Source organism: Euprymna scolopes, chromosome 36 (assembly GCF_053919585.1).
Source record: "Euprymna scolopes isolate OS-2025 chromosome 36, ASM5391958v1, whole genome shotgun sequence".
Lineage (NCBI taxonomy): Eukaryota > Metazoa > Mollusca > Cephalopoda > Sepiida > Sepiolidae > Euprymna > Euprymna scolopes.
Window position 1 is genome coordinate 97,350,836 of NC_136517.1, and position 252,224 is coordinate 97,603,059.

General features: G+C 35.7%; 3 protein-coding genes across 3 annotated transcripts; all 3 read right to left on the reverse strand.

The window, feature by feature from the left end:
• Window positions 1–10,633: 10,633 nt before the first annotated feature.
• LOC145260697 (uncharacterized) lies at window positions 10,634–213,916 on the reverse strand. Its single transcript, XM_080119097.1, has 44 exons — window positions 213,252–213,916; window positions 187,160–187,247; window positions 179,906–179,995; window positions 177,245–177,895; window positions 165,787–165,954; window positions 163,693–163,781; window positions 158,367–158,551; window positions 155,171–156,505; window positions 152,070–152,317; window positions 148,782–149,249; window positions 147,860–148,269; window positions 144,638–144,750; window positions 144,184–144,283; window positions 142,334–142,452; window positions 140,649–140,768; window positions 137,311–137,525; window positions 132,748–132,890; window positions 130,621–130,706; window positions 127,587–127,687; window positions 122,637–122,738; window positions 121,538–121,697; window positions 115,872–116,836; window positions 105,069–105,305; window positions 101,614–101,682; window positions 100,010–100,192; window positions 95,342–95,437; window positions 93,010–93,163; window positions 89,342–89,482; window positions 78,406–78,602; window positions 74,047–74,177; window positions 71,055–71,274; window positions 68,671–68,831; window positions 65,812–65,988; window positions 64,769–64,934; window positions 63,876–63,971; window positions 33,237–33,383; window positions 31,872–32,069; window positions 29,621–29,898; window positions 27,205–27,376; window positions 24,895–24,966; window positions 18,370–18,561; window positions 17,369–17,425; window positions 12,987–13,197; window positions 10,634–11,426 (listed from the first exon to the last, which is right to left on the reverse strand). Exons 1-43 carry the CDS (start codon window positions 213,479–213,481, stop codon window positions 13,033–13,035), a joined length of 9,495 nt encoding a protein of 3,164 aa, XP_079975223.1. The 5' UTR covers window positions 213,482–213,916; the 3' UTR covers window positions 10,634–11,426; window positions 12,987–13,032.
• Window positions 213,917–227,096: 13,180 nt separating this feature from the next.
• LOC145260266 (uncharacterized) lies at window positions 227,097–227,423 on the reverse strand. Its single transcript, XM_080118093.1, has one exon. The coding sequence runs from the start codon at window positions 227,421–227,423 to the stop codon at window positions 227,097–227,099; it is 327 nt and encodes a 108-aa protein (XP_079974219.1).
• Window positions 227,424–230,504: 3,081 nt separating this feature from the next.
• On the reverse strand, window positions 230,505–230,960 carry LOC145260267 (uncharacterized). Its single transcript, XM_080118094.1, has one exon. It carries the CDS (start codon window positions 230,958–230,960, stop codon window positions 230,505–230,507), a length of 456 nt encoding a protein of 151 aa, XP_079974220.1.
• Window positions 230,961–252,224: the final 21,264 nt, after the last annotated feature.

Sequence of the window (252,224 nt, forward strand, 5' to 3'; positions counted from 1 at the left end):
TGTCCAGGATTTCCCCTATATTAAAAAAGAACAAAAAAAAAATCTGTATGATGTACATGTATGCGACAGAAAGAAAATATCGTAAACCAAAAATCACATAAATTGATCAAGTAATTTTATTTTTGAATAAGAAAATCAAATTTTATGAGTAAGAGAGGGGCTACTGTCTCACATCAACAATCTTGAGAAACAGAGGAAGATAATTTAACAATAATTCAAACTTGTGAGATTTTTGTTATAATGCTTACAAATTTTAATTAATTGCTTAAAAATGATTTTCTTTATAAAAGTAAAACTACTTGATCAAATTACGTGATTTTTGGAATCCAATATTTTCTTTCCGTCACAGATTTTCTTTTTTTTTTTTTTTTAATAAAGGAGGAATTCCTAACAAGAACCTTTTACTTTCTATAATTACGTCTTTCTTGTTGGGAGCTTCTCCAGAATTTCCTCTATATTAAAAATAAAGAAAAATCTTCATGATGTATTTACTCGTTACAAAAAGAAAATATCATGCACCAAAAATCACGTAAATTGATCAAATAGTTTTATTTTTAAATAAGAAAATCAAATTTTCTGACTAAACTATGAATGACGATCTCACAATGCCATCTTGAAAACAGTCTGAAAGAACAAGAGAGATAACTCCAAATAATTCAAACTTGCAAGATTTTAGCCATTCTTAACATGGGATGGGAGCACGATAGAAACTAAAATTCGCTTAGAAATGATTTTTAATAAATTTTCTTTCCATCATAGACATATACATCATACATATTTTCCTTAATTTTTGTTTTTAATATCGGGTGAAATTCTGGACAAGCACCATAATTTGATAGCCAGCTTGCCCAGAATAGGGTAATCTGGACAAGATAAGAATAAAAATATTGTCCCAGTTGAGAAGGATTTCTCCACATGCTACACTTTAATCCAAATATGTGTCCATTAGCAATAATAAGGAATGTTCTTACTAAATGAAAAAGAATTATTCTTTTTTGGTGCTTCTTTAAGGATTAGTAAATTGCTAAATAAAAATTTCTAATTTTTTTCTTAATTTCCACTTTTTTATATATATACAATGTGTTCAAGTATATAAGAGAGCCAGTCTGTTGGTCGGCCTGTCACGCTTAAGATTGAAATCCTGATGTACATTAAATGCACACATCTTAAAATACACATTCTGCTTTTCTAATAAACTAGCTGTTCTGACCTGGAATTGCCCAAGATTCAAATCAATGTTCAAAATCTGATTTGAAAAATAATTTTATATAACTACATCTTTCTTGTATCTAATTTGATATCCAGTTTGCCAAAAAGAAATGAGATGGGACAAAAAAATTTTAAAATTAACCTATTCGAGAGGGATTTTTTTTAAATACTATACTTTCATCAAACCAGAAAGTTGAGAATGTTTGTCTGTTAGCAGTCTTAGCACAACTAAAGAAAAAAATGGTAACAAATTTTTATTTGTTTTGTTAAGTTCAGTTCTAAATTACAATATGAAAAAATAAGTTATTAATTTTAGGGGTTTATTTAAGAATATCTCTGTATTAGCAAACTGCTATGAACTAATTTTTTTTTTTTTTTTTAATAGATGCATTTAAGTATGTCTATAAGAGAATCAGTCCATTGGTTGGTCAATCACGCTTAAATTTCAATCGTTAAACACAGATTGATTTGAATGAATGCATTGTTAAAATACCCCTTTTGCTCTTATAAACTAGCTGTGTCGACCCGGTATCTATTACATCCAAATTTCTTTGGTAAATATTTCTACATTCTATAACTGCATCTTTTGTTTTGTAGGATTTAATATCTAATTTGATATTCAGCTCGCCAAAAATCTGTGTGGACCAAGAATACAAATATTTTTCCAGCTGGGAAGGATTTTCTCCACATACTACAAGAAGGTTGGGAATATTCGTCTGCCTGTTAGGAGCTGTAACAGCATCAAAGAAACAATGACCTCCTCGATAGTGGTAAAAAAATGTCCGTCTTTTTTGCTAAGTTCAATATCTAAGTTCAAAATGCAAATAAGGAAAACTGATATTTTATGGGAGAAATAACTCACACATACAAAGAGAGAGAGAGAGAGAGAGAGAGAGAGTAGTATTCTCTGAACTAATTATTTAACCGTCTTATTAAGGATAAATTAATGTACACAAAGAACAGAGATCTTGGGGGGGAGGGTATTTTGCTCTTGGCGATTATCAAAGTTTTCCTTTCATGTATGGCAGTATTATTGTCAATCTAATATGCACATATATACATACATATACACATATATATATGTGTGTGTGTAGATACATATATAAATACATATATTGGTATATATACATATAAATACACACACACACACATATATAATCTGTTTATTATGGCGGTAGAGTTTAGTTTCCTAGAGGTACAGCCAATGAAACATGTGTCTACCAAAAAGTGCTCAATGAGTAAACAGAGCAGGTATATTAAGTTTATTTATACAAACATTAATGGCTACATATGTGCATACATGTTTCCGTAATCACCTGTGCTAAGGGAGATTATGTCTTCAGGCCATGAATTATCTTCAAAAACTCGAAACTTTGAAGATAATTCATGGCCTGAAGACGTAATCTCCTTTAGCATGGGTGATTATGGAAACATGTATGCACATATGTAGCCATTAATGTTTGTATAAATAAACTTAATATAGCCTGTTTATTATACAGTGTTGATTTCATTTGTGCATACATGTTTCAGTGGAATCCAATTCAAAGAGACAACTTCATCAGACCAAAAAAGGAGTGATATTGAAATGAAAGTCAAGATTACATTCGTTTTTTTATAAGATATTCAGGTGTGGTTTCCGCTCTGGAAAAAGTGCGGTGTATACTTTGTGAATGTGAGCAATACGGGTTTTGGAGGAAGGTGTGGTGAAGAAAGGGGTACGTGTAGTGGGTGAAGGAAAAGGGAGGGTAGCAGCAGGCAGGTATTGGTATTATTTTAACTGGGCAGTTGTTTATTGGCCTAAGTTTTCGCTTTGATCTGAAGCAATATTATATCTTCATCGCCATTACTTCCCTATCTTAGGTTTTTATGGTTGTTCTTTTTCTTTTCTGATGGCGACTTCATTATTATCTATTTTATTGATAGCTCTATTTATTTCATTTCTTTTCCTCACTTTTTTATCCCTTCATTTGTTTCTCTTTTTCAAATTATTTATTTGTTTGTTTATTTATAAGATATATGTCCATATGGTCGAATTAACAGTCAGTTGAACAAATATACATAGGCTTATTTATATCATTAAAATAAAGGTTCTATACTGGGAGTTATATTTTGCCACTCTATAGCAATGTCTGAAGTAATTACTGTGGCAAAGGTTTTCATATTTATATCTAAACTTAATTTCGATGGTTGTCATTCTTTTATTTGGGTTGTTTATCTTTTCCTTAATACTAGAATATAAACAGGTTTATATGCTTTGTTATAGATAGGTTTTCCAGACAATATACATGCAAACAGGTACATAATAACATTTATTTGTCTATATTGGTGAAGTGTTCCATTCCCAAAGCCCTCCAGTTAGAATACTTAGTTATCATTTGGGACCAATTATGTGGTTGGTTTTCTTATGTAACACTGCTTTATGATAATACTTTTCATATATATATATATATATATATATATATATCTCAACATTCCAATTACAAGCGTGCTAGACCCATAGATTATTTTAGTTAATCGTTTTCGGCTGTTTAATTATTAAGTGAGTGCATTTTGCATACTTGATATTATGGGATAATTAAGGAGATGGAAAAGGCTGTAACAAGGGTTATTGACATGCTCACTCAAGAGGGCTTCCATAAGTTGTTGGAATGGTGCAAGTGTATTGCAGCCGGAGATTACTTTGAAGGGGACTAGAGTTTCATGCGTGTACTATTATTAGGTTGGTGCAAAAATAATGTTGTTTTTTGACGTTCAACTATGTATAAAAACATTATTTTTGCATCAACCTAATAATAAAAGTACCCATACAAAAAGTCTGGAAACTTATTGAAGGCACCTCGTATATATGCATATATATATATATATATATATATATAAATGTTTAGAGGTACAGAATTTGTATATGGTTTTAAATAAAATAGTAGGCGGAAGTTTCTCGAGATTGCTATCGATTTACTCCTGAAGAGATGATAGCCGAAAGAGCTCTCGAGAAACTTCCGCTTACTATTTTATTTAAAATATATATATATATATATATATATATAGATGCACATACACACACATATACATATATATTTTTTGATCCATGTAAAGGTCTTCATCTGGGAGATGATGTTATTTTTCTAACATAGTCTTCAGTTGTTGACGAAGGTTGAGGTTTTAAGAAGCGCTCTGATATGAGCACGTCTCACTTTTAATAGACTAATCCATTGTTAGAAAGCATTTTGTAACTTTGAAATCTAATTTATAAAACTCACTATGTCCATCTGTCTCCCATTTTTTTCGAACTGTATCTCCTCCAAGACTAAAAGTTTTCAGAGGGGGTGCGAATCGTGTCAAATGATTGCACTTCTTTGTGGACCATTCTTTTATGGGGTCTTAGCTGATAAAAATAGCGGCTAAATTGAAAAAAATTGGAACTTGGCAAGCGTAAGTCCACTAAACATGTTATTTGTAAACATGTGCAAATATACGTTTATATGTTAAAGTTGGTTCATTTTAAACTATTTCCTCTCCATTTGACTATAGCTGAAATGGTTTCAATTCTAGTTGATGGCACTCAAATCATATCTATTTATTTTACTCTTGATGTTACTACTATATATTGGGTACAATGTAATAATCAATAGAAATTTGCTCTATAATAATAAATATGAAACTTGCATAGATTAAAATATATTTAAGCATATTTTACGAGTGGGCTACACTGTGCAGCCCCCTACTATATATTTGGTACAATATAATAATCAATAGAGAATTAGCTCTATAATAATAAATACAAAATCTACATAAATTTAAATATCTTATTGAAGTGTATTTTATGGCCGGGCAATGCCGGGCACCCAGATAATATAAAATATAATGGTTATGTAACCAAAGTGCAGATTTTCTTTTTAATAAACATGCACATATGCATATATCTTGGGGGTACAGAATTTTATAATAACTAAATATAGACCAAATTTTAACATAATAAATTTAAAAAATTAAAAATGAAAGAGCCAGCAGACCGGTTTTGGTTTTTGTTAACACTGTACAATCTGGATTTTAAAATTATCTTTAATCCCTTGAGAAATAGAAATCAAATTTGCCAACACCCATTCTCTCTGAGGTAACTGTTATAGTGTCACAAATATATCGTCTGTATATAGTAGTTGTTGCCTTGGCAGAGTACAAAATCGACTTTACAATTGAGTGGAGATGATTTCTTCTCGTCCTTACATACTCTTTCACACAGAAGAGATGATGCTAGCCTTTCTCTACTGTATCGTTTATTTCATGATAGGTGCTGGAGTGCACTTGAATTCTCGCTCTCTCTCCTCTGTGTAACATTCACATAAAAAGCTAAGCTATTTACAGCCACAGCAAAGAAAGTCTATTTTTAATGTCTGTCTCATGTCAGCATCCAAAATAGACATTAAACCATAGAAGATAATTGGTTTCGCTTGGTTTGATTATTTTACAATCCATGTACATCCAGCAAATTGCACATGATGTCAACTGTGATCAGGAAGATCTGGAGCAGTTGATGGAGGACAGGGAAATCGGGGGGAGGGGGGGGGTCACATTAGTTTGGGCAAGGAACCCAGCCAGATAGATACAGCATATCAACCCTTTTCTGGTTATTTGATGTTGAATTAGGTAATTTTTGGTAAAGTTTTTATGTTTCAAGCTCTTTAAATTTTCAAATATTTATTCCCAGTGTTTGGTTTGGTTGTTTTGTTTTTTTGGCATATCAACCCTTTTGGAGTTATTTAATGCCAAATCCAGTAATTTTAGAAAAAAATGTTTTTATGCTTCAAATTCTTTATATCTTTAATTGAATTCATAATGTTTAGTTTTTTTATGTTTTACGTTATATTAGTCCTTTTCGTGGTGATTCCAATAATTTTGGAAAAGTTTTTATGCTTCAAGTATTTGTCCATAGTGTTTGATTTAATTGTTTTATGGCATATTTAGTTTGGTTAGGTTTGGTTTGTTTTATTTTTTATTTATTTTTTTTTTTTTTACAGCATATCAACTCTTTTCGGGTTATTTAATGCCAAATCCAGTAATTTTGGAAAAAATGTTTTATGCTTCAAATTCTTTGTATCTTTAAATATTTATTCATTGTGTTTGGTTTGGTCGTTTTGTAGAGGAAAATTGTTGTTTTTGTCTTTGCAGAACATGATTGAGTTTTGCAAAGGGGAAAGAAAAAAATAAACAATAACCTCAATGTTTGGTGCATTTTAGGAAGTTGGTATCTCCGACCAGCCTGATTTGGAAGCGCATTAGTCAGAAGCTGATGACGCAAAAGATTAAGGAGATTATGATAATACTGATGAAAATGGCTTTTTTTCTTCTTTTTTTTATGATAATAAAGAAAAAAAAACTCATAAGAATAATTATCACATTTTTTATTGTTTCAAATTTATTTATAATTTTATTTATTTTTTTTACAAGAAAAATTTTTACAATCATTTTTTTTTTTAATCAAGTGAATTTTACTTTGAAAGTTAGCAAAGTTTCATTCTATTTTTACATATATATATATTTATGATTTTCTGAAGATAAAAAAAAACGAACAAAAATACAAGATGCGACAGAAATTAAAAAAAATAAAAATAATTTTTTTTTTTTTACTTCACAGGCCAATCATATAGGATTTTTTTTTTTTTTTTTTTTTTACAAAAAAAATGTAAAAACACTCACAAAACATCATAAAGCTTCAAATTAAATAAGAAAAGTTTATCAATCTCAATAAAAAAAATGTAAGTTTTTTAATTAACATGAACCAATAAAAATATGTTTGCAAAAAGGTTACATGATCAGGGCTAAGGAGGAAAAGGAAAAATATTTTGAGGAAAGCAAAGAAATCTAGACAATGGTGATAAGAACGCGAGGTGAATTGCAACAAGCGTTGAAAGAAGTCGAGAGATATATAAGTCTGTGGATACTTATTGTTACTAGGATTTCAGGGAACACTGCATGTTATTGTCAAGGAGCGACTGTGAAACTCCTAGTGAGTATGTAATAAAAATAACAACAATGATGTAATTTTTATTAATATGGTTATCATAATCATCATTATATTATGTTGTAATTTTTAGTGATAACTTTATGAATTTATTTATTAATTTTATTGGTATTAATTAGCTCCCCTGGAGTCTTGGACAGTTGTCTCCCATTATCTATGCATTATCGCCCCCCCCCCCACATTTAGATACATATGCAAATATATATGCGTTATATATATTTCTGTGGAAATGTTTTCTTTTTCAATTATATCTCACCTTTTATTTATACCAATCCTTAATTTATGAAACTCAATGTAATTATAGAACATATATAACAAATAAATGACAAATCTATATTCCAAATTTCATGATGTTGACCATCTTACAATTTATTCCTTTAAGTATGTTGACATTCACATGAATTATTTTGCGCTATGAAAGAGGTGCTGTCAAGAATTATGAATGTCAACGTACTTAAAGGAATGGTCAACATCATGTAATTTGGAATGTAAACTTTATATATATATATATATATATATATATATATATATATACTCGGGTTTTTTTATATTCAAAAGTAATGGACTAATGAATTCAACGAGGTTGTTAGATAGTGCTCAATAAAAAGAGCTGATAATACTTGTTTATTGTTATATAAACATGCTCACATCCCGCTGCTACAAATAGCCACTTGTTTCAATCAAACAACAGATATCATCAGGCAGCGACTTGACTATTCAAAAGTTCAATGAATAAACCATTTATTCATTATTCATTGAACTTTTGAATAGTCAAGTCGCTGCCTGATGATATCTGTTGTTTGATTGAAACAAGTGGCTATTTGTAGCAGCGGGATGTGAGCATGTTTATATAACAATAAACAAATATATATATATATATATATATATATAATTATTCCAGTTTAAGAATACCCAAAGATAAAAAATCAACGAATTTAACAGCATGCTCAATAATAAATAGAGCAAAATATGCTTTTTACTTAAATTTAAATAAACATTTTAATATCACTACACAATCATGATAATGTTTCAGTTATAAATAAAGACTTCATCAGCCAAGGTTACTTTCTGAAAATCATTTAAAATGTTTATGTAAATATAAATAGTGTATGGATATATATTAGTTTTAGGAAAAACCGTTATAGCAATTATATTTTACTGTCTGTGTATGTTAATCTTTTTCTGTTTTAAAGTTCCATAAATGAAAGACAATTCACTATATTTAAAGTCCAATGGTTTTATAAATTTTTGTTCTATTATATTTTTTCTTCTATCTTTAATTTTATTATAGCAATTATTGTCTTGTTGCTTATATTTAATTTCAATATTATGGTACCAGCTATATTTTAGAACTGTGTTGCTTGCTTTCTTAAATACATTTTTGTCAGAATTATTGTTAAGCCTATTTTGATAGTTAGGAATCTGTTTTATGATTGATGGGTGATGACTAGGTTTTGTGTTTACATATATTGGATTAGCATTATTTTTTAAATATGGAATAAATAAAAATCAAATGCCAAATAAAGTTGTCAAATAGAATACTAAGGTAACATAATTATTTTGTATTCTTTTGAAAAAAAAAGAAATTTGAAATTAATTTTTTTTTTTTAATTTCAACTTCTTTGGCAGAGTCTAAAATTTTCATTGAATTTGTGTCGTTAAATAGTCTTTAAATTTTGTTAATCTTAGTATTTCATTCAGTTTTTCTGCAAATCCTGACAGTCTATGAACATATGCTTGATTGTATAAGATTATTTGTATGGGAGACACTTCCATATTTTTCTTTAAAAAACAAAACAGATATTTAACCCCAATTTTATATTTTCATGAAAAAATTATATAAGAAATAAAAATAGATGATGAAAATTGATCCATTAAATAACCAGAAATTATAATAATGAAAATGTTTACATTTTATTATAATTCATTGTTTTGAATTTAATAGATCAATAAATATTGCAAGTTATTCAATTTTTTTTTTATTTATTTAATTGTTCTATCTTATAGATTGAGATTTTATTATCTTGATAAGTTGTAATACTAATATTCATATATAGATACATTTATTCACACACACACAAATGCATATATATATATATATATATATATATATATATACATACTAACTCGGTGTTGTCTGGGATGCAGTGAAGTCATTTTATTTTTAATTTTTATGAATCTGAATTTTTAGATAGGGATTAATAATTCTTGGATTATTTAGACTACCATTCATATCTTGAGTGATATTTTGTGCCAATTCCTGAGTTTGACAAGATACACCTGAAGAAGGTTGGAGGTTACACTGACTGAAACGTAAAAAAAAAGCACTCAAGATGAGAGCAGTAATCCGAAGAATCCAAATAATCATCAATCCTCATCTCAAAAGTTCAGAAACAAAAATAAATAAATAAAATGACTTTACTTTATTTGTTTGGTCTATTTTTAAATTTATACAGAAAAATAAATAAAATTTTAGTTGGAAGAAAGACAACTCTTTTTATATATTTTATAAATAAAAACAGTCATTCCCTTTGCTGATTGTAATTGTTCAGTCATAACTAAAAAATGTTTTCATAATACTAGTTGACCTAGCCAACTACGTTTTTATTTATTTTTTTAAGTAAACTGTAGCAAAGTAAGTTATGGTGCCAATAACATGGTACAACAATAATAGGTTCTCCTGTAGGAAATGTCTCCCTGAACAGCTTTTTCTTGCTCATATGCCTCTATCCCAAATTCGTAGTAGCGAGCTGATATCAGTGGATTTTATTTTTCTACCAAAATGCTCATTAACATTTTATTTTTTTAATGTTTAACATATTTTAAACTGATATAAAGTATTGCACAACAAAAATTAAACAAAAAACATTTTTCTTATTTTTAATTATTTAATTAATCAAAAATTTCATTTAATTACTAAATTTAAAAAGTTATTCTAGCAAATTATGGTACCTAAAAATTTAATAAACAAAAAGTTAAATTCAGTTTTTGATATTTTTGTGTATTAAATTGTTAGGTTCCATAATTTGCTAGAATAACTTTTTAAATTTAATAATTTATATCAATTTAAAATATGTTAAACATAAAAAAAAACATTGTTAATGAACGTTTTTGGTAGAAAAAAAGTCATTTGATAATGGCCTGCTGCAATGAATTTGGAATAGTGGCATGTAAGACAGAAAAGGCAAAAGTAGTTCAAGGAGACATATCTTACAGGAGAACCTAATAGCAAATGAGAATTGGCTAGTCAGAATAAAAGTTTGATATGTCAGCTTAGATGCTATTTAGATCTAACTTTTTAAATTTCACTAGATAAATGCAGAGTATGTTGGAATGTTTATATTTATATCTTTATCATTTATGCCAATTAATACAAGTTATGGCATTTTTGTTCTAAATATGTATATATTTTTTTATTTCATTTTATGTAAAGGTACCTTTTTTATAGAAAAAGAAAATAGAGCGATATTGATCGAATATGTTCTCTTCATCTTCCAAGAATGGCCAAAGCCAACAATGCACACAAGTGTCCATCTTTTTGCCTTGCATCACCATCATCTCCTCACCTTCATCTGATAACTCCCTTTTCTCTCTGTTGTGGATGAGATCTTATGCAAATGTTTGCTGTTCTTTTCTCAATCCACAAGGGTCAAATACTGACTTTATTGAAAATATCTGATATTCAGACGCGTCTGGCACAAGGCCATTAAGATTTTGCGATAGAAAACAAGTATCTACTTTAAAAATACTTAATAAAAATGAGATATGAAAAAGAGAGACAAGGAAGAAAGTGGCAAAAGAGAGAAAAAGAATCAAAGGAATGAGAAAACGGAAAAAGAGGAGAGAGAGATGAAAGAAAAAGACAATGAAGAAAGTGAGAAAGAAAGAAGGAGAAAAGAGAGATAGAAAAAAGAGAGACAAAGGAGGGAGAGAGAGAGATAGAGAATGAGAGAGAAGAAACGAGAGAGAGAGAAGAAAGAGAGGGGCCAGGGAGAAACTAAAGAGACAAGAGAGAAAGAAATTTATGAATAAACTGTAAACTAAAGAATCATGGTTTTGCCATTTTGTTTTTTGTATTATGTAAAATTGAACATGTGAGTGGGTGTCCCTTCCTTAGGCGTTGGCCCTTTGTTGTGGGGGTCAGCAGTAGACATAGGTGTGGCCAACAAACACAGAGTAGACTGCAATAAAGGAAACATTTCTGAAAATAGAGAGTAAAAAGAAAAAAAAGTTTATTTTTGTATATGCAATATATTTTGTATGAGAGACATTCCAAAAGTAATGCCTCCTATTTTTTATTCCACCCGAATGGATCAGATGGAATTGCAAATTGTATTGTGATGATAACTGAACTCATACATTCATGACCTGAAAGTTTTATCTCTCTGTTGCAGATATTGACAGTGTGAGACTCTAAGAAAGCAGCCCTTGTTATGGACATGCATCATGTAGAGATGGGTCATTTAATTCCTCCATGCAGAAGAAATTGAACCGATCAACATTCATCGGCGCCTGTTGAATGTTTACAAAGATGATACAGTTAATGTTAGTCCAGTTAGGAGATAGGTTTGTTGATTTCAGAGTGGCGACAAAGATATGAGTGACAAAGTAGCAGATCCTATTTAACTCAAAGATGGAACCTTGAAAGTTACTACCACTTTTTCCGAGTCAAAGTGGACCTGGGAGCAGTGGTAACTAAAAGATGGTTCTACATTGTCCAAGGCCTCATCATTGGATATGGTTTAATGTCAACCCCAGGATATCATATTGAGGTCTAAGGATACTTCAGTCGCAGAATGAGGAAGTTTTATTCGTCCAAGTTAAACAGACGGCAACCATGAGATGTTCAGGGTTACAAATGAAACGATGACAAAAAGTGACTATAAAAAAGAGACCCCATATAAATACCCAGAAATGTATATATAAATATTTCAATTTTATTTGGGTTTATTTTTGATCGCTCATGGGTGAAAACATAACCAGTGTATAGCCGTGTTGATGGGATTTTATTTTGGCTTTTAATACAATATTATTTTGAATATTTGGTCAGGGTTTACTTGTAAGTAAAAATATCATGTCAGGTGTTCCTGACAAATCCTTGTACAGAAAGATCAAAGATACTCGAGGATGGTGTTTAGTAGGTAATTCAAATTCTGTATGTGTGTATAATGCCTTAACTGAGAATATTCAGGATAATAATAACAGAATAAACAAAGAATTTGTCTAATCTGGTAGAGTATCAAGCTGAATGCTGTTATTTGAAGTAACATCTACTGGGAAAAGGTGCACCATTCCTGCATATAAGTAAGTATATAGCTATGATGTTATCGCTCGTGTGGAGCTTTGAAGACCACCAATATAGATAAGTGCCTTATCAGTGTGGCTAGCACGATGAGATTCAACCCCTAGGCCAAGTGAAATGGGGCTGGTGCTTGCCAACTAATTGCTATAATTAATAGAAGTATTACACTATTTTTCATATGAACCCTGATTACGTTAGCTATTCATCCACTAGTATATATCAGGATGAATATATAATTCGTATATAGTTGAGTGATAGATTGAACAAGAAAAACGAGTGAATACTTTGTGATTTTGAATATTTGTAGGTGAAATTATCCTCAGGCTAGGTTGTCCTGACAAAACCCAATACAGAAAACCTTAGACACTCGAGGATGGTGTCAAGTTCTCTTCAGTAGACATTCAAATTTTTTATGTGTGTGTGTGTGTGTGTGGTAAAACAAATAATAATCATACTTACTGTGAGTGTCTGCGGGTGGTGTCTGAGGATTTAGGGTCATGTCTTACTACGTATCCTGCTGTAACAAATAACGATCACAGATACTTTTGACAGCCATTTGTCCGAGTCGACCAGCTTCGCAACTGATATGTTTGATCTCTTCAATATTGTTGCTCTTCACGGCCAAAAGGTAAGCGGTTTTTAGTTTTCCCAAGAGAATGTACGCATTTATCTACAAAAAAAAGAAAAACAAAAACAATTATCTACAAATAAAAGAGCAAAAGAAAAATTAAGAAATAAAAAATACGGCTGACGAAGATACTGGGAGGACATCTCACTTGCCAGTTACCAAAAAATTTGTGTGGTGCTATGTTATGATAGAAGATATTACTCACTCAAGTGGCAGCACCTCTGTTTAGATTGTTAGGTGATGAGATTGGGGAAAGAAAAAGAAAAACAGGTTTGTAGATGGGTCAAACATTTATTCTGGACTTCTTGCATATCAACCAAGCCTCAAGAACACTTGCTATTCTCATGGTTTTTTGATAGCCTAGAGTCATCACTATTCTGGCTCAGTTGCATCTATATATATATATATATATATATATGTGATTATTAATTTGTATATGAGGGGAATAGCAGTTATAAGAAGGACGAATTGGCGAAAACAGAGTCGAGTTTTTGACTGCTGAGAGGGAGGGCATAAATATTGAGAGTTTGTCTTGTGAATTACAGTTTAAGTTCAGAGGATTTGGATGGATATGTTGTATCTATGACTGGATAGTGTTGTGATTGTATATCTAAAGTTTGTTATGTGTGTGTGTATGTACATTTAAATACAGTTCATAATAGTACAATAGTATACATAAATACCTTTACTACACAAAGGATGACATTTATTTGGGGTTTCAACATCTGACCAATCGGGAGAGTAAGGGAAAATGTTGACAGTGGTTGTAGCTAGACGAGTTTATGCCATGAATATTTAAAAATGTGGGGGGAGAGGCATAGATTGAAGCTCAGTCAAGTGCTTGTCATGAAAATATGGGAATCATGGAGGAGCTCCACTAGCAGGGGTGGGGTACTAATTTACTTACACACAAAACAAACTTTAGATATACAAACACTAAACACCAGACAGTCATAGATACAATATATTTGTACCAAATCCTCTGAACTTAAACTGTAATTCATTAGAGCAACTCTCAACATCTATGCCCTCTTTCTCGATTGTCAAAAACTTGACTTCCTGTCTTCTCCAATTCATCTTTCTTATAGCTGCTAATTCTTCTCATATACAAATTAATGTATATATATATATATATATATATATATATATATATATATATATATATATAAAATATATTTTAGTCATCGACATACAGATCTGTTTCGTTGTTTCACAACTCATCAGTGCCGCTAGACTAACACCTATCCCAAGCCGAGGATCGAACCTAGAACCGTCGTGATGACAGTCGGCAGTTCTACCCCCTGACTACGGAAGCGGTGGCCGCAAATTAATCTGTCCGAATGTCTATTTAAATAAACATCCATCCGCCGCTCGTAGAAGGCCCAAACGTTTATTTGTAAACAAACCGCGAGCTTCGCATTTTTTCAGCTAAATTAAGTGGCGAGTGAGATTATTTACGATAGTGCTCAACTCAAGAGGGGGGCTTTATAAAATATATTTTAGTCATCGACATACAGATCTGTTTCGTTGTTTCACAACTCATCAGTGCCGCTAGACTAACACCTATCCCAAGCCGAGGATCGAACCTAGAACGGTCGTGATGACAGTCGGCAGTTCTACCCCCTGACTACGGAAGCGGTGGCCGCAAATTAATCTGTCCGAATGTCTATTTAAATAAACATCCGTCTGCCGCTCGTAGAGGGCTCAAACGTTTGTTTGTAAACAAACCGTGAGCTTCGCATTTTTTCAGCTAAATATATATAAGAATACATCTACAAACTTGTTTTTCTTTTCTTCAGTAGTATCATGATAGTAGTGATAATGATGCTACTAAAAGAATGGTTTTTAGCCTTCAAACTGTCAAAACAAAAATAACTTCTCACCTGAATCAAACTTTATAGGTAAAAAGATTACACATTTAATGACTCAAATGAAAAACATGAGTATTAACTTGTTAGATAAAACAAATAATCTGAGGAAAATATCTTCCTTAACCTTTTTTGGGTCGGAGTAAAGTGTATCGGACCACTAGAGGACAGGGAGAGACACAGAGGGTTTCTTGTGATTCTGGTCATAGTGTGAATAGTAGTGTGGATGTTACATCTAAGACTAACCTGAATTTTTCTCTGATCAGGATCTAATTGCATACTTCAAGCACTAGCTGAAGGTCAAAATCAGATGTAATGGAAAGAGATAATATTCCTTGGAATTCACACAAAAAAAGAATGGTGTGTACAATAGGGAGCCAAGTATCAGTATGTATTGCCAACTTGAGCATGACACACACAGTTCCTGGTTCTGTCAGATACCAGCTCTCTGAGAAAGTTAGCCTCTTAGCTAATCAAGTGAATGAGTATCCCACCCCCAGTAGTGGAGCTCCTCCAGGATTCTCATCATTATTTTCATGGTGCTTCAATCTATGTTTCCCCATTTTAATAAATTCTCAGCATTAACTGAGCTTCAATCTATGTTCTCCCATTTTAATAAATTCTCAGCATTAACTCATCTAGCTACAACCATTGTCAACATTTTCTCTTACTCTCTATCTGTGTGTAAAACTAAACGAAAATTTAACGAACAAAGCTTCTTTCTCAGAGCTGCCGTCTTTTTATCTTAATACGAACCTACTAGTATATAATTTTGATTTTATTTAGATTTTTATGAGTTCTTCATTGTCTATGACAATTTTTTATTAAAAGCTGCCTTCTATTAATAGAGGGGATGCTCCGTCTGACAACCCAGGAAACATGCTGAATGGTTTGAGGAGCACACAATTTTTTTAATTTTGGAGGGGAATATTTGGCTTACTTCGGTTCTTGTCCAGAATTATATATTAAAAACACAAATATACAGAAAAATATGTATTATGTACATGCCCATAATGAAACAAAAATATCATATTCCAAAAATCACATAAATTGATTAAGTAGTTTTATTTTTTACTAGCGGGAGTACCCGGCGTTGCCCGAGTGTTTGTTTCCGGGACCGGGGGGGGGGGTTAAAAAATGTTATGGTAGGTAAGTAGGAAGGATCAAACCCGGAGTCATGAGTAAAAGTAGGAAAATAAAGTGTGAAAAAAAAACAAAAAGATCTGCAACGTTAACAGTTCGGCCACCAAGAAAAATCCATTCCAGTTGTTTAGAAAAAAAAACAAAACAAAAAAAAAAACGACTACGGTAGGTCGGTGCGAACGTGAAAATATAATGTGAATTGTCCAGCACGCTAACCACTACGCCACAGAGCACTGCAGCTTAGTTTAGTGATTTTAAATAACTTCACATGAAAGAACTACGAAGCCAAACCGGTGTTCTCTTCTCAACTGTTCCTTGTGAACGATCCCCAAACGGTGGTGGCAGGGGGAGGAGGAATTTATTAGAGAGAAAATATTTTACCACTTCCATTGATCTTAACCGATTTTGGCCATGACTTCTCAGCAGAAAAAGTATAGAAATCTAAGATTATCGAGGAATTTGAGAAATAATAAGCCTATAACACACCTCAGATATTGTTCTGCCGTTTGTGCATATTATATTTGCATGAAATATCTTGATTTTTAATCCTATTAATGTCAAAATCCGACGGGAAAAAATGAGTTCATTTTATTTATATAGAGATAAAGGGAATCTTTTTAAGCGATTAATTGAAATTCGTAGACATTACTATATAAATCTCACAAATTTTGAATTATTTTGATTTATCGCCTTCGGTTTTTGAAATGTTTTTATAAAATGGCAGATGAGACAGTCATTCCTCAGATATTCATAAAATTTTATTTTCTTATTTAAAAAATAAAACTACTTGATCAATTTACAAGATTTTTGGAATATGACATTTTCGTTTTGTCACAGATACATATATATATATATACAGATTTTTCTTATTTTTGTTTTTTAATGTAGAGAGAATTCTTTACTTCTACAAATAGGTATCCTCATGTCAGGGTCTCAGACAAACATCTATGCAGAGAGAGATCGAAGACACCCGAGAATGTGTTAGGTAGACATTCAAGTTCTCTCTTGAATATAGATTAGTTTGTGAGTTTTAAGGCATACTAGATAGTTAGTCTAGTAGATGACTCGTGATTACAAATCACGGGTCATCTAAAAACAGAAAGGTAATAATCTGACCCTTAAATAAGGATACATTAATATATTAACATGTCATTTGATAAAAACTAAATAAAAAATAAAATAAACGGTACAGAAGACCTCACCTTATTAGAATCTGCCTTCATGCAATCAATCAGGCTACTGGATTCTTTCATTTGCGACTAGGAATAGAAAGAAAACATTTTTTTTATAAAAAACAATCTAAGGGTTGTTTATAAATCGATACATGTAAAATATGTAAGTTTAAAATAAAATGACAACAAACTTCAAGCAACATTCGCATCCAATCAGCGTGCCATTGTGTAGGTATCGGGAGTTTAGAACAAAATCGGTAATTGTAATAGAGTCAAGAATTTAGAACAGGGGTTCTCAACCGGAGTCCACATGGACCCTAGGGGTCAATGGAATATTTCTGGGGGTCCACAGACAAAACATAACAAAATGGGGGTCCACAACGATATTTTAGTGGTCCATGAAGAAAACCAACTCAGAATAGTTTTTATTATTAAAACTTTAATTTCTACTGTAATTTCGTATTGTTTTTTTTTTTCAATCATTCAAGTTATTTTAACTATAATATTCCTATTTACCAGATTTACCTCAAACATTTACCTTGCACTCTGCTTCTAAATATGTGTTTTATTTGTCTAAAATTTTATAAAAATGAATAGCAATATATATAGCTAGATATTATGAACTGCAGTAATTGTATTACCAGCTGTGTATATATATATATATATAATATATACATGTATTGGTAAAGAATTATTACCACTCTAATTTAGATTATTATTATTATTAATCATGATCATAATTATTATAGTTGTTGTAGAATACCTTATTTGCATTAAATTAGTTTTCATTTAAAAATAAAGCTTAATTATATACTTCTTTGATTATTAAAACCTCAAAATTTATATTAGTGAAAAATAGAAGATTGTCTTATGACCAATAGTTATGAAGGGGTCCATGATTAAAAAAAGGTTGAGAATCACTGATTTAGAAGAAAATGAGTAATTGTTTCAGAATTGGTAATTGTACCAGAATCGGGAATTTAGAACAGACTCTGTAATTGTATTGGAATCATCTAATTAATAGAGCTTACCTCACTAAACGTATGTCTTTGGTCAGCAATTACCACCATGCAAGCGTCTAGGACAGCGTCACACATCTTGCTGTCCCCTAATTTCATGATCATAATCCAGTTGACCAAGTACTTGATGTCGTTGTAACGGTGTAACTTGACCAATCCACGACCAACATGGCAAAACACTGTCTTCTTATCTAACTTGTATTCCTGCAAAATAAAAATGGGGACATAACTCTAACTTTTTTTTTTTTTTTTTTACATAGGCATCACCACATTATCAAGGCCAAGAGGCCACTCAAGGATAAGGGTTAAAGAGTGTACAGTAGAAATTAGACAATATAGTAATCATTAGTAATGAAAATTCGGTAAATTTGATAACTTATATGGAACGGCTCATCAAGAACTTATTTACGTTAGACTTGAACACAACCATATTGTAGTCAGCCGGAAAGCAGGAAAACGGAAGACAATTCCACAGGCGTGCAGTTCTAAGAAAGAAGCTTTGTTCATGGAATCTACGTTTAGGTTTAGGCACAGATAAAGAGTGGGGGGAATTATTGATAGTGTTTACAGCTAGACGAGTGTTTCTTGTGAAAGTTTGGCGAGGGGGGACCATAGATTGAAGCTCAGTCGAACACTTTCCATGAAAATAACGATACATCAGAGACAAACTCGCAACATCTCTTCTGTGAGATAGAGGTTGCAAGGAAGAGAAAAGGACATCTCCTACAAGGCTACGAAGTCTATTTTGAAAGCCGGTAAAAAAATTTTAAGCTGAAGGGAGAATTGAAATAATATTTACCTAATAAAATAAACTAAATAAGAAAAATAAATATTGATTTCTTTAAAATAATAATCGATTTATTATTATCTATATATCTATAAAGTTGAGATTTTTTTTCTTGTTCTGATATTGATATTAAAAAGCCTACATTTTTTATTTAAATATTATTAAAAAGAATTTCTTAATACTCTCAGTCAGGGATATTGAAAAACAAATGTTCATTAATTAATTATTCATTTTTATGTTTTCTAAGTTAAATGAAACCAATCATCTAATATCACGCTTAATTCTATTTATGCATAGTTTCTGCATTCTATGTAATTGCATAAAATTTAGAAATAGACACGTTTCAACATATGAAAATGTTTTTATATAAAAGTGACCTTATTGGTGTGTGTATGTGTGCGAAAAGTCTCTACCAAACTCTTAGAATATTTGATCTACAGACTTCAAATTTGATGTATAAGATATTTAAACATGTGGCTCACTTTCAATTTGGTTTTTAACCTATGAAAATAGCTGCTGAAGGGTGAAACTGAAAAAAAAAAACAGTTGATCTTAGTAAGAATAAATCAACTAATGTCAGAGCATGTGTACATATGCATTTTTAGTTTGAAGTCGCTTAATTTTTGGTCATTTTTATACCCATCCGATGATAACTCAAATGGTAATGACTATGGCTGGAGTGATGACTGTTTTGGTTTCAATTCCAAATAACGGCCCTGTGGTTATTTCTTTTTTCAACTTTTGACATAATTACTATATATATTGGATACAATATAATAATCAATAGAGAATTTGCTCTATAATAATAAATAAAAAAATCTGCATGAATCAAAATATCATATTTAAGCATATTTTACAACCGGGCAATGCCAGACGGCTACCTAGTTAATCTATATAATAAAGGTGAACGTACAGGCTTGCTTCAATAATTACATATAAAAATTTAATTTTATGAGCGAAGAAGGGAGGCTTAATCCTAAGAACTTATACTAAAAAAAAAAAAGAAAAGATTCTTTCTAAAAGAGAGGCTAAAATTAATTCCTTCTTACTTAATTTTCTTACTTAACCTTAAAATGGTTGATAAACAGGCAGTCTCAAGAAAATTTCTTTTCGATTTCTATATTATCGGGCATGTCTTGTCTGTCTGCATCCCTGTCTTGAAACTCTACCCTGTCTCATCCCCCGAAAACGTGACTATTTATTATGTAATTTCATCTGGGCTCATGCATCTACCACTAATCTCTCCGTCTTGGATAGGGTCCAAAAAAGAATCTCAAATCTAATAGGTCTCGCTTTGTCAACTAAGTTGCAACCCCTGTCTCATCGTCACAATGTTGCACCCCTGTGCCTGTTTTACAAGTATTTTATTAAGGGTAGGCTATAGAAACAAAATTTTTCAAATAAATGCCAAAAGTGGCTTATTACCTTCATTTATATGTAAATAGATGGGAACAAGTGATTTTTTTCAAAACGGGTCAAAATTGGAGGGTCGCTGGCCCCAAACGTGATTTGACCGCGTCAACGCGTGAAAATGGCCCAAATTTCTCCCCCGAACACACTTAATCACTTATTGAAAGCCACAGGGTGCATTTTTTGACTATAAATGCATTTGTATCATTAAATCTAACATTCCCATTGGCTATCCCACAAGTATAGGGTTTTTTAGGGTATCTCAGAGTCCAAAATGGGTCAAAATTACCCCAAAATTAGCCAAAAATGGTCAGAAATCACGGATTTTCCAAAATGCACCTCCCATGGGCCCAAAGACACCTCTACATGGCAGAAACTGTTGGGAAATGCTTGAAGCAGGCACTCTCCTAACTTTTGCACTGTTAATGAGGGGTATAAGGACCTTTAAAAGGGGCTAAATATGGCCAATTTAGCCAAAGAGAGTCAAAAAGTCCCTAAGAATCAATATAGGTTGTCAAAAAGGGGCTTAATTTGAGTTATAGATGGAAAATTACCAAATAAGGAAATGTTTTCTTTCTGTAACAATGCAATGGCATCTTTAAATAGACACGATAACATTGCATTGCATTAATTATGAATTTGATTGAACTTTGCTTTCTTTTTCAGTTAGTAAAATGCAATGAACATGGCTGGTATAGCAGGGCAGATTGACGAAGATTATAATTACGACGATTGGACTTATCTTCTGCTTGATTCTCTTCCAACTGAGGCTGAATGTGTTCAAGCTGCTCAACATCATGCTGCCAAATATGGTACCACGACACAGAAAAATCATATTCACCAGTTCTCCTTGTGATTACTACAATTGTGGCAGAAAGCCTTTGGAAGTGATGTTCGTTATGTTACAATACCTGGGATAAAACATAAACTTGATCGATCGCTAAAAATTTACGACAAAGATGTCTACAAAGCAAAGGGTTCCAGACGTGTGAATATGATTAAATGGAAACGAGAGCACCATGTCCTTCTCAATATACTTTCAAAAGATGTGAATCCTGATGAATTTGATGTACATGAACGAAGATTCTTTGTCGATCAAAAGTCTCTCTCTCGCAAATGGCTCATTGACACTTTCCACGTTGATATGGAACATGAACGGTTTCTGGCAGAGCAAGAACTGCACAATCGTTTGGATTTGGACGATGATCAATTTGAAGTGGAGGATATAAGTGACCAATTGTCAGAGCATGATACCTCAAACAATTTGAACTACTCATTAAACAGATCGGGTACAATCCGTAGCACTGTCCCATGTACCGAGATCGCCACCCAAACACATGTCACTTACAATCTGCGAACTGGTGGACGATCAGGAGAAGCAGTGGTTCGAGAGCCAAGAAGAAATAACTAGACAAAAGCTCGCAGAAAAGAAGACCAAAGCACTAAGAAAGGTGGATCGTGCTAACGAGATTCTGAAAACATGCAAAAGTCATGGTGGTCCATTCACTTCTGTTAAAGAGCTTGATATGGGATTGAAATCTATTACAGAAGAAAAAGATAAGAAGAAAACATTATGGAACGAAATCCTCCTTAGAAAAGAATTGAATCCTAAAGACTGCAAAGAATTTCCTCATTTGTACTTGGTGAAGTCTATGTCTGTTGCACAGATGAAGATAAATCTTGGAATTCTTTTGTCAGGCAGCCATGAGACACCTGCTGAAGAAGAAATGTCTTTTCCAGATGCTGACAGTATGTACGATCAACTGCATCAATCTGGAGATTCTACATCCGCTGTGCTTGTCAATACTGATCAGGAGGACGACGTTGAGTTGAACGAACCATGCATTGCCATCTGGGATACGCAGAAAGGCCAAGAGTGGTTTGTTGGTATGACATGGGAGAAAATTGGGATTGATGAATACATGGTAGAATATTTGGAACCACTTCCCAACGACAATAGAAAGAAAACATGGCAGTATCCTTCCCGAATTGAAGAGCAGAAGACATTGAAAATTCAATTTTTGTCGTGCAATGTCATTGGTGCATGGAACTTGACAAGACGAAAACCAGTATTTGTGCTAGAGAATAATGATGTGATTGACGAGCTCTTTAATGCATTATATTGATATTTTATTGTTGAATGATTTTAAAGTAATGTGAAGTGAAGCTGTGTCTTGAAATAACAAAATAATTCCTTTGCTAATTACTCATACCTTTTATCAAGTTATTCAATATATTGGTTACAAATCGAGAAATAGCGAATCGAGGGCCATTTTCATCAATTTTGGGGTAACTATGAGAACAATATGAATTCAGACTCTTCTTGGACAGCATTTTATTTACATTCAATGTTCAATTTACAATTAATTACTTTCTGAGAAGTTGATGTAGTAAAGTTACGATGTTTCTAAAAAGTATCATTGATGAATAAACTAATGATTCATATGTTATGTACCGTAAAGCATAATTTTGTCATTTTTGGATTGTTTTGACCCTTTTTACATCCCCCAAAGATCTCTAAATACCCTAAATACAAATGGATAAGATAGAAGGGTGGTTATTTCAGTCTTCCAACTGTAAAAAGCCATACAGGAGTGTTTATAGGAGCCCAATGAGATATAATACCTGCATTTTGGGGATTATCCGTGATTTTCGTTCATTTTTGGCTAATTTTTGGGTAAATTTGACCCATTTTGGACCCTTAAGATACCTTGAAAAGCCCTATATATGTGGGATAGCCAGTGAGAATGTTAGATTTAATGATATAGAGCCATTTATGGTCAAAAATTGCATCCTGTGTGGCTTGGGAGGTGCATTTTGGAAAATCCGTGATTTCCGACCATTTTTGGCTAATTTTGGGCTAATTTTGACCCATTTTGGACTCTGAGATACCCTAAAAAGCCCTATACTTGTGGGATAGCCAATGGGAATGTTAGATTTAATGATACAAATGCATTTATAGTCAAAAAATGCACCCTGTGGCTTTCAATAAATGATTAAGTGTGTTCGGGGGAGAAATTCGGTCAAATCACGTTTGGGGCCAGCGACCCTCCAATTTTGACCTGTTTTGAAAAAAATCACTTGTTCTCATCTATTTACATATAAATGAAGGTAATAAGCCACTTTTGGCATTTATTTGAAAAATTTTGTTTCTATAGCCTACCCCTAATTTTATATATTATGGAATGTGCTCTGATGAATTTGTTACACTTGTGTCCCCTTGACATACATACCACCGACAAACCTGCTTAGCAACAAAATCATACCTCTTCACTGTTGATGTCTAGACTTTGGAATTCCCTTCCTGCTGTCTGCTTCCTTGACTGTACTGTTATGCAGAAGTTTAAATGTAACGTAAATCAAATTCCCTAAGCATGTTACCAAATAGTAGCCCCTTACATCCAAGTTGTGACATACTTTGTTTGGGGTGAACACGAGTAAAAAAAAATGTACTTAATATAACAATCCCAAAATTCATACTAGTTCACATAATTTCTACTTACTGGCATAGGGTACCAATAGATAAACAGATGCGAATATTTTTTTTATTTGTTGTTTTCATAATCTACATATGTAACCATTGGGTCACCTGCTATAATAAAGTCGAAAATATAACTTTGCTGGGCTGGTCATGTAGTCTGCATGCTAAACTATAGACTGCCCAAAAAGCTTCTATTTGAGGAGTTCCAACATGGCAAGCACTCCCATAGCGACCAGAGAAAATAATTTAAAGATACTTTGAAGGCATCACTGAATGCCTTCAACACTGATCCATCATTATCAGAAGAGACAGCTTCTGATAGAACCAAGTGACAGGCCGCTATTCACAACAGTGCTCACCAATATGAAAATGACAGGAAAACTGCTGCAGAGAAATACAGGCAGGACAGGAAGAACAATGTTTTGAAGCCGTCGACATCTGCTACCATTCTCTGTTCTCATTGCTGCAGAATTTTTCGTTATGTTCCATGTTTTTATTAAAATAAATGTCAACAATACGCATTTATTAATGCTAAAAAATAAAACAGAACAAAAAAATATCTATGCACTTTGGGAAAGTTAGTTGCCGAGTCCTTCGCAGGACAAGATTCATAATAATAATATTATTTTTATTTTTTTTATTACGTCTGTGGGACAAAATATGTGAATATAACATTTACAAGTGAAGATTGGGTTTATCGGCCAATCTCCACACTCATCAATGGAGACCTCCCCATCCCACGATTGCAAGATGATCAGATGGTCCTTGTCATTCTGACGGACGAACAGCATGATAAAATTATTAACATCCTTAAGCTATTGTGTCAAATAACACAGCAATAAAATGGGTAAAATCTTACCTTAATTATCTTCAAAGCAATTTCGAACCCTCGTTTTCGATCTTCATCACAACTATCACAGCTCATTAACACCTGTGGAAAAGAAATAAAATAAAACGTAACAAAATAAAGAAATAAAATGCTCCTCAAACTTAAACTAGTAAACAATGTCCTTTTTTTCTCTTTATTACTTCTTTTTTATTATATTTTTATATTTTTATTTCTATTACCTCTTTTTTACAGAAGTGACATTCTAAGCCTATCACTGCTTTATCATTATTTTCGTGGCAAGTGCTCAAATGAGCTTCAAAATGTCCTCTTTCCCCTGTAAACTATTCACAACAAACATTCGTCAAGCTACAACCACCATCAACAATTTTCCTAACTCTCTATCTGTCAATATGATTATGCCAACATGTTAACAAAATAATAAGGACTTCTCTCCCTTTGTGGCAGAGTGCATCAGAAGATAGTTGCAGACTTGGACAACAATCATAACAGAGAATTTAGTGGAGCTCTCAGGTTCACAAATGGTTGATCACTGCAGCCATGGTTTAAGATAATCAATTCGATGCTTTTTATGGAGATCGCTCCAGACAAGGCATGAAGGAGCTTAAAAAAAAAATACTTCAAGGGAAAAATTAACTGATTTGTGAGATGAATAGATTTTAACTCAGATAACAGCAATTCTTCCCACTTGGTAACATTGCTCATGGAAGGACAAAATTAAGGAAGTTTGCTAAAAGTAAATCTAAGGTCAATAAATTTGGCAAAAAATAAAACAATCCTGCTTCGATTGCCATGTAGGAAAAGTATGGTAGAAATTTACACACTAGGGGATACAGTAGCCCAGCACCTGTCCAAATTCACCTTGAATTGGTGCATTTATTACCTCACTGGGAAGTCGATTTCAAGATCCAGGGATCCTGGTTCAATCAAAATAAGTGGTGAAATAGTTTCTTGTAGACTCCATATAGACCTCTTTCTAGTGCAGGAGGGAATAATAAGTCCTGCAGCATATCGTAATGATCATTGAGGGGATTGTAGCCCTAAATAAAATTAATGTGTTATTGTCGGCACTCAAGGGAAAAAAGGTTAAGTTTTTTTTAGTAGATTTTCATGGGGCAGATTCTATAAACACAGCACGATTCGAGTAGCCAGTCTTTGAACTCTCTCCGCATATTGGATATCACAGATTAGATATGGAGAAGATGCCTGGACACCATAATCTAACAGTCACCTAATGGGGGGAGATATAAAATGAAAGAAATATTTCGGGAGTGAGTTTGCAGAAACAGTGCTGAATGAGAAATGTGGGACAGGTCATGGAAAATCTAGCTTAATTTGACTAGAGTAGACACTGTTGCAACAAAAACAGACTTCAAATGGAAAAAAAAGATGTTCTTGTCCAGAATTCAGCCTAGTTAAAAAACAAAAATGCAGAAAAATCTTTGATGTACGTACTCATCACCAAATGAAAATATCATATTCCAAAAATCAAGTGAATTGATCAAGTAATTCTTTTACTAAGAAAATCAAATCTTATGAGGAAACGAGGATGATGTGTTTCGCTGTCATATTTAATAAATAAAGGGAAACAACTCCATTCGAACTACAGACAGAAATAGAGACAAAAAAAATCAACCTTGTGGTGTCTATGAATTACTATTAATTGCTAAAAATCATTAAAAATATGATTTTCTTTATAAAAAAAAAATTACTTCATTTTTGGAATATGACAGCTTTCTTGTGTGATGAGTACGTACATAATAAAAAGTTTTCTGTATTTTTTTAATAACCCTTTATGACCTGAATTCTGATGTAGATGATTAAAAAATATTTATTGCTAATCTTAGTTTAAAGGGTAATGATACTATGATTGTCGTCAAACTGGAAAAATTATGAAGTTCAATAATTAAACGACCACTGAGAATTTTTGGATTTCATAAACTTGATTATTATCCACAGTGCTTGAAAAAAGTGTGTTTATGACAAACAAAATCCTCCACTCTCTGAGACAGTGGCATACTGAATGTAAGCAATAGACAGTTGGAATCTAGTGGTATCTGGCATCTACGCAGATACTGAACTAATATGTACAAGGCACGTTTGAATCAATTCCTACTTTATTTATGCCGTTATATTCATTTATTTACAACTTAACGAATTAGTTCAACCAAGTCATAAAGTGTTAAGTTGAATTCTGAACAATTAAAAGGATATATATAAAGTGTTCTCAATGACTATTGGCTATTGGAAGTACCTAACTTGCCTTTTATTAGTCTTACGCCCGTCCATAAATCAAGTTTGTAGGATAAATGAGGAACTTACCATTGTGACAAGATCGATGCGCACCTGAGTATTACCGAACAACGTTGGTGGTCCGTACTTATGAGAGGCCAGATGACTAACTGCTACGTTAGCTGCTGAACTGTCGCCTTTGTTTAGGCAGGCCTCAAGAAATTTGGTCACCTCAATTTGTAAATTGATCCGTGAAATTTGTCTATGACAAAAACAAAAGAAAGAATGAAAGTAAAAATATAATACGATATGATTTTATTTTTTCTGGTGTTGAGAAATGAGTCAAAAACAATTTATTTTACTTACTGATTCATGCGTTAAAATTTTTGTTTTTTTAAAAAAAAAACAATTTCTTAAAAATTAATAGAGAAGGTTGGTTGGTTTTGCTTAATGGTATACAAATCTTTTTAGGTTATTTAATGCCGAATCCAGTAATTTTAGAATAGGCTTTTATGCTTAAAGTTCTTTATCATTCAAACACAGTAGTGTTTGAATATATGGTTAAGTGGCAGTTTTAGTCATTTAGAACTGCTTTAACGCTTCACCGTTCACTCATTTTACAACCAAAGACCACCTTCTCAGCTATACTGTGAAAAGAAAATTCAATTTTCATTCAGTAAAACAAAAGTTATGATGAATTTTCTGATGTTCAAAATCGTAAATACATGTAAGGAAGTGAATGGCGTTTTTATGACTGGTTTCCATAGCAACCACGTCACTTCAGCGACTACTGTTCCTACCAATTCATTGCTGTTGCGGAAAGAGAAGTAACAAGTGAAAAAGAGCATGAAACCATGAAAGGGAGATAACTGGGGGGGGGATTTTATTGAAGCAGACGAGTGCCGTACGTTGTTATTACATATGTGTTTATGGGGGCAAAAAAATAAAACTGAAATTAAACAAAGAACAAGCGAATTTATTGGAAGCCTGGAAAAATCATGGATTACAATAGAAAAATGCAAGCATGAAAAGTAATATGGTTAAACTTAGACATGGAAAAGTTGGATTAGTTGTTAAAACTGGCAAAAAAAAAAAAAAGGACAAGATATTCTTGTAAAAAAAAAATAAATTTATAATTTAAAATATTGCAGCATTAAGAATTTAAAAAAAAAAATTCAATTTATAACATTATATAATTAATTCTTAATGCTGCAATATTTTAATATTTTGATACTACTTTTTTCTTTTTTTACTCTTATTTACCCAAAACAAGGCATATTGCCACTTGGACATAAGGGGCTACTATTTGTGACCATGTTTACAGAGGACTTTGTTTGTTTGCTTGTATTTAACGACTTATCAACCATTCTATAGTTATTTAAGATCATGCAGCTTTTGTGGAAATTTTGGTGTGCTATTGTGTTTACCAAGTATAGGAGGTTAGTTTATATTTTGTTGAATAGGTTTATTTCTTTTAGAAAGTCTGTTATCTTGGTTGGTTCTGTTTTATTGAAAAGATCTCAGGTTGGTTTCACAAAAGTATTTATTTCAATATGGAATAATATGTGTGATGATGAGTTTTTCCTGGCATGCTCTGCATATTGGGGGTTCCGCACCTTTCAGTGGGTACAAGTGTGTTAAACGAGTGTGACCTATATTTAATCGGTTTAATACAACTTCTTTTTTTTTTTTATTAGAGTTGCTGTTTGTATGCCATTCTCCAATGATTGTTTTTTGTAGTTTATTGTTTAAACTTTCATCCTATTTTTCTTGTTATTTGTTAGTGATCATTTTGTTAATTTGAGTTTGTGTATGAGCTTTTGTTGACAGAGATTTTTCCCTTTGTGGCTCTTTTTGCTTCATTGTCAGCTCTTCCATTAAACTTTTTGCTTCTTTGTCAGCTCTGTCACTTCCATTAAGCCCGATATGACTCTGTATCAAACATAGGATTATTTCTTTATTATTTGTGAGCTGATATAGTTTGTTCAGTACTTAAATGGTTAGGGGTGCTATCATTTTTTTTTGTTTTTTTTTAGGGTTTTTAAGGCAATTAGAGAATCTGTGAATCTGATAAATCTTTTTTGTCTACTTTTAGTGATTAGATCGAGAGCCAAATCAATAGCACAGGGGACTACATAAGGGGATGAGCAAGATGTCTGCTTACATTAGATTTAAACTTTTGCATTACAATAAAGTCAGGAAGCAGGGAGGGAATTCCAATGTCTAACAGTCTAAGGAAATAAGCCAATGCTTTAAAATAAGCTAAAACACAGACGAAAAACATCCAGGTAGGCAGAAGAGTAACTTATCTTGCCTTTGGTAACATTTATTTGGCATTCTGTATTTTTGCTTATATTTACTTTCTTTCGCCCCTTTTATGTTTTGTTGGCTATTCTAAAAATGCCAGAGTAGAATTGCTAAAGATGTTGAATCACATATAGACATGTATTGTATAAGCTGATAAAATCTTTCTCTTTTATAGTTAGAGAAATGCCCCCAAACTTACTTCTTTATTTCTGCTGGTGACTTGGCCAGGCGAATCGCCGTTTCTTCCATTTCCATGGATGACTTCTGGGAGAGCGGTGGTCTTTGTGGTGTCGGCCCTGGAGAGTTGGTGAGGATCTGGGGTCGGGGGACAATTCCCCACTGTGATGGCTCCAGGTAACAATGCAGGTGATGCTCAGCATTTTGCAGAAAGTTAATCCGTGGCGCCAAGTCACGATAGCTTTGAGCACTGCCCAAAAAGAAGTACCTCGTGCACGTAACAGAAGCACGGATGAAATCCTGTGAAAAAGAGGAGAAAAAAACAGCAATTTAGTTTTTAAAACTAAAAAATTCAAGATCGAAGCAAATAAATTTCGTCATCATCATATCTGATTTAACGTCTGCTTTACCTGCTGGCTGTTGGACGGCTTTTAGAAATTGACTCCCAAACTAACCTATCTCTGGGCAGGTCTTTATTTATCCCTTTTTCCTTTGTCCATCATTGTTAGACTAACTGACCTTGCTACCTCAACTGTTCTTTATCTACTAACTCCAAAATTCTCATCCATTTTTTTCAATGTGACCAAACCAAAAAAGTCTCTTGTTCTGCACACATCTCCCTATACTGTCAAGATTTAATTTTCTTCTCAGGTCATCAGAAAGACTCACATTACAAATCCATTGTATCATTCTCATGCCATTTCTATTCATGCAACATATGTCCTCAATCTTTGCACATTTTAATAAATACTAGCAGTCTCTAGCTGGAATTACTCAGGAATCTTTCTTTCCCAGAGCTGCTCACCTGTGGAACAATGTTCCGCTGACCTGCTTCCCGGTTGAATACAACATGATAGCCTTCAAATCCAATGAAGACATATTCTTGTTGAGCCGTTCGTATAATAATCAAATTCTATACAATTTACACGATTACTACACCACCACATTCATTAACCATTATCCTCGAGTGACTTTCGAGCCTTGATAAATAGTGACTGCCAAGTAAAAAAAGAAAAGAAAAAAAAGTCAGGTATTGTAAGCAATTACCCCACCCAGCTGCATAGAAGGATATTAGTATATCATTTTCTCTGTCACATGTTTTGAAGATATCATTCTCTTAGCATGTAGCGATCTTTGTTGGAAGACAAAAATAAGGGGGGGGGTAGTTTGATACAATAACATTTAATTTATTAACAGTTTGTCATGGACAAACATAAACAGAGGTTAAAAAGGTGAGGTGCGTAGTATAGAAAAATAAGAAAACACATACATTGCAGAGTGCACAGACTATATATTTTTTTACTGGGGAAAGGGAAGGGCACATCAAGGTCTAAAGGCTACTAGAGGATAAGAGTTTATAAGTGTCAGGTGGCTGATGAGATGACACCATGATAATCAGTAGTGGTGGAAATTGGGCAGAATTTAATTATTTAAGAAGATGGATAACAATAATTTGTTTACATTAGACTTGAAGGTTATAGTCAGTTAACGGGCTTCCTAACTTCCAGTGTAGCACTACTGGAAGTGGTGATAATACAGATCAGTTCCTTTGGGGTTTTTTTTTTCTCACGCCTATCACCCCTGTGCATGTACTCTTTTTTTTTTATTATGTTTTTCTAATCGTTTTTTTTTTTTTATTTAATAATCATTGAAAATCTTTTCCATCCTTATTTTAATAAAGAATTATTGAAATTAGTTTGATTTTTTAAAAGAATTATTGAAAACAGTTTTTAAAATCTTTTAAAACTATTTTGGGAATATTATGTATTGGATACGTTTTTTATATGATGTTTGAAATTTTGTTATTTTGATTTCTATAATTTTATTTTTATACTCTCATTAACATATATTATAAACTTTTAAAATTAAAAAGAAACTTATTTTTCATAAATGTATATTTCTTATAAAAATACAAATAAATTAAAGTTTTATTTTTTAATTATTTTTATTAAAAATTTGTTAATTTTTATTGTACAATTTTGAATAATGTCCTATTTTATTTCAATAAATTGTTTCACAACAGAAATACTGAAGAACAATAAAAGCGAAGGAACTGATTTGCCTTGTCACCGCTTCCAGTAGTAGCCATGGCAAAAGTTGGGAAGTACGTTAGCTGACTATAAACCGACTTGAAAATGATCATGTTACAGTTAACTGGGAAACAGTTCTGCAGTATTGTGTTCCACAAACGAATATAAAAAATAATGGACAACAAACTCATTTAGTTCTTTCACTGGAATCCAAATATAAAACCCAAAGAAAATCGAGAGTACCTTCATGAAAAGTTGTACTTCGTAGAGGACATGGTAAAATTTGTGGTTGACAAGATATCGGCACACGCTTGTGAAGTAGGGACCCCATTTTTCGAGGGTCGCGTCAATCAACAACATATGATCGAGTAAGGTGTGTAAATTCCCAGACTGTAGGGCCGGCATCAACAGGCTCTCCTCGAATACGTCGGCACTGCATTGCTGTTCAATAGAAAAACAGAAAAACAAAAACAGGTTTCGTTTATTTAAACATATAAATAAGGTGCCTTAAATAAGTTTCCAGACATTTTTCGTATAGGCATTTTTATTGATAGTACACACATGAAACTCTAGTCCCCTTCGAAGTAATCTCCTCCAGCTGCAATGCATTTATTATACCATTCCAACAACTTCTGGAAGGCCCTACGGCAGTCCTCCTGTGTGAGTGTGTCAATGACCCTTGTCACAACCTCTTTCATCTCAATTACCTCAAAACGACAGCTTCTAAAGTTTTCTTTGAGCTTAGGGAAAAACCAAAAATTACAGTGAGTAAAGTCTGAACTATATAAAGGGTGAGGAACTGTCTTGATGCCCATCTGTGATCGTCTCTGAGCACCCTTGGGACAAACTTTGCGCGAATCTGCCGTATCTTTAGTTTCAAAAATAAAAAAATATATCCATATGACTTGGGTGCATCAGCTTGAATCGAAACCAAAACCAAAAATTATGAAGAAAAAAAAAATATACATATATATATAACTTAAGTCCTTTCAGCTATAATCAGAACCAGAACTTATGAATTCTTGGTAAAATTATTTATTACAAGAAATGGAAGGTCATAACAATTAAACGACAGTCACTTTATAGAAAAAAATGTAAGCATGAGACACAAAATAACACACGCTATCGTTTTAATATATAGATAATACTGTTTTTTTTTTTTTTTTTGCTCATATTCACATAAAATTTACATACGGTGACAATTTTTTTTAGGCTTGTCCCCCCACCCCCTCATGAAAAAAAAAAAAAATCTTTACGATGTACATACCTATGATGGAAAGAAAATATTGTATTAAAAAAAATCACATAAATTTTTGTTTTTTAGTATTGGGAGAATTCTAAACAAGCACCATTTTATTTTCTTGCTTTAAATGTTGTTTCATTATTGTTTTTTTTGTTTGATACCATCTCTTTGTTTTGATTTTGAGTTTAGGGTTGTTTACATAAACAGCCAGAAGATGCTAATAAAAAGTCAGTTTTAGCATAGATCATAAACTATACAAGTATTGATTAGTTTTGTTTCAATGATTTCAAGTAGTGAATAAAAATTAAATAGCAATCCGAGTTATTATCTTAAAAAGAAAAAAATTTTTTAATTTTTCTACTTACATAATCCAAAATGAATTGTGCTGCCCGTCTCCAATGACCAGTTCTCCGGAAAAAGTCCACAACCATTGTGTAAGTTCCATATGTTTCCAAGTAATGAGCACATTCTTCGAATCGAACTTTATCGAGGTTACTTTCTTCAGAATAGCGCTAAAATTGGATTTAAAGAAAAGGCCAAAACAAGCATTAGTATTCTTCTTTCAGACTGATAACAACCATCAATAACACTAGACATATCCTTTTCTCTCTCCACGTGGGGCTGACCCCTTGGGATTAATACCACCAGAAAAATGAAGAGAAAAACGAAACAATATGAACGCAACAGTCTTCTTTGATGAAGATTTCTTACAATAAGTCTCAGAAAAAAATTTTTATCATTTAATAAAATATTTTATAACATTATTTATTTTTTTATTTTAGTTTTCAAATTAACTTGATGAAATAATGTTTCCAAAGATGTTACCAAACTTCTTCTGTTTAAAATCTGTATCAGTCTCACACACATCGCTTCAAACTGACAACACCCATCTATAGCACTGGACATATTCTTTTCTTTCTGATGTAGTTGTCCGAGTTATAAAGAGAAAAGAAATTATAACTGTAAATTGAAATTTATAATTAAATTTATTGTTCGACTGAATACTCCAAAAAACAATTTTCAAAGTCCTTATTCCGTGGAGTCTCAAAGAATGCTATTCTTGCTATTCTTCTCCTCAGAGGACAGAAAGAAATCAGCAAATTATATTTGTAGCAGTGCTAGGATTTGCTGGTTATCGCGTTAAATGAAACCGCAATTTATTACAATCATAAATTGCAAAAATGTGCTTGTCTTATTAAACAATGAGTGAAAAAATGTAGGAGATGTAGAAAAAATAAACACAAACCGGGAATAAATTTGCATGAAGACTCTTTCAAAGGTAATTCGAAAAGTGAAAAATAATTCTTTAGAAAGACTTTAAATTCAGTTGAGCACAATTAGTCCGGTTGGAAAAATTCAATGCAGCTCAGATTCATGGAAATTGTTTTGCTGTTAGTTTAGTAATCTGATGATAGCACAGTTGATCTCCGGTTGAATGGATCCGAGAAATTATAATAAGCTCTGTTCTATATTGTGTGTGTATTGAGCTTTTTTATTTGGTTGGGATTAATATATCTATATATAAATACTGGTATTTATATTAGATTGTAGTTTACCATTGCTTATATCAGGTAAACACTGCATCTCCTTTGATTTCATTATATATATATATATATATATATATATATATATTTGGCTGAAAAATGCGAAGCTCGCGGTTTGTTTACAAACAAACGTTTGAGCACTTTACAAGTGGCGGACGGATGTTTATTTAAATAGACATTCGGACAGATTAGTTGCGGGCACCGCTTCCGTGGTCAAGGGGTAGAATTGCCGACTGTCATCACGATGGTTCTAGGTTCGATCCTCGGTTTGGGATAGGTGCTAGTCTAGCGGCACTGATGAGTTGTGATACAACGAACCAGAACTGTATGTCGATGACTACAAATATATTTTATATATATATATATATATTTTTTTACTCACGTTCACCTAACAAGGCATATTGCCACTTAGATGTAAGGGGCTACTATTTGGGACCATGCCTAGAAAAGATTACCAAAATGTTGGTTTATGTTACATTTAAACTTCTGCATATCAGTACAGTGGCTAAGAATTCTCATTTGCAAGTTTTTTGTTCAGTAAAAGAAACGAGGATTAGTGTTACGTCCCCCCCCCAAAAAAAAAACTTTCGTTAACTGCTTGAAACTAGAGTTGAAATCTGAAACCTCCTCCCTGCAATCTCTTTCCCACAGAAGAGACGTTGCAAACATGTCTCAGCTCTATCGTTATTTTCATGGCAAGTGCTCAACTGAACTTCAATCTATGGTTCCCTCTTGCCAAACTTTCACAAAAAACACTTGACTGGCTACAACTATTATAAATGATTTCCCCCACTCTCTGTCTAAATCTAAACACAGATTCCATGAACAAAGTTTATTTCCCAGAACTGCTCACATGTAGAACACTATTCTGCTGGCCTGCTTCCTGGTTTAATAATTCATGATAGTCTTCAAATCCAATGTAAACAAATTCTTGTTGAGCCGCCCCCCATGAATAATCAAATTCTACCCGATTTACACCATTACTACATTATCACCTTACATTCATTAACTCTTATCCTTGAGTGGCCTTTGGGCTTTGATAAGTGGTGACTCCCAAGTAAAAAAAAAAAAAAATTATTTGGAAGAAGAATTCTTCTGTTACAGTAGTGGCCACACAACACTGCAACTGGTGTCGGAATCAAGCAGCACAATGAGTGGACAATCACGGCCTGTGCAATGAATGTATTTTCGCATATCAATATGAGAATAGAAAGTGGATCTTGTGTTTACTTTCAGCAGCTGTAAAATTCTTGCTTTCTTTATTTTGTCTTTTAATCCTTATATTCCATAAATGATGTTTCTGATAAAAAGGAAAGAATTGCTGTTTTGGGGTCATCTAACACTTATTGTTGGCAAGCTTTTGACCTTAAAATAGTATTTTTTTAGCTCCTTACATCGAATGGCTTCATGCCTTGTCTAGAGCGATTTAAAAAAAAAAAAAAAAAAAAAAAAAAAAAAAAAAAAAAAGAAAATACAAAATTAACTTTATTCAACAACAAAGTCCAACAAAGAGTCCTGAAAAAAAAAAAAAAAAAAAAAAAAAAAAAAAATGGAAATTTTTTTTGTGTGAAGAAAAATCTAATATACATATTCATTTCGGCTGTTATAAGAAAGCTGCTTTTCTTTAAAAAGAAATCTATAGCAGGCGTTGTGCATGTTGTGTGCATGTAAACGAACAAGCATGAAGATGTGTGCGTATTAGCGTATTAGTGTTATTAGCGTGCCTTTGTTTTGGTAATGAGAGAATGCATCTATCTACAACTTGTGTATGGGTTCTTTAATTTAACAGTAGCTCTGTATGTGTTTCTTATTTCATATTTTTTTTATGGAAATCGCTCCAGACAAGGCATGAAACAATTTGATGTAAGGAGCTATAAAAAAAAAAATCTACTTACTACAAAGTAAAAATAAAACTAACTAAAGATAAATGCTGTATGGGTAGATTCAGACTCAGACAACAGCAATTCTTTCCTCTTTGTCAGAAACATTACTCATGGAATGTGAGGACTAAAGGACAAAATAAGGGAATCGAAAGTTACAAGGCTGCTGAAAGTAAACCCAAGGTTCATTTTCTACTTCCCTACTTATATTCCAACCCATTATTTTATTAGTGAGAAAATGTATGCACATGAGGTGCCTTCAATAAGTTTCCACACATTTTTTGTACAAGCATTTAAAATTGTTGTAGACTCTTGAAAATACAGTATGTTATTGCTATACATCTTATGAGATGACTGACCAATTTTTATGATTTCAGGTTCAAATGAACAGTTATAGCAGGAATTGGAATACACTCTACTAAAACCTAATTGTCACAGCTCGTGAATTTCAAAAATGCAATCTCGACGCGAGGGAATTTTAGAAGAACGATGCGCAATAAAATTCTGTTTTAAACTCAGAAAAAATGCCACAAAAACGTATGGAATGCTTCAGACTGCTTTTAGACCATCTTGCATGAATCAAGCATAAGTTTTAAGTGGCATAAGCGATTCAAAGAAGGCAGAGAGTCTGTGAAGGATGATGGGAAGAGTAAGGAAGTCAGAACACCAGAGTTGATTGGCCAAATAAAGAATTTCATGGATAAGGACGGTTGTGTGTCTATAGAGACAATAAGTGCACAGTTTAATGTCAGTGTGTGAATTATTTGCGAGGAACTGAAGATGCAGAAGATTTGCGTGAAATGCACCAGTTCACAACTCCATCCTTGTCACAGACTATTTGACCAAGATGGGCATCAAGACAGTTCCTCATCCTCCCTATAATCCAGACCTTGCTTCCTATGATTTTAGTTAAACTCTAAGCTCAAAGAAAACCTTAGAGATTGTCGTTATGAGACAATAAAGAAGATGAAAAAGGCTGTGACAGGGATCATTGGCATGTTCACACAAGAGGACTTTCATGAGGCCCTCCAGAAATTGTTGGAATAGTACAACAAGTGCATTGCAGCCGGATGAGGTCACTTTGAAGGGAACTAGATTTTCATGTGTGTACTATCGATAAAAGTGCCTATACGAAGAAAGTCTGGAAACTTATTTAAGGCACCTCATATATATAAACTTGATAGAAATTAACAGCATCTTTTTTCAGGAGTTAGACATGATTTGCATTAACTTCATTCTCTTCTCTCAGCTTTCAACAAAACATCTTCAATGTAGCACATGTGTAAAGCCCACCTTCCTCAAATGCAAACTTTTCCTGTTTTTGAAACAGCTTGCTTATACACAACCCAAGATCTGATCTGCACATGATAGTCGAGAATTTTGCATTGGTTTGTGTAAGCATTAAGGACAAAATCACCTGCGCAAACACATGAGCGTTTTTAAAGCAAGTAATTACAATTTTCTCTACAATTTTGGGTGTGTTCATTTAACAGCAGCTGTGTATATGCGTATGCGTTAGTGCTCCTTGGTTGTGTGTTGGTCTAGAGGGCCTATCCAGAGTGCATCATATGCACATGTGTTTCTTCTTCATCATATTTTTTAATGAAAATCACTCCAGACAATACATGTAGTCACTTGATGTAAAGAACTTTAAAAAAAAATTTTTATAGATAAAAAATGTCAAAACCTGAGGATAACGTTAATTAGGATTACCCATAGTACAAATGTGATATTGTGGTGACTGGAATTAGTTTAAGAGAATAGACCAAAAGGCTGACGCACGACCTCTATCTGATCGCACCCGACTTGGCCCTGTGGCATATTCATTGTATATTTTTGCTGTATCTCCTGTAAAATTTATTGTAAGAATTATCCATGAATAAATATAATTGTAGGATCCTGTGAAACTGCTCTAAAAATAACTAAAATGCATAAGTACCAGCAGATGCTGTGCAGGTGAGTTAATGGCATGGTTGCTGCAGCACTGAAAGCATCTTGCACAAACATCAATCAAAGTAATGAGGGCATGTATGTAGTACGGTTGAGAATCGTATTTGAAATCCGTTTTCTTATGAAGAACTTTACAAAGGAAATGTTGTACTCCTGATGTGTTTAAAAGAACAATGACACTGATATATGAAAATATAACAATTTATCTTTATTCTCAGTGATAGTGATGGATTAGTTGGTTGTTAGGGAGATGTACTAAGGGGGGGAGTCTGGCAGGTTAATTCTTCTCGGATCCAAATTGTCAATCAACAATATCCTTTTCGGTTGTTATTATATAACCATTTGTGATCACCTGAAATGCTCTTTTTGGGATGGCATTGTTACTGTAGCCACACCTCAAGGGTGTTTTATTCTGCCATTGTCACTGGATTGGCCTGACTTTTATTACACCTGTGTGACCATTTTTCAAAAATGACTTTGCAAACATCATACTTTTAATTTATTTTCATTTTGACAATTGATTAAGTTTGTTGATTCTTCCCATGCAGATGCCCCATGTCAGGTTCATAATTTTTATTCAAATGACCTTTTTGGTACATTTGATAATTATTTTATGTTACTTTTGCATTTGTTACCAGGTGCACACTTTTATCAAAATGATATCTCAGCATACACGGCCTAGGTATTAAACAAGATGTCAGGTTCATAATTTTTATTCAAATGACCTTTTGGTACATTTAATAATTATTTTGTTGTTTCCTGCATTTGGCCAGGTGCATGCTTTTGTCAAAATAATTTCTTGGTACACATGGCCTTGATATTTAACAAAAACAGTCAACCTCATATGCTGAAACTGAGATACAAAAAAAAACTCTCTGAAAAATGTGGAATTCTGAACAAAGCGCATTAAAATGAAGGGTGAAGGAGACAAAACCATTCTTTGCTGAAACAAAAGTCGCCTAACCCTCCTCACCCTTATCATGAATCCTGTGAGGTTTTCTCCATTCACATCAAAATGAAAACTTTCAGTTTTCAAAAAGAACTGTCTTAAGAGGGAAATGGAAGGCAAGGAGAAAAGAAGAAAAAAAGAGAAAGCGAAACAGAAAGAGAAGAGAAAAGTAAAAGCGAAAGAGAAAACAATAGAGAGAGTGGAGAGAAGAGAAATAAGATCCAACTAAAAGTGACAAAAATAAGGAAGTAAGGCTCTAGCAATCTGGCAGAAATTTTTTTTGAACTCTTATTAACCTCAAAAACGCAAGCTGTCACTTGGACATAGGGGCTACAATGGACACTATGTACGGAGTTGAGAAGCAAGATGTTTGTTCACATTATATTTAAACTTCTGCATGTCAATACAGTCAATGGAATGGAAATGGCAGTATCCCTATGAAGGTTTAACCGGTTTCCTCCAAAGGAGGAAGTTCCATGGGAGTATGAAATTTACAAACAGTCCCAAGTCGCATGTATATCTCCGTTAGGGGAGACAATGATGTTAGGATTTTGCAACTCTTGCAGGGAGGTGTTAACGTCCTCCTACATACAGCACCTGGGATTCCCGAATTGGTCACCCATCTGGTACTGACCAGACTCAATGTTGCTTAACTTCATTGATCTAATGAGAACTGATGTATCAACGCGATTATGCTGTACAATCAGGGAAGCAAATAACCGTGAAGAAATTCCAAAGTCTTCCAATCTGAGGGAAGAAACTATTAGAGTGGAAAGCTTTCTAGCATCTGGGGACCGCTACAGTGGTAGGGTGGGATTTTACTGCTTGTTGGGTAACTCAGGTGCATTTGGATTGAGGGGGCACAAGTGGTACAAGTTCATCAGAGCACATTCCATTAAAATACTTGTAAAATAGGCACAGGAATCCAACATTGTGGTGATGGGACAGTTTGGTTGATAGTGCAGGTCCTATTATATCGAAGACTCTTTTTGGACCCTGCCTAACAGGGAGAGACTAATGATAGATGCATCAGCCCAGATGTGGCAACAATACTTTATGCATGGGCGAATGGTGGCTTTGTAGAGATAGAGGATACTGTTAGGTGTGAGTAGTTTTCAATTCATGTTGGCTGTGAATATTAAGCCAAAAGGATGAGCTCTCAGGTAGGGTGTTAGTACTTCTAGCAATCCGTAATTGAGAAGGATTTTTTTTGTAGTTGTTAAAGAACTGAAAATTATTTCCCAGGGTTTCTGCTATTGCCTCAGATATGTGTACCTTGGTTTTAACCTAGAATATTCTCTGGTGTGAGTAATTTTCTAGCACGGTACAGGGCGCCTACCTTCAGCAGTCTTGGCAATGTCCTCAATATATTTGTTCCAATCCATGTTGTCTTTGAATGTTAAGCTGCAGTGTTTGAACAAAAAATTTTCAGGGTATTTTTTTGTCATGGAAATTAGTGGCTGGGATAATTGTTAAAGGAAAGAAGCTTAGTCTTAGCATCAGTAAAGTTCAAATGGAAAATTTATATCCATGGGAGGCTTTATCTGTTTAAGCAGAAATTTAAAAAAAACGTGGATGAGTTGCATTTTTATAATATAGGTACTTATTCAGAGAACGCCCCAGTTCATACAGATTTTTCAATGTCCATTTTCAAGGAATTTTTAAAGTTTTTCAAAGCCTTCTCCAGACAAAATTCAAGTTTTCAAAACAAAATTTAGGGTTTATTTTACAATCCACAGCGATTTGAAAAAGTGGTAAAAAATCAAATATACAACAAATAAATATTACCATAGCCAATAAAAGTTACTTTGCAACCTGCATCATTTTTTGGTGTTTTTAAGTAGTTTTAAATACTTTTTATTTTATCTAAAATATTAACTCTATTTATGGCTTTTAAATTTTCAACCAAGGTGTCTGCCGTCTTGTCTATTTTTGTTGGGGGGGGGGTACAGGAATTCACCATTGAAGAGTTCCATCTACTCCATGCACGAAAAGTATTTTTTTAGAGGGAGGAGGGAGGGGAGAGGTAATTTAATTTATGGCAGCCACCACTACTCCTCCCCCTTGTGCCCCCTCCTCCAAAAAAGTAAAATTATAAATGAGAACAAAAATAGAGGAAGGTTTGAATGGATTTTACTAGACATAAAGAACACAATTTTCAAGGCCCTTTCAAGAAATTTTCAAGACATTTTCCATATTTTCAAGGATTTTTCAAGGTAATAATAGAAATAGGCCTTTTTAAGGCAAAAGTCAAAATTCAAGGACTTTTCAAGTTTGTGCAAACCCTGCTGAGGTACTTATGCAGAGAACGACCTGTTTTGTTGTGGGTGTTGCACAGATATATCCTGGTCATTCAAGTACTAATTTCAATGAACAAAATGGAAATACAACAATAAAAAAAAATCTACCTAAGATAAGTTTCATGAATAAATATTTATTTTTTTTTAATAATGTATAGCAATAAATGAAAAACACTTTGTTTTTTTTTGTTTTTTTGTAAGAAATGTTACTGTTTTATGAAGGTTTTTTAGGGAGGTGTTACGAAAAATAACTATCTTTTATGATAAAATGTTTTTGTTTCTTTTTTATTAAGCAATGGTCATAAAACCATTAGCAATAGGCAGCAGCTACTAAGCTAATTAGGGATTGCTGTGGAATATCATGATAGTAAGCCAATATAGAACTTCGAAAATGTGACATTGATACATGTTCATTCACATAATTCTGAAACAGTTTGTTCAGGACTGCAAAATACAATGCAATAAGAGATCACCAGTATATCTTTAAGCAAACACTGGTGGGATTATGCAGAGGGTCTAATGTAAATGTATAACCCTTATCCTCGAGTGGCCCCTGGGCCTTGATAAGTGGTGACACCCATGTAAAAAAAAAATAAAAATAAAAATATCATCGCAGGTTTGGTCTGTTCAGCCGCAGCACAGGGTGCTATTTAAGCATTGTGGTGGGGCAAAAACCATGAAATAATCTGTAGGCAACAGAAGCAACTGTTACATTCCAGTGAGTAGATCCAAGCAGATCATATACTCCAGAGATAACAGGATCGTGGTAGAGAATATGTAGTATATATCTGATAGCACGACGCTGTAGACATTCAAGAGAATCAGAGAACACCTTGCCAACTCCGATGAACACTAAGGACCCATATTCCAAGTAGCGACAAATAATTGACTTGTAAAGCCTAGACAGTAAATGCCATTCATGAGGAATTTGGTAGCTCAGGATACGCAACCGTAAACCTCCCTATTAACCCTATTGGATATATAAGACAAGTGGTCGTCAAACCTGAGATTGCTTGATATTATTACTCACAAATAGTTATGACATTTTGAGAACGGCACAGATGTGTCTTGAAACCAAATCCTATGAACAAGGATATGAGAGAGATATCTATAGGACAATAGAACAACTGTTTTTGCTTGGTTGAATACCATGATCCAATCCCTCACCACTCAGATGCAAAAACAAGCAAAGATTGCAGGTATACCAACGCTATGTAAGGGTCTGGGTGTGACACAGAAATTTGTGTGTCACCGGCATAAGAGCTTGGAAATGCAGTCAAATCATTACAGTTTAAATGAGATTTCTTAAAATTTCTGTTAAGATTAGTGCATAGGCTATTTTGGGGGAGAAGATATTTGGTTATCTTTTGGGAATTTCTAAGAAAGCATTCTTTGCAAATGTCTTGTAGGAAAATTTTCCAATTTTGATTAATGCCCTGGAAAAGTTCCTTTCTGATTAATGTTTGCTAACATAAGCAAACAAAGTTGACTCTTTTTCAAAATACCAAAATATTTTTATTTGTTTTTCAAAATACCAGAATATTTTTAAATTGGTAAACATTAATACAAAGGAACTTTTCATCATGAAGTAGAGTGATCAGCAGAAAATGGAAGTAAACAAAGAACACGGAAGTTGATGATAAGTACATATTTTTCTTATACAATAGATGGCATAAATAATTTGGATTTGCAAAAACAAAAAATATTCTTGCAATACAAAAAATGAGGAAAACTAAATTTGGGATGAAGGAAAGAACATAAAGAGGAAAAAAGGCTGAAAAAGGAAAACAAAAATAAAAGACCGTCTTCAGAAACGGTCAGCAAGGAATGCTGGTGGAATCTGTTTGCTGGTGACAAAGTGAGGAATGGGGAATATGGCAGTGAGATACATTACCGGATACAAAGCCACCAAAGTGAAATATTCCTCATCAGAATCGGATCCATTAGAAGTTTTTTGATAGACCTAAAAGAGTGAATTCAGTCGCATTCATTTATCAAAGACTTTTTACGTCACAAGAAGGTTACTTAAAAGTAGTGTTGGGATGATTAATCGGAATCAGGAATCATAAAAATCTTAACTGTTTGAAGTATCAGAATCAGAAAAATTGTGCATATTTTCCGATGTCAAAAATGATTCTTTTAATTGTTTTTCATTTGTTTATTTAAAAGAAAATTTTTAATTGCTGGTTCTACAGATTAAATGAGAAATATTTATCGATTTTAAAATAAAAAAAACTGGCAAAACAAAAATTTATAGATCAATCACAGACAAGTGTATTTTTTGCGTTTGTGAAAATACGTGCACATATTACATAGAGTTTTAATATAATCTCCCCAAAAATGAATGAAATAAAAAAATTCCTTGGCTAATATCAAAAGATTCTAAAATAATTGGAACGATTACTGATTCCAATTATTTTAGAATCTTTTTACAATCCACACAGATTCAAAAAAGTGATCAAAAAAACAAAAATATAACAAACAAATGTTACCAAAGGCAAGATAAGTTACTCTTCTACCTGGCTGGATAAATTTTTAGTGTTTTTATTTGATGTAAAATGTTGATTTTCCCTGAAAAACAAATGTCAACAAGCAAAAGAAAAAACGACAGCATAACAAATATATTGCGCACATTTTTTTCTTTGTGCTTGTGTACCAGTTGACATTATTTGTTTTCCGAGCTGAATAAACATTTTACATTAAGTAAAAACAATAAAAAACCTATCCAGCAAGGCAGAAGAGTAACTTATCTTGCCTTTGGTAATATTTATTTGTTATATATTTGATTTTTGGACCACTCTTTGGATTATAAAACAAACCTGAATCAGTACTTGTATTGGAATTGAGAATAATATTGGAATCGCCCCATCACTACTGAAAAGGCATCAATATTTAATCCTGGTCTTCAGTCCTGACCATCAAGAATACTTTTTTCTATAGTACTTTGTTCCTGCCTTGACGACAGGGTTCAAAACCATCTTTGAAATTTAGTAAGAAAAAACTTTTTCGCCTCCATACTTTCTTTTTCTCTCTGTAAAACGTTTGCACCAATTACTTTTTAGCTACAACAACCATCAACTTGGCCTTTTGGCCAAGATCAAAGTGTAGTATCTGTTCCGGCAGATACTGCACTTAAGATAATTTGTACCAGTCAATGGAGGGGAAACCCTCTATACTGGGAACCGCCTGGGTAATACCTAGGAGGTCCACCCTCCCAGGCCTTGCCACCGGGCTTTCCGGTGGGGCAAGTTTATTGCTTGCTGCCTGAGGCGCCCCGACCGGGGAATGCCGACGGGGCTACTCAGGCAATTTTTAAAATTGCAGGAGTGCCCCTCCTTTAGGGGAGCCTGCGGGGTTCCCACTTTCCGGCCTTGTGCCACATAATGCTGATGTGGGCAGCATTTAAATAAAAACTTGGCCTTTTGGTCAAGATCAAAGTGTAGTATCTGTTCTCTGATACATACACAGCGATAGGCAGTCGTGTTCTGGCGACACATTCTCGTGCCCGGAGAGCTTGTTGGGTAGCGTTCTGTCCGCACCCCCACTTTGTCTGTCTTTCTCTGCTCTCCCCCCTCCCCCACGGGGGGGGATCCGAGCTGATAATTTACGACCTTCCCGCGAGGGAGGGTCGGAAACACTTTCTCTCTTCCCTCCACTAACCTCCCACTCCCTCTCTCAGTTCTATCTCCCCTCTTGCCGCCTTTGGCGCCACTTCTTTTTGGCGCCAAAGTCGGCTCCCAATTTGGACGCCGACTCCACGTCACTCATTTTGGTGAATTATACAGAAGAGAGAGAGCTTTTTTCAAAAATGGACACCCCCAGCCCGGGGACCACCAATACAGATACCCCCAGCCAGGAGGCTACCACAAGAAAAACTGCTCCCCAAGAGGACGGCTCCCCAACAGGGGAAGCAAAAAGCAACGGGGCATACCGCCCGGACACGAAACCGAAGGACGCCCCCCAGAAGGGAGAAAACTCACCAGCAGCTCCCCAAGAGGGCGACTCCCCACAAAGGGGAGAAAAAACAATGTTGGACAGGGCATCCCGCTCTGACAACAAAAATCAAGAGGCAGTAGCCCCAAAGGACGATAAGAGAGACAGTGCTCCCCAGGAGGGCTACTGCCCCAAAAGGGGAGCAAATCAAGAAAACGAGGGGGCATACAGCCTAAACCTCCCCAAAACAAAAGGGGCAAAAGCTCCCAAGGACAATGCTCCCCAGGAGGCCGACTCCCCAAAAAGGGAAGTATTTCCTGGAAGAAGTATAGAGCAGGGAGAGTCGGTCCCAAAGGAAAGCGGAAAGGGAAATGCCCCTCAAAATAGCAACCCTTCCGCCAAGGAACAGCAAAAACAGTCCAACCTCACCAAAGATCCAACACCAACAAGAGGGTTGGCATGGGGGAAGACTGTAGAGAAGCAACTGTCCCCTCAAGAGTATAAAGACTTGTACTTGACCAAGTACAGACAATACATAGAGGGGGCAGAAATTAAACCAGTGCCAGGCGCTTGGGAGGCAATCGAAGACAGAGTGCTCTCCCTCATCATCTCGGATATGCCGGAAAACCGCCTCCTAGGGATGAAAAAGGAAGACATGGCAGGGCTCCTACATAAGCTAAATATCCCGGTATTATACCTGTACCAGAGGAGCTACGCCATGTGGGACATCCTCCTACCCACCAAGGAAGATGCAGAGAGACTCTCCCTCCAAGAAATAAAGCATGGGAGAGTCAAACTAACACCTGAATACCAGGGCAAGAGAAGGACTCGGGTGCAGGTATTTAATGTGCCAACCCAAATACCTGCGGAAGTATTAGGATGCCTCTTCAGCCAGTACGGTGAGGTAGAACAGGTGACCCCAATACGGTCAAAAACTGGGACTCACCTGGGCTGCTACACAATAGCAATGAGGCTGAAGAGGAAAGGTTTTCAGGCAATACCACCGCTGCTGACATACAAAGACGCCAGCATAACGGTAGTGGTGGAGGGCCGTCGTCCACACTGTTGGTTCTGCCAAAAGCAGGGCCACATGGCTAGGAGTTGCCCCCAAAGGGTAACCCCTAATCCAATAACCCAAAAGGCGGTCACATCCACTGAGACAACGCCCGCACCAAAACAGGCGGCAACAACCCCTGCAACTGCAGCACCAACCCCAGCTCCAAGGAAAACTCAAACCACCCAGGAGGCCAAGGGGGAAGAATGGAGCACGGTAGTGAGACAAAAGCGGAAACACTTAATCCCTTCTGCCACCGTCCCACCACCAGCCCAAAAATCGAGGCAGGAGCCTCTGCAAATGCAGAAACAACAACAGCCACCGCAGCCAATGCCGCGGAAACAACTGCAGCAGCAACTACTGCAACAGCAAAATCAGCAAGTGCAGCAGAAGCAGCAGCAGCAACGACACCAGCGAGAGCAGCAACAACAAAAACAGCTGCAGCAGCAAATAGAGGAGCAGACACAACCAACGGTCCCCACACCAATCGAGACGGGGATCAAGCGGAGAAAAGACTGCTCCTCTGAGGATGAATCCGCAAGTGAGAGGGAGAGGAACTCAACCTCACCTCTCCCCGGTTCATTCGAAAGAATGAAAAAGAAAAACAAAAGAAGAAAAGAGGAAGAAAAGGTGGCCCCCACTCCCTGTGAACATACACCACCCCTAACAACAAAATCCACTTCCACCCCCAAACCACACACTGCAACAACACCAGACACCGTACCAACACCAGACACCGCACTAACACCAGACACCGCACCAACACGAGACACCACACCAACACCAGACACCGCACCAACACCAACACCAGACACCGCACCAACACCAAACACTGCACCAACACCAACACCAGGCACCACACAAACACCCGTCCCCACACCAAGGCAAACTGAGCCACTACCCCAAAAAGAAAATGAAAAGAATGAACCGAGGGAGAGGAGAGACTCCTCTGCCTCTTGCAGACCAAAGGTCCTTGCCCCTGAGGAACTATGTTATGTAGACCCTCTATCTGTGGCCACAGACATTTCCCATCGGCAGAGGAAAAACTTAAAACCTCTGCTCGATTACAAACAGATAGAGGGGAAAGATGTAAATATCCCCTCAAATTTCCCGGACGCCCCACTCCTAATAACCTTTGTCAGAACTCCAGAGGCCTGCAAGACCAACTTGTGGACAAGGCTGCAGGCCGCTGAAGGGGCGTTTCCGGGAATTGAACTGGTTAAAAAAAATGACCCTTCTCTTGATGAACTGTCAAAACAATGCAAGGGAAGGGTCCCAGTGTTGGTCCATCCGTCACTCTATAGGGCCCTTAAATTGACCTACCCTTTGGATGTCGGCGGCATTGTGAGAGAAGGTCAGGACATGAAAAACCTGACCACCTTGAGCATTGCACACAACATCGGTGTCCTTTCCCCGGCTGACTTCGGAGCTGAGTGTAACACACCTTAAGGTAGGTACCATGGCTTTGAATTTGGCTAGTCTGAATGCGAGGGGCTTGAGATCATCGGGCCGGGCGGCTCGCCTCCGGCACGACCTCTTGTCCCTGGGAGTGGATGTCGCTGCGATTCAGGAGACGCATTTCGTTTCCTCTGTGGACTGTCAGGTGCTGGCCCGAGACTTTGAGGTTTTCTCAGCATATGGCAGCCCGCGGGGGAAGGGAGTTTCCGTGCTGGTTAAACGTACCCTGTCGGCGACGGTCGACGTTGTCCATAGAGATGCAGTGGGTAGGCTGGTTGTGGCCGATGTTGCCGTAAAAGATTCTGTGTTTCGGGTGATTGCGGTTCATGCGCCCAGCACCGCTCGTGAGAGGGTCTCATTCTTCAGTCAGCTTGACGCGTTTGTAGATTGTCGGAAGCGGGTAGTGCTAATGGGGGATTGGAATTCCATCTTAGACCCCGACATAGATAAGGTAGGAGGCGGAGCTAGAGGATCGGAGAGGTGCGAGTCCAGCCTGGCTGATCTGATGGCTAGATGCGGTCTGGTCGACAGGTTTCGGGTCGAGCATCCAGGGCGGGAGATGTGGACGTGGACCAATAGTGTTTCCTCCTATCCAAATACTTATTTGGACAGGATGTTAGTTAGGAGAGGCGAAGTAGACTTCTTATCTTGTCCCACGTTCACTTGGCTAGGCCAGACGGACCATAAATTAGTTATGGCCCGGCTGAAGCTAGGAAATAGGCCTAAGTTAGCGGGGTACTGGAAGTTAAACACCTCCCTTCTGGAGAGACAAGACTTCCAAGATCAGTTAAGAGAATTGATTAAAAAGGCACTAGTGGGGGCGGTTACCGGGAGTAAGTGGTGGTTAGGTCTCAAAGCCAAGATCAGAAGCTTCTCCGTCAAGTATGCCCAGCGCCTCGCACTAGATAAGGCCAAGACGAAGAAGAAGCTAGAGCAGAAACTAGCCCAGGCTACCGGGGAGGGTGATAGGGTTAGTCAGGAACTAGCTAAGCAGGACCTTCTACGCGAGACTAGCGAGCGTTACGAAGGCCAAGTAGTTAGAGCTAGGCTTAGAAAGATAGGCAACGAAGCAGTCAATTCTGATGCAGACGTGCGCCGTGAGGTTTCTAGGCGTGGCTCGGACAAATATATTACAAAAATCAAACATCCGAATGGACGCACCCTGGAATCGACTCGGGAGATCTGCGAGGGGTTTCGAGAACATTTCGAGGAGCGTTTTACGCAGCAGCCCGATCTTCCGGTCCTTGAGTTTAGCGACTATTTGGCCGACTCTCCCCGCCTCGAGGCGGCTAGAGCGGCTGGTTGCGAGGGCCGGGTGACGGAGCAGGAGGTCTTTACTGCGCTGAAGCAGGTCAGCTGTGACAGATCGCCAGGACTTGATGGTCTGCCATACGAACTGTACTTGAGGCTGTCGCCCATGTTTCTGCCTCTTCTGACGGATATGTTCAACCATTGGTTTGCTCAGGGATCCATCCCAGGGCAGGTGACCAAGGGAGTGATCACATTGCTGAAGAAAGGTGACGGGCATGGAGGGGAAGAGTTAGATGACTACAGGCCCATAACTCTGCTAAACACAGAGTTGAAGATTTTGGCCAAGGTCCTGTCGAATCGGCTGCAGGTTGTTATCGACGAGTTGGTTGAACCAGAACAGAACTACGCTGTGAAGGGGAGATCGATTCAGAACAACTTGCACCTGATCCGCATGATCCTAGAGGGGGGAATAGATGACGACACAGAAGCCGCGCTGATAAACTTAGATCAGTCCAAAGCTTTCGATAGGGTCGACCATCGTTTCCTGGCATCTGTCTTAGAGGCCGCCGGTTTTAAACCGGACTTTTGCAAGTGGATCTCCATAATGTATCGGCAGCCCATGGCTGTCGTGCAAGTGAACGGAAAGCGCTCGAAACCCTTTGTTATCTCTCGGTCGGTTCGTCAGGGTTGTCCGCTGTCGCCCCTGCTTTATGTCCTGGCTTTGGAGCCTCTTCTCCGCAAGCTGAGACATGGGGAGGCAAATTCGGCCCTGCGCGGAATGGCTCTGCCTGGCGGCTCAGCTGCCAAGGTATCCGCGTTCGCCGATGATGTCACGATCTTCGTGTCGGGCTCCAGAGACATTGAGGTCGTGTCGGAGGCACTCACACAGTACGAAAGAATTACAGGGGCCAAGATAAACCGCAACAAGTCGGTAGGACTGCGGTTGGGCGCATGGAGTGGCAACGCAAACCTCCCTGCGCCCTTCAGCTGGACAGATGGCCCGGTCCGGATCCTCGGCGTGTGGTTCGGACCGGGTCTCCAGCTTGACAAGAATTGGTTGGAGGTACGGTCAAAGGTGGAGGCTGCAGTCAGTTCGTGGCTTCCTAGGAAACTTTCCTTAAAGGGTAGAGCTGAGGCGTGCGCCACTTACGTCTTTCCTCTCATCCTTTACCGACTGGCCGTACTTCCCCTGCCTGCACAACACCTAAAAGCTCTCGTCGAACTCTTGTCCTCGCTCCTTTGGGACAGAGGAAGACACTGGGTGAGCAGACAGGTCTGTATTCAACGTCCGTGTGAGGGAGGCTTGGGAATGCCGGACTTGAAGTGTCATCGAGATGCTGAGAGACTGGCCTTCCTGAGCAACTATATGCAGGAGGACCAACCGTGGCACCCCGTGGTTACTGCCGCCTTCCCCGACCTCGTTCTCGACCCTTCCATCGAGAGCCGTCGCAGGCCGCGGGGAGAATCTGCCTACATGAAAGAGTGCCGAGCCGCGCTAAAACGACTACCAAGGTCCAGTGACCTTGTGACTGCTACCCGTAGGGAACTCCACAGGGATCTAGTGAGGGAGGCCGCTGACGACCCGCTATGCGCGCGTTTGGGGTGGCAGCAGAGTGAGATCCGCTCCGCGTGGAGCTGGGCGCCAGGTTCGAGTCATCTGAACAATTCGGAGTTCTCTCTGACCTGGCGATTGGCCCGAAATGCACTTCCACTCAACAACATACAATGCAGTTCTGGGTTTCTGGAGTCGCCCGATTGTCCCCGTTGTGGGACAACGGCTGTGGAAACTACGGATCACGCTTTCTTTGATTGCCGCGAACTCCGCCAGTACTGGTCGTATGTCAGTGGGGTGACGGCTCGCATCGATCCTGAGCATCCTCGCCCAATTACTGTATCCAATGTTGTGGACAACGTGAGGCCGCCGTGGGACCGGGAAAGACAAATGGTCTACGTTACGATTCTGGCCGTGGCGAGAATGGTGATTTGGACGTCGCGTCTGCAAGGTTGCCGGGGGGTGTTGTCTTTTTCTGATCAAGATCTGATCGCGTTCTTTAAACACCAACTACGGGTGAAGATCAGATGTGATAGAAGAAGGCTGCATCGCGCGGCATTTGACAGAAGATGGATACATGTGGCAAGTCTGTGTGTACGAAGAGGAGCCAAATTCGAATACGTGTTCCCCGCCTAGGTGTGGAACGCGCAGTTCTGTAAAGTTAAATTAAACAAGTAGTCTCTCAGCTAGCTGAGTGTGTGTTCCATCCCTCCCCGATTAGGAAGCCTCCAAGATCCCCATCCCCTCTTACCTGCAATTTTTGTTTTTCACCCCTTCCTCTAAATTTTACCCATCTTGGAGAAAAAGAAATACAAACTAACCTCCATCCCTTACCCACAAAATTTTCTTTTCTCCATTCACCCCCATCTAGAGGGCATCCCCACCTAGAGACTGACCCGCAGAAGCGAGGTTCCTTTTACAAACCTAGTGGAACGGGCAGTCTATCAACTAGACGGGGTTGGGAGGGTCCTACTAATCACCTTTTAGTAATTGTCTGTATTTTTGAGATGAGTTGTTTTCATTGATTGAGATTGTCGGACTGACTTCCTCATCTTGGTTGTTATTGTCACGGAGGGCAAAACGGCCGAAACGTTGTGACAATAACAACCAAGATGAGGAAGTCAGTCCGACAATCTCAATCAATAATCACCTTTTGTTTTTTCTTCCCCCTCCCTCGACACAAATGAATTATTGTTACCATTTTATTGTTATCTTTTTTGTTTTTACACGTCAATAAAAAATGTTTTAAAAATTGGGAGTTACTAGGACGTCCCCCAAGATGAAAGGGTGAATGCGGTATTATGGTGAAAGAAGATACTAGCTGGGAGAAACTTTTGACTTTGTTTAGTTCTGGAGCGACAAGGATGACCAACGACCCCCAAAATCCCCCCTTTTGAGTTGGCCATGTGCCTAAGTTTTTTGTTCACCGTTAATTTTACTGTATTTTTTTAACATGAATAAAAGATTTAATATCTCAAAGTGTAGTATCTGTTCCCTCAGTTACTAAACTTGACCCACCACCGGGCTTTCGGGCTAGGTTAAGGTGTTTTTTCTTACTAACTTTTGTTAGCAAGGACCGACCCCCTCCTTTGGGGAGTCAGGACCTAGAGGACCGACTCCACATTTGTGGAAGCTTGGACCCGGAAACCGATCCCCTCTTTTGGGAGACTGGAATCTCGGGACCAACACCACTATCGCTGGTAGTTGAGACCTTCTTTTTTCATTTGTTGTTTTTGCATGTTGTTTTTTCTTCGTTTCGGTCTCACTTCTCGAGACTGGGATGGTCTAATTTCTCAACACTTAATTGCCTGAGCAGCACTCTGACCTGCCAGGCCCAAACTTTGTCTATCTTCGCTGCTCTCCCAGTGGATCGAGCAGACAGGGTTCTCTTTCTCGCTTCCGTTGGGGTAAGTTAGTGGGTAGGGTGACGTGGGGTAGGGCGGGTGCTTCGTTTCTGCTCCCCTCTGTGGGCAGGGATGCCTATCCCCTCTCTCTCTTAATTGCGACGCGGCACTCTGACCCGCTAGCACCCACTGCGTCTTTCTTCTCTGCTCTCCCCCCTCGCGGGGGGATCTGAGCTGCTAACCCGACATCCCCGTGAGGGGAAGTCAAAAACTCTAATTTCTTCAAAGTCCGCTCCTCCCCCTCCTCCCCCTCCATTCCCCTGGGTTTTCTTTTCCCCCCACTACACTTTGGTCCGCGCCAGCGGCCAGTGCAACCGCCACGATGCCAGGCAGGAGGGGTACGTCACCCCAAATGCGCAGCATCTCAACTGCTAACGACTCCCTATGTGAGGGAGCTGATGCATCTCCCGGCGAGACGGCGCCAGGAAACAAGGTAGGGCCCCGGCGCGCGGCGACCTTGGAAGAAAGCGGGAGGGTAGGGCCGCAGCCCGCGGCGACCCCCGAAAAGCACCTGCAACCGCTCCCCACGAGGGCAACCCAGCGGAAAAAGCTGCCGTTAAGTCACTAGCTGGGGAAAGTGCAGAACCCAGCCAACCAGCTGCACCCCAGGACGGCAGAACCAAGGGAGGAAGACCGGGGAACCCATCCCCCGCTCCCCCAAAGAGCGACTCCCCAACAGAAAAGGAGGAAAACAGCACCGCGGACCAAACCGAGGCGCTGGATGAAGACGTAATAGCCTCCATCTGCTCACTATTCGGCGGGGAAGACAGTGATTGGCCCCCCAACACTCCCCAAGAGGACCAAATACGGAAAAGGGGTGACTCTCCGGCCAGTAGTAACAAAAGCAAGCTGGAAGGAGAGACACCCTTGACAGTACCTACCAAGGCTCCAGCTGGGAACACGGCACCAGAAGGGGAGACACCTCCATCCCCCAAGGGGACAGCCACCCAGCAAAGAAAGAAAATAAGAAAGGGGAGCGGCCCGGAGAGCAAACCAAGCCAGGACGAAACAACGCCAAGGACACAATGGCCTACTTTGCCTGGTAACGGCCCAGTTCCGAAGCCAAAAATGCCCATAACAAGAGAGAGCCCCACAACACCAGCTACGCCCCCCAACCCGAGTCCAGCTGACACCCACCAGGATGGAGGACCGGCATGGGGCCCCAAAGAGGAGCAAGGGAAGTTGACGCCCGAAGACTACAGAGCACTCTTCGACTCCACTTACAAGGAGTATACCCAGGGGAACAACATCCAACCCCTCCCGGGTCAAGTGGAAGTTCTGGAGAAAAGAGTGCTCTCGCTGATAACTTCAGACACCAAGACAAGGGGTCTGACGGGCGTCAACAAGGACACCATGATGAACGTGTTGCTGGAGCAGAACATTCCCGCCAACTACATCTGTAGAAGGAGTTACGCACAGTGGGATGTTCTGCTCCCCACCTCCGAGGACGCAGTCAGGCTGTCCAGGACCTGCCATCAGAGCAGGAACATAAAGCTCCAACCCATCTATATGAACAAGAGGAGAGCAAATGTTTCTGCTCTAAACGTCCCCTGCTATATGGAGGCCAAACAACTGGGGGCTATCCTAAGCCAGTATGGGGACGTAGAGGAAGTCACCCCGGTCCGCGGATTAAGAAACATCATGACCGGGGACTACAAAGTACAGATGGTCCTGGACAAGGCTGGATTCTACGCCATCCCAGCCACACTCAAGTTCGGAGAGTGGACACTCTCCCTTATAGTGGAAGGGAGGAGGCCTCATTGCTGGCTGTGCACACAACAAGGGCATATGGCGAAGGACTGTCCAAAGAGGAATGGAGGGAAGAAGCCCACAAAAGCGGCGGGAACAAGCGTGACAACAAATCAAGCCGCGGATCCCGCGCCGGCCGCAAATCCTCCAGAGGCACCGACAGGCTGGGTGACGGTCGTAAAGAAAGGCAAGATCAACAAACAGCCATCCTTGCAGACAGTCACCCAAGACCAAGAACAACCGAAGAGCGAGACAGAGAAAATGGACACACAGACACCCTCCTCCTCAAACAAGAGGAAACTACCAGAATCTGAGGAGGAGGCCGCGTCAGAGGCAGAGGAAGAGACAACAACAGTCTCTATGGCCCTGAGCACAACAGAGATCAGGAGGGCCAGGAGGAGGAAAAGCCGCAAGACACGCGCAAACCCTCCTACCCCCACTGAGACTGAGAAGGACTCCCTCGCAACAATAACACAGGATGAGCCCCCTGTGATCCCAACACCCCAGCAACCTGAACAACCTTCCCCCTCTCCTATAAAGGCCCCAAGAAACTCTTCCCGCCCCTCATCCCGTGACAGGAGCCAAAAAGAAGAAAACGAGCAGGCTACCCCCTCCCCAAGCGCTCAGCCTCCCCATCAACCAAAAGAGATCCCCTCCCCCACTCCCAAAGTCCGCACTGAACGGACCAAAAAGCTCCCCTTCCTGCCAGGAAGCAGGATTTGTGAAACAGACCCTCTCCAACCGGCTCCGGACCTTAAAGGACAACAGAAGGTCCGGTACAATAAACTTAAAAACTTTGAAAAAGTCGGTGGAGACCTAGTAACAGACCCCACTAAATTCAAGAACGCTCCCTTGTTGACCACTTTCGTTAGGGTCAACAAGGACGCTAGGACTGGAGGAATGTGGGCAATGATTAGGGCAGCGAAGAATGCGATCCCAGGCCAGCAGCTGGTGGATAGGGACCATCCTTCACTGACCAACATTTTCTTTAAATGTGAGGGTAGAATCCCCATGTATGTACACCCATCGCTATACAGGGCACTCAAACTAACCTTCCCCCTGGACGTGGGGGGCGTGGCCAAGGATGGATCACCTTCATCGGATTTACTAACCGGCAGCCTTGGCCAGGCCTGCCATGTCCTCACTGCCCAGGATTTCAGACCCGTCTGTGACAGTGCTTGAGGTAAGTGATCATGTCTTTGAACTTGGCTACATTGAATGTGAGGGGCATCAGGTGTCGAAGCAAAGCCTCGCGCGTTGTGAGAGACTTGGTGTCCCTCAAGGTAGATATCGCCGCTATCCAGGAGACCCACTTTGTTTGTGACGGGGATTGTCAGGTGCTGGTAAACGATTACGATGTCTACTCAGCATATGGCAATACCTATAGTCGTGGAATCTCCTTGCTAGTGAGTCGCACCCTGTCAGCGTCGGTGAATGTTGTTCACGCAGGCGAGGACGGGCGGGCGCTTGTTGTTGATGTTGCTGTTAATTGTAGTGTTTTTCGGATTGTTGCTGTTTATGCTCCCAATGCTGCTGTAGAGAGGGCAACCTTTTTTCGACGGTTGGAGGGCTTCTTAGTGGATCCGGAACGGTTAGTTTTAATGGGGGATTGGAATGCAATCCTTGATCCCAAAATAGATAAGGTCGGGGGGACTAGCGGGTCGGCGTGGTGTGACAGCAGTCTGTCTGACCTGATGGCCTCGTGCGATCTCGTCGACAGATTTCGTCTGGATCATCCGGGGCGGGAGATGTGGACGTGGCATCCTGTAGTGCCTTCCCATCCAAGCACTTACTTGGATCGGATGTTAGTTAGAAGAGGCGATGTAGACTTCCTATCTTGCCCCACGTTCCACTTGCTAGGACACTCGGACCATAAACTTGTTATGGCCCGTTTGAGCTTAAGTGCTAGGCCTAAACTGGCCGGATACTGGAAGTTCAACAGCACCTTGTTGGAGCTGGAGGACTACCGGTTGAAGGTCACTGAGCTAATTCAGCGGGCTTTAGTGGGGGCGGTTACAGGGAGTAAGTGGTGGGTTAGTCTCAAGGCCAAAATTAGGCGCTTCTCTGTCCAGTATAGCCAACGCCTCGCGATAGATAAGGCTAAGGCAAAGAAGCGTTTAGAGGATAAGCTGACCCGGGCGGTGGAGGGGGGGGACCCCCTAGAGTTAGCACTAGCTAAACAAGATCTCAACCGCTTGGCTAGCGAGCGGTATGAAGGTCAAGTAGTTAGGGCTAGGTTAAAGAAAGTTTCTAACGAGGCTGTGAATGTTGACGCTGTTGAGCGTAAGGCTGCTTTAAGGCGCGGTTCGGATGGGTACATTCGTAAAGTACATAACCTGGAAGGACACCCCTTAGTATCGACTCGGGAGATCTGCGAGGGGTTTCGGGAGCATCTATCGGTGCGCTTCACCCAACTACCCGGACTCAGGGTTGATGAGTTTGGCAGCTATTTGGCTGACTCGCCCCGCCTCACGGCGGCTCGGGCGGCTAGCTGTGATGGTCTTATTACTGAACATGAGGTCATTACTGCGTTGAAGCAGGTCGGCTATAACAAATCCCCGGGTCTTGATGGTTTACCCTACGAGTTTTACTTGAGGCTGTCGCCCATGTTGGTCCCTATTCTGAAGGATATGTTCAACCATTGGTTTGCCCAGGGTTCCATCCCTGGACAGGTGACCAAGGGTGTGATCACATTGCTGAGGAAAGGTCAACGGCATGGTGGGAGGGAAAACTTTGATGATTTTAGGCCCTTGACTCTGCTAAACACAGAGTTAAAGATTTTGGCAAAGATTCTTGCGAATCGCTTGCAGGTTGTCATCACTGACTTGATCGAACCGGACCAGACTTATGCTGTGAAGGGGAGATCGATTCAAGACAATTTGCACTTGATACGCTCGATCATAGAGGGGACAGAAGACGACACCGAAGCCGCGCTGATCAGTTTGGATCAGTCCAAGGCATTCGATAGGGTCGACCATCGGTTCCTAGGATCTGTGCTAGAGGCCGCCGGATTTAATCCGGACTTCCGCAAGTGGATCTTTGTTCTGTATGACAGGCCGACGGTAGCGGTGCAGATCAACGGTAAGCTGTCGGAGTCATTCGCTGTCTCTCGGTCGGTGCGACAGGGTTGTCCGCTGTCGCCTCTGTTGTATGTCCTGGCGTTGGAACCCCTCCTTCGCAAGTTAAGGGACGAGGCGGCTACACCAGTCCTGCGCGGAATAGCTCTCCCTGGAGGCACACGAGCCAGGGTTTCCGCGTTCGCCGATGACGTCACCGTGTTCGTGTCTTGCCTCACGGACGTTCAAGCGGTGGTCGAGGTGCTCGCTCGATACGAAGAAGTAACAGGGGCCATCTTCAACCGTAGCAAGTCTGTTGGCCTGCGGTTGGGGGCCTGGACCGGGGTAAACTCGCTTCCAGGTATTTTCAGCTGGACCGATGGACCGGTCCGCATTCTCGGTGTCTGGTTTGGACCGGGACTTCAGCTGGAAAAGAATTGGTCGGAAGTACAGTCTAAGGTCAAATCGTCAGTAAAGACTTGGATTGGAAGGAAATTGTCCTTGAAGGGTCGGGCGGAAGCGTGTGCTACATACGTCTTTCCGCTCATCCTTTACCGTTTGTCTGTACTTCCTCTCCCTGCAGAACGACTAACCCGCTTACAAGGGCGCCTCGATTCACTTTTGTGGAACGAGGGTAAGCATTATGTCTGCAGAGAGGTCTGTGTTCAAAATCCGAGCGAGGGAGGCCTGGGTCAGCCCAGTCTCTTGTGTCATAGAAACGCTGAGAGATTGGCTTTCCTGGGTCGTTCGCTTGAAGGAGACGCTCCTTGGGTCCCTGTGGTTGAGAACTCGTTTCCCAACCTCAAACCCAACCCTTCGGTAGAAGGTCGTCGTAGACCGAAGGGGGAGTCCAAGTTCTTCTCCGAATGCCGAACCGCTCTTAGAGCTTTGCCGGGGACCAATGTCCTCGATCAGCCAAGGAAGAAACTGTATCGGGATTTAGTGGAGGGGACCGCGAAGGATCCACTTTGTAGGCGGATGGGATGGTCGATGGAGGTTGTCCGTTCTCAATGGCGTTGGGCGCCGGGACGGGAGATTCTGAATAACTCGGAATTCTCCCTGACTTGGCGACTAGTCCGAAATGCGCTGCCCCTCTTCGACGTACTTTTCCGGTATAAAGAACATACCAGCCGCTTCTGTCCGTGCTGTGACGAACGCGAGCCCGAAACAATCGAGCACGCGTTTTTTAGTTGCAGCCGGATACAGCCCCTATTAAGGTACGTCGAGGGGGTAACAGCTCGCATCGATGCCGAGTGTCTGCTCGATCTCGACGTAGGAACTTTTGTGTACAACATGGAGCCGCCGTTCCCCAGGGAGGAAAGTTTGGTTTTCCTGGCGATCCTAGCAGTAGCGCGCATGACCATTTGGATCGCGCGCCTCAAGTTGGTCCACGAAGGGACATCTGTTCCTGATCGGGATCTGATCGTTTACTTTAAACATTTGCTTAAAGTAAAGATCAGATGCGATTGGAAGAGGTTGCCTAGAGTGGAATTTGACAAGAGGTGGGTGCACAGCACTAGTTTGTGCATCCGTCGAGGAGCCAAGTTTCAATACGTGTTCCCTCCTTAGGCATGGCATGGGCGGTGCTGGGTCCTACGGAACCCATCCCGCCTAGGTTAGCATTATAAGTTCAGTAAAGTAACTCTTGACTGGTGGTACAAATGAGATCCTGCTCCTGATTTTATTTTTTGGTATTAGAGAACCTCTGAGTCTGCCCAACCCCCCTGCTCCTCATCTGTATTTTCTGATGCTCCCGGTCATCCCCCTACTCAGAGGTCACCTTCCTACCCCCTCCATCCGTTGCTTTATTTTCTCCCACCTCCATTAAGGCCACTTCCCCAAACCCCATTAGGGATGCTCTGCTTGTTTTCGGTTTCCCGGAAAACAGTGGGGGATCTAGCCACATAGAATAGTACAGGGGGGTCTTACTAACAACACATTAGTAGTTTTTTCCTTTTTTTTTAAATGAACATTTTCATTAGTTTTTTCCCACTCCACGAACATTTTATGCCAATTAATTCAAGAAGTCTTTCTAATGAAATCGAACTTTATTTTCTCACACATACACACACACAAAAAAAAAAAAAAAAAAAAAAAAAAAAAATGCACACACAACACACAGAAATGAATATACAAATTGTACATAGTTAAATTTTACATTGAACGCTGGGGTTATTAGTTAGATTAGGATCCACAGAGTGATTGAGGTATTTTGGTAAATGTTGCCAGTCAAGAGTAAGACTTCAAAGTCTCATCTGTTACGTAGTCAAAAAGACCCTGTACCCTCCCCCTCCCAATTTCTTGTAGGGCCTTGTGCCTAATTTTGTTGAATTGAATTTTTTGTACGTTTTTTATGTTCAATTTTTTCTTTCTCAATAAAATATATAAACAAGATCAAAGTGTAGTATCTGTTCCGGCAGATGCTGCAAGCTATGACTAGCTATGACTAGCAAAGACCAGATGTGGGGGCAACCCCACATGCCTGACCATTAACCAGCTCCCATTTCCCACCTCTCGGGAGCTGGTCCCCTTTTTCCCTTCCCCCTCCCTTCACTCCTCACATTAAAAATCGGCCTTGTGCCTAATTTGCTCGGTGGGGGAGCAAATAAACACCATCTGTTCCGGCAGATGCTGCAAGCTATGACTAGCTATGACTAGCAAAGACCAGATGTGGGGGCAACCCCACATGCCTGACCATTAACCAGCTCCCATTTCCCACCTCTCGGGAGCTGGTCCCCTTTTTCCCTTCCCCCTCCCTTCACTCCTCACATTAAAAATCGGCCTTGTGCCTAATTTGCTCGGTGGGGGAGCAAATAAACACCATCTGTTCCGGCAGATGCTGCAAGCTATGACTAGCTATGACTAGCAAAGACCAGATGTGGGGGCAACCCCACATGCCTGACCATTAACCAGCTCCCATTTCCCACCTCTCGGGAGCTGGTCCCCTTTTTCCCTTCCCCCTCCCTTCACTCCTCACATTAAAAATCGGCCTTGTGCCTAATTTGCTCGGTGGGGGAGCAAATAAATACCATCTGTTCCGGCAGATGCTGCAAGCTATGACTAGCTATGACTAGCAAAGACCAGATGTGGGGGCAACCCCACATGCCTGACCATTAACCAGCTCCCATTTCCCACCTCTCGGGAGCTGGTCCCCTTTTTCCCTTCCCCCTCCCTTCACTCCTCACATTAAAAATCGGCCTTGTGCCTAATTTGCTCGGTGGGGGAGCAAATAAATACCATCTGTTCTTCAGATGCTGCACTTCTATTTCTTGTTCTCTTTCGGTGGAGGAGAGATCCTTCACGACTGAGACATTTTTTTATTTTTGTACCTTTTCTCCACGTTAAAAAACGACTCTGGTGTCTAACTCTGTCCCATGGGGAGGCATAGTAAATAGCTACAACAACTATCAACAATTTTCCTCACTCCATCTGCCTAAAACTAAAAAAAAATTCTATGAGCAGAGTTTCTTTCCTAAAACTGTCGGATTTCTTCATAATACTATGTGGCTGCTTCTCAGTTGACAATACCATGGTCACTTTCAAGTGCAATGTAAATAAGTTCCTGTTGAGTTATCCCCTTAAATAATCAAGCTCTACCAAAATTCCACAATTAATGATTTCATTATTCGGGCTATGACAACAGCATATTCTTTTCATTACTTTGACTCTTGCGTATATATACAACACAGATACGGTTAATCAACTGAGAACCACATCACTCTATATAAAAGCATATAAGATATTAATGGATACACACTCGAGAGTCAAAACAATGAAAAGAATATGCTGTTGTCCTAGCCCTAGTCATTATCTACCTAACATTTATTAATTCTTATCCTAGAGTAAAAACAATTTAAAAAATTATAACATTACTAGCAGGCCGGCCCGCATTGCTCAGTCACGAAATACACTAAAATATGATATTTTAATTTATGCATATTTTGTATTTATTATTATTACAGAACCAGTTCTCTATTGATTATTATATTATATCCAATACATAGTAGTGATTTCATAAATTAAAAAAAATGACTTGGATGCCATCAACTAAAATCGAAACCAAAACCACCAGCCTTAGTCATTACTATTTGAGCTATCATCAGATGGATAAGAAATAGTTAAAAATGAACAGACTTTAATGTATAAATGTATACTTGCGCATGCATACAAGAGCACTTTAAGTTGACTTACGCATGCCAAGTTAAAATTTTTTTCAATTTTCACCCTTTAGCATCTATTTTTACTGGTTAAAAACCAAATTGAATTTGCTCCACAGGTCCAAATCCACTATATATCAAATTTCAAGTCCGTAGACTAAAAATTGACTGAGCAGTTTGATAAAGACGATTTCTCACATAAACAGACAAGGTCACTTTTATATATATATATATAAAACAATGGTTCACAAAAATGCAATAATTTAACCTGCTTTGTGCCACTCTACAACCTTGCATCTCAGAGGAGATGCATTTCAAAATAACGGAGACAGACACACAAACATAATGAGTTTTATATATACATATATTTTGTCTGTCTCCCCATCCCTCTCTTTCCTCTGGCCAGCCAATTCCTCTCTTGAAAATATAAAAATAATGTAAGTTATTGATTTTGCCTTTATATAACAGATAATAATTAAAATAACTGGCGATAAAATCTGGCCCAGTTGACCCCTAAAAAATGAAAAAATATTTTTTAATTTAATTTTAGATATTATTCATCCAGGGCAACACTGATCAAGAATATAGCAACGGTGTTAGTGTTTGTTTTGTAGAGTTCTACTTTTAGCTGGACATACATATACCTATACAAAAGACCTTTATATAATAGACTGGCAGGACTACCTGGTGTTTCCTAGGACCATAAAAAATAGATGTTAAATAGTGTAAAGCCCTTACCCATTCGAAAAGAAATGCCTTTTTTTATGTGAGGAGTGAAAAATAAAACTTAAGAGGCCTTCAAAGTGCTACTGAAAGCATCAAATAAAATTAAGGATGCCTCCAGAACACTAGTAAAACTAAGTTTTTCCCACTCCTTTCTTTATTAAGAAATGCCAATAGTTAAGAAACAATAAGTTAAATCCAAGAGTTAGTGTTTTTCATTAAAAAAAAAAAAAAAAAAATGCTGACTCATTTCCTGGATTGCATTAATACGTTATAACATTGACTTTAATTCTTTATAACATTCAATGGTATGCATGACAATTTCACACCCAAAGAATTAATCTCTTTTTTCTAAACTTTAGACATGATTTTTTCAGAGTCACATCGATAAAAAATATAATTAATTTTGTAGGGGGCTTGTTGTGTATCTTTCGAGTTTTAACCAAACAGACAAACACACAGACAACTGTCCTTCATAAAATAAAAGATGTATAATTGTCCCATTTTGTATCTAAGAACCACGATTTATTTCCGTTAAATAATGAATTCAATACAAAGAATTATATATAATTATTTTTAAATACCTACAGACACTAGTGCTTCATGCTTATGCAATCATCAGTGCAGGAGATAACAATCTACACTGGTCAAAGGATTTGTACCCAGCATTAGCAAGGCCACCATTCATCACCAGGAATTTAGATATTTCAAATAAAATAAATACTTCCCGTCAATAAAAGGGGGGAACGCATTTATATGCAAAAACAAAGGGCAGGTAATTCCCTCATCACTTAGGTAAGCAAAATTAAACAAAAAAACAAACAGCATTTAAAACTGTTAGCATCGCTAAAAAATATAAATAACAACAGGTCATATATATATATATATATATATATATATATATATATATATATATATATATATATATATATACATACATATATATATATTATATTGGACTTCCCCTGTGAATTGGACCTGCTACCTTTACAATTCTAGATTTATTGCCCAAAATCTCCAGTAATGTTTTTCATGTATTACTCTCTACTACCTCAACTGTTCTACATTTATTACATTAAAAATTATCATCCATTATTTTATCAGTCTTCTATTCTAGACAAACCTCCCAATAATCTTCTTCTGGGTTCATCAGATCTAAGCCTCTCATTACACATCTATCATATTAATTTCATGTCATTTCTCTCCATGCAACCCTTAATGGCCTGATTTGACTGCCACACATTATCATAGAGATTCTTTCAATGTGACCATACCATCCAAGTCTCCTGTTCTATGCGCATCTCTCTATACTGTCCAGATTTAATCTTCTTCTGAGATCACCAGATCTCAGTCTGTCATTAATATTCACATTACACATTTTGTATGATTCTCTCCATGCAACACATGTCCTCAACCCTCACTAGTCAGGTTTTACTACCGTACTTCATCACACTGCATAAGCAATGCTTGATAGATTCTTTCCTTGTCCGACAGTGGCAATGCACAGATGGTTAGTAATATTTATACAAAAAGGATTCTCTTACCTCTGTGTTTTCTCTGTTTGGCATGGACTCGAGGCATTCCACAATTTCTGTTAGTAGATTGTTGCTGTGCTGTGTCATATTACGATCACGAGGGGGCTATTTGGTAAAAAAAAAAAAGAAAGAGAAATAAAATATATATATATATCTTATATTAATAAGTATATGTACCTGTGACCCATTGGGTCCTAACAATTATTTACGGTTCTTTGATTTCATTAGAAAAATAGATAAACTGTGAGATATCCGGTAAGATGTCAATCAACATGGTGACTATTGGAAATCATGTGTGACCATCTAAAGTCTACAGAGAATGGGTGAGGAAGTAGAAGTGGGAGAAGGACATGGATTACATGGAGTAAAGAAAATTTGAGAACAGAGTATGGGAGGGGGAGGAGTAGTTACTGGTCAAGCTGAATGTTATGGTGTGATGATCTAAAGCACTGTAGTGTAAATCAGCAACAATTGAGGGAGAGAAAGAGAGGGAGAAAGATGAAGAGGGAGCGAAAGAGGAAAGGAAGAGAGAGGAAACACAAGAGGAGAAAGGGAGATGGTACACAAGAGAGATTAAAAGGGAGAGGGATGGAGAGAGAAGGAGTTGAGGGAAAGAGAGAAGGAGAAGGGAGAGGGAGAGGAGAGAAGAAGAGGGAGAGAAAGAGAGGGAGGGAGAAAAAGCAAGAGACTGAGAGAGAGAAAGCAGTTACTAATCTTCACCCTCTCTGTACTTTTTACCACTCATATACCTTGTTAGTATATCTTTGTTTCTAGATAGCTAAGATGTATAAACATTTTTTACTTGAATCAGCAACAATAGTGACACCACATAAAGTCTGCTTCCTTTGGAATGAGTAAAAATAATGGGGAGGGGGGGCAAATTAAGTAACAAGAAAACGTACCTTTAAGCAATGTGCAAATTTCTCACGAGCATGCGAGTAATTGCGAAACTTTAGGCATGCACGTCCCCAGGCTGCCCAAACACCAGTTGGGTCAAGTCCACATTTTGTGGACACTTCCATGGCCAATGGAAGACGCTCTACTTCTATAAGTTTGTCCCGAAGACGCCTGATTAAAAAAAAAGAATATTTTATGGCATTGAGCAATACCTGGTAGAAAAACAAACAAACAAAATTCATTAAAAAAAAGTTAAAATAGTAGAATTAATTCTTTAAGAATATGAACCTTTTATTTTTCACCGTTACATAGTTAAAACATTACACATCCTCTGTATCATTCTCATATCATTTCTCTCCATGAAACGTATGTCCCCAACCCTTACTGACCAGGTTTAACTCCCATGATCGCACATACAGGGTGAGTCACGGAAAACGGACGTTTTTTTAGAACACTCCTTGCTCTCCTTCAATAAGGGATAGGGATTGAGTCTTTAAACCTACTTAAGATGCCGTTTAGTTTGTTGTTATTTATTTATATTTTACATCAAATTTTGTTTTGGTTATTGATTTTGAATTGCTTTTCTTTAAAAAACATCCGTTTCCCGTGACTCACCCTGTATGATAGTATAAAATATACTTACGGTAAGTTGATTGATGCCTCCATTCACTCAAAAGACAATAGACACCCTCTGTAAGGTTAGTTACATGTGTAATTGCGATGTAAAGGTTATAGTAAGTACACTAAACAGAAACGTTAGGGTTTCATTCCTGGGAGAGAAAGGGGCAGGAATAATCAGGCTAAATGCATGGATTTACATTATAAGATCATTTTTTATTGTTAAGCAGTGCCTTATTATAAACATGTATTCAAACATTCTATTTTAAATACATTCAGTTCCTCAGTTTTTATACTTTTTCAAGTTTTAAAGGAATTGAAATACTAAACAAACAAAAAAAGACTGATTTTATTCGATTTTGGTACTCAGGAAATGTTAAGTATAGCTGCTAGAAAATGCTAAGTATAGTGGTTAGGAACAATAACTTACGTTACCGACTCTGTTTTTGTGAGTTCCTGGATGGAAGGCAAGTCAGGGTAGTTGGATGCCAGCAGTACTTTGAGTAGATCGACAAGTGTGGAATACTGGTCACACTGAACCATAAGTCGGTTTTCCATGCACTTGGTGAACCGCACCTTTGCATGGAACAACAGATGCCGCATCATACTACAAAAAAAAAACAAGAAAATACATCATCAATATCACATCTTAAAAGTATATCGAATAGGTACAGTCCCAAATTAATACAAAAGGGGAAATAATTCTTTCCACCATTCACCAATAAGACCCATTGTCAAAATACACCTGAATAAGATCAGCGGTTACATTTGTCGAAACCTTGTGAGAATGGCACCCAAGATGAGAGCAGGAGTGTAACACCAAAGAGAGGCAGCATCAGACCATTAGGGTCGATGTGACGCTTTTATTTAACGTTAATATTTTATCCCGGGCGATATCGGGTAATTGAAAGATAGATGTTAAGATCTTATTCCAGGCAACACCGGTTAACTAAAAGATATATGTTAATATTTTTGTCCCGGGCCGACATCGAAAAAAAGAAAGATCTTGCTGAATTTCAATTCTGCCAAATTATTTTTTTTTCCTTTCTTTTTTCAAAGCATAATTCGATTGTTGATATTTTTTCTCTGATTTGAAGTCGCATAGATGCATTGGTCAGGTTCAAAGAGTGCGCCGACCGTTTGTGGTTGACAAATTCAAGGACACAATTCATGTGTCAGCTGGAACAACAACAGATAGATTATGTTTTTGCTTTGAACTAAAAACTACATTTGTTGGCGTCACAAAATATATTGGTGACAGATCAAAACAAAGATAAATAATTTCTTTGGAATTAAAATTTCACACACGCATTTGTTGGCTTCAAAGAATATTTGTCGAATCAAATATTAAATGATTTGGTATGACTCTGATAAAACCATTTGAACCCAAAATAACATTCTCAACTGTTTTCATTCTCAAACTGAATCGCAGTTCGGAAATATAAATCAAGAGATTTTTGCCACCCGACAATTTTCAATAACATATTTTGTCGAGATGTTAACAGAATAATAAATTGTTCATTTCCTTTGATAATGACAAGTGTCACATCTAAGGGCAGAATTCATGAAGCATTTTTTTTTCTTTGGACGCAGTTTTCTTACTTACGCGGTTATCGCATATTACGCAGTTTGGAAATTATCCAATGAGAGAAAACTGGTTATTTTCCATCGGGCATTTTTGATTGATCGGGGAGGAGTTAGAATTATTCTTGGATTGTGGGAGGTGGCCAATTTTTGTCATCAGTCAAATTATCCAATGAGAGAGGATCAGACGATTTGATTATCGAGCATTCTGATTGGTCGGGAAGGAATGGGGAATTGTCGCTCCGCCCAGTGCTCTACTATATAAAGACCAAGAGAGTCAGAGCAAAACAAAGAACAGAGAAGAACAGAAGTCGGAGCAAACCAGAGCGAGTCCGAGAGTCAAGCCACCTCACCTCTCCTCTCTCTCTTTCTCTCCCCCCCCCCGCCTATTGCCTGATAACTAAAAAAGGGTTAAATTAATAGACCTGTGAATTTCAGCAAAGAACAGAAGAGGAGAACAGCAGAAGAGAGAGTCTGGGAACTCGGAGAAAAACAGAGCAAGTTCGAGAGTCAAGCCACCTCACCTCTCCTCTCTCTCTCTCCGCCCTCGCCTATTGCCCGATAACTAAAAAAGGTTAAATTAATAGACCTGTGAATTCCAGCAAGGGGAAGCCCCCTCGCCTATTGCCCGATAACTAAAAAAGGTTAAATTAATAGACCCGTGAATTCCAGCAAGGGGAAGCCCCACTTAGAAGTTTAAATGCTTGCTTACAAATTCATACTCCAAACTGTACATATGTTTGTATATATTTCTTTTATGGTTTTCTTTTAATACATTCCATATAACCCAATCTCCAGAGTCTTTGTTTATTCAAAATTCTTCGATTTGCTGATGTGCTGATGTTTTCATTATTATTTTCTTTTACTTGTGAAACTGCTTCCGTCAACGAGCACCCAGTATCTCCGAAGACGAAATCTCTAGACGATCACAGAAGATCCAGCCTTGTGGACGTTGCAGCAAAGACAATTCCACCAACGCACTAAATAAGGGCTTACTGGGTGACGCGACGTACCGGCGGGTTTCATAGGAGTACTTAATTAATGTACTCTTACTATTACCTGTTCTGAGGATTGAGCCTTTTGCTACTAGAAAAGGGGACCCTTTTCTTGTAAGTAAGAAGAACATTAGATAAGTGGAAAATGAGATTAGGATAAGCCGAGATTTGAACTTTGTAAGCAAGGTTCAGAAATAGATTCAGAAAATGGAATGTAGAATTTCGCATTGTTCAATTTCACATAAAATAGTTTAGATATGTTTGTTTGCAAAAAGAATTTAATTGTTCAATTCTTTTTATGAAAACTGAATTAAAATAAGGTCAGCTAGAAAATAATGAACAATACAATTTAGAAATATATTGAAAACAGGTTAGGGAAGAAATAGGTTAGTGAGAATTCTTTGTCTGCAGAAATGGTTTGGGAACATGTGCCGAACCACGTATGTTTAGGCCACATGAATTCCCCATGTGAGTGGGTCACGTTTTGACGTCATAGCAGAAAGGAAATTTCTCAATATAGAAGCCAGGATTAGCAGATTAGACAGAGAGAGAGAGGCAGTTGAGTCCAAATCAAAGTCAGCACAGTCAGCCGGAGAGAGCTGACATGAGGAAGGTCCCCCTTAGAGGCAAAGGGATAGAACATTTAATTATGTAAAACGACTTTGAATTCCTTGACGTCATCATCATGAATGGAAAGACGCTGAACTAACCTAATGATCAGGCTGTAGTCGACTTCATTATTTGCCATTCCAGGTGAGATGGGCTTCAGCAGTTTGGAAAGATCATCACAGAGTTCAAGGATGAGCTCCCCACATCTCTTAGGATCACTGTGCAGGTTGAGAAGGGAAATGCAGAGGGAAGCACTTGGAGCCTGCAAGAAAAAGAAAATCCGGGTTTGTATTACTGTACACATAGATTCGAAAAAGTTGTCAAAAAACAAATATAGAACAAATAAATGTTATCAAAGCCAAGATAAGTTACTTTTCTACCAAACTGGATATATTTTTTGTGTTTTTATTCAGTGTAACATGTTTATTCAGCTCGAAAAACATGCAGTGTTTACCGATGTATTGGAAAATTCAAAATGGCAGCCGACTCTCTCTCGGAGAGGGTACGTTTGGGAAAAGGTATTATAAATAATAAACTAGACAAAATACTGTTAGAAAACAACCGAATACATGTCAACTTATGTCACGGTAACATATATTGAGCGAATTTCTAACAGTATTTTACTAGAATACAGTTACAGATTTCGCCTTTATTATTTTTTAGGTATATTTTAGCATCACCTTTTTTCAAGACTATATCATTTATTTGACTACCGTCGGCAAGTTCGACAAAATGACTTTGAGGATTAAAGTTTGAATCAAAATTAATAAAATCAGACTCCTTAGTGATAACGTGCACTGTAGCACCACAGTCTACAAGGAGGTTTTTACCGTTTGTGGTATTCTCAAAGTTACATGTGAATAGAAATGTATGTTCTTCCTCAAAGTTCTCAATGTTTTTTTACGGAGTCCATTTTAGAGCTTTTATATCGACATTGGAAACTTTTGTGATTGGGTCGTCCACAATTATAGCATATAATTTTATTCTTTTTCTTGGGAAAATTACTTTTGGAGAATATGTTGCGGTGAGTTGCGTAATTTGGTGGTGTCTGCTTTCGAGAAGCATTTTTGAACTTCATAATATTGCTGGAGTTATTATTGTCCCAGGCACGACGTTAAACTGCGACCATTTCTACTTTACTAACCAAATTAACCAATTAATACCTAACATAATGTTTCCAGTTTTTTTTTTTTTTGTTACAAAAAAAAAGCCATTTGTTAAAACCCTTTTGTAAACTTCCTATTTTGTCAAATAGTTCTTTTTGTATCTTTTTTTGGCAAACATTTGTTAAAATTTTGTGAATTTTTGTGCATATGTTTATATGTATTTGAAAAGTATTCTATTTGTATGTTTATATATATTTAAAAAGTGTTTATTTTTATATGTATCAAAAAAAAAAAATGGCTTTTTTTTTCACACATTATACCAATATATTAATTCTTTTTGACTGATGAGAATAAAGACAAATTCCCATAAAACCAGAAGAAAAAGAAAAAAAAAAAAAAACAATTATTTTATTGGCTTATTTTTCTTTGTTCATTTATTTTTTATTTATTTATTTATTTTTCTTTCCTTTTCTCAAGTGAAACCAAAATTGAATCCGAAAGGATTTTTTTTCCATTATATCAAAAAAAGGGGTGTGTAAAATGTTTTTGACTTGTGATGGGGGGTATGAGACAAATGGATTCGCCAATCATTTTTATAACCAACGGCTGTGCTAAACAACCAATCAAAACGTTGCAAAATTATTATAAAAATCGTCGAATTTTGGATTCAATCAGTTTGCCATTTGCTACGTCACGGACCGCATTTAATTCTTCGCCGCCATCTTGGTTACTGATCTGAACTACGCCGCCATCTTAGTTACTGATCTGAACTAAGCCGCCATCTTTGTTCAACACAAATATCTCAAAACTTAACATATACCATTAAACATTAATAATAAATCCAAATAATGCCATTAAACAAGGTCATAATACTAATAACATTTTGTTACTATTATAATAGATATACCATTAAATATTAACAATGAATCCAAATAATGCCATTAAACAAGGTCATAATGCTAATAACATTGTTACTATTATAATAGATATATCATTAAACATGATTAATGAATCCAAATACTGCCATTAAATAAGGTCATAATACTAATAACATTTTGTTACTATTATAATACATATACCATTAAACATTAATAACGAATCCAAATAATGCCATTAAATGAGGTCATAATATTAATAACATTTTGTTACTATGATAATAGACATAATATTAAACAAAGATCTAACAGCATAAAGATTTTTTTGTAATAAGGAGTCGCCACTTATCAAGACTTAAAGGCCACTAAAGGATAAGGATTAATAAGTTTGTAAAGTAACCGTGTAACAGCACCATGATGTTTAGTAACGATTGTTGGAATTGGGTAGAATTTGAAAATTTAAAAGTAACCTTCTGTAAAGGTCCAGAAAAAAAAAATGGTTACCTGTTCATAACAAAAATCATCTAGGAGTGCACTGTTGTATTCTGGATCCAATTTTAGTTTCCAATGGTGCTCCGTGTGTCGGATCGCTCCAGCCAGATCAAGAGAACCAGGAGTTTCCTTCAAGCCATTTGAGGAAGGGCTATAATTCAATGAATCGCAACTCGTTCCAGAATATGTGTCCTTTCCGCGATATGCGTAACGCTCAGGTTCATCTTTCACACTGTGATGAAACAAAGGAAAATAGATGATTTTATTTATAAATTTATTTTTAAAATTTAATAGCTTATCTTGCTACATCTCCCAGAGATCTCCAGATACCAGAAAGCCTTCTACTCTAATAGTTTCTTCCCTCGGACTGCTAGACTTTGGAATTCACTTCTGGGTCCCTGCTTCTCTGCATGTACTGACATGCAGAAGCTCAAGTGTAATGTAAACAGACATCTTGCTGCTCAACTCCCTACATAGTATCCCTGCAAATTGTGTCCCAGATAGTAGCCCCCTACATCCAAGGGGCACTGTGCCTTGTTTGGGGTGAAAATGCAATTAAAAAAAAACAGTTCTAGTAACAGTGCGATTGGCATTGTTCATTGCTGGCAAAAGTGCATTGAGAATAGTGGTGACTGTATAGAAAAACAAATTCTGGAGCACAAAAGGTTGCTCGTTTTTAATGGTATGACTTCTGTCTACGTAGCTCTTCAATGTTTTAGTTTTAGAAAATAGGAGACTTTACTTTTGGAATGGTCCTCGTATTATTAGGAAGTAGCTTACAATAATTGATTTATTTCCATCAAATCAAATTCAAACTATACAAAAATATGAAAAAAAACTTAAATTAGACACATTTTTGATATTTTAAAAATCATGAGTCACTTCATATTATACAGGGTGAAATGCTAAGTGTCGCCCAAAAGAAAAGAAAACCAGATTTATTTTAAAACTTTTATTGAAATACTCAATTCAGGTTACTTGATTATGCAGTAGAGCTGACATCTATTTAATGTAACCACCTTCAGTCTCAATCACCGCCTCGATATGGGTCCGAAACTGGAAGCATGCCTTTTCTACAAGCACCGTCGGGAGCTTGGCGAATACTCAGTGGATGGCAGCAATCAGGCTGGCTTTGATATTGTGGGAGGTCATGTTGGTGATGTTCTCGATGTATGATCAAACAAAGTAGTCCAGCAGGTTTAGGCCGGAGGAGGAGGAGGGTCCAGTGAGAGAAGGATACAAAGTCGTACCACTCTTTCTGAAGCCAAGCCTGGGTCTCTTTGGATTTGTGGGCTGGCACAGAGTCGTGCTGCCACACCCAGGGTCTGCCAGTGGTCACCTGATTGCACCAGGGGATCATCACACTCTTCAGCACATCCAGGTACACTTTGGTGTTGACTTTCAAGCAGACTTCAAAGATGTGAAGTGGCATGCTATGGCCCTCAGTTGAAACCACACCAAAGACCATAACCAGAAACTTTGTTTTCATCACCCTGAGCATGTCCCGGTCATTCGTGACAATCCAGCGATGCATTTTAAAAGTGCTGGCAATGATCCTGTTGTCATAACTTGGATCAGTAGAGAGCATGAGTTGTACAGTGGCGCATCTCCGATCTCGCTCATTGAACATTGTGTCACTTTCAGACATAATAGAAACCTCCTATGGCTCTTGGGATTTATACACAACTGACCAACTAGTAGATGGTCTGCAACAAAAAAAAAGAAAACCGGTTTTCATCAAATGGAAATGGAATCATGTCGTCTTTTCTAGGTTGACATTTTATCGTTCCACCCTGTATTTCTCTTTGTCTGTTTGTTCCACTTTCATGGTAACTACTAAATAGATCTGGCTGAAAATTTGTATGGGCTTTTGTTATAATTTAACACAAGTAATATATTTTTGTTGCATTTTATTTCAGTCAAAATTCTCAGAAATCAAGGGGAGCCCCCTTCCTGGAGCTAACACATGATCTCTATATAAGAAACATAGATATTTAAATATTCCATTACAGTTTTTCATCTCTCAAACAAAGTTAGTAAAGAAGTTGAGAAAATAATTTTCCTCTCCACCATTGACCATTTAAATATGTTATAGTATATCTCTCTTGTGGTCTGGTCTCTTGATATACCAGATTCCAGAACAAGAATTCATCTAGTCTGGTAGAGTATCCAGCTTCATGCTGTTATTTTTGGTAACATCACTTGGAGAAGGTGTACCATTCCTAGTAAAAGCCAATGTAGCAGAGATCTTATTTGGGCAGTGAATACTGTGTTATTTTTACTAGTAGAGAAATCTATCCTCATGCCAGCTTGTCCCGACAAACCCCTGTTCAGACAGACTTTAGACACTTGAGAATAGTGTCTAGTAGGCTTGAAATGTGATGTCTATATCGAGAATACTTGGAATTATAACAGGATAAATTTCGGACCTACTTATATAGGTCTGAAATTTATCCTGTTATAAATCTGGCAAAATAAATTTATTAAAAATTATATACTCAAATTCACTTAAACAAAGAAAAAAATAAATATAAAAGATAATTAAGCAAATAAATTTAAAACTGAATTCCTTCACAAAAATTTTTCTCGGTAATTACCATTTAGTAGTAATTTGGTTTTCACATGTCTGCCTCTAGTCATAAACCACAGTCACAATTAAAAAAAACAAAGGGGGATAACTCAACAATTCAATCCTGTGAGATTTATAAAGCCTAATCACTTGAGAATGATTTCCTTTATAAAATTAAAACTACTTGATCAATTTACGTGATTTTTGGAATGTGATATTTTGATTTCGTCACGTGTACACACATCATACAGATTTTTTTATTTTTGCTTTTTTAATATAGGGGGAATTCTAGACAAGACCCAAATTTCTTAATAAAACTATTTATAATTATTATTTAGTAATAATCTTGATCTTCACATGTTTGTAAACCTCAGTTACATGTTTGCCAGGCCTGTATCATGGATCACCTTGTCCATTGTCAACCGATCGACTTACCTGGGTTTTGACATTTGTTCAAAGCAGTCATTACAGGTCCGTGCAACCATTCCAAAGACGAGTGTATTTCTGATGGAACAACCTCGGCACACAACTCGACCACAACGTCGACAATGATGCCGACGGTTGAACTGCAAAAATACAAGGATGAGACTTTAAAAATAGGTATAGATAAAACATTGAGAGAAAGTTAAAGAAACCATGAAATAGGACGATGGGGGTGAGTCGACTTGGTAGGTGCTTGACTGAGCTTCACTCTATGTGTTGTGTGTCAATAGCATGGTTAACGCAATACAAACTGAACCCAACTTACTTGTTCAAGTTATATGCAGAGAGCTCAAAGGGTTACAGGTAATATTACCAAACTCATGGACTTGGGTTAGCAAATGTACTAGATCGAGGAATTGACAAAAGGTCACAAGTCAGGTCAGTGCGTTTTAGGTGAGAGCTGCATTAATGGAATGTTACCACTCTACACACACACACATTTATATAAATAGAAGATGCACGTGAGTTTCTAGTTAGTTCCGAGTTCCGAGTCCAGTCAGTTGAGTTCTACAGTTGAGTTCAAGAGTCAAGAACGAGGAAAAGGAAATTGTGCAAAGGTATTTAACATGAAGAAGAAAACAGCTGATCACATGTAAAGAGGTTTTCCCCATTTGGAGGAATCAAAATAAAAAGGGTTACCGAAAATATAAACCCTATCACATCTGTTATTTTGTGTATCAGTTTGATTCCAGGTTCAAATCCACGACATGAGAAATTCCAGTTAAGATCAAGAAAGAAAAGGTATGTTCTTTGTTCCTCCAATGGATTGTCTTGATTTTAATTTCATATTCCATGAACTCGAGCATGTGATACACTCACATAGAACATACTCACATGTTATATAGACTATGTATAGGATAGACGATCACCAGCCATATATATATATATATATGTGTGTATGTGCGTATAGATGTGATAGATAGGGTCCTAGAGAAGGTAGGGTGGGGGGTTGGAGTGACAAGGGCCTGCATATATACACAAGAACTGTAAATCAGGGTTCATACAGATTTTCAAGGCTTTTCAAAGTTTTTCAAGGTCTTCTCCAAACAAAATTCAAGTTTTCAAAACAAAATTTGGGGTTTGTTTTACAATCCACAGCGATTCAAAAAAGTGGTAAAAAATCAAATATACATAAATAAATATTATATATAAATAGCCAATAACACTTTCTTTGCAAACTACCTGCATCATTTTTTGTGTTTTTTAAGTAGTTTTAAATCCTTTTTATTTCATCTCAAATATTTATTTTCTTCTCCAACCAAGATGGCTGCCATCTTGTCTAATTTTTGTTTTTTGCCCAGCTGGCCTAATTTTAAATTATCACAATATTTTTTTTATTGGGGAGGCGGGGGGTATTTTTTTTAGAGAGGGGGGTAATCTTATTTAAGGCGGCCGTCACTACTCCTTCTCGCTTGTGCCCCTACTCCATCAAAAAATTAAATTATAAATAACAAAAATAGACGGAGATTTGAACATTTATCAAAAAACTACCCAAGGTAGTTTCATGATAAAAGGACATAACTCTTGTAACCACAATAATACTATGCAATTTCAGAACAATGTATTTCAATTTTATTTTCAATATTTAAAAAATATTTTAATGGTATTTTTATTAATGTTTAAAAAATATTTTAATAATATTTATTTCGATTTTATTTTTAAAATTTCAATACAAATTTTTACTACACATAAAGAATACAATTTTCAAGAAATTTTCAAGATATTTTTCATATTTTCAAGGATTTTTCAAGAAGATAATAGAAACAAGGGAAAAGTTCAACGTTTTCAAGGACTTTTTAAGTCTGTATGAACTCTATAAATAGACTGTTCAACAATTTGTGCAGGTAAGGACGATATATATATATATATATATATACTTAAAATGAAATACACTTTCTGTTGCTATCAACACCTTTTTTGAAGTCTTGGTTTTGTTTATACAGTATATATAAGTCTTCACATCCAACCCTCCTCCAAACATTCACATGATATGACACATAGAAGTAGCAACCTCTCAGTCTCTCTGTAGTGAGTGTTATACACTATACACTACTCTACAAAGAAATATACACCCCACAAAAGAACATGGTGTCTCTCCCCATAAGGCATTTACGCAAACACCCACCTAGCGACAACCGCTATCAGCAATTTCAACTTGCTTTTTATGTGCATCTAAAACTAAGCAAAAATTTTATAAGCAGCAACTTTTTTCCCAGAACTGCTCATTCGTGAAACACAATATGATGGAGCTGCTTCCCAGCTAACTATAACATGATCGTTTTCAAATCCAATGTAAACAAGTCCTTGATGAGTCATCCTCTAAAATAAATTAACTTCTATCCAATTTCCACGATCATCACAGTGTTGTTTCACTTGACACTAATAAACCCTTATCCTTGAGTGGTCTCTATGCCTTGATAAGCAATTCCTCTATAGTATAAAAAAAAGGTAAAAGAAACCATGAAACAGAACTGTGGAGCTGATGCTGACAAACACGTCTTAATAAAAACGGTTGGACTGGAACTTTTATTGACTTCCTTCCCATCGCAGGAAAATGTGACACAAGGTCAAAAGGTGGGGGAAGAGTCAAACCAGCAGCCCTCAAGGGATAAACACTCTGGCCTATCAAAAATTGCCTGATATGCAAATACGCAAATAGCGCCAAAACAGTCGAAATGTTGTGGAAAAAACAACCAAGATGAGAATAATAGTTCAAATAATACAAAAAAATAATATAAATCCTCATCTCAAAAATATACATTCATCAAAAAATGGAATGAACCTAGATTTATTGAAAAAAGAAAGACTTGGCGCTATTTGTGTTTTGAATTTCTAATGATTATGGTTGCTGAAAAAACAATAAAAACAAAACATTTGTAGCAAAAACAAATGGGACTTTTTTCTTCCTCGAATCAATGCCTCTCCCCTGTGCTATTTGGCCACATTGACCAATCAGGGGTACGGCGCATTGATTCTTTCTATCCCCAAAAGAAATCAGCCAGCATCCGGTTGGAAGAAGAACAACTTGTCCTTACTAAGATAGACGCCAAACAGAACGGACCTCCCTTTTCTTCTCTCTTTCCACCTCGGTGATTTCTAAAGGTATCTACAATTCCACGGGGAATAACTACCACGACACCACCAGGTAGCCAGAGTCCAGCTTTTGACAAGGAACATATTACATTCTCCTTAATAAACCTTTGCTGTGTTACCTTTTTATGAAGTTGTTGTGTTCGTCATTTCAGAGGCTTGTATTGAATTGTTTATTTTCTTAGGGTTTTTCACTATTCACCAATAACATCCAGTGTGAATACACTTGAAGATGGCTGGAGGTTACACCGTTAGAAACGTTATGGAAAAAACAACCAAGATGAGAATAATAGTCCAAATAATACAAAAAACAATGCTGTAGGTTTTAGGTAATATTAATAATACACACATACGCAAAGTAGATATACATACATACAAGAATGAGGAAATGTTGATGACAGTAGCAAAATGTAGTAGGCAAAAATCAGGAACAAGGATAGGAAATAATCAGTTTCGCCCTGCACCGGCCACCTCTAGAAGAGAGGGATTTCTTGGCTGTAATGATCGTAGATAAAGAAGAAGAAGGAGACAGAAAAAAAAAGGCAGAAGAAAATTCGCTTCTTGCAGATTCGTGGTTCGTCACAAAGAACAATCCAACTGCCAGAACCACCTATGCACAATCTGCAAAACACTGCCTGACTGCTTCCCAGCATCCTGCCTTTATAGCGGCCAGGAATTATATATTTACATGATTCTGCGAGAATTGCATGGGGTCCAAGCCAATAAAAACCCATGGATGCCATCTTGGAACTTTCTTCCGCTCGGCCCGCAACATGACAACAGACGTATCCGAGCGAGGTAAGCTCTTTATTTCCCCCCATTTTGGTTATTGCCAATTCCGCTACAATGACACACATACACACAAGAATGAGAAAATATTAATAAACACACACACGCAAAGTAAATACACATACACACAAGAATGGGGAAATGTTGATAAACACACACACACACAAAGTAAATATACATACACATAAAAATGAGAAAATATTGATAAACACACACACACAAAGTAGATATACATACACACAAGAATGAGGAAATGTTGATAAACACACACACGCAAAGTAAATATACATACACACAAGAATGAGGAAATATTGATAAACACACACACGCAAAGTAAATATACATACACACAAGAATGAGGAAATGTTGATAAACACACACACACACAAAGTAAATATACATACACACAAGAATGAGGAAATGTTGACATACCATGCTGAATCTTTCCACTTTACATGCCATACACACAGCTGTAGCAGAGTCAGGAACCCATTGATCTTTGGTTGGGGGTTCGGATGGCATCACAAACTTTGTCCCATCCCCATAATTGAGAGGGAGGTATTTCCCACCAACTGCACCAACAGATCTGTGTTGCGGACTGTCTGCATTTCGGGTGTGAGAACGATTTACTGAAAAACAAACCAAGATAAAAATAATAAATGAACAAATATATAAATAACAAATGTTTATTTATCTACTTACACGAGTGATGGGTGGGGGATCTAATACATTGACTGAAAAAAGATTAAAAATAAAAAATAAACCTATCTGGTCGGGCTCTTTGCCCACCCCAATGTGACTGTCTCCAGATTTCTCTATCTTCCATCAGCTACTTCAGATCTTCAAGATCACAGTTGATGTCATGTGCAATTTGCTGGATGTATCTTGTTTGGGGTGAAAATGCAATAAAAAAAAATATGTATATATATTACCCCACAAGTATATTTTTTCATTTGTGGAAATATATGTAAAACAAAAAATTCAACAACTCTACAGCTAAATCTATATATCTATAAAAGTGAAAGTGTCTGTCTCTGTGTGTGTGTATCTGTGTTTGTACATTTCCGTACGCAATAACTCTGTCAATTTTAAGTCTACAGACTCAAAATTTGATATACAGAGTAGTGAGATTCGGGAAAATCGATGTGATCAGTTTTCGGCCAGAAATTTGGCGATTAAGGGGTCAAAGTTCAACGATTTGACCTTTGAGAACTCTACCAAACTCCTCCAAGAATTTTCGGTCTAAACACTTGAAATTTTAGATATAGGTTCATTGGACATGGATCTAACTTAATAACTTCATTTGAGCCCAAAACAATAAATTTTAAGGGGTCATAATAGGGGTCAAAGTTAAAAAAATTTACCACTTTTTTTTTTTTGCTCAACACACATCTCCAAATACCCGGGTAACACCGGACACTCATGCTAGTATTCAATAATTTTAAAAGAATCTGAATCCTTTTGTATTGAAATCAGGAATTTAAAACAGAATCAGTAAACGTATTAGAATGAGGAAAATATTAAAGTCGACCCATCACTAGTAAATACTGATATAGCTTGAAATTCAGCAGAAAATTATCTTTCTTTTCACTATAAGAATGTTTATCCATTTTAGTAGTTTTAGAATCAGGAGATTTGTCATTTTTTTTTAGTGATATAACTGATAAAGAGTCTGCAAGAATGAGATATGTTTTGGTGTTCGTCAGATGCAATTATTATTTCATATTTAGTTTTAATAAATTGATGGCAGATACTTCTGTGCTGAATACAGAAGCCTCATCCAAGAGTCTTTTTTTCATTTAATTTTTTATGGATGGCTGCACATATTATCTTGTCTCCATCTTTTGACGCAGCTGTATAAATTTGTGGATATTTTTGTATATATTTTGAATGTTGAGCAGTTCTTCATGGAAAGTTGAAAATGAGTTTTTATTTTAGGGTACTTACTTAGTTTTAATATTATGGATGATTGTTGAATCATTGAAGGTGGATTTTTGTTGTGTCTATTTGGGCTTCTGTGAGGAGGTTTTTCATACAGAGACCATATAATTTGATAATGCTTTCTTTTTTCTTAAAGAGGTTTGTATATTGTGGATGGAAAACACATTGATATGTGGGATTTAATGAACATGATACGAGCTTTAATTAGTATTGTAATCCAAATCTTTTTTTGTCTTAATGTCAATGTTAGTCCGTTAGCCTCTGTCTATACACTTTAGACTCAGGAGATTCTGAAAGATCCCAAAGCAAATCTTAATCCTTGATGCTGTACCATATTTAGTTCTTTTTATATGTGATTTTCTGGCTGCTCTATATATGTAGCATCCATAATTGAGCTTGGATCTAAGTATTGGTATAGTTTTAATAATATCGTTTTGTCTAACACTGATTAGTTGTATAATTCTGTGGCATTTTGTTTTTATGTACTTAATACATGTGGTATGAATGTCAGTTTCCTATCATATGTCCACGTGTTTGTATTGATCAACAACTTGGATATTATTGTTATCCAATTTCAAGATTTAGATTCTTCAGCTATAATCTATTCATACAGTTGGATCACATATTTGTGTATTGTTCCTTTTAATTCTGTTCTATTTGATGGTTAGTTCTATTTTTCTTCATTTTTCGATTTAATTTTAAATTTTTTTTTCACTCTGTTTTATGAAATTTTTTCTTTCGTTTTTGATGATCAATTTATTGAAAATTGTTCTGCTAGTTGATTTGTAATGTTTTCCTTATTGCTGATCGCCATGTTATTGTATATAAGGTGTTTGATCGGGTTCTTGTTATTCTTCCCTTATATTTTTATGATCATCTTCCATGCTTTTTTCAGTTTTTATGTTTACATTTATCCTTGATACATAGTTTTGCAATTAATTCCATTTTGATTTTTTAATAGGTTTTCATGCTTTTGCTTTGCTGTTTTTGTATAGGTCCTGTAATGAATTAGTAGTAGAACTCTCCAATCTCTTTCTCTTGCTGTCCGGTGCAGAGTTACATTCCTTTAGTTATATTTGCAAAGTCACCGTGCAGGTGTATGGACACTCAGTTATAAACACCCTATGTAGATTTGTTAGCATAATAAAGCTACCTCAAGCTATTCTTGTCTTCCTTTTGTCTGTCATTACTCTATTCAGTCCTTTTTAATATCAGGTCCAAATTTTACTTTGTTGTTACTTTTCTTAAATTTTCTGTGTTCTCACAGCTTTTTGACATTCTTTGTTGAACCATTGTTTGCTGTATTTTGAAAGCGTACAGCTCTTTGGTATCTTCTCTTTTGCAAATGGGAAGTAGGATATTGGTGAAATATATAATATGTTTTTCTGATTAATGTTAGCTTCTGGAATTAGTTTGTGCTGATATGCATTTTTTAATTTTTCCCAATTTGCTTTTTGTAGATCCCAGCAGAGCATTTTGTCGTCTAGTTTGTGGGGATCTACGAATAAAAATAATAAACTTCTCAACCGGATATTGACTCATCCACTGTTACATTATAAAGTGTACAAAAGTGTTTCTGTGAATCAGCTCCACACACCTTTCCACTGAGAAAAAGAAAAATAATAGAAATTAATTTGACCAATGGGAAGTATGCGTGCCTGAAATAAAGTATGGACAGCCAGCACATTGTGGGAGCCGGTTGGGATAAACAGCCGAGGTTTTGAGAACCAAAAGGGGAGAAGAGAAGAAAGTAGAGGGACCCAGCAAACAAGAGACAGACACAGCAAGAAAAGGATACACTTTCTAAGTTAAAGCTGACAATACTTTTCTACTACAAAACCACCAAAATCTGAAAAGATATTCCACCGGCAAAAGGAACAAGTACTTAAAAAAAAAAACCCAAAACTCCTCTTTCAATTCTTTCCTTTTTCTTTCTTTCCAAGTATAATTCCAGACCTTTTTAACACGCAAATTTTAACCAAACTTTTATTGTGCATAAAAGCTATCCAATGTTAAATGTTCCTTATCGGTCTTGTTTTTTTAGCATGAAGTTGTTACTGCATGTTTAAACATATAAGAAAACTCACAAGTTTTAGATTCTTCTTCTAGTATAATAGGGAAGTGGTTACTTCAGCATGTGTCATCTTAAGTCCTCTAGATCCCTGTATACATTTGGGTCACATATTGTCAAGTTTATTGGTGATATTGTTCATTTGTGAATGTCAAGTTTTTGAAACCATCATTGTTCAAGCAAATCTATGTGGCAAAACCAAAAATCCTGAGTTTATCAAATTTTATATTCAAGGTCAAATTCAGTATGTGGTCCCTTTGTTGCTAATTCACTGTTTTTGATAATGGTCAGCCAATTAGAAAATAAGTTAGGGTTAGCAAGATAGGACAAGTAATCACAACATTACACAAAATCAAAATTAAAATACTTAGGGCTTATTTAGAATTACGCTTATTAAAAGAACAAAAATACAGAAAAATCTTTATGATGTATGCACTCGTCACAGAACGAAGATGTCATATCCCAAAAATCCCGTAAATTGATTAAGTCGTTTTTTTTTTAAACTAAGAAAATCAAATTTTATGACTAAGTGAAACGAAGTGATTTTTGGTTGGCCATGCTTTGATCCAGCATAAATAAAAGGGAGGCAACTCAATTCGAAGTATCACAATTGAATTCAGCCTTATAATAAATACATTTTGTGTTAGAATTGCTAAAATTCATAAATTTTTATTTTCTTAAGCTAAAAAAAAATATGTGATCAATTTATGATTTTTGGAATATGACATCTTCATCCCATGCTGAGTATGTATATTATAAAGATTTTTCTGTATTCTTGTTTTTTTAAATAAGTGTAATTCTAAATAAGCACCAAATACTCCTTTTTCACTAACTCAAGTGTACCCCTATTCCTCCTCATGACATCACAAAAGCTGATTTGCCAAATTACATTATCAAAGATCAAGAGCGCAATAATCTGGTGTTGGTCATCAGAGTTTTATTGCTGAGGAGCAAAGATAACCTTCAAGCGGGAAAAATAAATAATTTGACGGTTGTTCGTTTTTCTTATATGAACATAATTATTCTGAGTAAAAATTACAATGTTGCGCCGGTGCTTGTTAAGATAGAGTTGACAGATCGATTTTTTTAAACATGTTGTTTTAAGGAAATAACAATGTTATGTACTTAATTGGCAGATCGAAAATAGTAACATATCCAAAAATTACAAAAAATCATCAAGTAGAAAGTTATTTATAGTTAAAAGTAATTTTTATGCAAAATTGAGTAAAATGACATTTTTCTTAGATATCTATATATATAAAAGCGAAAATGTGTGTATGTATGTATGTTTGTCTGTCTGCTAAAAACTTTCAACAGACACAACAAAAATTCACAAACTTGGTCTCATATTAAAGCCCCACCTTCCGGACGACAAATATCGAAAAATTGGCCCAAAGTGGCCATCAGAAGTGCGTCAACTGATCGATTTTCTGCAGGGGGGGGGGCCAAAAAAAAGTGACATTTTAATGTTAAACATTACATATTTTTAAATCGATTTATAACTGCCCCAAAAAATATGGCCGCCAACTCTTCTACATAAAGTATACACGCGGCCGTTTATTTTGGGTCAACTTGTATTTAAAACCCGCTGAGTCATGTCACGTGATCTTGACATCAGCAACCTCTAATGGCGGTCGGAATTTACAATTTAAAAATGTTATCGGTAAAAAAAAATTTAATTAAAGCTAAACTATGAACTTCTACACTATGGCAACGTTACCAAAGTTATTACCACATTCAAAATAGTTAGATAGGATAGTTAAACGAAAAATAAAGCCAAGTCAAACATGTGAAGTAAAAAAAAAAAAAAATATGCTTACAAAAAATATTAACGATCAAAGTTTTTTTTAAAAATAAAAACAGCCAGATGCCATTTTCCAGTCTTTAGAGTAAGGCAGATGAAGTGAGAAAGAGAGAGAGAGATAGAGTGAGAGAGAGAGATGTCTAGACAGATTCGACAGGGGAGAGGGTCAACAACGCATGCGTCAGATGATGTCATGATGTTGTGACCTGATTTACTTTAAATAGTTGATAAACCGAACAAACTTTATATATGCTGCTTTAGCGCAGGTTGTTAAAGCCTTGGTTCATTATCTAAATGTTTTGGGTTCGAATCGTAGTGTGAGATGGGTTTTTTTTTTTCGATTTTTTAAATTTAAATATTGAACCCTGTATTATTTAAGCCATTTTTCACGTTATTTTTTTTTTTGTTTTACCCCCCCCCCCGCTTAATTAAAACGTTGTTTTCTTTTCTTACTTCGCTTATAACAATGCTTACATCGTCATCGTCGTCGTCGTAACGCTCGACGACTTTCAAACATCTTTCATTTCTGGCTGGCCGATTTTATTTTCAAACTTCACCTCAGGGGTTCGGCTTCGATCCTCCCCCCTCCCCCCCCCCGGCTTCTTTTTTATTTAATACCACACACCCCTACAAACACCCGGGCAATGCCGGGTACCCTTCGCTAGTCTATATATATAAAAGCGAAAATGTATGTGTGTATGTATGTACGCTTTTCCTCGATGTCCACGAAAGGCTTCTTTCAGAGAAGCGCTTGCTCGGTTCACAACTTCTTAAAACTGTTTACATCATCTATAAATTGTAATATCTCAGAGTTATCCACGGAGCTCGCCTGTCTCTTTAATTTTATTGGCTTTCAAACGTTAATTATTCGACATTTCCCGCATCGGCACGCGTTACATTCGGTTTTCGGTATAAAAAAAAGCGAAACTCGACTCTAAACACAGGCCGAAAGCCAGTTGTCTTAAGAGAGCTAAGTAATGTTTGTTCAATGTCGACTTCGTCATATCAGACTGTAGCTTTCATTTCACTCCTCCTAATAAACAGGGAGCGGATTTTTAAAAACAAACAAACCGATTTATTCACCTGATTCAAAACTGTCCCGCACAAAATAACTGCTGAATACCTATCGCCGTCACGTCAATCAAAAACGCGCATCTGTTTTTTTTTAAAACACTTTACTATTTTTCAACTGCGCGTCGTGAAGGCTTCGTTTTTTTTTCACATTTTCGGGTTTTTTTCACATACCCCGAAAAACACCCGGGGAACGCCGGGTACCCCTCGCTAGTCTATATATAAAAGGCAAAATGTGTGTGACCATTTCGTGTATGTCTCGCAAAGGCTTCTTTTGCACACGCTCCCGGGGGGGGGGGGGGTTACAATCGCTTAGAACTGTTTATATAGCTCCTAGATAATAATATCTATGATTTGGGAACACGGGGTCGCCTCTACATTTATTTATGTCGACTTTTATGAAATTTGCACTATTTTGCTCTGTCCCCTGTTTGTCCTGCTTTTTAGTATAAATAAAGTGAAACTAAATTCAAACCGTGCATTCGGCATCGCGCTGGGAAACGTCCAGAAGCAGTCAGCTTTGATCAATGTGGGGACAAACTCCTCTTATATCAGACAATTGCTATTCAATCTGGACAATGGGGAGCTGGTTTCCCCCTCACCAACATCTGTTGGGGAAAAAACCAGTCAAAGTTGGGTAAACAAACCCAAACGCTACCTCGCAGCAAAAGTTAACTGCGTGACTTCTATTTGACTTCATTAATGAGGTCAAATAGAAGCAGCAGAGTTAACGTTTAATGCGTCTACCTGTTTTTAATACTTAAATAAATAAATTCAAACATGTTTCCCTTGTATGTCGCGGTGGCCCAGTGGTTAACGTCGCACGTTTTTTTTTTTCAAACTTTAATTTTCAACTTTGCCTCAAAGGTTCGGGTTCGATCCTCATACTCACCTACCAAAACTTTTTTTCTATTTTAACCCCCCCCCCTCGGAGTTTTGATTTACCCAAAACCACACACACCTCAAAACACCCAGGCATCGCTGGGTACCCCCCGCTAGTCTAATATATAAAAGGCAAATTAGGCGCGCGCGTTTGTGTATGTCTATGAAAGGCTTTTTGCATCGGGCTTCCTGCGTTGGTTAGATTCCATGAGAAGTTTTTGTATACTTCCCAGATTGTAATATCTCGCATTCGCAAACAGACATTGTCTCTATCTTTTTTTGATCGAGTTAAACAAAATTCTCACCGTGCCGTCGTCTCCAGTGTTTGTTTGTCTTTTTCGTATGAAGTGAAACTATTCAAATGCAAACGTCTGGCCTTCTGTTCTGCAATTGGTCTTTGGTAAATGTAAGGGAAACACTTCATACTGAGACAATTACTATTCATTTGGATACTGCCAGACTGCCCCCTTTTTCGGAGAGCTGGTTTTCCCCCACATTAAAAAACGACCCTGTGTCTAATTTGCTTTCCTGGGAGGTTTAAAAGCAATGCCATTTCTGCAAGTTATTTTTTGTTTTTGACTTATTACATTAAATTTGAAAGTTTTAGACTTCCGGTCACGCCATGGAGTAGTAGTAAGACGTCAGATTTTCTTTCACTTTCTTTTCCAACTGCCTGCCTACTACCACTTTCCAACTGCCTGCCTACTACCACTTTCCAACTGCCTGCTTACTACCACTTTCCAACTGCCTGCCTACTACCACTTTCCAACTGCCTGCCTACTACCACTTTGTTTTTTGTTTTTTTACAAGGTGGTCACCACTTATCAAGGCCCAGAAGCCACTCAGGGATAAGGGTTATTGCAAGTACAGTACGTTAGTGTGAAGATTTGATGAAGTGTTTACTTAAGGGGGCGGTTCATTAGGAATCTGTTTATGTTGGACTTGAAGACATCCAAGTTGTAGTCAGGTGGGAAGCAGGCAGATGGAACAGAGTTCCACAGGCGTGCAGTTCTAAGAAAGAAGCTTTGTTCATGGAATCCACGTTTTGATTTAGGCACAGATAAAGAGTGGGGGAAATTTTTTACAGTGGATTCAGCTAGACGGGTGTTTTTCGTGAAAGATTGGCGAGGGGGGACCAGAGATTGGAGTTCAGATGACCATTGTACCGATAAAACAAGGATAGGCTCGCAACGTCTCTTCTGTGGGAGAGAGGTTGCAGGATAGAGAAAAGGGCATCCCCCACTAAGCCACGAAGTCTATTTTGTACTCTGTCAAGGCAGGATAGGCTGTTTTTAGCAGCTCCTGCCCAGATATGTTTAGATTAGGTTTTTTTGCTCAACACACACCTACAAACACCCGGACAACGCTGGGCACTCAGGCTAGTTATAAAATAGACAGTAGGAGTTTAAATGCAGGGGAGATAACTCCTAAACGAATATTTTAGATTAGTTGTTCATGGCTGCAATATTTGTTGTCTATAGCAATAGACATTTTTTTTACTAAAAACACAATAGCAGTTGTTCTATTCGATTAATTTTCATAGTTTTTGGATATATTACTATTTTCGACATGGTAATTAAGCACATAATATTGTTTTTGCTTAAAATGATATATTTAAAAAATCGATTTGTTGACTATGTCTTAACAAGCACTGTTGCATTTATGTAGAAAAAAAACCCTTCTAAATGCACTTCTACAAAAAGTATTTTTAGACAGGTTTGATTATCATGTTCTGAGCTATTTTAGCTTGGTGATTTCAACCTTAAACCTGAGGTCTGTCTCTTAATGACGTGGATTCAGTGGGCAGAATGGAGTTTTCAAAGCTTGCTGCATTTCACCTTATATTGAGAATCTAGAATTTGATTAACAATTATCCAATTATTACATCATGGCAAGATTTTGGTAATACAGAGTGTCCCATAATTCATTTTACAGTTTGAAAATAAAACAACTTTTTCTTAAATGATTGTATTTAATTAATTCTTTTTTATTACATAGTTTAGTGTGTGAAAATTTGTTCCGACTTAATTATGAAAGATAATGTCTCTTAAGTAGCCTCCATTCTCGGCTTCACAAAGTCAATCTCTTTCTAAGCTATTCTCCATGACAGTTCTTAACTGTGGAGGTTGTAGAAAAGAATTTCCTGTCGTATGTTTGCTTTAAGTTCTTGGATGGTTCGAAGCTTATTTGTATACACTTTGTTTTTAAGCCAAAAGTCTAGTGCTGCCAAATAAGGTGAATGTGGAGGGCATTCAAAATTAGTTTCGAGAGATTTTTCAATTCTGAAACATCAGTTAACAACTGCTTTGTGGCTCTAGCTGTATGTGCAGTTGCTCACTCTAGTTTCCACCAATACCCTGGCATGTTTGCTAACTGAGGTTGAACCAAATTCACAAGCATATCTTTATATTTCTCAACAATGACAGTTACAGCATTTTCATTTGCATCTTCAAAGAAAAAGGGCCCAATAACCCTTTTTGAGATTACTCCATGCCATACTGTAACTAACTGGGTGCATTGGACTTGAATGAACTTTTCATAGATTTTTGGTGCCCTAGAATTTGCTATTCTGTTTATTGACATACCCATTCAAATGGAACTGAGCCTCATCTCCTATGGTCAACTTGTGCATAAATCCATTGTCATTTCTTGGAGTTTCTTGAAACCTGACAGCATAATTTAGTAATTTCTGAAAGTTTGGTGTTTGTAAAGATTGCACTAATTGAACCTTGTAAGGATACATGTACAAATCTCTTTGAATGCGCTGTAGAGAACTCCATGAGATGGCAAGTTCTTGAGAACACCTTCTCTTCAATGCTATGTCTCACATCTTCAGTATTTTCAGGTGTATATACTAAGCGACCTTGTCTATATCTAGACCGATCATTTACAGAGCCCTGCTCTTGAAAACGTGTCACTCAGTTCATTACTGCAGGCCTACTAGGAGGATGTCGAACATTGAGATAACGCATGTAAGATATTTGCGTTGCAACAATTGACTATAAAAGTAAAATTCAATTATCATCACTCGTTATTCAGTTGTAAACTTATCCATACCAAAAATTTCCAAAGATTCTATTTTATAATAATGATAAGAGAAATTAAAATATATTCGTAGAAAAAAACGTTATTTAATTTTTAACATTTAAAGTGACTTATGGGCCAACCTGTATTTTCATTTTTCGATCTGCAGAGACACCGTTCTGACTTTAGAATGGTCAACAGATTTTCTATCTCTTACTGTTATGTCAACTGAGAGTAGCCCTCCTTCCCTCTCAACTTACAGTTACAGGAACAATGCACTTTTCCATAATGGAATTTATTTCAATCGTTCTGAAATGCTGGGATATGTCTCTCGAAAGTCAGTCATTGCTGTCCATTCACCTTAAACGACTTGTGCCATTTATGAAGGTCAGATGGCCCATTTGTCATCAGAATTTCCTATTCAACCAATGAGAAAAACAATTTTCCCCCTTATCACCAGATCTTCTAATTAAATTGTAAGTTCATTGGATTTCATGCACATCAATTCATGAAAGGTTTTAAAAAGAATTAAGTAAAAATAAAAACAAAACAAAAAACAAATAAGAAAAACATACGTGAAGTGTCTGATCCTCTTCTGCGAAGCCGTGCGGTACCAAAACCAGTCTCAGAGTGATGATTTCTTGATACAACACTCACACTATCCAAATCTTGCCGTTCGGACATCAGAGACAATTTTGATTGACTTCTTTCTCTTCCTGAATAGAGAAACATATTAAAGCAACATTAATTCCAAATAGAACATTTGGTTTAAAAAAAAAAAAAAAACAAAACAATAAAAAGAGTTCTAGACACTGAGCGAGATCAATGTTGCTTAACTTTTGTGATCTAATGGAAAAATCAGGTTAACTGTGAAATAAGTTGGTGCAGTTCTTAGGTGGCTTGAGAACAGCTCCTCTTTCCATTTTGTTTTTTATTCCTTACATTCAAATTCCATTAAAAAATTATAATTAAAAAAAAAAAAAAAAAAAAAGAAGGATTATTGTCAGCATTTGAAAGACATTCTAAATTCCAACCTGTTCAGTCCGGTTCTGCCATCTTGACTTCACCTCATTTTGGTGCGTAGCCTCATTGATATGCAAATTACATCAAACTATATTCCTCCCTGATCTTAAAAGATCATCTAATAAACTTAAAACCCTGCTAGTTTCTCTACTAGCCCATACTACTTGGCCAGACACGGCTAGACACAGCTAGCCCATGATATTCGGCTAAACACATAGCTAACCCTCACTAAACGGCTAAACCCACAGCTCACTAAACGGCTAAACACATAGCTAGTCCTCACTAAACAACTAAGCCCATAGCTCACTTAACAGCTAAGCACAAAGCTAGCCCTCACGAAACGGCTAAGCCCACAGCTCACTAAATGGCTAAATACACAGTTAGTCCTCACTAAACGGCTAAGCACACGGCTAGCCCTCACTTAAAAGTGACGACGACTTCTTTATAGAACACAACCGAATCGCATTTTCAGTTCTTCATTTAAAAGTGAAGACATTTTCAGAAAAAAAACCCCAACCAAATCGCATTTTAAAAATCCTTCAACTTTTTCTTTTTTAGGAAATCTAACTGAATCCCCTTTTAACTTCTTTGTTTTTTTCAGCAAATGCAATCGGATTTCATTTTAAATTTCTCACTTAAAAACAATGACTTTTTACATAAAAGTTGACCGAATCGCATTGTAAGTTCTTTTAAAAGCGACAATTTAAAAAAAAAAAAAAAAAAAAAATATCCAACTCGAATTGTACTTTTATTAATAATAACTCCTTCGTTTCAAAGTGACAACTTTTTTTTCTTTTCAGTAAATACAACCGAATTTTGATTTAAAATTCCTCATTTAAAGATGACGACTTTTTAATACATACAAATTGACCGAATCGCATTTTAAGTTCTTTTAAAAGCGACAACTTTTTCCAAAAACAACAAAAAAAATCTCACTCGAATTGTACTTTCATAAAATAACTACCGGTTAGTGTTTAAATAAATATGCACATATTTTAAATTATCCATAGCGTGACAAATTTTCACATTGACTTTCGAATGTGCCTCCAACATTTCTCCGAATAGTATTCCTACACACTCATTTCATGATGACAAGCAAAAAAGAAAATCCAACGAATCCCACTGGGAATACCAAACAAAAAAAAAAAAAAAAAAAAAAAGGTCCAACTCACTTCATTGTTGTCATATCTTCATCTCTCTGACCACAACTCGTTTAAGTTTCCCTTTCTCAACGCTTTAAATTTTTAAAGATTGACGCAAATCATTTTAATCTTTCCATTTTTCCTTTCAATTTTTTAAAATTCAACACGTATCAATTTAATATTCCATTCTCCCGACACTTTCAATTTTTAAAGGTCTATACAAATCATTTATATCATTCCATTTTTGAATGCTTTCAATTTTTAAAATTCGACGCGGTCCATTTAATATTCCCATTCTTTCGATACTTTCAATTTTCACGGCTTAACTTGACTCATTTAATCTTTTCCTTTTTTGAGGCTTTCAAATCTCGACATGACTCATTTAATCTTTCGCTTTCTTGACACTTTCAAATTTCAATGTAACTCGTTTAATTTTCCCTTTGACAATGCTTTCAAATTTCGTCTCTGTTGCAGCGACTTGATTTTTCAGACTGAAATAGTTTATAATAAAAAAAAAGGGATTATCATCAAAATAAGTTTTGACTCGTTCAGTCTGGTTCTCACAACTCAACTCCCCTGCCATCTTGACTTCCGGCCTTATATTACCTCATTTTGGTATGTAGCCTCATTGATATGCAAATTACATGAAACTACAAAAAGTCAAGTTAAAAATAAGGATATACTTTGGCAAATACGCATTCACTACACTTTTATAAATTTTCCAGAAATCACGAGTCCCTATCTTTGTGATTCTATACATTTCCTGGTTATTTCAGCATGTTTTCTTTTGGCTCTGATTATTGCTCTCTTACAATGATTTCTAGCATCTATAAATTTTTGCCTATTTGTATTTGACTTATGACGCATGAGCCAGCAGAGCGCTTGCTGTCTTTGTGCAATGGCAGCTGCACAATCTGTAGTGAACCATGTGGGTGAGTGATGCTTACTATAATACTTCCATGCTTTAAAATTCCTCATTTAAAGATGACGACTTTTTAATACATACAAATTGACAAAGGGACATGTGCTTCAATGCCTGCTTTGCACCATTCAGTTGCCTCACTTGCACACTGTTCAGCAAGGAAAGAGAAGATATTGATCCATATGTTCTCTGATGACTTCCCAGTCAGCCCTTTTGTAGTACCTTGTCGTTTTGAGCAGTGGCTCCTCACTTTGGGGTTGGGATTTAAGTGCGAGGTCTACTGATACCAAGGTGGTCTGCATTTCCGAATGGACTGTGGACATTGATTACACAATTCTCAGGTACCGTGGTAAGGAATAGGTTTAGAAGTTTACCTTGCTGATGGTCACTATCTGGGAAGTGGGTTGGGAACATGACTGTCTGTGTGAAGGAATGGGCTACAGAGAAGCTATAAGTAGAACATCCATCTGTGTAACCTGAGAAAACAAGCCAATTCTTATGATGGACATTAAAGTCACTGAACACGTGTATTTGGGCATTACTATCCAAGGAGAGTGATGTGTCTATACTATCAGAGACATGATCGATTAGAGTACAGTCCTGACTTGACGGTGAATGGTAGAGAAAAGATAAGTAATTAACGCAGTGATGACGGGCTAGTCGAAAACACATAAAGGCCTGGTCATCCAATTCATGACATTGCTCTCTAGTTAAGGGAAGGGTGCTTCGAATATAGACTCCAAGCCCATGCATATATCTATCCGAGTATTTTATGGCAGAGAGGGAGATATCTTGTCATGTTAAAATAGTTAGATGGGATTGAGGAGGGTAGGTTTTACAGCATATCAACCCTTTTTGCATTATTTAATGCCGAGACCAGAAAATGTTTTTGTGCTTCAAGTTCTTCATATCATCAAATCTTTATTCATGTTGTTTGGTTTGGTTGTTTTGTAGAGGAAAAAAATGTTGTTTTGTTTTTGACTTTGCTGAACATGATTGAGTTTTCCAAAGGGAAAGGTAAAAAAACCAATAACATGAATATTTGATGCACTTTAAGTCAGGAAGCAAATATCAATAGACAGCCTGCTCTAATGGCATCAGAGAGAATAGTAGTGGTGGTAGAGGCAACATGCTAACCTCTCACTTCACAACTTACCCATTGAAACTTGGACAACAGAAAACTCCAGGGCTTTTGTGGCATATTTGGCCACAAGACCATCAAAATCTTTAACAGAGAAACAGAAGTTGCTGTCCGGGATACGCCGAAAATCATTCTGGATTTTGGAAAAGACCTGCCCTGCCAAGTCAGCCTGGAAAATTTTATAAAAAACAGAGGGGAAAAAAGATAAACATAATAATTAATCAGCCATAAAAATAATATAAATTTCAATCTCGTATTATTTGAATTCTTCGGACTACTGTTCTCATCAAGCTGCAGAAACAATATGCCCAAAATTGTATTCAAATTATAAATGCCAAAAATTAATCTTTGGAATAAACCATATATTTGTATGATAAAAATATTTTTCTGTGAGCTATTTTAATTTAAAGTTTGCGGCCTCTAAAAATAACACCCTATATATATATATATATATATATATATATATATATATATATATATATATATATATATATATATATATATATATATATATAGAATAAATTAAGATAAAGTTACATAGGAACTTTATTACATTATAAAGTCAATAACAGTTACAGAAACCGGAATAAAGGAGAAACCGTTTTAGGTCATTTCGAAGCTTAATACTTTTCGTCAGAAGAGGAGAAAAAGCCAAAACTATACAAAAATAAAAGTAAAGCGATAACACTGACTTTGAAAACATTCAAATTAGAAATGAGAAAATTTTTGCAATGAAAATTTAAAAAACTTATTTTATGGGTGTGTGTGTGATATGATAGGGACAAAAGAGAGAAGAGATGGGATAGAAAAAAACAATAAATGCTAAAATATATATATATATATATATATATATATATATATATATAAAATGGAAATTTAATTAACTTTCTTGGATTTACATTTTTGGATTTTACCGACTTTGGATACTTTACCTTTCACCAGACTATCTATTCACGTGAAATCACCCTTTTCTTCACCATATTCCCTCTGCTTCACTTTTTGTCATCAAGTAAGATCTTTGACTTACTTGCAGTTTCATCAAATACTTTTGTATGCAAAATCCGATCCCGCATTTTGCTGATTTCTATCCTCTGATGAGAAGGAAAGTATTTCTTCGAAACTCCACAGATTAAGGACTATCCACTTATTAAGTGTTTCCTTTTCAGATTAAATATGTTTTTAACTTTTTCAAAGTGTTTTTTAACATGTTTTATTAACTATTTGCTCTTTATATATATATATATATATATATATATATAAATTCATATTCCTGTCTGTCTGTTTATTTGTTTGCTCACAATTTGATTAATATACACAAAAGGTCCATTAATTTATAATTTCATTCATTCTCATATATAGTATGATTCTTGCAAAATATATGATTTTCATGTTTTCATTCGTTCTTTTATTTTTGAAATTTTTGTTGGAGTAATGATGGAGTTGACATATATGAATGAAAAACTGCTCAATATTCTTAGTATGGCAGGTGTGGCCAAACCAAACTTCATGTCGACCCTGGTAACGCTGGGTATCCATGCTAGTATATATATATATATGTATATATATGCACATACATATATATATATATATGTAATGAAAAGTAGATATGCATGCATATATTTCTACAATTATATAAATGCAACTCTGTGTGTGAGTTCGTTCCTTATAAACTCTGAAACAGCTGAACAGATTTTCTTTAAAATTTACAGAACTTGAGTGTATAAGTCTGGGAGTGATCTTAAGTTTTGTCTCAGAATACCCCTGATAATTACCAATAATCGATAATAGAAACCGTTATTTTAATTTATCTATCATCAGTAAAGCCATGTTTTTCCATGTCATCACTTAGCAACAATGATAGAACAAAGGGCCGTGAAAATTCTACTGTGGGTAAGTTGATAGCGTGTTTTTTTTTTTTGTTTTTTTATGACATGGTCTGTAGGTTCAAACTCCGCACACAAATTTCTTAATTTTTTTTCATTAACTGCAAAGAATTTTACAAGACTTGAAAATTTACGTGTTGTTTTTTGTTTTTTTTGCATGGCTTTGTCTGTAAGTTCAAACCTCACACGTAAATTTCTTAATTTTTAACTGGAAAGAAGTTTCTATAAAATAATTTCATAAAAGAAACAGAAGGTTCTCTAGAATGTAATGTAGAATAACATATATTTGGGACTAAGTTACTGCATGGAGGCATGTGAAGCTTCCTCCTGGGTGATTTCACGGATTTCGATTAAAATAAAAATATAGGAGTGTGAAATATTCGTTGATCATCATTTAATCCCGGGCAATGTCGGGTCTCCCTGCTAGTATTATATATTTGCAATGAAAAGAAAAGTTGTCTTACTTTCATGTTCATCAATAACTGCTCAAGCAGAAGGTGTGGAGCAGACACAAGATGACGATATTCTCCTCGGATTGTTTTCGGAAGACACAACAAGGCCTGGAAAATAAAACAAAATGAGACGTTTAAATATAAATATTAATATTTCAGATCGTTTTCTTCATCTTTTCCAAATTATAAGTTGTTAAAACACAAAATGACGAGAAATATTTCAGAATAGTTTTTTTAACTTCTTGTTTTTACTAGTAATAACTGATAGGTAGGGCTATGACAATAGAATATCCTTATCATTGTTTTGACTCTCGAGTATATATCCGATACAGTTAATCAACCCAGAACCACATCACTCTATATAAAAGCATATAAGATATTAACGGATACACACTTGAGGGTTAAAACAATGAAAAGAATATGCTGTTGTCCTAGCCCTACTGATATATATATATATATATATATATATATATATATATGACTACTTCATTTATTCACATAAATTTAAGTTACGAAAGTATAGATTTATGCGTAAACTTTAAGTATTTACTTCAAAAGTGCTCAATACGTAGGTAGAGCTAGTTAGTAATTTATAAAATATATATGGCGATTAAGCTACACTGAATATTCTGCGTTTCATCCAACTATAGGATTCGTCAGGCTTATGCATAAGCCTGACGAATCCTATAGTTGGATGAAACGCAGAATATTCAGTGTAGCTTAATCGCCATATATATTTTATAAATTACTATATATATATATATATATATATATATATATATATATATATAAGTTGGGGAGTTAAAGAAAGAGAATAAAATCAATTCTTTAAGAGGAGACTTATCAGGATAATACAAAGCTCAACAAATTGTTTTGGAGCTTATATAAAAGTCAATAAACAGAAAATGAAGGCATAAAAACTATATAGTAATATATATAGATTTATTCATTTATTTAATAGAGGTATATATCAATTAAGGGTCTTGGATGGGTAAGAACTCTTTATACCATGGTATTTTGAAGTTTAATGCTTCCCATCAGAAGAGTAGAGAAGATGCTAAAGTGATATAATAGGGATGCGACCCACCCAACACTTAGTTAATAAATGAATAAATCTATATTACTATATAGTTTTTATACCTTCATTTTCTCTCTTTATTAACTTTATATATATATATATATATATATACAAATTAAGCAATTATGAGCGTAGCCAGTACCAAATGGGTGACCATTTGGGAATACTAGGTGCTGTATGTACTGCACCAGGATGAAGAAATTTCAAAGTTTGTATCTCTCTCTCCCAGTGGTTTTAAACAAACCTCTAGGAGAGAGATGCCCCCTCAGTCTTCATTAAGATATGCAGCTAGAAAAATGAAAACTCTGATATAAAATGAAGACTACTGTCTTTTCTGTCCATGACATTCGACTGCACTGATTGAGATTAGCAGTTGTTCCAAAAAGTGTAGATGGTTCTACATAAGCTTTTAACACTATAAATAATTAATCTATAGGGATTTCGGACAACTTAATTGTCGTGTGAACATTGTATGTTGAAATTGATGGGAGAATCCATATATATATACACATATAAACATAAAATAATAAAGAAATAGATGCACGCGTTCATTGGTTACAATAAATGCGTGTGTGAATTAGATTGGCTGACTAGCAAATCCAGTACCATGGAGATATATAAAAACATGAAACAACATCAATTCCATGCAACAGTCCAACGAATCCTCATGAGGATGAAATGTGAAAAATTCTGTGTAGCTTAATTGCCATATATATTTTCCAAATTTAATATATACAAAAATATACATGTGTGTGTGTATATGTGTGAGATACTCTAGACATCTTCCTCATCCAAAGTCAAGACCCCTGACAATGAAAGGAAATGGATAAATATTGTTGACTTGCTTAAAGAAAATCAATGAAATATATTTTTTGATGGGTAATTTTTTTTTTTTTTCTTTTTTGTGATAAATTGGGGTTTGTTTATGAATAAACTAAAGATTGTAAAGAATAAAAAAAAAATATACAATTTTTACAGATTTAAAAAAAAAATCTTTTTAGTCATTTTCCAACACATTTAAAATAATATAAAGAATGTATATTTTTACTAACAGGCCAACTGATATTGTTTGGTTGTAAAATGCACGTAGATATGATATTTTAATTCATGCAGATTTCATATTTATTATTATAGAGCTAATCCTCTATTTATTTTATATTGTACCCAATGTATAGCAGTGACCCCCCCCAGACATGGCCCTGTTATAAAATACACTTAAATATGTCTAAATTCATGTTCTACCCAATAAGTAATGACCCCTTAGTGTGACCCAGTCATAAAACACACTTAAATATGATAATTTCTGCAGATTTTATATTTGTTTTTATAGAACAAATTCTCTATTGATTATTATATTGTACCCAATATATAGTAATGATTTCAAAAGTTTAAAAACAAATATGACTTTAGCAAGAATAAAAACTAAAAAATTTAGTGCTCCAGCCTTAATTGTTGCTGTTTGAGCTATCGACACATGGATAAGAAAACGTTAAAAAGTAATTGACTTCAAACTATTAATATACATTTGTGCATGTGCAGACGTAACAGGTTTAGTCAACTTACTCCGGCCAAGTTCAATATTTTGCTCAATTTTGACCACTTAGCAGCTATTTTTACCAACTAAAAACCAAGTCGAATTTGTTTCACAGGTCCAAATTCCCTATATATCAAGTTTCAAGTCTGTAGACAAAAAATTGAGAGAGGAGTTTGGTATAGAATGTTCCACACACAAAGTCATATATATATACACACACACATACACGTGTGTGTGCTAGAACTTTTTCATCCTAAATGCTACACAATTATTCATAATATAGAAAATATGCATAAAGAGAACTGAGCCTAATAGTTAAATAGAACTGACCATCCAATAAGAAACCATAAAAAATGAATAATTAATTAAGATTCCATTTTCCAATGTATTATGCAAATTAGTTAACCATTATGAAATTGCTCACGTGCCCATGATTGAGTATATTAAGAAGTTTATTTCAATAATTTTTTAAATAGAAAAAGTAGGCTTTTAATATCAATGTCAGTGCAGCACAAACTCAACTTTATATATGTATAGATTTATTTTTAAATAAAGAAAATGAAACAATTATTTTATTATTGGAATCCTTTGAGATGATGAGTAATGTGTATATTTATGTGTTTATTCGCGGACTGTTATCCTCATCTTCATTACAGTCAGCGAATAAATATACAAATTAATCATCTCAAAGGATTCCAATAATAAAATGATATACCATTTGGTACTGACCCAATAATTGAAAACCAGATAAGAACAAAAAAAAAATTTGGACTTATAAGACCAATAGATCCAACTTTACTCACCCTTTCGGGACCATGGCACAGTGGATAGAGGCATTGAGTCTCTACGCTTCCAGGCGAGCATTGTCCGAAGATAGCGGTTTCAATCCTACCCAAAGCCAGCTAGACGATTAGTTGGCCAAAACATGGCACGACAATAATAATTATGAAAGGTAGCAATTACTGAGGATACAGTTAAGAGACTCAGCATTTTTATTCCATCGCAGTTAACCATCTGATGAAGGCCAGAGGAATAGTTGGCCGAAATGTTGTGAAACAACAACTAGGAAGATGAGGATAACAGTCCACAAATAAATAAAAATGAAGCAACTGTTATAATATCTTTTCATGATTTAACTGGTTTTCTCATCTTTTAATATTTTTATAAGGGAGTCACCACTTATTAAAGCCAAAGGCTACTCGAAGATAAGTGTTAATGAGTGCAAGGTGGTCAGTGAGACAACAGCTTAGTGATTGTTAGTGGTCGAAATTGGGCAGAATTTGATTATTTTAAGTAGACAGCTCAACAAGAACTTGTTTACATTGAGCTTGAAAACAACCACATTATAATCAGCTGGAAATCAGTCACACAGTATAGTGTTCCACAAACAGGCAGTTCTAGGAAAGAAACTTTGTTCATGCAATTTGCATTTAGTTTTAAAGGAAAATTGTTGACAATGGTTATATAAGACTTGCATGACATATCCATCGTATAATTCTCATATCGTTTCTCACCATGCAATGTATGTCCTCAACCCCCACTGATTAGGTCTATATCGTAGATGTGTAATGTGAGTTTAAAGAATGTCTTAGCATTGATGACCTCAGAGGAAAATTAAATCTGCCAGAGGTAGGTTACTTTGAAAAAAAAATAAATGAATCAGTAATGCTTGGAGTGGTATTAACCCTGGGTGGGTTATACTTGCTTACCCCAAAGGAGGAAGTTTACAGGAGATATTAAATTCACAAGCGGGTCCCCAGCTATATCCCAGTCAAGGGATGACAATATACAGTGCCTAGCATTTCCAAAGGATAACCCACCTGGTACTCGTCATATTCCATATTGCTTAATCTTGAAGATCTAATGAAAACGGTTGTATCAATGCGATTATGCTGTACTAACTTTAAAAGCCTATTTCTAAAAACCGCCCAAAACATGTCAGCAAGTAAAACCAATGATGATGACAAAAATATCAGCCGTTTGTCTGAGAGCGTTACGCAAACATGTGGCTATTAAAAACATTAAAGCTAAAATATTCCATACTCGATAATTGCATAACAGAACTTACTTTGGCGCCGATGGATGTGAGACGCAACTTTTCCTGAGCTTGGGGGTCGAGCTTTGTATCCAAATAGTTCAACATATAATTCGCAGTGAACAGAATGTCCTCTTGCTGTGTCACAGTATCCAAGAGTCGGATGCAGATCTTCATGCATTTTTCTTCATTTTCAGCCTGAATTTTCTCCAAAGCCTATAAAAAAAAGTAATATATCAAGAATGCCAGTGACAAATTATCAAAAATAAAAAATTGAAATCAAAATGAATTTCCCAACCTGGGAGGAGGGGAAGCAACTCCATGTAGATGGATTCAAGTATTTTTAAATTTTTAAAGTTTTTTTCATTATGTATTATTTTTGTCTTAAATCAGAAGAGAGCCAGTTATGTGTTCTTGTAGATCTTGATAAATTGCACCAGAATCTACATTATGCATGGTAGGGTGGCTGGATAGGGTAGTGGTTATGTAATCAATGTAACTATCTGTTTCATTGTTAGGGACTTACACCCTCTGAAAGGGAATTTAAAGTTATAGATAACTTTTTTTTTTTCTAATGATTTTAGGGTTGAGGAGGCATTGTTTCTTTACCAGAAGGTTTTGAGTCTTAAATTTGTAATAGTAAATAATGAGTCTAATTTTATTGTTATTGTCACCCAAATTTATCTAAAACCATGTTTTTCTTTATTTTGGGAGTGGATGTGTCATGAAACTATTGATTCAGCTGTATCCCATTTTATTTGATACAAAAAAGGGAGAAATAAAAGCAAATACTAAGGTGGACAAAAGGAGAAAGAAAAAGAGTAGCTTATATAAGTTAGTAATTTTATGCGTTCGGTCTTGTCGCATTTCTTAGTTCCCAAACATTTTAAGTTGAAATTTCATTTTTAGACACGTTCATGAATCTTTATACGAGACTATCTGCTTGTCGGTCCATCAGTCTTTTACAAACCTTTTTACACACTGAGTTTAAAGCAAATATATATATTAGAACAATAACCTGACCAATCATGTTCCACTCTGAATTCATCAAACTCAGTATTATTTCTGCAATCCATCATATTTGGTACAAATAAACTTCAATCTATACCCGCCCTTGTCCACCAAATTTTAATAATGAATGTCCAACAGTTTTTGTTTATTGTCCCCATTCAATGTTATAATCAATTTAATAGGATGTTCAAAATAGCAAATAACTCTTTTCTCTTTGCACTTTTCTGATTTTAACTTCAGTTTAGAGAATTGTTTTTAATAGATGTTTTTGTGAGTTAACACCACAGATTAAAATCTGAGAATTTGGGATAACATCTTCTACTGATGAGATGATCACCAAAGTGCTCCCCCCATATCATGTATTGAATGGTGATTAAACAAAAACTGTTGGATATTCATGACTGAAACTAGATGGACAAGTCAGGCATAGACTTTGGTTAATTCATATTAAATATGGTTGCGTGGCAGAAAAGAATTGCAAATTTTATTACCATTCAATGACTGGCAATTTTTTTTGTTCAAGGAGAGGTAACTCTGTATTATTAGGTGCAAATAAATTTCAGTATATTGTGACAAAAATAAAAAAAAAAAAAAGAAAAAAAAAAGAAGAATTTTTAAAAACTTACCATAAAAGCACTTTTGGGATCTGATGGCTTCCGACTCAGATAATGCATGACTTGTTTCCTTTCAATAAGCTGTAAAAGGGGGAATAGATTATATTAACTTAGAGAACCACATTCAAAATAGACAAGGGAGATAACTTGAATATTATAAATCATTTATTCCAATTGTGATCAAAATCTGTTACATGATTTTTGTTCTTAAGCTTAAGAGGTCTTAAGAAGAAATATAAATTCAGTTAATTTTGCTAATGACTATGGATAAAAGTTCATGCAAATTTGATTTATTTAAATTTTCAAATATTGGGTTGGCCAAAAACTTTCTCATTTTTTTTAATGGATATTAATGAAATTCGTTTTACACATTCAATTTGGAAATCTTGAGAATAGTGATTCATGAAAATATGTTCAAAGTCTACAGTGACATTTTTTTTTTCTTTTTAATATGAACTTTTTTTCAATTTTCTTATTTTGTTCAAGCAGGAGATGGGACATCCTACTGAATGCCAGACATTCACCAGCTATTTCATACATTCCAATCAAGAGATCTTTTTAAAATTGTATCCCTAAGTGCAATTGCTTGTATCTCTTTTGCACTTGATTCACTGGGTATATTTGTCAGATATTTTTTATGAGTTCGGTTGCTCCTATAATCACTGAAATGATGGAGATCTTCCTAAAATTTCAGTTTCTTCTCATGTTGTACATAAAACCTTGGTATTTCTTTTCCCCCTCAGTTTTGTTTAACCCAGCATCATTAGGGACACCGACTTCAACTAAGGTTGCTTCTTTCTTCTTCTCATCCTATATCACTAAACTAGGTTTAATAGCTCCATTTCTAGGTTTGTAGCTGAAGGAATTTCATAGTCATAGTGAATGGTGTATGACTTATTTCTAAATGTTCTTATTGAAACTATGACGGACTGACAATAATCAAGAGAGCATGGTGACATATTTGCACGAATGTATTTACTGAAGAACAAAATAGTTATGTTATAGAAAGTCTGCGTCTGATACTGTGGCTATAGCTGCAACTAATGATTGTATTTATTTCCTTCTCATCATAGAAGATGGGATACTAGGCTGGATGGTGTAGAGAATCAAGTCATCATTGGGAACACTAACTTCTACTAAGGTTGCTTTGTTCTCCTCCTTGTCCCATATCACTATGTCAGGTTTAATAGCTCCATTTTTTAGATACGTAGTTGTAGGAATTGCATAGTCACAGTAGATGGTGTATAACTTATTTCCAACTGTTCTTTCTGATGTATGATCCCGGACTTGCTGCTTTCCCCTTCTTGTCTTGTACTAGTATGTCATTAATGCCGCACGAGCTGCCTTTTGTCGACTCCAAAGGCGATTATGGTCACGGCCTGAAATACATCTGAGGACAAAAATACGAATCTACCAGGCCCTCGTCCGCTCAATACTTTTGTATGGGTGTGAGACCTGGCCCATACGGAAAGCGAATCTGCGACGCGTAGAAGTTTTTGACCACTACAATCTCCGCCGCATTTTCCATGTCCGTACCTTGGATTTCGTCGCCAACAAAGAAGTCCGGCGTCGCTGCAATCTCCAGGCAATTACTGACCTATTGCGGGCCTGACGCCTCCGATGGTTCGGCCATGCCTCCCGCTGTGATGCAGGGGTCTTTATCCACGAGGCTATCTCCCCACATCCTCTACCTGGCTGGAAAAAACGTGTCGGTGGCCAGCTAAGAACGTGGCTCGGGACTATCAAAGCCGACGCTGAGCTTATTTCGGGCCCGCTCATCTATGGCCTGTCTCGTTGAAGACGTGACTGGCTGTTGCTCACTCGGGATCTTGCCTCCGATCGCCGGGTTTGGGCCGCAGCGATACGAGATGTGCATTTTCATGAAGCCGACTCAACTCCTCCAGGGTGAATGTCGTTTCAAGTACAAGTAAGTAAGTACTAGTATGTCAGGTGTAATAGTTCCATTTTCTAGATACGTAGTTGTAGGAATTGCATAGTCACAGTAGATGGTGTATAACTTATTTCCAACTGTTCTTTCTGATGTATGATCCTGCGACTTGCTGCTTTCCCCTTCTCGTCTTGTACTAGTATGTCAGGTGTAATAGTTCCATTTTCTAGGTTCATAGTTGTAGGAATTGCATAGTTATAGTGGATGTTGTATAACTTATTTTCAACTGTTTTTTCTGATGTATGATTCCAGGATTTGCGGCTTTCTCCTTCTTCTCCATATCCCATATAACTATGTTAGGTTTAAGAGCTCCGCAATCTTGTAGCTAATAATAATTAGACAAATGGTGGTATACTTACAAGAGTATATTTACAGAAGTAAATTTAATGTTATGGAAAATCTGCATTCGATACTGTTGCTATTGTTGGCACTATTGATTGTATTTACTTTGTTCTCATCATAGAAAGATGTTGTACAAGACCAGAATCAAGTCAGCGCCACTAAAAATGGGGCATTTTGGTTTGCTAAAAATTGCCTGGACAACCATGTCCACACACCTCACACATTAAGCAATAAACCAACTCCACCTTAAAATAAGCAAGTCCTGGGAAAGTGTACCGTTTAGGACTATTTAGGACAAGATCTTAACCCAACAGGTCACCAAAATGGTCCAGTTTCTGTCAAACTTATTGTGAAGATCTGATTCCCAACTGGTTCACAACACATTATCATAACTCTATAAGACTCAGATCATGTACCAACCAAAGCCCGGGGACAGGGCTGAAGCTGCAGCTCTTTCCATCACCATCAGCGATAAACCTCTGGAGAACATGGACCACTTCCCTACTAGAAGTCAACATGTTTCCGGATGGTTAAAACATTTTGCATCAATTTTATGTCCTCTCATGAAGATTAAAATAAAGATATAATACAATTAAATATTATTGATTCAGGAGAGATAATTTGATTATAAATCCTTATTCTAATTATAATCCATTACATGATTTTGGTTCTCAAGCTTAAGAGTGTTATCGGTCCGTGTGGCACATTGGATAAAGTGCTTTGTAAAATTGTTATAAGTTACACTCTTTTAGATATTGAAGGTTCAATTCTTAGTGCGGGCGACACTCAAAATACAATTGTATATTACTTAGGATTTATATCCAGTTATATGGCTGACTGAATGAGAGCATGCTACCCCTGTGGATTAAAAAAAGGATTCCAGTCAAAATCAGTGCAGATTTCCAAGTCTGATAGAAAGATTCCCGAGTATGACAAGATACATCTGAAGATAGGCGGAGGTTACATCAACCAAAATGTTATGAAAATAACACTAAAGATGAGAACAATAGTCCAAGGAATCCAAAAAATATGAATGAATCGGAATTATTTTAGCAACATCAGATTAATCACCAACCAACAGTTTTGCTTAAATAAATCAACTTAACATAAAAGTTTAAAAAAATAATTAAAATAAAATAAAAATGGCAAAACAATAAAAAAAATAATCTTTTTTTACTTCAAACAATCGTGGTTTCACATCGTAAAATTCTGCCCATTCTCTTGCGGCACTGAAATCGTTGGTCTCGAGAATGACTTTCAGCACATCATCCGGGTTCGATTGCGATAACTGGGAGATGTCTTTCCAGCAGGCAAGCTTTTGCATCAAAACCTGCAATTCGGCTTCGCGTTCATTTTTCAAGATGGCAGAATTAACGGAGCAACGTTTCTCTAATTGGTTCACACACTGTGAGATCTACAAAAAGAAAAAACGTTTGGTTAGCAACATTTAAAAAAAATGCATACGATGCACATGTGCATTTTCGTCCATGCTCAATAAAGAAAACAAATCAATAAAACAAAATCAGGTGCTTTCTTCATTATAAAAACAAATTTGAAAATTGAAATATCTAGTTTCAAGTAAAACCAATGGTACCTACTAAAAATGTGAAACAAAAATGTAGTAGGCAAAAAAAAAATAAATAAATAAATGTTCTGTCAGCAACAGTACAACTTCAAAATAGTCAATATCGCCCACCTCCAGAAGAGAGGGAATTCCTGTCCGTGATAACCGTGGTAAAAGAAGACACACTCCAATCGCCAGAAACACCCACACACACAGTTTGCAGGACACTGCCGACTCGTCTCTAGCCTCCTGCTTTTATAGTGGCCGGGAATTATCCATTTGCATAATCACATGAGACAGAAACGTGATTTTCCGAGAGTTGCATGGGGTAAATGCTAATAAAAACCCCCGGACGCCATCTTGGAATTCTCTTTTTCCCCCCAACTGGTGACACAACAGACATACCCGAGGTAAGCTCTTTTTCCCCTCATTTTAGTTATTGCTGCTTCTGCTACACTCCCCCCTGATCTCATGATCACAAATGGGGCAGGGAGGCAGTTGTCTCTGTCTGGTACTTCTCCGAAGAACCGGAGGCAGCACTTCCTCCCTGCCATCCTCCTTATCGCCATTATTGCCACCAGTCTGCTCCATAGGCGGTGTTTCACAATCAGGGCAGGGGGGCAGTATTCGTTTCTGTCGGGTACTCCTTCGTAGAGGCAAGACGGGTGGTCCTTCCTCCGCTTCTTCAGTATGTACATTATATGGCTCAAAATCCTCTTCGTCGTCCTGCATCATACTCTCTGTCTTTTCAGAAGACATCATACTGTCTGAGTCTCCCTCTTCCTCCGATGTAACAACATAATGGCGAGGGCGCAAATCCTTCACGTGACGAGGCACACCATCCACCAAAATCGACTGAGGGCTGATCACCTTGGTCACCTCACCCTTGCCGAACCTCGTGGTACATCGATTTTGCGGTCTTCTGACCCATACGCGATCTCCAACCTGGTAAAAGCTGTTCTTGGGACCTGGGGACGCAGTTGCGAGATTGGTCTCCTTTACTCGAACTTCGTATTGATAAATCCTGTTGGCAGGCGCAGTGGAGGGAGATGTGTCGTCTCTTGGTGTGATGTTATACCAGTAGACAGCCTCCTGTATGGGACAACACATTCTAGCCGCTATTCGTTTCACTGTACGATGACATCGCTCCGCTATGCCATTCCCGGCTGGAGCGTATGCACAACGGAATCGCAAGTGAACTCCCCATTTACGTGCAAATGCTTGGAACATATTGCTGCAGAAAGCTGTGTCATTGTCTAAAAGGAGTTCATGCGGCGCGCCACGCTCGAGGAACACTGCCTCCAACTGATGAATCACGCTTGCCGAGTCCTGCCTTGCCAATTTCCTCCAAATGGAGAAACGCGATGGACCACAGTCTGTTAAAGTTAAAAAAATGGAAGGTGCCATAATGCGTGATATCCATTCCAATTCTCTGCCAATTCTCGTTAACTTCCAGCTTTCCCTTTTCCCACCTGACTGGCGCTGGGTCAATGGACTGACATTCCTCGCATTTCTGTATGACCGTTCTGACAGTTGCTTTTGTCGTGGTTGGTCATCTTCTCCTGACAAAGTAGGTAGTGCGTCGCACCCCCGGATGTCCACTATCTTTGTGAATAGCCATGATTTGACTCTCATCCAGCTCGTCTGTGTGGACCGCGCCTATCACTGGGTCAAGACCGTTTTTCTTTTTCATTGCCTCAAACCACCGCTGTGACACTCGTGTCAGTCGGTCAGCAATGTTTCGTGCTGATGGAACCAGCGTCACATCCACTGTCAGCCCGTACTCTTTCACGAGCTCCTTAAGAGTGCTTAATCGCCTCCTCACTGGTCAACAAATTTTTATTTTTTTTCTTTGGCAGACCATCTAGGAGTGTTTTCTGGGGTTTTGAAGGTCGCTGATTACGAATATAACATTGGTTTTGCCAGATTGGCTCTAGTTTAGAAGATACTGATAGCCCCAAATAAGCCTAAACTGCTAAAATTCTCCCTGAAATACTTCAATATAGAAGCAGTAAATAATAATTTTCTGATATTATTGAATCATTATAATGATTATGTATATATTGAAGTATTTCAAGGAGAATTTTTATATAATTATTTATATAGGGAGAATTTTTATATAATTATATACTGTAATTACTTAATAACATGTTCCATAAATATAGTTGCAGTATAAATTAAACAGTAATTAAGAATATTCTTTTTAATTCCACAGTTGAAAATGAGTTCCAGAGAGAAAATGAGTTCTTCTAGAAGATGTTGCAGATATGAATCGGATGTCTTTTGTTACATCTGTGGACAGTATATAATGGCACAACAAAAGAGGAATATTACAGACTTTGTCAAGAGGGCATACAAAGCATACTTCGATATGATACTTGGTGACCAAGACAAGTCTTGGGCCCCACATATGGTGTGCAAAACCTGTGTAGAAAGTCTCCGCGGTTGGACCAACGGTAAGCTGAAGTTGAAGTTTACTGTACCAATGGTGTGGAGAGAGCCCAACAATCATTTTGATGACTGCTACTTCTGTCTCAATGACATGACGGGGTTTAACAAACACAAGAAAGCAAATTGGCAGTATCCGAGCCTGGATTCTGCTATCCGTCCTGTTACGCACTCTGAGGATCTACCTGTGCCTATTTTCACCAGTTTGCCTGAAATCGATGAAACCGAAGAGATTCCAGCTGATCTTTCAATATCAAGTGATGATAGCTGTAGTGACTATGAAGAACCCTCAAATGGCCCTCAGCTTTTCAATCAATCTGAACTTAATGACCTAGTGCGAGACCTTTGTTTGTCGAAGGAGCAGTCTGAAGTTCTTGCATCACGACTCCAAGAGAAAAACATTCTTGATTCTGGCACAAAAGTAACATACTATAGGACAAGGGAAGGCAGCTTGCTTCGTTTCTTTTCTAAAGAAGACGACCTGGTCTTTTGTAATGACGTTTCTGCACTTCTTAACTGCATGGGGATCTCATCATATGACCCAGCAGATTGGCGTCTCTTCATAGATAGCTCGAAAGCAAGTCTAAAAATTGTACTTTTACACAATGGCAATAAGTTTGCTCCTGTACCAATTGGCCATTCTACCAAGATGAAAGAAGAGTATGATGCTATCAAATTTGTTCTTGAAAAGCTGAATTACAACACTCATAAATGGCTGATTTGTGTGGACTTGAAAATGGTGAATTTTCTGCTTGGTCAGCAAAGTGGGTACACAAAGTATCCCTGCTTTCTTTGTTTGTGGGATAGCAGAGCAAGAATCCAGCACTAGAGAAGGGAGAACTGACCAGAACGAGAAAGTCTCGAAGTCGGCACAGCCAACGTCATCAATGAGCCTTTGGTACCCAGGGATAGAATCATCTTCCCTCCATTGCACATAAAACTAGGGCTCATGAAGCAGTTTGTTAAGGCGTTGAACAAGGATGGGGATTGCTTCAAGTACATATGCAGGCAATTTCCAGGTCTTTCCATCGAAAAAGCTAAAGGTGGCATCTTCGATGGACCTCAGATTCGAACGCTCATGAGGGATTCTGACTTCACTAATCATATGAACACGGTTGAGTTAAATGCTTGGGTGTCCTTCACAGATGTAGTGACAAACTTTTTGGGAAATCACAAAGCTGACAATTACAAGCAATTGGTCTGTAAGATGCTTACTGCATACGGAAAACTAGGGGCAAATATGAGCATTAAAGTTCATTTCTTGTTTAGCCACCTCGACAGATTTCCTGGTAATCTTGGTGATTACAGTGAGGAGCAGGGAGAGAGATTCCATCAAGACATCAAAACAATGGAAGAGAGGTATCAAGGCAAATGGGATGAGCACATGATGGCAGACTACTGCTGGAACCTTTTGAGAGACTGCCCAAAAGTTGCTCACAAGCGAAAATCGTATAAACGTCAATTTTAGTTTTGTGAATAAAATATTGTTTTGTGTGTTCATTGTAACTAAGAATCTAGTGTATAATGCTTTGCATTAATTTATGATATATAACTGATTATGTAAATGTTTTTTTTCACTTGGAGAATTAAAATTCAGCAAATTTTTCGCAAATTTTTTGTATATCCTCGAAATCTATGAAAAGTGTTCAGTTATAGGATAAATGAAATGATGTTATATCTAACTTAACTTGTTAGATTGAGATTTTACACTGTCTTTGTGGTTTAAGATTATCATAAAAATCAATATCTGACATTTATGCACTATTTAGCCGTTTTTTGTACGTTTAGCTATGGTCGCGAATGGGTGATTTCAGACAAACGACCCCCCTGTGATATCTCAAAAACTAGAGCCAATTTGAAAAAACTAATGTCAGATTCGGATTCAGCGCCCTTGGAAACCCCAGAAACCAGTCTTACTTTGCCTGCCAAAAATATTGTGTTGACCAGTGAAGCATCTCGCTTGCTGCTTTGGTGCGTACTCGCGCCTTTCCAGTTAGCGTGTCCGAGACCCAATGGTATACGCAAACAGAATCTGTCTTTATGTGTAGCACCTTGCTCTGCCACTGGAGAGCCAAATTGATGCCTTTCAATACGGCATCCAGTTCAGCCAAGTTGATATGTTGAGAGTCATCTTCAGGTCGCAGCCAACATTCATCTTCCAGCACAGTTTCACACATCTCCAAGGCTGCCCCAATTGCTAGGGAGCTAGCATCGACCCATACATTCAGCTCTTCGCCGTCCACACACCAATTTCCCTGTGCCGGATCGTTCTGCTGTGCAGATTTTAAGGTTTCGAACATCATACGATGTAGTACAGCGTCCCTTGCTTCATCATCCCAGCCCTTCGTTACCGAACTTACTCTCCTTCTGAGTATTCCGAAAGCCACACGAAGCCAACCGCACACCGGAAAGTGACCGACAAGTCGACCACACAGGGAAAAGATTGTTCGTCGCGTAACAATACTGGGAGCCTCCGGAATTGCATTTCCTCGCTTCCACCGCAGTTCATTGCGTTCCATCCTGACTGCCAATCCCAGCACCCGTGCACCGTCCTTCAACTGCTCCGGGTTCTTGCACTCCAACCCGAACTGCGCGAGGTGTTCTCTCACACGGGTCGCGGGCACCACGTCTTCATTGACAAAAATGTCATCAATGTAAGCAGATGCTGCGCGGCTTATAACTTCTTCCTGAGATAGTACTTCGCTGATAATTGCTCTCATTATCAAGGGAGCCACATTCAAACCAAACCCCAGACGGGTCAGACAGTATTTTTTCCCATCGATTTCCACAGTCTGGTATGGCCACAGTGTCTCATGGACCCGGACTTGTAGGTATGCTCTTCTGAGGTCCAGTAGAGACACGTTAGCACCTTTTTGTCTCCACTCACGCAGCTTAGCCGCACAAACATCTGCGTTGGCCGTAAATGCGTCTACGTAATGATTTAGCTCCCGGTAGTCCATTACCGGGCGCACTTTGGCTTTGTTCTGCTGTATCACAGCCATCAGGGGAATTAGACCTTTGGAGGATCCCAATTTATCCTCTGGGTATGGCACGAGCCAACCATTATCTATCCAGGTGTGGAGCTCCTGCGTGTATTCTTCACGAATTTCTGCTGGCACTGGGTACTCTGACACTCGATTATGCAGCCTTTCAGGGGGGTGGTCCACAGACCATTTCCACGATGCGGTCCACGTTTGGATTTGATGGTCAAAGGTAGCAGTGAAATCTGGTTCATCGATAGAAATGGCTGCGCATTTAATACTTTTCCTGGTGCCCAGCCGCACTGATCCTGTAGGCTTGACAACGACACCTCCTAGAGCTTTTATGGCGTCGATCCCTAGAAGCAAGTCAAATCCCAGTGGCTTGCCATGCACCACCAACACATCGACTCTGGCAGACACACCTTCATCAGTGGATACAGAGACCGTTCCAACACCGCAGCACGCATGGGATATTCCACCAATTGTGTTGACATTTACGTTTGTTTTTCTCCAAGACCGGCACCGGTCTGCATGTAAAATTGTCCTGGAGCATCCTGTATCAATAAGCGCCAAACATCGCGTCCCGTCAACATGGATGCTTATCACCGGGAGCGTCGTGTTCACATCTTGGTTGGGAAGGAGACTGGCGCTTATGCGTCCTCCCCTTGCTCGTTTCCCGAGCAGTTCCGAGCCCAGTGTCCACTCTCACCGCAACGGTAACACCGTGTTCCACGTTTTCGACAGTCCCTTGCAAGGTGGCCTTTAACATTGCATTTGAAACAGGTCACGTTAACAGGATTATTCTGGGCCCTGTTGTTGGGTGAGCGTGTGGCCGCAACCACATCCTGATTTTGTTCGCCAGTCGTCGTCAAAATTCTCGCTCTCGACATTAGCTCCCCCATGGTCAGGGCTTTGATGTTCGGCACCTGTTGAAGAGCAATTGAGATGGTGTCAGGGAATCCAGTGACAAAAATTAATTTTGTGAGTCTCTCTGAGCTTTCTCCTGTGAATCCGGCCAATCCAACCAACTGCCTGATTTTGTTGGCGTACACATCCACACGTTCACCAGCCCATCTAACCATAGTTATTTTTCTATATGCTGCAAACGCGTCATCAGTAAATGCCTCCTTTAATCGAGCCTCAATCTGGTCTATTTTCTTTTGATCGTCCTCCTCCATTTCCATGTAGAGGGCCAGCGCATCGCCTTCCAGGTATAAAGGTAGCAGACTCGCTACGTCATCCACCTGCTGAAGTTGTGCGACAAGTCTCACTTTTTTCAGCCACGCTACAACGTCTCCCTCGCCAGAGAACGGCTTGATAATATCACTGCTTATCCGCACCTTCGCCATATTCGGGCCGAAATAGCTTGAAACAAAAATGTAGTAGGCAAAAAAAAAATAAATAAATAAATGTTCTGTCAGCAACAGTACAACTTCAAAATAGTCAATATCGCCCACCTCCAGAAGAGAGGGAATTCCTGTCCGTGATAACCGTGGTAAAAGAAGACACACTCCAATCGCCAGAAACACCCACACACACAGTTTGCAGGACACTGCCGACTCGTCTCTAGCCTCCTGCTTTTATAGTGGCCGGGAATTATCCATTTGCATAATCACATGAGACAGAAACGTGATTTTCCGAGAGTTGCATGGGGTAAATGCTAATAAAAACCCCCGGACGCCATCTTGGAATTCTCTTTTTCCCCCCAACTGGTGACACAACAGACATACCCGAGGTAAGCTCTTTTTCCCCTCATTTTAGTTATTGCTGCTTCTGCTACAAAATGATAAGGAAGAACATTAATTATTAATGAAAACCGTTTTCAAAAACAATTAGCAAAAACTGAGTTTTGCTAAAAAAAAAAAAAAAAACGAAACCAGAGAGTTTGAATCGTAACAAGGGAGGTAATTATTTTCTGAAAATCTTAAGCCAATTTAGTGAAACTCAATTTTCACTAACTGTTTTCATGAGTAGTTAATTTTCTACCTTATTGTTTTTTGTAATTTTTAGATATGTTCATTACTGAGACATAATAATTAAGTACAGTAGATTCCTGGGATACAGCATTAATCCGTTCCGGGGTTGGGATCGTAAGGTGGGGCCTAAGCAAAATTTTATGCAGTACATATTAAAAATTAGTAACAAAATACAGTACAGTATACAATACGCATGTATATAATCAAATAATATTATAAATAAGACCATAAAGTGGGGCAAATACCGTAACCAGAAAAAAACATATCCTACAGACATCATATCCCGGGGTTCTACTGTAGATACCATTGGTTTTACCTGAAATTCAATTTTTTATTTTTGAATTTCACTCTATTTTCTGGAAACTTTGAAAATCTTAAGCCAATTTTGTGAAACTCAATTGTCTTCAAAAACTGATCAAGTCTTTATTAATTCTCCCTTTTCTCTTAAAGCAATGCTTAGGACTTGTCTTGACTCTTCTACATCTACCAACCAAAGCACTCTCATTCATTCTTTTCATGTGACCAAACCAATTAAGTCTCCTTTTCTGCACAGATTTCCTTATACTGTCCAGATTTACTTTTTCTCTGAAGTCATCAGATCTAAGCTTGTCTTGAAGACTCTCATTCATTACATCCATCATATCATTCTAATACCATTTCTCTTTTGAAATTTTATTTAATTGGAAGAATATAAAAATGTCTAAAAAAAATAACAAAAACAAAAAACAAAGCAAAAAGCAAAAATAATTTTAAAAAAAATTCAATCAAGTGATAAAAATGCTATTTTAAACTTGACAGATCACAGAAAATACTATTTCAAATAGCATTTTCTGCAATCTGTCAAGCTTAAATTAATAGCAATTTTTGTGGTTTCTGAAGCTCAAGTGAAAAATAACATTTTCTGTGGTCTGTCAAGTTTGACAAAGCATTTTTCACTTGAGCTTGAGAAACCACAAAAATTGCTATTTCAAATTTAAGCTTGGCAGATTGCAGAAAATGTTATTTTAAACTTGAGCTTGATAGACCCATAGGCTATGTTAGACCTCAGAAAATGCCATTTGAAACTTGAACATGACAGACTGCAGAAATTGCTATTTGAAACTTAAGCTTGACAGACCAGAAAAAAATGCTATTTTTAACTTGTGCGTGAGACCACAAAAATTGCTATTTCAAATTTAAGCTTAACAGATGGCAGAAAATATTATTTTTAACTTTAGAGTGATAGAGATAACCGATTTTATAAGAAGCAGAAGGAGCAATGAATCTAATGCATGAACTCCAAAAAAGAGTTGATGAGAAAGAAAGACCAAGAAGTTTTAGAGGCAATTTCTACTCAAGAGCAATGCCATCCACGAGAATCTCAGGAAGAAAAGGGACACACCTACGACTGAAAGGCATTAGCTTAGTCTTAACAGGATTAAAGGAAACAAGCCATTTTATCAACCAAAATATTGTGAGAATAACACCCAATATGAGAACAGATCATTGCGAAATACTTAGAACTTCTATAGAGTCATGGCTGACAGAACGAGAACATGTTACCCTCATGGATTAAATAAAGGGTTCTGTTTGAAAGTTCATGCAGATTTCAGACTTCAATAGAATGATTCCTGAGTTTGACAAGATACATGAAGCAGGTCGGAGATTACATCAATCAAAACATTGTAAAAATAACACTCATGATGAAAGCAGAGTCACCGAAAAAAATCTCAGGAGGAAAAGGGGTACACCTACAATTGCAAGACAAGAGCTAAGTCTTAATAGGATTAAATTAACTAAGCCATTTCTTTGGCTAAAACCCAAGATGAGAACAGTAGTCTGAACAAGCCGCATGTGCATGGTCCCCTTCTGGTGCTGCCTGTGAGACGATGCCACAAAAAATACTGAAGAAGTGATGAATGTGAGAAGTGTGAAGGGCCAACGTTGCCTTCACATTTTTGTCAAGTTTCAGAAAAATCTAATGGATAGGGCAAAAGTTATGGGGTAAAAAGTGCCATTTTTTGCAATTTGGGGGCATTTGGAAATGCCAAATCGCAGTGAAAATGGACAAACGGTGCAGTTTAATGCCTTAAGACAAGCTTCATGCCTTAAGACAATATATTTGAATTCAGCACCATGAAAAACCACTATGTAGACATAAATATCAAGTTTTTGAGTAATATGAAAAAAAGAGCTCCCAAAAGGCATGTTTTTTTTAGCCCTAAAAGTTCCAGAGGGATACAAACCAGAATTTTAGCAGGGTCACTCATACTGAATTTATATTAAGAACAATGGGCTCCACATTTTGGCCAAGTTTCAGGAAAATCTAATGGATGGATCAAACCATATGAGGTAAAAAGTGTCATTTTTGGCCATTTTGGAGCATTTTTGATCTCTTTTGAGCCCAAATCCCAGTGTAAATGGATAACGTTACAGTTTCAGGCCTTAACACATGTATATTTGAGTTGACCACCGTGAAAAACCACTATATAGTAAGACATATCAAGTTTTTGTTGAGAAATATGAAAAAACAGCCACAAAAAGGGGCGTTTTTAGCACTGAAAGTCCCCAGGGATGCAAACCAGAATTTTGCCAGGGTCACTCATATGAAGAACAATGGCCTCCACATTTTAGTCAAGTTTCAGAAAAATCTAATAGATGGATCAGAAGTTATGGGGCAAAACGTGTCATTTTTGGCCATTTTGAGTAATTTTTTACCCCTTTTGAGCCCCTGGGGACGCAATGGGAATTTTTGCAAAAAATATTTTTTACTGTGCACATCTATTTAATGTAATACAATTTGTGGCAAAATTTCAGGAAAAACTAATGGATGGTTATTTGGCAATCGTCCGGACTAACGGATGGATGCACATCATTAAAAACATAGGTCCCTCTCCAATAAATCGGGGGACCAACAATCTAAATAATATAAACAGATCACAAGCATTAGACCTCCCCTTGAAGAGAAAGGAATACAACACTTCTATATGTAATCGCCGGTTGTTTCATCCAGAAATGTGGAAATTACTTACCTTAAAAAATATCTTTTGTTGTTTTAGCTTGTTTTTCAGAGCATGTTCTAATCCGGGGGTGAGTTCCTTTGACAGACACAGTTCAAGCAGCTCAATTCCGCTCTTTAAGGGAAGGCCCCTTAAAACATTAATAACTGTGCGGGCCTGGAGCTCACTGTTACCAATCTTTTTAACGTACGACTCAAGCCTTTTGTCCTCCCTCTCACAAGATTTCTTAGCCAAGCAGCATAACACAAAGTCTTGAAGTGCCAGAAAATCCCCGTTCTCCTGCTTCATCGTTGCTGGAAGGCTGTCGATAACATTCAAAGCACGCTCCCATTTCTTCGAATGTATCGACTTGTTCAGAAGCCGGGAAACCATTGACAGAAATTTTTTACTATCACACAGACTGAGGATACCAATTTTTATATCACTTGGAATCTCATAGGACATGAATTTTAGGAGGGCCTCGTCGCCAAGTGTTATTTCGGGATGCTCAACCTGAGCCAGGGGTATTATATACTGAAGAATATGTTGCTTCAGCACAGGATAATCCACAGATAGCTTCTGATAACGGAAGCTTTTGATATCAACTAAACTCATTTCTGAGCAACTGCGGTTTTTCTTCATCCATAAATCTTCATCATCTTCAGCCTCATCTAAATTCTCCTCGTTCAAATGGTCGTCCTTGACGTCGAGTTCATCACTGCAAACTAAACTGACCAAAGTAGCGACAAGTGGCGACTCCGATTTAATGTATTCCAAGGCGTTGCTAGTTAGTTTGAAAGCCGGGAGGTCAGTCTCAATTTTCGCATTTGATCGTCCATATTTAAGGTCTATTTCTTGGTTGGAGCTGACTGTGTTTGAGCGTTCTGCTTTTTCTGTCAATTGCTTCCGCAGTTGGGTGGCATCAAAGATGTACAAGAATTTGGCACTGCTTGTCTCTGGAAAAACTTGAAAAGGTAATTGCTGGCCAGAGTCATTGTCTACAAAAAAAAAAAGAAAATAAAGAAAATAAAGAAACTCATTATGTTTGTGTTTCTGTTAGTCTCCATTTTTTCAAACTGCATCTCTTGTGAGATGCAAGGTTGCAGAGTGGCATGAGGTGGTCAAACAATTGCATTTTTTGTGAACTGTTCTTTTATTGATTTTTAGCTGGTAAAAATAGCTGCTAAAGGGTGAAAATTGTAAAAAAACTTGGAACTTGGCAGACGTAAGTTGACTAAACATTTTATTTGTATGCATGTGCAAATATATACATTTATACACTAAAGTTGGCTCATTTTTAACTATTTCTTATCAATATGACGATAGTTCAAATGGTAATAATTAAGGTTGGAGCACTTTATGTTTTGGTTTTGATTCTAGCTGATGGCACACAAGGCATTTTTTTTTAAATCATTACACTATATATTGAGTACAATATAATATAATAATTAATAGAAACTCAGCTCTATAATAATAAATACAAATTTGCATAAATTAAAATGTTGTATTAAAGTATAATTTACAACTAGGCAATGCTAGGTGGCTAACTAGTAAATAAATAAATCTCAAACTAGATGAAACCCTGAAATACATAAATTAAGTACCCTGCCACCCTCTCCCCCACTTTGAGGTAAGTTAACAGCTTCTATTTCCTAAACTTTGAAAAGAACAATTGAAATTTTTATATGAATACACATCCATAACATCTATTCAAAAATTGGAGCGGTTTATGTTCGCCGTAGAGAAGAAGAGGCATTTCATCCTGATTGTGTGGTTCTAACTGTCACATTTAGAAGAAGAAGAAGCGTGGTTTGGGACTGCATGACTTCTTAAGGCACTGGACTGTTGTACACATGTGAGGTCAGAATAAACTCCACAATTTATACTAACATGCTGGACCAGGTTTACAAACCTCTTTGACTAAAATATTTAATAATAACATTCCAAGTGATGTAATCTTCCAACAAGACAATGCCCCATGCCATACGACGAAAGTTTCAATGGGTTGATTTGAGAAAAAAGGGATTACAGTGATGTAGTGGGCCCCTCAACCCCAAACCCATCTAGGGAAAAGAGTGAGAATGCACAAATATTAATCAAAAAAAGAATTAGAGGCCAAACTTCATGAAGAGTGGCAGAAAATAGATCCTACCAACTGCAATAATTTAGCCAATAATATGCAAAATTGAATAAAAGTTGTTATAAAGGCAAAAGTAGGACATTCCAAATATAGATTGCCGTAAAAATAGATTTATTAATGTTTACTCCACTATTTAAATATATAAGTTTGAATCATAATTTCGATTTTTCACTAATGTTCCACAATTTTGACCATGGCTGTATATATTTCTATATTATCTTTAAAATATTACTTCTTTTATACCTTGACATTTTTAACTTATGTGCTGACCAGCAAAATTATAGCTAGACTATATAAATGTTATTTTGCTAACTGTTTTTCCTCTAAGGATAAGAGTGATTCTTTGAAATTCCATGGAATAAGGAAATAATTATTTTAATTTGTATCCCTTGTTTCAAATAATAAATGCTGTAAATTTAAATTTGCAAAATTTTAGCTTCCTTCATATACCGATGCTCTATCTCAAATATTGAGCATTTTCATCTGATTAGGATTGTCCTATAAATATTAATATCAATACTTATATATATGCTTTAAGTTTCCAAAATTCTCATTTTGTAAACTTGAATTTCTGAAATATATACATATATAAAATAGAGAGAGAAGTATAATTTGTCTCTCTCATATATATATATATATATATACATATATATATATGAGAGAGGAAGAGAGATTATATTTCTATTAGTCCATTTGTCTGACCATTCCATTTTTTTCTCAGAAACTACTAAGCCGTTCGATGCACAGTTAGGGATTAATAGAGATTAGTCACCACAATACCACATTTACTCTAGAAGTTTTCTCAAAAACTACTGAACCGACCTGGCTGAAATTTTGTATGGACCTCTGCTATGATAAGGTGCAGTGAACTATGTATTATGGTATCTTTTCAATGCACAGTTAAGGATTCATATTTAATGCAATAATGGGCTCAAATGTAACCATATTCAACCATCAACTCAACATAAAGCACTCAATCTAAGTTTATGGGTTATAATTTTTGCCTGTTTTTAAGAGGTTAAAAAGTCTAGTGTGCTAATTGTGACATCCTGCACTAATAATTCCCGAAAGGATGAAACACTAATGTCTGTACATATTTAATAATTATAATAGTAAATAATTATATATATATATATATATATATAGTGCTCGATTACAAAGAAAAACTTTTTCGATATAAGAGCTTAATATTTATTTATTTAATAGTACAGAAGTTCAGACTGGAAACCATGCAAAAACAGAACAGTACATATTTACTAAAATGCATTAAATAAAAAATTTAAAAATTAGAAAATTCATATTAGAATAAAATAAAATATACAGAGATAGGAATAAGCTATAGTTAAATAAAAATGAACATCATTATAAAAAAATAAATGCAGGCCTGAAATTTTTTCCTTAGACAGAAACAACATGGCTGACGAGAGCCTAACATCATTTACGTTACCAATGTTTTTCTGAACTTCTGTACTATTAATTAAATAAATAAATAAATATATATATATATATATATATATATTTGAAATTGGTATATTTAGACAGCATGTTTTCCTTCAAGCAAATATTATTAAATGCAACAGAGACACTTTGCTTTATGATTCTTTTTTTTTATTTTTTTATTTTCCGTATAATCGAAAGTGCTCATGACAGCAACAATTATGGAAGTTTTATTAATATTTTTGATTTTGATACAAAAAAGATTAGACAGAAAATCAAAAAATTAAAAGAAAGAATCATAAAGCAAAGTGTCTCCGTTGCATTTAATAATATTTGCTTGAATTGAATATATATATATATATATATATATATGCAGGGTGCATCAGGTTTTTGAGGGCACTTGTAATTTTGTAATTTAAATGAAAAATATACTAATGAAGGCTTCTTTTGTTTCCAGAAGATCCCATGGCAGATACTACTATAACTAATGAAATAAAAAGATATGTTATATAATAGTCTCGATAAAAGTGAAACACAGCAATTCAAGAATTGCAAGATTTCTAAAAGTTACCAGATCTATCATTTGCAAAGTTAGCTAAGTAAAAATAATGGCGATTAATTGGTTATGAGCAAAAGAAAACAGCATTGCCAACTGTTGTGATGTTTGTATTTGAATAATTGATGAGTGAGAACACAGTAACAGTTAAATAAATGTGTATTAACGAAAATACAAGAAAAAGGCAAATTGAGCAATATCTTTGCTTAACTGCTGGACTAATTAGTGACGACCATACTCTCCACATGTCCGTCTCTGACTCACTTTGCCAACTGGTCTTCGTTACACAGAAGTGACATCATGGAATAGTTCATTATTCTAGGCAGTAGAGGTGCATCCCCAACACCAACATTCTGACTCACATAGAACACCTGAGTTTGTTAAAAGGGTGCAAATCTTGGGACATCAGTGCGACATCTTGCCAAAGGTCTTCAAGTGTTTGAAGGAAGAATAAGGAATGTTGTTCATTCAAGACCTCAGCTACAAATCATACGTCTTTAGGCGAAGTCAGTTCATGTCAACAAAAACTGAAGAGAATCATTTAATGTGTACACAATGACTCTTAATCAAATCGAAGCATCCAGAAGAACAGGAGTATCTCTAGTTTTTCTCCAATGAAAAAACTCCGACCAGGATCAAAAAGTCAATGGAAGAAATGATAGGTCACTATGTGCGGACTTCACTGAAGTTCCAACTGTAATGCACACAAAGTTTCCAGCAACATTGATGGTTTTCAGTGTTGTTAGCTGTGAAAGGCACATCATGCCTCTCATTTTTTTCCACAGACCTTAGAGTCAATAAAGATGCCTATGTCGAGACTCTTGAAACCATTGTTAAGCCTTGGATAGATAACGTAGCTAATGGAAGGGCATATGTCTTCCAACAAGATTTAGTATCATTTCATAAAACTCTCAAAACCCAGGATTGGATGGGCAAGAATTTTCATGGTCATGTCACACCAAACTTATGGCTTCCTAACTCACGAGACCTTAATCCTTTGGATTATTATGTGTGGAGCATCGTTGAAAAGGAAGTTAATAAGCATCCTCCTAACACCAAATTTTCTCGAATTGAAGCAATAGCCTGAGCAATGGCGGACATAAATAAAGACCATCTGCTCAAAGCTTGGAGTCGCTTTTGAACTCAAATTGAGTTGGTGATAGAAGCTGAAGGAGAATATATATACAAAATATAACCTAGATTAATATTATATTTATTTGTTTTGTTACAAGAAATTTTAAATTTTAATGATTTAACAGTTTCATTTTCTGTTTTTCTGAAAGTGTTTAAAGTGTCCTCAGATACTTTATCCACCTTGTCTATATTATTTTTATTTTTTAATATTTTTACGTGCATAAAATTTTATTCATGGACATGTGTTTTTAGGTCCATCCTTTATCAGCATAGATTAATCATCAACAAGGATCAAACTCACAACCACACTATCAGCAGTCTAGCATCTTATCAATGAGCCATGAACCTTGTCAGACTTTATGTACAATTTTTTATCACATTAAATGTAAGATCTGTGGTTTATTTATTTTATTTACTTTTTTTCAAACTGACCTCCTATAAGATCGTCCAACTTTTTGGCAAGATCGGTCTCTGCATTTCTCCGGATATAAAATATAAGTTCTTTCCATGGCACACTGTAATATCCATTGACTTCCTTTGATTCAACAGGTAAGTCATGTTGGTATTCAATCAGCAGTTCAGGTATGGATACCTAGAAAAAAATATTTTTTTTAATTAAACAAAAGACAGAAAACAAAAGGAGACAATCAAGGATGAAATATGGGTAAAATCAAAGTGAATATTATTTACTTATTATTCACTAATTCAATGCCTATTCACTACTTGATATCATTTAAATGAAACTAATGGATAAGAAAAGGCAAAAAATTTATTTGAAGTTCATGCCCTCAGTCTTTTTAGGGAACAATTAGCAATTTGGTAAATTTTGCATAGAAATATACATTTAGATTTTATGTACATTCTCTAAACTTTTCATACATATAGAACACACAAAAATACATATATACAGACACTGAGTTTTATATAGAGAGTTTATTGATTATATATATATATATATATATTCACACACACACATTAGTGATGGGATGATTCCAATATTTTTCCTGATTCTCATACAATTATCGATTCTGTTCTAAATTCCAGATTCTGATACAATTACCAATTCTGATTCGTATTAAATTTCCAAATATAGAGTTGTTTTGTATTTTTTTTTTACTATTAAACCAATCATAGTTTAAATAAAAACCAGATTCTACTTTTTGAGATGATTACATGTAAACAGTCTGAAAAAAAATATCTGTGAAAATTAAAATTAAAAAAAAAAGAGCTGGGGATCACTTTCTTATAGAAATTTAACATAAAATATTGTAGAGTTCGACAGAAGGATTCCCGAATGAAAGTTTCCCGAATTTGATAGAAAGATTCCAGAGTTCAACAGAAAGATTCCAGAGTTTAATAAGATACACTTGAAAGGTGGAAGTTACATTAGCCAAAACGTTTTAAAAACAAGAACAATAGTCCAAATAATTCACATAATACATAACCTGTTGTGATCGCAAGTCGATGATGACAACGCATTTGCTTTGAAAGCAAATGCTAAATAAACAAGATTGTATAATATAATACTTACTGTGCAGTTGCCTCCGGGCGATACACTCAGAGATACCGTGTTACTGAGGTAGGATTTTTCGGCGAACTCTAACTGATGAGAAACCAATTCCGGAGCAAGAACCTTTGAACAGAAATTTGAAAAGAATACATTAAATAAATAAAAACAGGAAACTATGACACAGGAATAAAGTTTAACATTATCATCACATTTGGATCATCCAAAAGAAACTTCAAATAAACTTCTGATAATAAAAATTAGAGTAATTTATATTAGTAAACACATTTTAATGTAATTATTTTCTACACGTACCAACTCATGCATATAAAAATAAATTAAATGTTAGAGTTTCACTAAAATCTTGAACTTATTTACTTTTACATGGATTAAAAAACAATATTACAATTTCTCAATCTTTTAACTTTCGTATAATACTAGCAGGTTACCCAACGTTTCCCTCCGGACTACAACTTGGATGTCTTCAAGTCCAATGTTAACAAATTCCTAATGAACCGCCCCCTTAATTAAACACTTCATCAAATCTCCACACTAACATAATGTACTTGCAATAACCCTTATCCCTGAGTGGCTTCCGGGCCTTGATAAGTGGTGATCACTGTGTAAAAAAAAAAAAAAAAAAAAAAAAAAAGGCAAAATACACTTCTATCTTTTTCTCTTTCCCCCTTCCCACTATCTTCTTCACCCAAGCCATTTTTTTTTGTGGACATACTGACACAACTGCAGTTGGTGTAATAGAAATAACTGAAAGACATCAGTTACTTCCCTTCACATGAATGAAAGCATTAATATATGTCTTGATAACATTAAATGATATAAATGACTATTTAACCCCCAAATAATGAATTATTTTTTCTAAATTTTAGATATTATGAGGGGCGTGCAATAAGTAATGCCTCTGACACACTTCCCATAGCAGTAGAGCAACGAAACTTGGCACAGTTATTAGTCTTTCTCTACATAGGAACCACCCAAAGTTATGCATTTCTCCCATCGTTTGATGCAGCTCTGGAGACCGTTTTTGTAGAACACCCCAGGTTGGTCCTCCAACCACGACGTGACTTCAGAAATCAAGGCTGCATCATCTGGGAAACGCTTTCCTTTTAAAAACAACTTCATGGATGGGAAGAGGTGAAAGTCAGAGGGTGCAAGGTCAGGAGAGTAGGGAGGATGGGGAAGGATTTCATAACCACACGCCCGTGTTTCTGATCTGGCGACATGCGAGTTGTGGACCAGAGCGTTGTCCTGCAGGAGGAGGGTACCTTTGCTGATCTTGCCCCGCCTCTTTATTTTGACAGTTTCCCTTAATTTCCTCAAAAGTGAAGCAATTCTGGAATGCTTTGTCAGGAAATCTGTCATCACTACTCCGTCCTGGTCTCAGAAGACTGTGAGCACGACCTTGCCAGCGGAAGGCTGCCCCTTGCCTTCTTTGGAGGTGGTGAGTCCAAGTGCTTCCACTGCATTGGTCTCTGGATCATAGTTATGGACTCAGGTTTAATCAGTCTTTTGAAAAACTTTCACTCATCTTCTTGGCACATCTTGAAATTCATCCTCGAGCACTCGACGCGTTCTCGCTTCTGGAATGGTGTGAGCAACCTGGGAATCCATCTGGCAGACACCTTATGCAAATGGTCATGAATGATAGTTTCCACAAACCCTGTACTAATCTTGACATCTTGGGCTATTTGGCGAATAGTAATGCACCGATCTTCTAAAATGGCAGCCTCAACTTGACGGACAGATGCCTCATCAATGGCAGAAGGGGGGGGGGGGCGACCAGGTCTGGGAACTGTTTCCACAGACTTCTGGCCATGTTTGAATTCACGATGACAGCATTTTACAAGGTCATATGATGGGGCATTATCACCATAAGTTTCTTTCATTTCATCAAAAGTCTCCTGTGGTGTGCGTCCTTTCAAATACAAAAACCGGATCACTGCTCGACATTCAACAGGCTCAATTTCACACCTGACTCAGTTCAAACACCTGTAAAAGAGAAACCACAATTAGTTCAGAGCTGTAATTTGCCACATAACTTGTAGAGATATAAATCATTGCACATGCAAAATTTCAGCTAGATCAGACAACTGGAAGTGGGTCAAGGGCATTACTTATTGCACACCCCTCGTATTTTCTCAGAATTACACTGATTAAAAAAAAGCAACTATTTAAGGTTCGTTGCATATTTTTTAAATGCTTGACATATGGATATAAATAGTGTAAGAAGAGTAGAAAGTGAATATTACATTTACTTTCGGCAGCTGCATAATTCTCACTTCCTTTAGTTTGTCCTTTAATGCTCACATTCTGGGAGTGATGTTTCTGATAGAGGGAAACACTGCCGTTTTCTGAGTCAGAATCTATTCCATCTAACACTTATTGGTGGCAAGTTTTTGACCTGGAAGTACTATTTTGTTTTTAGCGCCTTACGTCAAGTAGCTTCATGCTTTGTCTTGAGCGATTTTCATAAAAATAATTATACACAGACATAAATAATAGATTAAAATTAAAACAAAATGATAATCCAAATAACAATAACACTAAGGATTTCTATAGTGTAAAATATTGTTCAGTTTATTAATTTTTATTTTGAAGTTGAGATTCTGAGGATATCATTTTGGATTAGTTAGTGACACAGATCTGCAATAAACTCATATATTGCAAAAACAGGCAAAAATATTGAATACAACTTTGAACTGAGTTAATAAAATACTAAATTTTATTTTCTTAAAGTTAACGCAATTGCATTAATCGTGTTGAATGATCTAACTTTTTATTTCTTATAATTTTTTGTAGAATATCAGACTGAGGTTCTAATTTCGTTATGTAAGCGAATTCAGTAAAATGGTCTTTAAAAATAATGAAGAGAAAATAGTATTCAAATATGACTTTTTTTTTTTTTTTTACATAGGCGTCACCACTTATCAAGGCCGATAGGCTACTCAAGGATAAGGGTTAAAGAGTGTAGGGTAGTCAAAAGGACAATAAAGTAATCAATAGTAATGGAAGTTCGGTAAATTTGTTAACTTAAGTGGAACGGCTCATCAGAAACTTGTTCACGTTGGACTTGAAGACAACCATATTATAGACAGCTGGAAAGCAGGAAAACGGAAGACAATTCCACAGGCGTGCAGTTCTAAGAAAGAAGCTTTGATCATGGAATCTATGTTTAGGTTTAGGCACATATAAAGAGTGGGGAAAACTATTGATAATGTTTTCAGCTAGTCTAGTGTTTCTTGTGAAAGTTTGGCGAGGGGGGACCATAGATTGAAGCTCAGTCGAACACTTTCCATGAAAATAACGATAAAGCAGAGACAAACTCGCAACATCTCTTCTGTGAGATAGAGGTTGCAGCAAAGAGAAAAGGACATCTCCCACCAAATTCTACTTTTTGGGGACGATTACATATAAACAGTCTAAAAATTAAGATTAAAAAAGAAAGAGTGGACCAAACACTTTCCTATACAAATTTAACATAAAATATTCCAGAATTCGACAGAACTAGTTCAGAATAGTTTGTATTAATTAATGATGCAGACGTGTGACAAACTGATCTATTGCAAAAACAGACAAAAATATAAGAATCTACTTTAAACTAAGCTAATAAAATATTAAATTTAAATCAATTTCAGAAAGTAAGAGAGATGAACCAAAGATTGTAGTGTTGGATAGTTCACCTAGAACTTTTATTAAAAATGCCTGATGAAGGGAAGACATCCCGAAATATAGCATCACACACACCCCATCGCCTGATGCAAGTAAGAATATCCTCCATGTAAAATACTGTATTTAAAAAAAAGCATATGTATATATGTATGGTGATACATATACACATGAATTGGATCAATAAAAGTGAAACTGCATAGCTAGTTCCACCATTATATCTTAAATTGCATCAGTTTGGGTCTATCCGTCACACATTTGCATTGTTTTGTCTTCTATAAACTTAAACATCTTATATACACATTGAACAATACTTCATCAAACTATTTTAACCTATTATTGATCTCATTGTATTTCCTCGATGTCATTGATAAAGCGAGGAAGATAAATCATGCTTTCATTTAAACAAGTAAAAATGAATGATGTAATAAGATAAAACAGAAATTTATGATAAAATTGATTTTTTACTTGTAATTTAACTTCTACTTGATAATTTTTTTTAGTTTTAGTGAGGATACTTATTGCTGCATGAAACTTAAGTACATGTAAGCGTTTTTACTTGATTTTTACTTGTGATTAATACTAAAGAAGTACTCCCTACAAAAAAGAAGAGACATGTTTCTTTCATTTCATTAACTTTCATTTTTACTTGGACTTGGAACATAAGGGGCTACTATTTGGGATCATGCCTAACAGGGAACTGTGGGGCGTTAACATCGAGATGTCTGCTTGCATTACATTTAAACTTCTGCATGCCAGTACAGTTAGGAAAGCAGGAAACAGGGAGGGAAATTCCAAAGTTTAGCAGTCCGAAGAAAAAAAATTATTAGAGTAGAAAGCTTTCCAGGATCTACGGACCTCAACAATAATCAGGTAGGATTTTAATGCTTGTTGGAAGTATGTCGAAGGGGTACTAGTGCTATGAGTGTGGCAATGGGACAGGAGTTGAAGCTTGGCTGATAGTGTGAGACGTATTTGAGACTCTTGTTTGGACCCTGTGTAAGAATGAGAGACTAGTGGTAGATGCACCAGCCCTGATGTGTCAACGATATTCCATGCATATGCGAATTGTGGCTTCATAAAGAAATAGAATACTCTCTGGTGTAAGTAATTTTCTAGCATGGTAGAGGGAACCAATCTTCTTTGCAGCAATCTTGGCAATGTCCTGCTCAGAATAAATAGTTAAAATTTCTTTTTCTTTTCTTCTGACTCCCAGATTGGTTAAGTAGATTTTGTATGTAAAAAAAACAATATCAAATAAAATACAAACCAAAAGAATGGGTAACTTACCTGAAGAGGTGGCGAGTATGCACAGCCATCTGAAATGGCATACATGATCCTGTAATCTGGACGAGGGGCATACTTCACCCAGGGGTCACAATCATCAAGAGCTGAAAGTAAATTAAAATAATATATTAAAAGATGACCTCTCCCAAAAAATACCATCCATCTCTTCTCTACTTATATATAAAAGGCACTTAGTTTGTGTGTGTGTGTGTGTGTGTGTGTGTGTGTGTGTGTGTGTGTGTGTGTGTAGTTCACTATGAACTATAATGGTTGGGCCAATTTTTTAAATTTTAACACAAATGTACTTTAATGTGTTTGGAAGTGTTCTTAGATAGGTTTTGTATCAGTTTTGAAAATTGATAATCAAAAAAATTTGATTAAAGAAGAAACAGTTCAATTTTAACCAGTTAACAGCTTTATACAGCTGTACATCACAAGTGCATTTGAAAAGTTGTATCACTAGAGAAGCAGAATGACTCTTTGATAAGACAGAAGCAGGTTCGAAATGAATGTTTGTTTAGAGCACAATTGAATTCTGATACTTAACACTTGTATTTTAAACTTTAATTTAAACCATTATATGAAAATAATTTTATAAAATCAACCGTAGGTTCTCTATAGTGCAATGTAAACTACAATGTATTGTGGATTAAGTCACTATGGGTAGGCATGTGAAACATCATTCTGGTTCACCACAGCGGATCCCAATCAATCAATTTGATTGAAAAATGGATGATTTCATCGATTTCAATGACAATAAAAGTATTAAAAGTGTGGAACAACCATTGACCCTCATTCATCATCATAATCTAGTCTATATATATAAAAGTGAAAATGTGTGTAATTATGATTGCTTTTTGTGTATGTCCAAGAAAGGCTTTTTTCCAAGAAGCGGTCGGTCGGCTCACAACTTCTTAAAACTTTTTATATCACATATAAATCATAATATCTACGAGTTAACAACAGAGGTCGCCTGTCTATTTAATTTGCTCGACTTTGAAAAGATAAATATTCAACATTTTTTGCTCGCCGCATGTGGATTAAGCTTTTTCGTATAATAAAAGCGACACTAATTCTGGCGGTATTTTTCCGGTTGCGATCGACGGAAATGTCCAAAAGCAATCAGATTTGATCAATGTGGAAATTTTCCTTATATCAGACAATTGCTATTTAATTTGGACAATCCCATTGTTATGGGGGAGTTGGTCCCCCCCACCCAACATTTTGGGAAAATAAAAATAAAAAAAGCGTTCCCGCAGTAAATAAAATACTACCCTGCAGTCAAAGTTGACCTCATTAAGTCATTAAAACGTGAACCTGCCAATTCTAAATAATTAAATAACTTCAAATGTGTTTCCATTAGTATTTCGTGGTTGCCCAGTGGTTAACATAGCACATATTTTTTCACACTTTAATTTCCAACTTTGCCTCAAGGGTTCAGGTTCGATCCTCATACTTACCTACCAAAACTTTTTTCTTTATTTTAACCCCCCCCCCCCGACACAAACACCCGGGTGTTTTGATTTACCCGAAATCACACACACTTCCAAACACCCGGGCAACGCCAGGTACCCCCCGCTAGTCATTAATAAAATTTGCACTCATTTCTGCAATTCAACTATATTTGTTACAAATAAAATTCAGTTTATTCTTATAAACTTAGGAGTGCCCTCATTTCATTTTTAAGTGAATTTGAGTTTTTCCAATTTCCCCATGTTAAGAATGGCTTCCTAAAATCTTACAAATTTGAATTATTTGGAGTTATTTCCCTTGTTTTCAAGCGATTTTGTTGCTGTTTGTTTGGCCACAAAATTTGATTTTCCTATTTTAAAATAAAACTTAATGATCGTGTAATCCGGATGAAGGACATACTTCAGCCAGAAATCACAATCATTAAGAGGTGAAAATAAATTAAAACATTACAAGATGCCACCCACGGAATCATTAATAAAATATACAAACTTTTCTGCAATCCAACCATATTTGGTACAAATACATATCAGTTTATGCTTGACTTGTTCATCAAGTTTTAGTCATAAATGTCCAACAGTCTTTGTTTTATTGCCATTCAATAATATGCTCTAATTCTGGTAGCCAACCTACTTGAAAAGGTGAAGCCATTTTATCCATAGACATAAAAACTTATCAATTGGTCCCATATTTGGACTAGACATTAAATTTTTTTCAGGATTTGAAGTAGCTTGAATTCTTCTCTGCATGTACCTCCATTTAAAGCGGCAATAACTTTTTCAAGTAGAGAAATTAAATTAGAATACACTTCCTTGATCTTAGAGCTATAATCAAGATGTAGTATCTGTTCAGTTCAAATAATGTAGAGGTCTATGTTTCTGCTGTATATCCAAAGAGTGGAAATATGCCACAAAATCCTGCAAGAGTTTCCAAAATCGATCCCTATAACAAAATTTAGAAATGACATTACCAAGAGTATTTAGATATAATGAATATGAAGATGTCTGGGTTCCTCTTCACAAAAATATGATTGGCTGGTGTAAGCAATAAATACAGACGGGTATAGCAACCTAAGTGAGATGCCAAAAGCCTAAAGCTTAAGCATATTACAAGCTACAACTACAAACAATCATTCATTATAATGACTTACTAGATTGTATTACTCAATTACGGTAGTCCAGACCACTCAGCTACTTTAAATATATCTCTTTCCGGGACATATCAGTTGTGTTCGGGTTTGAACAATGTCGTACAATAAGATCATGAGGTCAGCATTTGCGACAGACATCTACATATTGGAAATATTTTTTAATCACAAACCGTCAACCTTTGTCAACTGCCACAAACTCCAAACTGTCCAAACTAACTCTGACTCCTAAATTTATCGCCTCAAAATCGCAAACTCTATGTCTACCCTTTTGTCTTAGTCATTACCATACTTGTTTAATAGAGACAGATGAAAGATACAATTGTGAAATTTTCACAGATACCACATGTTTTAACAATCATCTATTATTAGGTTTTTATTATAACAAAAAACTAATAAAAAAAGGTAAAAAATACTCACTGTCAATTCGATCTTCAAATAACCCTCCAAGTAATCCAGCACGAGGTAAGCCATTTCTAAGTAGAATGTATCTCAAGTCAAAAATGCTGAAAAAATACATTTATATAGGTAATAAGGGTGTTTGAAATGCAGGAGGAAAAACAAAACTGAAAATAGAAAGGAGTAGACTCAAATAATTGGAGATAATATATACAATTTTTTTCTTCAAAAACTTATCCATTTATTTTTCAGTAAATCTTTTACTTACTAGAATAGTAAAAAAAAAAAAAAACATTCTTTCTAGTTTCAGGGAATAAATGTTCGAATACATCTATAATATAAATCTCACCTGTCTGTTATGTATGTATGTTTGTACGTCTGCCTAAAACTTTCGACAGAGGCGACAGATTTTCATGAGATCGGTAACGTTTTGAAGCACGACCGTTCGGACAACAAATATCGAAAAATTGGCTGAAATCATTAATTCCTTTACCCTCAACTAGGCACTTTTCTATGGGGAGGGGTCACTTCTTTCACCAATATTTTTGAAAGTCACCCCCTCTTTTCGATTTAGCCTTAATTTAAACCTATGCCACTTCCAGTTTAGCGATGGGCGCAACAGCAAGGACATTATTTTTTTTTTTGCATGTTCTTTTCCTCCTTCATGGTACAGGTTCGAGCCTGCTTGCCTACTACCACCTTTTCTTTTTTTGCTCAACACACACCTCCAAACACCCGGCCATCGAGGTTAGTTATATATATATAAGCTTTGCCAGTCAAATCCAAAATGGTAGCCAGAGAACTTTCCAGCATATTGTTTTACTTTCATTATTGGTCTTGCCTTCATGGAAACAGTGACTATATTTCTATTTTTTTTTTTGTTGCAGAATAATTCGTTATCAACAATTTTTAAGCTCTATATTTACAGAAATGAATAGATGCCAGGAGGACAAATCAGGAGAATTCAGACATCCTCAATGTCTGGAGATGATTGAAAAGGACAGCAGTGAAAAGTTCAGGATTTGATTACAAAACAACATTAAAAAGAAAAACACATGATTGAAGATCTGATGCTATAAAAACAACTTTTTTTTTTTACAAGAGAATCATCACATATCAGCACCCAAGGGTAAGAGTTAATGAGTATACAGTGGTCACTGAAACAATAGCGTAGTGATCATTAGTGACAAAAATTGGGTAGATTTTGATTATTTAATAGGCCGGCTCAACAAGAATTTGTTTACATTGGATCTGAAGACGATCATATTGAAGTCAGCTAGAAAACAAGTTAGCAGAATCCCCGTCATTTGTGAGAGTTCAGATCATGCGAAACCACCAAATTAAACTTTTAGCAAAAAAAAAAAAAAAGAAGTGTGGAAGGTGATTGCTTAACTCTTGCTTTCTCATAAACTCCCTTCATCTACTTTTATGAATGTAAACAGATCCAATTCTATTCTATACATATTGTCAGCCAATCAAACTAAGAAATAAAAACTTAAATGGAACAATGGATTAACAAACAAATCTATCTGGTCAGGTTCCTTGCTCGAATCAATGTGACTCTCTCCAGATTTCCATGTCTTCCATCAGCTGCCACAGATCTTCAGGATCACAGTTTGTATCATGTCTACAATTTGCTGGATGTATGTGAATCTAGGTCATCCTATGCTCATGCGCCTGTGCTGTAGAGTCCACAGCAACACAACAATACATTTTTCACCATCTCTTGCTTGTTCCTCTGGCAGTGACCAGCAAATCATAGACATTACTCCCTTATGGCAGTAAATATGGCAGGTAGGTTGCCATAAAGTTGCTGATTCATGGGATGATCTTGTTGCAACTTTATGGCAACCTACCTGCCATATCAACTACCATTAGGGAGCAATGTCTACAATTTGCTGTTCATTGCCAGAGGAGCAAGCAAGAGCTGGTGAAAAATGTATTGCTATGGACAAAAGAGATAAATATTTGAAAGTATTTCTAATCCCATTTAACAAACACACTATATAAACAAACACTGCAGACAACAAACACATCACATAAACAATGACACCACTTACACACATCATACTAACAAACACATCACATAATAAACCACATTTAATAAATGTACAATCAATTTTTAGTAACAGACAGGACATGACTTACGTGACAATGCCGAGCTGTCCAACTTGGTAGGCAAATCTGTTGAGCCACACAATCCGATCGATACTGTTGTTTTCATCTCCAAGTCCACAATGATGACCAGAATGGAAAAACTCTTTTAAGTCCTGCCAGCATTGCAAATGTTCCTAAATTCAAGAAATATTTATCACACGATAAAATACATCACAAGAATGATAAAATATTATATCTACTAGAAGAACCTGTGGAAATTCCACAAAATGAGAAAACTATTAATCAACAAAAATGTTTTGATAAAGCTGATATTTTTCTGGACAGAAAAATAAATAACAAACAGCAAATATGAGTTTATTAACATTTCTATGAAAATAGTGTCCATTGTATTTTAAATATAGAACTGACCTAAATGAGATAAATTAATATATACTAATAAATACACAGAAAGTAATATTGTGTTACATAATTCAATACAAATAATATTCTGCTTGTTCCTTCCTTAGTCTGTACATTATGCTTTGAAAAGAGCCAAATATAATTTTTGAAAGCTAAACTGCTTCAAAAAAGGACAAATTCACGAAATTTGGCTTAAAAAAAAAAGGCCAACCTGCCAACCCTTTATAAGAATATGAAAGTGATCTCCCTTTCATGTAGCCTTGTTCTTTCCTTAATTAGTTTATAGTTTATACTTTGAAAAAGGTCAAATACAATTTTTAAAAGCCAAACTGCTTTAAAAAAAAAGCCAAATTTTAAAAGTCAAATTTTATGAATTTGGTCTTTTTTGAAGCAATTGGCCGTCAAAAATTGTATTTAGCCTTTCTCAAATAACAAGTGTAATCTATATATATAAATTTGTATCCCTGTTTGTTTGTTTGTTCACAATTCGATTAATATATACAAAAGATCCATTACTTTATTATTTCATTTATTTCTATACATAGTATGATTCTTGCAAAATATAGAATTAAGAGATCACCTCATTTGCATATAATAACAATAAGGAAAATCGCTTTTACTAAATAGCTATATGTTAGTGTTTTTAGCCAGTGAAAGGAATTCCAGTTTTTCTTAAACTTCATGTAGGTGTTTTTGTTTATAAATATTTTTTTTTCCGCCTATGAGGTGATCAGTCATCGTGGTACAGCGGATAAAAACTTTTTGCAAATTACCTTTTCCTTTCTTTTGCATTTCAGTTTCGAGCCTGCCTACGCAGCTAATTAAAAAAAATTTTTTTTGTAGGTCACTCGGGCACTCACTGCTATTTTTATTGAAACAAAAGTTGTTTTGATTCATTTATTTTTGTATTTTTTGTGGGGGAGGGGGGATCCAACGCATGGGTAATAAAAAGTGCTCAATATCTTCTCCTCTTTGTATCCCTTCCGCCGAAATATCTGGTGGAGAGAGTATCACATACTTCTTTTGTTTCTTTTTTTTTGAGCAATTACATTTACATACTTTTATCCATTCTTTTATTGTTGAAATTGTTGTGGGAGTATTGACACTGCCCACAATGAAAATGATTAATATCCTTAGTATAGCAGGTGTGTTCCAAACAGAACTTCATGTCGACCCGGGCAACGTTGGGTACCCATGCTAGTATTATATAAATAAGAAAACTTGTTGTTATAGATATCATAATTATCAGTATCATATTCAGTTTAATGTTAGGAGTGGATTGAATAAGATCAGGGAACTTCTGCCATTACTAACAAGCAGAACGGCAACATTGTCAAACAAGAGAAAAGTCTATCAAGCATGTGTGCAGTATGCAAATGAAACCTGATCAGTAAATTTCTCTCAGAAGGAAATTTTACAGTGAGTATACCATCATTATGTCTAAAAAACATTCCTCTTAGATTTGGTTTAGTTTGTTTTAAGATTTTGATCAGATTTATGTCCTTAAACAGGCCCTTTGGATTTTTTGTAGTTGTCGTATTTCTTTCAGCTTTTTTGCATATCCTGACAGTTTACGAATATATGTCTGATTATATAAGATCCTTAACATGATAGACATATTAGAGATTCTTCATCTTCTAATAAATGTTTGTAATTTGTAGATGTCCTTTATGGAGTTTGGTTAATATAACCTCTTCTCATCCTTCTGTAGTTTAGGGGGTCACTCATAAATAGTTGACCAAATCTTGTGTAATTGTGGACCAATTTTTTTTTGAGAGGGTAGAGGGGTTAACCTCGGCTCCAAATCTAACTCTACAAAAAAAATAAGTATTGGTCACAATGAATTATCAGCAAAAGTAAGTGCCTGCTAACAAACTCTAAGGAATCAATGCTAAAAAAGTCTGAAACTTCACCTGTGGATTCCATACCTAGACATGATAGCTCCAATTGAAGTGTGATTTATTTTACAGCATATTAACCATTCATGGGTTATTTAATACTGAATAAAGTTATTATGATAAGGGTGTGTGAAGAGTCATAGTAATAAGCACCCACGTTGGTTGGTATGTGCCCACTATAGAAAAGCACTGGCACTCGAACCTGGAACCCTTCCGATACAAAAATAATGCATATCCAAATTTAGGTGCTGTCAGGAGTTTTAGTTGGCAGCATAAAAAGACAGATTTTGTGCGACAGGCACTTTTTGTTTTTTGGACATTGTCTTGTTTGCGTGAGTCCATTGCTGGTTGGGAGAGAAAGAAGAAGATAAAGAAAAGTATGACTGCTGCTTAGGTAAATAAGAGAGTGAGTCGTGTAAGAGAAAAACCTTTTGTGCTAAGTACAATGGTGAGAGTTGGTGCAGCAAATTAAGAGTTAAAAGTAGTTAAAAAGAGGGAATTTCAAGCCCCTTTTTTTCTGTTTTCAGTCATCAAATATAATTCTATTGTTAGAATTATTATTTATATTCTAAGAATACATTACTCTTTGAAAACATCAATCTTTGGCATTATTAATAAACACTACACTTGAAAACATTACTCTTAGAAAATATTACTCTTTAAAAAAAGGTAATCAGTGGCATTGGCAATTTTCTGTGTTCTCAACATGATTGACCCTCAGGCATCGCATTTACCTAGTACCTATTTGCAGAGAAAAATAAAAAGCAGGGCTCTACATTGTGAGTGAAAAAGTCACATTTGTGAATGATTTTTCAAAGTGGCGACTAGAAATAATGAAACATCTTTTGGAGATTGTATTTCTTTCGCTGACAATCTTCCAAAGCTCACTACTGATTGAAAAATATCTTTTCAACTTTTTTTTTAATAAAACGAACAAAGTTAGATTATTTAAACAAAGAAAGTTTAATAGAACAATATACTTTTTTTTTTAAATAAAATCTTTATAATGTACATACTCGTCACAGAACGAACCTGTCATATTCTAAAAATCATATGGGTTTGGCTAGTAACTTTTCTATTTTACTAGTAAACGAAAATATTTAGTTGTCAAAGGTCAACTAAAGATAAGTTTGTCCGTAGAGCCCTGAAAAGGCAAAATATTTTTGGTTAGATTTTCACTTGTGCCATTTTTACCAAAGTTCATGATTAAAATCAATCAATTTTAGTTTTTTTCATAGTTAAAATTTATCAATAAATATTTACCATTTTAACATTAGTACCAACATTAGAGAATTAAAAAAAATTAAGAATTGTTTTTATGAAATTAGGTTCAAATTTTTTCAATCCTGATACCGATTCCAATATGCCAAAAAGTTTTGATTTTTCCAATTTCAAATATTACTCTTTAAAAAAAGTAACCCTTGGCATTAGTAATTTTCTTTGTTCTTAATACAACTGACCCTCAGGCATCGGGTTTATTTAGTATTTATTTGCAGAGAAAAATAAAAAAGGCAAAATAAGATTTTTGTGTTTTAAACAGTCAGATTGAAAAATACGATTGAGAATGAACTTATAGATATTAATTTGACAAAGTGCTTAATGGTTTCCCTTTTGTGTATTGTATCCAAGATTTTCATAAACGCATTCTGAAATTTTTATCTATATTTTCCACTTTCAGTTACATTTTTCAGTTACATTTTCACTTGTGTCATTTTTACCAAAATTTGTTGTTAAGATCAATAAATTTTAGTTTTCCTCATAGTTAAAATTTATCAATATTTATCAGTTTAATATTTGTACAAACATAAGAAAATTTTTTTAAAAATTTAAATATATTGTTTTTTTAAAATTAGAGTCAAAGTTTTTCAATTCTGATACCAATTCCAATACCCCAAAAAGTTAAGATTTTTCCAATTCTAATTACTCATCCCAACGCTAGTTTTAACGCTCTGCATGGAGTTGCAGTTGGCAAATTCATAATGCCTTGGTAAAAGTTTTATGCTTCCACTTCTTTATATCGTCAAATATTTATTCATGGTGTTTGGTTTGGTTGTTTTATAGAGGAAAATTGTAGTTTTTGTTTTTGATTTTTCAGAACATAATTGAGTTTTGCAAAGGGAAAGAAAAAACAATAGCATCAATGTTTGGTACATTTAAGTCGAGAAGCCAATATATTCAGACATCCTGTTCTGCTAGCACTAAATTGCTAACTCTCTGCTTGAACTCGTAGTTGGCAAATTCATGAACCTCTCCAATAGAGTATGAATAAATGAAGATAAAGAAGTGCTTTACTCACTGCCTGCAGGGCCATGTAAAGATAACTGTGGACAATAAGCAAATTGGTCAAGTTGGCTAGAAAGCAGATCAATTCGGGTTGGCTCAGTGCGTCCAGATCAACATCATGCAACACAACAGTCTTGTCAAGCGTCTTGCTGATCTGGGCCGACTTAATGGCTTCTTGGAGGCAGTCGATGTTAAATGATGTCTTACCACTGTGCTTGTGTGACAACTCTGCTTACGACAAAAATAAAATAAAATGGAAAGATTCTTCAATTTTTTAGGACAAGGTTAATTGGTACAAACACTGTGAGTATAAGGAAATAAAAACAGCAGTTCTTAAACATATTTAGTACCAGAAAAGTAGACATTCCACAACTGCAGAATGGTAGAAAAACAAACATATGCAGAATTCTTTAGGCAAAAAGAAACACACCTGTATTTGCAGTGTTTAGAAATAGAATATGTGAACAATTTTAGCATAAGAATTCAAGTGCATCCAGATCAATACCATGCAACACAACAGTCTTGTCACACATCTTGCTGATCTGAGCTGACTTGATGGCTTCTTGGGGGCAGTCGATGTTGAACACTGTGTTACCATTACACTTCTGTGACAAATATGTTTACAAGAAATATATATAAAAAGAACTTTAATATATGCAATTTCTTTTTTTACCAAAGAGCTACCACTCATTAACGTCCATAGGCTACTTAAGCGAAACGTCCATAGGCTACTTAAGCGAAACGTCCATAGGCTACTTAAGCGAAACGTCCATAGGCTACTTAGCGAAACGTCCATAGGCTACTTAGCGAAACGTCCATAGGCTACTTAGCGAAACGTCCATAGGCTACTTAGCGAAACGTCCATAGGCTACTTAAGGACAAGGCTTAGCGAAACAAATACCTAAAAAATATAAAATTCAAATAAACAAAAGGCAACAGTAACATAAAAAATAACAATCAATATACTACAACATGTCGAAATTGTGCACCCATCACTAAATACAGTATTCCCTTGCTTTTACATTCTTTAACCCTACCTACCATCCCTTCCCACAAATAGTAAAAATATGAGAATATTGGATGTAGTTTTAAAATGTCTATATATCAGATTATATACAGTATTAAATACTTTCAAAACATTTTCTAAAGACACTTTAACTCATTAATACAGTAATAATGTAGTAATATTACATGTAGTTATGTATTTCACTCATGTAATAATGATAATAACATTATGACACTAGCACGGTATAACGTCATATGATGTGATAAGGTTAAAAGCCTAACCTGCGAATATGCAGGGTTGTGAATGGGGAACTGTAAACAAGTGAAGGTATACTATACAATAATCTATATATATATGAAAGGCAAAAGTGGTACACACGTTTTTGTATGTCCATTGTATGTCCAGCAAAGTTTTTTTTTCCGGGGTTCTGGGGGGGAGGGGATACTATTTTTTAGAACTTTTTATATACTCCCTAAATTATAATATCTACGATTTGCGAATGCACGTCGTATGTACATTTATTTACATAAACTTTTATAAAATTCACGCTATTCTTTCCTCTCGCTTGTTTGCTTGGCTTTTTTCTATAAAAGCGAAACTAATTGAAAACAAAGCCGTCAGCGGCCTTTTGTGCCACTTGTTCGACTAAGAAAAAACAAGTACCACTTGTAATTTTCAAAAGAAGAAAATAAACAATTTTTATTTGGTGATAAATTAGACTTGTGATTTTTGTTAGGAAAGAGAATTCTTTTGTTACAGTGCTACTGGATAAACCAATCATCTTGGACTGGCATAACGAGAGGGATAACACGGTCTGTGCAGTGAACGCACAGGTGCATGATCATACCCTCACCATTTGAAATGATTTCATCTGAAAGTTAGAAAACCACATGTGCTTCACTCACTAACTTTTGTATGACCGGACTTTATTCATTAAAAAAATAAAAATTTTAAATTCACAAATTCTTGAAAAATAGGCACATCCTTTCTAAAATGAAAACTTTATGAATTAATCTTTTTATAAAAACATGACCTTGTCCTTTTTCCCTTCCGACCAGTAGGACCAGCATGCCACTCCAGGCAGGTTGGGTCCTTGACTCTATTAGTAAAGATTACATTGATGTAACAGGTTTCTGGTCTGGTCAAGCAAAACTCGCTTGCTAAAGTCTACTATATTGAATCAATCGACAACTTTGGACTGGCACAACGAACGGTGCATGCGAATTACAGACGTTGCAGGTGACAGATGCTTGGCCAAGAGAATAGGTATGTGCACAGAGAGCTTGGAGTATCTTTGAACATCTGACATTAAATAGGAAGATCATGCTGTTTGAGAAAAATGATGTCCAGAAATTATCTGCAGGTAGGTTCCTGTGGATGAAGACTGTATGGGGGTTATCTTTAATGGATGTATCAGGTGCCCAACCTCTGGATAGTCGAATGGTGATCACTACGGCTGTGATAACAGAATATTCTGACTCTTGAGTATATATCCGTTAATATCTTATATGTTTTTATATAGACTGATGTGGTTCTCGGTTGATTAGCTGAGTCTAAATCAATAATAGGTTCTTTTGATATGACAAAGGCACATTTGAAATGAATATTTCTGTTTAAGGCACAATTGAAGCAGGATACTTGACTTTTGCATTTTAATGCAAGATATTGTATATAAAAATCATCTTATAAAATCAACAATGGGTTCTCTACAGTGCAATGTAGACTACAATAAATTGTGAACTTAATCACTGTGAGAGACATGTGAAGCTTCCTCCAGGTGCATCGCGATGTGTCTCTGATTAGAGCATGCAATCAATTGATTTGATTGACAAATGGGCTATTTCATCGATTTCGATAACAATAAAAACATGGGAGCGTGAAAAATTTGTTGATCATCATTCAATCTCGGGCAACATCAGGTCACCCTGCTCTAAATATATCTACCTTTTATGTGTGCCCTTTTGTTCACCATACCCTGACTAACAATGTCATTTAGCTTCCTTTGTCTACCTGATGAACACCTTCTCTGCTGATAAAACTATTTCTTATACTTTTGTTTTCCCAATAAACTTATTTCCTCTTGGCTTTTGTCATACCTCTTTTTCTCTTTATCCTCCATTTCTAAACAATTGGAGGAATGCAAGGGAACGCTGATACTATCACACTTATCCTTAAGTACCCCTTCTAATAAAAAAAAAAATACTATATTGTGAAAACAGTGTAAAACTTAAGGGTTACACAATTAAATATTTATAAGATTAGAAAGATTTTAATTTTGTGGTGTTCATACCCTCCGATGGAGGGGAAACATTTTACGTTTAAAAATAATTCAGAAATGTACAAACCTCTCATACTATGAACAAGGCCGGTAAGTATCGTTCGGACAAGTTTCTCACCCGTACTTGTGGACTTTGAGGAAACCCCTCGATTGTTGAGCACTATCAGAGCACCGAAAGGACCAATATCTATGGAAAAGAAGGAATTTGAAACATAAAAAAATGTCCAATGTCTGCAGAAAAGAATTTGAAACATAAAAAAATGTCCAATGTCTGCAGAAAAGAATTTGAAACATAAAAAAATGTCCAATGTCTGCAGAAAAGAATTTGAAACATAAAAAAATGTCCAATGTCTGCAGAAAAGAATTTGAAACATAAAAAAATGTCCAATGTCTGCAGAAAAGAATATGAAACATAAAAAAATTGTCCAATGTCTGCAGAAAAGAATTTGAAACATAAAAAAATGTCCAATGTCTGCAGAAAAGAATTTGAAACATAAAAAAATGTCCAATGTCTAGAGGAAAAGAAAGAATTTGAAACGTTAAAAAAGAAAAACAAAAATGTTTGCTTAAAGAGTCATATAGATTATAAGAATTAGTTCAAATTGTGCATCATCTTCAAAATGTTTTAGATGAGGATTGATAATTTGGATTATTTAGATTGTCTGAACTACTGTTTTCATCTTAGACCTGGTGCTACTAGACCAGACTAACTGAAGATACCAACTTAAATGCACTAAACATAAATATTTTTTTTTTCTTTTGCAAAGTTCAATCAAAGCTAAAATGTAAAAACAATTTTTATTTACAAAACGACGAAACCAAACACCATGAATAAATATTTGAAGAGAAAAAGAATGTTAAGCATAAAAACTTTTACTAAAATGACCAGATTCACCATTAAATAACCCAAAATGGGTTGATATGCCACAAAACAAAACTACCGTATCTCGTCTTGACTGGAATTCTCACATTTCAGACGATTTAACCTCTGGCCTTCTTCAAGTGTATCCTGCTGAATTCTGGAATCTGTATAAAATTTTTGATGTAAACTGAGGAAACTTGATCTTGTTCTGTCAGCCATTAGCGAGTAGAAGTCTTAACTAATTTATAATTGTATTCCTAGTATTGCCCACATTGAGGTTTGACCTTCAACCTCCTGAAGACTGTCACTTAGTACTGATTATTACTTTGTACTTTTATTTGTTGTGCCTTGAGTCATTTGTGGGAAATTTTAGGAGCCTTAAAGCTAATCACCTGGGTAAAATAAAGGTTCTGTTTGAAATTCTGGACAAATTTCAGAGTTTGACAAGATATAACTGAAGAAGGTTGGAGGCTACACTGGCTGAAATGTGAAACTAGCATCAAGGATAAGAACAGTAGTCCAAAGAATCCAAATAATACAAATTACCAATGCTCATCTCAAAAAAATGCACCTGAACAAGGTCAGAGATTATATTGGCTGAGACATTATGAAAATGACATCCAAGATGAAAACAATAGTCTGAATAATACACTTATAAAAACCATAAAGTTATCTTGGCTAATTTAAACCCAACTAGCATTTAAGCTAACAAATCAAACTTTGCTTATGACCTGCCAATTTTCATTTGTTAATGCTGTACTATATTATTTGCAATAAAATAATGTACTCAGTTACAATTTATCGAATCATTAAATTCAGAAATGAGCAGAAAATTTTTTTTTTAAATAGTTTGATTCTGTACACAAACATATATTGAAACGTGAACCTACCTTGGCATGGTAAAACCATTTTATTTTGTGGTTGGTGCTTACTCAGTATCTTTGGACAACAATTGTGAACGATAACATGTGTTAAGTTGACGCTGAGTTCTTCTGCAACCTTCTCTAATCTGGAAACAACAACATAAGTTTAAATATAAGATCACACTTATGTCAATAAGGTAAATAATTCTGACTTTATCCATTTTAAAATGAATTCTTCCAATGTGAATATGTACTAGTTGTATGTTTGTGATGCATGTGAATGAAAAACTTGCTGTAAGCGAGAAATGTTTAACTAAAAAAAAAAACAGTTGTACCGATTCAAAACCTGACTTAAAGTTGCAGAGGCATCTTCCATTAGTTTATGGTAAGCTGCCAGAAAACAGCCGGAAAAAGCCAATGTGATTAGACAATCAATAATCAGCTGTCAGCAGACAATGTTTATATTAACAAAGAAAAAAAACACTTATCTGAAACTAATCTTGAAAAAAAAAAAAAAATGTTTCCACTGTTACAAAAAGAAGCATTTATTTCATTGAAACTTTTATGAAAAAAAACTTCTTAGATATTTTCAATTAAAAGAAAAAAACTTGATTTTCATTCATAGTTGTTTCCATGTTTTTGTCTTAAACGTTTCTTTGAAACATTTATTTAAAAATATTTTTTAATATACTTTTTGTGAAAAAAACATATTTCTTTCATATAATTAAACATATGGTAAGTCTTATCTTCTTGCGTTAAAGTTTTGTTTTCAGCATTCTGAATTAATCATCTGGCAGTGTTTGTGTTGCTTTTTTCAGCAACTTTTATGGTTGCTTATCGAAAGATACAGTCACAACTTTGGGTAAAGTTCTGTATTAGTACCAAAGCAGCCATACAAGAAATTGGAAATATCTCTGATTTGGAGTGGACCACCCAGAATTCCATTTGTCCACTTGATGAAGTTAATATCTCTTTAAACAGGGGCTAATGCTACAGATATGAGGTTTCCTGTGACTATGATCCACTTGACTTTTACCAAAATACTTTCTACCAAGATACAGGACACCTTAAGCCTGCGTTGTTTTTATTTTCATAAATAAGACTGGTCATCATCTCAAGTCATCCTTCTGGAGTGGTCCTGGTGATATCTATATAAATTCTAGCACATGGGCATAAGAGGAGGTGGATTAGCCTTCTGGGTGTCTCAGAGTCAGTTGGACTTATGTGCCTTTAAGATTTAGCTGAAAATCATTTTTATGGTAAGAAGACAGAGAATGATTATTGTTTTAAAAAAGAATTCAATTGCTGTAGTTTTAAATAAATAAAGAAGACACATAATCATTTTATTTAAAGAATATTTAGCCGACAATGTTATCATGTAATAATTCAATAACTTTTTTCCAGTTGCTAGAGAAAGCGAGAAACAAGAGTTATAGAAAAGGTTTTTCCACATTCCTCTCCCCTACTCCTCTTTCATCTATGCCCAGCCCATTCTTCTCTATTGAAAATAATCATGAGGGAAGTCATTCATTAAAAATGGCTGAAAAACCCACCTCTCCCCCTCTAACGAAACCTGGCCCAGTTGATCCCCCAAAGAACAATTTTTTTTTTCAAGTTTTATCTATCCAGGGCAAATATATACTAACTTTGTGGTGTTAGTTTTGTAGTTTTTGACTTTTAGCTGGACACACACATAATTGCCCTTTATGTAATTGATAATACTAACGCTAATGATGTTGCTGCTACTGATGATGCTGATGATGATGCTAATGATGCTGCTATTGTTAATGATGATGATGATGATGCTAGAAACAAGTGTTTTACCCAGGCCTAAAAAAAAAAAAAAAAAAAAGGGGTGGTACATCCACATCACTTACTTGTATGGGGGAATGCGTTTACCAAACATGAGTCGGCCTAAAGTGACGACAGGTCCTTCTTCTAAAACTTTGAAACAGTTTTTCTTCAAAATTTCACAGTCTGTAATGAAAACAAAATTAAAAGAAAAATTTTCTTCAGAAAATAATGTAAGAGATATGTTTTGATCAGTAACCGCAATAAAACTCAAAGCTTCTAAATACTAGATATTCCAAGCCAAAATTTTATTTTCATTATATCTTTAAAAAACATCTCTACAACTGCTGCTGCGACTACTATTTAGAGTTGTAAACATTCATTACAATGTGTCAACAAGACACAGCTATTTTCTGCCCACAAAAAGAATACACAATGATACAAATCACTTATTACTACTACCAATACTACTATGGCTATTACTACTACTAACAAAAGAATATAAATAATAGTATTTCAAAATATATAAAGAAAACTTACCGACTGGTTTTAACTCATTCTCACACAGCAGATTGACCATCACCTGAACATGTCGGTACAAATTCAATAAGTAATTCCTGTATTCGGTTGTCATGGATTCCGGAGATAAACTTCTGAAAGAACATCAGAATGGACTGACCGAGTTAATCTAATTTCAGGATTCTCAGTTCAATAAGGAAAGGGCAACAGTAGGACAGAGTTCTTCTCCTTTTAAACCTTAGGATACTCCTTGTATTGAATGGACCCAAATGTTAGGTATAATGTGAGAGTAGCCCCACAATATATAAAAGTTAGTTAACAATAACAGATGAGAGGTCAGCAGAGTGAACTTGATGAAGCTGAGGTAAGGATTGCTAGACTATGGGAATTAATGGAAACAAATATGACATCACATGGTTCAAAGAAAGAGTGGGAGAGAGAGAAGAAGACAGTCTGTTTGAGAGAACACATGTGTGAACATGTAAAATGATGTAGCAAATGAAAGGTCTGCTGGGATCAAGTTGCTTGCTGAAGACTGCTAGACTCTGGGAATTAATAAAAATGGATATGATATCACATGGCTCAATGAGAGAGTGTGAACAAGACGATTACAGTTTTGTTAAGGAGCATGCAACACATGGACATGTAAAATGATAGGGACTGACAAGATATGATAAAACAGTTATTATCAACCTCTTTATCTCTCCCTCAGTCCCGGAAAGAGATAAGGCTCAACACAAAAGTCAGGTCTCGGTCTGCACTATTCTGCTTTATGGTTGTGAAATCTGGCTTATGCGTACAAGTGACCTTCGCAAGCTGGAGTTGTTTGACCATGATTGCCTACACCACATTCTACATATCTGCTGGCAACAATTCATCTCTAACAACATAGTCTGGACACATTGCAAGATATGCTCCCTTCAAGAATCTCTCCTTGTAAGATGCCTTCGATAGTTCGGCCATGCGCTTTGTCGAAACTCAGGTGACCTCATTCGTGAATCCATAGATTCAGCACCATCACCAGACTGGAAGCAGCATCGTGGTGGCCAGTACAAAACCTGGCTAAAGACAGTGAAACAGGATGCTGAAATGATCCTTGACCCTTGCCTCTGCAGGCTTCACCGATGGAATCGTGAATGGCTTAAATGGAAACAGCCTTGAACCATCGCGTCTGGTCGGCCATTATATGGGATGCAAGGAACTTATTGGATGGAGCAGGGTGAGCGCCACAAACAAGTACAAGTTCTCCCTCAGTGCATATACTTCAAATTATGATTTAAGTTAAGCAACCGAAAGTTCGGGTTAGAAAAACATTATTTCTTGAAAACATTACTCTTCCAAAAAATAAAAATAAAAAACAATACTCGTTTGATAATCTTCTTCTTTGTTCAACATGACTGACCCTCAGCCCATTTTCGTATCTACTTGGAAAAAAAATAAAATGGAGAATTTTGTTTTTCTTTACTGCTCTCATTTAATATTTTATTATTATATGCTTCAATTATCATCTCTAAGTTTTCCCAACAACTACAGGATTGTTTCAGGTTATTTTTATTAAAGACTAGCAGCGCGCCTGACATTGCCCAGTTATAAAATACACTTAAATATGATATTTTAATTCATGCAGATTTTGTATTTATTATTATAAAGCCAATTTTCTATTGACTATTATATTGTACCCAATATATAGTAGTGGTTTCAAAAGTAAAAAAAAAATATGACTTGGGTGCCATCAGCTAGAATCGAAACCAAAACATTTAGTGCTCCAGCCTTGGCCATTATCATTTGAGCTATTGTCAGACAGATAAGAAATAGTTAAAAATGAATCAACTTTAACATATAAATGTATATTTGCGCATGTGTACAAGGGCATTTTAAGCCGACTTACACCTGCCAAGTTCCAAATTTGTTTTCAATTTTGATTCCTTAGCAGCTATTTTTACTGGCTTATATATATATATATATATAAATATATATAAAATAAAGGTCTATAAAAATACAATCATTTGACACATCTCGCAATGTTCTGTGATCTTTCATCTTGGAGCAGATGCACTTTGAAAAATGGAGACAGATAGACACACAGACATAGTGAGTTTTACATATATATGTGTACATATTGTGTATAAGGAAGACACTACCATTTATGGTACCACATCTAAGACAGTAAACGAGCAAGTTCTCTCCAATTCTCTCTCCTCTGATCTTGAGCACGTAGTACAATGGGGAAAGGAGTGGCTGGTTACTTTTAATGCATCTAAAACCAAGCTTCTCTCTTTACATCATCAACATTCTAATCCACAATTGTCATCAATTGAAATGAATGGCTCTCGTCTTCAGGAGGCCTCAAGTTTTGACAAGCTTCTGGGCTTGACCATTACTCCTGATCTTAAATGGAACACGTATATCAAATCTGTTGCCAAGGCCGCTGGAAAAATGGTGGCATCTTTCTATCGATCCAGTAGATATCTCACTGCTGATGCTATTCTCTATCTATATAAGAGCCAGGTACGTCCAAGGATGGAATACTGTTGCCACATCTGGGCAGGAGCTGCTAGAAAGAACTTGTCCTGCCTTGATAGAGTTCAAAATAGACTTCGTAGCCTCGTAGGAGATGTCCTTTTCTCCTCCTTGCAACCTCTATCTCACAGAAGAGATGTTGCGAGTTTGTCTCTGATGTATCGTTATTTTCATGGAAAGTGTTCAACTGAGCTTCAATCTATGGTCCCCCCTCGCCAAACTTTCACAAGAAACACTCGTCTAGCTGTAAACACTATCAATAATTTCCCCCACTCTTTATCTGTGCCTAAACCTAAACGTAGATTCCATGAACAAAGCTTCTTTCTTAGAACTGCACGCCTGTGGAATTGTCTTCCGTTTTCCTGCTTTCCGGCTGACTACAATATGGTTTTGTTCAAGTCTAAAGTAAATAAGTTCTTGATGAGCCGTTCCATATAAGTTATTAAATTTACCAAATTTTCATTACTAATGATTACTATATTGACCAACTTCTACTGTACACTCTTTAACCCTTATCCTTGAGTGGCCTCTGGGCCTTGATAATGTGGTGATGCCTTTGTAAAAAAAAAAAAAAAAAAAAAAGGAATTTGTTTTGAATTTTTGAAGAATCAGATTGAATAATACAGTTAGGGGACATGATAGCTTCAATTGAAAAGGCAACTTTGAATAGATCCTAACTTAAGTCACTAGAAAGTTCGAAACACTTCTTGCAATCAAAATTACCTTGTTAAGTAACAGTAAGTGCCGATATTTTGTCTGTGTTCCTCCATTTTCAGAAGAAGTTCTTCAAACACAGAACAGAGGTTTTCAGAATTGTTCGACTTTCCTAAAGACTGTTTTCCTCGTTTATGCTTCAAAGCATATCTTTTCTGCGATGATGAATAGCTGTATTCAACTTGGAACTGGTCCCAAGCGGCCACAACAACTTTCTTGATTTCCTTCATCGACTCCAAGTAAGATTTGCATCTGGATGGCAGGAAAGGGAAAGATGCCGACATGAGAACTGATTGGATGCTATCCGGGAAGTTAGTATTTAAGATTGGAGATGTTTCAAGGATTGCACAGGTCTCACCCTCATCAGACAGCTGCACTCGGGATTCTAATAAGTCAAGGAAGGCAGGAAAGCCAATAGCCTATAATGGAAGAAAAATCATGTTTTTATTTAAACAGATATCTTAAAATGAAAAATAATATTAAATTAATATAAAATAAATTAATTAAAAAAAAAATGGAGGAAGAAAAAAGATTATATTTAAACAGATATATGAAAAAAAAAGAATACTAAATTAATATGAAACAAATTAAAAAACAAAAGTATTATGTTTTTGAATTTTTCGGATGACAATTGATTATTCATATTATTTGGATTCTTTGAACTACTGTTCTTATCTTATGTGTTATTTATGAGACAAAGCGAAAATTATAGACAGGAAAGAACAGTGGAGAATAAGATGACTCAAAGAAGCAGTGCATATGTTAAGTGACAATCAGCTACTAAGCAGACCTAGTACAGAATGTTGACCCAAAAAAGCATTGGATGGTTATTTATTTGACATTATTCAAACATGGCATTAGGCTTGTTAAATTCAGAAATAATGTGTTGTTTTGTATGAAAAGAAAAAATAAATATTGAAATTTTACCAACCTTAATTTCTTTACCAGATTTACTCTCCGACCCAAAATCTTTTCCAAGTTGCGACTTCTTTTTGGTCAGCATCCGAGACCGGATTGAATCAAGAAGCATGTTGGATGTGCTATATGTGCAACTGGCACTGCAAGCGAGATCGAAGAGGATCATAGCCGGCAGGTTGTCAGGGTTGAAGAATGCCACATAGTTAGGACTGAGGTTGGCATGGTTTTTGGGTTTTGGCAGAAACGGCAAGATAGGATTGGAGAGCAGTTCATCAGCACAGGTGGATATTGTTGCCGTTGCTATGCCAGCAGCGGCCACACTGGCCAGTTGTTTCATTGTGTCTTTCATTGAAAGTCGTTCCGGCACTGATGGACCTTGAGTACTCTGGCTGCACAGAGCCTGCATTTGTTTTACAGCTTTTGTGAATGCTTCCAGGAACCCAACTTCAGCAACCTCAGAGGATTCCTCCATTTTGAAAAGCTGAAAATTAAAAAAAAAATTGCAAATATAAAACCACAGTGGGACATTTATATTAAAATAATTTTAGTGTTTAAACAATCAAATACTGAAATGTTTAGAAAAAAAACCAATTTTATTTTAAAAATCATAACTTTTGATATTTGTAAAATATTTTTGTATTTCTGTAGTATAATGGGACTTCAAGCAAAGTATTTCAGGTAAAAGCATTATTACATAATTACATGCTGTGTCAAAATTAGCATAAATTCCAAAAATTCAAAAAAAAGCGATAGAGTACAAAAATAATTACAATTGAAAATAGAATTTATCAAATTATTTAGTTTTATCACGTTTTAATGTAGAAGAGTTATGTGATCGATTATGTATGACAAACTGATTTATCTCCCTTGCATTTCTTTAAAATTTTCCACTGAAAAAACAGAAAATATTGGAGAGCTAGTGTCTGATTTTTTGTAAATTTAAACAACATTGTTAAAATTAATAGAATTCTGCAGAATCTTGTGTAAAAATTTTCTGTAGATTTAGCAAACTTTCTATTGGATTATTTTTTTGTACTTTTTGCAATTTGTATTCCAGTAGTTTCTTCCCCAGAACCACTAGACTTTGGAATTCCATTCAAACTCCCTGCTTCCCCAACTGCACTGACATGCAGAAGTTCAAGTGTAACGTGAACTGACATCTTACTGTGCAACTCCATACATTGTACCCCAGTAGCTTATGTCCCTGATAATAGCCCCCTACACCAAAGTGGCACTGTGCCTTGTTTGGGGGGGAAATTAAAAAAAAAATATATAATAATTTCAACACAATATGACATGTTTTATATTTTGTAATTTTTAGATGAGGATTGATAATTTGTAGGGAAAGGAAGTCTTCATTTTGCAAATAATTGCAAAATGAAGACTTTCTTTACCTCTTTTTCACTGGAAAATGACCTTCCTTTGATGTAGCTTCATTTTTGAATGTCTAATAACTGAAGGCATAACATACAGACTAAAAAAAGTAAGAAACAAGCAGATATTTATTTATATATAATTTATTATTATTATTACTTTTACTCAAATTTATTGTTTTATATCCACCTAATGATCATCATTATTATTATTATTTAATCTAATATTTATTAATAACTATTTTCATTCATTTTTTTTCTCTTTTTGTTAGTGTTAATATTATTAATTTTATTCTTATTAATTTTTTCATAATTTTTCTGTAAATCTACTTCTACTTAGTAGAAGTTTTAAAATGCAAATTATACTGATGTTGATTTTCAATATTTTTATCAAGATATTAGCAGGAGATCTGACTTTGCCAAGCAATGTCAGATGTCCCTGCCAGTATCTTGTATGAGGATCAACACATGTTCCACACTTCCAATACTTTATTGTCTTCGAAATCAGTTAAATGACCTATTTTTCAATCAAACTGATTGCCTGCTCTAGTTGGGGACCTACTGGGATGCACCAGAAAGAAGCTTCATATATTGCACTGTAGAGAACCTACTGTTGATTTTATAAAATTATTTTTATATAATGGCTTGAATTAAAATTTTAAATGCAAAAGTCAAGTATCATAATTCAATAGTGCTTTAAACAGAAACATTCATTTTGTCCATAAGTCAGTTTGTCAATCTGTTTTTTTTTAGTTTTTTTTACAAGGTGGTCACCACTTATCAAGGCCCGGAGGCACTCGGGAATAAGGGTTATTGTATATACAGTATGTTAGTGTTGAGATTTGATAAAGTGTCTTACTTAAGGGGGTGGTTCATCAGGAATTTGTTTATGTTGGACTTGAAGACATCCAGGTTGTAGTCAGGTGGGAAACAGGCAGACGGAACAGAGTTCCACAGGCGTGCACTTCTAAGAAAGAAGCTTTGTTCATGGAATCTACGTCTTGGTTTTGGCACAGATAAAGAGTGGGGACAATTTTTGACAGTGGTTTCAGCTAGACGGGTGTTTTTCGTGAAAGATTGGCGAGGGGGGGACCAGGGATTGGAGCCTAGATGTGCACTTGCCATGGAAGTAACGATAAAACAAAGACATTGCTCGCAACGTCTTTCCTGTGGAAGAGAAGTTGCAGGGAAGAGAAAAGCCTATTTTGTACTCTGTCAAGGCAGGATAGAGTGTTTTTAGCAGTTCCTGCCTAGATGTGACAACAGTACTCCATCCTTGAACGTACTTGGCTTTTATGTAGATAGAGAATTGCATCAGCAGTGAGATATCTTCTGGAGCGGTAGAAGGATCTTACCATTTTTCCAGCGACCTTGGCAATAGACTTGATGTACGTGTTCCATTTCAGGTCAGGAGTAAAGGTCAAGCCCAGAAGCTTATCAAAACATGGAGCTTCCCCTAGTTGAGAGCCATCCATTTCAATTGATGTCAGATGGTGATCAGAGCGTTGATGATGTAAAGATAGGAGCTTGGTTTTAGATGCATTAAAAGTAACCAGCTATCTCTTCCCCCACTGTACCATGCGCTCAAGATCAGAGGACAGAGAGAACTTTGTCATTTACGGCCTTTGATGTGTTGCCACAGATGGTCGTTAATCTATCAATCTTTCAATCAGTTGGTTCATCAAGCTGTCAGCCTGTCAATCAATCAGTTCATCAATCCGTTATGCTCTGAAGTTGGAAAGTTCACTTTCATTGCTAAACATAGTTTCAAATCAGAGAAAACAAATATCCATCACCTCATTCATAAATATACAAATAGAATGAATGCACCTTAACCATGTCAGTCTACTGTCTTAGATAGGGGATCATATTCCCCGCCACATGCACACACATTCTGGGGTGTGTTTGTGGGCTGAGAATCAGCTTACCTTGATGACTTGATTAGCTTCGATGAGTTTTCCTTGTTTCAAGCATTTGATAAGTAAGGCACGGTTCGACAGGAGCATCTCCTGAATGATGCCCGATGAGAGGCGCCTGCTGACTGAAGCTGCTGAAGACATGCTAGGAGTACGTGGTCGAGGGCGAGATCGCTTCACTGACTTCTTCGTTGGTTTCAAAAGTCCAGTGCTATCTGTGCATGTTCCGGTGGAATCCCGTGTTTCACTGTCTTCTCCAGCTGTTAGTAGAAAAAATAAGCAATAATTATATATTACTAACTCAGGCGCCTGGCCTTGTCTGATCGTAAAATATGCTTAAATATATTTCAATTCATGCAACTTTCATATTTATTATTACAGAGCCAATTCTCTATTTAATATTATATTGTACCTAATATATAGTACTGATTTCAAAAGATTAAATAAAAATGACTTGGATGCCATCAGCTAGAATCAAAATCAAAATATTTAGTGCTCCAGCCACGTTCCCTACCATCTGAGCTATCCACAGATAGATAAGATTTTATATTAAACCATTTCAAGCTATGAATGAATTTGCATATGCGCAAAAGTAATAGAAATATGTTGGTAAGTTGAAATGAACACTTTGCATTTCAACTTGCCAACATATGCATTATTTATCCATCCAAACAAAGATTTTACTTGTTACAAATCATCTTTGGTGAAGGATTACTATTTCCTGTTAATTTCAGTGTTATGTGTTATGTCTATAAGTTTATCGGTTAAATATTTACACACAAATACACATGCATACATCTGCTGTTTTATTTATATAGATACTAGCGGGGGGTACCCAGCATTGCCTGGGTGTTTTTCGGTGTGTGCGCTCGGGTGGGGGTGGGGGTGTTAATGAAAACATAAGAATAAGCGAAGTAAAAAAAACAAAAAGACAACAACGAACGTTAAAATATCTGAAAACACATGAAAGATGGCTTAAATAACCCTGCTTCAATACTAAAATTTTAAAAATCGAAAAAAAAAAAGAAAAAAGACATCTCAAACCATGATTTGAACCCAAAACGTTTAGATAATGAGGCCGCGCTCTAAGAAACTGAGCTAAGACGACGTCCACAAAATTGTGTTGCTTTTTCAAATATTTAAAGTAAATCAGGTTACGACGTCATATGACGCATGCGTAGAAGTGAACTCGTCATGAGAGGACGGTTTTTGCTGACACCCCCCCCCCTGTAGAAAAGTGCTGATTTCAGGGTGAAGGAATTAACGTTTTTGGCCAATTTTTCGATATTTGTCGGGCGAAGGTTGGAAGTTTAAAATGATACCAATCTGGTGAAAATCTGTGACCTGTGTGGAAAGTTTTTGCGAGACATACAAACACACATACATACAAACACACATACATACATACAAACACACATTTTCGCTTTTATATATATAGATATAAAATCCATGGATTTTCATATTTTATTAAACGCCTTGTTGATTATAATCAATGATGATTATAATAAAACTAGATGTTTTAGCCCATTAAAAGTGGTCAAAAGTTGACTTAGAAAGAGTGCCTTATGTCAAACTTTGAGAGTAAATGTTGTATTGTGGCGACTAATCCCTACCTGTGCATCCAATAGATACCATAGTAGTTCGTAATAGTTATAGTAGTTCGTCACACCTTATCATAACAAAGGTTCACACCAAATTTCTGCAAGATTAGCCAGTAATTTCCGTGAAATAGTGGAACAGATAGATAAATAGATAGACTTAAAGAAATATAATATAGATTGTAAAGCATGTAACTTTACATTTTTTCAACATTTCCTAGATATATATGTAGCAAGTTATGAAAGTATATTTATGGAAATTAAACTACACAGATATTTCCTCATTTCATTCCTGTAGAGAATCGCCAGACTAAAAGAAATGGAATTCATATGATTAGGTGTTTTTATATATACATGTGGTGTTTAGCCTAGTTAGCTAACTAATCAAATTCTTTATTACTCCATCCCACAGGTTAATATTTTCATTTCTCCAAACCTTTGTGTGAGAGAAGCTTTGCCATTGACTAATGCAAAAACGTTTGAAATTTATATTTTTGATTTTAATACAAGAAGATTGTTTGGTTGTTTTCTTTTATAGCATATTAATACTTTTCGGGTTATTTAATGCCAAATCCAATTTTAGAAAAAGTTTTCATACTGCAAGTTCTTTATATCTTCAAATATTATTTCATGATGTTGGGTTTAGTTGTTTTGTAGAGGAAAATTGCTGTCTTTGTTTTTGGCTTTGTAGAATATGATTACATTTTGCAAAGAGAAAGAAAAAAAAAAACAACATTAACGTTTGGTACATTTTAGGTCAGGAAGCAAGTATCTTTAAACAGCCTGATCTGGTAACACCAGGCCTATGATTGAAAGACACAAGTCTTAATAGGATTAAATAAAACAAGATTAGGGGTAGGGTTGTTTACTTTACACAAATATTCTTATTGGCCAAACTAAGAAGAGTAAATGTATAATCTAATTATTTGGATTCTTTGGATTGTTCTCATCTTGAGTGTCATTTTCACAATGTTTTGGTCAATGTAAGCTCCGACCTTTTCAGGTGTATCTTGTTCAACTTGGGAATCTTTCTGTTGAGCTCAGAAACCTGCAAGGAATTTTGAACAGAACCCTTTATTTTACGAGGGTAGCATGCTCTTGTTCCATCAACCATGACTGAATAGAAGTCTTAAGCAATTCACAATTGTATTTTTCCATCACCCACACTGAGGATTAAACCTTCAACCTTCAGGAGAATATCACATTACAACTTACAACAAGTCATGCCTGATGGAACACGAGAATGCTTTACCCATAAAGTAAATAAAGAGTTCCATTTGAAATTTTGTGCATATTCCAGAGTTCAACAAAGATTTCTGAGTTCAACAAGATACACATATACATAAGAAGGGCAGTTACATTGACTGAAATATGTAAAAAAATGACACTCAAGATGAGAACAGTAGTCCAAAGAATACAAATAACCAATCCTCATCTCAAAAATTCAGAAATGCATAATCGAAGTTCAACTTTTCCAGTCATAGTAAAAATAAAAATTATAAAAAACATACGTACACATTGGAGAAACTTCAGAAAGGTACGAGACTCTGTTGTTCTTCTTTGTCGACACATAGTCGCAGACATCATCAATTTCAACATCTGTTAAATCAGCTACGGGTTTGATAGGCTGTAAAAGGATTTTACCAAACTCACGTGGAATTTGGTCATTGCTGACCAACTGGAAGCGCCATAAAGCCTCACTGACCACCTGCGAGAGTCTGGAGATTCGGGATTTCAATGTGGCTGCAGTGATACTCGAGGGCAGAATCTGAATTAAGTTCTCCTCAAGAAATGCAGCATGAGAACTGTCTTCCATCTCATTAGCGCCATTAGTGATCAGTTGAAAGTGCGTTGAACTCAAAGCAATCAAGCTCTCTTGTAGAAGCCCAAGAATATCACGTACGAGGTATTCATTCGTTAAAAGCCCAATTTGTAATGGCTTTCCAGACAGGATGTTTGTTTTCACTTTCGGGCTTTGTATCTCACTTTTCGAATCAGTGCTAAATCTTGGTAGGCAGGTGTCTGGCAACGTCTCTTTTAGAGCGGATTTTTGAGTACCCATCACTAAGGGTTTATCATCAGTAAAAACCTCTGTCTCAATGAGATCAGAATTCTCAGTGACACCCGGCTCCTTTGTAGAGAACTCCTCAACAAAAGGAACATCGTAATCAACACTTTCGCTCCCTCTGGCTAGAACCGTGCACTCAGCTAATGGTGTGAGACATGTTGTTTCTGAGACCAAAGATTCTTCTTCAGAGAGTATGCTTGCATTCATTAGGTTCTCATTACTGCCGTGAATGCTCTGTTTCTCATCACTGTCATCTGTATCATCAGTCTCACCCGCAAAAAATGGGTCTTGAAGGTCCTTGTGGCTGACGAAAAGCAACGAAAATATATTCTCCAGGATTTCCACCCTGTAAGCTAGTGGGTAAAGATGGAGGAGATGTTGCTTGACATTTTGCAGTTTCTGGGTGACATTTTTATCATAGAGGATCTGGACATCCCCACTGGTGAACTCAGAGCTCCATTGAAAATATTCTGAGCTGCGGTCACCTGTAGCAGAAGAGGACACCCGGCTACTACTCTCACTGGCATCGCTAAGGGTACTGTCTTTACTCCAGCTACGATGTCGGGAAGAGCTCTGGATGTTGTAATATGTTGGATTCATCAGTTTGGAGTGGGCGTGCATTGCACCATAAAGGATAGCATCTTGTATGTTTTTTAAAATGCAGAAACTTCGGTAAAGTGCCACATCTCGCTCCTGGTCAATCCCCAAGATGTCATTTGCAAAGTCGGAATCATCTTCAGCATCTTCAAAGTGTACAGTCTTAGACTTTTTAGGATCATTTTCTGGAAAAAAAAAATTACAATAATTATTAGTATTATTATTTTTGCAAACCTGGAAAAATAAAGGAGAAAGTAATGTCTGGGAGAACTATAGCAACTAATATGACTGCTATATCAGGTTTCGCATGTGGCGTGAACACAGACACAAAAGAAGCCACGCACGTGCAGCATATAAATAATGTTGCTCCATTGATTTGACATCTGCCATGACAGGCATTGAGGTCACTTCCTTTTAACCTTTCACTTCCATCTTTTCTTTTCTTTCCTCTTCGCGATCCTGACACACGACTGAGACAATGTGTTTGTTTTCTGAATTGTTCTCTACACATGTACAAATATGAATCCTAATGAAGCAACTTGTATGCAAAAACTGTTTTATCCGAGGTAAGCTTAACTTAATTTCAGCATAAAAATTAATGGACTGTAACAAACGGTTGTCTCACAACAATGACTAATGAACATTTCAGAAATATTCCTAATCACACACACACACACACACACACACACACACACACACACACTCTTATGTTTATCATAGCAAAGTTCCCATTGTTCATAATAAATGTTCTGTTTGTACATATGTCATTCAGCCCTATGTTGTTTTATTTTAATGTTGGAGTCGAGAACACACATATTTATCCTCTACAGGACAATATCATAATGTACAAACATACAGCAAAAGAGGAGATAATGCCTAGTAGGATGATCTCATGACAACAGAACAGATACTACCTCTTCCCTCCTAAAGGTGGAGGAGGGGGTAATGCCCGAGATGAACTGACAATAGAACAGATAATACCCCCCTCTCTTACTGCCTCCCCCCACCCAAGAAAAACAAGGAGAAGGTTATACGTAGTAGAGTGTTATTATGACGACAGAACAAATATATTTTCAAAAACAGGGAGTTAATGCCTGGGAGGACAATATCATGTGCTGTACGAACATATGCTACACTGCACCAGTAGAATGATCTTATGACAACAGAACATGCTACCTCTCCCCTCTTAAAGGTGGGGTTAATGCCCAGCATGAACTGACAATAGAACACATAATACACTAACCCAGTCTCTCTTACTCCCCCCCCCACGTAAAAAAGGAGAAGGTACTCCCTAGTAGGATGGTATTATGATACAGAACAAGTATATTTTCCACAAAAAGGAGGAAATGTCTGGGAGGATGTTATCATGACAAAAGAATAGATACTACACAAACCTCCCCCTCCCCGAATTGAATTGAATATTGAAAGACAGAACATTAATCGGAAATAGTAAACAGATTTGAATATAGTACAAGTAACAGAATAATAGTATAGTTTTGGTTTCAAACAGACATATCAAATCTTTATTAGTAATAGAAGTAATAGTATAATTTTGACTTAAGACAGACAAATACTTAATCTCCATTAATAATAGAAGAATAGTATAGATTCACCTTCAGTTAGATATATAAAAAATTTCCATTAGTAATAAAAATAATAATATACTTTAGGCTTAAGACAAATACCAAATCTTCATTAATAAATATGCTCCCATCTTCATCAAACAATCTGCAACCTGTTCTCGGACCCTGATCCATTTTGAATTTCCTTCTTCATCATCATTTCCTTCAGTCTGGCCATATCAATTCTCAGACACTGGTCACTCACAAGAGTTGATGAGTTTAAAGTCTCTACCAGAGACCGTCCGAGAATAGGAGTAGGGCAATCAAAAGCTGAAATGGCTAGATTGGGCAACAAAACTGACACAACAATTTGTAAATATTGTAAACTTGAGAATTGAAAATAGTAAATAAAAAGGAGAGAGGAGGGGAATTTCAGTTTACGAACATAAAAATAAAAATGATTTCATAAAAATGACTTGCTCACCTGTTTTGTTTAGGGAGATCCTTTGCAACAAATCGAGGACTTCATGTTCTCTCAGCGATGCAAGTCGAGTTGCTTGTTGAAGTACGTACAACATGGAATGATTTACAAGACCCTGGAAAATATTTGTGGCTTGACAATGTGGATTCACAGGAGACAAGTCGCCTTCAGTGATGTGGACTAATGACCTGACATTTTAATAAAAAAAAAAGAAGATTTTTAAAAATTGTCTAACCAAATTGTAGTGTTGTAACAAGATGATTTACCAAGGAGAGTAACTTTATTTGTTTACACTGTGGGGACGTCTCTGGAAGGGCTGTTATATCCTGGGAATGACAACCAACTCCCTTGGAAAATGAACAATAAATGATAGACACATCACCTTTAGATCAAAGGGTCGATATGACGTCTGTTATATCTGCTTGACATGTGCTTTCTTCGAGTTCTCAGCATCATTAGTGACAGGGTTTTAAACATCATTAATTCTCTCCTGATAATTATCTTGGTTGGGACCTTTGGTGCTGGAATTGAATCCTTGTAGGCATTGTAACCATGAACAGCACATATTTTTTATAAAAATATATTTTGTTTTAACATTTTAGAAGGAGCATTTATAAGAATCTGAATATGAGACATGTAACCATGAGTTCAGGGTCTTGATTTTAACTCTTATGACCATTGCTGACTCTGATCAGATGACAACTTCTTGCAACTGAGTGCCAATTTCAACTTTTTTGCGATCATCATTTACAGTATCTAACTTTCAACTGTTTTACAAATCTTCCCTCATTGCAGAAAAAGAGAGAAGAAGAGACAGAAAGAGAGAGAGAGAGAGGAGGGGAGAATAGATATTTTGTTATTAAATTTCAACAGATTGTTCTAAAGGTTAACATCTTTAGCAAAACCGATGTCAGCCACATTGATCTGACCTTTTCACCTGTCAACCTTGATTGAATAAACAACCTACCCTGTTGATGTACACTGACATTTTGAGATGACAACAGTACCGGCTTGATTCCCCCCCTCCCCCCCCCCCCACACACACACATACCACACCGAAGAGAGAAAGAAATACATGGAGAAGGCTCTTAAAAACTACCTCAAAAAAGACTCTTCTGATTATGCTACAGGGTTCTGGGTCTTGAAACATAAAACTCATTCTTATAAAAAACAATCAGTCTCCTTTATTGCAGCTGAGAACTACAAGAAAGAGAAAGAGAGAGGGCAAAGAGAATAGATATTATGTAATTAAATTTCAACAGATTGTTCTGAAACTTAACTCTTTTAGTAAAGTTGATGTCAGCCACATTGATATGACCTGTCAACCTCGATTGCATAAACAACCTGGCTTGCTAATATGTGTTGACATTTCGAGACGACAATAGCACTTGCTAGATTTTACTTGTAACCCTGCCTCTCAGGAGAAAGAAATATGGGGAGAAGCTTTTGAAGAGCTCTCCCAGAAAGAGCTGTTATCATTGTATCACAGGGTTTCAGGGTTTGAAACATAATAAAACTCGATTTTATAAAAATCTGTAATTATATTTTATTGCGGCTGGAAATTACATGAATAGTGTTTGTTGTATTGGGAAAATTGTTTGTAGGAATGACAAAATTTTTAATCTTTTGAAAACTAGAATCGTTTTCTTTACTTAAAAACCAATACTCACATTGTACTTTTAAATAGGTCACTTATTCTTTGCACGCACATGCATCTATGACCAAGTCTGCCACAAAGCTATCACAATGTGCATCCTCTAGGTATCATGAGACAGCATCACCATAATATACATTACATATTATGGACCCTATGTCAGTAGTAATCAAGTTTGTATGAATTTTGGCAAGGGTCACATTTAGTGCATGATGATAACATATCTGTAAAACAGAATCATTCCTAGGTTTGAATGAAAGGTGGGTGACAAAGATGGGTGACAACGCAGGGGCAACAAGTCTAATTAATGGTAGATCAAATAGTTGAACAATGATGAATGATGTTACATTTTTCGAATTAGGTGAAGTAAGCTTATTGCTTACTGCCTGAGGTGTCCTGGCCAAGAAATGCTGGACAGTGTACTAGTCCTTTAATGGCGTTAGCTTGACTCTTCACCTTCTTGGCTTTGTACGACATCTTTCATGTTGGAAAGGAAGTAAATACCAGAGTTGAAAGAAAATAATTTAAACATCAGAAGAAAAAGAATTGGAACAAAGATCAATAATATTCAATTATGGGGTGGCGGTACCGAGTGTGGTTTTGTTGGGTGTGATAAAAGGGTGATGTGCCACTGCGTTGATAACTAGGAAAGTATCATTTTTTTCCTTTCTCACCTGTGTGATTGGAAGCCAAATAGCATGCACCTTCGTAGAGCAAAACGAATCAATTCAAATTTGTCATGAAATATGGAAAAAACTTGATCAATCATGGATTTTGATTCTATAAATTAACGTGGATTCTTTTGAGGCGAACAAAGAATGATATAAAAAATGCAAAAAATAAACAAAAATACAATATAAAAATAATCATACATAATTTGTCAGTGTTGGAGAAAGTATAAAGTAATTTTATTATTATTATATGTCTTTTAGAGACAGATGAACACATGCGAATATGAATATTTCTATATATATCACATGTATATATTAAAATATTATGGTTCTGAAGAATTCATGGTGCATTCGATAAAGTACTTGGTGAAATTTAGTTGTAAAAGTTACATTCCTGGAGACTGAAGGTTCAATCCGCAGTATAGGCAACCCAAAAACACAGTTGTGATTACTTAGGACTTTTGCCCAGTGATGGTCGATGGAATAAGAGCATGCTACCACTGGGGATTAAATAAAAGGTTCTATTTGTAATTTTGTGCAGATTCCCGCATTTGACAGAAAGATTCCCGCGTTTGACAAAATACACCTGAATAAGGTTAGAGGTTACATCAATCAAAACATTGTGCAAATAATGCTCAAAATGAGAACAGCAGTCAAAATACTCAAAATAATACGGATTAAAATATTGTTTACAAACTGCCATATATTTTTGTACAAAAACTGTGCTTATTTATCTATCTTTGAGAAACACATGCATCTCAAAAACAGTATAAAGTTATTATAAAAATGTTGAGCAATTTATGTTGTAATGTCAAACTGTGAATGAGAATATAGATGACTTACACACTCAATAATAAAACTGTGTTTAACATATACCATGCCTTAGAGTCTTGATTATTGATAAGAGTTTAGGCTTACAGTCTGAGGGTTGCACATTTTCTGTGAAACACACACATTTCAGAGAGAGTTTCAAGTCATCTATAAATCTATAAAAGTGAAAATGTGTGTGTGTGTGTGTGTGTGTGTGTCTGTCTGTGTACATTTCCCTACCAAATAACTCTCTCAATTTGTGGTTTACAAACTCGAGATTTGACATAAGGGGTATTGAGATTTGGGAAAATCTTTTTCATCGGTTTTAAGCCACAAATTTGGCTGTTAGGGGATCAAGAACTCTAACAAACTCCTCCGCCAATTTTGGGTCTAAACACTTGAATTTAGATGTAAGTTACTTGGACATGGATCTAACTTTATAATTTGATTTGAGCCCAAAACAATAAATGTTAAGGGGTTTATAATTGGGGTCAAAGTTTTAAAAAAATTGACCTCTGCGGTCTCTACCAAATTACTCAGTCAATTTTTGGCCTAAACATTTGAATTTTGACATAAAGTGTATTTAGACATAGGGCAAGCTTTTTAATCATTTTTCTGCTGAAAATTTGGCTTCCAAGGGGTCAAAGTTAAAAAGATTTTACCTTTGCGGTCTGTAGCAAACTATTAAGCCAATTTTGGGTCTAAACATTTGAAATTTAACATAAAGGGTATTCAGACATGCAGCAAGCTTTTTAATCAGTTTTGGGGCGAAAATTTAGCTGCCAAGAGGTCAAAGTTGACAGAGTTGACTTTTGCAGACTCTACGAAACTCCTGCCAATTTTGGTTAAACACTTGAAATTTTAGATGGAGGTTACTTGGACATGAGTCAAACATTTTAATTTGAGTCCAAAACAATAAATTTTAAGGGGTCAAAATTGAGGTCAAAGATAAAAATATGTACCTCTGCGGTTTCTACCAAATTACTCAGTCAATTTCTGGTCTAAACATTTGAAATTTTACATAAAGGGTATTCAGAGATAGGGCAAGCTTTTTAATCGGTTTGGGTCGATAATTTGAGCTGCCAAGGGGTCAAAGTTAAAAAGATTTGACCTTTGTGATGTCTAGCAAACTACTCAGCCAATTTTGGGTCTAAACATTTTAAATTTATGCATAATGGGTATTCAGACATGCGGCAAGCATTTTAATAAGTTTGGGGGTGAAAGTTTGGCTGCCAAAAGGTCAAAGTTGAAAGAGTTGACCTTTGCAGATTCTACCAAATTCCTCTACCAATTTTGAGTCTAAAGGCTTGAAATTTTAGATGTAGGTAACTTGGACATGGGTAAAACTTTGTATTTTGATTTGAGACCAAAATAATAAATGCTAAGGGGTCAAAATTGTGGCCAAAGTAAAAGAAAATGTACCTCTGTGGTCTCTAAGAACTTACTCAGACAAATTTGGGTCTAAACATTTGAAATCTTACATAAAGTGTATTCACACGTAGGGCAAGTTATAAACAGTATATAGGGCCTGAGCAAAGTCGGGCTGAACTGCTAGTTATAAAGATATTGAGCAATTTTATATATATATATATATATATATATATATATATATATATATATATATAATAAAGTAAAGTTGTTTACCCTCCATATTAAAATATAGTAGCCAGATCTATTTATTTTGCCAGATCTATTTATTTTGGAGACAGTATAAATAATTATTTATTATAGTTATTAGAAAGATGATGAGCAATTTATATTGTGATATCAGACTAGAGATCTATACCGGGGTTATAGATGCTTTATGCATTCAACATTTCAGGTGGTTTGCCCATGTACAGCATGCCACTTCTTGCATTAATTGCTTAACACGCCTGGATATTTAAGGCATTAGAGAACATGTTAGACCAATGAAAATCTGGCTTGAATGCTTAAGAAATGATATGGTTGCATTCAACCTGACTGACATTTGCACTTTGGATCAAACTGAATGGAGAGCAGACATGAGATGATGCCTGCCTGGTGTTGGTCACCTTGGTATCCAAGACAATCATAGCACCTGAAATACCAAAACATGATGATTTCGCCACAAGAGTAACGGTTAAAGATGCTTCCATTCAACCTGCATGTTAACTCAGACAAAAATGAAGATGCACATCTAAAAAACTTGAAATTAAAAATAAAACTGATTTACCTCGATTTCTCTAAACACCATTGGATTAGATTTATTTGGTGCTGAAGTTTTTGACAGCCTTTGTCCAGGGCAGGATGTCGGCATGGGGTCTGCAATAGAAGACAAAAATTATTTTTCCAAAGTCTTTTAAGAATATTTCTTTGTGCAGAAGTTTAAATGTAATGTAAACAAGTATCTCGCTATACAAATCCTCATGTAGGATGCTCCTAATTTCCTTATGTCTCAGTGGAAATGTGCCTTTTTTTTTTTGTTGGTAAACAAAACTAAAAAAAAATTTTTCTGAAGATTTTTAATTATATTTCTATTTATCATTATATATTTAAGATTTACATGAAATTTTTAAAAAATCAGCGCAACGGTTTCGGAATCCATAGAGAACAAACTCGCACACAGAGATAAAGACAAAATGCCATGTGTATGTATGGATTCCGAAACGTCTGAGCCAATTTTTTTGAAATTTCATACAAATGTACTTTATGTGCTTGGGTGTGTTCTTTAATAGGTTTTGTATCAGAATGCCTCCGATAATTATTGAAAATTGGTAATCAAAATATCCAATTAAAGAAGGAACAGTCTGATTTTGAGTAAAGTTAACACCCTTATACAGTCTAACATCATAAGTGCATTTGAGAAGTTTATCATCACATGTGCAGATAAGCCCCGTATAAAAAATTAGCAGTAGGTTCTTTGATAAGACAGAGGCATGTTCAAACTGAATGTTTTTGTTTAGATGACAATTGAACCATGCACACATCATTAGGCATGTGTATTTTTACACATGCATAAAGTCAAGTTATTTGTCGCACTGATTGATGTTGATATTAAAAGCCCATTTTTCTATTTTAAAAGTGAATACAACTTCCTTAAATAGTCATGAATATACCAATGACTTCAAAAAGAATAACTAATTTGCATATTCTTTTAAAAACAAACTTTTGTTAATTCACTGTATGTTTTTTGTTTTCTTATTGGATAGTTTCATTTCATTATCACGCACAGTTCTATTTGTGCATATTTTCCACATAATAATAATAATTGCATTGCATTTGGAGCTGCATTTAGAGTAAATCTATCTGTGGAACGGTCTCTATCAAACTACTCTGTTAATTTTGGTCTACCGACTTGAAACTTGATATATGGGGTATTCAGACCTGTGGAACAAAATTGATTTGGTTTTTAGCTGGAAAAATAGCTGCTTAGTGGTCAAGTATAAAAAAACTGGAACTTGGTAAGCATATATCAAAGTAATGTCAATGCTCTATGCATGCACAAATATAAATTTATACATTTAATTGCATTAATTTAAGTTTTGATATGCATGTGTCATTAGTTCAGATAGTTGCAAAAATGTTTTGGTTTTAATTCTAGCTTATGGCACCCAAATTATATATTTTTTAAAACTTTTGAAATCATTACTATATATTGAGTACAATATAATAATCAGTAGAGAATTGGCTCTATAATTATAAATATGAAATCTGCATGAATCAAAATATCATATGTAAGTGTATTTCATGACTGGGTAACACTAGGTGGCCTGCTAATGTTTATATAGTTGTATGTGCAGGACCACGACCTTCGCAAAGCAAGCCTGTTCACTATATGTAGGAAGATAACAGTGAGCAGGAAGAGAGAGTTCTACAAGTCTACAGTTCTTTAAAAGAAGTTACTGGAATCAGAATCTGTATTACAATGAGATATCAAAACTGTGAATTGCTAGAGGCCACTAGACTAACAAGTCAAATGAGCTGGATCTCTCTTTCAGTTTATGTTATTGAATTTGGAGTTATTGGAAATTTTCCACATTGTATCTAAATATGCTTATCATTGAATGGCGCTAAAACAAAAAAACTGTTATTATGCTTGAAACTTGGAGGACAAGTTAGGCATAGGCTGAAGTTTATTTGTACCAAATATGATTAGATTGTGCAAAGTATTATAAATTTTATCAATGATTCCATGAGTGGCATTTTTTGGAGGATCAACGTGGACCATGGTTCATCTACATGAATGAAACAAAGGAAAATATTGATTTTTATCAATAAAACTTGGATAATCTTGCTTGTTTGTCTGCACATTGAGTGTTTTTCTTACCTTGTTGTCCCACAGGATTTCAAGAAGTCGTTTCGCATTGGTGCAGGTGTAACAGTACGGCCATCCCGTAAGAAGCACCAACGGTTTGAGAGGATGAAGTTCTGCTGGGTGGAAGAGGTCACGTAACTCGTCAAATTTGCCGGAACGTATTAAGTGAATGGCAGTATTCTGTGAAGAATAAGATAACATTGATTGGGTGGAGAATATCAATGGTCAGGATAATATAAAATGCAAGACTTCATTGGCTACAAAATGGGTCAAGTAGAAAGTATGTTGGTTCTCAATATGCTCAGGAATTTTTTCACATCTTCATTAGATTCTGTTTCAACTACTCAGCAGACCTAGTACAGAATTTAATACAATATGGTAAACATTAATTATAATATATATGTTGAGTCTTCTATGAACTTTTTTTCTTCTTACAGCATTATACTGTCATGCATTTTTTTTCTAAGAATTTCTCATTTTTTTAAAGAGTATATGCATAAAAAGAGACAGTATTGATGTAATAATAACCATTTATTTCTGCATAATGAAACAGATTTGTAAAAAATTTACTGAAATTTTAACACACTGGAGGAGCTGTTGTGCATGAAAATAAATATTTGGATCTTGGAATGTAACTATACCGTTATTTTTTTTTATATACTTTGTTGTTATCTATACTATTAATAAAATTCTAAACGTTTATTTATTTATGTGTGTGTGTGTATATATGTATATATCAATAAAACTTTCGAACGGATGCACCGAATTGAAAAATTCTTTTTTTCCCTGAAAGGTGTGAGTCCCTAGATTGTCCTTATCTATATATGGTTCATAACGAACAACGCAGAGTCACACAAAAAGCCTGAAATATGGGTTTTTAGGTCGTTTCATAAACTTGTCGAAAAAGTTACCTGCTCATATCAACGGAATTTAGCACTGTCTGTATACAGTCGCAGTAACATCTGTCGGCATATGGACAAGACTCATGGCGCAATGGATAATGCATCTGACTACGGATCAGAAGATTCCAGGTTCGAATCTTGGCAAGTTCGTAATAATTTTAACCATCATTTTATCCAACATTTAGTCATTATCCTTACCCTTAGTTAGGTATTTTTGTTTTTTCAGTGGTTTTGTTTTGTGCATATGGGAATTTCCCATACTCTGAGTTCACAGGGTAAGCGTTGATGGTAAGACGATGTTGAGTGTACTCGATTTTGTGTTTGACTCAGTGTTGTGTGTACTGACGCATCACAGCCACTAGTATTCAATATACATTGAACTTCTAAACAAAATGATTGGTATATACAAAAAGTGAAATATAATTGAAAAAACATATTTTACCAAAACCACATATATATATATATATATCATAATGATATATAGTGATAAGTAGTAAGATTGTACATCTAGAAACAAAACAAAAAGTGGTAGTCCTCAATATATTGTTTCAATTCATGTTGCCTGTGAATGTTAAGCTGAGGAGTTTGAATGATGAGATCTCAGGTAGGGTGTTATTAGTCTCGGCAATCGGTGGTTGAGAAGGTTTTTTGTAATTGTTAAAGAAAAATATTTTAGTCGTACAATTACATTATTTTTTTTTATTTTTCTACTTTTAATCATTCCAATATTAGAGGTCACTGTGATTTAGAGTTCATATCTATAGGGGCATCCTAAATGGGGGAACTGTGCAGCGAAATGTTCGTTCACATTACATTAAAATTTCTGCATGTTGGTGCAGTCAAAAAAACAGAGACGGAATTCCAAAGGTTAGCAGTTTGGAGAAAGAAGCTATATAGGAACCTCTAAAGTCAACAGATAGAATTTTGCAGATTGTCAAATCGGTCAGGAGTATTTATATAAATGTGGCACCAAAGCAAGTTACTCAAAGCACATTTCATTGAAGTATTTAGAAAACAAGCACAGGGATATAACACTGTGGCGATGGGACAGAGAATGGAGTAGACAGTGTGGGACCTATTAAATTAGGAGCTCTTTTTTTTTACTATGTGCACGGACACTTTGGTAATCACCTCATCAGTAGTAGGTGTGATCCTAAAGGAACTTTACACCTACTGAAACTTAAGTCATTGGTGCATCAGTTCAGATATGACAACAATGCTCAATGCATCGGTGGATGGTGGCTTTAAATCTACTGTCTGTGATGTAAAGAAACATAAAAAAATAATCCAAATCATACAAATAGCTAATTCTCGTTTATTATTGTTGTAGCATGTTACTGGCAATAAAATTTATTAAAATTTATTTTTAAAACTACTGACTGTAACATAATGAAGAAAAATATATTTTTAACTCACTACTATAATTTCAAAACAATGCTGCTTATTTTTTTATACACACGAAATAAAAGTGACACCAACTCTGAGATCAGTCTTGAGATACAGAGGTAGATTGTTCTCATTCTGTCAACCATGACCAGGTAGAAGTCTTAAGTAATTCATAATTATAGCCTTAGTATCACCTGCACTCATGATTGAAACTTCATCCTCAAGAAGACTGCTACTTAGACCTCCAGCCCCTTGGATTGAATAAAGGATTCCGTTCAAAATTCCACACAGATTCCAGAGTATGACCAGATGCACCTGAAGACAGTTGGAGGTTACATCGGCCAAAACGTTGTGAGAATAACGTCCTAGATAAGAATAGTGCAAATAATCCAAACAGTCAATTCATATTTGTTATGGTTATACCATGTTATTAGCAATATAATAACCTACTTTGCTAAAATGTGTTTATAAAACTTCTGCCTGTAACATAAGAAAAATACATATTTTTAACTTACCATTATAATTTTAACAAATTATTACTTAGTACTTGTTATACCGGCCTTCCTTGAACAGAGGAATTTACCCCGATTAGCACTATAAATAGCGCTAGTAATTCCTACACCGGTGAGAGAGATGCAACTGCACATCAACTGCTAGCTGAGTGCCCAGCAGATATGCACGTTTTCCTATCTTTGTATATTATTGTTAATACACTTGTTCCTTAACCGAACCTCGACTTGATTGTTCTTATTTTCACTGTTGTTCCATGACACAACAGTACTTTATACATTGCACCACGGGTCTTTACAAATAATTCTGTTCTTGTTTTTTCCCTAGATGTGTATTCTTATGTTTTTTTTTTAATTTTTTACTAGGGTGGGGGTGGGGTCACTGTTTATCAAGGCCAGAAGGTTATTCAAGAGTGATAAGTAGTAAGATTGTACAGCTAGAAACAGAATAGGTTTAAGGCTCCTAAAATTCATACTAGAATTGCTTGCAAATGGATAAAGTACTTGGTAAAATTCAGTTGTAAGTTACACTCTTCTGGAGGTTAAAGGTTCAATTCTCTGTCAGGGTAGCATTCAAAATACAATTGTGAATTAATTAGGAGTTCTACATAGTTATGGTTGTCGTTGAGACAACACTATGATGATCAGTAATGGTGGAACTCAGATAGTGTTTGTTTATTTAAGAGGACGGCTCAACAGGAACTTGTTTACATTAGATTTGAAAACAACCATGTTATGGTCAGCTGGGAAGCAGTCCTGCGATATTGTGTTCCAGAAACCAGCAGTTCTAGGAAAGCAGCTGTGATTATGGAATTTACATTTAGTTTTAGGCACACATAGATAATAAGGATTGTGAGAATAACATCTAACATGAAAATAGTAATTCGAATAATTCAAATAACAGGGATACATCTGTTCCTATTTACTTGCCTGCACACAAGGGCAGAGTTAGATATAAAGTCAATTTTTAATGTGAAGGAAAAGAGGATACATTTGTTTGTTGGTTAGTTGTTTTGTTTTACAGCATATCAACCTTTTTTGGTTATTTAATGCCGAATCCAGTAATTTTGGAAAAAAATTTATACTTCAAGTTCTTATAGTTATATCTTAAAATATTCATTCATAACTAGCGGGACCTGTGGAAATTCAACAGCAGACTCTTTCATATGTAATATATTGATGTTAGCATTCTGTGGATGTTCAGTATAAATGTAGATGCCTTGATATTATTGTAGCTCTTTTGTTTAAACTGCAAAAGTACTTATCTAAGTTAGCAGGGCCGTTCGGCATAGCTCGGTTGTAAAATAAGCTTAAATATGATCCTTTAATTTATGCAAATTTTGTATATATTATTATAGAATCAATTTTCTATCGATTTTTATATATTATGAAGTTGTGATTTAAAATTTTTTTTAAATATCTATATAACTTGGGTGCATCAGTTTGAATCAGCTTGAATCGAAACTGAAACTAAAACTTATGAAGAAATATATATATATATATATATATATATATATATATATATATAAATATAACACAGAAATTACATAATTGTCGATGCAATAATTTATTTCAACCTTATGGTATTTTCAAGCAAAAATGTATCAAAATGTAATTGTCTGGTTTAGATGCTTGAAAATACCATAAGGTTGAAATAAATTATTGCATCGACAATTATGTAATTTCCGTGTTATATTTTTATGTTATTGCTCTGTTTACCACATTGAGCTCTCATACCCGGATTTCCTCTGGAATTATTCCATTATAACACTATATATATATATATATATATATAAATTAATTGCGATCAGCTATAATCTAAACTGAAACCAAAACTTATGAAGAATTTTTGGTAAAACTATTTATTACAAGAAATGGAAGCCCATAACAATTAAATGACAGTCACTCAGAAGAAAAAGATATAAGTGTGACACACAAAATAACACACACGCTATCATATTAATATATAGATGTTTGGTTTGGTTTGGTTGTAGAGGAACATTGTAGCTTTTATTTTTGTTTAGTTTAGTAGCATATCAGCCTTAGGGGTTATTTCACGCCAGAGAAGGTATTTTGTAAATAGATGTTTACTATATTTAGTTTGTGATTTTATGATTATATAATGTTAATATGTTTTCTTTGCTATGTGTAATTAGAGGTTTTATAACTTTTCATATTGGTGATAATAAAAATTTTAATTTTGTTGTATATTCTAATTTTTTTTAAGGAAGTCCATAATCTTTTTGGTTTCAATTTCTTTAGGTTTTCTCATTTCTTTTTTGTTAAAATATTTTCCTCTGAAAGAGTTCATATTTTTACAATCCTCAAATATGTTTTATAATCATTATAGTCAGTAGATATCCACATTGGCACTTTGGTTGTTGTTCTTGTTTTAATAAATAATTGTGTGTTATATGTGAATTTCATATGTGAAGTCAATTTAATATCAATTTTCTTCTGTTTATTTTATTTTCCTGTGTCCATTTTTGAGGGTGGGTGTTATTTTGAAAAGTTTATTTTCTTTGTTCAGTTCTCATGACTGTTGCCATTTCTTTTTTAAATATTTATTTATTGTTGGTTTCATTTCTTTATAGGGGATTTTGAGTTTTTTATCTGTTGGAGTCGCCCCTCCATGGGATTAATGGACTATCTCATGACGTCACTTCCGGTATTGAGACCGGTGCCCGGCAGTCTGAAATTGGTATGCGACGAAGCCAGTCATGTGCAAACGCCTACCATTGAGGAATGGTATTCCCAACTGGTCTTTGCCTGCAATTTATGTGAATACATGTTTGTTTCTAAAAATCCTGTGTTTCTTTCGTTTATTATCATTTAAGCCCATAACAACTGGCGACGAGGATGAAAAAAGAAAAAGTGAAATTCTAATTGACTTCAAAAGAACGACGGTTTTACAAGCGAAGAAGTCAACTGGCAATTATGTCCTAAAAACAAAACAAAAAAGAAAGAAACGAACACATGGCAAAATTATCGAAGAAATTGTAAGTTACTCTTTTTGTCCCTATATTTAAATTGAAAAAAAAGAACTGTGCTAAACGCATTTTTTGTCATGCTTAAAAAATTAATTTGTTGGCTTGCTGAAAGAAGAAAGAAAAAAAAAGGAAAAGATAAAAATGCTGACCTAATTTTCACTGCATGAACAATTCTATCGTAAAATGTCAACTGTAAGGCATATGCAAATTTGAATATTTTTCAAATAAAGTGAAAAGTTTTTTACTTTGTTTTTGCTGCTAGTTTATGCAATATTTTAACAAGAGAGAAATGTTTCTTTTTTTTCCTTTTTCATTTTACTTGGGCTAAAGGAAATATGTTTTTTTCATGTGTGGAATTTTCTGTAATATTTTATTTTTAACTGTCGGTCCTAAAGTGAAAAACTTATTTTTCTGCTGCATGGGGACAACTCACCCACACAAACATAAATAAAAAAAAGACAGGCCATTTTGGTTAATTTCCAGACAATTCCACAATTATTTTTATTCTTTTGCAACTGTATGGTATCACAGTATATATTTTTTTTGTTTCGCAAGTAAAATTCTTTTTTGTGCACCCTCATATTGGGTTATCTCTAAGGTTTTTACAAGAAGCAAGGGATAAATTGCTTCCTCCTTTATACGCACACACTCAAAAAAAGGACATTTTCTATATATTTTTAATTATTTTATCTCTCTTCTCCAGTCAAAAACGGAAATAAATTTTTTTTGCGGGTGTTTGGAAGCAGTATTAATACAGCTAATTAAGGCTCAGATAGACCAGCAGCAGAAAGCTGAGAAAAATTTAAAAGAACATGATAAACAGCTCCAGTTACAATTTCAAGAAAGGCAACAAGTGTTGGAGGAGAGAATGTTACTTCAACAACAGAGACAAGAAGAGCTATTGTTAAAAATATTCGATAGAACGGAACACAGGGACAACAGTTTTGCTTTTTCACAAAGTACAATATGGAACACTATAGAAACGTTCAACTACTAACCGGAGTTGGATGGGACGTTTGACGCTTTCTATAAAAGATATGAGGGCCTAATCACCATGGATTGTCAAGAGTGGAGCAATGCTAAGAAAGTTCGCCTACTTTGGAGGAAATTAGGGACCACAGAACATAGCAAGTTTGTGGATTATATTCTCCCCAGGAAGACAAGTGAATTGGAATTTTTTGAATTGGTCAAACTTTTATCCGAACTATGCAGCTCGAATTCTACACTCTTTCATAGAAAATAGAAGTGCTTGAACCTGCAAAAAAGTGATGACGATAATTACTTAACCTTCGCGTCCGTGGTAAATAAACACTGCGATGATTTCCATCTATCTGACTTATTGGCAGATGACCTCAAGCGTTTAATTTTTGCGCAGGGTCTAGTTTCATCCAAAAATGCTGAGATTAGACAACGTGTTCTCTCTAGACTTGAGAGCGAACAGGGCCTCACCCTCCAGAAGTTGGTCGAGGATTGTCAACGGGTAGTCTGCATAAGGAGTAAGGAACAACTCGAGACCCATCGAGGAGTCATGTGCAACATGCATTAGAAGGACGACATTCAGACCGGAAAATACTCACCCCAAAAAAGCAAAGCTGGAAGAAAGAAAACTCAGGCTACACCTAATAAGTACCACCCAGTCACAAGACCCGGATCCCCTACAAGCCCATGTTATCACTGCGGCAGGAAACATTGGTTAAGTCAATGTTTTTACAAATATAAGTACTGCAACAAAAGTGGCAGGAAGAGCCACAAAGCGATCTAGTGCAGGAAGAACAAGGACAAGAACAGTGTCCGACAGACTAGATTTGACTTGGATTCAGATAAGAACTGGTGCAAATATGTCACAGTTAACATTGCAAATAAAACTGTGCATCTCCAATTGGATTCTGGATCAGACCTGTCCATCATTAACCTTAAGATGTGGAAAAGGCTAAGGAAACCAACCATGCAGAAGACGAACAAATCAGCTCGAGCTGTGACAGGTGATAAAGTGGAATTTGAGGGAGCGCTCACTCCCGGTGACCTTAAATGATGTTACTAAAAAAGTAAAAGTGTATGTACATAGGACATCCGAAAACCTGTTCGATACTGATTGGATGGAGTGATTCGAATTGTGGGACCAACCTATGAATAAATTCTTGTCTACGGAGGAGCAACAACTGAAGGACGAGTTAAAAGGGAAATTTCCAGAAGTATTCTCACCAGGACTAGGAAAATGTACAAAGGCTATAGCAAGATTCGAACTAAAAGAAAACACTCTGCCCGTTTTCAAGAAAAAACGAAATGTCCCATTTGCAGCAACAGAGAAATCAAAAAAGAAAGCTTCAACAGAATCTGCCAAAGGAGGCAGGAAAACTGAAACTGCAAAGCCGGAAGCTAAAAAACCTGCGCCAAAAGAATTCCCCAAGCCAAAGCAACAATTTCTACACGTGTATAGGATTACACCCAACCCAGACACACCAACAGCAGTCTCACCTGCAGAAATGATGTTTGCGCGTAAAGTGAGATCTGTTTTTGACAAGCTCTTACCCAAACAGGCAAGGCCATTAGTGATCACTTATTGACCCAATAAACGTTTCATACCAGGCGAAAGAGTGCTTTTCAAAAGTTATAAAAACAACACATCATTCTGGGAGATGGGTACAACAATTACTAAGAAAGTCGGTGACATGGTATATATCATCCAAGGACCAACATATACCCACAAACGTCACCAGAACCAACTAAGATGTTGATCAGTTGAAACCAGAGACAGTCCACCATTGGAAGATGAGCCGGTAGACATGGTCTTTGAAACTTTTGATCTTGAACCTCCTCAACTAACACCTGAACTATGGCGGTCGTTCCGTAAGAGAAAGGTTACTGAGCAATTGATGGTAAACCCCAAAAGGAAGAGGTACTGACAGATTTTACAAACAAAAAGCTTAGGAGGGGTTGTTGGAGTCATCCCTCCATGGGATTAATGGACTATCTCGTGACATCACTTCCTCTAGTGACGTTACTTCCAGTATCGAGACCGGTGCCCAGCAGTCTGAGATTGGTATGTGACGAAGCCGGTCGTGTGCAAATGTCTACCATTGAGGAATGGTATTCCCAACCAGTCTTTGCTTGTAATTTATGTGAATATATGTTTGTTTCTAAAAATCCTGTGTTTCTTTCGTTTATTACCATTTAACCCCATAACATTATCTAGGAATAAGACTTAAGGAATGTGTTGCATTTTTAGGGATGTGTAGCAGATAAAATTGCAACAAACACAAGCAGGAGCGAATTCTCATGGCTGAAGATTTTGAATACACTTCCTTCCTGGCTTTTCCAATCAGAAGCCAGCTCTTTTTTTAAATTTTTTTTTTTATTACATTTTCACCCCAAACAAGGCAAATTGCCACTTTGGTGTAGGGAGCTACTATCAGGGGCAACAACTACTGGGGTACTATGTAGAGATTTGGGCAGCAAGATGTCAGTTCACGTTACACTTGAACTTCTGAACGTCAGTACTGTTGGGGAAGCAGGGACCTGGAATGGAATTCCAAAGTCTAGCGGTTCTGGGAAAGAAACTATTGGAGTAGAAAGATCTTTTACATCTAGGGATCTCTACAGTGTGGGGGTGGGATTTAGCAGCCTGTCAGGTTTGTCGTGGGGGCACAAGTGATTGCAGTTCGTCAGAGCATTCACCACTAAAATACTTGTAGAACAGGCAGAGGGATGCAACATTTCGTCGATGGGACAGAGGCTGAAGCTTAGATGACAGTTCAGGGCCTATCAGGTTTGCGACTCTTTTGAACCTTGTCAAGGAGCGAGAGACTAGTAGCAGATGCACCAGCCCAAATGTGACAGCAATACTCCATACATGGGCGAATGGTGGCCTTATAGAGGTACAGGATACTTTCGGGTGTTAGTAGTTGTCTAGCACAGTAGAGAGAGCCCACCTGTCTTGCAGCGGCCCTGGCAATGCCTTCAATGTAATTGTTCCAACTTAATCACATGACTGAGTTTATTAAAGGTTAAACCGCCAACACTCTCTCTCTCTCTTTCTTCCTAGGTCTTGGACTGACAACAACTCCACATGGAGCAAACCTGTATCCACAACTTCTCTCTTGGGATTCAACAGAACTCACTCAACCTTCAGGCTTAGGGTTCAACTAAGACGTGAATACAAACAAGCCAATATGGATATCTCCACACATGGATTTCAATATGATACACACATGGACTCTCTTTCTCATCCTATGCTACAGTCTCTAATCATTTATGATGCACGTTTCCACTACTAACTTCTTGGAGACAAATAATCCATCATGGCTACAAACCATAACTTCATCACACACACATGAACTCTTCTCCCTTTCAACGTTTCTACATAGGAACAATTTCCACGACTAACCTTTTCTCTATACAACCTACTAACAAAGATAATCAGTAAAGCGGTTTTTAAATGTTAGAATGAGACTTGACTTCATTTCTACAGATGATTTTGCTGCTAGATTGGCTTTGTCACCTCCTCTTATTCCTATGTGACTTGATATCCATCAAAATATAACTTGCTTTCTTTCTTCTAGTCTTTTTTTATTTTTTAAGTTTGTTATGGAGGGTTCTTTTGTTTTGTTTCCTTTAGAGCCATTAAAACAATGAGTCGGAATCGCCAATAAATTTTTGGTTATTGTCTTCTGTTATGATATCAAGTGCCATATCGATGGCAATTGCTTTGACACTTTGTGACATAAATAAGTACATGAGGATTGAACTTTCAACCTCTAGAAGAGTGTCACTGATTATTGCTTAATAATTTTATTCTCTGACTAGAGATCCTTCATTGATAGAAATTACCTCCCATGAATTAAATAAAGCACTTTGTTCTGCAATTCCTTACAGCTTCCAGAATTCGTGAAGAAGGTTGGAGGTTACATCAACCGAAATATGAGAATAACATGGTGAGAACAGTAGCCCAAATAATTCAAATCATAAAAATAGCCAATTCCTATTTGTTATTACTTTATCATGTTATTGGAGATAAAATATGTTAAAATTTATTTTTAAAACTACTGACCATTCATAAATAAGAAAAAAATACATATTTTTAACTTATCATTATAATTTTTAGCTATTACTACTTATTACTTTTATCCATTGTGTCATAGCCACTTGCAGATAATTCTAGCATAAATTTGAGGAGACTTAAAGCCTGTTATTGTTTTTAAATGTGTAATCTTACTTATTATGTTGCGAGGATAATATGCAAGTTGAAAACAGTAGTCTGAATACAAATAGCCAATTCTCATTTCTTATTGTTGTATCATATTGGCAATAAAATTTGTTATAATGTATTTTTAAAACTATTGAATGTGCCATAAAAAAATACATATATTAAACTCACCATCATCAATTTAAAGACATTAATTTAACACTTTTATCCATTGTGTCACATATTCTTGCAAACAATTATAGAATGAATTTTAGGAGTTTCAAGCCTATTTTTCTTTTTTTTAATGTGGAGTCTTCTATTATTTATTATGTTCTGAGAATAACATTCAAGTTGAGAATAGTAGTCTGCATAATCTAAATCATACAAATAACCAATTCTCATTTGTTACTGTTATAACATGTTATTGACAAGAAAAGTTGTTAAAATTCATTCTAAAAACTACTGAAACATAAATAAGAAAAAAAAACATTTTAAACTCACCATTATGATTTCAAAACAATGCTGGTTATTTTTTGTACACATGAAATAGAACTGGCGCCAACTCTGAGATCGGTCTTCACAGAGAGAGAGCGTCAGCAGTTGTCTCTGGCTTTCCGTCAATTCTACATGTTTGGATGTTGGACTGCAGCTAACCATCTGCTGCATGCGGCATGCTACTATTTCATCGCTAAGTTGCTTTAAGAGAAACGGCTTCTTCTTCCCAGCCATCAGGGAGAGCAGTCTTTCTTCGGACAAACAATCACTCTCGCACATCTGCACAAGTCCGGAGATCATCTGGCTCAGATTGAGCACTTTAGCCTCATTTTCGGGGTCAAATAAGGATAAGATGTTATAGAGCTGCTCGCAGCGATCTTGCTGGCCGACTGCTACAGCGCCATCCTGAGACAGAGCCGAGATACAACGGATTATGCAGTTGATATAGACCTGGTCCATCATTATGTGGTGGAGCTTCAGGCTCGGCTTTTCCGGGCATTTTAGGTGACCGATGATTGTGCTGCTAAGTTCAGGTTTGGAGAGGAGAAGTTCTTTGAGAAAGTTGCATGTTCGCTGCGATAACGTCTGGCTGATGGCATCTGTTTGCAATGGTTCTTGTTCAATTGTATGGATGAGTTTATGAAAAATGTACAACTCCTAAAAAAAAAAAAAAAAAATTTAAATAAAGAACAAAGAAAAAAATCAAAATTTTAAAAATCATTTTATGATTTTGGTTATGAATTTTTGAGATGACGATAAATGATTTGTATTATTTTGATTGTTTAGACTCCTGTTCTCATATTGAGTGCTTGCTGAACTTGGGTATCTGTACGGAATTTCAAACAAAACTCTTTATTTTCTTCATAGAGGTAGCATGTTCCTATTTCATCAGCCATGGCTGGGTAGAAGTCCTAAGTAATTGACTATTGTATTTTTGGTTGCTCGTACTGAGGATTGAACCTTCAGTCTCCAGGAATATATACAACTGAATTTCACCAAGTACTCTATCCACTGTACATGGATCCTTGTGAATTATTTGGGACTTCTACCCAGTTATGACTGATAGAACGAGAGCATGCTAGACACATGGATTAATAAAAGGGTTCCATTCGAATAGTGTAAATTCCTCGAATTCCAACCAAAAAATTCACAAGTTTTAACAAGATATACCTGAAGAAGGTCAGAGGTTACATTGACCAAAAGGTTGTGAGAATAAAACTCAAGATCAGAACAGTTGTCCAAAAAATCCAAATATGATTTTACAATATTCATCTTTTTTTTTTTTTTATCTCACTAATAAAAAGTTATAAAAACAAAATACACATATAACATTGATAAACTTATAGAAAAATCAAATCAAATAAAATATAGAAAAACGATGCTTATTTAGAATTACAATTAAAAAACAAAAATACAAAAGGATCTTTATGATGTATGTACTCGCCATGGAACGATAATGTCATATTCCAGAAATCACATAAATTGATCAAGTATTTCTTTTTAAATAAAGAAAATCAAATTTTATGACTAAGCAAAACATAGTGATTTTAGGTCAGCCATGTTTTTGATCCAGCATAAATAAGAGGGAAACAATTCAATTCGAACTATCAAGATCCAAATCGGCCTTATAAGAAAAAGAAAATAAGAAGAAGAAAAAAGAATAGCAAGAAAAAAATGATGAAAAGAAAAGAATGTTGATAATAATATGAGGATCATTCCAAAAGTAAGGCCTCCTATTTTAACTCAAAAGCTAAAACATTGAAGAGCTACAAAGATGGAAGTGGTACCAATAAAACAAGCAGCCATTTTTGTTCCAGAATTTGTTTTTCTAGATAGTCACCACTATTGTCAATGCAGTTTTGCTAGCCTCTTGATGTCTTGGTTGTAAAAGACTGGGGTGTGCTTTGTCACTCACATCTGTCGCCACTAGTGCAACATATGCGAACTCATACTGGACATATACCCGGTGAACCAAGTGCAAGTGAAATACAAACGATTGCACTGAAAGGGACGGCTAGAATCCTGAAAAGATCTCTTGGTTGGACTCACTAAAATAGGGGTAAATGTCAGACATCTGGTTGGATGTCCCATCCCCTAGAAGAAAAAGTTTAAGAAAAATGAAAAAAAAAAAGGGACATAAAAAAGTACATAGCAAGCATACCCGGTGAACCAAGTGCAAGTGAAATACAAACGATTGCACTGAAAGGGACGGCTAGAATCTTGAAAAGATCTCTTGGTTGGACTCACTAAAATAGGGGTAAATGTCAGACATCTGGTTGGATGTCCCATCCCCTAGAAGAAAAAGTTTAAGAAAAATGAAAAAAAAAAGAGACATAATCAACAAATCCATCTCCTAACTGTGCTAACATAAATTGCATTGGCTTTATAAACATTTAACAGATGCTGGTGAATGTTGATCAGTTAAACTTTTTTCTACATTAAGGAATTCAATGACGCATCTCTGCTTCTGATGCTCATTCATAACTGTGGTCACTTTCTTAGTCTCATACTGTCAATATCTGCAACAGAGGTGAAGCTTTCAGATCATGAATGCATAAGTTCAGTCAACAGAACAATGCAATTACAATCCCCTCTGATTCATTCAGGCGAAATTAAAAAATAGGAGGCATTACTTTTGGCAGTAAGGAATGATATTTTGAATCTCACCTGAATAGTGTTAGAGTCTGTGGCGCAAGATGCATCAGAAAGAAGCATACGGAACTCAACATCACGCTTGAGGGAATCGACTTCAGAATCCTGAAAAAAAAAGAAAAAAAAAAGTAAATAAACGAAAGTCCCTATTTACTTGCTTCCTCACATGGACATGGAGTAAGGTACAAATGTGAGGAAAATCCAATTCTCAAAAAAAGGACATTCCAGATTGAAGCAAACATTAAAATTGCCTCAGTTTAAAAGGATTTCTCACTGTGGACAGAAAAGATGAAATGTCTTAGCCACAAGTTAAAAGTTATATTTTAATTTGTCATTTATCAAAAGGTTTGTGCGTTATTTGATAAGGAACCAAAATACATATAACTATATCGACAAAGTTCAATTTTTTTCCTTGCCCTGTCATTGATATTAAAAGCCTACTTTTCCTATTGGTATTTATTTGCTTCCCCACAAAAGCAAAATGCGACATAAGGTCGTGCGGGGGGCAGCTCCCTAAGAAGAGGTACTCTGGCAGTAGGCACTAATAAAAATTGCCTCAGGATAGAAGGGTTTCTCCTCCATTGACTAAGGACAAATTAACTAAAGTGTAGCATCAGAACAGATACTACACTTGCATCTTATTTATATAGTTTATTTTCTCATGAAAAAATTCTACAATTAGATTATGAATGAAGTTGGGGAGGGGAGGGTACAGGGTTTTTGTAACTATAGTAATCATGAAAAGTTTTTGGAAACTTACTCTTGACTGGCAACATTTACCACAATACCTCATTCACTCTGTGGAGTCTAATCTAACTAATAAATCTCCAGCGTTTGAAAAACCATATTTACAATTTGTAAAATATGTGTGTGTGTGTGTGTGTGTGTGTGTGCCTTTTCTTCTTTTTTTTTTTTTTTTTTTTTTTTTACACTTGGATCTTAGCCTGAAGGCCAGATCCTATTTTTCTCTTTAAAAAGTATTGAAAAAAACTTTTTAATATACTCTGTCATGGATATGTGAACAACTACATGAAGGTTAACTAATTAGCATATTACTTTGAAAAACGAGTGTTTATTAATTACTCATTTAACTTTTTCTGCTTTTTTTTTATTAGCTTATTGGTTCTATTTCACTATTATGCTGAATTTGTTTATGCATACTTGCTACATCCTGCATAATTGCATAGAATTTAAGATTAATTATTTTATATATCTATCTCTACTATTATATAAAAGAACCTTGGTGTGTGTGTGTAGGAGTTTGTTCCCTATAGACTTGAAAACGGCTGTGCTGATTTTTATGAAATTTCACACCACAAAGGCACTTTATGTGCCTCACAGTGTTCTTAGATAGGTTTTGTATTGAAATGTTTTCGATAAGCATTGATAATCAAAATAATCTGCTGAAAGAAGGAACAGGCGATTTTGACCAAAGTTAACACTTTAAACAGCTCAGCATCACAAATGCATTTGAGAATTTTTATTACCACACAAGCCGAAAGGCCTGACATATAAAATCAACAGTAGGTTCTTTGATATGACAGGGGCCCATTCGAAATTAATGTTGCTGCTTAAAGCACAATGGAAGCATGATACTTAACTTTTGCATTTTAAACTTGATTGCAACCCATTATATATAAATAATTTTATAAAATCAATACTAGGTTCTCTACAGTGCAATGTAGACTACCATGTATTGTGGACCAATCTCTGCGAGGAGGCATGTGAAGCTTCCTCCCTGTGCTTTGCAATGGGTCTCCAACTAGAGCAGGAAATCGATTAATTTGACTGAAAAAAATGGGCGATTTCACCAATTTCGATGACAATAAAAATATGTGATTGTGAAACATTCATTCATCATCATTCAATCCCGAGCAACATCAGGTCTCCCTGCTAGTATATATATATATATATATATATATATATATATATATATATATATATATATATATATAATTAAAAAACTCTGTGGACCCTGCGCCCTTACTTGAATCTTGTCTTTGATTCCATCTGTTTAAAAAAGGAATGACAGATGAATTTATATACATATATATCTATATTTTTATTTATATAGACAAATATTCCATAGTCGCTACACTGAACATGCTGTTTCAGACAAGTGGTCGGTCCAGACCACAAGTCTTCTTCAGGCGACATAATAAAGCCTGTGTTCCTGTGAAGAAGTCTGGTTCTTCAAATGAACCAGACTTCTTCACAGAAACATAAGCTTTATTACGTTGCCTGAAGAAGACTTGTGGTCTGGACCGACCACTTGAGTGAAACATTAGTAGCATTACAAGTTGATTTTTTCTTTTTTTTGTTTTGTTATTTTATCAAGTTGCATGAAAAGAGCTATGTAAAAGATGCTTAAACCGTTTAAATTATGCAAATACCATCAGTAGTTCAAAAGTTATGAGAATTTTAAGTGCCAAAATTTATGCTTTTCCATGGATATGTTTCTTTAAAAAAAAAGTGGGCTAAATTACAGACCTCAACATCTCAAGAAATTTGGTAATTTCGCCAACATTTATTTATTTTTCAAGTTATTTTCATGAAACTTGGCACTCTTATGTCAAATTGTGTGCTCTTTTTGATTATTCAGTCAAATCTGATGTATCTCTTTACTATAAGCCATGAATCATAAATTAAATGTACAAATTTCAATTTTTTTTAAACTGGCGCATGGTATCATACAGTGGGTGTCAATTTATGAAAAAAAACACTAAGTATTATAGTGGTATTTAAATATAGCTTTATTGAGAGCAGGCAAATTTCTGCTTCCTCGCCAAAAGAGAGCTTAATCTGGGGTGTAGCCATTGAATGCCTAAAGAGCAGTCATGGTCGGTATTTACTACTCCCCTCAAAGAAAAAAAAATTGAGTAGCTATGAATTAATCTCAGAAATAAATCGAAGAAAATTTTTCATATAGATTTTGGATTTCTGATAAAGATGGAAATTTCCATAGTCGACCAGAACTTATGCATTTTGGGACCAGTCCAATTTTCAATTTTTTTAAATCCTCTCTATCTGGCCCAAAATATACCCCTATTTTCTGAGATGCAACCATAAATCGTACTCTACATGAATCCTTGATGTGGCTTTCACAGTACCAGGATACCAGGAATCCTGATAAGCAACAACTATATATTCATCAGTTGATGGTAATTTTTGCAATTTCTATTCTGTTGTTTTACTGAAAATTCAACTATGTAAACAAAGAAATAAAATGGTAATTTTTTTTACCTTGTTTCCACTTTAACATTTAAAATGATTACTTATATGGGTTTAGGGTATGCTGAAAATGAAAATCGCATTTAAATTTTCTACAAATAAGTAGTTTTCAGGATATTAAGCAATGTCATTTCTTATGTTATCGCTGGTGGCCATCTTGGTACCCTGAGAAACTATGTGCAAACGCACGTACCAAGATGGCCACCAGCAATAACATAAGAAATGACATTGCTTAATATCCAGAAAGCTACTTATTTGTGGAAAATTTAAATGCAATATTCGTTTTCAGCATATCCGAAAACCTTATGAGGTAGTCATTTTAAAGAAAAATGTTATGGTGGAAACAAGGTAAAAATTTACAAAATGCATCACAATGAAATTCTTTATCGAACTGCTAATTATTATTATTATTATTATTATTATTATTATTATTATTATATTTAGATATCCTCAGTTAAAAAAAAAAACGGGTTTGTTTTACAGATTCGAAAAAATTGTCTTGACAATGAGTTAAATATAAATTCAAATTTCACGATATATTTTACTTAATTGTTAGGTGAAAGTACAGAATAGTTAACAAAACACCCTTCCTTCTCCATGTTAAGAATTGGTTTCTAAATAATAACGTTATTATTTCAGCACGGTAGCATAAATGCACAAGTACCTTTTATTTGTTATATATTTGTTTGTTTTTTACCACTAAAAAACACAATTCTACCTTAAGTACAAGTAAGAAGTTATAAATACAAGATAACAGAAACGCATGTACTTAATACATTTTGTCTTTAAACGCTTTTAGTACATGTGTACTAAAAGCATTAAAAACAACAAAATAGTATTGTTTGGAAACCAAATTTGCAAAACTTGAAAATAATTTTTTTCAATTGACAAACTCAGAATAAACAATGAAACTGCTTTCGTTTTTAAAGCAGAAACAAGTTTTTTTTTTTTTTTTAAGAGAATACAAACGAAACTCGTTAATGCGCTGACTTTAGTTAGCTGAGCACTGGTCAGCACATTAGCGCATAACAAGCCATTTTCCTCGTTAAGCGGATTTGAATTTCTAGAAAAGATAACATTTTAAAGAAATTTCCGCAGAATTAATAATTATCAAATATTTACATATTATACATGAAAATAATTCTGAAACTATTATCTATATGAAAATGGATGATATATACCGATTTATCTTATCAATTTTGAAATATTCTTCGTCAACTTTGCTCGGTCATAACTTTGTTTCCTGTGGTCGTAAAAATATAAATCAAAGTCCAGTAGAGATGCTTATATAGCCTGTAAAATTTCATCCATATCCAATCAAATTTGACCCCGCGCATGTGTATTCAAACGTAACATATGAAATGTAAACATTGAAAAAAACAGTTTCTCTTTTTGCTGTCGTCATTTTTTTAACGGTTTTTCATTTTTAACTTGGAGCATAAAAACATTAAACACATAAAATAAAAATAAATTAACACCATTGGAATGCTTATTCTATTCTCTTTCTAGCAATGTAATTCTTTTAAAAATTGACCCACAAATAAAAAAGATATGACTTGTTGAAGCACATTAGGTATGTAATATTGCCGATGCCCACAAAAATACAGCATACGCTTGTAATGCTAACATTAGCACGTTCGGTGTAGCGACTATGTAATATTTGTTTGTATAAATAAAAATAATATATTTTCCTCTTTTTATTGAGCACTCTTAATAACTTTGTTTTAATTTACGAGTTTTTCGTTCTGAATACCTTTAACTTGGTATATATATATATATATATATATATATATATATATATATAAATACAGGGTAGAACGATCAAATTGTCACCCTAAAGAAGACAACAGCTTTATTTTAAAACTTTTATTAAAAAAAATCAATTCAGGTAACTTGATTGTGTAGTAGAACTGACATCTATTGAATGTAGCTGCTTTCAACCTCAACCACCGCCCCAATACGTGTCAAGAACCGAGAGCATGCCTTCTCCACAAATGCCCACAAGAACTTGGTGAATAAAAAAACTGCACATGTTCTAATTTTCACCAAACTTTGAATGAATATCATTCGGTGACTAATTGAGCTACCTAAATAAATTTGGTATTGTTTTGCCAATATCTTTATTTATTTATTTTTTATATACAACTAGCAGGATTACCCGGCATTGTCTGGGACAAAAGTGTAACATATTCCTATTAAAACTTCTATCTTTCCTCCTAGGTTTCCTTTCTTTTTTCTCTGCCTAACCCATTCCTCTTTCAGAATATGTACACACACATCAGCTGAAAGCACAACTGTAGCATTCAAAGCTGGTAAAGTTTCCACTGTATTAACATGACACGCATATGAATAGATTAAAAATAAACTAAAATGAACGTAAAAAATGTATAACAATTTTTTAAATTTTTACCCGTTTTTGACCTTAAAATCTATTTTAACCGGCTAAAGACCCATAAAAGAATGGTCCATAAAAATATCCAATCGTTTGAGGCCCCTAGTGCTGCTTTGTGACTTTTAGTTTCGGCCGAGATAGAGTTTGAAAATATGGAGACAGACATAGTAAGCTATATAAATTAGATTTCCCAAGTAATAAGTTAATACAAGATAAATCACTTATGACTCTTTACCTCATCTACCGCCCCCTTCCTGGATGAATGAATAATTTCTTTCTCTGAACACTCATATTTTTATAGATTTTCTTTGATGAATGAATCGGCATAAGAGAAGTAATTTGATATGTTTTGCAAATATCTATGTGGCCACATTAAAAGTTTGATCTCTCTAACATGCTATTATCCTATCAAGAGAATTCAATGTGTTTGCTGTTAAAATGAATCTTATATAAACAGTCAGGTTGCATTCTCAAATCATTTTTCTATATTTTTTACAAGAATTTTGAGTACTAACCCAGAACCTGACCTAAGATTACATCAGCATCTTCCGATAGTTTATGGTAAGCAGTCAGAAATGTTGTTGGAAAAAGCTAATGTGAACACTGCCAAATGATAAATTCAAAACGCTGAAAACAAAGTTTTTACATAAGGTAAGACTTACTGTATTGTTCCTATTTACAATGCCTCCCCACGGGACAGAGTTAGACACCAGGATCGTTTTTTAATGTGGAGAAAAGGAACAAAAATAAAAATTGTCTCAGTCGTGAAGGATTTCTCCTCCACTGACAGAACAAGAAATTGAAGTGCAGCATCTGAAGAATAGATACTACACTTTGATCTTGTCCCAAAGGCCAAGTAACGATTAGATTTACTGTATTGTTACTTAAGTGAAAGAAATTTCTTTTTTTTACAAGAATTATTTGTATTTTTTCAAGAAATATTTATACTTTTTCAAGAAATATTTGTATCTTTTTTCAAGCAATATTTATATTTTTTTTCAAGAAATATTTATATTTTTTTCCAGAAACATTTGTATTTTTTTCCAGAAACATTTGTATTTTTTCAAGAAATGTTGATATTTTTTCATGAAAAGTACATTATTTTTTTTTCAACAAATGTTTCCAAGAAAGAAATTTTCTTTTTTAAAGATAAAAATATAGAAATAACTATAAATGAAAGTATCTAAAGAAATCTTATTTTATTTATTGTTTTTTTTTTTTTGCAAGAAAAGTTTCAATAAAATGAATTTTGTTTTTTGTAATGACAAAAAACAATTTTTCATTGAAATAACTATGACACAAAAAAACATCTTTTCTTTCAAAAATAGTATCATATAAGTAATTTTTTATTATCAATGAAAACATTGTCTACTAACAGCTAATCGTATCAGCTTTTTGGCAGCTTCCTGTAAACTGCCAAAAGATGCTGACACAACATTAGATCAAGTTCTGAACCAAATTATGCATCATACTTAAGCTGGTTTGATCTAATAATTATTATTTCCATCAGGATTAATTTTCATAACCCGATGACATTGGTACGATTGTTTATATTTTCTAGGCACATTAAACGTTTTTGAATGTATTGAAAACTAAAATTTGGGCTTGTGATAATATCTAAAAAGAAAATAGAAGCAAAATCTTACCCGTAATGTATAAAGACCCAACTTGATGTATTCTTGCAAGCACATCCATGACAAATGATGTGGCGATTTTAATTGGTTTGATCCAAAACTGAAACAAAAAGAGGAGAGAAAAGTATACAAACTTTTCAATTATTAAAATAGTTAATGAAATTGTGGTCTATTGGTCTAGAAACCAATTTTCACAATCATATATATATATATATATATATATAGTAATAAAATTAAGCTGAAAAATAAATTTTAAATGTTAAGGCAAACCTATTTGAATAAAAAAGCTCTACCAGTTTAAAAGGAGCAAACAATAGAATAGGTTAAGAAGATAATGCATAAAGTTACATAGAAACTTTATTACATTATCAAGTCAATAAGGGTTACAGAAAGAGGAATAAGAGAGAAAGTTCTTTAGGACATGGCTATTATTTGAGACTGTTAGTTGCTTATTCACTTTTTTCTGGTCTACAAAAGACCTTAATTATTTCTTTCATTTGACCTTTTACCCTATTTTCTAACTCATAATGTGAGTTTTCTATAATTTTAAATTGAACAGCTTTCTTAAAAAAAATTTAAATTATAGTGAGGGTTTCACTTCGTTTTTACTGTTCATCTCTATTGAACTTGATACTCTAATATCTGCATTGTGTGCAAACCTTTTAGATTAATACTGCATCGCTTTGAAATCCTTTTAAAACCTTTATGATATCCATGAATGTACATTTTATTTTATGCACAACAAACTGTGATGCATGTTTCTCCATGAGGATCTCTTTATTCAAGAACTTGGATTCGGATTACTTCTTCAGTGCTTTTTCAGGCTCATTACAGACACTGAAATTTTTCTTCTAGATTAATCTGCATGCGAGTGTAGTGGATATTGACTTTCATTTCATTTTATCTAATTCCTAATGTATTATCCTTCAAGAATTTGAGTTGATTTACATTTTAACTTTCTTATTTGTTTTTCTTCCTCTTCTCTTACATCTTCTGTACTTAATTTGTTCTGCTTTATTTGTATTTAATAACTTTGTTTTTTCTGTCTCTTCTCTCTTTTATCCCCATCATATTATCCCTCTTCCCTATAATTTTTTTTTCCAATTCTAATCTGAATGTTTTCAAAGTCGGTGTTGTTTTTTGCCTTTACATTTGTATAATGCTTCTGACAAGAAGCATTTAGCTTTGAAATGCCATGGCCTAAAGAAGTATCTCCCTTATTCCTCTTTCTGTAACCCTTACTGACTATGTAACTTTACTCTTTATCTTCTTAACTTATTCTATTATATATATATATATATATATATAATAAAAAATTTTTTAAAAATAAATGTTTAAATTTCAACAGTATTTCTCGCGATTAACGGTGGCCCAATGGATTAGGTCCTTGCTAATTAAGCCAGAGATGGCTTCTGTTGCCGGGTTTGAATCTATTGGTGTTAATCATGACAACCTGCACTAATGATTCCCGAAAAGATGAAACACTAGTGCCTGTAGGTATTGAATAATTATTATAGTAAATAATTATATATATATATATAATATAAAGCTGAATGTGTGTGTGTGTGTGTGTGTGTGTGTCTGGTCACGAATAGGCTCCTATATGGTTGACTATTTTAAAAAACTGATTACATATAATGATAGAAGATGTATCGAGACACAGGAATGGGTATGTTTGATTTGGCAGAACGGTGGTTCATTAAAATTGTGGGGTCTGCGTTCGCGCCTGGTCCACAAAGTATGGAAATAAAAAATTTAAAAATTAAAAAAAAAAAAACGTTTACAAGTGTTTTTGATATAGATGTACATAAAACATACTTATCAAAGTATTCTTAACTTAAATAGGGATGGTATAATAAAATTGTGGGGTCTGCGTTCGCGCCTGGCCTCCATAGAATGGAAATAGGCACAAACTTTAATAAAGACTTTTCATATCTATCTGCGTAAGTATACTTTGATAATTATGTTTCAGTTTGAAGAAATATGGTATAATAAAATTATGGGGTGTTCATTCGCGCCTGACCTCCATAGACTGGAAATATGTCACAAAGTTTAACAAGGTTCTTTAATATAGATCCACAGAATATTGTGACAAGTGTTTCAGTGTGAACAGGTATGGTATAATAAATTATGGGGTTTATCTATTTAATTTTTACTTTCATCATATTTTGCTTTGGTTTTGATACCCTCAAATTCAAAGCTATCTCTTTACAACCCTTCCTTTTCATAACCTATCATACTTTCATGATATATTTGAACAGTTTTAACCAAATAAAGTGACGAAAATGCTATTCAACGGCCATTTTGGTAACTTTATTTATGAAACATTTATTCTTTTAAGAATTTAGTACCACTCCTCTATGAGGAATTCCATCATGAAATTTGAAAACCAATCAAGAAAATCATCAATCTCACTTATTCGCATGGTATGAAATAAACTGGTCCATTCATTATCGTTGTCTTAAAGATAAAATTTCAACATGACGAGAATCAAACATTTTTTTTAAATATTTTTCATACCACAACTAGCAAGTAAATCAATCATTTTATTTTTTTTGTTAAAATTGTAATTCTATGTTGTTTTCTCTTTTCGTAGAAGCAATTTTTAATTACCCTATCTAGAAAAATATTGTCCTATTTTCAGTGAGAGTAAACAATTTGGTTGACAATATTAGTGCTTATAATTAGCTATTAGCCAGCAGCAGTGGCTATTTATAAGAATCAACAACAGTTTTGTAAACTACATTTATAGGTTTATTTTGAAAAAAAAAAAAAAACACTTTTTATTTAAAATTAATATGGTTTGTGGTTCTTTTTATAAAATAATTGCTCCTTCAACAAATACTGGTTTTTAAGTATATTCAACTTTCGAACTTTAATTTTAGTAATAAATGACTTTCTCAATGCTAATTTAAAAACTAAATAGGATTCTACCTTTTTTAGGCGATTACCATAAAAATTTTGATTAGTAAAAAAGAAAAAAAAAAAAAATCATTTAGAATTTAATATATAAGAGGATCAGTTTCACATGTAAATTTAACATAAATTTATCCCCCATTTCCCCACCATTCTTGCCTTTTAGAGCAGTTAGCACTCCAAATTCTTTTGATTTTTTTTTCAAAATAATAAGTATATATAACAGGAAAAATACTCTACCATTAAATCCAAATTCAAGTGACAAGTCCATCTTCTAAAAACGCCTTCCCTTGAACATGTCATACCATTAACCCTTAATCTGTATGATAGGACCCCTCCCTCCAGAATAATTCTTAATCCTAAGTCTGAGTGGCAAGCCCTTATTGTACAAACCCTCTTAAAGTCGCATAAAGTCGTGTAAAGTATACAAAAAACAAAGCAAACAAAAAACATAAATCCCTCACCTCTTCAAGAAAAAAGAAATCACAGAATTTATCTCCCATAGAAAAATAAATTAACTGTCCTAAAATTTTAGAATGGCCCGGAAATGCTGGGTTATTTTTACATTATATTTATATGTGAAACTAATCCCCTACTCTAAAATTGTTTTTTTCTTTCTGCCAAGTTTTCAGGTTGTTCACACATAACTACTCCTAGCCCTAGCACTAACCCTACGTCTGAGTGGTAAGCTCCTTCTTCTCACAAAAAACCTCTTAAAACAATACATAATCATTTAATATCAAAAGAACAAAAAACCACCCTCACCCCACAAGATATATTTCCCATGAAAAAAAATAGTTACCTGTCCTAATACACTAGAATACCCCTTAAATAAGGGATTATTTTACATTAAATTTTTATATTAAATTTATATATATTTTTTCTTTCGCCCACATTCTTTAAGGTGTTTGTACAGGGAGATTTGCATATTTTGAGGAGGCAAGAGGACAGTTTATAGAGAAAGGTGTTAATCTACAATAATACTACAAAAATCTTGCAATATATTCATTTTTAAACAGTTCTAGTATTAGATTTCAGTTTCTGGAACATAAAATGCATTATAATTCATTTCTAACTTTTTGTTTTCTTAATTAGGATATTCTATTTTTAAGGCATTGGATCATATTGGAAACAAGCTAGCTGACTGTTGGTCTTAGAGAAGAATTATGACAACAAAACATGGATTCTTCATACTACTGTTCTCATCTTGAGTGTCATTTTCGCAATGTTTCAGTTGATGTAACCTCTGACCTTCTCCAGGTGTATCTTTTTGAACTTGGGAATGTTTCCTAAGTTCATCAGAAAGATTCCAAAGTTCAACAAGATACACCTGAAGAAGGTCGGAGGTTACATCGACCGAAACATTGTGAAAATGGCACTCAAGATGAGAACAGTAGTCCAAAGAATCCAAATAATAAAAATGCCCAATCTTCATCACAGAAATTTAGAAACGTAACAGCAGATTTGGCTTGAAATTTGAATACATTAAAAAATGGCAAATGTCTGTTGTAAATATTTTTCAAAACATTAAAAAATGGCAAATTTCTGTTGTAAATATGTGCTCGCAAAGGGTGTGTGAAACCAGATGAAATAAATAACTTTTCTTTCACTTCAAAAGTTTGTGTCCAAGTTTTATTTACTTTGCAACTGTCTCTACACACAACGTCTGGGTCCATTTTAAAAGTAATAACAATGTTACAACAATTCGGTTCCAAAATCTTGTTTGTTGATGGTTAAAATTTAAAAAGTCCGACCACGTGTAATGCACATGTATATTTTTAAAGCCACACCCATTTCATATGTACACTTAATGACAATAATGTTATTTTAAACTAAAGCGTGACAGACCGACTGACACACAGAGCCGCACGGGGAGAAGAAGGATTGGATACATATCTAATTAGCCTGGTGACCATAAAAGTGACAAACAATTTCTATGCTTCACAAGTTTTTATCTTATCAAACCAAAACAAAAAAAACAAACAAAAAACACAGAAAAAAAAGCTTTGTCATCGAAGGTGATAGATGTATTTGAATGCCATGATTATAAAATTTTCTTATTTTCACATCATCATTTACAACTAATTTTGAACATTTATATATATATATATTTTTTTTTTTTGACAAGCAACAAAGAAAGGGTCTCTTGTCTTTGCAATAATCATCTTTAATTTTTGTTAGCTCCTTACATCAAGTAACTTCACACATTGTCCGGAGCGATTTTCATTAATTTGGTCGGAGGTGATAGATGTATTTGAATGATTAAATAATTTTCTTATTTTCGCATTATCATTTACAGCTAATTTTGAACATTAAACAAAAAATATGATGTAATAATTATTTTATATCTAATTATCTATGTCCATTTATTCTGATTTTGTTATTTATAGTGGAGGTGTCTCAAAAACTACATTTTTGATGAATTTAATTACCTCCTTCAGCACTAAAAATAGTTTCATTGCTTTTCATATAAAATTTCGCTTGTCTGGAGCAGTTTATATTAAAAGAAAAATACTCCATCAGTCCCGAGGCGATAGATATATTCGAATGTCATGATTAAATAATTTTCAATTCACTGCTACCGCCCCCCCCCCCGCTCTTTTTCATTTGACCGAGCTTCTATCACCTGCAATTCATATGCTTCAATAAAACATGCTGCCCAAAGCATGTTTACAACACAATACAGATTATATATCATATTATTCAGTTTTTAACTGTATTTCCTCCTTAACAACACATGGACAGGCAAAAATGTCCTTGATTTTTAAATGAAATAATGTAGAAAAGAAAAACAATATGGAAGTTTGATTGTTCAGTTGAACAATGTCTGAAAATAGTTAAGGTATCATAATTATTTTAGAACAAAGGTTGTTTAATGAATACAAAACTCAACCAAGTATGGGGAAGAGGTGAAAATGTAGAATGAAATAATTAAAGTCTAAAAGATAATTTGTTTTTGAGGCGGGGAGGGGGGTTAGCAGTGAGAACATTCATTTGTTTGTTAAAAATAATTCACAGACAAATATGTTTTATGAAGAATTAATAAAAACAAACATATTTTCGTATTATTTGGATTCTTTGGACTACTGTTCTCATCTTGAGTGTCATTTTCACAACGTTTTGGTCAATGTAACCTCCAACTTTCTTCAGATATATCTTGTTGCACTCATGTTCTATCTATTTTTATATATTATAAAGTTGTGATTTCAAAAATAAATAATATATCCATATGACTTGATGGTATCAGCTTGAATCGAAACCGAAACAAAAACTTATGAAAAAAAAAAAAAAAAAAATATATATATATATATATATATATATATATATATATACACTAGCATTTCAGCCCGGCATTGGCCGGGTGTTTGGATGTATATGTTGAGCAAAAAAAAAAAAAGTGATAGTAGGAAGGCAGGCTTGAACCCATACCGTGAAGGAGGAAAACAATGGGGAAAAAAAAAACCTGAAGTCTTTGCTGTTACGACCACTGCTAAACCTGAAGTGACTCATATTTAAATTAAGGCTAGACAATCGAAAGGAGAGGATAACTTTCAAAAATATTGGCGAAAATAGCGACCCCCCCCCCTGTAGAAAAGTGCCTAGTTGAAGGTGAAGATATTAATGTTTTTGCCAATTTTTCGATATTTGTCGTCTGAAAGGTCGACCTTAGAAAAAAAACTTATGAATAATTCTTGATAAAATTATTTATAAAAAAAAATAGATGACTTAAGTGCCATCAGCTATAATTGAAACCGAAGCAAAAACTTATGAAGAATTCTTGATAAAATCATTTATTACAAGAAATGAAAGTCCATAACAATTAAACGACAGTCACTCAGATGTAAGCGTGACACACAAAATAAATAACACACGTTATCCTATTAATATATAGATAACCAATCCTCATCTCAAAAAGAAGCATATTTTATATTACATACACCTGACAAGCCCGTCTAGCAGCAAAATCCTAGTGCTTTACTTTTCCAGTTCCTGGATGCTGGAAATCCTTCTACTTTACACTTGGACTGCTAGAGTTTGGAATTTTTTTCTGTTTCCTGCATACCTGACTGTACTAATATGCAGGTTTAAATGTAATGTGAACAAACATCTTGCTCATCTCCTCACAGTCCTGAGTAGGTATAATCACAAATAGCATCCACTTCCGTTCAAGTAGCATCATGTCTTCTTTAGAATGAAAAATAGTAAAATAAATAAATAAATAAATAAAACATGTCAGCTCGGTTATTAGTAATGGTAAAAAGTACAATCATCTACATTAGGTTGTCTGCCATGGTAAAACAACATGCACAGCCTTTTAACTCATTTTATTCCGACTGGTAAAATAGGCTTAAATAGTATCTTTTTTACCATAATCAGTAAGATAGCCAGTCCATCTATTTTACTGGGACGTGCAAAATAAGCTTAAATTCATATTATTTTACCATTACCAATAAGATAGCTTATTCTTCAATTTAACCGTGACTCATAAAATAAGCTGAAATTTGTATTATTTTACCATTACCAGTAAGATGGTCCATTCTATTTTATCAGTACTCGTAAAGTAAGCTGAAATTTGTATTATTTTACCATTACCAGCAATATAGCAGGTTCATCTATTTTACCGGGACTTTTAAAATTAGTTTAAATAGTGTTTCAGTCTTATTTTAGCATATGTATATTTTCATATTTGTCCACTAGTCAGAAAAAGTTACACGTCTGTGCATCCATAGAATAAAAAAAAATTAGATTAGTTCATGAAAAGAACTTTGAGTTTTAACCTGGTTAAATACAGGTTTTGTTGTAAGATTTCATTTATCTAAAAATAGAGAACAAATAAACACACACACACAGGGCCAAAGTTTCAAAATCACAAGTTTTTAAAAATGATATTTTTTCTGTTCAACATTTCGTAAATCTCGTGGGGGTTGGGATGAGGGGAGTGGTTAAAAGAAATATTTTTAAAATGATAATGTTTGTACTGAAATAAAAGTACAGCTATGACTTTTGGGGAATTGTCCACAGTAGAGTCCCATATTATTTTTTCATGAAACAACAAGAGCAGTAACACAATTTATAACTGATAATTTGCTAATTTACATACATACGTTTCGGCAAGATGATTTAGTATATTTTTTTATGATATCATGTACTTAAAAAGGGGTGATTTTTAGACCATCTAGTGTAGTTTCTGTCTGCAAAGGAAGATCAGGGAGAGAGTGGCTTGCTGGGTTCACAGTAGAGTTTGAGGCAAACTGATGGTCAAGCATGTTAGTTTTCTATCAATAATAAAAAAAATTTCATGGATAAGGATCGTTGTGTGTCTATAGAGACAATGTGCATAGTTTGATGTGAGTGCAGGAACTGTACACACAAGGAACTGAAGCTGCGGAAGATTTATACAAAGTTTGTCCCAAGGGTGCCAGAGAAGATCAGAAAGAACGATTTTATCATGACATTCTTGTCACATACTATTTGATACAGATGGGCATCAAGACAGTTCCTCACCCTCCCTATAATCCAGACCTTGCTTCCTGTGACTTTTGGTTATTCTAAGCCCAAAGAAAACCTTAGAGGCTGCCATTATGAGACAACTGAGGAGATCAAAGAGGCTGTGACAAGGGTCATTGACAATCTCACACCAGAGGACTTCCATGGGACCTTCCAGAAGTTATTGGAATGGTACAAGTGCATTGCAGCCGGAGGAGATTACTTTGAAAGATGCTAAAGTTTCATGTGTGTACTATCAATAAAAATGCCCATACAAAAAGAGTCTGGAAACTTATTTAAGGCACCTTGTATATTACCTTTAATGCATCTAAGACCAAGCTCCTATCTCTACATCATAAACGCTCTGATCCCCAGCTGGCATCAATTGAAATGGATGGCTCTCGACTAAGGGAGGCCCCAGGCTTTGATAAGCTCCTGGGTTTGACCTTTACACCTGATCTTAAATGGAACACATACATCAAGTCTGTGGCCAAAGTCGCTGGGAAAATGGTGGGATCCTTCTACCGCTCCAGAAGATATCTCACAAATGATGCAATTCTCTATCTATATAAGAGCCAAGTACGTCCAAAGATGGAGTACTGTTGCCACATCTGGACGCGGGCTGCTAAAAACAGTCTATCCTGCCTTGACAGAGTACAAAATAGATTCCGTGGCTTGGTAGGGGATGCCCTTTTCTCTACCCTGCAACCTCTTTCCCACAGAAGAGACGTAGCGAGCCTGTCATTGTTCTATCGTTATTTCCATGGCAGGTGCTCGTCTGAGCTTCATTCTCTGGTCCCCCCTCACCAATCTTTTTCAAAAAAGACCCGACTAGCTGAAACTACCGTCAATAATTTTCCCCACTCCCTATCTGTGCCTAAATCAAAACGTAGATACCATGAACAAAGCTTCTTTCTTAGAACTGCTCGCCTGTGGAACTCTGTTCCGCTTGCCTGTTTCCCTCCCGACTTCAACCTGGATGTCTTCAAGTCCAACACAAACAAATTTCTGATGAACCGCCCCCCCCCTAAGTAATGACACCTTACAAATTCTCCAATACTGTTCCTACACTATCCCTTTGATTACTGTACACACAATAATCCTCATCCCTGAGTGGCCATTGGGCCTTGATAAGTGGTGAACTCGATGTAAAAAAAAAAAAAAAAAATCATACACTGGATAAGGCAGTTGAAGCTAGGGCATTGGTGCTTGATATATGCAAAGTCTTTGACAAGATCTAGCACAAAGGCATTTTTATGAAAATTAATTTGTATGATATTACTGGACAGATATTCAATATAATCAGATTGTTCTTAGCCAAAAGAAAGGTTCAGATTAGTTAATGACTGCACATTAAATAACATGACGTTAATATGGGTGTGCCCCACGGATTGATCCTTGGACCGTTATTATTACTGATTTTCATAAACATGCAATAGAGGAGATAGGTATATTTTCTGATGACACCACACTCTATTCTCAACATGTGGACAAAACGAACACACACATATCCAGAACAATGGTTTCATTCTTAGAAAAATTCTCTCACCTACAGTATTTTAATCTATATATCTATAAAAGAATAAGTAGGTTTGAAAACACTTTTAAAAGATCGTGTCAAGCTTGCCGTATGGTTACCATACTTGACTCACTGTTTTTAGGTTTTGGTTTTGATCCCAGCTTGATAATTTTAAATGTAATGTGAACAGAAATTTTGTCACACAACTCCCCACTTAGCATACCCCTATAAATACTAGATACTAGAACAGGCTTGCACATTACTCCCCTTCCCAGGAAAAAAAATATGCAGTATATATATATATATATTTTTTTTTTAAATTAGTAATGTTTTGGGCAATTGACTTTTACGTCCTGTTTTTTTTTGCTGTTGGTGTGGTTGTTTCAAAAACGGAGTGTTTTCATAAAAAAAGTATTTACTTACGCGTGGAAAAGGCGTTTACTTTTTTTTAGGCTGACATTTGTTTGTTTTTTTTGGGGGGGGTTGTGCTGACATGTGCAACTAGTTGCTTGGACAGTGAAGTGAATTGTTCGTTTGGAAGGAAAATGTTTGTTGGCGTGATGTGTGCAGTTGCCGGTGTTTTCGCAAGTGAGTCTGCAGTAGTGTGTGTACATTGCCTGTACGGGCACTTATTGCGCATTCGTTCGTGTTGAACGGTGGGTGTCCAGTTGCCGGCTGTCAACGAAACTTCCAGTTGTGAGTTTATCCATGTGCGTGGTGCATCTCAACTCGTATTGTTGATTCAACTTCTTCCTATGTGTTAATAGGGATGTCCTGTTATTGTTACTTTGTTGTTGCCTCTGCTGTGCGGGAGAGAATGTGTATAGGCCTATGTGATTTTGCTCCTCGCGTTTGTTGCAGGGTAATGTCAGGAAACCGTGAAAAATGTTTTTCAAGCTCAAATTTTTCTTAAGATTCGGTATGAAGTCGAGAGCTCTGTGTTTATTTATCTTAGCCGAGTCTGACGAGGGGTTTCGTCATTGTTGTTTGTTGAGATTCTTGTCGGTAGTAGTTCACTTGTTTTTCTTTGTAGAAATGTTTTTTTGTTTTTTTTGTTTATCAAACAAAATGCGCGTCTCGCTTGAAACAATTCATTTAAAAAAAAGTAGGGTCACCATGCATGTTCGTTTCACGTCAGTCGGTCGCCAGTTTGTTGCGGGACTTGTGGCATAGAAGGAAATGTGTGTTCATCTCACGTTCGGATGTCACCAATTTGTAGTGGACTGATGGTATATTATATATATCCCCCAGTCATACAAAATAGGAAAAATTAATTGAGTTGAGAAAGAAATAAACAACGCGGTTATTGAAATAAACGAACTAGAATTTATTTCATGAAGAAAAAAATTAAATGAAAGGGTACATCACATGTTTAGTTTGGTGTGCGTCTCTCGCTGTTAGCTGGTGAGAGAGAAAGTCTATTGTTGTAGAGAGAGAGAGAGTGAGAAAGGCAATCCAGGCCATGGTGTGAGAAAGTGTGTAAGGTGTATGTACTGTCTATTGGCTCTTGCCCCATACATAGTAGCAGGGGACGTGAAGTGCGTGGACGCGTGCCTGAAAGGGAGCAGTTGGTCCGTCGACCGCTCAGCTCGGGAGTCGAATCGAAAAGAAGGAAACAACTCAGGTCTCTTGCTTTTGTAGTTGTTTCCAGTGGTCTTTTGCGCATGTGTGGATTTCCTTTAAAGGGAAGTGATGTTGTCCGTGTGCACATACGTGTGTGTACGTTAGCGTGTGTGTGTATGCACGTGAATGTGAGTGTATGTACATGAACGTGAATATATGTCGTTTGTGTGCACGTATGTGTATGATAAGAAAAGTGGCTTCAGATGTGAACGCGTGTTTTGTGTGAAACTAGAACAGGCTTGCACACTCTTGTTAAAAAATGCCCTAAATATTATAATCAATTTCCACTCTTTCTACTTGTTGAATTTGTTGCTTTTGCAATACGAGGTTTTGCTCTGCCTGGAATTGGAACATTTCCAACAATGAATCTTTGAATTTCACATCCATCATATGAATTCATTTTACAATTTACGCTTGTATTAAAGAAATATTCCTTAGTAAAAAGAAAAAAAAAAAATCAGCCAAGTTTTCTTTCCCAATTCTTTTGTTTGAAGAACAGTTTAGCAGTCCTTTTGTAACTTAATTTGTTGAACGCTATATTTCTAATCTTACTAGAAACAATCTAGCGAAATAACATTTGTTTAACATTTTTTTTATTGTTTGCACGCGTTTTTACGTAGCAGAAATAAAATCCGTCACTTTAAATATCCGATGAATTCATATGGGAAACTTTTTTTTTTTTTTTTTTTTTTACCCTCTTTGCCTTTTGCAAAAATGACTTGATTCTTTACGTGTTTGCTAAGCACAAATGACGTACGCGAATAATTATTTTTCACGGTCTGTCTCTTTTCTCTTGACAAAGTCAAGTGTGTTTTTTTTTTTTTCAAATCCCAAATATAATCAAAATAACAGTAAGCTTACACAGTATTTGCTAGTTGGTTTTGGACATTTAACTTTGCAGAAGAAAATTCTTACCATAGGAAAAATGGCTTCTGGTGAAGAAAAAAATAAACCCTTTTTCCCTTTCTAAAACACTTGGTAAGTGTGTTCAATTATTAAATAATTGACAACATTCACGTTTTTCGCTGTAGATTTTGGTAGCAAATTTTTTCCCATCGCCAAATTTCTATTGTAGTAATTAATTTGCTGTTAATCCTTGCATATCCAAATATCTGTTGAAATGACGAAGGTGTTCTGCCGTAAGATTTTACGAATCTTTATTCCAATCACTTTTGGTGATTCTCTGCAGTGACGGTCGTTTCGATTCCTTATCGCCAATCTGTTGTATTGTGGAACAACAGTGAAAATAAGAACAATAAAGTCGAGGTTCGGTTAAGGAACAAGTGTATTAACAATAATGTACAAAGATAGGAAAGCATGTATATCTGCTGGGCACTCGGCTAGCACTTGAAGTGCAGTCGCATCTCTCTCACCGGCGTTGGAATTATTAGCGCTATTTATAGTGCTAATCAGTGTAAATTCCTCTGTTCAAGGAAGGCAGGTATAACACATTCCCACAGAGAAATCAAACTAAAGGCTCTATGCATATGGATAGCAAATTAAGCCACTGTTTTTGCAAAGGACTTACCGCAACCAAAGAACTTTCATAACTGATACATTGTGAATAAAATTTGACTTAAATGTATGGTTTTTTTTGTGGAATTTCATTTGCTATCTGCAGGGAGGAAATTAGGTGTGTTGGAAAGAAATTTCTTATGCTCTCATTTTTATTGCAAAAACATGCAGAATTCTCATTTTTATTACAAAAAACACGCAGAATTCTGCATTTTTTGGCAATAAAAATGAGAATTCTGCGTGTTTTATTTAATGCAAAACATCTAGAATCATTATTTAATGCAAAACATCTAGACTCATTATTTAATGCAAAACATCTAGACTCATTATTTAATGCAAAACATCTAGACTCATTATTTAATGCAAAACATCTAGACTCATTATTTAATGCAAAACATCTAGACTCATTATTTAATGCAAAACATCTAGACTCATTATTTAATGCAAAACATCTAGAATTATTATTTAATGCAGAACATCTAGAATTATTATTTAATGCAAAACATCTAGAATCATTATTTAATGCAGAAAATCTAGAATCATTATTTAATGCAAAACATCTAGAATTATTATTTAATGCAAAACATCTAGAATCATTATTTAATGCAAAACATCTAGAATCATTATTTAATGCAAAACATCTAGAATTATTATTTAATGCAAAACATCTAGAATCATTATTTAATGCAAAACATCTAGACTCATTATTTAATGCAAAACATCTAGAATTATTATTTAATGCAAAACATCTAGAATCATTATTTAATGCAAAACATCTAGAATCATTATTTAATGCAGAACATCTAGAATCATTATTTAATGCAGAACATCTAGAATCATTATTTAATGCAAAACATCTAGAATCATTATTTAATGCAAAACATCTAGAATCATTATTTAATGCAAAAAATCTAGAATCATTATTTAATGCAAAACATCTAGAATCATTATTTAATGCAAAACATCTAGAATCATTATTTAATGCAAAACATCTAGAATCATTATTTAATGCAAAACATCTAGAATCATTATTTAATGCAAAACATCTAGAATCATTATTTAATGCAAAACATCTAGAATCATTATTTAATGCAAACATCTAGAATCATTATTTAATGCAAAACATCTAGAATCATTATTTAATGCAGAACATCTAGAATCATTATTTAATGCAGAACATCTAGAATCATTATTTAATGCAGAACATCTAGAATCATTATTTAATGCAAAACATCTAGAATCATTACTTAATGCAAAACATCTAGAATCATTATTTAATGCAGAACATCTAGAATCATTATTTAATGCAAAACATCTAGAATTATTATTTAATGCAGAACATTTAGAATCATTATTTAATGCAAAACATCTAAAATCATTATTTAATGCAGAACATCTAGAATTATTATTTAATGCAGAACATCTAGAATCATTATTTAATGCAGAACATCTAGAATCATTATTTAATGCAAAACATCTAGAATCATTACTTAATGCAAAACATCTAGAATCATTATTTAATGCAGAACATCTAGAATCATTATTTAATGCAGAACATCTAGAATCATTATTTAATGCAGAACATCTAGAATCATTATTTAATGCAAAACATCTAGAATCATTACTTAATGCAAAACATCTAGAATCATTATTTAATGCAAAACATCTAGAATCATTATTTAATGCAAAACATCTAGAATCATTACTTAATGCAAAACATCTAGAATCATTATTTAATGCAAAACATCTAGACTCATTATTTAATGCAAAACATCTAGAATCATTATTTAATGCAGAACATCTAGAATCATTATTTAATGCAAAACATCTAGAATCATTACTTAATGCAGAACATCTAGAATCATTATTTAATGCAAAACATCTAGACTCATTATTTAATGCAAAACATCTAGACTCATTATTTAATGCAAAACATCTAGAATCATTATTTAATGCAAAACATCTAGAATCATTATTTAATGCAAAACATCTAGACTCATTATTTAATGCAAAACATCTAGAATCATTATTTAATGCAAAACATCTAGAATCATTACTTAATGCAAAACATCTAGAATCATTATTTAATGCAAAACATCTAGAATCATTATTTAATGCAAAACATCTAGAATCATTATTTAATGCAGAACATCTAGAATCATTATTTAATGCAGAACATCTAGAATCATTATTTAATGCAAAACATCTAGAATCATTATTTAATGCAAAACATCTAGATCCATTACTTAATGCAAAACATCTAGAATCATTATTTAATGCAAAACATCTAGAATCATTATTTAATGCAAAACATCTAGAATCATTATTTAATGCAGAACATCTAGAATCATTATTTAATGCAGAACATCTAGAATCATTATTTAATGCAAAACATCTAGAATCATTATTTAATGCAGAACATCTAGAATCATTATTTAATGCAGAACATCTAGAATCATTATTTAATGCAAAACATCTAGAATCATTATTTAATGCAGAACATCTAGAATCATTATTTAATGCAGAACATCTAGAATCATTATTTAATGCAAAACATCTAGAATCATTATTTAATGCAAAACATCTAGAATCATTATTTAATGCAGAACATCTAGAATCATTATTTAATGCAGAACATCTAGAATCATTATTTAATGCAAAACATCTAGAATCATTATTTAATGCAGAACATCTAGAATCATTATTTAATGCAAAACATCTAGAATCATTATTTAATGCAAAACATCTAGAATCATTATTTAATGCAGAACATCTAGAATCATTATTTAATGCAGAACATCTAGAATCATTATTTAATGCAAAACATCTAGAATCATTATTTAATGCAGAACATCTAGAATCATTATTTAATGCAGAACATCTAGAATCATTATTTAATGCAGAACATCTAGAATCATTATTTAATGCAGAACATCTAGAATCATTATTTAATGCAGAACATCTAGAATCATTATTTAATGCAAAACATCTAAAATCATTATTTAATGCAAAACATCTAGAATCATTACTTAATGCAAAACATCTAGAATTATTATTTAATGCAAAACATCTAGAATCATTATTTAATGCAGAACATCTAGAATCATTATTTAATGCAAAACATCTAGAATTATTATTTAATGCAAAACATCTAGAATCATTATTTAATGCAAAACATCTAGAATCATTATTTAATGCAAAACATCTAGACTCATTATTTAATGCAAAACATCTAGAATTATTATTTAATGCAAAACATCTAGAATCATTACTTAATGCAAAACATCTAGAATCATTATTTAATGCAAAACATCTAGAATCATTATTTAATGCAAAACATCTAGAATCATTACTTAATGCAAAACATCTAGAATCATTATTTAATGCAGAACATCTAGAATCATTATTTAATGCAAAACATCTAGAATCATTATTTAATGCAAAACATCTAGAATCATTATTTAATGCAAAACATCTAGAATCATTATTTAATGCAAAAAATCTAGAATCATTATTTAATGCAAAACATCTAGAATCATTATTTAATGCAAAACATCTAGAATCATTATTTAATGCAAAACATCTAGAATCATTATTTAATGCAAAACATCTAGAATCATTATTTAATGCAAAACATCTAGAATCATTATTTAATGCAAACATCTAGAATCATTATTTAATGCAAAACATCTAGAATCATTATTTAATGCAGAACATCTAGAATCATTATTTAATGCAGAACATCTAGAATCATTATTTAATGCAGAACATCTAGAATCATTATTTAATGCAAAACATCTAGAATCATTATTTAATGCAAAACATCTAGAATCATTATTTAATGCAGAACATCTAGAATCATTATTTAATGCAGAACATCTAGAATCATTATTTAATGCAAAACATCTAGAATCATTATTTAATGCAGAACATCTAGAATCATTATTTAATGCAGAACATCTAGAATCATTATTTAATGCAGAACATCTAGAATCATTATTTAATGCAAAACATCTAGAATCATTACTTAATGCAAAACATCTAGAATCATTATTTAATGCAGAACATCTAGAATTATTATTTAATGCAAAACATCTAGAATCATTATTTAATGCAGAACATCTAGAATCATTATTTAATGCAAATGCTAGTAAGATGTAAATATATTTGTAAATTCTTGATTGAAGACGAGCAGAATTTTATTTTTTTTCTTAATTTGAACAGATTAATGATAAATATTTTTTCTGTTTCATTGAATCTGAAATGTAATTATTTCGTTAAAGTAACCTATGTCTCAAAACCCATAATACAGTAATAAATTTCGTTTGGCGATATGTTGCACTCCTAAAAAAAAAAAAAAAAAAAAAAGTGAAGAAATTTGAATTCATTCTTACGTTTAAAGTAAAGTTAGATAATAATTTAATTCGACCTTGATATTGGGTCGTAGGTTGCTAGCGTATTGTAATTGCATTTTTTCGAATTTAAGATCCTATGAGGATCATGTACGTTTTATAATTGAAAAAAAAAACAAACTTCGGTTCAAATTCTGTAGACGTATTAAAAAAAACAAAACAAAAAAACTCACAGTATTTAACCGTTAATGATTCTTTCGCAATTTAAATGTTAATTGTAAAAGTAACTCCTTGAATGTGTTATATTGATTAATTTAAATTGTATTTGTGATGCCATGTTTTAATGTATTAATTATGTGTACATTGTTGTCATTTTTCAAATGAATGTGAATGGAAAATTTATTAAAAAAAAATCTAAAGGGACAGGAAAAGGGTTTATCCTCCCCCCCCCCCCCAGTGTTAGGCGCCTTCTTCACCCAAAATGAAAGCCAAGATGCCGTCTTGTTCCCTATGTGAAGGGGGGGGGGCACTTTATCTTGTAAACTGTGCCAAGCTACAGATCATTCAATCAAGAACTGTAGTAAGTTTCATACCTTCAAAGCAAAGTGTTGAAGGGCTAAACAGTTAAATTTATGTACTCGGTGTTTGGGTGAGCACACAGAGGCATCTTGCCGTGGTAGTAAGGGTTTTCCTTACCCGTGTGCGATATGTGGGTTAAGAACCCATTTTACCCTCATGTGTCTCAAAGGAAATAAATCCTTTGTGGGCCGAACATCATATTCTGAATCACAGAATAGTATTTTTCCCATCATCGGAGTATCTATGATAGCACATGGACGACCAGTATATTTCTTCTGTTTAATAGATACTGGGTCACAGCATTCGTTTTTCGCCCAGGAAATTCTCAGTAAATTATGTTCTGATAAACCCATAAACCACAAGAAGGTTAATATGGCGGTGAATATGCTGATTGGGAATGACTCCTTAAGATTGAAGGAGTACTATACATATCGATAAAATTAGGGAGTTAAAATCCCTTTAAATTTGCAGCTTTATTCTCCCAAAATTTAAATTTAAAATTCGAAGGGGATAACTTCGATAAAGTTGTCGATAACTTATCTCAGGAAGGTTTCTGGCTATGTCCCAGATATAAGAATTTGAACGGAACCCACCTTATGGGGATTATTGGATTGGACCTTCTGAGCAAGTTAAATGATCTCAAGCTAGTTGAGTGTCTTAATGGAAATGCATCGCGACATGGAAAATTCATAATTCCGTTTGGCAAGAGCCGACATTTTTTTAAAAAAGATTTGAATGAGGTAGAATCGTCAATTCAACAGTTATTTGACTGAGTCTGTACTAAATCCGACACTCTCTTATGAGGACGATTTGAAGCCTTTCTTTTTTTGAGTCCGTGGTCAAGCGTGGGGTTGAGACGTTGCTCAGTCTTGATTCATTAGGTATTAAAGATGCTAGGCTGTCGGCTGTGGGCAATAAAAAATAGAAGAGTTCAAAAACTCTATCGTATGGGAGGAGGGAAAATATCACGTAGACTTACCGTGGTATCATGACAGGATCCCACTAGTAAACAGTAACTTTGTGACTTCCTTAAAGGTAATGGACAGAGTGGCAGAGTCCTTAGAAAGGAAGGGAATGTATAATGAGTACCTCCAAGTTTTTGAGGATTATGAGGAATGTAGAATAGTGGAGCAGTTTTTTGTCCCGCTTGGGAAGTATGAAGATTATATTTGGGTTCGACATAGACTCTTTATTAAGGAGGGAACTGGAGTGACAACAAAAATTTGTCCCGTATTCAACTGCTCCCTAAAACGTTGAGAGTGGATGTCAATTAATGACACTGTCTACATGGGCATGAACTTATCTACTAATTTATTGGATTTATTGCTGGGATTAAGGAAAGATAAATATGTCCTTCTTGGTGATATAAGAAAGGCCTTTTTACAAATTCATCTTAAGTCGGAAGACGATAAAAACAGATTTCGTTTTTTCCTTAAAAAAGGTGACAAATTATGTACTTACAGGTACAAAACAATTCTATTTGGATTCAATGCTAGCCCTTTCATTCTGAACTTCATTTTGAAATTCTATGCGGAAAAATATGCAAAAGATGCAGCACCGCATGCTATTTCCAACAATTTTTATTATATAATCTTGTCACCACCAGTTGTGACGGAGAGTCCCTACTCGCTATTTATAATAATGTTTATAGCAGACTGTCAGAGGCACGCTTCAATGTACGATCCTGCAATTCCAACTGTTCTAAGATAAAAGAAAAAATGTTGGAGGATGAAACTATTTCTTCTCCCTTCCCAGCCTTTGAGAAGGTATTGTGTTACTTATATGATTATTTTTCTCCCACTTTAGTGGACCCGAAGTTAATACCAAACAAGGGATTCTTTCGCAAATATCAGGAGTGTATGATCCTTTGTCTATGCTACTCCCCATCACGATACAGGGGAAGATCATTGTCAGTTCAATCTGGAAAAGCAAGTTGTTGTGGGATGAGCGGATACCTGAAGAACTCAATAAGCTGTGGCAAACCCATGCCAAGGATTTAAACGACTTGGGGAAGTTTGAATTTCCCAGGCGTGTATTGTCGGAAAATCAGTCTGTCGAATTTATCTGTTTCTGTGATGTGTCGGAAAATGCATACAGATTCACCCTGTATGTAAAACAGGGAGTGAATCGAAACTAATTGTTCTCTGTTGTTCGCAAAGGCCAGAGTGGCCCCAATTAAGGGTAAGTCACTTCCCACTTTGGAACTATATGTTTTTAGCTCTTAAGGTAGCCACTCAAGTTTTAGGTGCTCTGGGGCCCCTTAATATTGATAATTTTTTCGTGATGTCTGATTCCCAAGTTGCCCTCTCGTGGATCCTCAATGGTAAAGGATCCAAGAAAAATATATTCATTGAAAAGATATTAATATTAAATTTGGCATTCTACCGAAATTAAAATCTTCGTCGGAAAATCCGGCAGATCTTTTAACTAGATGTATCAATACTTCTAAATTTTCCCAGTTATTCAATTTCTGGATGTATGGCCTGGAATGGCTCAATATGGATGCCATTGTTTGGCCAATCTCACCCTTGCCTTGTCTAAACGAAACTAATAAAAAAATTGTATCATGTTTGTACTCTCAGGAGACACATCCTTCTGAAAATACCTTCCTGTTGGATATTACAAGGTATTGCAGCTTATCTAAGGCAATCAGCGTCTTAGAAAAAGTGTTGAAATTTTATGATTTGTTACGTCACCATAGTGCTGACAATTTTAATAGGGCCAAATTATTGCTATTTGCACCGGTCAATTTTCTATTTAAGTTGGAGTGGTAGAAGTTAAAATGTACATATTACTCTTTACATGCATGAGCTTGGGTGCAATTCACTTGGAATTATTGGCGGATATGAGCACCCACTCTTTTATGCTGGCCTTTGTGAGGTTTACCAATTTATTTGGTATCTCCACGCATGTATATTCCGATAACGCGAAATCCGTTGTTGCATCCGGAATATTGAACATGCTCGAATCAGACGAGTTGAAGGAACAATTTAAATCCATACACATCGTCTATTGAACAATTCCCCTTTACTCTCCCTGGCAGGGGGGAGCCTGGGAGAGACTTATTAAAACTGTCAAACAATGTTTGAAGAAACTGTTGGGCAGAAGAAAGTTGGATTAATTTGAATTTTTGACTGCACTTTCTCATGTGCAAAACGCAATAAATGACAGACCCCTAACTTATATTGTTTCTGCTGACAAATATTTTAGTATCTTAACTCCGAATCATTTTCTTCAAACAGGATATCAACCTCATTTGCTTCTTAATAATTATGATGCTGAATTATGTCCTGACCCCCCCCCCCCTCCCCAAATAGGACTGGCTTATTACATTCTCTCGAAATGAGGAATAAATTTGTTGAAAAATTTAATCGTATCGGGCATAATGATTACCTCTTGTTATTAAGAGAAGTTGATGCCAAAATTAGGAGCAATTGTGCCCCCAAGTTATCTGTTGGAGAGATAGTACTTATTGAGACTCCCAACAAAACCAGACAATTCTGGAATCTTGGTAAAATAATCAAATTAATTACAGGAAACAACAATAATGTTTGTTCCGCGTTGTTCTTAAGGATGGGTGCAAACAGGTCCATTCCTTAAAAATCCTTGTGCCCTTGGAAATTAAGGGTAATGAGGATATTGCATCAACTGAATTTATAGGAAAAGGAGGTCCCTTTTTCTGTCCAACCTGTTCTGTTCCTAATGATGGAACATCGCCAATGGTGTGCTGCGATTCTTGTGACAGCTGGTACCATTTCAGCTGCGTAGGAGTTAATCATCAAGATACCTTAGGGGAGTGGTTTTGTTCTAATTGTAAGGATGAGGCTCCTCAGATCGGTCCATATAGTGGAAATTAGCTAATGTTTGGATGTATGAAAAGTTGAAGTTTATACTGAAGATTGACAACGCACAATGGCACACATATATTAATATTAAAAAATTTATTGAATTAAAGTTGTAATTAACTTGTATTGTGAAAAAGTAATGATCATCCATTACTTTTTCCTCTCCTCCTTGGCAGTGTAATATTAAGAAAATTTATTGAATTAAAGTTATAATTTTGAATCTCAATTAAAATTGTCAACAATAACCATATTAAGTTAATAAATTTACCTGAACTAAATATATTGAAATTATAAAATTGTCTACGTTAAGACATATGTTTATTGGATTAACTTGTTATTTGTCGTTTATCTGACCGTTTATTAATTGATTTGTATTAGGAAAAAAGTAATGATTATCCATTACTTTTTCCTCTCCTCCTTGGCAGTGTGTGAGAAATTTTTCACATACAACCGCCATATTATTTTTGGCTGCCTACATGCTTTGTAAGCCAGTCTGTCATTGGTTTAATTTGAATGCGCCAAATCTTGTCTTGGCGTCAATCTGTATTCATGTATTATTTTTTCAGTCTGAGAATGAACACGGGAACCAGTAGACTCACAACAGCGGCGCTCTAGAGTGCCAGGATTTTACCTTCATGGACACCAAACAGTGGGTGAACGAAGGACATTTCTCTAAATACAGAGACAACATAATTGCTGAATTTGTTCTACCCAATGAGGATATTCTACTGTATTCGGCATGATATATTTGATTATAGGAATTTATTCCTATTTCTTCCAGAGACCACGAGGTCCCAAAATATGCCGTATTGGGTGCCAACATTCACACCATGTTCATCATGTACAACATGGATCCTTCTAAAAGGAAACCCGAACTAACATTTCCACAGAGGAATCAAACTAAAGGCTCCATGCGTATGGATAGCAAATTTAGCCACTCTCTTTGCAAAGGACTTACCGCGACCAAAGAACTTTCATTTCTGATACATTGTGAATAAAATTTGAGTTTTAAAGGTATGGCTTTATTTGTGGAATTTCATTTGCTATCTGCAGGGAGGAAATTGGGCGCGTGGGAAAGAAATTTCTTACAAGTCATCGTAAACATAAACGACTTTTAGGTATTCTTTAGTATAGATAACAAAACGAAAAGGTGGTCCAAAATGTTACCAAAGGTAAATTACTCTTCTACCAACTTAGATAAGTTTTTGGGAACTCTTGACTCTTTTGTCTCCCAATTTTTCGTCTGTTAAAATTTTAATCACGTGATTACGGTGTAGCGTCAATAAAATAAACAATTTATTCAAGGGCCGCGCCGCTTGTTATGGATTTAGCTGAAAACGATATTTAAAATCACTTTATATGCAGTTATGCATTTATGTTACCAGGCTGGCGTTTGTTTTGTAACTATTCTGTATTTTCATCTAACAAATTCATAAACAAAAAAGATATCGTAAAATACACACACAATATATATATATATATAATCATTTTATTATATATATTTTTTGGATGGGGGTGGGATTGAATTAGCGAAATAAAAGACGGTTTGAATAAATTCGTGATTTAAATTTGTAATTATGAAAAGAAAAGATTTTATTTTCAGTTGCGTGCACTTATGTTACCGAACTAGCGGGTGTATTGTAACTATTCTGTACTTTCGCCTATCAATTTAATAAACAATAAATATTGTAAAACTTGAATTTCACTTGAAAATACTATTTAAAAAATAGCACGGTAACATAAGTGCATAAGCACAACTTTATTTTACATTTCTTTTCCAAAGGACCGTTTGAATAAATTGATTTAAATTTAAAGTGTTTTGTAATTATTTCTAAAAAAAATAAGTAAAAAATAATGAGCCATGTAGGTAGAAAAGAAACTTTTATTAACATTTATTTATTGTATTTTTTTTTTTACACTTTTGTTCGTTTGTTTACTTCTTAAATAAGACAAACCAAAAGGAAGCGAGTTAAATTTTTCCAGAGAAAACATTTTAAATTCGAATGCACTCAATTCAAAGAAAGAAGAAGCAGTAAAATTATTTTCCAACGAACAATTTATCAGCAAAAACAAACAACAAAAAGGAACACGTATTTAGTTAATTTACATTATAAAATTCTGCAATTTGCAATAAAATGTTGACGGTGTCGGTCTCTGTGCGAACGTACTGTTGTCGCCACATGCACTTATGTTACCATGCTCTCTTTTTTAAAATAGTATTTTCAAGTTAAATTCAAGTTTTACAATATCTGTTTTGTTTATTAAATTGTTAGGTGAAAGTACAGAATAGTTACATGCACCCGCTAGTTCGGTAACATAAGTGCACACAACTGCAAATAATTTCTTTTTTTTATAATTACAAATTTAAATCATGAATTTATTCAAACGGTCCTTTACCTCGCTAAATCAATCCCTCCCCGCTCCAATATATATATATATATATATATATATATATATATATATATATATATATATATTCAAGTTTTACGATATCTTTTTTATTTATGAATTTGTTAGGTGAAAGTACAGAATAGTTACAAAACACACGCCAGCCTAGTAACATAAATGCATAAGTACCAATAAAGTGATTTTTAATATCGCATTCAGCTAAATCCATAACAAATGGCACTTGACTAACTGGTTTATTTTATTGACGCTACACCGTAATCACGTGATTAAAATGTTAGCAGACGAAAAATTGGGAGACAAAAGAGTTAAAAGTTCCGGTTTTTGTTTTAACTTATTTTAAAGCGTTTGTTTAGTTTGAAGTGCAAGTAGTGCAAGTGCACTAGTGCGGAGTCTTAAGTTAGAAAAAGAAAAATAGGCCTACGTTAGATATAGTCATCGGAAGAATCTCGATACTCGCTCAAAAATCGAAAATTAAACATAATACTGGTAGAAACTCACCCAATGAATGTAACGTGGTTATATTCGTACGTTTTAGTAGGCTTTGTTAAGTTCACTTTGTGATTGTTTACAAAGAATTTACTTTTGTTTTGTGCGGACCGTTCTGCTGCTTCATGCCGATTGCCTTGAAAAATCTTTTCTGGTTAAAGTTTACAAGTTTTAAAATAAGCAAACTAACGTGGATTATTTTTCAGAATAACAATATTTTTTAAGTGGTAAAAACACAATCAGAAGGGACTTTTACATGGCATTCAACATGAAGCAGAACGTGTGTAGAGCTAGGTAGTAAGTTATGAAAATATATGTGTGGTAATTAAGCCATTTCCATCAAAATCTGCACAGAATTTATCTCCCATAATAATGAAATGCTTCTACAGAATTTGAACCAATCCAAACGGACTTTTGTTAAAACTAAACCTAAAAGTTAAGATGTTAGAGTAAAAAGATATCGGTTCAAATTTTGTAGAAGTTCTACAAAATAAGTTATCTATGCAGAGAAGGTACCGTGCTGAAATAACATTATTTAGAAACCCATTTTTAACATGGGGTGGGTATTTTGTAAGTATTTTGTACTTTCACCTAACAATTTAATAAACAAAGGATACATAAAAATCGAATATTACTTAAAAATCCTATCGAAATATAATAGCACCACGGTCGGTTCACAAACACGGAAATTAGAAGTATTTTAGATTCCACAATTATTATAAGTAATAATGAATCGAGCACCTTTACTTCCTGTCAATAAACATGTCTACCGTCTTATTACTTTACTCACAACCAATAACTTATTACGGTAACTTAACATGCTTATAACTTCTATTAGAAGTGGGAATTTGGGACGTTGAAAGAATACACGCACGACACTTGGAAATTACCATTGGTTTCTTATTCAAATTTTAAACTAATAAAAAAAAAAAAAAAAGAAACAACTAGAGAAAAATCTTTATAATGTACCCGTCACGGAACGAAAATGTCATATTCCATAAATTTATAAATAATACCATTTTCAAGCGATTAATGTGAAATCAGTAGCATTACAAGGTTAATTTCGCAAGTTCAAATTATTGTAGACTTATCTGCTCTTGTTTATTTTTCAAAATGACGATGCGAGGCAGTCCCTTTTTGCTTACTCATAAAATTTTATTTTCCTAGTTTAAAAAAAAAAACTACTTAATTTATGTAATTTTTGGAATATGATATCCTCATTCCGTGACGAGTACGTACATCTTAAAGATATGTTTTTTGGTGTGTGTGTGTGTGTGTGTGTGTGTGTTTTTTTTTTTTTTATATAATTAGGTTAAATTCTAAATAAGAACCTTACCATTCCTTGTTCGCTGTTATTTAGGGTGAATACCTACCTTCTTTCGTAAGGATACTCCACGATCTGCTTGAGGATCTGCCCGATGTCGACGCCGAATTGTGGACCCTGGGCAGCGAGTTGCGCCACGCAGGCCCTGACCAACTCGAACTGACCCACATAGAGGTTGTTACAGAAAAACCTGAACAGGAGACGGACACTCTCCCCTTGTTCGTTTCCGAATGGAAATTGCTGCAAAGAGGCAGCTTGTTGGCTAGAACTCTTCATCATTATTACCCTCCGTCTCCAGTGGCTACTTTTTTTTTCCGTTTCAGATTATTAAAAAAAAAAAAAAAATCCACGTCCTATCGGGTATCCAGGCTCCTACGATCGTCCCGGATGTTTTCGGATGGATTCAGTAGAAAGAGAAACCGATTAGGGGCAGCCATCTTGGGTGTACTCATGGTCACATGATATTTTTGTTTACCTTTTTGGACTTTCGGGGCCAAAAGTTCAAAGGAGAATATTTCAAAGATAGACAGTTTTTAGTTTAGGTGAACCCCCTAACTATTAGAGATGCGGTGATCGAACTGAATCGTTCCTTAAAGGTGGTTTATCGGCAACATAGTCGTTTACACACGCCGACTAGATTCAAGTTTTCATCACGCATAAGAAATCATCCGGTGACTTGCGACAACGTGACCCTCTGAAAAAAAAAGTCGAGTCATACGTTCTTACATAACATAGCAATAGTTAAAAACTGAATTAATCAATGTTTCTTTCCCTAAGACTTTTCTTGGTTTTTGTTTAAAATTCAACCATAGTTTTTGCATTTTTTGTTAAATAATAATAATTTAAAAAAATACAGAAAAATCTTTATGATGTACAGACTCATCACGGAACGAAGATGTCATATTCCAAAAATCACATAAACTGATCAAGTAGCTTTATTTTTAGCTAGGAAAATCATATTTTATGAGGAAATAAAAAGACTGTCTTGCGGCGCAATCTTGAAAAAAAAACAACAAAAAAAAGTAGGGTAGATAAGTTTACAATTATCCAAACTTGTGAGATACACCTTGTAATACTACCGATTTCACATTAATCGTTTTAAATTGTTTAAAATGATTTTCTTTCTAAAAGTAAAACTACTTGAAGATTTAAGTGATTTTTAGAATATGATATTTCTATTCCGTGATGGGTAAATAAACCAAAAAGATTTTTCTGTAGTTTTGTTTGTTTATTTAGGTTGCATTCTATTTTTGTTTTGAATATTTTTTCTTTTTTTATATTTTGCAGTAGCTTTTGTTTATTAAATTATTAAGTTAAAGTATAGAATCGGCAAAGAAAGCTTTCCTCCCCGTGTTAAGAAAGGCTTTTCTAAATAATAACTTTATTATCTAGAAAATAAATAAATAAATTTTACATGTGGAGAGACAACTGGAAATGAAGTGGGAACAATAATCATAAAGATAAATTGTAACTGCATAAATCAGATTGACGTCAGACAGCATAATGCGATTAAAAAAATATATAGGTGATAAAAATGGTTGGTGCTTCTTCATAATGTTATATTGGTGCTATAAAATATTGTATTTCAATACCTGATAACGTTGATCACAATAGCAATTTTAGCGTTTGGTAGCTAGAAAGACAGACAGAGTATTAAGTTAAATATTTATTAAAGAAATGAAATGGATGAAAATGTCCTTTGTTGAAAAGAAGTTTCCAAGAAGAAAATAACAAAGTCCTTGTCATTAAGATTTCTTAAAGTTAAAATAATTAAAATTGTCTCTTGTTGATAAGAAGTTTGTAATGGACTGGTGGATATATTATATATATCCTCCAGTCGTACAAAATAGGAAAAATGAATTGAATCGAGAAAGGAACGAACAACGCATTTATTGAAATAAACGAACTAGAATTTATTTCATGAAGAAACAAATGAAAGAAAAGGGTACAACACGTGTTTAATTTAGCGTGCATCTCTCGCTGTTAACTGGTGAGAAGGAAAGTCTATTGTTGTAGAGAGAAAGAGAGTGAGAAAGTCAATCCAGTTTGGCGCGTGTCTCTCACTGTTAGCTGGTAAGAGGGAAAGTCTATTGTTGCAGAGAGAGAGAGAGAGAGAGAGAGAGAGAGAGAGAGAGAGAGAGAGAGAGAGAGAAAGTCAATCCAGGCCATGGAGAGAGAAAGCGTATAAGGAGTACATACTGTCTGTTGGTTCTTGCCCCACACATAGTAACAGGGGACATGAGGCGCGCGTCCCGAAAGGGAGCGATTGGTCCGTCGACTGCCCAGGTCGGGAGCCGAATCGAAAAGAGGGAAACAGCTCAGGTCTCTTGCTTTTGTAGTTGTTTCCGGTGGTCTTTTGCGCAAGGGAAGTGACGTTGTCCATGTGTACATATGTGTGAACGTATGTGTGCGTACATGTGTGTACGTTAGCATGTGTGTGTATGCACGTGAATGGGAGTGTATGTACGTGAACGTGAATATATCTACATGTGTGTACGTGTGCCCATATGTTTGTGTGTGCATATGTGTATAACAAGAAAAGTGGCTTGAGATGTGAACACGTGTTTTGTGTGAGACTAGAACAGGCTTGCACAAGTTTCTGAGAAGAAGAAAATAACAAAGTCCTTGTCATTAAGATTTGTTGTTGCCAATGGCGAGTGAATGGCTTCTGCTGCTATGAGAAGGAAAGGGCAAAGATGTTCAGGCTAGCTGCTGTTACTGTTAGAAAGAGAAAGCATAATACATACAAGTCATACCGTGTCTTAGTAGCTATTTCTTTGGGCAATGTGTTTTGCCGATAATTCTTTGCTTTAATGAACTGTGTATCATAATGGAAGGATGGGTATAAAAAGCATAGTTTCTGACAACTTAATGCATCGTTAACAGTCAACTGAACATCGTAGTAAAGCACAGGTCAGTGCCATTGTCACTTACATATAGACGTTGTCATATCAGTGACTACTCCTGGTGTTTGGGTGTCTTTCTCCTGCTGATACAATCAGTGTTTTATTTACATATCATTATAGGCTTGATGCAGATCTTATATTTCACAATATAAGAATTATAATAGCAAAATTTGAAAAAATTGAATTTTAAACAAAACCAATGATATATACTTAATTTTCACGTCACAATAATGAACATATTAAAAAATTATGAAAAATGATAAGGTAGAAAATTATTTATTAATGAAAATAATTTTTGAAAACAATTAGCAAAAATTGAGTTGAAGAAAACTTTTGTAAAAACAGAAAATAGCAACATCAGGCAGGCGATAACCTGGATTGGAAAAATGAATGGAACCAAGTAAAGTCTTGTATTGAATTATAAAAATAATTTATTTACAAACTTTCATTTTGTTTCACTTTAACTCTGTTTCTACACAAGGCAGTATTTTTGTTGGAGGTGTTTGTGCATTACCATTACAGATCAATAAAAAAAATGCATTTTAGGTAAAACACTATTATGTAATCATGCATCATGTCGAAATTAGTAAAATTCCCCAAATTATGAAAATTCATTCTGTATCACACACAAACTGACTTATCTCTTTTGTTTTAAGTTAACTTTCATTTCTTTCAAATTAGAAAATGGCGGATCGAGTGTGTGTGTGTGTGTGTGCGCGCGCGCGCGCGCGCGTGTGTGTGTGTCGGGGTGTGTGTGTCGGGGTGTGTGTGTCGGGGTGTGTGTGTGTGTGCGCGTAAATTTGTGAATTTTTACTCATTTCTCTATGACACGTAATCACACAATAGTTTTTTTCTAAAACTTAAAAGAGAATAGAAAATAGATCTTTGGTTTATTTTCGGCAGCTTTGTAACTAGCCAGGTTTTTGAAAAAGATGGAATAATTGCTATTTTCTGGGTCAGAATTTATTTCATCTAACACTTATCGTTGACTGATGTGCATGATGTTATCAAACTAATCAAAAACCTCGATTCCAGTAAAGCAACTGATCATGATGGCATTCCAATTATAGTGTTGAAAAAGCTTCAACCAGAACTAGCTCCCATATTTACAAAGCTGTTTAAGTGTTGTCTTAGGGAGAAATGCTGCTCAACACCCTGGAAAACTTCATCAGTATGTTCTGTATTTAAAAATTCAGGTGATTGGCCATCTCCTTCTCAGTACAGATCAATCAGTCTCCTGTGCGCCATGAGTTGCTCAGCAAAAATACCCCCCTCTCCAGTGGCATGCAATATGGTTTCCGTTCTGCTAGATCTACAGCAGATGTGCTAAATGTCATATCTCATAGGCTTCGTGGATCTCTTGACAGAGGCTTCATTTCTAGGGCAATTGCTTTTGACATATCAAAGGCCTTTGATAGAATTTGGCATAAAAGTCTACTCCACAAGATCTCCAGCTATGGTATAGCTGGAAATGTATTATCGATCTGAGCCCAACTCTCTTCCTGATCTACATCAATGATCTCCCAAATCACATCCTAAAATCATTTGTAGACATTTATGCTGACAACGCTATCATCTATAGCAACACTTCAAAGGCTGTAAATGACCAAGTTCTCTATGATTCTCTCTCCTCTGATCTTGAGTACATGGTGCACTGGGCAAAGGGGTGGCTGGTTAATTTTAATGCATCTAAAACCAAGCTTCTATCTTTCCATCATCAATGCTCTGACTCCCATCTGGTATCAATTGAAATGAATGATTCTCATCTTGGGGAGGTTCCATGTTTTGACAAGCTTCTTGGTCTGACCTTTACTCCTGATCTGAAATGAAGCACATGCATCAAATCCATTGCCAAGGTCGCTGGAAAAATAGTAGGATCATTCTACTGCTCCAGTAGATATCTCACTGCCGATGCAATTCTCTGCCTGTATAAGAGCCAAGTACGTCCTAGGATGAAGTACTGTTACCACATCTAGGCAGGAGCTGCTAAAAGCAGCTTATCCTTTTTTTTTTCCTTTTTTTTTCATGGAGTTCACCACTTATCAAGGCCCAAGAGCCACTCGGGGATAAGGGTTATTGTGTGTACAGTAATCAATTGGATAGTGTAGTAATAGTATTGGAGAATTGATAAAGTGTCATTACTTAAGGGGGCGGTGCATCAGGAATTTGTTGTTGTTGGACTTGAAGACATCCAGGTTGAAGTCGGGAGGGAAACAGGCAAGCGGAACAGAGTTCCACAGGCGTGCAGTTCTAAGAAAGAAGTTTTGTTCATGGAATCTACGTTTTGATTTAGGCACAGATAAGGAGTGGGGGAAATTATTGACGGTGGTTTCAGCTAGTCGGGTGTTTTTTGAAAAAGATTGGCGAGTGGGGACCAGAGAATGGAGCTCAGATGAGCACTTGCCATGGAAATAACGATAGAACAAAGATAGGCTCGCTACGTCAAGGCAAGATAAGCTGTTTTTAGCAGCTCCTGCCCAGATGTGGCAGCAGTACCCCATCCTTGGACATACTTGGCTTTTATATAGATAGAGAATTGCATCATTAGTGAGATATCTTCTGGAGCGGTAGAAGGATCCCACCATTTTCCCAGCGACAAAGTTCCCACCATTTTCCCTGCCTTGACAGAGTTCAAAATAGACTTTGTAGCCTAGTAGGGGATGCCCCTTTCTCTTCCCTGCAATCTCTTTCTCACAGAAGAAACGTTGTGAGCTTGTCTCGGCTCTATCATTATTTTCATGGCAAATGCTCATCTGAACTCCAATTTATGGTCCCCCCTTGCCAAACTTTCACAAAAAACAGCTGAAACCACTATCAATAATTTCCCCACTCTTTATCTGTGCTTAAACCTAAACATGGATTCCATGAACCAAGCTTCTTTCTAAGAACTGCACGAATGTTCTGTTTACCTGTTTGTCAGCTAACTACAATATGGTCATCTTCAAGTCCAATGTAAACAAGTTCTTGATGAGCCGTCCCCCTTAAGTAATCCAATTAACTAAATTTCCACTACTAATGATTATGACGATATTGTTCCATTGACTGCGATACACTCATTAACCCTTATCCTCGAATACCCTCTGGGTATAAGTGGTGACTCCTTTGTAAGAAAAACAAAAACCTGATCATGTGACACATCTCAAAATTATGTTCTGTCTATCATTTTCACTTTCTCTCTTGTACGTTGTCTGGTTAGCCCTCACTCTTATATTATAGGCTGCGTATCACTCTTGCTGTAACATTGTACACAATTTTTAAACAGTATTGTTACATTTTAATGGACCCAACATGTTGTAGACTCTGTTGCAAGGAACAGAAGAACGGAAATAACTCGACTCACTTTGACATTTTAACAAAAGCCTTTATATTTGGTATTTCCAACAACTCATTTTTTTCTAAATATTTAAACAGTTCATTTCTCATTTTCTGGCTGCGTGTGACTTTTTGTCTCTGCTCTGATGTCACTCATGGTCTCGAACACATCTCAGATTCGACTTCTCTAGACACTCATGCCCCAAACATGTTCTTTGCTGCTCTTTCGTTTCAAACACATCCTTCCCACTCTCTCATGTCTCGAACATGTCTTGAATCCTCTGCATCACAAACATATCTCAAATACATGCTTCTCTGAACATCACTCCTCCGAACACTGTTTCTTCGAACATGAGTGTGTTTTTTTTAGCTCTGCTGTGATGTTACATTGCACACTGGTTCGGTCATTTACATATGGCTGTTGCTACTAACCCAGCATCAGTGGCTTTGTTATATTGTTTCTGAAGGTCTCTCTCTCTCTCTCTCTCTCTCTCTCTCTCTCTCTCTCTCTCTCTCTCTCTCTCTCTCTCTCTCTGTTTATTAACAAACGATAATCACATTCTTTTGCTTGACACTTACTTTAAGGTCCTCCGCTTTTTCTATACTGACGAAGAGAAACAAGAAGTAATACTATCTAACAGGTAGCTGAAGAGGAAATATATGCACATGCACACACAAATACATACACATGTATATGTGTATGTGTGCATTTGAAAATGTATGTTTTTCAATATATTTTCTAGTCTTTATATACGTTATAGGTATTTTTATGCATGAGAGCACAAAGCCCCTAATAAAAGATAAATAAATACAAAAGGCACAGAATAATTAAACAACAACTCTTTTTTGTAAGAAAACAATGAAAAGGTTTATTTTGCATTAAGAAGGACTGTGTCCGAGGCGAAAGAAAAGGAAAAAGAACAGAAAGTTCTCAGGTATTCTACCGCCTGGAAGCAGAAAATTTGAAGTGTCCTCAAGCTGTCCAGTGGAAGCCTTCAGTAAGGTAGTCACAGCCTGGGAGGATTCAGTGGACAGAGAGCGAAAGGAGAGAGGTCTGTATTTTTTGGTGGTCAGGGCTCCTCTGCTAGCTGCTAGATCGTTCCAGACAGGAGTAAATAGTCCCTTAAGGGAGACATAGGATTAATGCACCCTGGTAGCTGACTGGTCAGTGTGTGTGGTTGAATCAGTCAGTAAGAAAGGGCATTAATCCAGGATAAAATAGTATGTTAAGGTAACTGCTACAACGTACCAATCTTTTTAAATCTGAAGCTCGATAGTTGTTAAGATATAGCAACACTTTCTCTCACTATCTGTTGCCACCCTCTCATATTTTATAAGAAATCAAGCAGTGAAACGACTTAACTCTTCATTGGAGACAGAGAGAGAGAGAGAGAGAGAGAGAGAGAGAGAGAGAGAGAGAGAGAGGGAGTAATTTTGTATTTTCTGTTTTTATTGTTTTCGAGACCAAATTAAGTCATTGCAAAACAGTTGTAACTGTGTAGATTTTGTAGGAACTCTTTTGAGATGAGACATTTGCACGAGAAAAAATCTTGCAGCAACTGATGCAGTAGTGGAAAGCTATCAAGCACAACCTTGTCAGAAGAAGAACAACAACCAGAAGTCTCTCCTTTAAATAGCACAACTAAGCAAAGCTGATATATTTTGTCCATTTTTCCTATGTCAGCTGTAATAAGAGAGTCATTTTTGTTGTAAAGCAATACTTTTCTATTTGAATTTCCTATTTCTTGTTGCCTCAAAGCAGTCATTCGTTGTCTAGCTGCCTCTTTTACTGTCATTTGCTGGGGTAAAGTTATGCACTCTCTCCTGTAGCCTCTCACTCACACTCTTAGAAAAGCAAAATATTCATTCAGTTTCTGATTCATTCTCTTGTCTTTGAGCTTCTCTCAACTCACCTCATTTACGTCTTCTTTTTGTTTCCTCATCTGTTTCATTTACTATTCGTTTTGCTTTTGTTATTTCCTCCTTTGTTTCATTTGCTCACCATATTGCTTCTCTTTCCCAACCGTCTCTTTGCCTTTCTTGCAGCATGGCTAGGTCTGTCAGCTTTACGTTGGGTTGCTCTTGCCAAATTTGTTAATCTTGCTCTCCTTTCTCTTTGACATATTCTGTTGAGCTCCAGACGTCTTTCTCCAACTTAGTGTGCACCATCCCTAGATGGGGGAGTTTATGAAGAGCTGCATCAAATATAACAAATGAAAATGAAATAATTATTTTTAAATTATTGTTAAATGTCATTTCGATTGATGATGAAGGAAATCATCAAAACCGGAGAATTAACCCATTGACCCCTGCTAAAACCCAGAACATGCTCTCATTGCATGTCATTAGGGAAAACATAAATTGCGTCAGGTGGCCTGGCGTGTCAGATTGACTGCATAATTGGATGTGGCACGCATTGATTGGACGATTGAGGGGAGAGATCGTACCTCCGCTGACCACATTTTTGGGATAAATAGCGGTGCAGAGCTGTTTTTCGTCAGAGAGTCAGTGAGAATCAATCAGTTATTTCAGGGAGAGTCAGTCCATCAGTTAACAGAGAGAGCAGTCAGCAGTGAGTTTGAAACTACCCGAAAACGGAAGTTTCCATCAGTATTCCATGATAGTATCTTTCAAACCTGTTGGAATAAAAGAAAAACCGGATAAAAGGACAGCATGTCGAGATCAAAATGGTAGACATCGATATTGAAAAAAATGTGAACGAGAAACTGAATTAGAAAAAAAAAAAGACCTTGATTTGTTAACAATGTAAACTTAAGTTAGAGAGAGAAAGGAAATCAGAAAGGGGGAAAAAACAAAGGCGCCTATCACTAAAGTTTGTTGACAGTAAAATTTTGGATATGTAAAAAACTATATATAAAAACAAACCCTGCATTTTATACATAGTTTTTTACATATCCAATATTTTTTCACTTTTTTATTTGGCAATTTATAACTACAATAAATTGCGGTTTCACTTAATGCCTTAACTAGAAAATTCTAGCATTGCTACAAATATAATTTGCTGATTTCTTTATGTCCTCTGGTGAGAAGAATAACAAGAATAGCACCTTTGAAACTTCGTGGAATAAGGACTATGTAAATTGTTATTTGGAGTATTCAGTCGAACAATAAATTTTAATTGTAGAGTTCAATATACAATTTTAATTTTCTTTCTCTTATAATAAGCTCTACTCTCTATTGCGTATTGAGCTTTTTTAATTCGGTTGGAATTAAATTTTCTATATATAAATACTGTTATTATATTAGTTTGAAGTTTACCATTGCGTATATCAGGTAAACACTACATCTCTTTGTTTTCATTAATATATATATATATATATATATATATATATATATATATATATATATATATATATATATATATTAGTGTTGGGGCGATTAATCAGGATCAGAATCGGGAATCACAAAATCAGAGCTCTTGGAGATATCAGAATCATATCTGTATTATGTGCATTTTCCGATGCCAAAAATAATTCCTTTAATTATATTTTTTTTTATTTGATTTTGTTGTAAACAAAATTTTCGACTGCAGGGAGTAATAATAAAATATTAAATCTGCATTGATTTTAAACTACCAATAAAGCTAAAATATATACATCATCTCCACCCACAAGTGTGTTTTTTACATTTGAAAAACTATCAGCACATTTAACATGTGTTGTTACAGTAATCGGGAAAAATAACAACTTTATAGTTGAATATTTAGAGATTTATAAAGAATGGGAATCAGAATCGGTAAGTGTATTTGAATCAAGGATTTTGTATGGAATTGGTAATTGCATCGGAATCAGTAAAAATATTGGAATCGTCTCATCACTAATATATATATCGGCTGGACACTAATTTTATTAACATTTTTGTTTAGGCAGGCGATGTGGTAGCATCATATAACTATTTTCCTCTGCAAAATAAATGTAACCTCATTGGTGTAGGATGAGGAAAACGGGTCTTGGGCGCTTGAACATGGGTCAAACAACACTCTCGTCTCTTTATGTGTTAAATAAATCTTAAATCATATAACAATGTCTCTGTTACAATTTACCACGCCTTGATAAAACAAAATTATTACATGGTAGTCGCTTGGGATGTAAAAACAAAACAAAACTTCCATTTGCAATAACAGGTAAAAAACACTTTGACTGGAAACTGAATAAACCAACAAATACAAAAAAAAAAAAAAAAGAAAAGTTGTTTTTTGTAGACCATTCAAACATTGCCAAGGTATTTAATGCAATCCTTATTAACTCTCCTCCTGTGGAATTTTTCCTTTATTTTTTGTGCTCAATTGACCACCATTTTGAATTGTTACTACTACTTCCTTTCAAAAGTTTTACTGTTTATCTACAATGTCTCGTGACGGTGTTACTTTAATGGATTGGAAAACCACGCACCCGGCAAAAACTTTTAAACTTTTTAAACAACGTTTGGAACTGTATTTTATTCTTGACAAAATAAAAGCAGAACAGCAAGTCGATAACAAGAGACTGAAGAGGTTTAATATGTGGCTGTTGATGAAAGAAGAAAAACGTTCTCCTGAAATTGTTTTAATCGGCTTATAGAGCAGCTAGAATCAAAAGAAAAATTCAGAATCGATTGGTTAAAACTAATGTCTTATAAGCAGAAATAAAAATAATTTTAGATGATTTGAAAAACATACGTAGACGAATCACGCACAGATGTTCGTTATCTGATTCTGAACAACAACAGTAAATAATCGAATTTATTATCACCTGTTTGTATCAGTAAAATATATGAAGCTTCTAACATACAACTTTCAAAACAACTTAGGGTCATGCTGAACAATAACGAGGATAGAATCACCATTATTCAAGTTATGAGAACGCAAAAACGTTCTAAGAACTTTAGTAACTACTTCAATTGTGGTAGAAGCTATGAATTTCACCATGAAGCCAGCCCAACATTTCAGTCCAGATTCAACACATGTAGGACAGCTAACTACCGGACAACAGTTTATTTATCCACCAAACCAAAACGAAGACCATGGTCATGCAATATAAACCATTAAAATTAAACAGCAAAAAATTTAAAAAATCAACAATAATAGTGGAGGAAACAGTCCTAGAAAAGGTCATGCATCCAAACTGATGCAGCATACAACAATTATATTGTTCCACTCTGTAGATGTGTAAAGGCCAGAAGTGTTAGGACTACCCTTTCTAGAACAACTCACACTAAATACCATTCACTGCACACTCAAAAAAGAAGATGGACACCAAACTTCTGCAGTAAAACCAATCAATGCATTCAAAGACCTGATGTAGATGGATTCAGACCGGTTTGATAAAATTGACTTTATGCCAGAGTCTGTGATACTATCGACCAACAAAGGCATGCATTTACATATTTATGCACCTAGAAAAACCCCCAATTGCTCTAAAAGACAGCATAAATGAAGAACTTAACAAAATGGTCAAAAACAATATCATCAGAAAAATGACAAAATCAACACACTGAGTCTCAAGCTTAGTATACTCACATAAAAAGATAGAAGTTTGAGCATCTGTTTAGACCTTTAGATCTGAATGTAACACTCCAAAGACCACAGCATGCAACTCCTACAGTAGTTAAACACACCATTTTGCAAGTGTCAAGCTATTTTCTAAACTGGATGATAAAGCTGGTTATTGGTTTGTACACCTGGACATTGAATCTGAACTGCTAACAACATCCCAATCTCCTTATTGTAAGTACTGCTTCCAGAGAATACCATTTAGCTAGAGTGTATCACAAGAAATTTTTCAAATGAAGATGGACCAAATACTTGAACAAGTTGATGGTGTGGTTGGAATCGCAGACACTATTGTTGTCTAAAGCAAAACAGATGAAAAAAAACAACAAGATTATACACAGGCTCATGCAAGTAGTTGCTAATAATGGTTTTGTTTTTAATTCAACAAAATGTGAAATTAAATCAAAAAGTATATCTTTGTTCAGGATGATTTATAGTGAAAATGGTGTCAGCTCAGATCCCGAAAAGCTCAAAGACCTACAAAATATGTCTTACTCCATTTTTATAAGAGCTACAAGAATTCTGAGGCCTTATCACATACTTATCACCGTTCATTCAAAACATGGCTGACAAAGCACATACATTAAGAGGATCGTTAGAGAAGGATGCACCCTTTGTTTGGGAAGAACACCACAAGGAATATTTTGAAAAAAAACTCAAAGCAGTAATCGGCCAAGACTTTACACTGGCACATTTTAACACAGCTGAAATACCAGTACTACAAGACAATGCAAGTTTGACAGGACTTGGAGCTGCATTAATGCAAAACAAAAATCCCATCACATATGCACCAAAGCCTTTAACAGACACTAAAAAGCTGTACACATGCATAAAAAGACAACTTTTTGCAATTGTATTTGGTGTCCATATATAAGATTTCATGTATATACCTATATGAACGAAAATTTAAAATACTAACCGACCATAAGCCAGTCATCATGATACTACAGAAGCCACTAGCAGGTGCACCTCCTAGACTACAATGATGATCAAGTTATAGTGATACCAGGTGCAAATAAAATATATACCAGATATACATCGATACAATTGAACTAGATGTTTGAATCGATTTAGTGAGATTCAGGAGTGAGTGCCTGTAATTAAATATGAAAAGAAACAAAAACTGATTGGATACTTGATCAACTACAAGAAATCATAGCAACAGGATGGCCAGACCCAATTAAGGAGATACTGTCAGCAATACAGTCGTATTAGACATACAAAGATGAAGTATCTGTCAATGACAGTATCATCATGAAAGGATCAAGGAGTATAGTCCTTAAAACCCAACAGAACATTATTTTAGACCAGTTACAGTTATAAAGGTGTTAAAAAAAACATCTCCAAGCCAAAGATGTTGTACACTTGAAGAAGATTAATGCTGATAAAGTGATTCTAGAGAGAGGGAGAAAAACCCGAGACGAACGGAAGGCTTGGTAGAGCTTGAGGAAGCTTTAATCAACTCACAAAACATTACATGGGCAGAGGTAACATCGTCCGTCTATTGAAAAAGTCACTCTGTAGAATATTGGGAAAAGGGGGGCAACAGCACAGGAGAGTTCCATTATTTCACCACATTCTCCGCCGCCCAGAAATGTCCAGGTCCTCTAGTTTCCAAAAGACTGATTAACTTCAGGTGTAACAGCTCAAACTGAAAATAAAGAAGGAAAAGAAAAAAGGGTCACAGTAGGTAATTCTCAGTTAAATACCGAGGTATTCGTTAGATGCTAGAAGAGCGTCGAAGGTTAGTCGTCTCCTGGTCTGTTGAAGGACTCCTCAGGTTATCATTCAGAAGCCTCGGTAGGGGAGAGGCATGTGCAAAAGTTTCTAAGTTAGGATCCGTGAGGTCTTCCGTTGCCTGGTTTTTAGGGTCCTCTAGCAGAGAAGGAGCATTAGCTGGTTCCTCCATCGGGGCTATAGGAGAGTTAGACTGGGTAGGGGCTTCCGTAGAATCCAGTTCTAGATCTAGTAGCATACTGTTTTCTTTCTCACCAAGGGGAGCAATATGGCAAAGAGACACTGTCGTTTCCCTCCCGTTATTCAACCGCACATGAGCATAGTTAGGGTTTACATCAAGAATATCAACAGTTTCTACTAGTGACTCATATTTACTGCCACGCACATGTCACTTCAGGAGAGCAGTTTTAGACTTAGTTAACCAAGTTGGTATGGATCCTCCGGAAGAAGATTTTCTTTGGAAGTTAAACATCCGTTCATGGGGTGTACAATTGGAGGCAGTGGAAAGTAAAGAATGTATACAGTGGAGAGCTACATCAAGGACTTTCTCCCAGCTAACAATAGGGAGATTACTAGACCATAGCGCCAGGTTGACTGTCTGCAAAATAATGCCATTGTATCTCTCTGCTTGTTCGTTGCCTTGCGGATTAAATGCAGTAGTTCTACTAGTGGCAATGCATCGAGAGCGTAAGAATTCTTTCAGCTCCTCCGACATGAAAGCAGTTCCTCGATCAGAGTGCACAAAAGAAGGGTTTCTGGAAAACAGGCTGGATAGGTGTTTTTTACTGTAGCAGCAGTGAGGTCTGCACAGGGGTAGGCAAAGGGAGAGCGGGAGTATTCGTCAACCACAGGTAGTATGTGTATGTACTTGTTACGCATGTTGGAGGGTAGGGGTCCCTTGAAGTCCATACTTAATCTCTCAAATGGTTGGCTTGCTTTTATGAGCGTTTGCGGAAACGTCTTCACAAATCTTGGTTTTATCTCAGAGCAAACTTGACAAGATTTAGTTATAGCTTTTATGTCTTCTACCGAATAAGGCATTTTCTTACTCCTGACAAAATGCAGCATTCGAGTTACTGTTACATGATAAGGGCTGTCCCCTTTTCATGTAAGTATAAAAATAGAGAGTTTAGTTAAAATGAAAATGAAACAGCAATAGACGGAATTCGAACCTCGTAATTTAGGTTTAGAAATAGATTACGTGTGAGAAGTTAAAAATGTAAAACAAACATTTGTTTAGAATATAGATAAAATATTTCAAGGAAAGAATGTTAACTATCAAGTTTGTTATGAAATTTTAAATTGAAAGAATGCAGCTAATAAGATAATGTTTTTAACATATTGGAAAAATAGGTTACTGAGTATAGGTTAAAATTCCTTTTGTAGAAATAGGAAAAGTTTTGGACACGTATGTCCAGAACACGTGAAAGAAGGCAAATGTTTTAACATGTGTATGACGTCACGGAAAATAGAAAGTTCTAGGGATAGAGTTAGAGAAGACAGTCAGTGAAAAAACTCAGAGCGAGACGTCACTTTGAAACTAAAATGTGAGACTTTGAATTCTTGAGGATGGAAATCATGGCCGGTCGTGTGAAGAATAAACTCAACTGTATTTTTGTAGAACGTCGTCTTGTGTTTGTGATTCCTACAAAAAGGTAAATTAAATTTTATTATATGTCTGTGTTATAAAATGTCGTTTCATACACATCTCGACATGTCATATCCATAATGTGAATCAACATCATCATGTCTATACAATGTCCGAACAGTGAACACTATCCCCTTCACTCAAAGAGCTTCTCCTTCTTCTTCAACACATCTAAGAATGAACATTTTAAATATAGGAATCGTTATAAATGAACAATCTCTCTAAGTCTCTACAACAACATACATCTCTCTCTCTCTCTCTGAGTCCTTCAACATCCCTCTTAATAAATCTCTCTCAAAGACTCTCTTTTAATGAAACCCTATATAACATTACTCCTTTTTGTGTAGATCAAACAATTTGCAGAGCAGAATCGAGATAGCGTATCCGCTGCAGCATTATGCTTTCCAGGCTCATACACAATGTCGTAGCAGAAGCAGGCGAGTTCTAATTTCCACCTAGTAATTTCTCTGTTTTTTATTTTGCTTTTACTTTTAGGGTTGAACATGAAAGAGACAGATTTTTGGTCCGTGATTAACTTAAAATGTTTTCCTAGTAACAAGTGTCATCATTTTCTAATAGCTTCTACGATTACATAAGCTTCCTTTTTCACAGCAGAATGTTTTTGTTCGGGTGAGGTTAGAGTTCTAGAAAAGAAAGCCACGGGCCGACTGTTTTGAGTTAGGGAGGCGGCAATCGCATGTTTGGAAGCATCCGTTTCAATTTCAAGCGATGAATCAGATTCTGTACTGGCTACAGATGATTTAGCGATCTCCTTCTTTAGGAGAAGGAAGGCGTCAGCCTGTTTTTCAGTGAGTGGGAAACTACTGACTCTAGTTAAGGGATATAACTTTTCAGAAAAATTTGATATCCATTTCGAATAGTGCGAGAACATCCCCATTGCTCGTCGGAGTGTAGAGAGGTTTTTCAGTATCAGTAGGTCAGTCAACCCTTTGAGTTGGTCAGGTTTTACCGACCCCTTGCTTATGGTATACCCAAGTAAGTTCACAGAGTTAAGAGAATAAAGGCATTTATTTTTATTCAGGGTTAAACCATATTTAGCTTTTCTTTCCATAAAGCCTTTCAGGTTTCTCTCATGTGGATTATATCCACAAATAGTGACGTTGTCTATATAAGCATAAGTGCCTCATAGTTCTTCTTGCTTTATGATATTGTCTATCACCCGCTGGAAGCTCGCTACTCCATTGGTCACCCCAAAAGGAATTCGACAGAATTGATACAGAGACCCAGCTGCTTCAAAGGCTGTGTATTTACGCTCGTCTGGTTTGATGGCAACCTGATGATAGGCGCTGGTCAAATCGAGCATGCTAAATATTTGATAACCGGCTATTTTGTTCACTATATCTTCTATCTACGGGAGGGGGTAAGCGTCCAGTAGCATGAAATGGTTTATCGTCTGAGAGTAATCCACGACAAGCCTTTTCTTGTGGTTTGGGGGCGATATCACCAGTGTCTGAGCCCTCCATGGCGATTGAGAAGGTTCTATAATTTTTTCTTTCAGCATACGTGATATTTCTGACCGAATGTCATGTCAGGAAGGCTATGTCTCCTGGATTTTACAGCTATTGGATGACAGTCGGAAGTTAAATTAGCAAACAGAGATGGATACGGAATTTTACGTATAGCGGCCAGTCCACACACAGTAAGGGGAGGGAGTGAACCTCCAAAGGGTATTTTAACGGATGAATGTTGTAGAAAAGCGTGCCCTAGAATAACATCACAACACAAGTTCGACATAACAGATAGTTTCACATCTTTGTACTCTCTATTATGTACGTAGAGGGATACTAGACAATGTCCTAGGGTAGTGGATGAATGGGAACTGCTGGCCATGAAAATTCTTTCCGTACTAGGCGAGACAGTTAGACCAAGTTCTCCAACCTTATCAGAGTGAATAAAATTTTCAGAGCTACCAGTATTGACGAGTATATCTATAGGGTTACCCTTGATAGTTCCACTCAATGTCGAGCGAGATAGGCTCTCAGAGAAATTATTAGCAAGGATGGACTTACCGGGATTGATGGCAGCAGCAGTCATAGTGGTAGTAGCCGTAGGCGACTTACAAACATGTGCGTAATGTCCCCTTTTCTTGCAGTTCTTGCATGTAGCATTCTGTGCCGAACACTTACTTCAGTTATGTCTGTTATTACCGCAAAAGAAGCATAGACGTGAGGTAGCAGCTATAACATTTTCTTTGTCACCGTTCATAGGCTGGGAGTCATTGTCTACTTCTTCCATCCAAATAGCAGCAATGGAGTTCTGGATGGAGTATGATGCTACTTGTTTTTGGGCCATCTCAAGCGTAAGAGCTTGGTCGTAGGCGGTTTTTAAGTCCAGTGTTCTATTCTCGAGTAGTCGCTGTCTAATATGGTTGGACGAAATACCGTTTATGAGAGCATCACGAATATATTTGTCCCTCACTTGTTCTTCTGTCGCAGCTCGGAACTCACAGTCTTTAGCGAGCTTTTTTAAGACTCGGACATATTGGTCGACAGTTTCGTCTGGTTGTTGTCTCCTCGTTGCTAGAAGATTCCTACTGAATATGATATTCTTAGGCTGCATAAAAACATTCTCTAGGACGTCCATCGCCGAATTGTAGTCATTAATGTCCGAGATGAATTTAAAAATCGCCAGAGAAATTAGGTTTATCAATATATTTAGTTTTAGCCTGTCTGGGAGTGGTGTTTCTTGAGAGTCGCAAGCTGCCTCTAGAAATATATGGAAGGATTTCTTCCAATGGCGCCACATGTCCGGCGCGTCAGGTTGACTAGGATCCAAGTTAAGTCAGTCGGGTTTAAGGTATTTCTCCATGTTTTATTAGTTGAATAAATTGAAGTGATTCAAGAGAGAGGGAGAAAAACACGAGATGAACGGAAGGCTTGGTAAATCTTGAGGAAGCTTTATTCGACTCACAAAACATTACATGGGCAGAGGTAACATCGTTCGTCTATTGAAAAAGTCACTCTGTAGAATATTGGGAAAAGGGGGGCAACTCCGTTATGACAAGCAGAAGGAAAGCGCAGGAGAGTTCCATTATTTCACCACAGCTGATATAAAAAATACAATAAAAAATGTTCAATATACCAGGAAAACCTTCCAACACACACAAAAAAAAAAAACACTTTTCAGCCACATGGCATCCACAGCAGAGCATGAGAAGTTGTTGACACTTAAATGTTTCACTGTAATGATAAAGAATACCCAATAATTGCTGATTACCACAGCAAATTTTCAATTATACAGAAAAAAAGTAATATTGTTATCTCAGCAATGAAACACATTTTCTCTGAACATGCTATTCTAACCAGAGTTGTTAGTGACAATGAACCACAATATTCATTTGAAGCATTCAGAGAATTTGCTCAACAATAGCAATTTGATCACATAACATCATCTCACAAGTTCCCAAAATCGAATGGTTTTATTGAATGACAAATTTAAACAGTCAAAAGAATAATAGTTACTGCAAAGCAAACAAGAATCTAAGTCTAACTTAGCAATCTTATGCCTACAAACAATACCAATAAACCACAAACTTCAACTTTTACAGCAATCGTATTATGGGATCAAACATAATTGTGAAAATTCTAAACCTAAGATTTCCCAACTCTTTCTACAACCCTGAACAACTAGAACATAGGATATGCTGAAAATGTATCATGACAGAACAGCTCATGATTTACCAGCACTTGTCCCTGGACAATATGTATATACACTGCATAGCTGAATGATGAATAGAAACCAACAACGACTCTGAGTAAATGCGCAGAACTGAGATCGTATATCATTCAATTACCAGATGGATCTTCAAAAAGACGAAACAGTCCAAATAAGAGCAGATGGAACATCCACTTATAAACAGGTTCATTTCAATGATCATATCACCTCATCACAAACTTGACACACAAACACAAACAATAACTCACATTAATTAACCTTAAAACAACCAACATATAACATGTAGGAAATGACCGTGAAATACATAGGGCAAAAAATACATAAGCAATAAATTTACTACTGCGTATAACAATTATCTGAACAATGCTTTTTTTTCTCTCTGGTAAGGGGAATGTAGTAATATCATGGAACTATTTTCATGCGTGTGTGGCACAATGAAGAAGCTCCCTTTTGGGCGAGCTGGGGGCTTCTACATTAATTTGTGCACAACTAGTTCTGTATTTGCATCTCAGTGAGTGCATATTTTTAAAGGTTGACACTCGGCATACAAAGATTGACAGCTTTTTACATAATTGGGTGCATGCTGACATCTGAATTGGAAAAACAAAACATGTGCGTTAAAGCGTATATTTCTCGCCCCCACCTCTCTCTCTCTTTTTCTCTCTCTTTCTATGAAAAAAGAGAGGACAATTGAATTATAATTGCATTGTTTTAAAGAACCAAAGCTTGGATTTTGTGCACAGCAGATGGTCGCATGTTAGTGATACTCATAGCAGTTTTACGTCAGTCAATGACAGACGGTCAAGAATTTGTTTCAAAGTTAAATATTTTAATTGTTAAAAATAAATTATTTTATTTTTATATAAAAAAGATGTCATGTTCACATATTCTATACAGCGTTCAATTTCAGCCCAACAGTTCCTGTTATCAACAATGATGATAAAATGCTGCCCATAATAAAGCAAGAAGACTTGACAACCAGATATCTCTTTTGTCCATGTGCCTATATTTTTATCGTTTATTCCTCTGGGGAGCTGGTTTCCATTTCCAGGACGTTTCACAAGCAAGTAACTCTCCCTGGGCAAACGATGTCATACGTGCAGTAACTGTAACCACTTGACGTAGGAATGAAGAAAACTGTTCTTGGATGCTTGGGCATGGGTTAAACAAGACATTTCCTATTAAAAGTGACCTTTTTGTATATGTATGAAACGATCTTTATCAAATACTCTGTCAATTTTTAATCTACAGACTTGAAACTTGATATATAGGGGATTCGGATCTGTAGAACAAATTTGATTTGGTTTTTAGCCAGTAAAAATAGCTGCTAAGGGGTCAAAATTGAAAAATTGGAACTTGACCTAAGTTGACTGATTATTTCTCTCCCATGGTGAGAAATGTGACACAAGGATCAGATAGTGGAATTGAAGACTCAATGCTGCCTAGAAGCAGCATCCTGACCTGCAAAAAGGCTTGGACAGCTCTGTCAGCATTACCCTGTAGGGCGCCTGAGATGATTATAAATAATAAACTAATCCCTTCTCAATGAGAGAAAGTGATCTCCTAGAACTGCATAGGATCAGTAACATAACAGAGAAAGGGTTACTACAAAAATGGCCGAACTTGCGATCGCCCAAGTTATAGTAATTCTAAATACATAATGAAGCTTGATAAATAGCCACATAAAGATTCTGTTCCAAGGGAGTTAACTGCTTAAATAAATAGCTGAATTACCTCCCTTGTATAGAATAACTTTATTGTTCTTTTTAAAGGTTTCATTCTTGGTATTTTTTTTTTAGTTAAAGACCAATTTCTTAATAACGTTAACATAACGTATATTTTTGAATTAAGAAAAAAAAAAATTGCCGAACTTCTTTTTTAAATGTTTTCATCTAATGAAAATATCGTGTTTTTTTTGTTTTTCTCTTAATAGTCGCGTAAGACTACATTTTTATTATCAACTTTGTTATATTAAAAAAAAAAAAAAATTGTCGCAGCTTTCTTTTTTTAAATGTTATTTGGGACGCTAAATAATCGATTGAACAATGAAAAAATTTAAAGTAAAAAAAAAAAATCGTTCCAAATTATCTCTTACACAAAATGCTTATATTTCTTAGTCAAGACTCAAGCCTAGTTATCTCCCTTCCTATTTTAGCGGCGAAACAAGAGATTTGTGTGAGATCATCGGTTTATTAAAACAAAAACAAAAAAAACGAAATATTTATTTTAATTTGATTTGATGATGATGATGAAGAAGAAGAAGAAGAAGATGAAGAAGAAGAAGAAGAAGAAGAAGAAGAAGAAGAAGAAGAAGAAGAAGAAGAAGAATGCAACTACACTATTGTAATGATGTGAAATGTAACAGAGAACAAAGGCAGTCGTTTTCAAAAGCACCAGAAGCTTTATTACCGGAGACGTGTTTTGTACAGAGCTCTGCGTGCTTTGCACGCCGTTTCGTATTTAGTTGTAGCCGTAGTTACGTACTTCACAACATCCCCCTTATTCAATAATGTTTTATTGGTTTTTTTTATTACCCATTACAGTCTGGGCTTATGTGTGTTTTTGTTTATTACTTTTAAGTGTGTTGTGTGTCGTTGGTGTTTTGTGTGTGTGTGTTGTCTAGTGTATAGTCTCTTAGTCGGGTAGGGAGTTTGACAACACGACTAGACTTGCGAGGTTGTTTGTCATGTGTTGACAGTTGTTGAAGTGCTGGTTTCGTCTGGTCAGCGTTATCTTCTGCTGTTTGCTGTATGGGAACATGATTAGGTATGATGGGTGTGTTGGTTGAGCGGGTGGTTGGTTGGCGAACATGTATTTGGTTTCTTCTGTAGATTTTCCCATTTACTTGGACTCCGTAGCTGCGTGGTGCTTCTTTGCTAGTGATGATGCCAGGTTTCCAATCGCTGTGAGGGATCTGCGGGTGACATTTCACCCTAACAGACTGTCCAATGGTGAGGTCCAGCAGAGGTTTACTGTGTCTATCATAGTATTTTTTTGCTACCCGTCTTTTATTGATGAGTGCTTGCTGTGTATTTGTTTGCACTTGTGGTATGTAGTCTGTGGGTTTGCAAGGTAGCATGGAGCGAGTGCGCCTTGAAAAGAACCTTTGTGCCGGTGAACTATGCATGCCAGGTGTGATAGCATTGCACCATTCAAGTATGGCTTGCCAGAAGTCTTTCCTTTCTTTTGTTGACTTTTTTATAATTCCTTTCATCAGCTTCACTGCCGCTTCAGCCTGCCCATTTGATTGGTGATGGTGAGGGCTGGCGGTTATGTGCCTGATGTCCCATGACTGTGTGAACTTGTGAAACTCGCTACTTATATAGTTGGTAGCATTGTCAGTTATCATGGTAGCTGGTGTGCTATGTGTGGCAAACATAGGTTTGATCACCCTGACAAGGGAATTTCCGCTTAGATCTGGGAGTTGGCCAACTTCCACAAAGTCTGAAAATATGTCCACCACTACCACAAAGTGTTTGCCGTTTATCTCAAAACAGTCACTGGCAACAGACTGCCACGGGTAAACTGGTATCGGGTGGGTGATCAAAGGTTGTTTTTGTTGTTGTGGTTGTGTCAGTTGGCAAATTTCACACCTTTGAACAGCTTCCGTGATCTCCGCATGCATTCGTGGCCAGAACATTATATCCCGGGCTGTGTTTAGTGTGTATTGAATGCCCAGATGGGATCTATGTGCTCTGGTGATCATGTCGGGTCTAAGTTTTGTCGCGTGTGCCTCGATATGCCAGGCCATTTTCAGAGGACAGTTCGTCGCAGTATGGCCAGTATTCCCTGATGTTGAGTGGGCTGTCGTTTTTGTCCTCTGGCCACCCGTTTTTTGTGACTTCCATTAGTGTCCTTAATGTTGCGTCACAGTTAGTTTCCTGTTGTATCTGTGAGAGACGGTGGTCAGTGACAAAGTGGTCGTCTTCCATATTGATGTTTTCTAACTCTTCTGCGAGTTCCTGTTCTTGCAGATGAAATATGGTAAGGTTCTCTTCCATTGTGGCTGGGGCAGTAGGTGGTGATGCCCGAGATAGTGTGTCACTAATGTACATTTGGGGTCCTGGTTTGTATCTCACATCTAGAGAGTATTTTTGGAGCCTTAATCGCATTCGCTGGAGTCGCTTTGGGCTCACATGAATGGGTTTTGCCAATATTGTCTCTAGGGGTTTGTGGTCGGAGAGTATTTTGACTTTCTCTTTGCCAAGGATGTATTGTTCAAATCGTTCTGCTGCGAAAACGATCGCAAGACACTCTTTCTCTATTTGGGCATAGTTTCGCTCAGTTTTTGTGAGTGCCCGGGATGCATATGCTATTGGGTGTCCATCTTGTGTTAAGACTGTCCCAAGGCCAACTTCTGAACTGTCACATTCAAGTGAGACCTCCTTGCTCACATCATAGTAGTGAAGAACAGGGGCTTTGGTGATAAGCTGTTTGATCTGCGTGAATGCTGTTTCATGTTGTGGTAGCCAGTCAAACACAGATTCCTTGTCAAGAAGGCGTCGCAGTGGTTCACATACTGTGCTGAGTTTTGGGGCAAACTTGGCGAGGTAGTTTACAACTCCCAGCAATCGTTGAACACCTTGAATGTCTGTAGGGCGTTGCATCTCTGATACTGCCGTGACCTTGTCTGGATTGGGTGCTAGCCCTTGTGCGCTGAAGATATGTCCCATGTAACTAACAGAAGATTTTTTAAAGGTGAGCTTGTCCGGATTCAGCTTTATTCCAACTTTGCGGCACCGTTCCAGGAGCGCTGTAAAGGCAGCATCATGACTTTTGTCTGCTTCCGCATCACTGTCACCAGACCCGTAGATTATGGTGTCATCTGCGATAACTTGGGTATTTTCAAGTCCTTCAAGGCAGTGGTCGAGTCGTCGCTGCCATTCTTCGGGGGCTGAGCTGATTCCGAATGGCATTCGAAGCCATCGTATTCTGCCAAATGGGGTTCAGCAGGTTGTCAAGTAGGAAGATGATTCATCTAAAACAACCTGAAGAAAGCCATTTTTAGCGTCAATAACCGAAAACAATCTGGTCTTCTTCATTTTAGTTGCAATTTCCTCAACAGTCGGTGTTGGGTAGTGGTTGCGCCTGATCGCCTTGTTTAGGTGGTATGGGTCAATGCATATCCGCAGTTTGTTTGGCTTTCGGACGGCAACCAGGTTGTTGATCGATGGGGTTGGTTCTGTGACCCAGGCTATTACTCCTTGATCGACCAATTCATTGAGTTTTCTTTTTAATTCCGTTTTCAGTGGCAGAGGAACCCTGCGGGGATTATTTTGTATAGGCTGGACGTTTTGGTCGATTTCGATTTTGTATTTGCCTGGTAGCTTCCCCAGGCCAGAGAAAACGTCTTCATATTTTCTGAGGATGTCTTCTTTAGTAGTTGTCCTTGCCTCCTTTACTTCACTCAGTTGTTGAACACATTCTGGATTAAAAGCTATCAGCCTCAGAGCTGAGCTAGCCTGTCCGGAAAGTAGTGAAGGTGAGTTGCTGTCCACCACTTGAAAGTTGACTTTTTTTCTTATGCCATTTATCTCACAATGAAGTATTACTGAGCCCAAGGGTTGCAGTATGGAATTGTCGTACAGCCTTAACCTTGTGTGAGAAGGCTGTAGTAGTGTGTTTTTTAGATGTTTATAGTCGGCAAGGGCCAAGGTGCTGCAGCTTGCTCCTGTGTCAATTTGGAATCTACACGTGGTCCTTGCACTGTCTCCTGGGATGGATAGACAAATGTCTGCGTGGTACTGTTTGCGGTCTGACAGAGATCCCAGAACATAAATGCTTTCATCACTGCTGGGCACTTCTGTTTCAACATAGCGCACTTTTGCAGTTCGTTACGTCATGGGTTTGTTTGGCCGTTGTGGTGGGGTAGGCTGTGTCTGTGATTGGCATACCCTGGCAATGTGATTGCGCTTTAGGCAGATCGCACACGTTAATCCATAGGTCTGAGATTTCCCTTTGTCATGGCTCAGTCCACAGAATTTGCAGTCCTTTATAAATTTGCGTGTCTATTTTTTGTCTGCTTTCGTGAAGTGGACGTTCTCTACTGATTTGTTGAGTTTGCCGAGCTGTTGTTCAGCCTGTTCAGTGCTTCGGCAAATATCTATTGTCCGGTCTAAGTTAAGTCCAGATTCACTAAGGAGTCTGGCCCGTACATTATTATTGCTAGTACCTATCACAATTCGGTCACGTAGTAATTCATCCTCAAGTGCACCGTACTTGCAGGTTTTAACTAGGTTTCTTAATTTATTTAAGTAACTGTCAAATTTTTCGTCCTGTTCCTGTGTGCAGGAATTAAATATATACCATTGGTATATGGTGTTTTGTTTAGGCTCAAAGTAGTCTGTGAGCCTTTCCAAAATATTTTTTGTACTCGCTTGTTCCTCTTCCGATATTGGCAGATTTTTGTATATCTGTAAACATTCTTTACCGATGACAGAAAGCAGAGTTCCTACCTGTATTTTTGCTGCTTTTTTTCCAATTTCCGTTGCAGCTGCATAATTTTCCCAGGTTAATTTGAAGAGGGCCCAGTTCTCTCGTAAATCGCCGTCCATTTCCATTTTCACTGGTGGTGGAATTGCATATGCCATGTTGTTGCCGACGAATGTATAAAAATGACCGAATCCACCTGGTTGATAAATTCCATGCCAGGATATGTAACCACAAAGTCCGAGTTAAAATATGTACGTTTTGCTGAACGATTATAATTATCCACAGTGTTTACGTTGTTCCGGAAAGAAGAAAAAAATGAAATCCCACTTCGTTACACCATGTAATGATGTGAAATGTAACAGAGAACAAAGGCAGTCATTTTCAAGTTAAGCACCAGAAGCTTTATTACCGGAGACGTGTTTTGTACAGAGCTCTGCGTGCTTTGCACGCCGTTTCGTATTTAGTTGTAGCTGTAGCTACATACTTCACAACAACTATAATTGTGCAATTCGAAATTTTTAATGTTGAATTTCAAAGCAAACCAATGGTCTTGTAGAGGAAAAAAGGTTTAAGTGAAATTAAATCTCTCTGCCACAAACAAAATAATAAAAAAAAGGAATAAAACAAAATGACACTTCCTTCTCGTTTAAAATGCACCGCATTTATTTTTCAACAAAAATGACAAGATGAACAAGCAAAGATCCGATCGGTAAAAGTTCTTGAGAAATCATTATGATTAGAATAGTCCTTCATTGAATTAATAAGATTAGAAGATGAAGTCTTGTGTGAAAATAATTTCCTTATTTTAAGATTTGTGTTTTAACTCGCAAAGTTCGCCTTATTCAAAAATCCCATGAGGAAAGTAGTCTGTTGTTATTAATTCTTAGTGTGCATAAGTGTGATTTTTGAGTGCCCGCGTGTTGTATGTAATTATGGTTTCCACAGCTTTTAAAGTGACGATGAGATGAAAACGAGAGGCATGTTCTCGTATCACATCAGAGTGAGAAAGAAGGGAAAAAGGAGGAAAGACAGAATGTTTGATGCAATGATGCATTTAAATACTTTTGGGACCGGCTCGAAAACAAGATTGCTACTGCTGAGATTTTGGTTTTTGGAAAAGCGTTAAAAAGACAATCTTCTAAATTTTCTCATTGGTCGCTTGTGTCATGTGATACTGTCTTCAACTATGTCCGCCAGAAATATGTTCATTTTACTTTTGTTGTTGTGAGAAAAAGCGTGTGGGCGTATTTGAAATTATGTCGTTGCTGAAAGAACTTATTTTTGTGCAAAATGCACGGGGAAATTGAAATGAATAAACGTTTGTTTTTTTTGTGCGCGAGCATGTGTGTGTGTGTGTGTGTGTGTGTGTGTGTGAGTCAATCAGTCAGTCAGTTAGTGACAGCACAGTCTCTACTTAATTGACATGTTAGAAAAATGACGAAAAGCAATAAGGCAGAAAAAATTATTACAGAAAACATTTTTTTGATTAAAATTAGCGAAAATAAAATGTTTGGCTAAAAAAACAAAGAACAAAAACAAAAAAAACCGGAGAATTCCAATCAAAGTAAATAACATGTTACTATGGCGGCTTTTCTAAATAAAGTAGCAGGCTGCCCGGCATTGCCCAGCTGAAAATACGCTTAAATATATTTTGATTAAGGCAGATTTTGTATTTATTATTATATCATATTGGACCCAATATATAGTAATGATTTAAAAAGTTAAAATAAAAAATTACTCGTGCGCCACCACTGAGAATCGAAACCAAAACGTTTAGCTTATGATTTACTTTTTCCTTTGACGTAAATAACTGTACTATGAAAACATGTTTACTACAAGGCTAAAAATTAAAACATGAACCAATAGCTATTACGTTATGCATGCATATTCGTAATGCTATCGTTCGACCTTCATCTGGCAGACTCCATTTTTTTAATTTTCACACTTTTACACCGATTTTCCCCAGCTAAAATCCAAATATAAAGTTTCGCATGGGTTCAAATACTCTATATATGAAGTTTCATGCCTGTAGACCAAAAACTGACAGAGGAGTTTGGTAGGCAAAATTTTTTAAACAAATATATACACGTGTACACAAATATATATGGAATGAGGTTTGTGCTTACTATAACCTTTTTATGCAAATATTACACAAGTATAAATCATATGTATCTGCATGAATATAATTACATGTAATAGCTAAGTAAAGATGACCATCTCATAAGAAAACGTCCAGAGTGGTTACGGAACTGGTTTGTGGTGGAGAATTTAAGAAGTCCAGATGGCAGGTTGTGATTCAGAAGAATCAATGCAATGCTATTTTTTACTCCTAATAATCCGTGAGTATACATTAATGGATATCAAAGTGTAGGTTTAGATGCACCCAAGAGCTTGGAATTCAAAAGAAATAAAATATTAGCTTTTCTGAAGTCAAGGGATCCACAGACACGGAAGAATTGAAATATCAGCTTTTTGCTTGTTTGAAGTCAAAGGTATGATTATGATGCAATAAATGAGAGAATAATGCACTTAGAGAATTGCTATTTCTTATATCTCTTTTGTGTTCATTAAGCCTTTTTTCTAATTTATGCTGGGTTTCACCAACATATCTATGATGACAATTTTGGCAAGGAACAGTGTATATGTTTGCATTGAAAACTGATTTGTTTTAGGGATGTTTTGTAGCTTTTAATATTTGTCTTATGGTTTGTGATATGGTTTGTATGATTGAAATTCCTAGTTTGTTTAGTGTGTTGCAAATTATTGTATTATTGATGTGTGTAGGTAAACGTCTGTTTATGAGAGAAATGTCTGGTGTATATGATTTTTGTTTATTTATCCTGGAAAATATTTGTTTGACTTTTTGTTTAGCACTTAATATGAAATATGAGGGATATTGCAATATGAAATATGTGGAATATGGCAAGTGTTTGTGAGATATTTGACTTCTTCGTCCAGATATTTTGGACTATAAATTCTGAATGCATGTAAGAAGAATCCAATTATCAAACCTGTTTTTATTTTATTATCGTGTGAGTAGAAATGTATGTAATCATTTTTGTGTATAGTTTTGCTTTGAACTTTGAAGGATAGTTTATTATTGGATTTTATAATAAGTATGTCTAGAAAAGGTAATGAGTGATTGTTTTCTGTTTCATAGGTGAACTTAATGGAGAATTCGACTGAGTCTAATCTGTCTTTAATGTTATCTATGTGCATATTTTCAGGAAGAAAAATTAAATTCCTTTAAAGATCAGAATCCATTTACTTTCACATTTTTGGACAATGAATGGATCGACAGTTTATGGGAATTTTATTATTATTATTATCAAGTCACACTTGAGGTTAAAGATTAATGGGTTTACAGTTGAACAAGGAACGACATTCTGAGAGAAAACGAAAACTATGAGGTGAAATGGACAGGGTTTGATCATTTAAGAGGACGACTCAACAGGAATTTAACATTGAACTTTAAAACTATGTTGTAGTCAGGTTGAAATAAGCTCCCTATTATGTTCCACTGACCGAAAGTTTTTGAAAAAAAACTTTGTTCATGGAAGTTCTGTTTAGTTTTCGATACACAGAGAAAGAATGGCAAATCCGTTACAGTGGTTGTAGCTAGACGAATTTTGCTGATAGTCATTATTGTTTGCTCTTTTTGACTTCCGGCTCCTGATGTCCATTAGGCTGGATAATTAGTTATGATTATGCTGACAAGAAAACTATTCTTAACATAGGAAAAGGGGGTCTGTCATGTTACCTAAGCCAAAGATGATCATTAATAGAAGGGACCATATCTTGCTTGTCACTATTATCCTAGATGTGGAGCAGAAGCCTGAATTAAAAAAGAATGGGCAATCTTGATTATAACTTAAATTATGGGGAAGGAGAGAGAACTAAAGATTGGAGCTCAATCAGGCGCACACAATGAAAACAATAATAGAGTAGAGAAAGAGTAATAAGGCCCACCACTAGATTTCAATGTTGATTTTGTACTTTTTCAATGCAGTAAAGTGATACCTTCCTAGATATGGTAACACTGTTCCATCTTAGGACTGTTATATAGGTAAAGGATTGCATCGAGGGTCAAGTACTTTCTGGAGCGATAGAATGATCCAACCATTGGAACCATGAAAAGACAACTTGGAACACGGTATAAGTTTAAAAATCTATCAAAGTAACAAAATACAGAGAAAAGTGGTGGCGTAAACTAGGCTTATTTGTCAATTGAACATCAGCAGAGTATCCAATATCCATGAGAGTACTTGGCTCTCGATTAATATAGAATTTGGAAGAGTCCATGAGTAAGTAACGGTCTCATAGCACCCCCACCTCCCTTCCAAGAGTTTTTTTTTTCCTGAAAACAAAAAACAAAAAAAAACTGCTTAGTACTTCTTCCTTGTAGGATCGATGTTCAAAAGATCCATAAACTTTCTTCTTCCTCTTTGAGCATCTAACCTGGGGAGAAGCCTGGAGTGCATCGAGGTCAAAGTTCTCAAATATAATATCAATTGGCTCTTCACGATTTTGTGGTGATGAAACATTCGAATTATTAACTCAACATTTTCTCAATTGATTGAGATGGCGCTTATATATGTTCTTGGGGCGTTGAATAATGTAAACTAGTTCTCCCACTCTTTGTTTCACTGTGCCCACTTCTAAAAACGTTATGTTATTCTTGTAAACTTTGAATAATACATTTTCGCTACTGGCATAGTGGCATAACGTTTTTTAGGAAGGGTGACTGTCTTTTTAAATCTTGCTTGCCTCGGAATCAGCTTGTCAAGAATCAATCTTATTTTTCTTGTAAACATTGTTGCTGCAGGCGAGTGCCCCATAGGTGTATTTGGGTTAGGCATTATTCTGTACACTTGCAGAAACTGTTCAACACTATCTGTCAGCATGCCTTGTGCCTTTTTCAGCACTCTCTTCAAGGTGTCTACAAACCTCTTTGCCTGACCGTTGTACCTTAGATGGTATTGTGGAGTTGTGATGTGCTTTATTTGATATGTATTGCAGAATTGCTTGAATTCATTATGCATGAACTGCATGTCATTATCAGTAACTACAAAATCAACTATACCGAAATGTGCAAATAGTAGAAAACACCTCTAGTACATTAGGATCCTTATTATAGATTTTATTCTTTGTGTTATGGATAAAATGGTCCTTCAGAGCCTTCCTTTTAATGTCTGCAAGTATGACTGGGAGTTCTCTTATAGTATCCACGATCATATTCTTTATTTTACAGTTAGTCCTTAATGTTGTGATGATTGAATCCTTGAATATTTCAAATGCACATAATATGCTTCTGTCGCAGATTTGCTAATGATTAATATGTCGTCAAGATAGGCAGTTGCAAAATCAATGTTACTCAGTATAACGTTCACCCTAAAAGCCAGTCTGTTGAAACTATAACGATCTCTCTATGTGTTTATGTATAGATGCTTTGAACTATTTTGTTCCCTCTCGATTTGAAGATATGCATCCAATAAATCTATTTTTGAAAAGATTTTGCCACCATTGAGTTTATTGCATATCTCCTCAGGGCTAGGAAGGGAGGTAATGGTGGTCCTTTAGTGCTTCATTTAACCCTGTTGAAAAATCAGCACAAACCCTAATTTGATAAGATTTTTTCTCACATAGAGTATTGGTGCATTCCACCCATTGAAATCTGTCTTATACAGGATGCCTACTTTTTTAACCTGTTTTTTTTTTTCATTCTCTGTATAAATGGCTTGTTTAGACATCACCACATGTGCAAATTTTTATCAAGAAATTGGAACCTGAGTCAAGCTGGAATTTTACTGCCTTGTTAAAGAGGTTAACTATTACATATTTGCATACATTCTCTTCTTCATTATCACCTGACTGTGTTTGTCTTATTTTATTTTAGGGTTTCCATAATTTTTGGCATACTAACGTGTTACTTCATGACCAACTTTACCACAGTTTACAGGTTTTCTTCTTTTTTGCAGAGTAAAACCTCATCCAATGTAGGTCATCATAGATATAGCATGATCCTGGTGGTCGATTTTTTCGTTTATTCGTAGTTTAATTGTTGTAAATATTTGGTTGCATAGTTTTACTTTTTTCTTTCTATGGGGAACAGAGTGTCAGTTTACTCGTGACCTTTTTAATATGAGCAACTCCCGATTCCTCAATAGTTTTAGAGTTATTTTTACCAGATTTTTTTTTTTTACATAGGCATCACCACATTATCAAGGCCAAGAGGCCACTCAAGGATAAGGGTTAAAGAGTGTACAGTAGAAATTGGACAATATAGTAATCATTAGTAATGAAAATTTGGTAAATTTGATAACTTATATGGAACGGCTCATCAAGAACTTATTTATGTTAGTCTTGAAGACAACCATATTGTAGTCAGCCGGAAAGCAGGAAAACGGAAGACAATTCCACAGGCGTGCAGTTCTAAGAAAGAAGCTTTGTTCATGGAATCTACGTTTACTACCCTCTGGCAATCCTCAACCAATTTTTTAAGGGTCAAACCTTGTTCATTCTCTAGTTTGGTTAACACACAAGGTCTAATTTCAGCATTGTCTGCTGAAACCATACCTATGCAAAAAGAAGACATTTGAAGTCGCCTGTGATTAAATCTGCTAACTTGAAATCGTTACAGTGTTTGTTCACTGTCGCTGCAAACGTCAAATAATATTGCTGATCCTTCATTTCCATCTTTTATGAAGAAGTGATGTATAGTGTGTAATAATTTAGCTGTCTATGAGAACTCCAGATCCGTCGTTTTTTTGGGAGGATAAAATCAATGAGCCTACTGTGTTCAGTCGTACCCAATTTCCTGAATAATAAGCATCCCTTTTTTCATTTGACCATTCTTTGCAGTTCACATTAAATACGTCTGTAGATTGCATCAAAGGTTTACTCGTTTTCTGGTATATACTCAAAATTTTCTGTGGTGCTGTAAATAATACCCTGGAAAATGTAGTATCATTCTCAAAAGTTTGGTACCGTTTAACAATTTTAATAGTAACTCTTTCATTTGGTTCTGTCATTCCTCATTTTTCATTAATGCTTGTAGGAGTCTTTCTTTTCACAGTTTCTCATTTATCTAATTCGGCATCTGATGTATAAATCCACTGAAATTTTGCATGTAGTTTCCTCAAATTCTTATTAGTCCGTTGATGTGAATCGACTGGGCTATTTGTGTGAGTATGTCATCTCAAATCTTCAATGCTAAGTCCTCATTAGCCAGTTAATGGGGGACCTAGATTAGGACCATGGAAAGACAACTCGGAACATGGTATAATTTACAAGATATATTGAAGTAACAAGATACACAGAAACGTGGTGGTATAAGCTAGGCTTAATTGTCAGTCGAATATCAGTAAAGTATTCAATATCCACAAGAGTACTTGACTCTGAATTAATATTCATGCACTTTCTGTTTGTTCACCTGCACAACAGCCATGAGAGGGATTAGACCTTTTGGAGGGTCAAGTTCATCTTTAAGATATGGCAGTAGCCACCCATTATCAATCCACATCTGCAGTTCGCGATCATATTCCTCATGAATATCATGGCTGGATACTCTACAAGTCTATTTATCAATGTAAGTGGAAGTTGGTCGCCAGCCCATTTCCCTACTGTGGTCCACTTCCGAGTGTTGTTCATACTCTGTGGAGAAGAAAGGGTTGGTAATGATGATAGCAGCAAAATTGGTCTTGCTGAAATGTGGAAAAAGTCACCTCACCTATACTAGACATAGCTACTCCTCCCAGTCGCTTGATTACATCCAGCTCAAGCAATAAATCAAATCCCAGTAAGTAGTCATCCACAACTAAGACTTCTATGATAATGCTCTGCATTGCACCAAAGTTCACTTGCACCATTCCTATTCCACAGCAGCTAAGTATGCTACCATCTGCTGTGAGCACCAGGGTCACTTTCCTTGTCCATTCCTTGCAACACGACTTGTGGACCAGTGATTATGTGCATCCAGTATTCACTAGAACTGTACATGGTAGTCCATTGATGTGAACAGTAATAACCGGCAATGTGCCATTTACACCAGTTTGGGGGATGAGATTGGCACTGAATTCTTGCTTCCTTGCTCGTTTCCCAGACAAAATCGAGCAATGTGCCCTTTCCGATGACATCGGTAACATGTATTAAATTTTTGAGGCTTGACACTAACATCTCTTCTTGTCACACTATATCATAGGCAGTCGTACAGTGTCCACCTTCTTAGGTGTAATTTGTGTCGACCGTGCAGCTAATGCAGCTAATGCAGCTTGCTCTGGAACTCCCATGCAGTTCTTTAAAATGGCACAAGTGCTGCAAGCACATGTGATAGATCTAGGCTATCCATCTGGGACGATGCTCGTAAAAAGTCTTCCGCATGTTCAGGCAACCCAACAATAAATGCACATTGCAGGCATTGATCTGATACGCCACCAAACAGGAACGCAAGCCCGCATAGTTCTGTCAAAAATATGTCGACTGTTTCACTTGGTTGGAGGCAGCATGCTGCAAACTGCTTCCATGTAGCAAAAGGGCCTAAAGCAAATGCTGTGTACAGTGTTTTCTTCTTTATACACTCAAAATCGGCCCGCTTTTCTTCACTTAATTGCTGATACACAGCATATGCACCGTCTTACAAGTGCATTGGAATGACGCACTCGATGCGCTTCATGCCACTCAGCTGACATATTAGTTCAGCTTTCTCCAACCACTCCACTATTGACTGTTGACATTCACTGCCATCAAATATAGATATGAGCTTTGGATCGAAGGCCATGATGGGCAAAATAGCTTGTCGCTTCATGAAGGAGGAGAAAAAAAAGAATATATATTTATATTACAAGTAACGGCATGGTCTTGAACAAATTCGTCCATGCAATCCCGAACAATATTGCCAAATCGACAGGCCATGCCACCGAACAATATTGTTGAATCGACACACACGTTCCTGAGCAACACCATCAACCGACACGACTCGCCACTGAACAATCTCATCGATTCAACACGCCACTGAACAATATCGTTGAATTGATACGCAACATTCCTGAGCAATACCGAACAATCTCGTTGAATTGACATGCCATGATACGAAATGCAGTAAAATGACACATATTACCAGAGCAATATTTTCACCTCCCCCAATAACTTATTGGCTTGTTTTTTATAATCATTGGTTGAAACTAAATCGTCACTTTGGAGTAAGATGGATGTTGCTCATTAGGAGCCTTGATTTGCAAGTGAAAGGTCCCGTGTTTGCTTTTCATTGCAGGTAGACTGGGATAGCTGCCGTACATTTATATCTGATCTACCTCTGCATTCCATGTTTAAAAAGGATGTGTCCTCTATAGTATCAGACCTGACGGAATAGTTAATTGTAGGTATAGACCGTTTCATACCCTCGAAAAAGTTTCAGCAAAAACCTAACAGCCAGCCATGCTTCTCTCCAGAATGTGCTGCTGCCATTGTGCACAGAAATCACTTTTTCCACTGCTTCCAACGTAATAGATGTATGGAAACTAAAGCCGCTTTCAGGACTGCCAGCAACCATTGTAAGAAAGTAATAAAGAACGCAAGAGAGTTGTATGCACAATCCGTTAAGTCCAAAGTAGCTGAGCAGCGGCTTGGTTCCTACCAGTTTTGGCAAATAGCAAACAGAATCCTGAACAGAAGCGTGTGCTCCATCCCAACTATTATCAATGGACCTGAGGTAATCTCGTCAGCATCAGACAAAACCAAACTCTTTGTCAAGAACTTTGCAGCTAATTCTACCCTTTGCGACCAAGGCCACCAACCCCCAATATTTCCTCCTGTATCAGAAAACACGCTATGTGATATACGTATATCTGTATGTGATGTTGCCAAGCTAATCAAAAACCTTGATTCCAGTAAAGCAACTGGCCCTGACGGAATTCCAATTATAGTACTCAAAAAACTTCAACCTGAACTAGTGCCCATAGTTACAAAACTGTTTAAACGTTGTCTTAAGGAGAATAGTTTCCCATCTCCCTGGAAAATTTCATCAGTATGCCCTGTATTTAAGAATTCAGGTGATCGCTCATCCCCCTCTCAGTACAGGCCAATAAGTCTCCTGTGCGTCATGAGTAAGTTGTTGGAATCTGCGTTAAATACAGAAGTAATCAACCATCTCAACAAAAATAACCTACTTAGTGACACTCAATATGGTTTCCGTTCTGCTAGATCTACAGCAGATGTGCTTACAGTTATATCTCATAAGATTAGCAAATCTCTCGACGGAGGCAACCTTTCTAGGGCAATTGCTCTTGACATATCTAAGGCCTTTGATAGGGTATGGCATAAAGGTTTACTTCATAAGATCTGGAGCTATGGTATAGCTGGAAATATCTTCTCAATTATTAAATCATTTCTTTCTGATAGGTTCATAAGAGTAGTAGTTGAGGGGTAAAAATCAGAAGCTCACAGTATTAATGCCGGTGTCCCTCAGGGGTCCATCCTGGGCCCAACTCTTTTCCTGATCTACATTAATGATCTTCCAAATCACATCCTTCCATCATTCATAGACATTTATGCTGATGACACTACCATCTATGGTAGCACATCTAAGACAGTAAACGACCAAGTTCTCTCCAATTCTCTCTCCTCTGATCTTGAGCACGTAGTACAATGGGGAAAGGAGTGGCTGGTTACTTTTAATGCATCTAAAACCAAGCTTCTCTCTTTATGTTACAGAGAGAGAGAGAGAGAGAGAGAGAGAGAGAGAGAGAGAGGAGATTAAACGTTGAGGTAGACACGTTTACCAGAACCGAAGGTCAGCTGACCAAATTACGTATGTGTGACGTGGTCAGGCAGGTTGGCTAGATCTGTGAGATTTGATTTGAGCTTTGAAGAAGACGGACGTTTTTCCGTGGTCTCCCCCTCTTAACTGGGGAGGGGAGAGACGAACGCTGACGTGTGTGAAGAAGAACCACACAAGCAGATTTCACTTCCACCTGCTGCAGGACCTCTGGGGAAAGTGAAATAAAAAACTATAAAACACATTCATCGTCTTGGAGTGATAAATCTTCGTCAAACAGGTATCAAGTCTCCCTCCAGGATGAGAAATTTCCAGATGGTCCGTTTTGAAGAAGCAGAGGTAGGTTCAGAAATTACATGTCACACACACGATTCCCTTTATGATAATCAAACACACAACCATTTATATTAGAGACAATCACACAGAATCTTTGATGTTATATAGTGTATACACCCAAACGTAAAAAGTGCCCCTCAATGATTTAAATGGCGCCCCTAAATGAAGAACTCGATGATAACGAATATATAACATATTCAATTTGGTGCTTGTGGACCAGTCGCATCACCGATGCGATAATCGAACCTGTGTTTAAGAAAATACAACGTGGAAGCATGGAGATTTAGTGTCAAGAAAAAAGAAATAGACTAAAAAAAAGAAAAAAAAAGGACAAGAAAAACAATAAAATGTATGGAAAAAAAAAAGAAAGAACAGTAGAAAAAAAAAATACAAATCAACACACACACAACGTAGGGTCCATTAAAACACTAGGCGAATTAGAAAAATAAATAAGAAAAAAAGAAAAAAAAAAGAAAAGCAATACACACGTACAACCTTTTCACGAAGAAAAAAAAGGAAGACATACAGACACACAGATTTAAAACTTTATATATAGAAAATATTTAAAAAAAAAAAAAATTATCGTATTGGGAATTAGCTCGTTATGAACGAAGAAAAATATCACTTAATGTCAAAATTAGAAGGGAAAAACAAAGAATGGCCTTATTCTGTAAATTTTTAACAACAGCCAGTGAGAAAACCAAAAAGAAAAAAAAAAGAAATAGAACATATGACTGTAATGAGCCTTTACTAAAAAGATAAACACGTCAATCACAAATATGTGTTATGAATATTTTGTGTCATTTTTAAACTGTGAACTAAGCGTAACTTTTAAGGAAAAACAATATGTACTTTTGATGAAAAACAATAGATAGGTTCTGAAATGTGATTTTTTTTTTTCCTTTTTTCACTAATTGTACGATTTTTTTTTTTTCTAAGGAATTTTTTTCTGACATGGACAATTTTAGTTCCATCGAGTGTAAAGATTGTCTGAGACTTTATAAGTGAGTCGTTTTATTTTATTTTAGAAACGACTGTATTTTAATTGTAAATGTCTAGGAATTTTTTTTTGTAAACGACTGTGATTTTTCTTTAATTTTGAATTCTGTGGAATGGTAAAAGATGATGGACTATGCAGCCGACCTAGTTGATGACGTGGTCAAATGAGTTTCCACGAATCTGTGTTTTGTTATTTGGAATTTTGTTGTTAGTGAGATGGGACTTTGTGATTGCTTATAGGATATTTTAGTATTTTTTAATTTATTATTTTTATGTAATTGATGTGTTGTCCAACGGTATTGGCAGAATTTTCTTGTTCTTTGACATGTATTTTTTTTTCGCAGAATTGTGAGGTGAAATCTTTGCTTGTGGGGTCTATTGAAAGAATGATTAATAAAAGAAAGAACGTGTTGTTAATTAATTAATTAATAATCATAATAGTAATAATAAAATAGGGAAAAAGAGAAAGAAATAAGATTTAAACAGTGTAATAAATAATAATAATAATAATAATAATAATAATAATAATAATAAAAAGTTTCAGAAGAGTCAAAGGTTCAGTCGGTATTAATTTCAATTTTCGAAAAGTAGAATAAATGTTCTATTCGACATGAGTGACGTTTTGACCACATAAGTAAGGGAGAAAAAAAAAAGGATAAATATAGGGTTAAATAAACTATATGAAGAAATGAAAGAAAAAAGTGGGGCGTGAATGGAATTTAATTTCTGTGGCAAGCATGTTAGAATTTTGGAGAGGTGTGGAATTATATGGGTAGTTATTAATTTCATTATTCTCGAGAAATGATTCGAATTTTATTTTTTTCATCGTGATTTATATTGATTTCGAGTAGAATCAACATGGAGCAAGTTTGAGTACTTCATGTGTGGAAATCCGATGTTTTCCGTGAAGCTATGTGTCTTCAAGGCAGGTTGCGCTTACCGACTTTGGAAAAAAAAAGTTTTTTCTGACATAGCAGTAAACGGAATGTATTCTGTCCAGCGTGAGCGGATCTAGTTGTAATCAACTTCAGAGAGCAAATGAAATGCCCTCTGACATGGCGTAAGGGGCAGAGGGGGTGCAATGGCTGACGTGGCCATTATGTTACGAATCGCTCAAGAGAAGATGAATGAAATATGTATGCAAGTACTTAGGAAAATAGAAGGCTACCCACCATATGGAATGTTAAGAGGTTTTTTGTTTCCCACAAAATACTAGTAATAAGAGTAGGCTTATGATGAATAGGATAAGGCTTGGGATGGAAAATTTTTTTTGTGTGTGCTACCTATGGGAAGAAAAGCTGATCTGTAAAGCCAAGGACGATGATAGTCCGTATTGAAGAGGCAGATGGACCTCGATTTTATTATTCGGTTGATTGCCGAGAATTTATCGATCACGCATAGTGTCGACGGGAGTAAAGGATGCTCCTGAAATTCTGATTTAAGTTATGAAGAGACCATGGGGTCACAGGGAGTTGTTGACCTTCAAGGGCGCAAGGATTAGCGCCACATAGTATTATTTATTGATATTATTTTACTTAGTATATTGAATAAAGGTATGACAGTTTTCTTTGCCAGTGGGGTGAGCATATATATCCCATTCTTAGTAAAATGTGGGAAGTAGAAAATGTATGCCT

Excerpts from the sequence above, each read along its gene's own strand:
- LOC145260267 (XM_080118094.1), bottom strand. The coding sequence starts at position 230,960 with ATGGACGTCCTAGAGAATGTTTTTATGCAGCCTAAGAATATCATATTC.
- LOC145260266 (XM_080118093.1), bottom strand. The coding sequence starts at position 227,423 with ATGTCGGAGGAGCTGAAAGAATTCTTACGCTCTCGATGCATTGCCACT.
- LOC145260697 (XM_080119097.1), bottom strand. The coding sequence starts at position 213,481 with ATGATGAAGAGTTCTAGCCAACAAGCTGCCTCTTTGCAGCAATTTCCA. Across the intron at positions 179,996-187,159 it reads TGGGTCTTTATACATTACGG|GATTCTGAAGTCGATTCCCT; the intron begins GTAAGATTTTGC and ends TTTTTTTTTCAG. Across the intron at positions 122,739-127,586 it reads CATACTCGCCACCTCTTCAG|GTTCTTGCTCCGGAATTGGT; the intron begins GTAAGTTACCCA and ends TTCTGTTCAAAG.